Source organism: Periophthalmus magnuspinnatus, chromosome 17 (assembly GCF_009829125.3).
Source record: "Periophthalmus magnuspinnatus isolate fPerMag1 chromosome 17, fPerMag1.2.pri, whole genome shotgun sequence".
In the NCBI taxonomy this organism is placed as follows: domain Eukaryota; kingdom Metazoa; phylum Chordata; class Actinopteri; order Gobiiformes; family Gobiidae; genus Periophthalmus; species Periophthalmus magnuspinnatus.
The window spans coordinates 16317656-16586027 of record NC_047142.1 but is presented as its reverse complement, the minus strand read 5'-3'; the positions used below and the strand labels follow the sequence as shown (position 1 = coordinate 16586027).

At 38.6% G+C, this 268372-nt stretch overlaps 5 protein-coding genes and 6 non-coding genes across 15 annotated transcripts; 7 read left to right on the top strand and 4 right to left on the bottom strand.

The window, feature by feature from the left end:
• The first annotated feature begins 48125 nt into the window (after window positions 1–48125).
• On the top strand, window positions 48126–76296 carry LOC117385562 (transmembrane protein 200C). The gene is made up of 2 exons (XM_055228402.1): window positions 48126–48250; window positions 73264–76296. The coding sequence occupies exon 2, from the start codon at window positions 73297–73299 to the stop codon at window positions 74860–74862; it is 1566 nt and encodes a 521-aa protein (XP_055084377.1). The 5' UTR covers window positions 48126–48250; window positions 73264–73296; the 3' UTR covers window positions 74863–76296.
• A 4088-nt stretch (window positions 76297–80384) lies between these two features.
• epb41l3b (erythrocyte membrane protein band 4.1-like 3b) lies at window positions 80385–159874 on the top strand. Of its 4 annotated transcripts, XM_055228713.1 has the most exons (23): window positions 96399–96602; window positions 109983–110141; window positions 114295–114438; window positions 119941–120045; window positions 120496–120538; window positions 120628–120703; window positions 121367–121585; window positions 124719–124806; window positions 128689–128841; window positions 130926–131023; window positions 131851–132026; window positions 132620–132816; window positions 133611–134174; window positions 137811–137864; window positions 139058–139093; window positions 142280–142465; window positions 143302–143352; window positions 147635–147712; window positions 150075–150158; window positions 150961–151059; window positions 151805–151885; window positions 152195–152310; window positions 158638–159857. In XM_055228713.1, the coding sequence occupies exons 2-22, from the start codon at window positions 109995–109997 to the stop codon at window positions 152303–152305; spliced, it is 2790 nt and encodes a 929-aa protein (XP_055084688.1). In that variant the 5' UTR covers window positions 96399–96602; window positions 109983–109994; the 3' UTR covers window positions 152306–152310; window positions 158638–159857. The 4 variants fall into 4 exon arrangements, with proteins under 4 accessions (XP_055084691.1, XP_055084688.1, XP_055084690.1 ...); XM_055228714.1 differs by lacking the exons at window positions 133611–134174; window positions 137811–137864; window positions 139058–139093; window positions 142280–142465 and having other exon boundaries at window positions 96406–96602; XM_055228716.1 differs by lacking the exons at window positions 96399–96602; window positions 133611–134174; window positions 137811–137864; ... (1 more) ...; window positions 142280–142465; window positions 152195–152310 and adding an exon at window positions 80385–80520 and having other exon boundaries at window positions 110005–110141; window positions 158638–159874.
• Window positions 116225–261471, bottom strand: vapal (VAMP (vesicle-associated membrane protein)-associated protein A, like). 2 transcript variants are annotated; one of them, XR_008649055.1, is made up of 7 exons: window positions 261144–261446; window positions 236889–237041; window positions 234745–234848; window positions 233333–233413; window positions 230757–230933; window positions 224092–224729; window positions 116225–116234 (listed from the first exon to the last, which is right to left on the bottom strand). XR_008649055.1 is itself a non-coding variant. In XM_033982725.2 (6 exons), exons 1-6 carry the CDS (start codon window positions 261199–261201, stop codon window positions 224568–224570), a joined length of 735 nt encoding a protein of 244 aa, XP_033838616.1. In that variant the 5' UTR covers window positions 261202–261471; the 3' UTR covers window positions 221758–224567. The 2 variants fall into 2 exon arrangements, 1 of the variants encoding a protein (XP_033838616.1); XM_033982725.2 differs by lacking the exon at window positions 116225–116234 and having other exon boundaries at window positions 221758–224729; window positions 261144–261471.
• On the top strand, window positions 162322–164785 carry LOC117384886 (zinc finger and BTB domain-containing protein 14-like). The gene is made up of 2 exons (XM_033982047.2): window positions 162322–162455; window positions 163004–164785. The coding sequence occupies exon 2, from the start codon at window positions 163026–163028 to the stop codon at window positions 164190–164192; it is 1167 nt and encodes a 388-aa protein (XP_033837938.1). The 5' UTR covers window positions 162322–162455; window positions 163004–163025; the 3' UTR covers window positions 164193–164785.
• On the top strand, window positions 197213–216510 carry LOC117384754 (protein APCDD1-like). The gene is made up of 5 exons (XM_055228718.1): window positions 197213–197410; window positions 203387–203555; window positions 204023–204596; window positions 213863–214184; window positions 215762–216510. The coding sequence occupies exons 1-5, from the start codon at window positions 197371–197373 to the stop codon at window positions 216226–216228; spliced, it is 1572 nt and encodes a 523-aa protein (XP_055084693.1). The 5' UTR covers window positions 197213–197370; the 3' UTR covers window positions 216229–216510.
• On the bottom strand, window positions 202680–202752 carry trnav-aac (transfer RNA valine (anticodon AAC)). Its single transcript has one exon. It is a non-coding gene; the product is annotated as a tRNA-Val (tRNA).
• Window positions 205298–205370, bottom strand: trnav-aac (transfer RNA valine (anticodon AAC)). The gene has a single exon. It is a non-coding gene; the product is annotated as a tRNA-Val (tRNA).
• On the top strand, window positions 205933–206004 carry trnae-cuc (transfer RNA glutamic acid (anticodon CUC)). Its single transcript has one exon. It is a non-coding gene; the product is annotated as a tRNA-Glu (tRNA).
• Window positions 210622–210693, bottom strand: trnae-cuc (transfer RNA glutamic acid (anticodon CUC)). Its single transcript has one exon. It is a non-coding gene; the product is annotated as a tRNA-Glu (tRNA).
• On the top strand, window positions 212587–212658 carry trnae-cuc (transfer RNA glutamic acid (anticodon CUC)). Its single transcript has one exon. It is a non-coding gene; the product is annotated as a tRNA-Glu (tRNA).
• On the top strand, window positions 215444–215515 carry trnae-cuc (transfer RNA glutamic acid (anticodon CUC)). The gene has a single exon. It is a non-coding gene; the product is annotated as a tRNA-Glu (tRNA).
• Window positions 261472–268372: the final 6901 nt, after the last annotated feature.

Sequence of the window (268372 nt, the reverse complement as noted above, 5' to 3'; positions counted from 1 at the left end):
TATGGGTTTGTCGCCACAGGTGATTCTCACATGCACAATCCGCTCTGCGTAATATGTGGGAAAAGCAAATGAGGCAATGAAACCTTCAAAACTACTTTGGCACATGGAGACTAAGTACCTGGGATTAAAAGATAAGCCTTTAGAGTTTTTTGAAAGAAACTGTGGAGCAGACTAGACATAATCACACTGCGGGTGTCATTGTCTCTCATCACTCCTTGATGGGTCCACCTCATCCCAAAGACACAAGTGCAGGGCTCCCTCTGATGCAGCGATTTGGTGAGTTGAATTTTTTATGCACTTAACTTATTTTTGCCATATTTATCTGCCACGTGTAGAAGGCTTGTCCGTGAAAATAAAACCTACATTATTCCGTTGCATTATTATTATAATTATATACTATGTTATCTTCATTTTAGATGTCAAAAAGTATTTGCGGCTCCCAGTTTTTTATTTTCCGTGGAAACTGGGTCCAAATGGCTCTTTACGTGTTAAAGGTTGCCGACCCCTGTATTGATGGAAATTAGGTGATGGTTGTGTGTTAAAATGTTAAAAATAATAAATAGCATAAATACAATAAGTTAATTATTGAAATACATAAGGTTCAAAATTTAAATAATTTCAGTGTCGACCACACTAAATTTATTTAATTATTTAATTAAAAAAGATCATGTCTTTGTAAAAAGGTATATATGTAATTTGTTGTGAGTTCATGCGTTTTATTGATTTTATTCTTTGAACACAGTGATGTTAATGCACAATTCATTTTGTGCACCAGTAAAACACACATATGTCTTGAATTTGAAAAAAAAAAAAATATATATATATATATATATTTTTCAATAAACAAGGGTTCGGTGAATGTGCATATGAAACCGGTTGGGTTCAGTACCTCCAACGAGGTTAAGAACCACTGGTCTAAAGGAAGCACCTACACTAAAAAAAGGATGAAGAATGCATGTCCTAAATACACCACTAGATGGAGATGTTACCATAAGTATCATCAATATGCTTTTCCATTCTTTCATTTCTGTAGCCTATGTGAGGGCTAGACCAAGTTTAGGCCTGGTTTAGACTAAGTTTAGATCTGAAGGATAAAACATTAAATAATGTACCACGTCTTGTATTTTGAAAGAATAGATCAAAAAATTAGACTAAATCATATGTAAAGAAGCAAGAAGCACAAATGTTTAAATTGTTTCATATTGTCAACCTAAAGCTTTTGTCACTTGCAAAAGTATGCTGCTATAAAAGTACTGTTCTGAAAAGAACAATTACATTTACTCAAGTAAATGTAACTACCCACCTCTGATTAAGTATGGCTGAAATTGTATTCTTTATTAATTCTAGTTATGTAAAGGTATGTAACTTTTCTATCTCCAGAGACAAGAATGGTTTCTTTTTGAACAAGTAATTGAATAAATGCAAGATAGACAGATTTAATTAATACCTGTAGAACATTCCAGGCTATGCAATAACATCTCCATAGTGACAAGTAGATGGCAGACACCCACAAGAAAAGTGACAGAACGCACCTTTAAGGCATGGTTCAGTCTTGGTCCAGGTTAGTCCTGATCTGGACCTTGTTTAATCTTTTAATCTTGTGTTAGATGTGACATGATTCTTGCTTTATTAATATGAACTTTTATTTATACAGGGGAAATCAGATTAGATTCATGCTCTCTTTTTCAGTTGTGCCCTGTCAACACAACGATTACAAAACATTTGCAGTAAAAAAAAATCACATTAGAATAAATATAATAAAACATCTATTTAATTATTTGGCAGTCAATACATAAAAAAAAAAAAAAAAAAAAAACATTTAGTGGGTTGTAAAAGCCTGATCTCGTCAGATCTCAGAAGCTAAGTAGGGCTGGGTCTGGTTTGAACTGCGATGGAAGACTGCTGGGAATATCTGCTGCCACAGTGCTGTTGTTGTTGTGTCCTTGGTCAACTTCACCCACATTGTCTAGAATGAAAGTGGAGGGTGCATGAGTGCTTTGGTGGTGGTGGGGTGCCAGAATTCCATCAGTCTGTCCCAGGGCAGCTATGGCTACAATAGTAGCTTAACACCACTGAGTATGGAGTGAATGAATACTGCACTGCAAAGCACTTTGGTTGTCTTGAAAGGTGCTGTGTAAATCAAATGATTAATTTATTTATGTTAAATTGTCGACAGTTCTGAATTTTACAAAAATGTATAAGAATGAACGTTGTTTGCTTTAATCCTGGTATAGCCTCTGCTCTACAGTGTTTCTACAGTAGTACTATGTCTATAAACAGCAGCGTAGTGCAGTGTGGAGGTCAAAATTCATCTGAATCACTCTCTCTCCCCTTCTGTCTTCACACGCCCACACTCACTCTTCCATTACACACTATAGTTCAAATCCTCATGGGTGGTTGTTTTGTTCTACTTTAGATGAGTGTCATGAGACAAAAAATTCTCAATACCAAGTCTAATACCAGAATGATACTTTAAAAAACGTTTTATTTAGACAACACAATGTGATTTTCAACAATGATAACACTAGTAATCTTATGTATTTAGTATGTGGCCAGCAGATGCCATAGTGATCCATGGGTGTATACTACTCTATGTGGTCTTATACCTCTAATGGCACTGGAGGTCATGCTAAAGCTAATCAGGAAAGGTTCATTCTGTCCTGTGAATGTGACTTTTACAGCATCAATACCTGCTCAAGTGAGTATCAAGTTTACATAATATATCAAAAGAGAGATTGAAAGGAAGGAAAAAAAAAAGTGACTGCATAAATGTAGCAGTTCTCAAGAGTACCAGCAGAAGGTGGTGTGTAAAGAAAGATGTGTGGTGCTATCAGAGGTAGTGTGAGACCTAAACCAGAACTACAACAAGCCTAGAGACGACAAGGAGGACTAAACTAATCCCAACCAGATAAACCAGGTCTGAAGCAGGACTGACGGAGGGGACTGGAAGGGACTGAACCAGGCCTAATGAGGACAAAACCAAGTATGTTTTCCCTTTTATTTAATTGTAACACTGTCAGGACTAATCCAGAACTAATCCAGGATTGAACCAGGACTAAACCCACAGAATACTACTTGGTCTGAAAGGTCCAAACCAGGACTAAACCAAGACTAAACTAGTACTGAACCAGCACTAAACCCAGAGAATATTACCAGGTCTAAACCAGATCTAAACCAGGACTAAAAGTTTTGACATGATGGTTTTGTCACATAGGCCTTGCGCTGGCCCAGAGGCGACTGGAGAGCTTACTTGTATCATTCATATTTCAAGATGTGAGGACTACATATTTTACCAGATGGAAGTCCAGTGAAACAGGCTATTTCTGCACTGTTTGTATGGCAACACTGCAATGCAAAAGGCCAAATGGGAAAATGGACAAGTATTGAATGGGTATCCCTTATGTGGAGGTTTAATATTAGCTTAGAGTTTGTGGTACACAGTTACATTTACTTGAGTAACTTTTTAAAGAAATTGTACTTTTATAGCTATTTTTACTCCTTGATTAATTTCTTTCTCTCAAAATAAACTATTCTATATTCTGATCAGTGAAAAGTCCTCAAAATGTCACCTATAAACAGGAGTGAATGTTTTTTGCAAATAGAAGCTGTTTATTGACTTTGTCCTCGAGTTGCAATGCAGGCAGAATCAGGAAGTACCATGGATTACTAATACCTATACGCCATCAACAGACCCATGCAGATGAGTTTATAATTGAATCAATGCTAGTGCAGTCTCTACAGCTCAATGAGTGAATTCTGGAGGTTCTGAAGTATAACCTGTCCATATACTGAGAATGAGAAAAATGTATGTGTTCTCTATATGCAGGTTAAAGGTCTTCTATAATGCAAAATTGACTCTTGTGAGCTTAAAGATATGTGATAATACTGTTACCTCATCAAAAACAGACTTGGAGTTGTGTTTTGTTTCATTCACACATGTTTGAGTAAGCCTGTATTATTAATCAGTCTATAACTCCAAAGCTCAATCTATGATGTGTGATGTCATCTAGTGCTAGTTTTTAAGATAGGTTTTACCTTTTGTTCATTACTGATAGGCAATTCCAGGGGTGAAATTATCCATATCATTTTAGTGAAGGTATATAGAGTTTAAAAATGCAACGCACTTCCTTTATCACCACATGGCATCTTAAGGTGGAACAGAGTGTTTTATGTTTGTGAGAAGAACTCAGCCTTAATATGCAGGATTTGTGCGTTAAACGTGTGAATGAAACAAAAGACATCTCCAGGTTTTTAATGAGGAAACAAAATTATAACATACATTAGAGAATAGCATACTATGGGCTCTTTAAGGTGTTGGCAATCCAGGTTCAGTTGTGGATGTGAACAGACAGTAGGTCTAAACCAGGATTAAACCAAGATTAGGCCTGGATTTAACTACATAGAGACATGTCACAGTGAAGCAAACCAAGAGAAGTGTGAATGCACGACAAAAAAGGACTAAACCTAGATTAAACCTGGACTAAACCAGGACTAAAGCAGGACCAAACTCGGAGTAAAGCAGGACTATATCTGGACCAAACGAGGACTAGACCTGCTCTGAGCTTGGACTAACAGGTCTGCAAGACTAAGCAGCAGCAGACGTCTTGCACCCAGTGTTACCGTGGCAGCCAGCCTCCTGTGTCACATGACCTGCTCCCCCGAGTCATGTGACCATATGTCTGTTTCCATGGCAGCCGTGTGGAGTGTTTCTGCCAGTCAGAGCCGAAGTGATGCCCCTTTATATGATACGTGCGAAAGGCTTTGTCAAGACTAGGGGCTGAACCAGGACTAAACCAGGTCCCAACCAGGTGTAAACCAAGACTAAACCAGATCTAACCTTGTCTAAACCACAGCTACAACCAGGCTAAACCTGAACTAAACTAGGATTAAACCAGGTCTTAACCACAGCTACAACCAGGCTAAACCAGGACTAAACCAGAACTGAACCAGGTCTAAACCAACTCTAACCAGGTCTAAACAAGATACAAAGTAGTTTTAAAAATATGCTGGTGTAAATTTGAAATCTTAGTTACAAACTACTAAACAAGGACAAAATCTGGACTAAAACCAGAACTTAACCCAGTACTCGGTTTTGGCTTGCTGGTATAGGACATCGACATTTTGAAGACTTTTGCTCATTTGAAGGATATCATATTTAACTTTGAATTGTCAATCACTATGTTAACAATCCTAATTTTTCATGATTCTGAAATGCATGGATAGTCTAGACTACTTTAATCCAGATTTGAACAAGGACTGAAGGTCTTATCCAATAATATACCACTTTTAAAACTAGAATAAACAATATTACACCAGGTCTAAACTGCATGTGATCCAGATCTAAACCAGGACTGGCCCCGGCCTCGTTGGGCTGGGTGGTCTGTGGTTGCCATGGCAGCGTGATGGCATTAGATGGATTGGTCGAGGTGGGGAGTCTGCTCCTTTATCTTCCCTCTCGCTCTCTCTCTCTGCTCTGTATCGAGCTGAGAGCTGGAGTCTGCTGTGGTTTACGGGGTCACATAATATGGAGAGGGCCAGGAGAAGGCACTAACATCTGGGTCAAACTGCCAATAGGTTGCGTTCATGTTCCAAAATTTGATGGTGTCATAGACTCAGATGGAGGGAAAGGACCTTACTCAATGGGAGATTTATATAAATAATTGCCCTTCATCTGAGTCTATGACACCATCAAACTGAACACAACCTATTGACAGTTTGACTCAGATGTTAGTACCTTCTCCTGGCCCTGTTATATTATGTGATCCTGTAAACCACAGCAGGCCTCAGCTCTCAGCTCCAAAACAGAAACCCAGAAACATTCCAGAAACATTGAGTCTTATCATTATTTGTTGGGGTTGATTCACACCGATTGTAATGGCAAAGTGAGCAAGAGGGAGGGGGAAAATGGCAAAAAACGTAACTGAATTAATTTAAATCGCAATATTGATCTAAAATATCTTAATAAAAGAAACAAGTCCGTTGACTTCTTTGTTAGAAAACTGCCAGGCCCAATGGGAGCTGACCTCGCCATAAATGTCATCAGAACAAACAGAGGAACGGATTTTTTTTTCCATTTGTTCTAAAATGACTATACAATGCTGCCGAATCCTACATGTAATTAAGAATGAGCAGCGAAACGTCTTCACTCCTACAATGTTTTGTCCAGTTGACAGACTTTACTTTTGGCTTTTACTATGGTTAAAAGCTCTAAAAAGTAGATTTTTTAAAATAGGCCTGCTTTAAGGAAACATTAACTAATTAAACATTTTAATACACGTTTTAAATCAAATATGTAATTTTCAAAACAATAAAAGATAACATGGTGAACTAAATATGTAATGCATTAAGAAATCAATATTAATACCCTATAGAAGTGTAATGCTAGATTTGTTACATTCTTGGCAAAACTATAACATCTCTATGGGGACAAGCATGCAGCCGACCCTCGACCAAAGACAGTATGATGAGTTCAAAGACATGCAAAAAACCTGACTGGTCTTCCCCATAGCCTTAAACATGCACAACTTCAAAGTGTTGATTTTAATTGGTGACAGAATAATTAAAGTGCTTTGTTCAAACTCATTAATGTTGAGTAGATGTTGTTTGATGTTTTGGCCTTGTTTTCCTGTGACACTGCTACAGTTTGGCTCCTCCTCCTGTCTCCTCTCAAATTTTGATACAAGCTTCATCATTTAAATCCTGCCTGATTTCAACTTTATTTGATCAACTCCAGAATCTTGCTAGTCACATACACAGTGCTCCACACCCAAATTCAGTTATTTAATGCTGGGGTAGTTGGAATTTTAAAACACAATGTAACTTTTCTGCTGGGTTGTGTCCTACCAGCTTGTCTCCATCAAGAGGTTATTCATTTACCTTGAATGTTGATATTAAACTTAACCAGTTCAGTCATAGGTGTTCTTACTTCAAAAAATGCCTCACTACAGATCTAACCAAGCAACACCTGCTTCTCTCTAAGGAGATGGATCAGTCTAATGTCGTACTGTGGAACATTCCTGGCAATACAAATACATTTTCTTGGAGACAAAAAAGTGGTGGATCACCCACCAGAAACATGAAATAGTAACAAGCATGTATTAAACTCAGTTGTATTTCATATATTACTCAATATATAAACATACAGTGGTGGGCCTGATATGACTTCATAATGTCCACATGCTTTTCCTGATTTAACCCCACACTTTAGAGTCGACTTGTGAGCTAATTATCGTGACCTATCCTGAAATACTGGTGTTTGGCAGATTAGCACGCTAGTTGCTACAATGTGTGACATGTTCATCATTTCACAGTTCATTTCATAAATGTGGGTGACATTAGCATTAGCAGCATATGACATTAGCATTAGCCAACAGTCACTCATTGCTCCATGTACAGGACCTCACAGAAGGCCAACTCATGCCCCAAGAAGTTTACACACATTTACTTGGAATAATTTACAAATGCTGTACACACTGTTTCCATCCCCTGGAAGGTCTTAGCAAGGACACCTCTATTCTCTGTTCTATCATTGACTGTTTAAATGCACACCAAAATCTAATTATTATCTGATTTCTGGAGCTTTAAAATGATTTAAATGTCATGCAAACTACAAAATCGGATGTGAGTGATCAGAGGAACCATGATCAGAAAAATTATTGATGATTTTGCTGTTTATACTACAGCAATTTTAATCATTGCAAAACTTCTCATTTAACGTGTATATATTAAGCTCATACCCAGTGTACTGAATAGGGGCAAGTTACTTCAGGTCTGAGCGCCCGGTCTTCTGTAGCAATGCACAGGGGAGATCAGCCAAAGTCAAACACTGATCATTTTGCTCATGTTTATTAACAGGATACTCCACATGACACTGCTATTCCTCCTACTTGTAGACATAGACCTACTGTAATAAACGCTAGGCTCCCTTTTAGATTCGTCAATGTGCCTGGAGCCCAGAGCGCACATGCAGAGTCACATTTGGCTGGTTACGTTTGGAGTTTGGAGTTTGTGACTGATCTGATCTCAAGATGTCCCATACTGCCACTGATTCCCTCCCAGCTTTGTTGTGTTTTCCAAAAGCACACGCCTTCACTCACATGGAGATGCTACCCAGGCATGGTCATACGAAGCCATCAGACCGAGAAGGACCTGTAGCTTTGTCTTGACTCCAGCGATTGTTCAGTTAGCCATGTCCATAGGCTATGTGTGGGACAATGGGACGAATTTAGACTTAACGATTATTGTGGCCAAATAATCGCAATTAACGATATTATCACGATAATTATTAACCTGTTAACGTTCTGACGGCCCGGGCCTACTTTACAACTTTACAGCAATGTACATACACTTCTGCTTCACCCACACAAACAATCTACACATCAAATGAAAGCTACAGTGCTGTTTTTTTTTTTCAAATATGCAAACCATTTTCACCTCCAATCACCCCAGTGCTGACAGGAAAGCCATTTTTACTTTAAAGTCAAAAATGTGGATTTGGACATCACTTACCTTTGAGGACTCTGGTTCTGTCAAACATGAACATATTCACACAAAGTTGCTCTCATTCGTTCCGTACAGGTCCAGAGAATATAATCCAATCAAGAAATTATGTCCACAAAATAAATTAGATCCTTCATGTCCAATCAGCTGTAGGAAAGTATTCCAAACGTGAAATCTGCTCTGTCAGTTTTTTTCATTTCTTTTGTCGACGGCCGTGTCCCAGTTCGCCAAAATGCCCTTAGACGCACCATTGGAAGTGTCGAAGGGCAGTTACGTAACTTCCGGCGCGACAAGGGCTGTTCCATTTCAATGCACCCGACTGAATGCGCCCGACAAGTGCCCTGCCCTTTCCAGCGTTTCCATGGAGATCAGCCGTAACCTGCTATATCCCATCGTGCACCGCGCCTATGCAAAAAAGAGAAGAAAATAGAGTCCGCTGTGCAATACACATTCAAATGTTTGTACTGGTTTACCTCACCTACAAAAGTGCGACATGAAACTGAATAAAGATAAGTACAGGCCGTGTGTGGATTAAAAAGGAGGGGAGTTAGCGAATCGTTAAACTGTAATATCCCACTTTATGTACAACTAATCAGTGTTGTCTGGTTTATAGACTATGAATGTAAAAATGATATTGTTACCTCTGTCTCTGTTATTATGTTTTCACAAGGTATATTTTGTTAAAGTTATGAAGTAGCTACAAATGAGAAAAAAATCACCTCGAACGTTATATTTGCCTATTGATATTCAATCTAAACAGAAAGAAATGGCTGCGACGACGACATCTTGACTTTTCTTCTATTAAATAATAAATAATTAAAAATAACGTATGTAATGTACGTATCGTACGTGCAATGACAGCGGAGAAAGTATGGTCTGTGCTGTAGGCCTGTCCCATTTCGGCAAGATGGCGGCTACACTGAGGAGTACACATTTTCGGGTATTTTGAAGAGTACTTGGAAGAGTATGCATTTGGCGAATTGGGACACGGCCAATTTCAGTCATAATAAACTTCTGATAGCGGCAACTTTCTTCCTCAGTGCTAAACACACACGTTAGCTTCTTCTCTTGACACCAGTGTTGTCCAATAAGGTGAGGGCTGTGGTGGGGGAAAGTTTACACCCCACTCTCCACCAATCAACCAATTACATTACACACATTTAGTGACGTTTTCCCCTTACAGCCAAAGATCTTACAGAAGTGGGACAGTCCTTGTCACGCCTGAAGTGATGCAAGTGCCCGTCGACACTGCGAACGATGCATTTAAGGCACTTTGGCAAATTGGGAAACAGCCGAAGCTGAGTGGATGCAGAAATCTCTGCATAATGGCACATTTTATGCACTGTTGTTTTGCGTTTTAAACATAATGAAATAGACAAAACAAAGGAAATATGCGATCGTGGCAAAGAGTGAAGATAGCGTTTGGACTCAGGAGTAGATGACCTTATTTTTTGATGGATTGGATGCTGTTCTCGATCAGTAAGCGTGGTTTATTCTGCTATCGATATAATTGTAGGTAAAATATATCGTGTATAATCGTTAGCTTTGCTTCTGTGCACATAGTGCGCATTCGGACTATACGCTCTGGTGCATTTGTGTTTAGCTGTATGAATTAGACTTAATTTGTCTATCATTTGAAAGGTGTTTTTTTATTCTGCAGTTTGCATTATTGTGGGTAAAAATATAAGATGTACACACATTAGTGTCTCATCTGTGCGCACGGGTGAGGCGCGCACTGGTACGTTCCTGTGGAGATTATGGATCAGACTTTGTTTATTGTTGATATCTGGCAGAATGTAGTTCAGACAGAGATAAGCACAGAAGCTACAAGTGTCATTGCTATGTCAGAGTGGGCAAACACCAGAACTAACATCTAAACGTTGTATTGAAACTGCAAACATGAGGCAGCGATTGTTAAAAAATGCCACGAACAATTAATTGCGGGCCTTTTTTTATCGTGATTAGCGATATTATCGTATATCGTCCCATCCCTACTGCGTACTAGGTCCTGTTGTGCTCTGGCGCCTTGCCCTCCACAAAATAGGGATCTAAACATATGTAGAATCCAAGCTGCTGCGACCCGCGTATTAGAAACATGTTGCATTTGCACTCAAGCAGAGCAAAAATACACATGCATGTATAACAAACCTGGCTCATTGTGGATCTCCATGTAGGTGAAAGCTTGCGTGCTCTTTGGTGGCACCAGGGAAAAAGCAGTGAGAGAAAATAATAAGTGCTTGGCTTTAGCTGATCTTCCCCTGTGCTTTGCTACAAAAATCATACAAATTGTGCACTCAGACCTGCTTAAAGTGGCTGGTCCCTATCCAGTACAATGGATATAAATTTAATATGTTCACATTAAAAGGATAAGTTGAAGTCATTAAAACATGAAACTTTTCACTTTAAAATGTGAACAGATCATAATTAAGCTTTTACGAGAAAATGTTCTTGTTTTTTCACTTAATACATAATACTTAATACTACGCTTCCATAATAACTCTAGGACTCATTAAGACATAACTTATTTTCCCTAATAATAACTACTAGAAAAACAACATTTTGCATTATATTGTCGAATTAAATATTTAACACGCTCTGCTGAATTATTAAATGTATTATGGAGCGAATGTTGGCAAGAGGCTACAAATACTTTTTCACTCACTTATGCATCACAACACTCTACATGCATTTATGGTATGCATTAAAAGTAAATTTAAATGTAATATTTCACACTGGCAGCAGATGACATACGTAAAGGTCATTTTATACGTTCTCCGCCTCTATTTTCAATGCTGCCACTTTTAGCTGTGGCTGTAAGGTCTGCTTGTGGCTCGTGCGGTTGCAGAGGCAAAAACTCGGGGTTGGAAGGAGTTCGGGGAGACCAAAGAGATTCTGGCAAACTGTCCATTGCCTCAGGAGGGGGAAGCAGTGCTTGTCCAACACTGTTTACAGTGCGGGCTCCTGACCTCGACTGGGGATGTTGTCGGACGATGGAAGGAATACTTTGAGGAGCTCCTCAATCCCACCGTCCCGTCTTCTGAGGAGAAATCAGAGACTGGGGACCCGGAGGCGGACTCGTCCATCACCCTGGCTGGTCACTGAGGTGGTTGGCAAGCTGTTCGGTGGCAAGGCTCCGGGGGTGGATGAGATCTGTCCCTAGTGTCTTAAGTCTCTGGATGTTGTGGGGCTGTCTTGGTTGACACGTCTCTGCAAGATTGTGGCGATCGGGGACCATGCCTGTGGATTGGCAGACCGGGGTGGTGGTCCCTCTGTTTAAGAAGGGAGACCGGAGGGTATGGACCAACTACAGGGAAATCACACTCCTCAGCCTTCCCTGTAAGGTCTATTCCAGTGTACAGGAGAGGAGAATCCGACCGATAGTCAAACTTCGGATTCAGTGCGGTTTTCATCCCCGTTGCGGAACACTGGACCAGCTCTATTCTCTCCATCAGGTCCTCGAGGGTTCATGGTAGTTTGCCCAACCAGTCCACATGTGTTTTGTGGATCTGGAGAAGGCATTCAACATGTCCCTTGTGTTGTCCTTTGGGGGGGTGCTCCTTGAGTATGGGGTCCGGGGCTCTTTGCTAAGGGCTGTCTGGTCTCTGTATGTCCATGACAGTAAGTCAAACCTGTTCCCGGTGCATGTTGGACTCTGCCAGGGCTGCCCTTTGTCACCGGTTCGTTTCATTGTATTTATGGGCAGAATTTCTAGGCGCAGTCAGGGGCCAGAGGGGTTCAGTTTTGGGAACCACAGAATCTCATCTCTGCTGTTTGCAGATGATGTTGTCCTGATGGCTTCATCGGGCCAGGACCTGCAGCAGGCACTGGGGCGGTTTGCAGTAGTGTGAAGCGGCTCCTCCAAATCCGAGTACATGGTTCTCGACCGGAAAAAGGTGGCTTGCCCTCTCTGGGTGGGTGGTGAGTCCTTGCCTCAAGTGGAGGAGTTCAAGTATCTCTGGGTCTTGTTCACGAGTGAGGGAAGGATGGAGTGCAAAATTGACAGGCAGATTGGTACAGCGTCCACAGTGATATGGTCGCTGTATCAGACTGTTGTGGTAAAGAAGGAGCTGAGTTGAAAGGCAAAGCTCTCGATTTACTGGTCAATCTACGTTCCTACCCTAACCTATGGTCATGAGCTTGGGGTAATGGCTGAAAGGACAAGATCACGATCGATGGGCGCTTCCTTAGAGACAGGGGGAGGAGTTCGGTCTCACGGGAGGAGCTTGAAATAGAGGCACTGCTCCTCCACGTCGAGAGGAGCTAGCTGAGGTGGCTCGGGTATCTGTTTTGGATGCCCCCTGGACGCCTCCCTAGAGAGTTGTTCCAGACATGTCTTACAGGGAGGAGGTGCCGGGCAAGACCTACAACACTCTAGAGCAGGGGTGTCCAAACTTTTTTCAGTGAGGGTCACATACTGAAACATATTTGAAGCAGAGGGCCACAAAGCATTTAACACAGGTTTGACAGAGACATTTTACCGTTAATAAGACTTGGAAGATTATTTTTTTGGTCTGCGTCACAATGCAATGTGATGTTATTCAGGTTATAGAGGTAGAATCTCTTCAGTTTGTAGTGAAAAATACTTCCTGATCATTTGGACCAGTATAGGAGGAGGCATGAGGGCCAACAAAAAATGGTCTGAGGACCGCATTTGGCCCCTGGGCCGTAGTTTGGACAGCCCTGCTCTAGAGGGACTATGCCTTTCGGCTGGCCTGCGAACGCCTTGGGGTCCCACTGGAGGAGCTGGAGGATGTGTCTGGGGTGAGGGAAGTGTCCCCTGCTTAGACTGCTGCCCCCGCAGATAAGCGGAAGAAAATGGATGGATGTTACCTATTATTGTTTTGAAAATGCTATATTCACCAAAAACAACGTATTAACATTTTTAATAAGTTTCACATTTGTTTTGATGCTGAGTCCTTCCTCCCTTTGCTTTCCATACTAAGTTACTCCCCCTTCAGAGCGCTATCACATAACAAACAAGATATAGTGTATGGACTTTGTGGAAAATTGTTGGGAAAATTATTATTATTATTACATTATTATTATTGGGAGAATGAGTGATGTAAGACAATTGGGCCTGGGAGAGATCACTAAGTTACTCAAACATGCATAGATGACATCTAAAACCTCTTAAGGCATATTTTTGAAGAGTTAACAATGTTATACCCGGTAGAAAGCTCCAAATAATATCCCCATAATATCCCTCTTTAATCCTCCCATACTGAAACAGTATAATGCAGTAACAGAGCCCAGTCAAACGTATGGCTATATTGGACCGTATATAATGTGCATGGGTAGTTTAGCACCTCCAGCACTCTCAGAAGACAAAGTGATGAGTAGGCACATAAACAGGAGCTGGTCAGGGGCAGTGCTGTTATTGTTTCTCTTTCTCTCCAGGCAGCACAGGGATAATGGAGATTTACAGTATAGCTCTCCCTATGTGTTCTCTGCCTGAGCGCCTAACACTTACAGTGCTCTGGTGCAGGCTAACAGTGGTTACACAATAACAGCTAAAGAGGTTTCAGGATTTACAGTGTCATGATAGACACTTTATGAGGCTGTGGCAGAGTAAAGGCAGGAGATATTGCAGTTGTAAATCACATAATTTGTAATGCCTTTTTAGAAATAGTTTTTTGTCACAGAATAATCATAGTTTCTTTAATTTCACTATGTGGCCATACCTCTTCTGATAAAAGTTCAATAATAACAATAATAATAATAATAATAATAATAATAATAATAATAATAAAAAAATCATGATGAATACACTTATTTTAGATTGGTAATAAATTTTGTCTTTTTCTTTTTGATTTGGTGTTAATTTAGTGGTAATGATCGGACATAAGTTTGGCCCATTAAAGGGGCAGGTATTACACTAAACTGACTTTTTGAGCTATCTACCATGTTATAAAGTTGTCTCATTTTTTTTATAGTCAAACCATTATAAAATAAGTTATGGGCATGTGGAATAGTCAGTGTCACTTGTAGAGAGTTGACTTATGCATTATTCATGTATTTAAACAGTTGAATATTTATAGTACTTATTAGTTTAGCACAGGGGTGCCTAAAGTGTGGCCCGTGAGCCAAACTTGGCCCTCCAGGGGGATCTAATTTAGACCTCCTTGTCAAAGCCTTTAGATCTCAGAAGGTACGCAGGGCTGGGCCTGGTTACTTTGATGGGAGACCGCTGGGAATACCAGGAGCCACAGTGGGGCGCCAGTGGCAAAACTGTTGTTGTGTCCTTCGGCAAGAGACATCACCCACATTACCTAGTACGAATGTGACATGTCCGTGAGATGTTGGTGATAGTCGGAGGGGCCAATGATGCAGATTGGCAGCGTTGCTTCTGTCTGTCAGCCCCAGGGCAACTGTGATTACAATAGTATCTTACCACCACCGAGTGTAGAGTGAATGAATAATGCACGAAATTGTAAAGCGACTTTGAGTGCCTGGAAAAGCACTGTACAAAACTCATGCATTGTTATTGTTATTATAATAATCTATCCCAAAGAGCAGGAGGTAAGGAGTGCTGAAAACACTCCCAGTAGTTTCAAAGGAGAACAAATGAGTCCATTTTGAGTAAGTTTAGTCTTTGGCACTTTAATATATTTTCATTTTGGCTCACTGAGGAAAAATGATTGGGCAGCCCTGGTTTGGCATATCTGTTTGTAGCAGTGCCCTTTCACTGTATAGAAATCCCCCATAGCAGCTTTACATTTTAGTAACTAAAGCCAGGTGTGCAGAGGCAGAGGACAGCAGCAGAGGACAGGCGGCGGTCATGTGATCGATCGAGAGTTTGAGCAGGATACAGACTCCAGTCTGTCCCTCATTTCCTCTCAGCACAAAGACGAGGTGACTGCATATCGCTGGGTTTCAGATGACAGCACAACATTCTATAGGCCAGTAATATTTAATATAGATGGGAGGGCGGGCAGATAAAATTAAGGTTTTTGTTGTAGTACAGTGGGTTCTTGTCAATAATAGAAATGATCAGGTTTGACATATGTGAATTTTTGATATTTCATGGCAAAAACTGGTCAGTAATAGAATACATACTCAATACAGATTCCAATACCACAATGATAAGAAAAAACATATAAGGACTTTTTCACCATTAAATTGTAGTACCTTCATTTATATTACCACGTGGTCTTATATCTGTGTAATCCCTCAGTCATCCAGGTAGGTTCAGTAATGGTCCATGGCAGTACATTAGTCTATGTTTCTTACACTTGTTCTGATCCAGCTCACGATCATTCTAAAGCTATTCAAGAAAAGTTAACTTCTGTCTTGTGACTTTTTTAGTATCGATACCTGCTCAAGTGATTGATTAAACTTTTACATTTGACAACACAATTCTAAAATGTGAGGGAGTTAGTTATAATTGTTGTCTCAGTTGTTTTAGTAAAAGACGTTTCCTGTTTAATATATTTTTGTTTTGTTTTAGTCAATAATACACTATTCTAGTTAGTGTGGTATGATATGCAGAGATTAAAAAGCAACGCTACATTTTAGCAATTTTAAAAGGACCGTGTAATTCTCTGGTGTAGTGTGTGGTCTGCATCCTGCTTGTCTCCATGGAGATGTTTTTGCATTACCTGGAATGTTCCACAGTATAGTTTTAAAAGTATCTATTTTGCATTCAATTCCAAATGTTTGTATTGCTAACAAAAAAGACAATTGGAAATGTGCATCACTGTTAGTGACTTTTGGCTCCTTTGTGGGATCTCAATCTTTTGGATCTGTTCTCTTCAAAGAGCTGCTCAAAAAACTGGCTACTGTTTTTTTATTTATTAAAAAACAGAAGACAATGTAGAATTCATTTTATCTACAAACAAATCACAGAGAGAAATTACCAAGTCTAAGATGTTTTTAAAATGGTTCAAACTGAGAATGGGAGTGAGTTTACCCTTTGAAATAATTAAAATCTAAATAAAAAAGTACTACAATAATAATTGCTATTGTGATGCCATATCTATTACTGTGCTCAGATCTCTTACTCGTGTCTCCTTCTTTCCTCCCATGCTGATTTTTGTGTTGATTCAGCATTAATCGGTATAAAAATGCATACAAATTAGAAAGAAAAAGATTCGGTTCTTTTAAAAAATTTTATCCGGGTCCAACCATTCACTTTAAGGAACCGTTCAAAAGAGCCGAGTCGTTCACAAACTCATTCTTGTCACATCACTAATTACCGTGAGCTGCTTGTCTTCAGGGAGGTAGTTCCAGGCAAAGCAAAAAACATCTCCATAGTGGCAAGCTAATGTCTGTTTCTTCACCAGAAAAGTTACATAATGCACCTTTAATTTGGAGCTTGAATCTGGTCTCAATTCATCCTTACTTATGTCTTAAATTTTTACTAGTTGAACTATCAGAGCATTTTATGGTTGTTTAAGGAGCAAATATCATGCATTACTTGTAGTGCCATTGGACTTGAAACATGGTCTTCATAACCTCTGCTTTGAAATTTCATGATTTAGAACTTAAAATAATGTCTAATTAAAAAAACAAAACAAAAAAACTTCATAGCTCCAGTGCTCGGTTTGGTCCAATCTAGTGCAAGGTGAATTACTATACAATATAAGTAATGAGGATGATTTATGGACTTAAAAACTATATCTATGACATCACAATCCTGGAAAAATTTGAACGGATTGTTTAATGAGGCTGTGAGGCAAAGGACTTTTTACAGAGGATTACTGAAACCAGCGTGAATGAAGTGAAATACGTAACTCCAAATCAGATTTTAATAAGAGAACCATATTCTAACATTATTAAAAGCTCAAAAAGCTCACTTAGCACAACATGTGTTATTTTTATTCTGCACTCTTCTATTTTAATGTAAATTTTATGATGATTATTTGTGATTATTTGTGTTTTGATTCATGTGATATTAATGTCTTTCTTATTTTGTAAAGCACTTTGAATTACTTTGTGTATGAATTGTGCTATACAAATACACTTGCCTTGCCTTTAAGTCTTTAATTAATAAGTTTGTTTTTATCTGGCTTGCTCAAGGACACAAAAACAGTATGAATATGGCATTTGAATGCTCGTTATTAAAAGTGTGTGGTCTGATTGATAAAGCCTTAGTGCAGTTTGGGTGTCCTTCCAGCAGAACGGAGGTTCATTTGGCCGATAGCACAAATGGGCTCGGCATAGGCCTAATTCAGTGGCCTCCAAATGTTGATTAAAAAATTTGCATATGAAAAGATGAGGAGCTCAAAGATGGAGGATAAAAGTGGTCATGTCGGTGTGACCTCTGCAGCTAAAACGTCTCACATAATTTTTCATGTTACTATGAAAGAGTGATTAATTCAGTTAACCCCAAATCTAAATCTATTGTGTTAGCAACTTCTTTACAAAATGGATACAAAAAATAATGACTTGACCTTTATCTATCTCCTTTCAGATATGCAGGTGTCACTAACAGGCCAAGTTATGGGTAAGATCTGTGGAGAGGCGAGTTTGCTCTAGGGTTGTCAAAAGTATATAAAAAAAGATACTAATCAATACTAAAATCATACTATAATCAATACTAAAACTAGTATCAAAACTACATACTCATATGAACAAGTCTCGATGCTATAAAAAGACACATTCACAGGACATCATTAAGGAACTGTATGTAGGATTTAGATTTGAAATTTGTGATTATAATAACATTTAACATTTGTTTAAAATAGTACGAGTACTGGCTACATACAGTTTGTTTAATGTTTGTGGAAAGAAGACAAAAGACATGATTCTTGATTATCAATAAAAAGTTTTTACGGTTTTGTAAAACTTTGAAAAATAAAAGAGGTTGGTGATTCTTGGTATATCTGTGAGTACTGCCACTGCATGATGTAACAGCAATGCAACTATTCTCTTTCAGGTATAATTAACTGCACACAGACCTCAGAATAGGTGAAGCTATAACTTTGGAGTGGAAAAATACTTTTGTAAAACATGTAGTCTAATGCTGAAGTACCCATTCATCACCACGCCTGGTCCTAGAAGGCGAGTTTGGTAAATGTGGTCAGTTTTTCTTCTGATTTCCTTCCTATTTTCAGAATCTATAGTTCATTTGATGACATAAAAGGTGAAAACTGCAAACCAAAATTATCCTGGAGATTTAAGGAGCTGCATCGTTTCAGCGAGATATGTCTATATTTTTAAAAGCATGTCTGGTTTGAATTTTTTTTAAATGTATAGTCTCAAGCAAACAGACAGTGCCACCAGGCCAAGTTACAGGTCAGATCTGTGGAGAGGAGACCCCACTCATGTTTTTCAATTCATTTTTGAGCAATAAAAACACCTATGAAATAAATGTATCTTTTAACACCATAACAAAAAGGTTATGCACTTAGCACTTGATCCTCAAAAGTTACAAAGTGTAAGTTTATTTCTTGAAATACAAACAAATTTAAACAAATACACAGAAACAAGTTGAAAAATCTAGAGCAACAAACTAAATAAATCTAGTGAAAACTACTAAGACAAGATTGCTCTTCTAAACCCCAGGCCTCTTAACTCATGTAGAGTACCTCTGTGCCCTTTTGGAGGCTCATTTCAATCTTGCTAAAAGGCTGCTATCAATAGACCAGTGACAAGTTGATGAATCTGAAGTTATAAGAAGCCAAATAAGATGGACAGGAACTAAGACTTAATTCAACAGGACTTTGTCTGCTCTAATTTTAAAATGTTAAAATAAGAATGAAGTGCAGTAGTAATTCACTTGTCATGTTTTGTCCAAGTTACAGAGGTTCTGTTTTAAAATATTGGAGAATTAGAAATGGCATTTTAGTTTACTATAGAGAGGTACTGGACAGTACACCTGATGTAGGGGGTGATAGAGGTTAGTGTTGACACAGTACTAAAAGTTCAAACTCCATTTTTATACTAAGGAAAAGACTCAATACTCAATACTGATTGTGATACCACACGAGAAGTATGAACTGCCTCCTCCTGCAGCTGTAGCTCTGAATCCATTACTTATGTTCCACAGAGGAGCATCCAGCTGAGCAAAGGGCCCTGTGTCTTTGAAAGAAAGTTTAACATCAGCTTTCATTCTATGAAACATACATATTTAAGAGGACACAGGAGTCAAACGGATTATAAAAAGTTAAATAGTTGTTATTTTAAGTTCATTTTTAATTTACTGTAAAATGCCAAAACTCCCTCCCCTACCCAAAATCAAAGTAATAGCAGAAAGGAGGACCTGATGAGTCGGCCAAACAGAACAAAAGGATGCGGCATCAGGCCAACCTCGTACAGGGCCGTAGAGGCCGGTGCCAACATCACTAACCTAAAACCAAGAAAACATTTCTAAACTAAACTTATCAAACAAAAGGGGAAAACAGCTGATCCTGTTATGACCCAGCTCAGCTAGGGAAAGAGGAAGTAACAAAACAAGATGGAAAATGGTAAAACTAAAGTTATAATTTATTTAAAAGAAATGTTAAAGTAAAAACTAACAAAAAAGAGGCTCTCAACAGAGTAGGTTTCAATGTGTAACTTTAACACAGCTAACAAAACAAAAGTACCAACAGTTACAATTACACAAAACAAACAGGTCTCAGAATTAATCAAAGATCTAGGAGAGTCACAATTTCAAAGTCCAATTTACAAGAATCACAATGAACAAAAGTGGCACGCTGTTCCTGCCAGAACCAAGCAGCCAGGAATGGCAGCTTGGCAGCCACGTCCTTTTAAGGCGTGGCTGCCACAGGTGAAAGCCCAGGATTGGCCAGGCTCTTGATTGTTGCTCCAATTAGACACAGGGCCCTTCAGACAATCAGCAGCCAGCTGGAGGAGCACCTCCTGGAGAAGTCCATGGGGAGATAGCAGGGACAACACATAGGCAGGTAGGAGGAGCCAGAGGCCCAGGGCCATAACAATCCCACCAGGTCAAACACAAAAGGCTAACTGTAGCTAACAGGCATAGTGCAGTCTACACCGAGCAGCAACCTGAACCATGGAGCGAGCAAGATGACAAGTGCACGCCCCACGTATGGAGGCCGAGGAGCGAGCAAGACGATGAGTACACTCCCGTCGTCTTGACAGGTGGGTTGCTAGTTTGCTTCCTGCTCAACCTCATGCTCCAGAACACAAACCCTCAATACCCCTCAATACAGAAATAGGTGATGGATGGATATCTGACGCATAAAATCTGTCAAATTACTGTGACGGGTTCATTCCTACCTTAAGACGTTAAGAATAAAACGAGGCGCTGAATGCAGTTGTTCATAGTTTCAATTTTAAATTTACACTAAGTAACTTTTCAGCTTGTCTCCATGGAGATGTTATTGCTTTGCCAGTTGTTAGTGGATACTGTTATTTCAGCATGACTCAGCATGCCAAAAAAGAACCCAGCATTTTAAATGGACTTTAGTGGGCCAGCTACAGACTAAATAATAGATCAACCCTTTTTGGGGGCAATAATCTCATTTGCTGAACGCAGAAGTTAAAATCTTTACTCTCAGGTACTAATTTTACACAATTTTTTCTATAGCAAAGTGTTGTCACAATGCAACTGATCTGACCTGGGACTTAGCTGGTCTCAAAGAAGATGGATATGTTTAATACTGTGAAACATTCAAGCAATTCTTGAGTTTCAGCTGGGTGTTATTTTGAGGAAGGGTGACTGACATAATACTTTGTTTTTGAATTATTACTTGCCATGGCTAAAGTCCAAACATTTCACCACTCTGCAACCCATGGATCTCAAGAGGTGGGTAGAACAGCCAAAATTTGTACTCAAGCAAGAGTAATGTTACTGCAAAATAATATCACTTATATATTAAGTAGAAGTACAAAGTAGTGCTCCAACAAAGCAAGGGTAAAAACGTATTTTGGAAAAGTACTACTAAAGTAAGAGTAACTGTCAGGATGTAATTTGAAGGTTATGCACAAAATTTGATATTTTCAAAGGATGGACTCGAAAAAATTTGAAAAACTAGGTCATATCTGAAGGAGCTGTGCAAGAAACAAATGTTCAAATAATTTCATGTAGTCAACATAAAACTTTTGTCACTTGTAGACTTACTCACAGTAATAGTAACCATAACCTTTACTCAAGTAAGAGTACTGTTACTTTAATAAAAATATTACTCAAGTTGGAGCAAAACTATGCTGCTAGAAAAGCACTCTGAAATGTACAATTTCTTCAAAAAGATACTCAATAAATGCAACTGAATAAATGTATCTTACTGAGCTCTCCATGGAGACAAGTAATGGACCAAGTACACCTTTAGTATATAGAAGTAACAACTATTTCTCTCCTTTTAGCTCCACTAAAAGAATGAGTTTTTATTCAAATATAACATGCACACAGTTTTGCTTCCTCATGGTCACCCTTCATAAAAACGTGAAGGTCGCTCTGTTGTGTGTCGGTGCATTATTTCCACTTGGATTACCTGCTCAGGTGCACCGGGCCGTGTGACTGACCAGGGCCATCTCCATGGTGATGACCCCCTGCAGGTGCCCTCCTCTGACAGGCCGACAAAGCGCTCCGATTGGCCGATGAGGTGTGTGCTGGATTCTGATTGGCTCTGACAGCTCCTGGCATGGGCTCCTTATACGAGACCCAGCTGTGAGGAGACAAGGCTGTGTTAGTGAGAAGGAGAAAAGGGAGGCATGATAAGAATGATCAGAAAAACAAAACAATAACAGTAACATGGTGATCTAAGTATGTTATACCCATAGAAGTGTAATACCCCCTCTTTAACTAAAAAGCTATGTTATCTTCTTGCAAATGTGCTCCATAAAAACATTTTCACAAAAAAATAAAATGAAAAATGTTTAACTTGAATAAATACAGTGTGTCTACTGTTTACAACGTTTTCATTTTAAAACAAGTCATTTAGATATAGTTTGGAGTGTTCTTTTTGCCATTAGACCATTATTCTGTTTTTATTTGTACTGTTTATCACGCATTGTTAAATTACATCCTCATTTACCTCTGATGGCCACTTTAAAAATTATAAATATTACGATTCACAATTACAATTACAAATTTGTCCTTTGAATCCTAAAGGTGAAATACAATTCTATATTAATGTTCTTATAAATGAAGAAAAGTGAAATTATATTTTCACTATAGCTTCAGAAAGTGGTGACATTATTCAAACCAATGTCGTGACTTTAAAGCTACACTTTATATTTATTTTTATTTATTTTATTTTATTTTTTACAGATTGTAGCTTTATGATATAAGATAAACAAATAATGATAAGTTTCAACATCTGTGGACAGTGGATTTTCTGAATGGATATTTCTTGCAAAAAAAAAAAACATACATGGAGTTGTTTGGGCCCCTTACCTCCAACTGAAATTATGACATCATTATAGATTATAGTTTGACTCTCCTTCTGACGAGTAAACCTGTAAAGAGACCATCTGTTTGAGTGTGTTTACTGTAATCTAAATAAAACAATTAGGCACAATGGAAATAATCAAAGTTGACCATTAAAATGCTATTTGGTTGCAGCTGTATTGCCGTGTACAGTACAGTATAACCATAAGATCACAGCCCAACACCACCAGCTCCTCCCGTCTTATCCTCTTATGTTCCACCTGACCAGCTCTTAGCGCTCTCCCTGCACCCTTCGACTGCCACTGCGTCTCTCTCATTCTCTCCATCTCCTTCTCTCGCCCTCTAGTCCTATCCCTCTATTCCCCTCTCCACCCCCTCCCTCTCTATCTCTCTCCCCACTCTCTCTCTTTCCCCTCCTCTCCCTCTTTCTCTCCCTTCCTCTGTCTTTCTGTCCCTTTCCACCACCCTCTCTCTCCACCTCTCCTTTTACACCCCCGTCCCTCTTCCTCTCTGCCTTGCTCCCTTTCCACTTTCTCCCTCTTGCTCCCTTTCTCTCTTTGTCTCTTTCCACCCATTTCTCTTCCTCTCGTTCTCTCCCGCTCTCTCTCCCTATTTCTCTCCCTTTCCACCTCCTCACTCTCTCTCTCTTTGTCCCTTTCCACCCCCTTCTCCTTTTTTATCCCCTCTCTCTTCCGCTTCCTCTCTCCCATTCTCTTCCTCTCCCTTCCCCCTCTCTCTACCCCTCTCCCTTTCCACCTCCTCCCTCTCTCTCCCCTTCTCGCTTTGTCCCTTTCCACCCCTTCTCTTCTCCTCTCCTTACCCTTTCCTTTTCCACCGCCTCCTCTTCCTCTCTCTCTCTCTTCCTCTCTCCCTCTCTCCCCTTCCACCCCCTTCCTCTCACTCCCCTTCCCTCCCCCCTCTCCTTCCCTCTCTCTCTTTCGCTCATATCCAGCTTCTCTCAAAGGACCCCACCACTTTTGTGTCTTCGCCGCCGCTAGACGCGCTCTATTCTAGTTCTCATATCATCTACACATCTCTCCCATCTCTCCATGTTTTCAAACCCAAAAACCCTCTCTACGAGTCCTGTTATTTGAACCAAAAGATTATTTAAAAAAGCTAGAAAATCGCCTGTGATCATGCCTCGTCATTTGATTCGCCTCTGTTCCAGCGCTGCCAGATAAAAAGCAAGCCTCTTCTAAGGTGTTTCGTGCAGGCATTATGAAACCGTTGCCATGGATACCCAGTCTGCTCGGCGCTTGCACATCGAAGCAGCGGGATCGGAAATGACAGATGCAATATTTTCTGTCTTTTCCTGTGTGAGTGTGTGTGTGTGCGTTATTTATTTTATTTTATTTTTTTTCAGGACAATGGGATGGAGAAATGTCAAAGATCAAGACCCTAAAAATAGTTTAACCAGCTGACGGCTAAAATGGGAGAGAGGAGTAGTCTGTAGTAGTGTGTGGTTGCGAGCAGAAGTGGGTTGTCCTGTTGTGCGGTAAGACCGTTTTGTATAGAGGTTTAGTTTGAGGTTACTTTTAATAGAGGCAGGAGCCGTGTACAATATAAGTACCTCTATAGTACAAATTTTCAGCTGTAGTCCCTAAACAGTTTGATGTAAACACTGATATTTTGAAAGATGACTAAACAGACCATTATAAATTAACTGTAATAAAAAAAATCATACATTGGCCTTGGAACGCCTTGGGGAGCTGGAGGAAGTGTCTGGGGTGTTGGAAGTCTGGGAGTCTCTGCTTAAACTACTGCATCTGTGACCCGGCCCTGAATAAGCGGAAGAAAATGGATGGATACGTTCCTTCCAATTGCATAAAACGGCAATTCACATCCATTAAAGCCCCACTGTGTAACCTTTTAGCCAAAAAATAGCTCAAAATAAAATCATGCCTCCTTACTGTAAGCGGGCTTGCATCTTCACAAACCTGACTGTGATTTGGCCAGGAGGAGGCTTGTTTCCATGGAAATGTTGTTCCTTCAGCTATAATCTTGCAGTGAATGTCATAAAACTTAACGATCTCCATGGAGAATGTTCCAAAGTGTGGTTTTAACTTTCTGTTTCCATGGAATCATGCAGATACTTAATAAAAAAATAAAAGATATATTGGTAACAATTAGGCTTGGGATGATACTGAAATGGCTAAAATAATTGCGATTAACGATTAGATCAGGATAATTAACAAAGTTGTAGACAGTTTAAAAATGTTATGTATGTTTGGATAATTACAATTTTAATATTATGAATAGGTTCCATATTTAAACAGCTGTTATAGTATTGTACTTTATTAAGAGAAGATTTTACAAGAGAACATCATGGAGTAGTATTTTTTTTTTCCTGCACATTCTGGTGATATAATGCGGATTATCTCAGTTTACGAAATGTCTCACGAAAGATTACTGTCTCCCCTTTTTATCACGATAAACTATATTATTGTTTATTGTCCCATCCCTAGTAGCAATAGCATAAAACCGCACTTCAAGTTAATTAAAAAACTGTTTCAGAGAGCTTTGAAAAGAACTTTGAAAACACTCTTCATTATTATGCATTCTCGCTGATCGAGGTCGCCTCTCCACAGACATCGCCGTGAATGTCAACACAAAGAGTACGCCCCTCCAATGGATAGCTGCAAATCACACTAGCGAGCAGTCTTTATGGAGATTGTTAAGAGTAATGCCATACTGCAGAACATTCAAAGCAAAGCAATAACATCCCCAATGGAGACGAGGAGATGGACCCTTCGCCTGATATGTTTCATATTAATTACTTTAAAGAAGTCCTATACAGCTATAATCTATGACACTCATGAATCATTACGTTATAATTTGCTCATTTTAAATTGCAATATTCATCTAAAGCAACTTAATAAAAGAAAGAAATCCGCTAAAATCGCCGTAAAGAATATGCCCCTCTAGCTGCAAATCACACGAGCAAGCAGTGGATATTTTTATTTGTACCAAAATGACTACGCAGCGCTGCCAAATCCCCTGTTTGTCACAATTAAGAAAATAAAATTGGAGAGCGAAGTAAATATAGAGAGCAGTGGCTGTGTACCAGTGGCGGTGAAAGCGGGGATTGATCGGAAAAATGGCGTCTTGAAAATTAGTGACTAAAGATCGCTCAAACCTGCACGAATAACTCCAAATACAACTATAACATGTTAAAAGCTTTAAAAAGTCAAGTTTTACATAATAGGCCCACAGCTGAAATAGTGCCATTACCTGATTTCGATGTGGGGAGGTCGTAGATTATACAGTTTTCTTGTTGGTGCACGGTACATTATGTGGTGTCCTATTTGGTCGTAGTTGTTTCCTCCCTGAAGAGATGACCTATATTATCGAGGATGGGAGATCAAAGACCGCATTTCTTACTGTTTTTTTTTTCACCCTGATCCCATGAAGCCTACATCTTACAAGCCCTAAGAATTATGGATGATTATGCAACTTGTCATGATGTTTGGCAGAGAAAGGCCAGGAATAAACAGCAGTCAAGAGTCTAAAACATCAGCCTCTTTTGTTGTTACCGTTTTCAAAAATCCTGATCCTGCAGTTTGGAGTTGTGGGTTGTTGAAAAATGCACACTCCACTCTGGCTTTCATCTTATTAGAGTAGAGCATGCAGAGAAATTAGCAGAATGGATGAACTAGTTTTTATTTTCTTCTGCAAACTTTAAAGGAGTTGACGTATCTGGGGCTAGCCATGATCTGCAAAGGCTCTTTAGTTGCAACAATACTTAAAGGTGCACTGTGTGACTTTTCTGGTGGAGGGTAGGACACCTGCTTGCCTTCATGGAGATGTTATTGATTTGATTTGCCTAGATTGTTCCGCAGTATTGCTTTAAACTTGTATTTGCTTAATTAAATAATATATATATTTTTTATCATTTTTAATTTTTATAAGTATATTGAATAACATTACAGGCCATATAGTAGCCAAAAATTGTAGAGAGTTAAGTTATTTTAAAATAATAACACTCACGTAGAAGCACAGTAGTGGTCCAAGAAATTACTCAAATAAGAGTAAAAAAGTCCTTGGGAAATCTAAATTCTTTAAAAAGATACTTAAGTAAATGTAACTACCCATCTCTGAATAAAATGCATATTTACTGTGAGTGGGTGCACCTCTCCACAGATCTGACCTGGTTGTCTCCATAGGTAGTATAAGCCAAATACTGTGGAACATTGTAGGCAAAGTAATCACATCTCCATGGAAACAAGCAGATGACGGACCGTCCATTACAAAAGCTACCTGCCTTTAAGCAAAGTTTGGAGAAAGAAAAAAAAACATTCATGTAAAAAATTGCACAATGTGAATGTGTTTCCATGGAGATGTTATTGTTTTGCCAGGAATGTGCCATAGTGCAGCATTAAATATATCCATCTTCATGGTAACAGCCAACCAAGCCAAGTTACAGGTCAGATCTGTGAAGAGGCAAAGCAGTTAAAAGTTAGAACTGAAAAACTGAAAACCGAAAAAACATTATTAGTGAGATAGATACGTTTAATGCTGCATTGTGGAACATTTCATTCACATCTGCATGAAAACAAGCACACCCCTGCTGGAAAAGTTTGATAGTACACCTTTATGAACAAACTTTTCTAACATATTTTTTTTACATAACTGGGTCTGTGTTATATTAGCACCAAACATGAGCCCTATATTTTTGCCCTGTATTCCCATTAGTGTTTCCCCATGAAGATATGTGAGGCTAAAGCAAACCCCGGGCCCATTCATCAGGCTAGAGAAGTAAAACCAGGTCGATGTTTGAGAGCCCACCTGCTGCTCTGTAATCCCACTTGGTTCCAGATTTACCCCTTTGCCTTTTTACCAGCATCTATTTTGGCACCACCAGCCTTCCGTCTTCGCTCCGGTCGATGTCATAGACGTATTGGCTGCCGAACATAGCACCGGGACGATCAGCCATTGCACATAATTCTCCATGACCTGTATCAGTCGCTATTGTCATGCATCCAATTAGCAACACGTTTCAAATGGGGTTTATCTGTAACAGTCATTCATCAGCACAGTCACTATATGTCCCTGTTGCACACCAGTCCTGACAATGGAGGTGCAATGCATGATGGGAAGGTAGGAAACTTTTGATTTATGGAAGGGGTCTCCTCTTCTATGGTTAACATGGTCACAGATAATGAGTTAGTCTATATATTGATACTGGTTAGTTCAATCTAAACCTAAATGAGTTACTAGCAACTAAAAACTATTAAAATAAAAAATCAATACCAAAATTAAAGCCGCAAGCGGCATCGAACGGCCCTCGCGGGCCGTGCTTCGCACTCGGCCGACCCGGCACTCCCTGTGGGTGGCGCTGACGCGCCACTTGCCTCTGTTTTATTGCGGCTTTGGGCTGCATTTTGCACAAAACAAGTGAAAAGACATTGGAAGTGCTGATGCACAAAATCGAAAAATAAGGGTTTTTCCAAGCGTTGCCATGGCAACACCGTGCAAAATACAAACTTGGCCCCCGGACTTTTTTGACACGGGGACAACCTGAAGAATCACTGTGCCAAATTTCACATTCCTCAATGAAGCGAATAAGTCGTTATAAGACTTAAATCCTAATCCTAATGGGAACTTGAAATGTTCCCATTAGGATAACATGGGCTCTTTTGTGCATCGCCATGGCAACCCAGTGAAAAATATGACTTTGGTCTGATTGACTTTTTTGATCAGGATGACATGAAGAGTCATTGTGCCAAATTTCACATTATTCCATGAAACTAATATTTTTCCCATGAATGGGAAAAATTGGGAGGTTTCCCATTAGGATAAAATTGGCAGTTTGGCGCATCGCCATGGCAGCACGGAGCAAAAAAACACATGGGTCTGATTTACTTTATTGATTGGGATGACCCAGTGGAATTTTGTGTCAAATTTGGTAACATTTGGAAAAACTAAATTTTCAGCCGTCCATACAAATTTATTTGTTATTCTGTAGGGGGCGCTGTCGTGCCAAATTTATTTCTTTCACAAACAGTAGAATTAGGCAGGAAAGTTTTACAACTGATTCGAATTTGAGCAAAATCGGACTTTGCATGCACAAACGGGAGAGATGCTATGGTGATGCTCACAGCATAGTGACATAGAACAGCGATTAACTGTTGTTGGATGTCCTGTGCAGTTAGGCTTTGCAAAAATTGTTACCTTTATACCACGGTCAAAGCATAGCAGCTAGCATTGAGAATTCTAATGCTATCTGCTATGCATTGACCGTGGTATAAAGGTAACAATGATGCACTTTTATCACTCATTCAATAGAAAAAATCGCATATCTTGTTTTATTTTTGTTTTCCACAATTAAGTTTTGGTTGAATTTGAATCAGCTCTGGTTACCTGTGTCCAGAAACACAATTTTGTCCATCTGTGATTTCTGATGGTGGGGAAAATCTTGAGTCGTGGCTTAAAATCGCCGGTTGTAGGTCTCAGAATGAACCGTCGTACAACCAAAGACAAGCTGCCACTGATATCAAGCATGTGTCTGATATTTTGGAGTGTTGGCTGCAGACAGAGCCCTCCTCTCACTGCGTCTGCCATCAATCTTTGTCAAATATATGATAAACAGTAAACACAGTCTGCGAAATAACAGCAGAACTCAGCCGTGAACAGAACCATCTTTCCCCGTTTCCCTTTCATTTACTGACCTTTACAAATGCAAAAACACCCCAAGGCGCTCTCATGCTTCACAGCAAGAAGGTTCTGGGTTTGCATGTTTCTCCATGATTCTGGGTGGGTTTCCTTTGGTTTACCCATCAACCCAAAACATACGCATTAGGCAATATCCTCCACCTAAGATAGCCGTGACCAAGCCTAGCAACGAGAGCTGGAAATGGGCCCCCGGGTGCTGCACTGCGGTGCTCACTGCTCCTGAAGAAAAGCCCCAGTGGCATTGAAGGTTTGGTCAAATGCAGAGGACAAATTTCTCGACTGGGACAATAAAGTGTACCTTACCTAACCTGAATGACGTTACCTTATGGAGCCTGATATTTGCTCTAATAAACTTCAGCCTAGTGATGTGACATTTATGAACGCGTCGGCTCTTTTGAACGGTTCCTTAACATGACTGTTTGGACCTGATCTCATTTTTTAAATGAGATCAGGTCTTTTTCTTTCTCATTTTTATACAGATTAACACTAAAACAACACAAGAATCAGTACAGAACTTAGACGGTATATAAACTTTATACTATCCATGGTACAGGAGCAGACCAGGCGACACAAGCGAACGGATCCAATAAAAAAGCCAAAATCATCATAATCTGACATCAAACAATCTTATAAGAAAAAAAAATCATGGAGTGGACCCCCAGCTTTAGTCTTGGTTTCATACATTGTGCTAATTCCGTCGCTTTGACAATGGGCTGCAATTTGTGAAAAGAATGTGATTTATGGAAGCACTCCTCGTTTCTGCTGTTAACATGTTCCATAACAAGCCCCATTACATAAGTACATCCAACAGCAATGTAGATTATTAATAATTATTCTCTTCTGGCCCTGTTTTGGTGCATTGAGTCCACCTGTATGCGTGTTCCTTTTGTGGATGTCTGTTGCACAAATACCAGGTCCCAGAAGAGAGAGGGAATCCTGGACTATCTCCTAAACTACAGCAGGTGAGCGATGACTTTATTTTTAACAAAGTAGTGTAGAAATGCCCTATTTTACTCTGTACCCAGTAAGAATGAGGATGAGGAGGGCGTGCTAAAAGTAGTTCTATCTAGTCTGGTTCAAACTTTCACCACTGCGAACAGGAGTATTGATAAACTAGAAGATTATTAAATATGGCGTGTATAGGTATGCTATAACAGCTTTGATCTGTGGCAAGTCCTGCAGAAGTCTGAGGTTCAGTTCTGTACAGCCTGGATACATGAATAAAATGTTAGGCATCTGAGGCAGTAACCTATGTCACATCAACAATATACAAGACTACTCGTGTCAAGTGGCATTTTGGTAGGTAGTTGATTAAATTAATTGCATAGACCTCCAGCAAACTCTCCATGGCTGTCTGATTGATGAAACATTAGGGCTGTTGACAGGGCAATTAACAATTAACAATTTTATAGCAAAGTGTGAATAGTGAAAAGTCCTCAAAATGTTGCGTGTATAACGGAAAGCTGAAACTCATATAGGAGCCAAAGCAGATAAGATTAAATCCCACAAAGGTTATTTCTGTCCCCTTTTAAACACACTTTCCAATGTCTCTATGCATCCATGTCCTGACATTGGTTGCGTCTTTTGTCATCTTCACTTTCCCTGAAATAGTTGATTGGATTGACAGCTGCAGTGACCAATCATTATCTAGAATCTGATTACCTGTATAGAGCCCCTCTCTCTCTCTCACTCCCTCTCTCTTCTCTAAATAGCTTTATATCGATAGTGGATCCTGTAACTGTTTTCCTTGATTGACCTGAAACTATTTGGGATCAGGCCTATGTTGTACTGTATCCGAATTGATTGGCCATTAACTTATAACAGGGTGGATAGAATGTCCTAGAATAAGTCCACACATTAAAGGCTATAGCCTGCGGTTCTGGCGTTTCACAGATGGAAAAAAAGGTATTAAATTTAATTTCAATGTTCAATGGAGTTCCTGTACGAGGCACACAGTGGCAGAGTGGTTAGTTCTCTGAACCATCTGATTATGTGTTCAATCTCCATGGGGCTTGACCTAATTTCTCTGTATGGGGTCTACATGTCCTCCCACATCATCACAATGAAAACTCTGGCATCTTCACAGTTAGTGCCAAGTAAATTGGCTGGTTGTGACACTAAATACTTGTATATGTAATTATCCAAAAGATATCCAAGATTAGGTCAGAAATATTAAGTGGTTTTAGAACTGTTCTTTCATTAAAAAAAAAAAAAAAAAAAAAAAAAGTAAAAGAAGAAAAAGTCAATCCAACTCCCAAAGACAAAAATAACTGCTTCCCTTTTGGCGTTTTATTTCAAGGGGCTCACATATCATATTGATTTGGTAATAGTATTTTTTCAACTCTATCTGTCTGTACTCTAGAGGCCTTGAACCAGCACAAACAACACCCAGGCAGCAAATTTATATCCACTCTGTAAGTTATTGCTTTGTCTGGAATGTTCTGCGGTATTGTATTTTAATTCCTCAGGGACATGCGTGGTCTGTCCATATAAAAAAAAATATTGCTGCTTACAAAGAAATGTCACAGGGAGCTGAAAAAGACTGCAGATTTCTGTGGAATTCATGAGTAAAGCACTAAACTCTGTTAATCTGAGGTGAGAGAAATATCATTTTTGTTTGTAAATGAGAGGTGACGAATAAGCTCCTTTATTTCAGAAGCCAAACTCAGGTCTACAAGGCTGCAAAGGGTGCGTTGCAATATTAGTTAAAATATATTTGCACCCTCATTTCAGGTGCCTAAATGCCACTTAATGGAAGCATATTATGTTTGCACTCCTTTGAAACTCAAATGCAGTTTGGTCTGTCAGATGCGTGACTGAAAAAAAACAAACCTTATTGCATGTTTAGTTTTAGCTTGAAATGGAGGGCATGGGGACCAGACTGATATCCCTCTGTATAAAAAATACATAGAGACATCATTCTGGATTTGGATCACATAAAACTGAAAAATACTTTTATAGTAAGTAATGTTAAATTGGTATATAAATAACATTGAAGTCCTTGAGGCATCTTCCTTGCTTTGCTAGTGTTGCTCCTCTAGTGTCCTCTAAACAGCTTCTGAATCTGTGTAACTACATTCACATGGAGCTTTTATGTCCCCATCTGCCCAGCCCTGCTACTTCTACTACTGCTGTGTCTGAATGCAATAATGATGAGGAAGTCCGTATCCAACCGAGACAAGCACTACCATCCCACACCCCCAATTATCCAGCAGCAAGTGGCTTAGCAAAACCATAATGAAGGCATAGAGCATGTGATGTGTGCTTCAGATGTATCTCAGGGTGGGGTTGTTTCTGACAGAGAAGATTGGACAAGTAGCGATCGCTGAAAGCAAAAGATCTAAAGCTTTCCCCATAAGAGACAGTAAGACTTCATATAGTAGAACAATTACTTATACAGTACAAATAGTAGAAGTGGGAATAGTAGTTTTCATTCATGAGTGTCACCATGGACTATCAAGATTTCATTTCATCATCCATCAATGAGGGCAAAGAATGTAATAGAAAATACATGTCTGAATATATGTGGTGTTACAGGGTTCCACAAGGGCGTGTTTTAGCTCCATTGATGTTTAAACTATAAAATTGTCAAGGCCCAGGTTTTCTGCCAATTATAGAAAAATATGAATAACTGTCTACAGATTAGATGAGATATGCTGGCAGCTTTGGGTCAGTAGAACTAAAAGGAAAAAAATGTGGACAATTTAAAATAGTCTTTCAAAAACAGAAGGGCTACATAACACAGTATAGAGATATTTGGACAAGAAGCATGCGCTGGAAGCAAAAGATCTAAAGCTTTGCCCATATGAAAGACAGTAAGACACTCCATGCATAGTAGTACAATTACTTCTACATGTACCGTATACAAGTAATAGAAGTGGGAATTGTGGGTTGCATTTATCACTGCCACCATGAACAATCAAGATTTCATTTCAACATCCATCAATGACTATTTTACATAAAGGGTAATGTATGTAATGGAAAATATGTCTAATATATCTAAATATATGTGGTGCTATAGGAGTTCCGCAAGGGCGTGTTTTAGCTCCATTGATGTTTAATCTATAAAAGCTGTCATGTTTTTTTGTGGTTTTCAAGCAGTTATAGAAAGAAATTTGAATAGTTGACTACAGACTAGGAGAGACATGCTAACAGCTTTGGGTCAGTAAGACTAATATTAAAAAATGGTGAGCAATTTAAAATTATTTTATTATAACAACTACTGTACTGTCAAAGATGGTAGAAGATGGATGGTATTTTTACTTATATTGCGTACATTGGAAGTTGGAATATTTGCTTTTATTTTATTTTATTCAAATATATATATAGCTAGTAACTAGGCCATCCAGATACATTGCTAAAACCTCTTAATAGGTTCAAGACATCATTCTTCTGTTTCCCATCAAGCTCAAAATGCATAATTGCTAACCATTTTAATTGCACTGTTCTTCTGACTGCGGAATGTTTTGGATTCTTTTTATATGATGTGGAAAAACAAAGTATTTACTAGAGACTGGTGAGAATATAGCTGCTTTATATTACATATGGTCATCCCAGTAGAACCTGACCTTATCTCATAAAAGCAGTACATTCTGAGGCTGTAATAAGCGCTGCAGGAGCTCCACAGGGGACATGTCCATGACTTTGAATTGACTCCTACTTATGGCGGACTTAAATATCATGAATCATTGTCAGTAGTTCAGTCATAAAACACTGCTGTTATACTTGTAAACTTGTATGATTTGTTCTACTACAATGACATCAAAACCTGTTTACCATATACCTCAATTTAAAGTGGAACTAAACACTACATGAACTTTTTTGGCTACTAAACTACGTGTGTGGTGTTTTAATAGCATTATCTACTGTTCCTAGTCCTTCTTGGTAGTTTTAGTGCGAATTTGCAGCTTTCTGTTCAAAAACATTTAACTGAGTGTGTGCTGCCTTCAGTTTCCATTGCAATTATAAGTCCTACATGACATCACACAGAACTGCCCTGATTACAGCCAGGTAATTACAAACACTTGGCTGTAGAGGTGGAATTTGAAGTGTGGATACCTTTTTAGAACAATCACACTGTTCTTTATACCCCCAGATCCCACCCCTACTCCCTCCTCATTCTCTTCTTTAGTCCTCCAGGTACTGGCAAGTTTAGCAGCTCTATTTGAAATGAGGTTGTAGGAGTAGTTTAGGTGTTTTCATCCCACTTTAAATGTACTGTATGTGTTAAAATAGTTGACACCTCATCATCATATATTTCTTATTAAGGGTCATCATCCATTGTATTGAATCTTGTCCTTGCCTTAATGGATATGTAGAATTTGTATTTATAATTCCATAAACATGACCTACCTGTCTCCCCAGAAATTAGATGTTCAGATCAAATATTGTTATATAAAAAGCAGACAAGCCTCAAATGAGTCTTATTTGAATTACCAATTCTAATGCTGAAATCCAGTTGGAAAGAAAGATAAACCCAAGCACCAATCATCAATCAGTGCTAGTGCAGCCTTGACTTCTTCAAATCACTTAGCTCAGTGCCTTGCTCAGACCCCCACCATTGGAACCACTGGTCTATCTACAGTTTAAGACACTGACAACCCAGGTTCAGCAGTGATTGTAGAACTTTTTGAAACCTGTGAGGGCAGGCAGAAGACCTTATCTTTAAATATAATGTGCAGTTGGCAAACATTAATCTTTCTTTTACGCTGGTAAAACAAGATTAGTTTGATCACACAGCAACATAGGTGGGTAGTTACAGTTACTTAAGTATCTTTTTAAGAAATTGTACTTTTTTACTCCTACTTGAGTAATATTTTTATTGACATAACAGCACTCTTCCTCGAGTAAAAGCCACTGTTCCTCTTCCTGTGAGCAAGTCTACAAGTGACAAAAGCTTTATGTTGACAATTTTAAATTATTTTATTTGTGTTTTTTTGCTCCTCTCCTTCAAATATAAAGTAATTTTTGTGTTTGTCCTTTGGAAATGCCAGATTTTTGGGCCACATTTAATATTTTGTCCTCCAAATTACATTATAATCAGATGTTCCAGCACTTACCCTTTAAGTTACTCTTACTTAAGTAGTAGTTTTCTTACTTGCGTCATTTCTTGGACCACTACTTTATACTTAATACTTGAGTAATATTATTTTGAAGTAATGTTGAGTATGATTTTTGGCTACTCTGCTCACCAACCCAGGTTCAGTTGGGATTGTTGTACTTTTTTTTAAATAAGTAAGAGCGCAGGCAACACACCCTACCTTCAATTCTGTTTTTCTTTATAATCTGTACTGATAAAACTAGATTAGATTAGTTTGATCAAATAACGGTTTCGTGAAAAGTGTACTTGTCTATTCAATTTTAAAACACCGCTTCTGGCCACACTTGCACATTTTAAGTCTAGAACAAAACTATTGAATTGCGCTACATTTAGTATGGATTCCAGTACTGTGTGAAATGCCTGTAGTCTATTTTAGCTTGTACAGCAGCATATATCTGAGCTGTTCTGTAGAGCACATCCTCACGGGACGCCCTGGCTGTGTGGGGGACCATCTATTCTCGATAAGCACCTCCGAACAGGAAAGGGCCAAATCTGATACCGGCCTGGAAGACCAATGTGGAGAATTCACATCATTAATCTAACAGTAAACCAAGGATAATATGGAACGAAAGGACTAATAGCACTAAACCAGGACTAACACAAGAGTGAGGAGTAACTAAATCTGGGTCTAAACCAGGACTAAATCAGGGACAGGACTAGCCGGGGATAATACTAAAATGAAATAAAACTTGCCCTGAACAAGTACTAAATCAAACTTATGTTGATTTTAGAACTAAACCAGGACAAACCCAAGTCTAACTTATTAGACTACAAGTACTCTAATCATATACAACTTAACCAGGACTGAACTAACTAAAGGACCCAAACTAGAACTAGGATTACCCAAGAGCTAAATCAGGACTAAACTGGACTAAAGCATGTTGTATATCAAGACTATCTGAGATTTAAAAAGGACCAAACCAAGTCAAAACTTTCTAAACTGCAACACATTTCAAATCTATTGTTGTCACCTATACTTCATTTTTAAAACCACTGATAGTCTATTGAACCTGATCATGCTAAATAATATTGTGTAGCCTCCTAATTGTTGTGGAAATAATTTAAATACCTTTAGAGTTGTACAGATAAGGTAAATATTATAGATTATATTATATATTATACATATTATATAAGTAAATGTATAATAATTTCGAGTATTTGAGACAAGAACACTCAACATATTGTGGTACTTTGACCTTACCTTGCCAGCCAGAGCCATACTTTTTGACAAAACTTTACAAAGACGAGTGGGTCTGGTTGTCTGGAGTTGTATCCTGTCTCCCAATTTAAGTAGGCACGATTGACAGGCTGATTAACCGATCAGAGAGCTGCATTCTCCACTCGTGTCAAAATTTGGCAGCTTACGCATAAAAAAAGGAGGAAAAAAAAACAACAACACAGAGGACTGAGAAACAGCACAGTTCTGCAGAATCAACAAGCAAAGCACTAAACTGTTATGTAGCTCAGGTATAAGAACTTATATATTTCGTTTTGAATGATATGAGAATTTTCGAGGAGCTATCTTCCGTATTTGAGAAACATCCAATGTGGTTGGACCGTTTCGAATTAGGACAGAGGTTTTTCACAGAATGTAGCAGGGACTGGCTGCTCAGGCAACCATTGACCATTCAAATCTGCCTTGGATATGCAAAAAGAAACTGCTGAATTGTAGGTGTCATTGGTACTGCAATGCAATGGAAAAAGCATAGGATTATTTACCATGGACAAGATGGTACAATGTGTTTTTAACTAAGCGTGACATAGATGATTCAGTGGCATGGGAATAAATGTAATTATTAAATGTGCCGGAGCGGTGGAGACTCAACACAATGAAGGCTCACTACAGCTCCACGCTTTATTCATTTTAGCTGCAGCTTTTGTGTGTAAAATGTCCACCCCATTCATCACTCTGTAGGTGCAGATAATTACCTGGGGAAATCCAGATAATACGAGATTAACTATGTGCAAAGAAGTCATTTGGGGGAGTGCAGGAGTCAGTAGAAGTCGTAGAACTGCTCGTGGGGTGGGGTGTAAAGGTGGGGTGTCCTGGGACAGACCACAATTGCAACTTTATAGATAATCCATTTTGAAAATAGCCAAGTAGAACAAAGTGCTACAAGATTAAAGCACTCTGAATACATTTAAACATGCAAAAATGTCTGTGCTTTCTATCTGGATCTAACAAATGTATTATGTTTATTGCGAACATCTTCAAACTGAATCTTATTTTCAGATTGTTAAGTGTTCGATTTCTTCTAATCCATCTTCATTTGTCACAAACTGGAATCGACTGGGAACTCGTCAATTCTTTGGATGACTGTTCACTACAGCCTCAATCAGTCCTGCTTTTTCTGAACTACAGCCTACGAAAAAACACGATTCAGCAATAACCTGATTACTTCACAATGGGCCCACATGGCATGAAGACGAATGGATTTCTAATGTCACTTAATGCGCTGGTTTTATTAAGCAGAACAGGTGCCGGCCCAGAGCGAATTAGCCACTGTCAACACAAATCAATGAGAGGAGAGCAGCCTGAGACCTGACCTGGTTTCGTCTCAAAGGGAGAGCGGACAGAAGAGTTCCACTGGGAAGAAGCAGCATTTGTGGATCAGACGTTTGGATATTTCTGGCAAAAACAGTGAATCTCCTCTGATTAATATATATAGAGAGAGATTTCTGCCCTCCATCTGAGATTATAACATCATCAAATTCTAAAAAAAATATCACTTGTTAGTAGTTAGTGTTGTCACAATAGATCTGGCTTTTTCAGTTTCAATACCAATATCAATACTTTGGCTTTTGGTATCTGTCTGTGCCTGATATTAACCGATACTAGCCTAGGAACTGAAAAAGGCATTTTATTTCCATTAAAATGCAGTTAACTTAGAACAAAACTGATCCAATTGTGTTATTTATCCTGCATGCAACTGTTGAACAGCTTTGTATGAATAAAGTTCAATCATTATGAAACATTCTTGGCCAACTAACTGAAAACTGTTGGTGTTAATGCTAGCTAGCTTGTGACTGTAATGTTATTTGCGAGGGACTTGTTTAACAGCACAAATCAGCTCACCTATTGTAGTTCCAACTAAACCAGCTCTTTCTGCTCAGATTGTGTCAAAACAAAGATCAGATTAAAGTCTAACACAGTGTATTTCAACCTTTTTTGAGCCAAGGCACATTTTTTTCATTGAAAAAATCACGAGGCACACCATAAGCAGAAAATGTAAAAAAAAATGAAACTCTGCATCCTATATTTACAATATAAAGTAATTCTCATCAGATTATTTTGAACAGGAATCAAATAAACACACAAAAAAAGCATTTTATAATAAAATAAAATATTTCTACTCACTCAGTGCGAAACCTGATATTTTTTAGACCAGTTAGGTGTAATTGGATAATTTCCTACGGCACACCAGACAATATCTCACGGCACACTAGTGTGCCACGGCACAGTGGTTGAAAAACACTGGTCTAACACGCTTCAGACAGAGCAGTGCCTACAGTTAGCATCACATCCCCAGGGAATGTTGATGACATCAGCTGTAAAGTATCAATAACATTTCAAACACAGAAATCAACACAATTAAATACCAATAAGATCATAAGATTAAAAATAAGACATGCATGTAACTTCATTTGTTAAATTGATTTTCTAACTGTTAGAACAGAACGAGTGCAGAGCCCCATTCTCATCATCTTTGGTACAAACTGCTTAAATTGCCATGAGGCACCCTTAAGTCTTTATCTAAATTAAATCTCTATTACACTGCAGGAGCTGGAGTCGTAAAAGTACAAAGATTACACAATTTATCTCAATTAATCGAACTCTATTTTCTTTATGTTGTAAAAGATTTGTTACATTTCATAGTGCAATAAATTTCCATTTGTGTATAATTTGACAGTTCAGGTTAAGCTGCATACTTTTTGGGTGGTATGTTCTACAGAAGAGCATTTAAAGCCCCAGTATGTAACTTTTTGCCAAAAAAAAAATTATGGGTGTGTCTACTTTCATGGAATCATGCAGTCATCATGTTGACTTTCCACCCTAGACATTTACATACTATCACATTAACTCATCTTTTTCCATGGACACAAACAGGTGATGTCCCAGAGTATTCAATTCAGAAGACAGGAATATTTGAGTAAATAGAAAGTGTTTAATGCTACAGTGGAACATTTTAGGCAAAGCAGTTTCATACCCTGTCAATCCACCAGCAAAGTGATTTAGTGCATCTAAAGTAGACTTAAATTACAAATGGAAATGTGCTCTCTGCGTCTCACTCTTTTTTCAGTGCCATAGGGAGCAACCTGTCCAGAGCAGAGTGAGACAGTGTCACGCCAAGGGACCCAACTCCTCATGATCTTTACCAGGAGGGAGGAATACCTTTCTGAGTATTTTAAGGTAAAGAGGAGAGGTAAACATGTTAACTCAGCAAAGAATTGGCCCAAACAAACTGGAAATTGAACCAGAGACCTTCTGGCTATCACTTCATTTGTATATGTATGTATGTAGTGGTATTTTATACTACACCTCATGTGAATCAATCGAATCAATAAAAGGCAGGCCACAGTTGACTGAACCACAAGACCTTTATCAGAACCTTAACACTCTCCGGCTCTATGTGCTATTGATTAAACCCAAGAGCAATGAGAGATCACATCGAGGCCAGTGGAGCACTCACTACCTCCAAAGTCATCGCAATTATAATAATGTTTTTGACTGTTTTTTATAACAGTCTGGTCACCACAGCCTCGGTCATGTCAAAACATGATCTTTATTTGTTTTTGTTAGCGATGCATGTGAAACAAAGGAGCTCATTGGTCACCTATGATTTACAAACAAAATGACATTTCTCTCACCTTAGATTAGCTGAGTTTAATGCTTCACTCATTGATCCTACAGAAATCCATGATGTTTTTCAGTCCATTGTGATTTTTTTTTTTTTTTTTTTTTTTTTGTCCTCGTAAGCAGCCATATTTGTTTTGAGAGGTTCACCAGACTCACATCTTCATAAAAGTATTAAAAAAGTGTGCATGATGAATCCCAGGCAAATAATGCTCAACAACTCATATGATTCAACTCTATCATTTAATTCAATTTATTTTTGTAAATCCCAAAACCACAGCAGCAGTTACCTCTTAAGACTGAACATGACAATAGATTTAACCAGCAAAAAGTTAGACAACCAATAACAAAACAGACATTGGTCAATAACAGACAAGCAGATTAATCAACAGAAAACAAGAAAAATGGATAACTGTCCCAGAACATTCCTTGTCCTTAGACCCTCCTTCACAGCAAGGAAAAACTCAAAAACATGGTGGGAAAAAGAGAAACCTCAAGGAAAGGTTTAGTAAATGCGCTCTATCTGATTTTGAGCCTTAAAAACATGAAAAGTAGTTCATTTTATACGGTTTTCCGGTGGTCCAAAGTTATTTCTCACTTACCTTATGCACTCCAAGCTTCTCCATTATTCATCGCGTGACTAGTGCGGATTTTTGCTAACAAGAACTAGCATGCTAACGTGCACTTCCTGATTGTCAGACAATAAGTTCAGTGCATTTCCGGAATCGGCGCTTGTTTATTAGGGCCAAGATAATGCAACAACAAAATTGCTGTCTCTTTTATAAATTACAATGCTTTAATATGCAAATGTGTGTAATTAAGACATATTGCTGTAGTAGTGAATTCGATAACGCAAGAGGAAACTTTTTAATGAGTTGCATCTTGGTCCATAACCTTCAGAAGTGAAAATCAATGTGTGTGTTTTGGCTGTGGCTTTTTTATGTAAATACTTGATTATATAATGGGATGGGAGCCAAGAAAAAACACAGCAGAGAAGGCTAGTGCTTGTGATAATTAGAAGATAAGTAGAGGAAATGCTTATGGGTGTACACAGATCGGTTATATAAGCCACTTCAGATTTTGACATTTACAAACAAAATTAAATACAGTTTATATAAGAATGCATCAGCCGCACAGTACATTTTCATGTTTTTGGTGCTCGTCTCCATTGAGATGTTATTGCATGGCTGGGACTGTTCTTATTTTGTGGTTTTCAGAGTCTATAATGGTATGATGTCTCACAGATGGGGTGCAAAAGCCACTACTACTACTACTACTACTACTACTACTACTACTACTACTACTACTACTACTACTACTACTACTACTGTGCCATGTCTGTGTAATCCCTCAGTCGTCCAGGTCTGATCCATAGGAAAGACGAAATTTAAATCTGTCAACTGGACAAATCGTTGGATGAGTAGCAAAATGTCTTAACTCCTACAAGCCGCTTTTTCAGTTCTGGTCAGATTGCTTTGTGGACACTGCCTTATATCTATCTGAAGGGAGGCGCTAACTACACTGAAATTGTAAACATCTATTGTCTCCACTTACAGCCGTAATTACCTATTCAACCTGTAATGGCTGCCTATTGTTCTCTTTGTTTCCTGTTTGTTCTCGATCTGAGGATAGAGTTGTAGCTCAGTGAGTGATTATGTCTCACACCCCCATTCCTGTTTAAGGAAGGATTGCCTTTCCTAACAAAAATAGCTTCTTTAACTCCCCTCTCAAACCATTTCTTTTCTCTGGCTAAGATCTGAACCTCACTGTCTTCAAAGGAGTGGTTAGTGGCTTTGAGGTGGAGATGTACAGCAGACTGGGGTCCAGAGGAGTGTTTGTACATTCTCTTATGGAGTGGCTGTTTTGTTTCTCCAATGTAACGCTCACTGCACTCTTCACTACACTGAATGGAGTACTACTTTGCCATGAAATATTCAAATGGTAAATGCACAAATGACTAAACTCACTCTAGTACAACAATTAAAAAAAAACTGCATTTTAATAATAGCTGTCCCCTATATTTATTAAATAGTATTGGCCTATAGAATGTTATGTCATATGAAACCCAGCAACAGTGAATTCATTTAATTATTTTCTTATTTACGCTCCCTGCAAATTTAGGCTCAGTTCTTCTCTCAAACGGAAAACACTCTGTTCCACCTTGTGATGTCATGTGGTAATACAGGAAGTGCTCCACTGTGTTTTTAAACTCCATTCACCTTCACTAGAATCATGTGGATGATTTCAGCACTGGAATTGAAAAGTAAAGATAACAGGTGGCTGTTTACTTTAACACAACCACTTGGTGACATCACAAGGTAGAACAGAGCATTATGAACTTTGGAGATGTAGACAGACTAATAATAAAGGGTTACTCAAATGTGAATGAAACAAAGCACAACTCCAGGTATGTTTATGGGGAGGAAACAACATTTTTTAAGGAGGTAACAGCATTAAAACATGACTTAAAGCTCACAAGAATCAGTTTTGTGTAATATAGTAACTTTAAGTACAGCACTTTACTACTTTTACTTTGTTATATTCCACCACTGCCCCCTGGTAATTGCTTGCGTACCTCTAGGAGTTCTTAAACCCTTGCCTGGGAAACACTGCACATTACTACATACTACAATGATTGCATAAGTACAACACCTGCATCACATTATGTTAAGTATCACATTAAAATGACTCTAAACCTTATCAAATATAGATGCTTTGTTACGGTGTTTTAATTGGTCACATTATGGCTGCCACATAAACACACACATACATCTCGTTGTATATAAGATGCTTAGTACGTTTACTACATTCTCCCCTGGGTTCCTGCATTAGCGGTGCATATGCTGCGTTAGCATGTAGCCGTGCCCAAATCCAGATGTGAGCTCAGACAGAGAGCCGATCCTCGAGAGAGATGCACGTTTTATGACCCAGAAATGTGTTTTGTTTGTTGCATAAATGAATAAATTAGTGGCAGAGTATAAACTGCAGTGAGAAGAGAAGAGTGGAGTCAAGTGGAGATACAATAACAATATTTGGAAAGATGTCTGTGTGATCCCTCAGTCATCCAGGTCTGATCCATAGCGAAGTTAAATCTGTCAAAACGTTGTAGGAGTGAAGACATTTCGCTGCTCGTGTAGGTAGCACCTCCTTTCAGATAGATATAAGGCCGTGTCCACCAGCAATCCGACCAGAACTGAAGAAGCTGCTTAGATGAGCAGTGAAACGTCTTCACTCCAACGACGTTTTGTCCAGTTGACAGATTTAACTTCGGCTTTGACAACATTTGGAAAGAAAAAAACCTTCTATAGACACACGGTAATTAGTGTTGTGTGAAACTCGATTTCGATACTGAGGAGTAGACTCAATACTCAATACCAAATCTGATACCACGATGATAGTAGGTTCCATAGTGGTTCATGCGTATGCTAGTCTGTGTCTTATACTTCTGGTACAGCTAAAGATCATTCTAAAGCTATTCAGGAAAGATTAATTTCTGTTCTTTCTCACCAGAAAATGTACTTTTAAATACATGAAGCGATATTTATTTTAATCCTGAAGACAACAGACAGTTTTCTAGTTCTTTAGAGACATGTTGCTGTTATTTAAAGCAGACCTATTCTGCAAAATGGACCCTTCCCTTCTTCTTTACCCTCTCGAAGTTGTATTTAGAGTGATTAATGCATGTTTGAGTAACCTTTATACTGCTGTATTCAAGACGTCAATACTACGATCAACCCCCGCTTTCACCGCCATTGGTACACACCCACTGCTCTGTACTTACTTTGTTCTCCAATTTTATTTTCTTAATCAATGTTACAATGACGTTTATTGCGACATCAGCTAAAATTGGGCACCTCAGTTTTCTAACGCGATAGTCAGCAGACCTGTTTCTTTTATTAAGTCATTTTAGATCAATATTATGATTTAAAACGTCCAAATATGATACATAGGGGTGATAGATTATAACTATATAGCAGACACAAGCACAATAGGTATTCTTTCAGGCAAATTCTCACATGGCTACCTCCAAGACTCAAACAGTATGTAAACTTGCAGGAGCACTCAATAGCCCTTTATCTATAGACACAAGACAATAATCCGACAGTACAGCTCTAAATGTAATCCGCCCCTGCTCTACAGAGGAGGTCCGTGTCTGGTCTGTTGCACAGCAGATGTTTCCAGGCTGCTGACACTGGCTTAAACTCAGGCTTAAACTGGAATCCACTGAGCAAATGTTCCGCAGTGAGCTTTGTTTAACACATGCACAGACCAGGGTTCATTTAGAGACTTAATCTGATCAAACAAAACTAGATCAACATTTTATCAGAGTGGAGTTTGGCTTCTTAAAGGGATATTCTGGGATTTTAAAAAACTGTGTGGCATCTGTCTTGTTCCTTTTGGCTGTTCTCGCAGTACTGTAAATTTAACAGCAACCATTACATTTTTTTCAGAGATGGGTAGAGTAGCCAAAAACTGTACTCGACTAAGGGTAATGTTACTTCAAAATAATATAACTAAGTAGAAGTACATAGTAGTGGTCCAACAAATTACTCAAGTAAAGAATAACTTAAATTTGAAGGACAAAAAATTAAATATTGCTCAAAATCTAGTAGTTTCACAGGATAGACACAAAAATTTGAAAAAAAAAACAACATCATATCTGAAGGAGCAGTACAAGAAACACAAATATTCAAACCATTTCATATCGTCAACATAAAGCTTTAGTCACTTGAAGACTTACTCACAGTAGGTATAAAAGTATGCTGCTGGAAAAGTACAGTGTCTTTAAAAAGTTACTTAAATAAATGCAAGTAGTACCCACCTCAAATTTCTGTACCATATAACTAAAAAGCTTCAGGCAATATGCTGGGTGTTTTTTTACTTACTAATTATTTGAGCAAGGGTATGAGGGACAGAGGACGTTAAAAAAATCCTGAGACCCATGTTGTTCAATAGCTACATGCCAGGCCAGTTAATACGCAGCAATAATGTGCCCTACCACAACTATGCAGATGACACTCAGATCTATGTCTCACTGCAGGTGAATATGGACCAGTGGATTCACTCTGCCACTGCATCCAACAGATCAGTGTGTGGATGCAAAATAACTTTCTCCAGCTGATTAATTAAGTAACATCAGCAGATTTTTACCATCTAAAAACATTGCAAAAATCAAAGGCATACTTATCCTTGCATTTGTCTCCAGTAGGTTAGACTACTGTAATGGCCTGCTCACTGGCCTCTCCAAACGAGCCTTAACACAGCTGCAGTACATCCAGAACACTGCTGCTCGGGTCCTGACTAGAACCAGGAAGTACGAGCAGGTAAGTCCTGTGCTCAGGTCTCTGCACTGGCTTCCTGTGGCTCAGAGAATAGACTTTAAAGCAGCTCTGCTTGTGCACTTGCAGGGAATCAGCGATTCAGTTTTATAAAGCTAAAACCTGGAACAGTCTTCCTGAAGATGTGAGACAGGCTTCTACATTGACAATGTTTAAATCCAGACTCGAAACAGTTGTTTAGCTGTGCGTATGACTGAAAGGTTTTTATTCTGCACTCTTCTTTTCTGATGTTAATTTTCTGATGATTATTTATGTTTTAATTTATTGTATTGTGATTTTAATGTAATTCTTATTCTGTAAAGCATTTCGAATTTGCTACACAAATAAACTTGCCCATAAGAAGAGGCCATTATGTGAAAACATCAGGTATCTTGATTGGAAGACAAAGATGCACAGTGGAAAGATACTTCATAAATGAGAAACATTTGAACTTTGTGAAGTTATACTACAGTTTTCTTTCTGGTTCAGCCTTTCTTTTTTCCTTTGGCAGAATATCTCAGAATAACTGCAATGGTCCAAGAATCCTAGAACAGTACTTATCAATAATATACAAAGATAGAGGAAGCATTGCTTGGATTCGATTTTAAAGCTTTCATCTGCAAGTTTATTAGATTTTTTTTTTTTTTTTTTCCGCTTGATTACGCAAACATTCATGAATCATGCTAAATACAACTTTGAGACGGTAAATGAGAAAGGGAAACAAGTATAATATGGTTAAAAGCTCTAAAAGTGCATTTAACATAATAGGTCGATCCCTCAGTCGTCCAGGTCTGATCCATGGTAAAATCCAAAAGTAAATTCTGTCAACTGGACAAAAAGTTGTAGGAGTGAAGATTTTGGGCCTAAAATGGATCTAAGAGAGCTAAAAAACAGGATAACAGGGAATCTGAACCTAGAAGGAAGGGGGTAACTATTTCTTACACAGCTGGTGTGTCTGAAAAGCTTCAGAAGATTTTCACACAGCATGAAATTCCGGTCTATTTCAAACCTACAAACACTTGAAGACAGAAACTGATTCACCCAAAGGACAAAACCCCGAGCCATAAACAAAGTAATGTAGTCTACTTCATTCAGTGCAGTGAACGTTACATTGAACAAACAAAACAGCCACTCCATAAGAGGATGTACAAACACCAGTGCAAGAGCTCCTCTGGACCCCAGTCCACAGTGCATCTCCATCTCAAAGCCACTAACCACTCCTTTGAAGACAGTGAGGTACACATCTTAGCCAGAGAAAAGAAATGGTTTGAGAGAGGAGTTAAAGAAGCATTTTTTTGTTAAGAAAGACAATCCTTCCTTGAACAGGAATGGGGGCCTTAGACATAATCTTTCCTATCCATATATAACTTCATCCTTAGATCCAAAACAAACAAAGGAAACAAAGAGAACAATAGAGCTAGCCAGGTTGTCAATAGATTTGAAAAACACCCACTAAGGGGTGTATGAATATGCTAAGTATGACTCAGGCACAGTGCACACTTAATGTAGCGCAATAGACCTAGCCTACATACAGAAATTGTAAACAAAAGCTGTTTCCAGTTTCAGTGTGGTTAGCTCCTCCCTACAGATAGATATAAGGCAGTGTGCACCAGCAGTCTGACCAGAACTGAAGAAAAGGCTTGGGTGAGCAGTAAAGCATCTTCACTCCTACAACTTTTTGTCCAGTTGACAGAATTTACTTTTGGCTTTTATTAATAATGTAACACAAATGCATAACTACTTATATTGGACCATTGAACATTAACACCACTTCTGATGAAACTGATGAAAGCTGCCACAGTGATGCAGAGGCAAGGTGGGTAAAGTGTCTTGCCCAAGGACACACAAACATTATGAACTGGTCTGAGTTCGGTTCAAACCACTGACCTTTGAATTGAGGGATAGGCGCGTTTTTCGTTTTTGGCCCACTGTATTTCATTAAGGCTTGTACTGTATGTCACTTTGTCTCAACAGACTATGGGCCTATACCGCGCGCTGTATGATCAACTGGAAATCTCCTATTGATTCCTCTGTGACAAAACGCCCACTCTATCTTCACAAACATGTATGTACGGCTGCATGTGAACTCCCCGCTGCTGTACCATTTATCATTGTTACCGTCTTATCCCCAGGCCACCGTTTAAGACACAACCTTTCTCTCTCTCTGCCTATTGTTTATTCATCATTGCCCGCTCCGCTCTAGCCCAGGGAGGCGGCTGCTCCTGTTCTTGTGGCTTGTGCACTCGGCATCACCTAACCAGGTCCAGTTTTCTGTAACGCACGGCTCGGTGATAAATGCCCCTCGGAGCCCTCGTTTTTCACGCTGCCCAATTACCAGCAGCGCCGATGGAAGCGCAGTTGGCCCGCCCCTGTCGCTCTATTGTGGATCCGAGTCCGACTGGAGAGCTCTCTTCCAGCGTTGGCACCGAAGTATAGCGCACATCATGCACGGGTAACAGGGGGGAGAGCGAATTTGAACATGATCCAACGTCGAGTCCCATTTTCCGGTAAGAATTGTTATTTAATCTCCTCTCTTCGCCTTTTTATGTAAGAATCTGGCTTTTCTTTTTTTTTTTTTTTTCTAGACCTAGAGCGTGCACGGTTACGTACGGTGAGCCTTGCATATTTTAATCCAGATGGTCGCCAACATTGAAAACCGTATGACATTTTCACCCAGGTTGGGCTTTGGACTGTTTCTAAAATAAGCGACTATTACGCACAGGTTGAGAATTGGTTACAGGTTCGAGAAGAGCAGTGCGCACTAACTATACATCATTCCATTATATTTCACAGCAATTATAATGGATTTTTAGCCACAGCGGTGAGAATCGTGGCTGATTTGGTGCCACGTACTTGAATTTAGTGAAGAAAGGAGTCGTTGTGGCTATTTCGACGCGCACTGTTCAACTTTTTATGGGTTTATTTATACCGTGGTCGCTCCGTCATCTCTCGTGAGTTGGTGATAAGCGCTTTGCTTCGTGGCTGATAATCCACAGATGTGCGACTTGAGCGGGCGCTGCGAGGCATGTGCTTCGTCAAACTGCGCGTATTTGTCATTTATCCGCACAATGAGCCAAAAAAAAAAAAAACGCTCCTGTTTGCCTTTGTGCTGGCGCGACATATGCGTCTCTGTGCATCTGGAGATTTTCAAGGCCAGAGCCATTTTTTTCTCCAGAAATACTTAAGTAGCATATACAGTGTGGAAACCCAAAGAAGTCCTGGTTTAGTTCTGTCTTAGCTCAGACCTGTTTTCTTGCTGTGGACGTGGATGGATCAAGCCCTGGATTAGTCCACCTATAAACCAGAATTAAACCTAGGTGGTCTTGCTTTCGTTTTTGACCTACAAGTTCTGATTTAGATCTGCTTCAGCCCCAGTTAAGTCTTCAATTTGTAACAGTCCGATCTGTTTCACATTTATCCACCGTTCTTTCATGGTTTAGACGTGTTTTTGATGGATTCGGACCTGGTTTAGTCCTGGTAACGCATGTACATGGCCGTGTTGAGAGCACCTTCACTCCAGGCGCGCGCTCACTCACATAGATGCACGCGCTTCACGGGCTTTTCAGCCAACAGAAGGGAAACAGATGCGCCGTAATGTCAACAGTCGATTACTCACGCTACAATGCGCGAAAATATACCGCGCCCCCGCTCATCGGACCGGCGCCCTCTCCATCTGACTCCATCCAGTGTTGGGAAGCAACTAAATAAGCTATGTTCCCAAAATAAAAATATGAGTAACTGTATTCGCTTCAGTTACTACTTAATTTGTTGGATTTCAGAATAGCCCTATGTGACTTCCCTAAAATGGAAGGAATACGTCACTGATTGATCACTCAGTATTCAAACTGCACGCTGTTGAATTGAATTAGTGAACCATTAAGCTGTTTTAGTCTTATGCCACGTTTTAACACAGCAGGGCAACTCAATGTGAAAGTACTCCAAGTATTCAGAATCCTCTCATTGGATCAGATAAGGGAATACATTACAAAAATACACCTTTACGCAGCTATTCAATATTCTGCGAGTATTCTTTTCCAACCCTGACTCCATCTGAATGCGCTCCCGTTCAGCACCGTGGACAGAGACGCTCTCGTGCCTCGGTCCACGCGGGTTCGCCCACCCCGGCAGCTCCTCTGGGCGCCTCTGGGCTCCTCGCGCTCTCTCGGTGATGGGACAGTCAGCTGATGAGACAGAAACAGCAGCGGCCTTGTGTGTTGTGTAATGCGCGCCTTTCGTCAGAAGTGCTCCGGTTATTGGCAGTTGGCTTTTGCACCTCGGTGTCGTGTCAGTGCCAAATGACGCTGATTGCGCTCCGGAAAGTGATGAGGCTCTTCTGACGCTAATGGTGCAATATTATCGCTGAGTAAAAGCGGTGGCGTTTGAAATACAAGTCTGTATGACGTGATTTGGCTTTAGTTTTGAAAATGCCAAGGACAAAAATGCAATAAGCTATAAGGCCTATATAAATGTTTAATGAAATGTTAACAGACAGTGCATCAGCCTGAAATGTTTGTCTGAATAAAGGAATGCTCCCATTTACATCAAAGGTAGGACTGGGATACAAGCAGCTGGTGAATTAGATGGTGGGAGGTGTCTAAATTTAGTGTGGATGCTGTTTTTGAAAAATGTGAGATTTTTGAATGAGAGCAAAAAGTGACGTTTAGTCATTGTCCCATTCATGTCAGTGAGTCCTGCTTCCATTTCTGTGTTTGGCCTTTCATACCAACTTCAAACTCCAGACTGACAACTTTTATGAAATATATGTCTCATAGGACCTCCTTACATGAATATTTACTTGATTTTTGAGTTATCATTTTTCATAGTTTTAAGGCCCCAAAACCTTTGCAAAAACCCAGTGTTTACATCTAGCCAAATGGTGAGTTTTCCTCACAAATCCATCTTTACTTTTGGAAAAAGATGCTTTTTGATTGAAATTCCTTCAAAAATAATTCAAAAAAGAGTTTTGTATCTTCATTTGCGATTTTTGATTTAATGATTTAATGTTCAGAGCCATTTGATTCTGCAGGTAAATAGCAGAAGACCAGCTCATGTTTGGGGCCATGTGTGGACAGTGGAATTAGGCTTTGTCTAATACAGGACCAGGACTAACACAGGGCTTAAATATCATTCTAAATAAAGGGCTTTAGAACTAAAAACACACAATTCAAAAAGAGTCAGAGGCTCCCACAGAGACTTATACCTCCATAAGACAACATGTCCCCTGACAGACAGAGCCCAGGGTTATAAGAGTTAAAAGAGAAAACTAAATGGGGTCAAATTCACTCCAGAGGAACTTCAATGTAACTTTCCTCCATAGAATCCTTATTATACAATCTTTCTTTTAAAATTTTCATTGTTGATAAAAGTCATAGAAATGAAAGAGTTCTGCTGTGACAAACAGGACAACATAAGGTTTAAAGAAGGCTCCTGAAAATGTGTTGTTTAAATCTATTTTGTATTTTTTCTTGAGTTTTCAGACAATCTAAAAACTTTTTGGCAGTGTTTGCTATTGAGTGCATTGTGTCACCATGGTAACTGCTGAGCATTCCATCATAGAGATACATGTAGGACACACCCAGCGTGATGCCACTGTATCAACTGAACTATTTGGGACAAACAATTATTTTAATAAGGGTTCTTTCAGATTAACCTTTTATTAAAGGTTCTTTTATAGAACCCTCTAAAAGGGGCCTCCACAGCGATGTCAGATAGAACCACAAAAGGTTCTATATAGAAGTGACAAAATGTTTATAATGACAATACGAAATGGTTTGAACATTTGTGTTTCTTGCACTGGTGCTTTAGATATGATTTTGTTTTTCTTATTTAGTGTCTATCCTTTGGAAATACCAGATATTGTGCATTAATTTATTTTTTGTACTTCCAATTACTTTAAGTTTACCCAGCAACTAGGAGCTTGTGAATATGTGACATCACTGGTCAATTACCTGTATTTACTCTGTACTACTACTCTACAACTGTGAATTTAAAAAATCAAAAAGGACAAGAAGTAATATGTTGTAGTAAGTGAATGGTTAATCATAGTGTTAGTTAAATGGTATCTCTTAGGGGGTGTAGTCATATGGTGTAGTGGTGGTGTTGTTACTGCAGTTAGAAAAAGGATGTAATACACAATATTAAAGAATATGCTGTTATTAGACATATGAATCTTTGGTTTCATGATATGTTAATAGAAATTACACAAGCAAAAACATGGTGAGAACACAAACACTGTTGCATTAATGTGAAATTTGTGATAATAATCAGATTGAAAAGAAATTTCCACAAACACAAACACATTCACTCTTTAAATGTACATGACAGTGATACATATTGGTAACTATCAATACTTGAACTGATACTTGATTGAGCTTTCCATGGTACTTACTGGTAATTGTACTGGTAATTACTATGATAATTAATAGTGATACCTGACTGTATTTTAAAGCGAAGCATTATGATACTGTCATTAGTAATTACTGGTATTATTCGTAGTACTTTCTACTGGTAATTACTGTAGTAGTCAACAGCGATACAAGGCCATACTGCTAATAATTACAGTGGCTTGTACTACTACTTATACCGGGTGGTAACTAATAAAATTTGTAGTCCATATTTTAAAAGGCATATATTGTGTGTAGTGACATGAACAGTAATTACTGTATCCAAACATTGAAGTTTGTCAAACTTAATGCAAGAATTCCACTCAATATTCCCCTATGAGCTATAAAGCTATAAAATACAGGGCAAAAAGTTGTGAGGGGTTAGGTATGGCAGGACACAGTCACACTGAATTCATTTTTCTCAGGTTTTTTGTGTGTTTCTTCCAACTTCTTCCATCTTCAGTCTCCCACCTTGGCACTAATTGACATAAACCAGTGAAGGTCAAATCTGCAAGAAAGGAAGTTAAATTAAAAAACGTCCAATTTGCCTCAAAGTACACTGAAGAACCAGCATGTGGGCACTGGGCATGTGTGCATGTACTCTGTTGTTGAGTTTAGTTGTTTCAGTGTAAAACTGATGGAACCTGAGGATTAAAGCAAAAGGCTTTTGAGGTAAAATATCAGCAGTTGTTTCAAATAATGGGGGTGTTTCTTCAGTTCACTGTATGAACTGTACTGTATGACACTTTTTCTGGTAATTTTATCCTACAGTATTACTTAAGCACCATGTCAGAACTTGTACACATGTAAACACCTGTAACATGTAACTTTCTTTTGGGATATTCAAGAACCAATATCCAAAAAGAAAGTGACCATATTCATTATAAATTATATATAATATTATGTTTTTCTCCTTGTATCGAACACAGGGCTGCAACTGAGTATTTTAGCAGTCGACTAGTCAAACGACTAGTTATATATATCTTGACACTTTTAAAATACATTATTTACCAAATAAAAGTAGAAACATGATCACTGATGGTGTTTAAATAGACAAAATTACAAATTAAGTGTATTATTGATGAAAATCTGAATTTCCTTTGTCATTTTGATTCAATAATTCCACTGTCTTTAGGGTCAGACATTGACTATTAAAATATGCCTACAGATATTTTTGTGTTGTCAACTACTCATGATTATCGATTAATCGTTGCATTCAAATAGTATGTGACTTGCTCAGAATTAGCTAAAGCTAAATTTTATGAGATATGTACAGGGGGGTAGAGGCCTTACTGTATTTATTGTACAATAAATAAATGAAACTTTGTGCCAGTGCATAGGCATAGTAACTGCAGAGATATCATAACATACCTGAATACAACATAGACATTTGGACAGTTAAAAGTCTGAGCTCCTGCTCAATATACAAATATGTCCACTGTAGATTGTGATGTCATTTGAATACAACCAAATGTGTTAGAGACACTGTGGCTCACCTTTAGGTTTCATCTGATGGATCCAAAGTTTCATCTGATGGCGCAGTAACACCACCACCACTACACCATATCACTACACCCCTCAATAGATACCATTGGAACTAACACCATAATTAACCATTCACTTAATACGACATATTACTAGTACCAAGTACCAATAACTATTAGTGTAAGTATCACATAGTCCCACTATTAGTTATACAGTATGTATTAGTAAGTATGAGTATAAGTATCAGTATAAGTACTTTTAGGTTGTATTATGAGTGCTACCCCAAATACCACAGAAAATATCATAGTAACTACTACTGTAATTACCAGTCAAGTATCTACTAACTACCACAGTAAGTACCTAGTAAGTCCCGGACCCTATTTGTGCTACCGAGACAGTAGTCAAGTAAGTCATAATTATACAATGGTATATGCACAAGTAAAAGATGGTAAATACAATATACAGCTTGACTATATACAGGAGGTGGGGTAAGGAGAAACAGTGCAAAGATGAAAAGTGATTCGATATGACATAGGGTTATTTATTACATAAGAGAAGCAACCACCCTCACAGTAACAACGCATGTATTTTTAAGCAGTAGGGCATCTGTAAATGAATAAGTAATATAGATATGTATAATGCCAAACTGTGGGACATTTTAGGCAAACAATGGAGACAAACAGGTAGAGGACTTCCACCAGAAAAGCTCCACTGTGCACCTTGTTTGAAATATGAGTCAGTTAATAAGTGACATGAAAGACAGGTCGGATATCTAGCAATTGCCAATATACTGCTGTTTTGACCTGGTTTATGTGTATGTAATTATTTGACATTTATCCATTAGAACTATGACTATGACTGACATGAAGTGCAAGGAAAGGGAAAGGCAAGTCAATGAAGCCAGAAGTACATCCATGCTCACTTCCTAGCGCATTACCTATGTCCATTTATATATACAGTCCATGGTTCCTAGTCATGTTTTGGCAACTTTGCAAACTAGCAAAATTTGCAGCTAAAAGGCCTAAACCTATGTGTGCTGCTTTCAGTGGCCTCTGCAATTTCAAGTACTTGGTGACATCATGAAAGACTGTCCTGATTATCACCAGATGTTTCTGATTTCAAACACCTGGCTGTAGGAACAGAGTCTGAAGTGTAATTAGACCAATCACCCTGTTCCTTATACGTCTAGCCTACATCCCACATCCGCCCTTACTCTTTTCTTTAGTCGTCTAGGCACAGACCAGTTTAGCAGCTCTATTTGAAATGCGTACCACTTTAACTTGATTTTTACATGGTACTATTAGCAGATAATGCGCTTGTAGAGAAAATTAACACGCTCCTCCTATTGTCTTTTCTGGGAAATGTTTTGCCTACACTATCAGTCCTATCTGTATTAATTGCTGCCTTTAAAAGCTTGTGTACTAACTTATTCATGAATGCCAGCGCTAAGTCACACACAATTATACGTGATTAGTCAAAAGAAATACTACAGCTACAATCAGCACTTTACCACCGCAGAGAGGTGGAAGAACAATCAGAGGAGCCGTGTTTTTGTTCAGATCATGTGGTGTGGAGTAGAGGAGACGTGATCACAAATGCATCTGTTACAAAGGGCGGCTGTTATGTTATGCTGCTGTCAGATATGCTAAAAATAACACTGTAGGAGTTGATGAAGGGAAGCCAATGAAGTCAGCATTTTGAAGAAGGGGTATCACATTTCTATGAGGTATTAACTGCTAACACATAACATTTAGATTGTTACCTTTTATTGTTTTGCTATGCAAAAATGCTATATATGCTAAAAACAACAAATTGGTGTGTTTCAGATGCTAGAATATGATGATGTCAAACTCCCAGATGGGGGGCAAGTGGCAATTTTCTCTATTGATTACATCGTTGTTATTTTCATTTGGCCCATTTGTCAAAGCCATAGTTTAAACCTGTCAGGAGCAGTGGGCAGCTGTATGGATACTTTTATATGGATACTTCTATATGGATACTTCTATATGGATACTTCTATATGTATACTTCTATATGTATACTTTTATATGGATACTTCTATATGGATACTTCTATATGGATACTTCTATATGTATACTTCTATATGTATACTTCTATATGTATACTTCTATATTGATACTTCTATATGGATACTTTTATATGGATACTTTCATATGGATACTTTCATATGGATACTTCCATATGGATACTTCTATATGGATACTTCCATATGGATACTTCTATATTGATACTTCTATATTGATACTTCGATATGGATACTTTTATATGGATACTTTCATATGGATACTTTCATATGGATACTTCTATATGGATACTTCTATATGGATACTTCTATATGGATACTTCTATATGGGTACTTCTCCAGATCTTGTAATGTTGGTCCTTTGTCAGCGATGATAAGCTATCCATGGGTTTTTCATTTGCTTGAAATGTTTCACAATAGGCATTCAACATTTCTATCTCCATGCAGACAAGAAGTTCATAGCACCAAAATATTTTTTTTTTTTATCAAGAAAATCAACTGTTGATTGAAGTGATAGTATATACATTTTTAATGGTGGAAAGTAAAAAGCGTTATTCCATGGAAATAGAAAGTTAAAACCATACTTCTCCATGAACATAGATGAGTTTCATGTCATATTGTGGAATATTATAGCCAAAGGAATAGAATTTCCATGGAAACAAGCAGGAGGAGACACTCCTTCAGGCCACATAGTCTTATATAGTACTTTTCCAGACGCTCATATCTCTTTACAATTCCATGTATTATTCACTTACTCCACACTCTGTGGTGGTAAGCTTCTATTGTAGCCACAGCTGCCGTGGATCAGACTGACAGAAGGGGGACTGCCAATCTGCACCATCGGCCCCTCTGACCTCCACCAACACTCATGCACACTGCACTTTCGTACTAGTAAGAGTCAGGTTTGTGGAGATACAAGCCCACCCCGAGTGTTTTGTTTTTTTTGTTAGTTTTTCTTCAGTGCTATAAAAACATCCATCATTTAAAATATCTACATTTCTATTTTTTGGCAAAAAATGTGACATAGTGAGGCTTTAAATATATACACGATAGATACAACTTTGATGCTGTACTATGGAACATCTTAGGTATTTCCATGGAGACAAGTAGGTGGGATCATTCGATGATGATCCTGGGAGCTATGTTGTCGGGGGCTTCATGCCCCTGGTAGGGTCACCCATGGCAAACAGGTCCAGGGGGACGGGTCTGACGAAGAGCGTTTCAGAAGCCCCTTATGAAGTGAATTAAATCAAGGCAAGCTACGTCGCCCGGACCGGTGTTACCGGGACCCCACCCTGGAGCCAGGCCTGGGGTGGGTGCTCGACAGCGAGCGCCTGATGGCCGGGCCTTTCCCCACGGGGCCCGGCCGGGCTCATCCCGAAGGAGTGACGTGGAGCCGTCCTCATGTGGACCCACCACCCGTAAGAGGATCCGTAAGGGGCCGGTGCAGGAAGATCTGGGCGGCAGTCGAAGGGCCTCAACGACCGGATCTCTGGACATGGAGACTGGCTCTGGGGACATGGAATGTCACCTCGCTGGGGGGGGAAGGAGCCGGAGCTTGTGCGGGAGGTTGAGCATTACCGACTAGATATAGTCAGCCTCGCCTCCACGCACAGCTTGGGCTCTGGAACCCAACTTCTTGAGAGGGGCTGGACTCTCCATTTCTCTGGTGTTGCCCGCAGGGGGAGGCGGCGAGCTGGTGTGGGCTTGCTCATTGCCCCACAGCTCAGCCGCTTCGTGTTGGGGTTCACTCCGGTGAACGAGAGGGTCGCGTCCCTGCGCCTTCGGGTCGGGGACAGGTCTCTCACTGTTGTGTCGGCCTACGGGCCAAACAGCAGTGCAGAGTACTTGGCCTTCTTGGAGTCCCTGGGAGGGGTACTAGACAGTGCACCAACTGGGGACTCCGTTGTTCTCCTGGGGGACTTCAACGCCCATGTGGGTAACGACAGTGACACCTGGAGGGGCGTGATTGGGAAGAACGGCCTCCCTGATCTGAACCGAGTGGTGTTTTGTTATTGGACTTCTGTGCTAGTCCCAGTTTGTCCATAACGAACACCATGTTCGAGCAAAAGGGTGTCCATCGGTTCACGTGGCACCAGGACACTCTAGGTTGGAGGTTGATGATCGACTTTGTTGTCATGTCATCTGATCTCCGACCGCGTGTCTTGGACACTCGGGTGACGAGAGGGGCTGAGCTGTCATCTGGTGGAGGAGGAAGCCGGACAGACCTGGCAGACCCAAGCGTATTGTAAGGGTCTGTTGGGAACGCCTAGCAGAGCCCTCTGTCAGAGGGGTCTTCAACACCTCTGGGAGAACATGACTCCGAGTGGGCCATATTCTCCACCTCTATTGTCGATGCGGCCGCTCGTAGCTGTGGTCGTAAGGTCTGCAGTGCTTGTCGCGGCGGCAATCCCCGAACCCGGTGGTGGACACCGGAAGTAAGGGATGCCATCAAGCTGAAGAAGGAGTCCTATCGAGCCTTGTTGGCTCGTGGGACTCCTGAGGCAGCCGATGAGTACAGGCGGGCCAAGCATGCTGCGGCTCGTGCGGTTGCAGAGGCAAAAACTCAGGGTTGGGAGGAGTTCGGGGAGGCCATGGAGGAGGACTATTGGACAGCCTCAAAGAAATTCTGGCAAACCGTCAGACACCTCAAGAGGGGGAAGCAGTGCTTCACCAACACTGTTTACAGTGCAGGTGGAGAGCTGCTGACCTCGACTGAGGATGTTGTTGGGCAGTGGAAGGAATAATTTGAGGATCTCCTCAATCCCCCCGTCATGTCTTCCGAGGAGGAAGCAGAGACTGGGGACCCGGAGGCGGACTCGTCCATCACCCTGGCTGAAGTGACCGAGGTGGTTAGCAAGCTCCTTGGTGGCAAGGCTCTGGGGGTGGACGAGATCCGTCCCGAGTACCTCAAGTCTCTGGATGGTGTGGGACTGTCTTGGCTGACATGTCTCTGCAACATCGCGTGGCAGTCGGGGACAGTACCACTGGAATGGCAGACCGGGGTGGTGATCCCTCTGTATAAGAATTACAGGGGAATCACACTCCTCAACCTTCCCGGTAAGGTCTATTCCAGGGTACTGGAGAGGAGAATCCGACCGATAGTCGAATCTCGGATTCAGGAGGAGCAGTGTGGTTTTCGTCCTGGTCGCGGAACACTGGACCAGCTCTATACTCTCCAACGGGTCCTCGAGGGTTCATGGGAGTATGCCCAACCAGTCCACATGTGTTTTGTGGATCTGGAGAAGAACCGTGTCCCTCCTGGTGTCCAGGGGTGATCCAGGAGTATGGGGTCCGGGGCCCTTTGCTAAGGGCTGTCCGGTCCTTGTATGACTGGAGCAGGAGCTGTGTTCGCATTGCCGGCAGTAAGTCAGACCTGTTCCCGTTGCATGTTGGACTCCGCCAGGGCTGCCCTTTGTCACCGGTTCTGTTCATTATATTTATGGACAGTGCGAAGCTCTCAATTTACCGGTCAATCTACGTTCCTACCCTCACCTATGGTCATGAGCTCTGGGCAATGACCGAAAGGACAAGATCGCGGATACAAGCGGCTGAAATGGGCTTCCTCCGCAGAGTGGCTGGGCGCACCCTTAGGGATAGGGTGAGGAGCTCAGTCACACGGGAGGAGCTCGGAGTAGAGCCGCTGCTCCTACACGTTGAGAGGAGCCAGCTGAGGTGGCTTGGGCATCTGCTCAGGATGGAAGGTGTTCTGGGCATGTCCCACCGGGAGGAGGCCCCGGGGAAGACCCAGGACACGCTGGAGGGACTATGTCTCTCGGCTGGCCTGGGAACGCCTTGGGATCCCACCGGAGGAGCTGGAGGACGTGTCTGGGGTGAGGGAAGTTTGGGAGTCCCTGCTTAGTCTTCTGCCCCCGCGACCCGGCTCCGGATAAGCGGAAGAAAATGGATGGATGGACAAGTAGGTGGCAGATCGGAGAGGTCACGGTGCACCTTTAAACTATCATACTCACTTTGGCTTAAGCTGTAGACCTATCCACTCATTGTAAAATGTATCTAATTTAAATGAGTTGACAGTCTCTCTTTACTTCTTGTTGTGTTGTGTTGTTTCTCAGTGTGAGCTAATTTATGTGGACTTGAAATAGCCACATTTTTATCTGCAGCCATTTGTTCACTGTTAAAGACACTTGGATGTAACCCAACAGGAGCAGGGGAATAATAGCTGACACATTCATTTATTTTTTTCACAGATGATACTAATACAATATGCTGCTATCAAACAGGGAGGGGACACGAGACAAAAGGCAGAGCAGCTTCTGTTAGCTCATAGAGGACAGGGTTTGGAATGAGCACATAAAAGGGACAGGTTGTGTTTAACTTGTCCCGCTTAACCTTTGAAGTTTAAAGAGGGGATATTATGCAAAATCGACTTCTTGGAGCTTTCTATCATGTTATAACCATGTTTTCTCATCAAGAACATGCCTAAAGAGGTTTTATGTCATACATGCATGTTTGAGTAATGGCCCAACAATTTTCCATAAATATACAAAAGCATGATGGAATATAATACACTTCAACTTCACAAAGCTGGTGCGAAGGACAGTGAATATATAGTAGAGGGATTCTTAGGTTAAAGCTGCCAAAAGTCCACTTTTGGTATTGGAAAGCGATCAATAAAATAACTAATCTTTTAAAATGTAGATCAAAATAAAGTAAACTGGTCCATAATAGTTCAGAGTTGGAGTTTAAAGGTGCACTATGTACATTTTGTGGTTGGTGATCTGCTATGAAAAATGTTATTGCATTGCCCGGAATGTTCCGCAATATGGCATTAAACTTATGTATCTTGTATTTTCAATTAAAGGTGATATTATTGCTAAGATTTTTGAAAAACATGCCAGGTCACCTCTCCACAGACCTGACCTGTAACTTGGCTTGGTGGTATCACATGCTTGACCCCATGGATGCATGTTTTGGAAAATAATCTAAGAAGTGTTGCCATTGCAATCCGATTTGCGATATATGTTTAAAATGTAGGGTTTTGTTCAGAGCGCACATCGAAATATGAACTGAAACTAATAGAAGAATCCCATGCATTTCAGAACATGTTTAAACTATAGACATGACAAGATTTTTCTATAAAAAGAAATAATTGGAGCATTTCCAACTCAAATTGTGATTCTGATTTCCATTTTAACAGGCAGGTAGATCCTCCACCAGAAAAGCTACACTCTGCACCTTAATTTCTAAATCGTGATGGCCTGGACAAATTGAGGTCAAATAGTTAATATATGGGAAGAAGGATGCTGCTAGAAACACAAAACAGGAGGCCAAGAGGAAGGTGAAAAGGGGTGATTTATGCTTGTCATGACAGAGGACATGAAATCAGTCAGCATGGGATTATTATGTAAAATTATTCAACCTCTGAAGCCACCCACAAGGGAAGAAAAGCACCCAGGGACAGTAAAAGGCTTGAAGGGTACAGGCCAGTGTCTGGAGCGCCCGTAGCCGATTACCTTCTCTCCCAAAATGCCAGCGCACTTAACAGCCGTACAGTGAATTATAGTTTGATGTCTCACTTTCTCTCGGGGCAAAAGGACATAGCTACATAGAAACAAGTGACTTTTTGGGGAACCCAAAAGAAAGCACTACAAAGTCAAGGTCCCTGGGTAAAACTGCAGAAAATGTGAGTACCCCGCTGCCTCGTACTAAAAGTAGAAAGCTGACTGCAGTGCTAAAACAAAAATAATTATGGTTACATTTAAGGCTTTGCAATGGGTGTTTACTCAGAAAATACTAGGGCTGTAGTTGGCTAAATTCTTGGTCGATTGAAGATGTGTGAAAAGGTGGCATGGCAAAAGGTGATGGCAAAAGCTCAAAATCTATGTATCTGACCCAAACTGTACTCACAAGATTACACCTGCAGGGGAGTTCATACAAAAAGTATAGATTTTGTACAGTTTAGTAGTTTCTATTGTATTTTTAAATCAGTGTATCTATATAATGACAGATTAAACTTGTGAATCATGACTTTAAACATAACAAGTTCATATAGTTTCTTTGGTTTAAATTAAATGAAATTAAATTGAACAACAGCAGAAAGTGTTTCTGCTGTTGTTCAATTTAATTTAATTGTTGTTGCTGTTGTTCAATTTAATTTCATTTAATTTAAACCAAAGAAACTATATGAACTTGTTATGTTTTAGCTGGGGTACTGCTGGGTTTCACATGACATTCTATAGGCTAACATTATTTAATACAGATATGGGGCAGCTAAAATTAAAATTGCTAAAATGTTGATTTGTGTTGTAATACATTGACGTCTTGGGTCCAATTAATTATAAAAATGATCAGGTTCTACATTTGTGAATTTATCTTTTCTATATATTTTAGCAAAATACAATGTTATCAATAGGACCAACTGACCCATGCCCCCCATCTGGGAGTATGTCATTATCAGTTTTATGAATGTGAAAACCACCAATAGGTTGTATTGCTTTTTTATGTGGTAATGTGGGACAGTAGGAATGTTGTGATATACAGATTTTATTATTTTGAGATTACCGTTCATGTAGTATGTAACAAGATTTGTCAAATTGAACTTTCTGAATGACATAAATGGTGAGTTAAAGAAAGCTCTTTACATTTAGGTTTACTTTTTCTTGAGTGTATATATTGAATTGTGATATAATATAATATATAATAATGATGATTCATTATGACTCATGATTCATTTTTAACCATTACGGTTATGATTTACCAAATGATCTTGAAAAACAACATTAAACTTGGAGGATGTGGGTGTATTTGGACTGGATTTCTTTGTCTGCATTGCCATATTAAAACCAATTGTTGACTTAAAAAGCTTTTAAAAAAAAGGAGAATATGGATTCTGTTAACGCTCAGTCGTCCCAGTACGATTTACAGTATAAGAAAAATTCTAAACTGTCAGCTGGACAAAAAGTTGTAGGAGTGAAGATGTTTCGCTGCTCATCCAAGCCACTTCTTCTGTTCTGGTGAGATTAGTGGTAGACACTGCCTTATATCTGAAGGGAGGAGCTATCTTCACTGAAACTGTAAACAGCTGTTGTTTACAGTTTCAGCCTAATGGGTGAACTGTGCCTGAGTCATACTTAGTATAATCATTCAGGTCCTTAATGGGTGCTCTCACACCTATTATCATACTGGCTAGCACAATTATTGTCTTTGTTTAGACATAGGTCTAAGGATGGAGTTATAAATAGGAGACAGATGTTCAGAGATGGATTGTACCTTACTATCTTCAAAGGAGTGGTTAGTGGGGGTATTATGCAAATTCAACTTATTAGAGCTTTCTACCACGTTAGAATGTTGATCCCTCAACAAAAACATTCCTGTGTTTTTATATATCATCCATGCTTTTTTGACATATTTAGTGATCTCTCCCAAGCCCTAGACAAACCCTCCTTACAGTTAGCAGCATGATCTTAACCAAGCCCACAAGCCTATATCACACAATTTTCTATACATATATAAAAGCATTTAGCGTTTGTGGAGCTCTAAACTAGTTAACTTTTATTTAATCAAGTTCCATCGAGATTTGGGTACCAGACAACCCATAATGTATATTGTTTTAATTGAATAAAACCAAAAACTCTTTAGGGATGAAAAGCATACCGTATTTTCCGCACTATAAGGCGCACCTAAAAGCCTTTAATTTTCTCAAAAACCCACAGTGCGCCTTATAATCCGGTGCGCCTTATATATGAATCAATATTGGTCAATTATGACACCCGTAGTCAGGAGGCGTCTCCGAAGTAATAGCGGTAATAACCCTTTAAAGACTGAGCACACTATGGGCCAGTATAGCTCACCTAGACCTAGACTTATTCTTTTTTAGCCATAAAAATCATGTTAAACGAAGTATCAGAATTTGCTGCATTTTTTCACACAACTACTTCTATTTTACACGTCCATCCGTATTTTTTCTTTTACGCGTCGAATAAATGACTGGGAAAATCCCCGCAGCCCCGCGCTCTCATTCGTCACCTTCAGGACAACAGAGGCAGATTACCGTAATGACGGTAAAATATTTAGATAGCCCCATGTCTCCGCTTTGAGACGCCGTTTGAATTTACATGAGAGCACGACTGGGCGCGGAGTTACGCTACTGGAAAGTCCGCAACCACGAGTCTAACGGCGACGACAGGATCCGACGCTGTAGGGATAACGGGGAGACAGCGCCGGGCGACATACGCCACAATCTGCCAATGGATTGCGGATGCCTGGGCTGATATATCAGTCTCAACTGTGGTCCGAGTTTCACGGAGGGAGGAATTGTCACTGAACTGTTAGACAACAGCAGCGACACTGATAATGGCGATTTTGACGAGACAGAATCGGGCACTTTGAATGAGCTCGACCAACTGTTCAACTCAGACACTGAAGAGGAAGAATTCGATGGATTCGTGAATGAGGAATGAACTGAAAAAGTGAGGCTTTACGTGTTTCTTTCACGTGTTTACAACTAAACAAGGCTGGGAGATATTGTGAATATGGACATTAACATTTGAACAACGTTGAATTATTGTTATTACGTTGCACTATTTCGAGAGTTACTATATTGTGAATGCATTAACTTGTTTTGTGAGTTTGACTGACTTATCTGACATTCCCTTCAGCGCAGCTCCATCTCGTGGATGCGTAACACAACCCCAGATACTACAGTAGTTTATATTCTATGCGCCTTATAATGCGGTGCGCCCTATATATGAAATTTGTTTTAAAATAGGCCATTCATTGAAGGTGCGCCTTATATTCCGATGCGCCTTATAGTGCGGAAAATACGGTAACTACTTTAGACCATATGTCGCTGCCACTTACAAAAACATCTTGCCTATTTAGTGCTGTAATGATAAAGTATTTACATCAGCATAACACATTTGTTCAAGGTCATTACTCTTGTTAAGTACAGATCAGTGCAAATAAGGCAAGCTTTATCAGAGAGAAAATAAAAAATTTCTAAGACTATTAACTCTGTATTTGTAAATGTTGATAGGATTTTTTTTCCCTCTGCATTTGACCCAGTGCCAGAGGACCCATCTCCAAATCTTAAAGGGGCTATGCCTTATTTGATCTGTTTTAAAAACCTTTTCCTTACTTAACACATTTCTAGCATCCTAATAATTCACCACAATGAGTTTATAAGCACTTTATAATTAGATGCAGACAGAACAGTCTTATTTTGACCCAACAGTTTTTCCAATATATCTGAAGCAAAAGAAAAAATTCTCACCTACATGGACGGAAGTCAGGCACAAACAATTTAAACCATTTCTGTCAAAAGTTCTTGATTTGAGCATTAAACTATACTGGACATCAACAACCTAGTTATCCCCAGTAAAGTGGTCTAGTAGTCCTGTTTAGTCCTGTTCTAATCTGGAGTAAGTGCTGGTCTGGTCCTGTTTTAGTCTCTTCAGTTCACAGTGGTGGATGAAGTACTCAATTTTGTTGTAAAAGTACAGATACAGAGGTAAAAAAAAAAAAATACTCAAGTAAAAGTAAAAGCATTGCATTAACAAATGTACTTAAGTAAAAGTATTTAAGTACCCATTTAAAAATACATTTAGTAGTGAGTAAGTAGTGAAATATTTCAAACAAGTGTTCAATGTAATGATATTGATAAAAAATAAAATAAAATAAAAATTATACATATTTTGGTCAACAGCAACAAAACAAATCAGTTTCTTAATTTTTCTTATGGATTTTGTGTATTTATTTTTGTTTTGCTCAAAGCTGAAGGTTGAAATTGAAAACTTCAGTTAAGACATTTCCACAAACACAGTAAAAATAACCCCTCAAATCATATGAAAAGTACTTTTTACTTTTCAGTCCCGTTAAAAATGTAATGGAGTAGAAAGTACAAATACCTGATCTCAAATGTAGTGAAGCAAAAGTAAAAAGTATCCACTATAAAATGTACTTACTGTAGTACAGATATCTAAAAATTCTACTTAAGTACAGTACTTTGTTATTTGTTCTTTATTACCTTTCACCACTGGTACTGCAGTTATCCTTATTCCTTCTTTAGTTATAATATAGGTCCTTAGCCTTGGCCCAGTCTGCACATTTATTGACATTTTAGAATTACATTAAAATTGGTTATGTTTCTATACTGGAATTTATGAGGAAGAATTGACTGATTTGGTTTTGTAGACTGTGTTTACACTCGGCAGATATTGGTAGTTAAGCTCTGTAACTGTGCAGGAACACGGCTTATAGACATAAATCATCTTTGAGTACTATAGTGCACTTAAGTAACTTTTCTGCTGCTTGTTTCCATGGAGATGTTATTGCTTTGACTGTAATGGCATTGAACTTATCTATCAAGTGACTCCACCAGCCCAAGTTACAGAACAGGTCTGTGGAGAGATGACCATCTTCACATTAAGAATACATGTTTTTTATTTTTATTTTTTCAACAATAAGAACAATAAGAACACCTGGAATTTAGGATTGTCAAAAGCATCAAAAATCAGATACTAATTGATACTAATACTAGTTCGATTAGGCTCATTAGGTCTTCTGTTACGATTATACTTTAGATTCTTATGTACAGACCTCTGTTTATTAAGTCCGAAATATCAGACCAGGGCAAGAGGGAAAACCTCACGGACTGGGACAACGCTAAGATCATAGGCACAGAAAGCATCAAGTACCACCAGAGAATCAGGGAGGCCACTGGGATCCGGAAATGCAGCCACTGAACTGTAAATCAGGACAAGGGGGCATACCAACTTTCTCACACCTGCAATACAGTTCTGAAGAAGTCGAACTGCAGATGGCGCTGTTGTCCTGCTGCTCCAAGTAGGAAGACAGCACCGAAATGTGTTTAAATCAGCTGATCAACTGTTAAGGTATGAAATAAATAGAGGTCTTTACATAAGAATCTAAAATATAATGATTCTAAAACTAGTATTGAAACTATATACTCATTTAAGCAAGTAACGACACTAAAAAAGTCACATTCACAGGACAGAAATGAACCTTTTCTGAACAGCTTTAGATGATCTTCAGCTGTATCAGGACAAGTGTAAGACCACATAGACTAGTATACATCCATGGATTACACAGATAAAAGACCACATGGTTATTTAGTGATAAAAATTACATTCTACTTTCTAAATAAAGAGCTGTTGTGGTATCGGGAACCTGTATTGAGTATTGAGTCTATTCCTTAGTATCGAAACCGTCCCCTGTCTCTGGTATTTTGACAAAGACTGGCTGTATTTAATGATTTATAAGAGCTCTATTTTTCAGCATAGGATTTTGTCAGTGTCTAGAAACAATAGAAGAGAGGCACGATTTATGGTTGGAGTGATCGGCTTTGCTTTGCCATTGTTTTAGAGTATTGTCTTCCCCTCTCCCCCACTGCTACTGTCTGACTGCAGTTTATATTACATCGAACCCCTACACTCTCTAATTTGATAAGAGGCAGCTTTTCCCATTGTGTAGGTGCAAACTCAAAATCAACTTCATACTAAAACTGCAAGATGTTCAGTAGATTTTGCTGTGTTCACACTAGTCTTGTCACAATGCTAAAACTTCAAAAGGATTAGACTTAATACTGATTCTGATACTACAATGCCAATATTCAGACAGCAGAATGTGATTTTCAACATTAAATAATAGTACTTTCATTTATATTATCACTTATCTATCATTTTATATATCTTATGTCCGTGTAATCCTTCAGTAGGTTCAGTAGTGGTCCATGGGCGTATACTAGTCTTATACTTGTTCTGGTACAACTCAAAACTATTCTAAAGCTGCTCAGAAAAGGTTTATTTCTGTCTTGTGAATGTGAATACATAGTATCGAAACCTGGTCAAATGAGTATGTAGTTTCGATATTAGTTTTAGTATTGATTAGTATCTGATTTTTTATACGTTTGATAACCCTAGTCCACACTTATTCAACAATCCAGAACTAAACCAGGACTAGAATCCGACCAAAGAAAGCCTATATCGAGATTCAAACCTCAGGACCAAACCAGGATGCAGCCTGAGTATAATAGTTAATTTCATCAACAGTGATCTGTGACTGTGACATTTTAATAAAACATCAGGGACTGTTAACTTAATTAAAGTGAAACTCACAGCCAGCTTAGAAGATAATTAACTCACAACTAAAAACTGTTCCTCCAGTTGTTATTATTGCAATTACTGTTCACAGAGCATTTTAAGGTTAAAGGTCAAATATTACGTGATTCTTGTGAGCATTAAGCCATGTTAGAATGTCATTACCTCATTACAAACATACCTGCAGTTGTTGTGTTTTGTTTCATTTCAAAATGCTCAAAATGTTCCACCTTGTGATGTCACGGAGTGGTAGTTTTCAAGTTTAAATAGTTACCTTTTACCTTTTTTTTTGGCAGAGATTGGAAATTCCAAGGCTGAAATCATCTAAATGATTCTAGTGAAGGTGCATGGAGTTTAAAGACACAGTGGAGCACTTCCTGTATTACAGCATGACATCACAAGGTGGAACAGAGTGTTTTCTGTCTGAGAGAAGAACTTATCCTAAATATGCAGGGTTTGTGTGTGAAAAAAGCACAGATATGTTTTTGATGAGGGAACAACATTATAACACAGATCAGAAAACAGCATAATTACATTGAAAAAAAAGATTGATACTAAAATACTATCAAAACTCATACTCATTTGAACAAGTATTGATATTGAAACATCCACATGAAGATTTTACCATATAGAAATATTAATGACACTTTCAATTCAATTTCATTCTCTCTTAAATTTTACTCATCCAGGTATAACAATTCTTAAAACAATATTATTAGGTCAACTGATTCTTTTTTCATCTCTATCTATTTATTCATTTATTTAAATTATTTTCAATGACCTTATTGACCTCTATTTCGACCCTTGGAATAGCAGCCATTTTTTTTGTAATATTTCGCGTCCTTCCTTACTACACACACGTTTGCTAGGTGTGATAACTGAATAGGAGAAGGGAGCAGAGAGAGTGGCCCGGTGAACATGCCTGCTGGCGGCCTGTCTGCACATATTACGCTGCCTTAGCCTGATCCTGCCCTGGCTCTGCTCCTAACACTCACACACACATACGCACACACACACACACACACACACACAGATACGCAGCATGACGACTTGTTCTCTGCTGTCAGCCGCCCTACACGTCTCCTCTCTGGGAATTTAAATCCAGGTTTGACACATGCTATACCGAATCAGTAGCAGTCACAAATGTATAAAAAATTAAATAAAATAAAAATAGGTGTGTCCTGGCTCCACTGGTCATTGCAATTTCAGGTAGTTTGTAACATCACACAAGACTGCACTGATTATAACCAGATGTTTATGTGTTTAGTTCCACTTCAAGATGTCTGTCTCTTAAATCACAAAAAGACAGAGAATAGAATTGATATGCTGTATGATTATTAAAATACATTAGTAAGTGCTTGTTTGTTGTTTGCATTGGGTTTGATTTTAATTATGCCTTGACTAATAACAAAAACGATGTCATTTATATAGAGTTTCTCCAAGCACTTTGAGTAGTAGACTATAGCCAATTTGGGGCAGACTGATGAAGACACGGAAGCTATTCTGTGACAAAAGCTGAAGCATAATAACATTTCACTTATTGTATGCATTATTTGTTGTCTAAGGACTATTTACCCCATTATATGATGTTTTAAGTCTGCATTTAAAGCCCCACCACAAAACCTTTTAACTGAAAAACATTTTGCATGTTTTCATTGTACTAAAAACATAAAAGTGACCTTCTGAGAATACTTTCAGTGGAAATACTTTCCATTTCCACTGAATCAGGCAGGTGACACACCTCCAGAAAGTTACACAGTGTTGCTTTTTAAACAGTAGACATTGAAAATTGTGAGACTAATTCACACTGTAGCATTTGTAGCAGTTGCTTGCATGGAACAATATTTTACATTTCAACTAATAATAATAGTATGTTTTGGTCAAACTCACTACTTTTCTCATTAATTTCTTTGTCAAATTTTGCTGCTGGTTGATATTATGGTTTGGGGCATTTGGTGCCAAAAGCTAAAGGATAATTTGTTCTTGTTTGGATGATGTGAAAGATTATTTGTGTTTTTTGTCTAAGAACTATTTGTCACTTTATTATGATGTCACAAGTGTGTGCCTTAATGGTTGGAATTTACAATAATGGCTAAGTTTGATTGATACTCTAGTCTAGTGGGAGACACAATCATTACTTGTCACTTGCTGAGGATGAGAGTTAGCTTTGACTTCTATAGAACATAATTTGTACAATTATGTAGTTTCTCCACGCACTTTACAATAGATCATTAGTCATTCACATTCAGATTGATGGAGCAGTGACAACAATTGTTTACCATCTCTAAACACAGTCATGCTAATGCCAAAAGACCCTGGAGGAACAGTGATGACATTAAAGTAATTAGCAAGCAACATAAGCCATATTTGCACGGAATTAGTTTTACCTATGAAAAAAAAATAGTAAGCTGTAAAATTGAAATTTTTGTTAATGTCAATTTTTCTTTATTGCAGAAATGGTAGACTCATTGTACTGAAAAATGACAAGTACCTTTGAATGGCTAGCGTAGCTTCTGCTTTAAGTTTGTTTTACATTATGTAGTGCGACAGCACCTGTACTGCAGCACCAAACTTCGCTCCTTGCCACACTAATGCGATCGGCAATCAGAATGGCATCCACGCTATCAGATTTCTTGGGAATCAGCCATAACCTCTCTTTTAATCCATTAAAGCTAATGCAGCATCTCAGTCCAAACTTTACAAACTTTGCACCAAAACATCCAAGTTTGTGTCTTTCTGTCCAAAGACACAACAGCTTGTTTAGTTAATAAAATGCTCTACCACTTTGCACACAATGTAACTTTTCTGGTGAAGAGTCCACCACCTGGTTGAATCCATGGAAAAGTAATTGCTTTTCCTGGAATTTTTCATAGTATGGCCTTACCTTAACCTTATCTCCATGGAGACAAACGGGTAACGTCACAAGGGCACATCACACGTCACTCCAGTCGCAGTAAGAGGATTCATGGCTTTCAGGCATAAGTATTCCTTCCTGATTTGAAGGATTTGGCATGGCAATGGTCCTCCGTTGTTATAGCAATAACACAATTCAAATAAAAATATTTGAATGGGGAAAGTTCCTCACAAAATCATTCAAACCAGGAAGAAATCATTTGCCTGAAACCCATGAATATGATATTTTTGAGAAAACATATGCAATTACCGGTAAATTAGATATAATTTGATATAAGTTTAATGCCATATTGTGCAACATTCCAGGCAAAACAATAGCATCCCCATGACAAGCAGGTCGTGAATCCTCCACCAGAAAGTGACATAGTGCAGCTTTAAGAATTGTGTGTCATTTTGCTTTGTTTGGATGGTAATATGTTGTGGAAAACTGGGTTGTCTAATGTCTAATATACCTGAATTATGCACAGAGGCGGTGCAACTACTACCAGCCAAATGAATTCACAGCGTTGGATCCAGGGGGAAAGATTACCGGTAGCAACACAGCTACCCTCTCTCCTTTCCCTCTCCCACTCTGACACTCTCCCTCTCTCTTTTTCAGTCTCTCTTCTTTCTCTTCCCTCTTTTCTTTCTCTTACCTTTCTTCTTTCTCCACCCTCTCTCTATATCATTCCTCTTTTATCACTCTCCTCTTTCTCCTTCTCATCCGCTCTTCTCTCTCCTCGCCCCATCCTCTCTCTTCCTCTCCCGCTCACTCTCTTTCCATTCTCTCCCTCCCTCTTCTCCTCCTCCTCTCCTCTTTCCTCTTTGCCATTGTTCCTTGGAAACAGAATCAGGAGGCTGCATTAAAAATGTATATTTATGGTTTTATGTGTGCCCCAATAGGTTTTATATAGCGCTATAATGGAGCACATAAGGACACTTGTAGGAAGCCGATGATGGCGAGGTTTTTAAAAGGGGTCAAAATCCAGGATAAGACCATGTAATAGCTTTGATTTACACAGCGTTTCAGAGGCGAGTTCAATATAATCCACCAAACAGATGCTAAAAGGAAGAGCAGCAGTCAGATCACACACAGTCACATTGCTTTAATAAAATACATATTCAAATGAGCCTCTTGTTAAGTACTTTGCAAGGTTAACATCAATGATTTCCAGACTGTGGTTTTCAGAGTTTCCAGCTGCATACTTTTACTCCCACTTGAGTAATATTTTTTTTATTGAAGTAACAGTACTCTTACTTAAGTAGAAGTTCAGGTTCCAGTTTACAGATTACAGTTTTGGCTACTCTACCCTTGGATAATCTTTTGTTTTTGCAAGTTTAATCGTGACTTTGTTGACTGTAATGGTTAAGATCATTTCCTGTCTAGGGCAAATGTGTGTCCTTGATGTGTGATTGTAAATGGAATTTCGTGACTCCAAGGATTCTGGGAAGGGTGGGCGGATAGCAAATAGTAAATCAATGGAGATATTAGATTGCGTACTACCACACAGAATAGATGGCAAAACAAACGTGTTAATGCCACAGTGTTACCTTTTTTGTAAGAAGAAACCTAAAGATTTACTTTTTTATTTATTTATTTTTTTTACACCGCAAGCAAACAATAATGACAGATTTTTTTGTCATTCGCATTGTCTAATTAGATTACCATTCCATTTTACCAGTCCCAATTATATGCCTTTTTTAGTTCTTTGGATGGATTCTTAGGATTATGGTATGATTATTGTGAGTGTGATAGATTTAGTATATTTCCACAGAACAGAAGTGCAGAAATTCATTGTATTTGACGCCGTATTGTACCTGGTTTTATGTCTAACCTGTTTCTATTAGATTACTTTTTTTTTTCTAATCAAACTCCAATCTAGAAATCTTGATTTTTTTTATTCTTAATCTTTATTTTTTGTACTAATTACTGAAAAAGCCTAAAGTAGCTTACAACCATGACCCCAAAAAATAAGGGGGAAAAATGCATATACAATACTGTTAGAAGTAAAGCCAAGACAGAGTTTTAATAGCAATATGAAAATACAGCTCCAGTAGTTCAAGTTAATGTTGTCAGAAATAGACTCAATACTAATAAAAAAACACTATTTCTTTTGGCAGTAGAATGTGATTTTTAGGATTGAATCTTTCTTATATCTGTGTAATCCCTCAGTTGTCCAGGTAGGCTCCATACTGGTCCATGGGCGTATACTAGTCTATGTGTCTTATACTTGTTCCGATCCAGCTCAAAAATCCTTCCAAAGCTGTTCAGGAAAGGTTCATTTCTGTCCTGTGACTATGACTTTTTTTTTTACTACTGATACCTGTTGAAATGTGTATCTAGTTTCGATACTCGTTTTAGTATTGATTACTATCTGATTTTTGATACTTTTGCCAACCTTATTCCAAGTATTCTGTCTGTATTATCCAGCTGTAAATACATTGGAGTGTATAGTAATTTACAGTACAGATGGCCTTAAATGTACTTTAAATCCGGATTAAGTTCAATCGCCATCTGAAATGAAATCCCCCTATATACGTTACCGCATTTTCCCGTCTGGAGTAAAGGCTTGGAGCCTCTTAACAATAAGTCTAATGTGATTTTTTTCTTTCTTCTTTCTTTCCTTCTTTTCTTTCAGATTGAGTGAGGATCCTGCCTTCCACCTGCCACCATGATAGCCACTGGTGGTCTGCTGCGTATGAACCGGCGCCAGGACTCCCTACGCGCCAAAAACCGCGCCGAAAACAAGCGTAAACGGAAAGCCAAAAAGAAGAAAAAGAATGACGTTGTTGTAGTGAAAGGGAAACTAAACCTTTGCTCCCCCGCTGGCCTTGTAGCAGCTGTGGGTATACTCGTTTTACTGGTTGGCGTCTCGATGGCTGTTTTGGGATACTGGCCGAGCCAAAACCAACACGAATACCAGGAAAGACGCCGCACGGGGGTGTTCTATCGGAGCGCCGCAAAAAATCACGCTACTTCTGCTAACGTCACAAGCGAAAAAACGCCATCGGATCACGTGTTTAACGCTAGCCATGCTAACAGCGATAACAGTAGCGTCCAAGAGCCCGCGCCGCACTGTGGATTCCTATGCGATTTTCTGGATAGTTACCTGTACTCCGACAATCTTAAAGTGTTTGGACCACTTGTAATGGGAATTGGGATTTTTCTCTTTATTTGTGCCAATGCTGTCCTCCATGAAAACCGAGACAAGAAAACCAAAATCATCAACTTACGGGACATTTATTCAACCGTGATAGACTTGCATAGTATTCGTGCAAAGGAGTACTCCCCGCTAAACGGTTTGGTGAACTATACGCAAGCAAGAAGCGCAGAAGGGCCTTCCGATTCACATCCTCCAAGCGCAAAACTTACCCGAAGTTCTTGGCCATCTACCGGACTTGGTTTTCAGGGCGAACTTGGTAGCGATGATGTTTTTAGGCGCCCCTCGCTTGTTGAAAGACCTCGTAGTTGGTCAAGAGACGTCCAAACTTTTACCGATACTGTTTATAGCATCTACAAAGACTATAGCAATAGCGCGGAGCAAACGCCACAACTCAAACCGTGGGATCCCACTTCTATCGTCACTTCGTCGGTCAATGCTTTCACGTTACCAGTGATCAAACTCAACAACTGCGAAGTGGAGGAGTCCGAGAGGCTTGCAGCAGCAGATAGGGGGCACTCTCAGGAGGAAGTCGTCATTGAAACCGCCATTGAATCACAAAGCAATGAAGAAGACATTGATATGAGCCAAACGGAAGAAACGCAACTGACCGATTTTGACACTTCGTTGGAGAATCCAAACCACAAGGAGGACGAAGAGGATGTTTCAGTAGCTGTAGTAGTAACATCTGATGAACAGCAGGGGGCAGTGAACGAGAGCAGGACCCAATTATTTCCATCTTCGCCTGTAAATGTAACTACGGGATCACGGTTATCTCTGAACTCTCTTTCAGGGGAGAGGGAGCCGAGGCTGGTGCGGAGGTGTAGTTTGTCTGTATCCGCAGGTCGGCAAAGCGAACGGGTGCGGCGGTTTAGCTGTCCCAAACTGGAGCGTTCAAACAGTAAGGGCTATATTAAACTGACAGACCTGGGAGGAGAGTCTTTCGAAGCCCCCGATACAGAGACCTCTTTGACGGGGGTCGAGGGAGACGTGACCGCGGATACCAAGGTGGACCTAGAAGCTCAGGGAGAGGAAGACAAGATGGCCGCCGCTGGGATGTCATCGGCAGAAATCTAGATCAGTGGTTCTCAAAAATATACAAGTTGAAAATATTTAAATCTACAAGTAAAATGAACTTATATCAGGACATTCCCAGGGCTAAACTAAAAATTCAGTGTTAGGATTAGTGGATTAAACTTGCCTTTGTACACTTTATATAAAAGCGTTCAGTATACGAGTTTAAATTATCCAAATAGAAGCCCTTCTTAGACTGTTTGATTGGTGGGGCAGCTGTTGCAACAGATGTAGTGAATAGTAAATGCCAACATTGCTATAAAAGCTAGCATATACTGTTGATTTTAGTTATTTTTGGCTTTGAATTTTTATTAGACCCAGGTTCTAGTGTTCATTTCTCAATTACTTATTCATCACACCTCAAATTATCCTCGAATTGCCAAAGTAAATGCTGTGAAAATAATCAAAACACACATATGTCATACACTATGTGCGTTTTTCTGGTTGAGGGTCTGCCACCTACCTTTCCCCATGGCGATGTTATTTATTGCCTGGAATATTCCACAGTATGGCTTTGAATTACTTTGAATAACTTGCAATTATTCAGCTACAGGTGATTTAGATTGCTTTAAAAAAACAAAACATTGAAAACACACATTATTACAGGCTTGTTTTTCCACAGATCTGACCTGTAGATTTGTTTAATGCCCTACTGTGGTACATTCCTGGCAAAGCTATAAGGTTTCATTGGAGATAAGCAAGTGGTGTAGTATGTACTAACCAGAAATGTTATATAAAGTACTTTAAAATGCATGTTGATATAACTTTTTGACAATACAATAAAGCCAAATTACCCATTACAGGACTTTACCAATTATCACCACTAGAGCCCACGTCCCACAGTTTGAGAACCACTGACCTAGATTTGATTATAAGTTGTCTCTATAGAAGAAATTGTCTGATGTCTTGAGCATGTGCATGTGGCTACTTTGAACTACGGGGCGAAACTGAAAGCACATAAGGACTATGAAATATAGCCATGAACACTCAAAAAGCAAGACTAAAAAATACCCCATCCACTGCTCAATAGTGACTTTTTTCTATTTTTACAATGTAGCAAGAGCAATACTAAAGACTACTAATGAGATTTAGTTAAGATTTATATATAAAAATTAAAAGAAATCCTTGGTTTCAGCCCGGGATTAAAAACTTTTGTATCTTGTAACAGTAGGGCAAAAGTTGTAGCTTGTATTTGCTAAAACTGTCACCATGATGTTGTACTGTAGCATCAATTTGACCACAGGTAAACATGGAGCTAGACTAGACTTGTTTCTCTGCATTGTTGATTATGTGAATATCACGTGGACATACGGGGGAACAGAGCCGAAACTCAGGTAGATGTTTGGAGAGAGACTACAGGCTTATAAGGGACAGACGTCTTTCTTATGTGCACTCCTGTTTGTAACATCCATGACTGAATAAATTTAAATGTAACGTAAATGCAGTGGGCTGTTTGTCGTTTATGAAATCATTGTTTGAAGAGGGGGTTTTACACTTCTGTGGTGTATTAACTGCTAAGACATAACATATTTCAATCACCGTGTTTCCTTTTACTGTTTTGAAAATGCTATATTTGCTGAAAACAACATATTAACATGTTAAATAAGTCTTACTTTCATTTTTGACATACTGAGTCACTCCCCCTGCAGAGCGCTATCACAACACAATCACCATGCATTTTGCTAATGAAATTACCGCACATCACATCAGGTTTGTGAAGTTTTAGTGTATTGGTTTGAATTATTTTATTGTATATTTATGAGACATTGTCGTGCAGGAGCCTGGGTGATATATAATATGCGTGCTGTGCTTTTGATAGGATCGTACAGCTGCCCATAAGGATGGTTTGAATAGGCCCCGGGAGAGATCACTAGATCACTCAAACATACATGAGTGACATCTCCAACCATGTTTCTAATGAGGGAACAACGTTATAACATGGCAGAAAGCTCTAAAAAGTTGATTTTGCGTAGTACTCCCTCTTTAACCACTGCAATGATTTTTATGATAATAATTACTAAGCTGAACTTGTATTGAGTGGTTTTCCAAAACAAAACGCACTTTATTGTCATCATAAGAGAATATAACGCTAATCTGTTTGGTTTCACTGCACTGAATGAGGTGGGTTTTGTTGGTAGTTTTGATTGACATACTCCCTCTTTTCTATTACATAATCAAAGACATTGCAAAACAATATGCAAAGTAGCCAACTGTCCTAAACACAATGATCAGATATGAGAATGGGATACTATTCATTCAAATATATATTGCGTGTTCAGGTTAATACATATTGTTATTAAAAGATTTATTTCACAATCTTATTAATATTTCACCATGGATAGCATATAATGTTACTTACATGGTCACAGTTGCACAATAACAACACAAAAATATATATCATAAAAAGCTTAATTTAACCTATATACGAAGGTCATTCAATAAATAAAGTGAATTTTTCGGTATAAGGACTTTTAATACAGTTAGAAGCTTACTTGTTTTTTTTTTTGTTTGTTTTACTTGTTTTTCACATGGATTGAATTTCTTTTGCAGATTAAAAAATAATAATTTTGAGAGTTTTGGCGATTAACAAAGATGGTCAACCAAGAAGCATGCTCCAGGATTGAACAGCGGTCAGTTATCAAGTTTTTGGTTGGTGAAGGTGCAAACCCGTTGAAATTCATAGGAGAATGTCAGCTGTGTATGGTGCCACATGTTTCAGCCAAAAAAATGTCTACAAGTGGCTAAATTGTTTAAAGAAGGACGGAGCAGTGTTGAGGATGAAGGCAGGCCTGGGAGGCCTACAGAAGTGAGGTCTCCTGAGGTGTTCGAACCATACACAGTTGACATTCTCCTATGAATTTCAACGGGTTTGCACCTTCACCAACCAAAAACTTGATAACTGACCGCTGTTCAATCCTGGACCATGCTTCTTGGTCGGCCATCTTTGTTAATCGCCAAAACTCTCATATTTGTTTTTTTTAATTTGCAAAAGAAATTAAATCCATGTGAAAAACAAGTAAAACAAACAAACAAACAAAAAGTAAGCTTCTAACTGTATTAAAAGTCCTTATACCAAAAAATTCACCTTATTTATTTAATGACCCTGGTAGATATGCAATTGCTCTAAATGGGCTGAAGCTGTCAGTACTTTTGATAAATGACCAAAACGAGTGCCAAATTATATGATCAATATGTCTGATGAATACTGTATACCCTGAGGTACTGTTGTCAGGTAAGAATAACGTTACTTCAAAATAATATTATTCACCTACAAGTACAAAAAGTAATTGTTGGGACGTAACATTTGATTTATAATGTGAAGTTAATGTCATTTGAAGGACAAAACATTAAATAATGCACAAAATGTAGCATTTTCAACACAAAATTTAGACAAACTAAGTCATATCTGAAGGAGTGGTGCAAGAAACAAACATTCAAATCCTTTCATATTGTCAACATAAAGCTTTTGTCACTTGTAGATTTACTCACAATGGAAAGAGTAACCACACTTTTTCAGAGTACTGTTACTTCAATACAAATATTACTCAAGTAGGAGTAAACGTATGCTGCTAGAAAAGTACTCTGGAAAGTACAATTTCTCAAATGTAACTGAGTTTTCATCCACTTATGGCATAAACCTAATTACATTATCAATATGCCTGATGAATATGTCTCTATTGCACTGCAAGTAAATCAGTGCATAATGGGCATAGCTAAGAACTGTACTAAATAGATAGCTTCCTGTTTCTTCCTGTTTACTACTTAGATAATTTCACTGCCATTAAATTCTCTGCCTGGGTTCTTTCTAAGGGTTACTGAAGTGTCTATCTGAGCATATAATCTGAGCAAAGCTAAGCCAACACAGACCTTATTTGGCAGTGGGTTACATAACTCTACTTCTTACATACTGGGATGACAGCCGTGAACAAGTCGTGGTTTCCTGTCCTGCTTTAGCCCATGACCCATTTTTGGATCTTCTTTGAAAAAAGGATCAACCAACAAATTCAACCCACAACAAAGCGATTCTATGTTATGTATTAACTTGGTTTGGACTGTATGTAGATGGTTGGTTCTTTTCCAGTTATATAATGTAAAGAGGGTATAGACAGCTGGGGAAAAGACAAGTATGTGTTTGAAAATGACTGTTGTGAGCTTTTAGCCAGAAAGAACATTGTTACCAGATGAAAAACATACCTGGAGTTGTGTTTTGGTTCACACGCACGTTTGAGTAATTCTTTATTATTAGGCTGTCGGCATTTCCAAAACTCAAAATGCTCTGTTCCACCTTGTGATGTCATGAGGTGGTAGTTTTCAGTTTAAGCTACCTTTTACCTTTTGTTCAGAGACGGGCAATTCCAGGGCTGAATTTATCCGAATGATTCTAGTGAAGGTGTATGGAGTTTAAAAACACAGTGGAGCACTTCCTGTATTACCACATGACATCACAAGGTGGAACAGAGTGTTTTCTGTTTGAAAGAAAATCAGTCTAAATATGCAGGGTGTGTGTGTTAAACATATGTGAATGAAACAAAACACAACTCTGCGTATGTTTTTGATGAAGAAATAAGATTACAACACAGGAAAATAGTGTAATATGGTCCCTTTTAATTTTATTTTGTGAGAAATGTCCAAAAGAAAGAACATGTTGAACCTGCATGGAGCATATATAGCATGTCTCTCTTTGTGTAATAGCCCCACTACATACCATCTACAGTATCTACAGTTTATTATTTTATGTCATATAAATTATTTTCATGAGAAATTTTCAAGTATTTTGAAATTTCTATTACAGGGTTAATATTTATTATACTTAATTCTATGCAACTTAAATTTTACTCATCTAGCTATTAGGATTGTCAAAAGTATCAAAAATCTGATAATAATCAATACAAAAATTTATATTGAAAAATGTTACATTCACGGGACAGAAATGAACCTTTCCTGAATCTTTAGAAATATCTTTAGCTGTATTAGAACAAGTATATCCACATAGACTAGCACACGCCCATGGACCACTATGGAACCTACCTGGACAACTGAGGGATTACACAAATATAAGACCACATGGTAATATAAAAGAAAGTACCACAGTTTAATGTAAGAGAAAAAAAAAGTATAGAGTCTACTCCTTGGTCAAGTTTGAAATTTTAGTAACGTGACAACACTAATAGGCACAATACTCAAAACAACATTTCTAAAATCCAGTTTAGTGTACTCAAAACATTTAAGCAAACAATACAAAAATCTACAAATTAACAAAACACATTATTATTATTGTCTCTGTCCAATTTAACACCACTGTACTGATGATGGATAAACTTAAATCATCTGAACCCTAGCTATACATTTGCAATACGTGCTAACATCTCCACCTAGCGGCCGTAATCCGTATTGCTACAAGACTAACATATAAACATGACCACCAGGGGGCAGCACTGTAAAACCGCCAACAGACTCAAGCGGCTGTGGGAGTGGGCGTGGCCGGTTTGCTCTACTTCGGGGCCGTTTTGGAGGCGTGAGGGGCGGGGTTAACTCACTCCAGTCTCAGTGGAGTTTACTCAGCGTTTACATCCACAGGTGCTCGGTCACTTTGGCACAGTACAAGCCGCAGGAAGACACTCAAACCCGGGCAAGAAGCGTGGGTAATAACGCCTCTGTCAGGTAAGCGAGACTTGGGTCATTTTGGCTGAAAAAGTTTGAAATGTTACGTAAACTCAACCGTTACTGAGCGTGGAGCTTGTAAAGAAGTACAAGTTTGTTTAAATGTCTTCTTTGAGTAACTTTGTGGCTAATATTGACGTGTTTTTTTGCCTTATATTCACCGGGACATGGGACACACACTTGTTGGCTGCGCTGGAAACCTTTAATACACGGTGAGTACCATGTCTTCATTCACAAAAGTATGGGGAAGTGCTGGCCAAAACATAGACGGTTTAGACTGTAGTAAACACGCTAGTCAGGTTTCATTGCTAAAGGTGGAAACATGGGTTCTGAGTATTGCTGTAGTGTCCAGAGTCCTGAGCTGTTTTAGAGAGTTATAGTGACTTATGATAAGTACTGAAGCCTCACTACATGGTTCAAAGTATTATTCCTGTGAAATATGGTAAAAGTACTGTAGTTTTAGAAGGACAATGACTCTACTAAACTTACTTAACTTCTACTATATACCCATGCTGCCAGTGAATACTCATAGTTACTTGACAGCTGCTCTAAGTACTACACTGTGAAACATTTGACTTGGTTGTTATGCTGTCAGTGAGTACTAGTACTATTAATGACACTACTATAACTGTAAATAGCAATGCATACGTCAACTGCTCAAAATGTTATACTGTCAAATACATGTCAAATAATGTCTGTGTTATGGTGCTATTGAATACTAGTACAGTTAATGACAGTACTAGAGCCACACATTAATGCATAGGTCGTGTATAGGCACAACATAATTCTTAGTAGTCAAAGTATCTTGAAAGCTGCCAAAAATATGTAAATAATGAAATACTGGTTCATATATAATTTGTTGGTAGAACAGATGTATTATCATAAATGCTTATCCTTCCTTGTACTACTACTAATACTACTACTGCAACTACAGTAAAGCATGTAACTTATATAGGCCTAGTGATTTGAAAAGCACTTTACACAATTCAATATATGCACGCTATTACTATGTAATATTGCTACTACAAGAAATGGATGGATAACAATGAATTCTAAAATTACAAGTACTGTAATACATTTGTGTTACTAAGCATTACACGTATCCATATACTGTTACAGTCTGTGCTAAGGTTTTACTGCTGTGCCTAAACATGGACTCAGTGTCAGTGAGGTCATCATATTTTGCATTTTAAAACTTTCAACATTCACTCAAAATTTACTCAAGTTATTGTACTAGAATTACACTTTAGAATATTGTATCTAAAAAGTGATTTTTCTTAAATGATAAATTACCATGCTACTAGTGGTAATAGTAGTAGTATCAAGTGTCCACCAATACCTTGCATACTGTAGCAAAAATTACAACTATGCATTGGTTTTCAAACTTTATTCAACATGGCATTTTTACAACTGAAATCTCCATATTGACATAAGTCATAGCAGTAGTATTAGCTGTAGTAATAATAGTATTTGTAGTAATATCAATTCTCCAGCACTCTCTTACATACTGTAGCAGAAATTAGAACAAGGCATTGGTTGTCAATTCAAACTATGTTAAACATGACATTTTTACAACTGAAATCTCCACAGTGACACATAAGTAATGGTCATAGATATCAGTGTTAGCATTAGTAATAGTAGTAGTTTAGCAGTAGTAATAGTAGAATCAAATCTGTACCAGTAGCTTGCATACTGTAGCAAAAATGATAACTATGCGTTAGTTTTCAAACTTTATTTAACATGACATTTTGACTAGTGCAATCTCCATAGTGACAGTTTGAGCTTGGGGCCTTCATATTGTGCAGAGTGATCTGTCAGTGTTAAAGGCATGTCTAAAGTCCACGTGTCAGCACTTTGTCTCTTGCTCCTTCAGCTCCTCTGGTCCAAAATGCTGAAGTGGGCACTTTCTCCTCCTCTCTTAAACACGCTCTTTTCACCTGATCAAAAGTCTAATGTCCACTGGCACTATCTGCAAAATGGGAAGTCACCTCAGCATGTGTTTCCTGTGTCTCTACCAAAATAGAAGCAAATGAATGAATTGAATGGGTCTATATAAAGGGAGACTGTTTGAATGGGCTTCTTCCATTGTGGCTATATATATATATATATATATATATGTCATTTCTAATTGTCAATGCTCAGCATGAGTCATTTTAATGGAGAGGTCTACAGCCAATCCAATCAGTAAAAGCAAGTAAAAGTGTGTATTGTTTATGTTCAGAAAACTAATGGTTAAAGCAATTTTTATTTGTTTCTAAAAAGACAAAAACAACAAAAAACTGAATTGATTGATATGAAGAAAAAGTGATTAATTTTTGTCATATCGGCCAGCCCAATGCATGCATGTTCACTATTTGAAACTCATGGCTTAAGTTAACATGGAGAATATATAAAGGATTGTAATTATACATATATAGACAAACAACCATTCATTCTTTCATAGAGATGTCAGAATATCAAATTTTAGTGTAATTATTCACAAATTTTGATGCCAAACATGTGCAATTCTTCATTCACTTTCACTTACATAGACTCCTCTAGTAGTGACCAGCTTTTGACATCAAACATTTAACTTTCTGATGAATGAAAAAGTAAAGTTAGCCAGCGCAATCTAGGTCTACTTTTTTAGAAATTGAAATGATTTTAAAATATTTTTCTTTAAAAAATTGAAATGATCTTAAATTTAACGATCATTGACCTCCCTACCCTTTCAGCGACATTTTGAAGACTTTTTCCATTTCAAAAGATATATTTTTTCAATAAATTTTAAACTGTTAATCGCTACAGCAACAGGCCTTATTTTTCATCCTTCTGAAAACCATGAATAAATGCTATGCTAGACTAGACTAGACTAGACTGTCAAATGACTGATTTTGAAGATAGTAGCACAAGATGAATGATAGGTAAAAGTTTTAGTGAGTTTTGCAGTAAATCTTTATTGGAGCAGCTATGAGTAGTATTTTTTTTTTTTTTTTTTTTTTTTTTACAGCAGCTTACCTGTTCCTTTATGAGGCCGATGCTGAAGGTGAATGTGCAGGACTGTAGAGATAAAAGTGTTCAAAGTCTGGTGGATTTGGTTAAAGTGGAGTAGGTTCGTGGTTGCTGATGTACAGTGTAGTCAGACAAGGCAGTTTGAATGTGGCATTATATATACAATACATCTATTTCCTGACTGTAGCTGCAAGATTAATCACAATTGAATCAAAATTGCAATTTGATTGGAGGCAAATCACAAAGGCTGCAATGTAAGAAGTCCCTCCACAAACAACAAAATATCCGGTCTTATTTTGCTTAAAAAATGCTAACCCTCTAGTTTAGATCTGAAATGTGATTCTTCTATTGGCTATTGGCATATTTCAGTCTTTTTATCAATTCAGAGTGTTTATCTACTAATCCAAAGGTTGGCAGTTTGAATCCCACTCTTGACATAAACATCATAAGCAGTCAGATCCACTGACCCACAGGTTGGTGGTGCGATTCCTGCTCCCACAGATAAATGCTGCCATTGTGTCCTTGGGCAAAACACTTAACCCGCCTCACCCCCAGCATCTGTGTGCACTTGTGTATGAATGTGTGTGTGAATGGGTGAGTGGTTCCTTGATATAAATCACTCTGAGTGCCTTGAAGTTGAAAAAGCGCTATATATAAATGTGACCGTTTACAGTTTCTTCTGAACACGTTTTAAAATGTGAAATTTAAACAGAATCCTTTTATTAAAACATAAATTGCAAATCTAATCGTAATGCTTTTTGTGATTAGATATTTTCCCACCTTGTTCAGCCCTATTCCATGCAGAAATATCTTGTTTGATGCTGATTTGAGTAGTAAAAATAAAGCATTAGTTACATGACAATAATTGAAAAGTGGCGGCTGACCAATGTGACCACGCTTTATGCCTGCAGTTTGAAATGACCACAAGAAGGTTGTAATTATGGGCCAACAGAGGGGAATTCCCATATCTGGATATAATGTCTGAACTTATATTTTTGTCCTTTGTTGGTTTAGTTTTGAACAACATCCTTAGTGCATATGAAAGCTACTGTCTGCTATAGAGATCTGAAACATAGCCCTTGTCAAATAACAAACATTTTAGTCACACTTGCCAAAGGGAAGTCTCATTTATAGGAACAGCTCATACTATTAAGACTAGGGTTGTCAAAAGTATCAAAAATCAGATACTTATTGATACTAAAACTAGTATTGAGACTAGACACTCACTCAAACAAGTATAGATACTAAAAAAAGTTCACATTCATAGGATAGGAATGAACCTTTCCTGAATAATTTAGAACGATCGTGAGCTGTATCAGAGCAAATATAAGACACATAGACTGATATACACCCATGGACCACTATGGAACATACCTGGACAATTGAAGGATTATACAGATATAAGACCACAAGGTAATAAAAAAGAAAGTAGTTGGATATAATGTTGAAAATTATGTTCTATTGTCTAAAAAAAGAGTGTTTTTTTAATTATCATTGTAGTATCAGAGTTAGTATTGAATATCAAGTCTATTCCTATATATTCTATGTATTGTTTAATTTTCTATCATACTAACTGTAAATAGTTTAATACAATATTTCACTGACTAACTTAAATCTTTCTGGATCTGACCTACATCTATACACAAATGTGATTGCTTCTGTCTGACCAAAGACTGACCTAAAGATGACCTATTCTGTTGTTTGCAACCAGTCATCAAAGAACAAGATCTCATTATAGACTCACTCATAGCAGAGAACTGAACTATTACAATTCTCTCCTCTCCCTTAACGATTCATTATGTTCCAGTATCAGACCACAACAAAAGCATTAAATGACTAGATTAATAGGCCTGTCACGATCACAAATTTTTAAGTGCGATATATTACTGAAAAAAATATAGACAATAAACGCTAATATTGAAACAAACCATAAAGCAGAATTATTCTCTCAAAATGATTCTAAATGTGCAGTATCAAAAAAAAAAAAACATGAACTGAAATGACTAAAAAGCAGAATGCAACAATGAATTAATAATTAGTTTGTATCTGTAATGAGGCATAGAAGTTATTTATTCATCTCAAATCTTATATTGCAAAAAAACAACCAAAAACATCCCACTAGTATAAAGAAAAAGTACCAACAATAAATATTGACCCCAAAACACATTGTTCCATCTAACATATATTGAATGATAAGTCGGTATAGTAATTATCGTGACAGGCCTAAAGATTAAGATTAAGAGGTGGTTTACAGTACATATGTTTTTTGGGGGGGGTTTTTGGGTGTTTTTAAAAAAAATGTTATTTCTGATTATTACTTGGTTCCTCTACAAAAATACAGGAAGTGGTGCTGAGTTTTAAAACAGAATACCACCATCTATGCCATCAACACCAAAGAGTCCATCTAAACGCAGGGGCAGTTTACATATTCATTTAACAAAATAAAGCTTGTTGTTTATTTTTTATTAGTCTAGCAAATGAGACAGCTTTTCACTCTTGTCAACATTATGCTAACAGTTATGGAATTACCCCTATTGTGTCACATCTGCTGCCCAACCAGGAAGTCAAAATATAAACTTCACCAAAATTTTAAAAATAGAAAAAAAAAAAATAGCCAAGCTTTTAAGTAAACTCTTGAATATTGATACTTTGCAGCTGAGGTCAACAACATTCTTGTGAGGAGTGAAGCTAACTTGAGTTTTGAGATTATCTTTTTTTTTTTTGGCAGTGTTTGCATACATTGTGTCACCGTGGTAACTGCTGAACATTCCACCACAGATACACATGCATTACACCCCAAGCATGATGTCACAGCAATATTTCTGTTAAGCATGTTTTAGTGTAATTAGTAGTCTAACCTGTCATATGTACTTCTCATTGTATTGTTGTAATATGTTGCTATTACAGATTTTGTGCCTGTTTGAAACATGGCTGGTCCTGATAAAATACATCACTGACCATTCATCGTCTGGGCCCTGATCAATATGTCTGCCTGCCTGATCAATAGCCCCATACAGAGGGACATTACTTCAGCTGCAGTGGCACAATGGAGGGAGGAAAGAGCTTTGAGAGAGCAGGGGTCAGAGGTCATAAGAATGTCTGGGAATCTGATGCATGACAATTCAATAAGAAAGGCAAAGGTGGGAGCAGTTTGGAGATGGGCCAGGAATGAATATCTCTTTCTCAGACAACCAAGAATATGTTTGTCTATGATAAGATGGGTTTTTCCCCATAAAAATATTTTATTTTGTATGTATTTATCCCACATATTAATGAATAATCTGTAACAGATACAGAGTAAATATACCAGATTATAGCAATGATCCTAATTTCCATCTGTTGTCCTCAGCAGTTAAAACATAATAATATAATATTTTGGTTAGAATAATTGTCTCAATGACAGTCTGGTTTGTAAACTTGACTCTTATTTGGCCTGCAGGGGGGCCTCCTCTTGCTTGTGTCAATGGAAATCTTGTTCCTTTGACTATAATATTCCAAAGTATCACATAAAATGTCTGTATAGTTTTAACTTTCTGTTGGAATCCTCCCAAAAGTTACGTATTGTACCGTTAATACCTGAACATAATACAATACAGTTACAATTTTAGGCTTCATTAATCAAAGCAATGGACCATAGTGCTTCTTTTGTGTAAACCATTTTAGAGTGTGGTTTGTCAGATGAAATTCCACAATATTTGGCCTGGATTCAAACAGGATTAAGCTAGTGGTGCATTACAGAGACGTGCATGTAGCCCTGGGGGGAAACCTTCTCTTTAACCACAGCTGACAACCCAATTGACACAGTTCTACTCCATCTAGTGGTACCTAAAATACTGTCTTTGTCTAATGTCTTTCAGACTGTGCAATGAATCAGATTGTCATTGAAATGAGATCCAACACTGGGTACAGAAAACAGATAACGCAATAATTAGATCTGATCTTTGGTGTGTGTTTATGAGCACAAAATAAATCTGACATCAAAAACACCTGGTGATACGTATCAATTTATCAATGGATTTTTAGAGCTGGTGTTGTATTGGAAGACAAAGTACAATGAATTTTAAAATAAGTTTTTAAAGAGGGAGTATTACACAAAATGTATTTTCATAACATTGTTCCCTCATCAAAAACATGCCTGCAGTACAATCCTGTCCAATGCTCAGCCCACAAGCCTACGTCATCCATGTTCCCACACACCAATTTTCCATAAATATACAAAAGCCTGATACAAAACAATATACTACAACTTCACAAACCTGATGTGCATGTGTGATAGCGCTCTGACGGGGGACTGATTTAGCATGGAGATCAAAGGGAAAGGGGATTCAGCTTGGAGGAAAATGTGTTTTGAGTGAAATATTTATTTTAAGATGTATGAAAAAAATCTGAATGTAAGACAGTTTTTTGTTGTTTTTGCTGCATCACAGAACCATATGTCTCTGAAATACCCAACCAGAATATCCACGAGTCTGAGTCATGGGTTATATTTAGTTTTTAGCAAAATAAAGAAATAAAATTGCTTTGAGAGTCTGAGGGGCAAAGTTTGAAAAGAAATGGTGTGGAGATCTGAGCCATTATCAGAACCACTCAATGATAAGGCAAAGGTGGAGTCGGGCAACGTTTGAACTAGAGCCAAGTGAGATCTCATTTATGACTCACTCTCTTAAAATGGATTTTAGAAGAGAGAGAGAGAGTGAGTGAGGAAGTACATTCACTTAGTCCTGTCACGATGCTAAAATTTCAACTTGATTTCTGACATCAAAGGAACTAAGGAATAGACTCAATACCGATTCCGATACCACAATGATGATCAAAAACACAATATAACAGAATGTAATTGTCATATATATTTCCATGTAGCCTTATATCTGTGTAATCCCTCAGTCGTCCTTGTAGGCTCCATACTGGTCCATGGGGAAAGGTTCATTTCTGTGCAGGGAGTGTGACTTTTTTAGTTTTATTTTAGATTTTAGATGATAACCCTAATTGGAGAGGAAGCTAATGTGATTGTGAATTGTGATGGTGAAATACTGCTGTGATTTGACCGTGATCAAATCCTTTCGAGGGACATTTTTCTTCCATAATTCGATGGCGACTGTGGGGGGTAGATGTTAATGAGGTGTGTGGTATGCTTCAATTTAAATTAACCCACACACGTGAGCACCATAAAGCAGCAGATAACATGCAGTCAGTGAGTGAACAGATAAGGCAGGGTTGGACTCCTGTTATCTCAATTAGGGATGCACCATACTGATACTGGCATCAAACACTGGCGTTGATACTGAAATATTAGCTAGATTGTGTCGATTTACCAGCTGATTTTGGCCTAGAACGTCTCATAATGTTTGAACTTTTATTCAAATCTGTAATAAGTCAACTGTGATTTAAGGAAATAATCGACATGTTCTATCCTTACACTGGTATCGGTTCATATCAGGAATCAGCAGATACTTAATTCCAGATAGTTGATATCAGTATCTCAATAGTGGAGCTGTGAAGCTTTGCCTGATGTAAGAAAAAGCTGTATCTATGGGCCATAAGGCAGTATAATTAAGCACATTTGTAATTGTGATTTTAATTATTACTCTATTTGATTTTAAAAATGTTAATGCTACCAATACATATATACAAAATTTTTATTTTAGATGTGAAATTCTTGCTTTTTTTTTTCAATTTTAGAGTATTTGTGACAATGGAGAATGAAGAATTTACTATTAAATGATATGTATTTGATCTGGAGACACAGCTAATGCGTTGTTGAAAGTCTCCAATGTTGTCCTACCTTGAAAGCCTCTTATCTTTACAATATAGTAGTACATGGTATGGCCTGTTACAATGCATTGCTATTAGATTGGTGCATTGAGTTCATTCTTTGTTTCTCACAGCAAATCTTCCCTTATCGCGAGTACAGGGTAGAGATTGTAGTCATTTATAATCACTTCAGTGTGCATGTTTGCTCTGATTGGTTTATCAGAGTTATCAATCCATATTTGCCAAAGCTTTCTCATTCCTAAACCCTGGGATAATATTCTTAGTGTAATATCTTGGTTGTGAGTGAGTGAAATTTGTGTAATAATTCTTCTTTGTCACCTATGCTATTTTGTGTCATGCTGTTTCACTGATTGGTCTCTGCAGGGAGGGTCTTCTTCACGTGTGGCCCCTCCCACTTCCTCCAGAGAAATCATTTCAAGGGCAAAATCATCTGCTACTGCTTTCCAAAGGTTACTACTGCACTTTTATCAGCCTAAGAGATAAGATGTGCTTCCTACATGAGAAAGAACTATGTTATGCTTGTATATAGAAGGGTCTTAATGTGTGATTATGTGTCCTGTTTTAATCAGGCATTTTAAAGTACTTTGGATAAGCATGGATTTGTTATTTCCTGTAGTACAACTTCAATCAGGCATGAATGGAATTTACTTTTATGAGCTATTAACTGTGCTGTAATGGTACTTCCTCATTAATCGTTGCCACGATTCTAAAATTTCAAACTTGATTTTGATCCTAAGGAATAGACCTGATACTATGATGATAATAAAAACACTCTTTACTTAGCCAATAGAATGTAAATTTTAAACTATTCTTTTATATTACCATGTTGTCTTATATCTGTGCAATCCCTCAGTTGTCCAGGTAGGGTCCATAGTGGTCCGTGGGTGTATACTACTCTATGAGGACTTATATTTGTTCTGATACAGCTCAAGATCATTCCAAAGCTATTCATGAAAGGTTCATTTCTGTCCTGTGTATGTGACTTTTTTAGTATTGATACCTGGTCAAATGAGTATCTAGATTGGATACTAGTTTTAGTATAGATTAGTATCTGTTTTTCAATAACTTGACAACCCTAGTGGCTATATTGTCCATTTTATTGTCAATGGCCTTTAACTACCCTTGTGTTAGTGTTTCATGTCTTAGAAAAAACATTTAGAAAACACAGTATTTCTAAGACCTTTAATTCTGCTGAAGCTGTTTTAGCATTAGCTCGCCATCTTCAGGAGAAGGAAGGGAATTAACCATGAAACATGATAAAAAAGCAGCCATTTGGCAAACATGGCAAATACTTATTGGGTGAAGATGTTGCATTGAAAAGTGAAGTGAAGCTCAAAACAATTATAGCTGAAAATGAGATTACACAAATGTTGGCATGTTACATCTTTGTTTAGATTAGTTTTCATTCACCCCTCCTTCACATATACTCCTGACCATGAACCTCAAGACCTATAGCAGGGTCCCAGGACACTGTATGGTGGATGGTCATTAGCCTGACAGTCCTGACAAGTTTAACCGCTGTGGAATTGAAAGATGGGTCAGTAGCAGGGTAAATAATTCCCTATGGGTAAAAAGTAAAGTACACCTTAGCAAAACTGATCTTTGACCCATGGGTCTATCCCTAAATTTAATCAGCTTTAAAATACTGATTTTATCTGTATCTTTCAACTACGTAATAATATAATTAGGAAGAAGAAATATTCATGGTTTTATTTTCTAAGGGGCATAATGCAAAATCCACTTTTTCTGCCATGTTATAACGTTGTTCCTTCATCAAAAATGCCTTAAGAGGTTTTAGATGACATCCATGCATGTTTGAGTAATTTAGTGATCTCACCTGGGCCCTATTTGAACCCTTCTTACAGTTAGCGCTAAGATTCTGTCCAATGTTGAGCCCACAAGCCTACGGTACCCATTCTCCCACATAACCATTTCTATAAATATAGAAAAGCAGGATACAAAACAATAAACTACAACCTCACAAACCTGATGTGATGTGCAGTAGTTTCATTAGCGAGATGCTTGCTGATTGCAGTGTTATAGCGCTCTGAAGGGAGAGTGACTTAACATGGAGAGCAAACTGAGGGGAGACTCGGAGTGTCAAAAATGAAACTGAAACTTATTAAAGATGTTAATAAGTTGTTTAAGGCAAATATAGCATTTTCAAAACAATAAAAGGTAGCGTGGTGATTGAAATATGTATGTGTTAGCATTTAAGACCCCATAGAAGTTTAAGGCATTAGTTTTACAATATTAAATTTGTGATTTATTTATATAACTAGATTACACTTAAATTCACCCCCTAGCCATTAAAAGCTTAAGTCAAATAGCTCTGTGAAGCTATTCTCAGCTGACCCCAGAGACAGTGCTGCCTGGACTTGTGTTTGTAATTGCCCCACACCACTGAGGATCTGCGTCGTAAGAAACAGGCTTTGATACAATTATGTCATAACAAAGTGCCAGGCTCCTGTTCAGACCAGCGCACAGGAAATTGGATTGTGGGTAATGCGGCCACAAGGTTACTGATTTGAGTAAATATGCACATTCCCGTACACAATGTAATTTCAGAGCCAGGCCGTTTTTCTGACACATCATGTAAAACCAATTGATTTGTTTGTACTCGTCTTTGTAAGGTTATGGTTTATTGCCCCCACTGGGAAGTTTGCCCTCTGCGCTTGACCCCTAAACTTCAAAGGCGATGGGCCAACCTAAGAGGTGCACCTAGGGACCGGATGTTAGTCAGAAGTATGAAGTTGGGTGGTTAGCTTATTTCTTTGTATGTTTAAGTTAGGAAGTTCAAAAAGACAGAATAATACAATGAGCAAAATTAACTGAAACAGGATCACAGTATTAGCTTTGTTCTGTGAGGTGGGTACAGTGGCCAAGAGTAATGATACTTCAAAATAATATAATTCAAGTAGAAGTACAAAGTAGTGGTCCAGAAAATGACTCAAGTAATGATTGTACTATATTACTGCTGAGATGTGGCAATTAGCAGGGGTCATCTGAGTTCAAGGTTAGCCATTTTAAACGGAGCGGACAGGAACTAAGCGTGTGCAGCCAGCAGAAAAAGTGAAGAGTCAAGCAGCCACATGAGATTACACAGTCCACACAAGTCCACAGATCACATGTAAACTGCTGTTAGTCATTGTGCTGAGCTAGAGGCTAATGTGGCTGATGCTATGTAGGCCTGACACAATAGTGGAGCTGTAATTGGGGTCTCAATGTTCATCGTTTCCACCTTGTCTGGAAAGTTCCTTAAAGATCCTATATTACACAAAATTGACTCTTGTGACCTTTAAGCCATTTTAGAACATGTTTGAGTAGCCCTTTATTATTAGTCAGTCTATATTTCCAAATCTCAAAATGCTCTGTTCCACCTTGGGACGTCATGCAGTGGTAGTTTTCAAGTCAATGTTACTCAACCTTATACATTTTGTTCAGAATAAATTGGCTATTCCAGGGCTGAAATTATCCAAATGATTCAAGTGAAAATGTATGGAGTTTAAAAGAACAGTAGAACTCTTCCTGTATCACCCCATTACATCACAAGGTGCAACAAAGTGTTTTCTGTTTGAGAGACAAACACAGTATAAATATGCAGGGTTTGTGTGTTAAACAAAACACAACTACAGGTATGTTTTGGATGAGGAAACAACATAGATGAGAAAATAGCATAATATATCTCCTACCAGAAAAGTTACTTAGTGCACCTTTAACATCTTTACTTCTGTATATATGTATTGCAGCTCATGTACCAGGGCAAAATATCTGTAATATTGATCATTAAAGGCATCATGTGAACACAACCTATTCATCAGAGATGTGTAGTACTCATATACTTTTACTCAGTTACATTTACTTGAGTAACTTTTAAAGAAATTGTACTTTTCAGAGTACTTTTCTAGCAGCATATTTTTATTCCCAAGAGTAATATTTTTTATTGAAATAACATTACATAACATTATTATTAAAAGTTTTGGCTACTCTTCCTTCTGTGAGTAAGTCTACAAGTGACAAAAGCTTTATGTTGATTTGCATTTCTTGCACTGCTCCTTCAGATATGATTTAGTTTTTCTAATTTTTCCTTTGAAAATAATAGATTTTGTGCATTATTTTCCACAATTTTGTCCTTCCAATTACATTAACTTTAATTTATAGATCAAATGTTACATCCCAAAAGTTACTTTCAGTAACTCCTACTTGAGTAATTTCTTGGACCATTACCATAGTATTATTTGAAGTAATATTATTCTTGGCTAAAGTTTTTGACACTCTACCCACCTCTAGTCATAATAATCAGACAATACATACCACCCTTCTCAACTATGTTACACTATACTGCTGTAGTTGTAATGTATTAAATCTAATGGGAGGCTGTAGTACACTTGTGCATGAAAGCAATTATGTGCTATGAGTGGGGTGGTTGAGAGAGGGGGGTCAAGTTCCCACTGGGGGGGCGGGACTCGCGACCACAAATCCCAACGAAAACCAGCAGCACTCTAATTAAAAAGTCTAGGTTTGTGCTGCTCTCTCCACATGTGTTCGTTTATCACCACACTACATGTGTGTATATGGGCTCAATATGGGCACATGCTCGTATGTTTAAAGGAAGATTTTCATATAAGAAGAATGGCATTTTTTTAAAGAGGCTTTTAGAATTGAATTGAAGAAACATATGGAAGTAGTGTATTTAAAATTATTACCACATGAAAACTTATGTAATCATAACAATAGTGATCATTTTCAGACATACAAACGAGTATCACTGTACCAAATAGTGTTGTCACAATACATTTCAAACTCAATTTCGATACTAAGAAATAGACTCGATACTCAATACCGATACCGTGATGATGATGATGATGATGATGATAAACACTGTAGTTTAACAATACAATGTCATTTTCAACATTAAATTGTAGTATTTTCTTTTTATATTACCATGTGGTAACCCAGAAATGCTTACACATTGCATTTAACTGTTGAGTGGCTAGTGAGTCTACTTAGTCTTAGTAGGTGGAATAAAGCAGTCTTCCTTGACGACCTATAGGGCTCGAGTTCAATCTTTAAATAAGTACATTGTTTCTTAGTACTTTTTTCTGTATAAATAGATCTTTTTGCAAGAACTCCTGTGCAGATGTTGTCTTGTGAGTGCAGTTTGGATCAGATACATACAGATACTTCTTAGTTTTGAGAACTTTTGCCATGGGCCTTTTTTAGTCGACTAATCGATGGGCAGGACATGAGGCAGGACACAAGAATTTCCCAATTTAAACAATGGAATGTGTTTTTCATCAGACAAAATAATTGTGATTTCTTGAATGTTACCATGGGGTACTTATACTTGGTCTGATATAGATCAAGACGATTCTACAACTATTCAGTAAAGGCAAATTATATCCAAATAAATGCCACTGATCCCGACAGTGTAATATTGACAATAATAAATCGGCAAATACAGTTTAATCTAGGCAAATATAAACCAGCACTTAAAACCAGTGAGACAGCAATTCTACTTCTTCCTTTTTCTGACACAAACACAACTGGATTGAAGTAGTTTTGTTCTGTCCAACCATGTACAAGTTCAAGCAAAAAAAAAAAAAAAAGTGATTGCATTTAGAGTCACTTATATGGTTATTTGCAAATACGACTGTGCAGTTTTAGTCTAGATCAAGATTCAGTCATTTCTAATAATCATCTTGGGTCTCGATACAAAAATTTCAAACTCAATTTTGATAACAGGGTATAGACTCAATAGTCAATACGATTCCAATACAACAAAAATAGTTAAAAAAAAACTATTTAGACAATAGAATGTCAACATTAAATCATAGTACTTTCTTTACCATGTGGCCTTATATCTGTGTAATCTCTCAGTTGTCCAAGTATGTTCCATAGTGGTCCATGGGCGTACACTAGCCTATATGGTCTTATACTTGTTCTGATATAGTATCTGACTTTTTATACTTTTGATACTCCTAAACCACAGTCCGCTGACAATTTGAACTCTGCTCGAAACCACATGCTTCAACTAAGGAGAAAGAAATAGGACATTCTGTTTTAAGTGGACATTTTTGTTTGATTTATTAAGTATTACATTTTTGTTTAAGACTTTGTCGGATTAAAAGAAAATCAAAAATTGTAATGGACCAGTCATGGCCATTTTTTGGTCATATGGAAAGCCCTATTTGCTACTGAGACATAAGATTTCATTGGTCTTGTGTATCCTAATTTTTATTGTATTGAGTGACCTTCGTAAGATATCAACAAGAAACTTTGGGGGTTTATACCTACTATGTATTTCAACTAAAGATGAACAATGTTACTTTAGCCAATCAAGCTTGCATTTTGTGGGTGGATCAATAATCTACTATCACGAAAAGTAGTCATCCACAGTGAAGATGAAAGAGGACACTACAACAAGTTAGTTCCACTGTAGTTTTCACAGGTGGGTTGTACTCAGTAACATTTACTTGAGTAATGCTTTTAAAGAAATTTTACTTTTTAGAGTATTTTTCTAGCATCATACTATTACTCCTTCTTGTGTAATATTTTTATGGAAGTAACAGTACTCTTACTCGAGTAAACGCTTTGGTTCCTCTTTCCACTGTGAGTAAGTCTACAAGTAACAAAAGCTTTACGTTGACAATATGAAATGATTTGTGTTTCTTGCACCACTCCTTCAGATATGATTTAGTTTTTTTCATTTTTATTTTTTTTTGTCTGTCCTTTGAAAATACCAGATGTTTAACTTTTGCCATTCACATGACGTTAAAAATACAATACCTCCAGTTACTTGAGTACTTTCCCCAATACCTTTTCACTCTTACTTACTACTACTACTTACTACTTTGTACTTCTACTTAGCTAATATTATTTGGAAGTTACTCTACCCCTGTTTAAATTAGTTTCACTGTAGTTATTCACCTACGTTTCTATCCTAAGCATTGCCAGCACATTGTCCATTCATTCAGCAGCTTTCTTTCGCATTTAGCCGTGCGCAAACATTTGATTTGTCTCCAATTTCTAACCTCGTGTCTTGAATTGCACCGCTGTCTGTGCCTGTGGGACGGTCGGATGGAGAGGGGAGGGGACTGGAGTCTGCCTGCTTTCGCCTCTGCTGCTGCTGCTGCTACTGCTTCTGCTAAAATAATAGCCCGGCTGTGCAGATCTCCCACAATTCTCCTCTCCTCGGACGCACGGAGGAGCATAGCGTGATAGGCTTAGGGGTTAGCACGGAGAGGGGAACTACTGCAGCAGACGAGCCGAGCACAGCTGTCAGGAATCCCACCTCCACAACAGCGACGATTCTCCGGGTATTTAACACATTTATTTGCAATGTTATTTCACTATCACTTGCAATTACGCGTCGGTTTGGTCTATGTCGTACCTGTATTACGCGCGCATGTCTTGTTATTCAACTAACCACATCGCCAGCGGCCAATGACTGACAATTAACATTAAAATAGACCACTGCTGTATCCAAGTGTAGCGAAAAGAGCTAAAGGCAACGCCAGAACGAATACGCTGCCTCTCGTATTTTGGGTATAGTCGTGCGTAATTGTACGTTATCGGGGCATTCAGGGGCGCTACTATGTTGTCGTTTAGTCGCTGAATGGACTGCCAAGATGCGATCGCGTTTTTCCAGCTTAGATTTCCATAGAAGCAAACCGGTTTTGGGTAGGCTAAACTAAACTGGCACCCTTTTCACTGTCCCAGGATGATGATTTGTCAAAACGCGCATTAGAGATTCTTTGTAATCCTATACCCGTTGTATTGTATGATAGCGGAAGAAAAGGGATGATTCATTGGCTTTGTTTATGGTGTCGTTTTGTAGCGGGTTAGACTAGCCACATGAACCCGTGGGTTGGACGACATTCTCGGCTGTTTTTGATCTGCACTGCGGTAGGCGTGGTTAGGGCAGACCTGGTGCTAAGACCCTCCTTGTAGCATCCTCCTTTACATCCCTGTCATAAGGTAGCAATGGCTATTATAGGCTATATCTGACTAGACAGTTCATTAAAATGCGCAGTAAGCGGTGATTGCGGTGTTTTTTTTAGCCTTGGACTATGTTTCACAATGCATTTGAATGGAAATGGAGCATTGCATTGCAGCTTACACCTTAAAATAACCTAGCTTGTTATCAAGTGAAGGACATAATCTATTTATAGAAGCTTAATAAATAGTGTACAACTTAAGATTAAGGTCATACTTAGGTCATTTATGATTATTACTTTTTCTTTCATAACATTATGGAGCAAAAACTTTTTGCAGGCCATGATTTTCACTGTTTTGATTGGAGTTCTACCAACCCTATTATATGGTTATCAAAAGTATCGAAAGACACTAATACTAATCAGATACTAAATAATACTAAAACTAGCATTGAAACTAGGTACTCAAGTCTGATACTGAAAAAGTCACAATCAGACAGAAATTAACGTTTCTTGAACAGTTTTAGAATGATCAGTGTGTATATAAGTAGAACTCTACATAGACTTATAGGCCACTATGGAACCTACCTGGACGACTGAGGGATTACACAGATCTAAGGCCACATGGTGATATAAAAGAAAGTACTACTATTTATCTTGAAAATTACATTCTGTTGTCTAAAAGAAGAATGTTTTTTTTATAATATTCATAGTAGTATGTAAGTAAGTATGAAATTTTAGTATTGTGACAACACTACCTGAGTAACAGTTTAGGGCCATCTAAAAACAGTGATTTAAAGAGCGATAACTAGCCTAAACTTGTAAGGTGTATCGATTGGCATTGTCAATACAGCTTACAAGTTGCAGATTGTCTGCATGTTTGGGATTGTTCACTGTTCCTACAAGTGAAATCAATATGTCCCCTAAATTGTAAATTAGAAAAAGTGGATTAGATTTGTTTTTTGGCAAATGAGTGTATTATAATTTGCCATAGTAGTAATGTTAGTGTAACATTAACAAAATTACCAATTGTCATTCATGTTTTGCTTTTTGCTAAATTTCACTTCAAATTGAAAAGCCTTGGTGCTACATTGTCTCCTGTGTAGTGTAAGGCTTTATAACTGTCTGACTATAGAGTAACTTGAGCCATCTTATTGAAAACATAACATAAAGTTATCCTGCTAATCTAATCCATGGTATGGATTCCTATTTTGATTAATCAAATAAACATCATTTGGATCCAGTCAGCCGTGCTAATGGACTTTTGTAATTACATTTGCCAGAAGCAGCTCTGGATAATAAGGCTCATTTAGGGACTGGCTCTTGGCTCATAAATGCATAATCCCCATTGGCAACTCAGCGGCTGTCCAGGCAAATCTGTATACTTGTATTTACTTCAAAAACCCACAACATTTAAGTTTCTGTCTCAAAATGCTAGAACGATGTTTTTTATGACTTTGGTTCAAAATGATATTTCTCTGTATTTTTTTATATAGAGGGATATCAGCCTGGTCACAACACACCCTCTGTCGTGCCTCGAGCCAGAACCAAATGTGATCATGCAATCTGATTAGTTTATTTCAGTGGTGCATGTGAAACGAAGGTGCTCATTTGTTACCAATCATTTACAAACAACATCTAATTTATCTCAGTTTTGTGCTTCATTCGTTGATTCTGTAGAATTTTGTTTTTCTTCTTTTTTTTCTCATAAGCAGCCATATTTGTTTTGATACAAATGGACCATATGTTTTTCATGATTGGCTAACCCAACTGTCAATCACGGCCATCTGAATTTGGGCAGATTCTTAGTAGTATTGGAGAAGTGTGTATTCTGAATCGCAGGCAAATAAGTGCTATTTTGAGATGCTAACTGTATTAAATTGTAGTACTTTCTTTTATATTACCATCTGGTCTTATATTTGTCCATCAATCATCCAAGTAGGTTCCATAGTGGTCCAGCAGTATTGATACTTGGTCAAATCTTGTTTCGATACTAGTTTTAGTATTGATTAGTTTGATTTTCGATACTTTTGACAACCCTAGTTAGAGTTAGTGCCCTGGTATAGAGGTCTCACTTCAAACCTATTGTTTAAATACTTGGTCTTATGGTGCATTTTTCACATTGCTTTTTTTTGCTATCCTTACCCAAAAAAGGCATCCCACCATACTGTGCATTTGCATTGAGTCTGTTGTGTCATCTGGCCAGCCGCAGGTCTTTTGTAACCCTTTAACGTCTTCCAGCTCCAGAGACAGTCATGTTAAGAATGTAAACGTCGACACGATTTATGGCGTCCTCCATCGAAAAAAAACTCACCTTCATGTGACCAGCCAGGCTCCTAACTTCTGCCTGAGTCTGGAGAGCAGTATGGAAAAATGTAGCTACAATAAAGTCAAAGGGACCATTGTATTGATGTTAAATAAGAAGTTATGAAATAGTATAGCAGATGTTTTAAGGCATATATGGGTGCCTTACATAAGGATTGAAAAGTAAAGCTATTAGATTTGCTTGTGTCAACACCAAGGCCAGAGGTATGATATTTTTTGGTCAGGTATTTTGTGCATTTACGGCAATGATTCTTGAGCTGTGAACCATAAAGACTATTTTGGGATTGTTTCATTCACAGTTCATTTGCAGTTAACTTGTATTCAGGGCGTGTTCACTTGCACATTCACCACATTAAAGTGGGTACTACATGAGAAATGTCAATTTGAATGGACACAATTAGCAAAGCACAAAGACTGCAAATACTATTGTTTTCGCTACAAACAACAAAATATCCTGTCTTATTCTGTATTAAAAGCAGCTAAATGTGATTCTTGTATTAGTTTGTCAGTTCATATTTCAGTCTTTTTGTCAATGCTCCTGAATGTGTTTAAAATATGAACTTTGTGAACATTTTAAAGGTCCTATTCACCTTATTGTGGAAGTTGCCGTGGGTATAGCCGTCGTCATTCAGGTTGTATTATTTTGCATGGAGCTGCTGATTTTGACCACAGATAAGTTCTATCGGGACTATAGAGCTGTTTTAAAACCACCCAGAGAACCGATGCATTGTTGACTTGTTGGTCACATGAACATAGAACGTTTTACACAGTCAACCTATTTTAAATCAGATTTTGGCGGCAAAATGTTTCTCCTTTGAAATAATGGCATTCCCGCTCAACCATTCGTGCCACCACAAAGAAAGCAGCAAAAGTGGGCAGGGCCAAATAAGGTCAATATTACACAAAATTGAGCTGAGATGTGAGCTTTTAGTCCGGTTGGAACACTCATCGGAAACATACCCAGAGTTGTGTTTTGTTTCATTCACTCATGTTTGACTAACCCTAAATTATTAGTCTGTGTACTTCTTTAAAGCTCAAAATGCTCTGCTCCACATTGTGATGTCATGAACTGGTAGTTTTCAAGTCAGCTACCTTTTACCTTTTACATTTTGTTTAGAAAAGATTGGCAGTGGAGCACTTCCTGTATTACCACATGACATCACAAGGTGAATGTTTTTTCAATTTAAGAGAAGAACTCCACCTAAATGTGCAGAGTCTGTGTGTTAAACATGTGTGAATGACAAAACACAACTCTATGCATGTTTTTGATGAGGAAACAACATTATAACAAAACTCTAAAAAACTAAAAAACAACATAATATGGGCGCTATAAAAATATCCTCAACTTCACTGGAAAACAATGGGTATCTCAAACAGAAGGTAGTATACTACTCCTCCAGTCTACATCCATACTTAGACTTGTGCCGCTGCCTGGTTTCTGTCACACATTGGTGGCTGCATCTCTTTCACTGAAGTATGTTCCAACTAAGTCCTGATCCAACTCTATGGTAGAAAACAGATCTGGTTTGTTTGAATTATCTGACCTAAACCAGGGCTGTGCAGTGTTAAAGGAAGACATTTTCACCTGCAACATGTGGTCCCCTGGAGTTTCCATAACATGGCGCTAAAATGGATATGTGGATAGGTTTTGTATATGTCTTTTTGGCTGCTGTGTTTGGTATAACATTCTTCCTCCTATAGACCACTGCATGACCTAATGCCAGACTTTCTAGTAAATGTTTCTATTCACCAGCTATTATCTGGTAGTATTTTTGGCAACATTATCTTATCGGTATTTCATTTTGAGCGATCATTTAGTCATTATTTTTTGCATATAATCCATTGCATGGTTTTGTTTTTGGATACCTTGTCATAGATTAGTGCTTGAGGATGGAGTTTTTTCTTAAAGGCGCTGTACTTGTTTTATTTTGTTATTTTTTTGTTCTGTTTTATGTTGGGGGGTTTTTAACTGTGTGCACGCCAAACTTATTTTTCACTTTACTAAATCATTCCTAGCGTCCTAATTAGTAGGCATGGGACAATATTGAAATTTGATGTGATGATTATCATGGCCAAAATAATTGTGATTAACAATTATATCGCAGTAATTATTATTGCTGACAGTTTAAAGATCATTTGGATATAAATAATTACAATTTTAATATTATGAATAGGTTCCATATTTAAACAGCTGTTATAGTATTGTACTTTGTTATAAATTAAAACAACAGTGATCTGGAGGACATCATCCGGGAGTTTTTTTCTGCACGTTCTGGTGACACAGTGGCAATTATCTTTGTTGGCGATTATCAAAATTATATAAAAAGTGCCACGAATGATTATTGTCAACCCATTTTATCACTCTAAATGATATTATTGTTTATCGTCCTATCCCTACTAATTAGTCACCATGATGAGTTTATGAGAGCAATTCACAACTTTCAGAGACTAGATTGTAATTCTGCTCACTGTTATTCGAACAATAACTGGCATTAACTACTAACACATATTTAGATCACCATGTTACCTTTTATTAATTTGAAAATGCTATATTCACTAAAAACAACATATTCACAAGTTTACTAAGTTTCACTTTCATTTTTGATGCTCTAAGTTCAGAGCGCTATCACATTACATGAAACTACTGTACATTACATCAGGTTTGTGAAGTTGTAGTTTACCATAAATATACAAAAGCATGATACAAAACAATAAATTGCTGTGCAGGAACGGGGCCTGTGGGCTGAGCATTGCAAAGGATTATACTGTCAACTGTAAGGAGGGTTCGAATAGGGCCTGGGAGGGATTGCTAGCTGAGTCAAACATGCATGGATGACATTTAAAACATCTTCAGGCATGTTTTTGATGAGGGTATTTTGCATAATACCCCCTCGTTAAGCTAATGTATAATCGTTACCTAACTTAAGGACAAGTTGCACTATTGTGTGTTGTTACTTGGCCAGATTGACTGGTCCATAATAGGCACATAGATGTTTTATAATGCATATGATGTATTTCCAAAGCAAGAGTTATGGTAATTGTTTGCTATTGTGTACAGAAACTGGCCATTATCCTTTTTATACTGCATAACTTGATTAGTAAGTGATTTTCCTTTTGTAGTTTCCAAAACCACTGGTATATAAATGTGGCCTTCTGAAACATTTATCTGCATTAGATAGGTCAGAGGACATTATAGGTAGGACATTACGCACTGGCAGACATTTGTAGCTAAAAAGCCTCTGATCTTTCCTGTTGAGCTGAGACTGTGGAAAATCAATATTAAATAGAACCAGTCACCGGATTGTCCACTTCTTCCTGGCCATAGCTCTGCAGTCAAACATATCACTAATGCGGTTTGTCAGTGCAGCTTTGGAGACCTGTCCCGCCCCAAAGGTGTCCCAGTGCAGTGTCCCGTTTGGGAATAGGCTCCTGTTACAGTGTGTGAGACAGCTGTCAGCCTTGAAGACATGAGGAGAGGCGGGGATTTTAAAGGATTGTCCTGCATGAAGAATGGGAGATAAAAATTAAAGATCTTAAATCTGCCCTGTGTAAGTAGTAGTAACCTCCAACCACAACATGAGAAAGTGAGTGCTTTTATTTTGAGCTGACATGTTTCCCTATTGCTAAATTTGTGAAAATATACCGATGAATTGGCAACCACATAAGACCAATGCAACCCTTATAATGAATTGTCTTTCTCAAGGCCATAGTAGCACTAGTCTGAGGTTGGATTTAAATCACCAGCCTTTGGTTTTGTGGTATATGGGAGGCTGCTTACAAAAACATGAAAAATACAAAAAGATTGTACTAGGTAGGTTCCATAGTGGTCCATGGGAATATACTAGTATATGTGGTCTTATACTTGTTCTGATACAGCTCCAGATCATTCTAAAGCTATTCAGGAAAGGTTCATTTCTGTGCTGTTGATATGACTTGTTCAAATGAGTGACTAGTTTTGTTACATGCTTTAGTGTCGATTAGCATCTGATTGTCAACACTTTTGACAATCCTAGATTGTACTGTATATTGCAGATAAATATATTTTGGATCTAGCATGATATCACTAGCCTATTTTTTATTTACAAAAGGGAAAAGTAAGCTTCTTTACATGTGCAGTTCTTGAGACATACAAAAACACAGAATTCAAAAATGAATTAAACTCATAAAAGCAAGTTAAATATTTGCTTTTTCAGCAGAGAAAATGCATCAAATTCATCCCTCATTTATAATGGAATGCTCCCACTGTCCTTTTCAAATACTAGCATCATCCATCCCCTTAATATAACCTTCACCAAGCCCTATTCAGATCTTATTGTTAGTGCAGGTCCCATATGTAGACTAGAGCATCTAATAGCTTTGAGCGCAGATGGCCTCCTCTCCTCCTCTCTGTGTTAGCTTAAACATTAGCTTGGTCTCCTCAGTGCTGTCATGTGCGTTACCAGAACCGCTGGAGCCTAAAATGGGCCTGCCTCACATGCCCAGGGCAGGAGTGAGGCGTTTAGTGTCACTGGGCGATTATGTAATGTGCTGTACAAACTGATTAGCCATGTTAGCGTTTAGCCTAGCCCAGGATCTTCCACTGCTGCAGTCTGGTGTCAGGTTTAAGATGAGGGCAGAGAGGCTTGTACTGACGTGTGGGTTACAAGTAATTGCACCAGGAAGACAGAGAAAAAAAACCATACCAGGTTTTAGGGCTGCACAATATATCGTAATTCTCATTTGAGTTGGCACAATAATCAAATTTCAAAAAGAACAATTTTTGTTGTTTCGACCTCTACTAACTTAAGTTATTTGCAATATGAAGTGTTATCATGATACAAAAATGTAAAATTAGATTTTTATGCAAAGGAATAGACTTGATAGTATGTAACGATTCCGATATCATGATTGACATTAACATTAACCATACAAAAACTTTATACAATGTCATTTTCAACATTAAATAAAAGTACTTTCATTTATATTACCATGTGGCTTTATACCTGTGTAATACCTCAATCATCTAGGTAGGCTCCATAGTGATCCATATTTTTTTTTGTCAGTACTTGCTCAAATGAGTATCTAGTTTCAATAGTAGTTTTAGTATCGATTAGTATCTGATTTTTGATCAAACAAATGATCAGACAAACCCTACCACAAATGTGCAGAAATCTCGTTTGAAAGTTTATCCTCCATGTTTTTTTTTGTTTTTTTATTTGAAACTCCTCGTTTTGCAGAATAGTAATTTTTCATTATAGGCTATTTCCTCCATGTCCCAGCTCTCCTTATAGTCTTCTTTTGGCTTTATCTTGTGTTGCATTAGCTCATTATCAGATGTGGAAGAAGGACCACTGTGTTTTTCTCTAGTCTCAAACATTCATAGTAAAACATCCTTTCTCTCTCTAAATGAGTGCACTTTTGTGAATAATGCATAAACCCAGTGTCTTGGCCCCTACACAAGGCCCAGTGTGAGGATTGTGAAGGCAGAGAAGAGCAGTCTGTCTGCCCTGAACTGCTCTGACTGAACGAATTCTTCTTGTATTTCTATGGTGCAAACGAGTCCCGGCTCCTCCTCTGTTCCTCTGTTCCTGTTTTTTTATGTGAGGTTGAAATTCAAGCAAAGGTTAAACATGCAGCATTCAGCAGCTGATTCAGGCTCTTACTTAAAGCTCAGAGAGAAGAGGAAGTGTTGAGTGTCTCATTTAATTTCTTATATATGTTCAACTGTTCAATTTCTTTTATACACACACACATGCGCACACACACACACATGTCTCACCCCCCCCCCCCCCACACACACACACACACACATATATATATTGTTTTCAAATCTCCTGGTTGCATTTAAAATGTGAACTTTGAAAAACCCTGCATTAAAATATAAATCGCAAATCTAATTGTAATTGCAATGTACTACTACTAGTGCCTACTCATTATTTTCTCCTGAAAAATAAAAAAACATTTGCAAAACCAGGAATGGAATTTGATCTTGTGACTGATCCTGTTGGACCTCACTACAGTAATCTAGATTAGTAATCAATCTATATGGCCTTTTACAGCCACTGTGGTTGTAACAGCAGTGTTCAAAATGTCCACTCAGCACTGACCCTTGGTGCCTTACATGTGCACAGCAGGACTGCTAATAATACAGGGCATTAAAGTGGACTTATTAAGCCAAAAAGAGCTTTTAACCTTGTTACAGTTGTTTCTCTTCTCATTTACCCTTTGAAGTTGTATTTAGAATGATTCATGCATGTTTGAGTAATCTTTATCCAATCTACCGATACACGTCCACTGCTTTGTACTTACTTCGTTCATCAATGTTATTTTCTTAATTGGTGATACATGTAGGATTTTGCAGCATAATTTTGGTACAAATGAAAAAAAAAATGGTATTCACTATTGTGATCTGCAGCTAAAAGCTGTGTGGATGTTTGTTGTGATGAGGCTTATGGCGACATCAGCTCCCATTGGGCACTGCAGTTTTCTAACGCAGAAGTCAGCCGACTTGTTTCTTTTATTAAGTTGTTTCAGATCAATATTGCTTTGGTGTCCAAATTATAATATAATGATCCATGAGTGTCATAGATTATAACTCACACACAAAAGCACAATATGTCTTCTTTAAAAACATGAAAAACAGAACTAGTTCATGTTAAGCTCTCTGCAGCAGTCCACACTGATTCCTCACTGTAATAACACATTCCCAAGTTTGGGCTTTTGTAATATATCTACTGGAGTAAAACACATTTAACATTATTAGTTAAATTAAAACTGGATTATAAATGCAAAGTGTATTCTCTAAAATTATGTGGTTTGATTATTAATATTGTGGGGAGGCAAAGAGAATTAGCCGAATATTACTATAAATGCAGCTTAATGTTACACCTGTAGTATTTGTATTATACAAATCCAGATTCTCTCCTACGTTTGTTAAGGCTGTTTAAACTCACAAATCTCTATTTAGCTTGAGAGAGGCTACTTTAGAAAGCTTTTGTCGTGTTATATTACAATCCTATTTAAGTATTTGAGCAGTGATTCAAAACCAACTGACTGAAAATTGACACAACCCCTACTTATTTTGACCTATATATCATACCAGGCAAAGTTCCAGGTCAGATCTGTGAATGGGTGACATTGCATGTCACTTAGATTGCACAGTAAGAATGCATGTTTGATCAATTACATGTGTTTTTACTGCTGAAAAAATACCTTGATAAATACAAAATGGATATATTTTAATGCCATATTCATTGTCTTCTCTGCAAATATTCTTGAGCTTCAGCTTGCTTTATAGGCAACATTTTATGGACTTTTTATCATTCAAAAGATAGGATATTTTGCTTTAAATGGTCATGGTCAATGATCAATGGTCATTTTCAATCTTTTTGAAACCCATGGATAGTTTCCCAGGTGTTCCATTGTGTTATTCATGTAAGAGGGTTGACATTTCTGCTATATTTCAGCCCAACTCAATTTAGCAAAACACACTCTTGATTTAACTAATTTAATGTATTTATTTATTATTTTTAGCTTTCTACCATGTTATAATGTTCCTTCATCTCCCAGGCCATAGGGACTTGTCTATGTCACCCATGCTTCCACCTGACAACTCTCTATAAATATTCAAAAGCATGATACAAAACTGCAGAAAACAACTTGACAAACCTGATGTGACGTGCAGTAGTGATCGTGATTGTGTTATGATGGTGCTCTGAAGGAGGAGTGACTTGGCACGTAGAGCAAAGGGACGGGGGACTCAGAGCTTCATGTTAATACCTTGTTTGTGCCGTTTCTCAACTAGAACTTCGAATCTATAGTTAAATTGCATTGCACTAGTCTGGCGTGTTGTCCCACAACAACATGCATGCTGGACATTTTGGGAATCACTGCGGCCTTTACGCTGTTGTCATTTTTAGCTCGGTTGGCCCCTCGGTCGATCCTCCCTCTTGTCCCGGAGTAAACACGGATCCTATAAATAAACCAGGGGAGATGGTGCCGTAGAGCAGAATGACAGGCATCCACTCTACACTCCCATGTCCTCTGCAGACCATGTACCAATGTCAAAACCATTTACATGTACCAAGTGTAGCATGTCTGGCTAATTTAATCATTACTACTACCACCACCAGGGCTGTAGTCAACTAAAGAAATCTTGGACGTTTAAAGACAATTAGTAAACTAAAAGAGGAGAGGTGTGGAACTAGCAAAAGCTTTCAACATTACTAGGATATAGTGTCATGATACTAGAATTTCAAACTTGATTTCAATACCACAATGATAATTTTTAAAAAGTCAATAGAATGTGATCCCTCAGTTGTCCAGGTAGGTTCCATAGTGGTCCATGGCTATTCAGAAAGGTTTCATTTCTTGTAAAAGTGACTTTTTTTTACCTCCTTGAGTATCTAGTTTCTATACTAGTTTTAGTATCAATTAGTATCAGATTTTTTAAATACTTTTTACAACCTTAACTCCTGTACAGACGTAGTCTTGTTAGTGCAGTTAGGGTCAGACACAGATATGCGTAATATTTGAAAGCTTTTGCCACACCCCTTTTTAGTCGACTATGCGATCAGCAGGGCACTACTTTAGTTGAACACAAGCTTATCCTCTTGTATTTCTCAGCTTGAGGCTTTAGAGATCCCATATGGTGGAGCGAGGGGGGCAGTAGCAGTGTTCAGATGCCTTAGATAACTGTCTGTAAATATGCCAGAGGGTAAAGGGAGTGTTTAAATGGACCACTGGGAAATGCCTAGTCTGTCATGGAAGAAGCAGTGGGATTACTGAAATGTGTCTAGAGTTTACTTTGGGGATTTTAATATTCTAGTATGTCTAGCCATATATTTCATAGTTAGTAACAGTAGTAGCAGCAGCATTGCAGTTAGTTTTAATGTTTTGAGCATAGAAAAGTGTTCCTACATTGTACATTTAATCATTTTTTATTGAGATCAAATTAAGTCATTTTTAGTTTTTTGTAGAAGAATAAATAATCTAATAGGATTGTCTAAAGTATTGAAAATCTGATACTAGTCAATACTGAAACTAGTATAGAAACTAGATACTCATTTGAGCAGGTACTGATAAATTTTTTTTTTTTTTTAAATCACATTCAGAAGATAGAAACGAACCTTTCCTGAATACAATAGAATGCTGGTGCCAAATAGTAATATAAAAGAAAGTATTATTTAATGTGGAAAATGACCTTCTATTGTGTAAATAAAGAGGAATCAGTATTGGGTGCTTAATTCTGAAATCGTGTTTGAAATTTTTGTGATAATATATCATATAACATATTCATCCTCATAGTGACTGTACTTTGGCCATTTAAATGATTGACACATTTATATGTACTCCAGCTTGTGCCCAGGCTGGAGTGCTTGACATGTCATTTGTCATGTGGACTCAAAGGGCTGTCCGAAGCACTTTTTGTCATTTAGTCACTGCTGTCACTCAGGGATCACAGACCAATTACACTACACTCTACACTACATATTTCAAATTGGAGCTTGTCACTATCTTTGACACCAGTGTTGTTGTATTCAGTTGATACACAAGTAATCAATAATCTACCCTTTTTTGCAACCTTTATTGACAGGAAAAACAAAACATTGAATTCTTGCTACCCAGACGACTAGGGGATTATTCACATCCTGCTAAATTAGGTGTTTAGGTTCTTCCCCTCAGACAATACTGAGTGCTCAGGTGAAGGACAAAAGTTGTTTTGTTCCTATTGTTATTGGTCTTTTAAATAAACTATAATGTAAATGCCATAGTTAGTTTGTTTTTCTGTTTTTTTAAGGCTGCTGCACTATATTGTTAGCCTGCCCTGTCATGATAATTACTATCGACTCCAATTCATGACAAATGGAACAATTATTTTTTGGAGGTCTATATTTATCAAGGGTACTTTTTCTTTGAACTAGTGGGGAGCGTTTTGTTATTTTTCTGTACTGTAATAAGATTTCAGCTGTAAAGGGTTGAATAAATAACTTCTCATGACTCATTAAGCGTTCCATTTTTTTATGGCAGCTCATGACCATAACATCATGTTAACAGTACTCTACATATAGACTAGTTTTTGTGGGAAATCCTGCTTTAGAGTGATCATGTCAGTGGCATAATGGCATCAATATCATTGTTTATCATCTATATTTTCTTAAGCGCTATATCGTACATCACTGTATATTGTACCTTGCCTATACATCTTGAAATAATCGGTTTTGTCAGTGAAACAAATCATAGTGGAATACTTCAGATACATATGTGACCAGCTTTTTGTTTTGGTTTTTAAACATATTTTGATTTTTGAGTCACGACACTCTGAAAAAGTTGACCATGTAGGTCTATTATAGTCTTCAATATATTTCATTTTGATCATATATTGTTGCTTTATCCTTTCAAAATGTGGTATGAGGCATGTTTTAATATGTATTAATATGTATATGTTGTGTCTTTTAGCTTGACTGAACCATGACCACAGAGAGCGGACCAGAGTCTGCGCCTAAGCAGCAGGAGAAGGAGGAGAAAACCAAAGGAGCATCCCAAACCAGCTCACCCCAAAACCAACCAGAGCTCCCGGCTGCCGTGGGACACAGCACCCCGGCCCACAAAGAACAGGTACATTAAAGAACACATATAATGCATTTTTTCAGGTATTTAGTATTAAAATATAACAAACATAGATGATTATCATACTTTGTTTTTATTTTCATAGTGATAATCATAAACTGTCAATCAGCAGCAATGCGTGGAGCTTAGTGTCCACGTCAGTCATGTTTACTTTGATAATCACTTCTTACGTGTTTAGTAACCTATGAGCTGGTTTGAGCTTGGACTGCACCAGAACTGAAGCAGAACCAAACCAGACTAAGCCAACCTTCTGTTAGGCTCATAGCGAGTAGAAAGGAGCAACAGACTACACAGAACAACCACAGGATTAGAGACATTTGGTTTGAAAAAATCGTTTCAGATTCACAAGGTTAAATAACATTCCAGTCCTAAATTTGAATGTAGACATTAGAAAAATAATGCACTTTGATATTATTTGGATTTCATTTTAACTTGGTCCCAGATACATTGACATATTACATTCAAGTCAAAACAGCAAAGCACAGGGTAAATACTACAGTATATGTTGGCCTAAATAGTAAAATTTAAAAAAATTTAAAAAATCTTTATTATATTGTTTTTTGACCTTTGCACGCTGTAATTGCAATTTAAGCATGGGATTAATTGCAATTACAAATTTTAATCACTGCCCAGCTCTATTAAAAAGGCAGATTAAACTCACGATTCACAAATTTAATCTCATTAATCTCTAATTGTTAAATTTAAATGAAAAAAAAAAAGCCTTTCATGATTTACTTACATTGGCTAATTGTTTCAGGACTGTATATTTACTTTTGGTTTACAAATTGCAAAAATGATCACGATTATAATACAATTGAACTAAAGTCATATTTTCCTAATTTTGTCAGTGAATGGAAATCCCAGGCATTCTAAACTGTAGCCTCACATTCCAGCGCTGTCTGCTTTGGTAACAGGCCTGAATTGAGTTGAGTCACAAGAGAAGAGACAGAAATAGGACAAACAGCAACTTGTGCTGAACAACCGCTTTGAATGTCCCAGATTTAAGTGTGAAGATGACACTAGAGCTGCCTGATATAACGCTATCTAATCTAAATCACAATTATCAAATGGAGAAAAAAAACACATTGTAGCTGAAGTTTTAGACACTCAGTAAAACAGTGACACTTTGTACAATTTGTTTTATTTCATTGTATAATATTTTGCATGTTTTTTATACTGTTGATTTTATTGGAAAGTACTTTGGAGTGTTGTGAAGGAACAGATTGATTGATGGATAAACATGTTCTGAAATGCATGGGATTCTTGTATTCGTATTTGTTTATTTACATATTTCAGTCTCCTCTAAAAATGTTAATGCTCCTGGACTTGTTTAGAATGAGCAGAACAGAATCCTACTTTTCAAACATATTTCGCAAATCTAATCAAGATACTTGCTACTGCTACTTCGCCATATTGTCTGAGGAATCCCAATTTGATTTTACCCCTAGATCTTGCAAGCCTTGATGAGACCACATTACTAATTCATTTCAGAAGCAAATGCATGATTTTTCTGATTAAAATGCATGTTTACTTTCTTATATACAGTCTTTACCGTGATGATGAATTATGGTAAAGCCTTGTGAGCTATCCGATTTATTTTGAATATTATTAAATGATATGGAGATTTATGGGTTTTTAGTTCTGTGCATTTGCAACCTTAGACCATTCCTGGACAAATGAGGGATTGCACTGACGTTTTAAACCATATTATAAATATTGTTTATCTGGACACTTGATATGGGTGTATGGTTGCTTTTATAAGACATCTTTGTGGCATATAATCTTCAATTATATGCCACAATCTGTTACATTACAGTTTTAAGATTAATAAGGAAAAGCACACAATATGCTTAAAAGTGCCGTACCTACTGTTCATGTTCTTAAATATGTAAATACCAGAAATACTTCTTCTGACTCATTCGTGACTTCACTACAGCTTTCAAAGAGCAGAGTTTACTCATCCTGGTAAAGCTAACAATATGCTACAACATGCTAATCATGCACTTCCTTGTTCACAAACAATAAAATGCTTCAAAATTAGATGCATAATAAGACAATTCTTTTAAAATACATGTGGAATGAGGCATATTTACTCAACTACATGGACATCAGGTACAGCTATTTGAATAATGACTTAACGGCTTTACTTGTTTTACTGTTGACCTTGTGTATATATAATGACAACACCTATTACGTGCTTTTTAAACCCTGTAAAACCTTGTCCTATTGTCCCGCTCCTCCCACACTGCTGGTGATGAATAGTTTGAGCTGTTTTCAGATTAGTGTGAAGTGACAGAAACATGGCTGTGAAATATAGCCAGATTTTAACACAGTGGTGTCTGCTTCCTGGGTCCAACATATGTGAATGAATAGGGCCTCATCCTATTCTAGGTTTGAACAAATATTACTACGTAACTTTTGGCAGTTTTGTGGGAAAAATAATTGTCACTGTTGCACTTCTCTGAACAAAAAACCTTGGTTATTCTGTATATATTGGGACCACTTACTGGGTTTACATGCACTTTGCATAAAAAATCTGATCATTATTTGATTTCTGGAGTTATTTTAAAATTTGTTGTACTTTGTTTTCCAAATACAATAGAATTCAATTTACTACAGTTGTAATTGCACCATCTACATTTTATTCATAGGTGTCGCTTATAATTAAAATGTGCTCCCCACCATTCAGTTGTGGTAACAGTCCTTTCAAAGTACAATTATACTGGAGCTGCAAGATTAATCTAAATTGCTTTTTGAATGGCTGTAATTTGAATGGACGCAATTAGAAAATTGCAATTTCCTCCACCCTGTAGTTTAGATCTGTTCTAAAATGTGATCTTTTTTTTGATATGTCAGTTCACATTTCAGTCTCCTTGGCAATTTTTCTGGATACGTTTAAAATGTGAACAGAATTAAAACTTAAAATGCAAAACTAATTAAAATGGAAATGGCTTGTCAGAAAAATTGCAATTGGATATTTTTCTCTAAATCGTTCAGCCCTAAAATACAGTATACTATAACATGCAGACTTGTGGTTTGAATGCGCTAGATTTTTTTTGCTCTATAATGCAAAATTTACTTTTTACCATGCTATAGTTGTATCCCCCATCTCATTTGGCTACCCTCTCGAAGTTGTATTTAGAGTGAGTGATTTAGAGTATTCAAGACATCATTGCTCCGATTAACCACTGTTTTCACCACCACCACTACTACACGCCTACTGCTTTGTACTTACTTCATTATCCAATTCTCTTTTCTTAATCAGTGATACGTGTAGGATTCAGTAGTGTTGTTTAGTCATGTTGGTACAAATGGGGGAAAAAATCCTCTACTTGTAACGTAGGTGCCGACAAATGCGCATCCTTTTGTTGTGATGGTGTTCACTCCTCCCATTGGACAGTGCAGTTTTAAGGAACAGCCACAATGTTAAATAACTCGTATTTGAGGTGGACAGAGGCAGTAACTAACTTAGAGTATATAGTTATATTTACTTAAAACATAATTAATGAATATACACTATATTACACTACAGAACAATTCTCTTGTACATTCATTTGAAGATGATGAGAATAAACATTGTGAACTTCTGGTTGTACGGTTGTCAAAAGTATTGAAAATCAGATACTAGATTACCCATTTTAGCCTTTTGTATTGAAAAATTCTAAATTGCATAACTTTTCTGGTAGAAGGTCCCCTACCTGCTTGTCCTCATGGAGATGTGATTGCTTTTCCTTGTGTGTTCCACAGTATAGCATTAAACACACCTATCTTGCATTTATTTCACTATGAGCGTTACTACTTGACAATACCTTCTAAAACATGCATTCTTTCTCTGATCTCCTCTCTACAGATCTGATCTGTAACTTAGTCTGGTGATTTCATCTGCTTGTCTCATGGAGATGGATAAGATCAACGTTACACTATGGAAAATTCTAAGCATAGCAATGAGAACAATTATGCTCTACACCTTTTTCTACGTCTTTTTAATCATTTGACTATTATAGTTCACCTCATGTCTTTGCAAGTTTCAGCTTTGTGTTATATGCGTAATTTCTAGAACTTTTCCATATCCAATATTTTGTTTTAAATTGTTAAGTGCTATGGCAACGATCCTAATTTCTCTTGATGCGTCCCGTTGCAGGATCACCCAGAGGAGGACTTGGTCTCCCATCAGTCCTCTTCAAGTCGTCTGTCCCGCTCTCCGCTCAGAGGTGTGAAGAAGGTGAAGATCATGCCCTGTAAAGTGACTCTGCTGGACGGGTCAGAGTACACCGTCAATGTGGAGGTGAGAGGGCCTGTGGAGGGGAGTGTATACATCAGACAGTATCTCATTAGTTTGGAGGAGGTATGGTTTTGCAGTTGTGTACATTATTTATTCACTCAGTGGTAGTAAGCTACTATTGCCATAGTTGCCCTTTAAATTGAACAGTGCCCAGTTTCTGATAAAATATACAATTACCCACACCTTTTAAAGCATATTATAGATATGCTGTTGTCACCTGTCTAACTTGGAACGCTTGTTATTTTATTTCAAGTAGTATTTAGTATTTTAGCACATTCGTGTAGTCTACAAACCATAGATCACAAAAATGCATGTCTGCTTTCCATATTAAATCGTCCTTCATCCTGAAATACCATCACGCTGGAATCCTGAACTAATTTGACCCAAAACAAACTTAGCCCCAGAGGCAGTACCAGGACATCCCATCCAGAGCCCCCCTGAGTAGACCCTCCTCTGTGGGGTCTGGATTCAGAATTAAACCCCTGTTTTGGGACTTGGACCATAAACAAGGGTATTTTCTTTGAGAAGATAAGTGTCTTTGACTGTGTGTTTTGGTATGACTTTTATGGGACGTCTGCAGTGGTAATGGAGGGTTTTTTTAGGTTTTTTTTTTAGAACTGTCACGATAAATGGGGGTCAGTCTGAAGCCAGATTGGAGTGGCTGCTCTGCATGTTTCAAACCAATGTGAACAAATGTGATTTTAACCCACTATAGGAACATTTGTTTCTATAGTGGGTACTTAAATAAGTCTTAATTTAAAGGTACTCAGTTACATTTACTAACTTTTTAAAGAAACAGTACTTTTCCAGCAGCATTTTATAGCATTACACAATTTATTGAAGTTATAGTACTCTTACTTGAGTAAATGTTTTGGTTACTCTTCTTACTGTGAGTAAGTCTATAATAAGTGATATGTTGATAACATGAAATTATTTTAACAGCTGTGTTTCTCACACCACTCCTTTAGATTTGATATATGTTGTTTGATTTTCCTGTTTGTTTTTGTGTGTAGGCAGCATGGTGGCTGAGTGGCAACACTCATGCCTCACAGCAAGAAGGTTTGGTTCGATCCCCGGGTCGCCCAGGCCTTTCTGTGTGGAGTTTTGCATGTTTCTCCCCGTGTCTGGATGGGTTTCCTCCGGGTACTCCGGTTTCCCCCATCAACCAAAACATGAACGCCCTTCGAGACAACTGTTGTTGTGATTTTGGGCGTTACAAAATAAAATGAATTGAATATAGTTTTTCCAGTTTTTGTATCTATCCTCCTCATTGAACTGCCACCTTATCGTGGTTGGAGAGGTTGCATACCTGAATGATCCTAAGAGCTATGTTGCCTGGGGCATTATGTCCCTAGTAGAGTCTCCCATAGCAAGACATGGTCAGACTAAGAGCAGTTCATCCCTTATGGATCTAGCAGAAACAAGGATTGTGATGTTGCCCGATATGGCGCAGCTGAGGCTCCATCCTAGATCCAGGTCTGGGATTGGGACTTGTGGGCTCCTGTGGGCTCACCATATGCAGAGGGGTTCACAGGGTTGTAAAGAGGACTGAGCAGTAGTCGAGGACGGTTGTCTCAATCACCCAGTCCACAGACACAGCATCGGACTGTAACAACGGGGGGAAAAGAGCCTGACCTCATGTAGAAGTTTGAGAGGTACTAGCTATAGTCGGGCTCACTTCCACATACACCTTGGGCTCTGCTACCCAATTCCATAAGAAGGGCTGGACCCTCTACTTCTCTGGTGTTCCCCACAAGGAGAGGCAGCAAGTTGGTGTGGGCTTGCTTATTGCCGCACAGCTCAGCCACCACGTATTGGAGTTCAACCCAGTAAATGTGCCTTCAGTCTTTGGGAGAGGTACTGGACAGTGCACCAACAGGGGACAATACTCTGGAAAGAATGGCCTCCCTGATCTGAACCCAAGCGATGTTTTGTTCTGTGCCTCATCACAGTTTGTTCATAACACTATATTCAAGCACAAGGATGTTCATCAGTGCATATGGCACCAGGACACCCTAGGCCAGAGGTCGATCAACTTTTCCGTTGTGTCATGTGACCTTCGACCGCGTGTCTTGGACACTGGGGGGAAGGGATTGGCAAATCTGTCAACCAACCACCTGGTTGAGTTGGATACTCCAGTAGAGAAGAAAGACAGACAGACCTAGCAGATCTAAGCGTATTATGAGGGTCTCATCTCTGCTTCTTGCAGATGATATTGTCCTGCTGGCTACATCAAACCAGAACCTGTGACATGCACTGGAGGGGTTTTCAGCCAAGTGTAAAATGGCCGGCATGAAGATCACCTCCTCTAAGTCTTGAGTCTCTACCTCAAGTGGAGGAGTTCAAGTATTTCAAGGTTTTGTTCATGAGTGAGGGAAGGATGGAGCGTGAGATAGACAGGCAGACTGGTGCAGCATCTGCAGTGATGCGGTTGCTGTATCGGACTGTTGTGGTGAAGAAGGAGCTGAGTCAATCTACATTCCTACCCTCAGCTGTGGTCATGAGCTTTGAGTAATAACGGAAAGGAGAAGATCACGAATACAAGTGGTCGAAATAAGTTTCCTAAATATCTCCTTAATATTTTGTCCTTCAAATTACATTAACTTCAAATTGATGGTTGATGGTTACTCTTTAAGTTACTACAGATTATTTTCTCAAATACTTTTTTTTTATCCTTACTTGAGTGATTTCTTGGACTCCTATTTTGTACTTCTACTTGAGTTATATTATTTTACGCTTACTTGAGTATAATTTTTGGCTATTCTTCCCACCTCTGATTGTTTCATTATATTGTGTTTTATTGCTAAACCTAAAATATCTGAAAAACATGTAATCTTACAGTGTGGATGCATGTTTTTGGTCTGGTGGCGCCACCTGCTTGACTCAGTGTTAATCATAGTTAGGTTTAATGCCACACTTTGGACTATTGAAGGCACTAGTGTCGTCACGATACTGAAGTTTCAAACTTCAGTTTATACTTAGTGTCAAAATTGATACTCGATACTGATTCTGGTACCACAATGATAATAGAATGTGATTTTCAGCATTAAATTAAAGTAATTTATATTACCTTACATCTGCGTAATCGCTCAGTCGTCCATGAATATTTGGTCTTATAAAAGCTCTGATACAGCTCAAGATCATTCTAAAGCTATTTATGAAAGGTTCATTTCTGTCCTGTGAATGTGACCATTTTTTAGCACCGATACCTGCTCAAATGAGTATTGAGTTTCGATACTAGTTTTAGTATCAAATTTTTGATACTTTTGACAGCCCTAAAAGGCAAAGCAATGCCATCCTAATGGAAAAGGCATGTAGTGCACTCTAAAATGTTGATAAAGCAGTGAACATTACATGGTACATGCGTTTTAACTTGGGCATTGAAGATTCAAATGAACAGTCTTAATGGAAGTCCTGTAAGGATTAAACAGCGAGCAGCTGTGCATTATACAGTTTTAACGCACGACACAAAGCACAGGATTTGTATTCCTTGCTTAGGACAAGATGGAAAGAATATTTTTTCACTAATATATATAAAAAACAAAAAACAAATGTTTTATTGGTTCTTAGTTGTGTCTCTCAGGTTTTTCACATCTTGTTAGCCTAGAGTAGGAGTTTTTTTTATCAATTAGAACATTTCTGACAGTCTAAAAGTTACTCTACTTTGCAAAAAAAATATCAAAATTGTGGTACAAATCCAGTCAGAGCCTCACCACATGTTTGCTAAGAGATTTTCTTCTATTCCATTTTTGAAATGCATCCAAAATGTCATGACTAAGTCATTATCCTCAGACAGCTCAGCTCAGTGGAAAACGAATGGCGTCATCAAATCTGCGAAGTCACTTCAAGACCGATAAGCAATGGGTCTTCAGCACAATCCGGAGCATAGATGCACATTCATTCAGACTCAAAACCTGTAACTATGTTAAGAAGCCTCTGTCTTTTTATAAATTCATGAATAAAATTAATGGTTTGCTTGCCTAAATCAATTATGAATATGTTTTGGCAATAATTTAGCTTTTATCAACAGGGTAGGATAATAAGTGGGGCTAGAGAGCTGGGAGAGAGATTCAGCAAATTGAATGTGGCATATAGGGCTGCACCAATACCAGTATCAGTACTGTCACCAATACTTAAAAATGTAATTAACAGGGTATTGGCTCAGAATCTTCTAATACTGATCCGATTCCTCACTCAGATATATTTTATCGTGTTGTCACGATACTCAGTAAGCAGAAAAAATATTTTTTGTTTTAACTATCAGCCATAGCTTAAAAAAAACAACTAATGTGCTTTTAAGGATATTTTATGGAAGGGAAAAAATTACTAAAATAATCGATAGCTGCATCACTACACTGAATACCGATTCCAATGATAATAAAAGGTACTCTTTCATTAAACAATAGAATGTGATTTTCAACATTAAATTGTAGTACTTTCTTTTATATTACCATGTGGTCTTATATCTGAGTAATCCCACAGTGGTCCACTATAAGTATAACTATAAAAACTTTGACATGCATGGTCTTTGTGAGCACAATATGACCAAATGAGCTGATTCAGATAAAATATTGTAATAGGTTAAAGCCTTTATCAAAGCAAATGGATCAAATTTCCTGCCAATTTCCTCCTCTCTGTGTTCCTAATGATCCACAAACAACCTCATCCCCACACACACGGGTAACTATTCATGGGTTTCAGAATGATGAGAAATTAGGACCACTGCCATAGTGATTAACAGATAAAAGCAAAATATTATATCCTTTGAATGGGGAAAAAAGTCCTCAAATTATCATTGTCATTCAAAGTTGTATTACTCGTCTATCCATTCTTTTTTAATAAGAATTGTTTATATTGTATTTTTTGAGCAACAGGGTCCATGTAATTCCTCTTATTGAAGTTTGTTTAAATCTTTAAACTTTATTTCATATTTTTATCTACACTGCTAAAAACCAAATGCAGGGCAACACTAGCTAAGCCTAAACATAGTATCAAATATCACATCTGTCTTCAGGTGGCTGCTAATCTCCTACTGCTAAAGAGATCAGGTCTGGATTAACTTTGTCTACAGCTCCTTTATACTTTAATATCTTGTCTCTCAGTTGTCTAAGGTCTGGGCCTTTTGAAATGTTGTTGATGATGTAATTAAAGAAATATTGTGTAATTTTTATTTTATTTGAAGTTATAGTTTCTGTTTTATTTTCGGGCAGTGTAGTCACTTGGTTCCTCGGAAATGTTATTGTTGTGCCTGGAATGTTCTACACTGAGCTGTGTTTGCCTTACCACAGATCTTACCTCTTGGCCTGGAGGTGCCTCCTGTTCGTTTCCATGAAAATTTTGTTTGATGTCATATTGTGGAATATTCCAGGCACAGTAATAATTGGTGGTAAATCAAGGGACAGAAATGGCTGATGTAAAATGATAAATATTGCATGTAATTTGTAAATATATTGCTCGTATTTTTTTGTAAATAACCTATTTGGGTTTTGTTTTTGTCTTTTCCAGAAACGAGCTAAAGGCCAGGTCCTCTTTGACAAAGTGTGCGACCACCTGAACCTGCTGGAGAAGGATTACTTTGGCATCACATACAGAGATGTAGAGAACCAGAAGGTACATTTACACACACACACCTCCACATAATAACATTTTGAAACACTAAAATATCAGTTTTGCAAATATCTGCAGAGTATTGCAATTGTTATTAGATGTCCCGTTTAGCATTTTCTCCAGAGTACATAATGTAAACAGAAAAATTTACAACATTTAAAAGAAGACTGAAATATGAACTGATAAGCTAAGACCCCTGTGCATTTCAGAACATGTTTGCAGAGGTTTAAACACAAGATTACAAGATTTTTACAGATTTTTTGCTTTATTCTTTTCTATTTTCTACATTCTATTATCTAAATAATTGTAGCCTTTGTGATTTGATAATTACACCAACTCAGATTGTGATATTGATCAGATGGGATATATTGCGCAGTCCTTGTAAAAACTCTTAAAACATGAGGCAATAGCCCATCTTTGTTTTTAAGCCTCTTTGTCGTATTTTCTTTTCAGAATTGGCTAGACCCCTGCAAAGAGCTCAAGAAGCAGATCAGAAGTATGTATTTTATTGTGTTATTTTAGTAGTACTATACTTTGTGTACAGTATTTGTGAGAATGGGCTCATCTTGATTGTTTCTGCTGCAGCTGGACCCTGGAACTTTGCTTTCAATGTGAAGTTTTACCCTCCAGATCCATCCCAGCTCAGTGAGGACATCACCAGGTGAGGAGGAGACTTGTGTTTAATCTGACTAATGATTGTAACATAATATGAAATATGAGTCGGTAATCTAGCTCGAGGGATTTAGAATTTTTGCTTCTCAGTCCAGTACCTTCGGAGTAATGTTGTCACAATACTAAAATTTTGATACTAGTTTAGTATCAGATCAGATTAATTTGTTTAACTGTTAATTTGGGCTGGGTGATATACCGTAAAACCAGCAGGACAATTTTCTCAGAGCAAGATCACAAATTTGATTTTGTCACGATTCATGTAAACTTATTTATATTTCCTTGAAGAGGTAACTAGATTGTGCTTTTTCTGAAAATTCATTCACTGCAATTGATCAACTCTAACTCTGTCTCTCACACAGAGGCTGAGCATTGATGAGATTTGGTGGCATATAACTAATCATCACAGGAATAAGATGACAATTAGATTTTTACCAGTAGATTGCTGAGCCTTAATGTTAATTTTCTGCCATGGTGCTTGTTTGCCAAGTCTTCCTCGGAAAGAGATTTTGTCTCAAGGGACTTCCTGGTATATTTTTGATTAAATTTGTGGTCCTTGGCAGTAATATCTTCTTCAAACACAAATTATAACTTTTCTTTAGAACTTGATCCGCCAGTTCTTATTGCACGTAATAAACTCTGTGTCTCTCCATAGGTACTACCTTTGCCTTCAGCTGCGTGACGATGTGGTCTCCGGTCGCCTTCCCTGCTCCTTTGCCACTCACACAGTCCTTGGCTCATACACAGTCCAGTCTGAACTTGGAGACTACGACCCCGAAGAGCTGGGGACGGACTACATCAGTGAACTGCGCTTTGCACCAAACCAAACCAAAGAACTTGAAGAGAAGGTCATGGAGCTGCACAAGACTTACAAGTTAGTATTTTCTATTGGTAAAGTCTTGAAAGCTTATTCACAAAATCTAATTATCTATTGGCGAGTTGTTAAAGGGTCTATATTACGCTATTTTCTGATTTATGTTATAATGTTTCCTCATCAACGACATACCTGGAATTATGGGTTTTTTTTTCATTCATATGTTTAACAGAAAAAAATTCTGCATATTTAAGAATATTAAGTTACATCTATTGTTTTAGCCTTGTTGAAAGTACTTCACTCCTCGGTGCACTAAGATATCGTAGACTTTCTGTGGAATCACAACTGTTTTTGTTCACTTGAGTTTGCTACAGAATGAAAAAGGCAACAACTTAAGGTTATTCTAGTGTATTGTACAGTAAATCATTTCATTTGAGGTTAAAAATGGCTGTTACTTTACTTTTAACTTTAAAACTACCACTTGATGACATCACAAGATCAAATGGAGCATTTTGAGCTTTGGGGATATAGACAGGCCAATAAGAAGATTGCTTAAACATGTGTGAATGAAACAAAACACAATTCCGGGTAAGTTTTTGAGGAGGAAACTGCATTATAGCATGGCTTAAAGCCCACAGGAGTCAAATTTGCCTAATATGGGACATTTACTTGGTAGTAATGCATGTATATGTATAAATAGTATCTTGTCTGGGAAGATATTTTCTCCTAAAAGCCTCACAGTGACTGTCCTCTGTCTGAGTATTATAATGATTTGTGTGGAATTTGATGCGACCTCACACTGAAGCAGGGCAGAAATAATACCACCAGGATTCAGCCTCTCTGAAGGGCATCCAGGCTAAAAATGGCCCAGTTAAAAGCTCCAATAAACCATGGTGTTGAATTTTACTCTAGCTTTTAGGCAGAGGTGGGTAAAGAAGCGAAAAATTTTACTCAAGTGATATTTCTTTGATGTAACATTACACTTAAGTAGAAGTACAAGGTAGTGGTCCATGAAATTATGCAAGTGAGAGTAAAAATGTTTTTGGGAAAACTATTACTCAAGTAAGAGTAACCTAAATGTTACTAGTTAGTTAGTTAAGACGGTTAAGACATTAATGCTGCACAATGTAACATGGCAGATGGAGGATCTTGCTTTTTTCTTTGGAGATGTTGTTGCTTTGCAGAGAACGTTCCATCATATGGTATTGAACTTATCAATCTAGCATGTATTCAGTTGCAGGTATTTAGTAGCTCAAAAATACTTGCATTCTTATGGTAAGTGGGATTGCCTATCTAAAGAGCTTACCTTCAACTGTCACTTCCTTATTTCTCTGTGGGGCGTTCAAGGGAATACAATGGATCCTCCACCAGAAAAGTTACATACCATATTTTCCGCACTATAAGGCGCATCGGAATATAAGGCGCACCTTCAATGAATGGCCTATTTTAAAACAAATTTCACATATAGGGCGCACCGCATTATAAGGCGCATAGAATATAAACTACTGTAGTAGCTGGGGTTGTGTTACGCATCCACGAGATGGAGCTGCACTGAAGGGAATGTCAACAAAACAGTCAGATAAGTCAGTCAAACTCACAAAACAAGTTAATGCATTCACAATATAGTAACTCTCGAAATAGTGCAACGTAATTACAATAACTCAACGTTGTTCAAACGTTAATGTCCATATTCACAATATCTCCCAGCCTTGTTTAGTTGTAAACACGTGAAAGAAACACGTAAAGCCTCACTTTTTCAGTTTATTCCTCATTCACGAATCCGTCGAGTTCTTCCTCTTCAGTGTCTGAGTTGAACAGTTGGGCGAGCTCATTCAAAGTGCACGATTCCGTCTCGTCAAAATCACCATTATCCGTGTTGATGCTGTTGTCTAACAGTTCAGTGACAATTCCTGCCTTCGTGAAACTCGGACCACAGTTGAGACTGATATATCAGCCCAGGCATCCGCGATCCATTGGCAGATTGTGGCGTATGTCGCCCGGCGCTGTCTCCCCGTCTCCCCATTTTCCCTATAGCGTCGGATCCTATCATCGCAGATATAGCGGGTTGCGGACTTTCCAGCAGCGTAACTCCGCGCCCAGTCGTGCTCTCATGTAAATTCAAACGGCGTCTCAAAGCGGAGACACGGGGCTATCTAAATATTTTACCATCATTACTGTAATCTGCCTCTGTTGTCCTGAAGGTGACGAATGAGAGCGCGGGGCTGCGGGGCTGCGGGGATTTTCCCAGTCATTTATTCGACGCGTAAAAGAAAAAATACGGATGGATGTGTAAAATAGAAGTAGTTGTGTGGAAAAAATGCAGCAAATGCTGATACTTCGTTTAACATGATTTTTATGGCTAAAAAATAATAAAAGTTTAGGTCTAGGTGAGCTATACTGGCCCACAGTGTGCTCAGTCCTTAAAGGGTTATTACCGCTGTTACTTCAGCGACGGCTCCTGACTACGGGTGTCATAATTGACCAATATTGATCCACATATAAGGCGCATCGGATTATAAGGCGCACTGTGGGTTTTTGAGAAAATTAAAGGCTTTTAGGTGCGCCTTATAGTGCGGAAAATACGGTAGTCTAAAGTTAATGTTGTCTTATCTTTTTATTACAAGACTGAATCAATTGTGGACCTAAATAAATGAACGTGTGCTGTGTAAAGATGCAAGTTTAATCACAATTGTTTAAGATATAGGGAGAAAACTAAACACTGTCTGGTCTTCATGGGGGTCTAAGATCTGATTTTATCAAATCTGTACAAACATGTTCTGAAATCCATGGGATCCTTTAGTGTAGCAGTTCATATTTCAATGTTCTCTCAAATGCTTCTCAATGTATTTAAAGAGGGGGCTATTATGCTTTTTTGCTTTTTTTTTCTCTACCACATTATCCATGCATGTTTGAGTAATCTAGCAATCTCCCCCTCTTTATAGTTAGCAGTACGATCTTATCCAAAGCTAAGCTCACAAGCCTACATCACCCTGGCTCCCACATGACAATTTTCCATAAATATAGAAAAGAATGACACAAAACACTACATCTACATCTTCACAAACCTGATGTGATGTGCAGTAGTTTTGTTATTATGTTATTAGGTAATACCAATTAGAAGTATGATCTTTCATTTTAAAAATTTCTAATATTTTTCTAATAAATGGTAATAATTTGTGTTTTATCATTTCAGGGGCATGACACCGGCCGAAGCAGAGATGCACTTTTTGGAAAACGCAAAGAAATTGTCAATGTACGGAGTGGATCTGCATCACGCCAGGGTAAGAAGTTAATAATAGTATTTTTAATAGTTTTTTTTTTTGTTATGTTTATATTCTTTTGTCATGCTTGTCACCTCCACAACACTGCTTCTCCACATCATGGCTGCCAAATCAATGCCTTACAACTGCAATCACTGCCCTGCTAATTTATGGACATTACCTCATCTATGGCTTTGTGGATTTAAGGTGGATTTGTTAAGGTGGAATGTTGCGTGGGCAGGCAGTACAGAGGGCTACAGCAGGACTGTGTGAGCTGCTGCTTCTAATCTTTACAACAGATGGGATGAATAAAGCATGAGCAGCACTTTTGTAATAAAGAGAAATTATGACCGGATGAATATAAAACCTTTGATAGTAAAAATAAAATCAAAAAGGGTTTGGTATGTGAAATGTTTTTAATTGAGGAAGTGATATTGAAGTGATAATAGGTTTAATAATCTTGGCATATGAGTTTGCAGAAGATGCTGAGGTAGTTAATATTGCATTTCTTGCCTATCTGATGCCAAAAATACAGCCAATATTGACACCACATTAAGTTTAGACTAGTATCAAAATGAGATATTCATTTGAGCAAGTATCGATACTAAAAAGTCACATCAACCAGACAGAAATGAACCTTTCCTGAATAGCTTAAGAATGATCTTGAGCTATATCAGGGCAAATATAAGACCACATAGACTAGTATAAATTGAATTTGAAATGTTGGTATCGTGACAACACTAATAACAAACCAAATTCACGATTTCCCAAACAAAGTATTTAAAGGTGCACTTTGTAACTTCTCTAGTAAGGGGTCTGTTGCCTGCTTATCTCTATGGAAATGTTATTGCTTTGCCAGGAATATTTCACAATATGGCATTAAAGTGAACTACATTTATTCAATTGCAGTTTTTATTGCTAAAAATACCTTGAAAAAGTTGCATTTTTGCTTGGCGTGGTGACGCCCCCTGCTTATTTACATGGACATAGAGCATTAGAGAAGCAATCCCATACTGTGGAACGTTCTAGGCAACACAATAACATCTTCACAAAGACAAACAGATGATGTACTCACTGCCAGAAATGTTACGTAGTGCACCTTTTAATACTGCAGTTTTTATAGGAGCTTCAATGTGGAAAATATGCCATGTTTTAAACCACGCAATCTATTAAGTTTAGAGCTAAATAAAGAAAAGCTTGCAGATAGCTTCCCTGCCAGTTGATGCATGTTTAAAGCATGGAGAGAAAATAACACAGCAAATTGCATGCATCAAGTTTAAAGGTCCTATATTACGCAAAATTAACTCTTGAGCTTTAAACCATGTTAGATTGTTGTTACCTCATGAAAAACATAGCTGGAGTTGTGTTTTGTTTCATTCACACATGTTTGAGTAACCCTTTATTTTTAGTCTGTCTACATCAAAGTTCAAAATGCTCTGTCGCACCTTGTGATGTCACGAACCAGTAGTTTTCAATGTTTGATCTCGAAACGTATGCTAAACAACAACATCTAAACATTGGTTGATCTCAATGATAAGGCCAGCACATGTTAATCGAGAGGTCCAGAGCCAAACCTGTAGCAGTAAGATGCATGCACTGAAGAGAAGTTACACTCTCTTGTTTAGGTGAAAGCTCTGAGTCAGTGCCACAGCACATCTCTTTATGTCTCCTCACGTGTCCTTCTGTTTTGACTTAGATCTGCACAGTTTGACTAAAAGTCCAGTCTCTCCTTCTGCCTTTGTGTGCGTGATTGTGTGCCCCCCCCTCTCTGATCCAGCAGCAGCTCCTCACTTTTTCTACTCTCTTTCTCTCCTCTGGTGCTTCTCATTATTATAATCCAAGTTATGGAAAGTGAACAACTATTCTCTTACCATTTTTGGAGTGAAACTTAAGACCCCATTTAGCACCCAGATGTCGCACGAGTTTCTAGGGATAACTGTAATGTGTACATGCTTTTAGGCACAATGGGGACGAAAATCGAATTTAAAATCTTGATCGATCAGTATGGGGGAAAAAATGGTGATGGTTTTTTTTCCCATACCACTCAGCTCTAGTTCACAGCTCCTTTTACCTTTATTCAGTAGAGATTGGCAATATCAGAGCACATGACATCACAAGGTGGAACAGAGTGTTGTTTTTTTTTGAGAGAAGAAGGCAGCCTAAAGAGTTTATGTGTTAAACATGTGAATGAAACAAAACAGAACTCGAGGTATGTTTTTGATGAAGACACAACATTATAACATGGATCAGAAAATGGTGCAATATGGGCCCTCTACCACTATTTTAAAAGGCTTCTTAGAGATTTGACCAACCCCTTGCTGTTCTGATATTTGATTACAACCATATAGAAATCCTTTATTTCTTAAGACTATATTGTCCAAACATAGCCCAAGTACATTCTTTTGTCTCTCTCCTCTTGTTAAATGCTAAGTTGGTAGGGCGTCTGTATCAAATCTTGGCTTCATCTGAGCGTGAGGTAAGAGCTATGTACGCTCTATAAACCTGTGTGTCTTTACTCCTGCATGGTTGCAAGAAACTGTACAAAATTTTGGCAAAATTTCATCTTCCAACATTCATTTTCTATTTTTTTCTAGTGAAGAGCCTCATTTCTCTGCTTCACTGTTGCTTATGCCACTACAGAGGATACATAGAAAGTGCATAGAAATAATATGGCAACCATAGTGCTTGACTTTCTACCTGCCTGCTTTTTGCATTGTTCATATCAGAAAATTTGGGTCCTTTTTATCTGCTGTGCACTAGCTCTTATATATCTTATAAAGATTACGTACTAGGACTACAACTTTGTTAAAGGTAAACTATGTAACTTGGCTGTGGAGGTTCCGACACCTGCTTGGTTACATTGAGAGGTTACAGAGTTGCTGATGTCAGTTCCTGGTCCAGCCAGAAACTTAACAGCTGATTTCTAGCGTTATTTTTGTTCCTTATTCAAGATACAATTACCTTTCAAAACTGTATGTTGAACCACAAATTGTATCAAATCTGTAAATAATGTGGTAAAAATCTGGCACAATATAGGATTACAAGTGTGTATACGTCTCTAACTGCTCATCACCGCTAATGCTATCTTAGCCTAGCTTAGCTTTTTAATTCAACTTCTCTGATACACTTTCTGTCAGTTATAACCATAGATTCATGCTTATAACCTCATTGGCTTTAAATGACTGTAATCTTGTTTTAACAAAAGAAAAATGTAAATGAGGAAATTGTAAACAAGTTCATTGTTTTCAATCAGCTGATCCACCCAGAAGTGACATCACGCTCACACAATTCTATTACTTTGCCTAGAATGTTCCACAGTATGGCATTAAACTTACTCCATGGCAGCCAGTAAGGCCAAGTAAACAGTTAAATCTGTGGAGAAGCCAGTCTGCTCACAGTAAAATTTTATGTTTTTCAAGGTCATTTTGACCAATAAATTTATAAATACAAGATAGATACATTTAATGCCATACTTTGGAGCATTCCAGGCAAAGCAATAAAATCTCCAGGAGGACGAGCAGGTTGCGGATGCTTCACCAAAGAAGTTACATAGTGCATCTTTAGGGCTGAATGATGAATGAAAATTGTATCAAACCTGTTGTTGCAATTAATCCTATAATAAAACCCTGTAGTTCAGACCTCTACAAACATGTTCTGAAATGGGATGCATTAGTTTAGCAGTGTATATATTTTCTTATCTTTTAATACTCCTTAACGTGCTTTAAAATTTGCACAGTAGACTGAATCTTAATTTTAAAATCAGATTAGAACATTTGTCATAAAAGTTGCAATTTGATATTTTTCACAAATTGTTCCGCCCTGATACAAATATTAAGACACTGTAGTATCAAAAATCACATTTATTTAGTTTTTATTCATGTTACGTTTTGTGTTTTTTCCCAGGATTCTGAAGGAGTGGAGATCATGCTGGGGGTGTGTGCCAGTGGACTCCTCATTTACAGAGACAGGCTCAGGATCAACAGGTTTGCGTGGCCCAAAATCCTCAAAATCTCCTACAAGAGGAACAACTTCTACATCAAAATCAGGCCAGGAGAGGTAATGTATGCCTTAGCTACAGGACCATTTTAATGTACAGTTATTTTTAGGATATAGAGGTATATGTAGTTGCAGACACTTTATAGTTTTAGTTTGAAGTTCTTTCCTTCATCTTACTTCATCATACTAATACAAACTAATTGAGTTATAAGCATTTGTTGTGCCACTGAAATGTGTATTTTACTTCTCTGCTGTGGGCCATATTCATTTTTATAATCCTCATAATAGTTATGATGTAGGCCTGTCACGATAATTACTATATGGACTAATTGTTCAGTAAATTAATAAATCTATTTTGGGGCTTACTATTTATCGTTTGTACAATGTCTTTACAATAAGTGGGGAGATTTGTGGTACTTTTGTTGTAAGAAAATACGATTTGAGCTGTAGAAAGTTGAATAAGTCACTTTTGTGGGTAATCATTGGTTTATTCTGCTATTTATCTGTTACAGCTTAGGCCATTTAATTGTCTATTTAAAAACTGGTCTACTGGAATTATCTGTCTTTGTGTCTTAATGTAGTTCAATAGATCTAGCTAATCAACAGAAACTGTATACAAATAGCTCCTCCCTTCAGATAGAAGGCAGTGTCCACGAGCAGTCTGACCAGAACTAAAGCTGAGGCTTGAATGTGCAGTGAAACATTTTCAGTATAAACTTTTGTTAACATTAAAGATGCGCCAATATAGTTTGGCCGATATATCAGGCCAATATTTGGACTTTTTAGTGTATTGGGCTGAAACCCCCAGGCCAATATTTTATTAGATTTTTTTTTTTTTTTTTGTGTGTGGATTTGCTAGTTAGAAAATACATACAAGGCTTTATTTTAACATTTTAATATGAAGAGACAACTGCACTAAATGTGATACACTGCTCCCTTAAAGGTTTGTAGTAAAATAGGGCTGTAGGTCAGTTTGTAGTAAATTTTACTACTAGTTGACAGAGTTGAATTTTTCTTTTACTATGAATCATGCCTTGGACGACTGAGGGATTACAGATTATCGTTTATTGCAATATCTCTCTGGAGCGATATATTTGTTCACCCACTGCTTACTGCTTAAAAGTTTTGAAATTCAGACCTGCAGGTTGAGAGAAATAACTTTTGACCCACATAATTTTAGGAATGTACTCCTGACCAGGGCATCTGGTGTCATGTTCCTGTGAATTTCCATACATACATATATCATTCAGAAGTCCTTGTAAATGCTATGAAATCATAGACGCTGGAGGCAAGATGGGTTACGTTTTCACAGTCAAGTGTCTTGCCTAAGGACAACAACGGTATTCACAAGTGGGAGTGGAGGACTGGCAGCCTGTGGGTCGGGGGCGAAGAAACGATTATTATCTGATTTCTGGAGTCATCAGGTCTTTGAAATGTCCTGTAAACAGTTATATAATGTGAATAATTTGGTTTCTGTCTGATTGTTCACATCTGTGCAGGTTTTGACAAGGGAAATTATGCAAAAAAGGGCAACCTAATGAGTGATTTGAAAATGTTAAAGGTCCTACATTACGCAAAATTGACTCTTGTGAGCTTTAAGCCATGTTATTATGGCTTAAAGCTCACTTATTATTAAAAATACCTGGAGCTGTGTTTTGCTTCATTCACACATGGTTGAATAATCCTTTATTATTAGTCTCCATCTCCAAAGCTCAAAATGCTCCGTTCCACCTTGTGATGTCATGAAGTAGTAGTTTTTAAGTTAACAGCTACCTTTTAGTTCATTAGGGATTCGGTTCCAAGTGATTCTAGTGAAGGTGTGTGAAGTTCAAAGCTCTTCCTTGGAGCTCTTCCTGTATTAAGAGAAGAACTCAGCCTAAATATGCAGGGTGAACAAACAAAACACTGGGAATGTTTTTGACGACATAGATCAGAAAATAGTGCTTTTATTTTGTCTTTTTAAATACAACAGTTACTTTAAAAATCCCTTGATGAACTGCCACATGTCACCAGGTGACATGATCAGATTTCTTTTGTGCATGAAAACTCAAAAAATCTGATCTAATTATTGGCCTCTGATTGCTCTAGTTATCTATATGTGTTTGTTCTCTAAATGCAGTTCCTTTTGTACTTGACTGTTTCAGTTTGAGCAGTTCGAAAGCACCATTGGTTTCAAGCTCCCAAATCATCGCGCGGCTAAACGTCTTTGGAAAGTCTGTGTCGAACATCACACATTCTTCAGGTAAGACAGACATTTATTTCATAATAATTTCAAAGGATAAAAGCTGTATTGTCATAAAGATTAAAGGCATTGTATCTGTGCCTTCACTGTCATAAAAACATGAAAAACAGAACTAGTTCATTTTAAACAGTTTGTAGTGGTCTAAAGTTATTCCTCCGTACCTTATGCATCCAAAGCATCTGTGGCTGCCATGGTCGTGGTTGGCTGCTCTTGCAGCTGGCACACTGAAAAGTTTTTTTTTTTTTTGTTTTTTTTTTTTTTATTATTTGTCTTGGGCAAATAGACATCTTTCCTCTTGCATAGCCTAGGCAGCCACAATCGATGTCAATCAACATGATACAAGAGACAAGGAAAAATAAACAAAAACAGACAGCAAAACACACACAAAAAAAAGAGTATCTCCGATTGCCCAAAAAGGAGTGGGAATACTATACTTTATACTTTTTTATTATTATTATTTTACATTTTTAACTTAATATTTGGGGATTTTGACCAACTAAGAAATGCACCATGTACAGTTCAAATGACAAACAGACAAACCAGACTATTGATTTGAGCAGTTTTATCTCTATCCATGGTAGCTCTGATTGGAGATCGCTATGCTAGCCTGCTAGCTCTGAACTGCTACAGACTTTTTACAACAATGCAATGGGCTTTCCTCACTAAATATAGCAGAAGACATTTCAGAGGAAACAGGGTGTAAATAGTTTGAGAACCACCTGTCTAGCCAAAAAGATGTTTTAATTATTGGGGTCCTATAGCACTGAAACAGTACCACATTAAAAATGTGATTATTTGTTCAAGCATCAGTATTTTTATCCTCATAGACTGGTGTCTCCTGAAGCTCCTCCAAAGAAGTTCCTGAGTTTGGGCTCAAAGTTTCGTTACAGCGGCCGGACTCAGGCTCAGACTCGACGGGCCAGTTCTCAAATTATCAGACCTGCTCCTCTGTTTGAGAGATCCACCAGCAAACGATACAACATGTCCCGCAGCCTGGACGGAGGTGAGCACACGGATATGGGTACTCTGTAACCAGTGTTGGATACAAAATAATTTCTAATATCTTCTAATATTTGTAATATTCTTTAGTGTTACAGTAAAAAATATTTTACTGCACTTTTATGGTTGCCTGGGTTCCAGAATACACACTTCTTCAATACATTATTAAGATGTGAGTCTGGTCACCAGTGAAACTCCCCATTTTCAGATAGACATGAATGGCACACACATGGTTCACCTGTATCAAAACAATTATGGATGCTTAAGCAAAAGGCATCAAACCTAATTTAGAACCTTATAATTCTAAGGGGATGTTTTATTACTACCCAGTTAATTACAAGCCAAGGATTGATCCATAAGTTTCCTGGCACAGACATAGTGCGCAAGAACATTAGCACCATGTATTACAGGATAATGAGAGCAGACTAGCTGTCACATATGTGTATCCATCTATGGCTTGCCTTCCACAGATCTATGAGGATAGATAAGTTTAATGTTATACTGTGGAACATCCCAGCAAAGCAAAACATCTCCATGGAGACAAGAAGCAAGTGCACCTTTAATGTTAAATCACATGTTTCTCTTTGTGTCTTGAAGCTCCCATCTCAGAGAACCACGAGTCTCTGATGAAAGATGGCGGCGCTGGGGTTGTTGTCAAGGGCGACAGCATCATCACCACGGTAACGACAGAGAAGGAAGAGGAGCGGTCCGAGCAGGAAAACCAGGTCCAGACTGAGATCCCAACCACAGAGGCCCAGAGCACAGAGGCAGTCACTGTCAGGCCTGATACCAAGGTAAAGGATATGGGAGTAGTATAGTGTTTGGCTCATTTTAAGATTGTAGTATGACATAATTTTCTTTTTCATAGAATTTGTCAAGAATTAAACAGTAGCATTATTGCAGTATAGATGGTGTGTACTGGTCTTCACCTTATTAAAGTAAAGGGAAATTACCAGTTGGATTGACAAAGTTTCCAAAAATTTTGTGGGGGTTCTTTATCTTATGTCAATGTTTTTTTTTAAAAAGTAAATATGAAATCACATATGGTGGGACTAGCTTACTGCATTAAGAAAATATTTCTACTATCCACCATTGAATACATTGAGAATATGGTATCAGAATATTAACAATGCAACTTATATATTGTATTACTATATTATCTGTAAATGTAATTGGTATAGTATTGGTATAGTCATTAGTTTGGATTTTGGGTTTGGATTAGACATTGACTTTACTTTAAACTGGTCATTTGTAGACCCTTGCAACCTTTTTGCCGTTGTTAGCTCAACTGACATACTTTTATACTGGTCTTTGTAAATCTATTGGTGAGATTTATGTATTGTACAAGCTGCTATTATAATTTCATTCATATTTAAGTTTCAGTGTCTGATTTCACTTCTGGCAGCAGCCGCACAGTTGCTTTGAGCTTAACCCACTGCAGTAGAACTCAAGCTTTCACTTTCTATGCGCTTGACTAATTTTACTTTTCTGTTTTGTCCCTCTTTTGACTCCCCCTATACACTACACTCATAACTGCACCCATATCACTTTTTTCCATTTGTTTATCATTATAATAAACGCACTACAGAGTTCCTCGCATCTGTACAACGAACTCTCTCTCCCCTCCTCTCCAGTTGTATCCAACAAACTTCGCCGTCGCCGTAGAGACACTGCAAGAAAACGCGCTTCGTCTGTCAGCCCGGTTAAAAACGGCGAAAGTTGCAAGCGTAAGCAAGCTAAAGCTGACAGGAAAGCCGCGTTATTGGAGGAGCAAGCGCTTTTGCTATCTGCACGTAAACAGCGGCTCGAAACAAAATCGCGAGGAGGGACCCTTTTCTCTTTCTCCTTGCACCTTCCCGATATGTCCTCCATTTTGGATGAAGACGGATACCTGACTTTCCCGGATTTGTCGGAGATGCGCTTCTTGCCAGAGTGTGCCCAGAATTTCATGGCCATCAAATCGCCATCGCTCATCCCGTGCTTTCTCTTCATCTTTTTCTTCCTCCTTTCCACCTCTTTCTCCATACCATATGCTCTCACTCTCTCCTTCCCGCTGGCGTTGTGTCTTTGCTACCTGGAGCCCAAAGCAGCGTCCCTGACCGCCTCCATAGCACAGGGATACACTGACCAAGACAGTTCAGATGAAGAGGAGGTGTGTGTTCATATGTGCCTCATGTTAAAGCTGCACTATGCAACTTTTTTTGGTAGGCGGTCCATCACCTGCTTGCGTCAATGAAGATGTTATTGTTTAGCCTTCAATATTCCACACTATGGCATTAAACTAATTATCATAGTCATTATTTTGGTTTCTTGTTTATATGATGTAAATTATGACTTATATTAAAAAAGGCGGTATTACACAAAATCTACTTTTTGGAGCTCTACCGTTGTTTCCTCATCAAAAACATGCTTCAAGTTTTACATCATGGTCATCCATGCAGGTTAGAGTAATTTAGTGATATCTCCATGTTCTATTCGACTCCTTGTTACTGTTAGCTGTACAGTCCTATCCAAAACTTAGCCCACGTCACCCATGCTCCATCATAGAAATTTTTCATAACTATACAAAAATATAATACAAAAAATGTGTAATGATTTTTAAAAACCTGTAATGTGATAGCGCTCTGAAGGGAGAAGGATGTCAAAAATGAAAATGAAACTTAAACATGTCAAGTTTTCAGCAAATATAGCATTTTCAAGTGTAATACCCCTTTTTAATTCAGCATAATTTACAAGTGTTTCTATTCAAAAATATCATGAGCCCCTCCACAGATCTGACGTGTAATTTGGCTCTCCTTGAAGATAAGTTTAATGCCGTACTGTGGAACTTTCCAGGCAAACGGTAGAAAAGGTTTCAATGGTAGTCATCTGTGTTTTGAAATAGTTTCAACTTCGTCCAGATGTAGTTTTCAGTCTGATGGTACTGGTCTGGTATGATCCAGGCAAAACGATAACATCTCCATGGACACAAGCACTTGGCAGACCACCCAATAGTAAAGTTCCATAGCACACCTTTAAATAATAATATTAACCCAAACATTGTCCCGTTTGTGTCTGGGGGGGCTTAAGTCTGTCCTGTGAGCCCGTCTACTTTCAGAACCTCATCTCTGGTCACCTCATCAGCAAAGCACATCCTCACTGCACAATGACAATGAATGATGCACTGGCAAGTGTCACCATCACAATCAACATTTCATATGGCATATTTGAATGGCCTTTGTGAAGAAGGGGTTAGCCACAAACATGACAAAGTACTTGCAGCTTGGCCATGTCACAGCCTGGTCGCAGTCCAAAACTACCTACTTCTGTGCATATTTAAATTTCTTACATCGCCCAGCCTTATGTCCTTATGTAATAAAATCAAACATGTAGCAGACTACTTTATCAAACTGTGGGTAGAATCTTTATGTTTGTGGGTTGTGGTAGCTAGCAGTTAGTAATACGGCTTGAAATGCCACCCTCTGCCATACTTGCAGACAGGACCAAAAAGTAGCATAAGTTTGTTCAGATATTAAATCTGTATAAAATTACTAGAATTTTCTTGCTTGGCACACATGCATTGCTTGTTTTTACTGGTCCACTCCAATTTTTTGGCCCCTCCCATAAACACACTGAATAGCTACACAGGCAAATTGATGGTATAATAAGGACTGTGCCAGGCTTGTGAATCACTTTGACACACTTTTTAGAGTCCATAGCTTTGTGCCTAACCCATCTCAATGTTGTCAACTCCCATCACATTATAACTGAATGTCCCAGTTCACAAGTGCATGGAGCAATGAAGCATTTTCTTGTTCATAATTCAGTCCTTCTGTTTTACTCACCGAAGCAGCACAAAATCCAATAAATCATTTAAATCGAACATCAGACGAAGTGGCTGAAGTACCCACAGCTGATTTATAATTTACATCTTTTATAATTTGCAACTCTGATTGCTAATGCAGAAGGGCTGTTCAAGTGCATATGAAAGGTTAGACTACTTATTTCCCTAAAACAGTTAACATCATTATATTTATAGGTCCTATTACAGAAAATTGACTCTTGTGAGCTTTAAGCCAAGTTAGAATGTTGTTACCTCCTCAGAAACGTACCTAGAGTTGTGTCAGAACATGGTGCAATATAGACCCTTCAACTGTTAGCTAGTAACTATACTGTAAACAAGGGCCAAAACTAAATTGAACAGTAATTATGATTTGACTAATTAAATTGTATAACAACACCTTTACTTTATTAAATGATTGTTTAAACTGTTTAAATGTATAAATTGTCCCTGCATTTTGGATGCAATTTTCAGTGTTGATGAAAGTGTTGGGTTTTCCATTTTAGAACTCTGTGCAACTTCCTGTATTTTTTTCAACAAACTGGCTCTTGACTTGTGTAAATTAAGCAAATTAAGATTGCTAGAATTATCGAAAATCATATACTAATCAGTAATAAAACTAGGTACTCAAGTATTGATACTAGAAAAAGTCGCATTCATTAGACAGAAATGACCCTTTCCTGAATGGCCTAATAATGATCTGGAGCTGTATCTGAACAAGTATAAGACCACATAGACTAGTATACGCCCATGGACACCTACAGAACTTACCTGGACGTCTGAGGGATTACATAGGTATAAGACAATATGGTAATATAAAAGAAAGTACCACAATTTGATGTTGAAAATCATATTCTATTCTGTTTTTTATTATCATTGTCGTATTTGAATCGGTATTGAGTATTGAGTCTATTGCTTAAAACCAAAATAGTTTGAAATTTTGGTAACATGACAACACTATTAAAATATGATTGATTTAATTTATTTATTTATTATCATGGGTACTAGTAATAAAGTAAGTAATAAACCTATCATATGCATTTTAAATTCATACCATCACCACATGCATGAAGAGAAGGGGGAGGGCCTGAAAGTCTGGTACCAAATAAAACCTAAATAAAATCCCAAAACAACAATATATGTCCACTCCCATTTACCTAGCCGTAGATTCACTTTGTTGGATTGGTCAAACGTAAAGGTGTTATATTACACAAAATTGACTCTTGGTTTTAAGCCATGTTTTAATACTGTTATCTCATCAAAAACATACATGGAGTTGTGTTTTGTTTCATTCACACATATTTGCGTAGCCCTTTATTACTAGTCTATCTACATTCCCAAAGCTCCAAACGCTCTGTTCCACCTTGCGATGTCATGAAGTGGTAGTTTTCAAGTTAGCATCTACCTTTTATCTTTTCTTCAGTAGAGATTAGCAGTTCTGAAATTGTATGGAGGTGTATGGAGTTTAAAAACACAGTGGAGCAATTCCTGTATTACCACATGACATCACAAGGTGGAGCAAACTGTTCTGTGTTTGAGAGAAGAACTCGGCCTAAATATGCAGGATTTGTGCGTTAAACATGTGTGAATGAAGCAAAGCATTAATGTTATATAATGTCCCCTCATTTTTGATGAGGGAACAATATAACATTATAACATACAGAAAATGGCGTAATATGGGCCCTTTAATCCCTGCTAATCCTGCTCTTATTTCAAAACACGTTTTACTCAATTGTGCAAAGACCTTCCTCTCTGTCTGTCTGCTTTGCTTATTTTTCATTTGCCTCCCCTTTTCTTCTGCTGGTGTTACGTCTATGTGTAGCATTGTCTAACTGTATGTAAAAACTTAATATTTCATTCTCATTCTTTCCATTGGTGGTAAATAATACGTTATTTTGTTGTGAGTAATGTTTTAAACGTTGGGTTTTCTTGTGTCTTTGCTCTCGTGGATTTTTGATTGGTCTGTAGACTGACAGTGAACAGACTGATTTTGCGTTTGATGGAGACATGACCCCAACCGAGGTTTGTACTTAAGAAGAATCGCCATTATAAAGCATGCGGCCTGACTTTAAATGTGTTTCATTTATCAGTGCAAGTTTATATATATGAAGAGAGTGAACGGGGAGGAGGGGCGGGGACTGAAGCTATAAGGAACAGTGTTCAGGCAGCCACACCTTAAACTCCACCCCTACAGCCAGGTGTTTGTAATCAGACACACCTGGTTGTAATCAGTGCAGTCTTTTGTGATGTCACCAACTACTATTGCTAAGACTATTTACTGAAACAGTAGATAGTGTTATTAAAACACCATATACACAGTTTAGGAGCAAACAAGTGAATTTAGTGTTTTAAGTCTAGAACGCACGCACTGCAGACACCATTGCAAATACATGGACTGCATTCATACTTGTCCTGATTTAGCCCTGGTCCAGTCTTGGTGCAGTCCTGGTTTAGTTACAATTTTGTGTGTGCAAGTGTCAACACACCCTTAGTAGTTGAAGCTACAACACTGTATACAATTATCCATAATAGTCAGGGCTTGTTGGTACATGTTTTGTTTATTAGCCGCTGTAACTAGTTATTTTCAAATGTTATCAGAATTACCTCAGCTAAAGTATACTTTGGTTTCATATTGATGGGAATTTAGTACAGTTGGCATAGCAATTAACAAGTCAAAACAAATTCAAAATCTTTTGTATGGTTAGAGAAGTACTCAAAATGGAGAACATGTCCATGTGACTGAAACTCATGTATATGTATGAAATTCAACTGACTGGTGCATGCATTTTTAACATTTACCCCATTACAAAACATTTCATTTCTAGATCATTACATTATTATTCGTTGTTTAGTTTTACCAGATAAAATATTTTATTGTTGCACTGTTGTTCAAGTCCATTGTGTATTCATAGAAGACTTGTTTTTGGTTCAGATTTCCTTCATTGTTCCATCCTTATTTGAAACCATTTTGTACTCAAATTTTTCTTTCTATTATATAATTATATTCAGAATTTGACTCATGCATGCTCCACATTATTCTTGTTTTTCTTCTCTCCCCTTGTCTCCACTCATTTCCCTGTCACCACACTGTTGCACCTGTCACTATTGCTGCACCTGTCACCTCAATGTTGCACCTTTCTAACCCTGTCATCACACTGTAGCACCTGTCACTACTGTTGCACCCGTCTAACCCTGCCTCCTCTTTACTGCTGCAGTCGGAGGTGGATGAGGATTCTGAGATGCGCACACAGGTAGACTCTTAACTTTCACATGTGACAGTGGTTCTCAACTGGACTAAACATGGGACTTAATTTATCCATTATGGCATTGTATTATGTAACTTCATGGAGATGTTACTGTGTGTTTGTCTGAAATGCACCACAGAATCACAGTGTCAAAAATATCATATAAATACATCTTACTGTGAGTCACCGCTCCACAGATCTTTCCTGTAACTTGACCTGGTAGCACGCTCCTTGTCTTTATGGAGAGAGACATTTTTAATGAGATGCTGTGGAATATTCCATCAATTCCAGCAATCAAGACGTTTCGGCTCCCATCCAGAAAGCATTTTTAACTTGATGAAACTGGCTTGAGGCACTAGGATTTATCCTACAATAAATACAGTTTCACTCTAAAACTCCTCCCTTTGGGGCTGGACTTTGTTAACTCATAGGGCCTGAAGCCAGTGCCATCAAATTGAAAATGGCTTTTGGATAAGAGCCGAAATGTCTTGATTGCAAAAACAGTGTCCAGATAACTGCTGAAACCTTCTCTACATTGAACCACTCCTGGACGAATGAGCGATTACACTGTCTGATCAACTTGTCTGCACCAGTGCAACCATAGAATTTCATAATTGTCAAGTTGTACAATATTAAGCCTTTTGGACATACTAAAAAATTTAAATGCATCTTCCCATGACTCAGTTTTGGTCCCAGTCCCCCAGTGTGAGAACCGCTGTTGTCTCTCTGCATCACAGCCCCTCCCTTACAGATGCACTGAGCTAGCGCTAAATATCAGTCATTTATTTCTGCTAAGTCACGCTGGCTCTGCTCCTTCTGCTTTCTCATCACAATATCGGCTCTGCCAAATATCCATTCAATTGGTTAAATACACTTCACTGTTGCTGCTTTCTTATTTATTTTTATTTTTATTTCTGAGGTTTCTAGCTAAACCGGCTTGTTTTAATACTGTACCTATATGTTAATATATAGGTCAGTGTTGTTCAATCTGCTTCTTTTTTGATTTTGTTCCTTCGTAATAATAAACTTGGGTATATGTCTTTATGCTATGAGGAAAAAAATTATAAAACAATCATATTCAACAATGATCCTTGCATTTTGGCCAAACAATAAATTGTTCGTATACATTATAAGGGAAGGAATACAATTAAAACTCTATTCAGAGTGTTGGTGCTGAGATTTTCTGAATATCATTTTTGAGGTTAAGATATTGCTTATTACATTTGATTAAAGTGGACTTATTATGCGAAATGGACTTTTCAGAACATTTAACCATGTTGTAGTTGTTGCCCTTCTCATTTATCCTCTGAAGTTGTATTTAGAGTGATTCACACATCTTAGAGTAATCTTTGTACTCTTGCATTCAAGACGTCATTGCTCCGATCAACCCCAGTTTTCACCATCACCGGTACACATCCACTGCTCTGTACTTACTCGGTTCTCCAATTTTATTTTCTTAATCATCAAATACACGTTGGATTTTGGTAGAAAAAAAAAATCTGCAACTATCCATTAGAGGTGCTGACAGCTGTACAGCTCTTTTGTTGTGATGACGTTTACAGTGATGTCAACTGACTTGTTTTTTTATTTAGTTGTTTTTTGATCAATATTGTGATTTAAAATGTCCAAATTATAACATGATCCACGGGTGCCATAGATTGTTATCGCATACCCAAGCACGATGTCTTCTTTAACAGTATATTTGAATAAATTACCTTACATACATACATTTGGTACGTAAACGGCTCAAATTCAAGTTTAAAAATACATGTTGCATACTGTTGAAGTACACTTTATTCAGAAGTTACACAACTAAAGGTACTACTCTACCCTGCATATGACATTACTTTAAAACTTAAACCTCCTCTCGATGTTGTATCTTTTTACAGTATAGTTTCATAAGACGCGTGAAAGGGGAGAATGTATTTATCCGGCACAGTAATCTGATGCTGATGGAGGTCAGTGAAGATGCTTGAAACGTTTGGTCTTTGGAAACTTTAGCTTGATAATCTAACCAGTCTAACCCTATAGGATTGCCTGACAGTTACATAAGTGTGTTGAGCTAACCATTTTGTTGTGATTTCTTGTGGATTTTGTGCAGTGATTAAAAGAGGAGAAACAAACTAAACCTAACCTAATTTTACAATGAGAATATTTTGAACCATTAACTTAACTTATCATTAAAGTAAAACCGTAAATTTGTGCATAAAGCAAGACATTTTACTATATAGCCAGGTAGATTTTATTACCTGTGTATCTGTATCCGCTCTACTTAATCCAGATTTCATAGTTCATTCATAATAATCATAACTCAAAAATGATGAGGGTTTATTGCTTGCTTTGTTCATCTGATTGGTTGTATATTTGATCCTTTTCAGTATTCTCTTTGTCCTTTGTAAGCTAACATGAAACAAACAAATTGTACCACTGTAGTTAGATGGCTGGCTTGTTTATTTTAACCATTTTGTGCTATTAAAGGTGCTCTATGTAACTTCAATAATAATAATAAAAACAGTAAGCTTAAAATAAATAAGTATATAGTTATAATAAACCAATATTATAGGGATGCACCATTTTGCTATCAAATATCTGCACCGATACTGAAATATCAGCTGGATCGGTTTCATAATATCAGTTAAGACGATATCCTTGTTGGACCTTTAATTGGATGTAAGACCATTTACAGGCTGATTTTGGTATAGAACCTTTCATAATGTGTGAACTTTTATTCATACAAACCTGTTCAGTATTTACTTTAAGGATAGATACAAGTTGCATAACACAGTTGGATCTCATGTGCGATAAGTTACCTGTATTAAGGAACTAAATGTCATTTACCCTGCGGACACTGGTATCAGTTAATATCGAGTATCGGCAGATACTTAAAGTCAAAATATTGATATCGGTATGGGAACTGCAAAGGCTGGATCGGTGCATTCCTTAAAAAATATATATATATATATAATTATATAATGCCATTCCAGGCAAAGCGATAACATGTCCATGGTGGGCTACCCTACAAGAGAAGTTCCATAGTACACCTTTCAAGCAGACCTTTTCATATAAGTATAGCCATTTTGTTGCTTCCTGATGCATTTTGGGCATTCAACTTGCATTTGCGTATCAAAAAGCATGTCTGCTGTTCCCTCCCATATCGGCCCATTTTCAAAGCCTGTACCTGGGTCACTTTAGGACAGCTCCACCCCGGCAGAGATGGTCAAACATCAGACGAATATCAGCGAATTGAAGAGATCCTTCCTGGAGACAGGACCCACCTCTCCAGGTCTGAGCGAGTGGGACAAAAGGCTCACGTCTTCCCCAACGCACTCCCCCAAACTCGACGACGCCCCCATGATTGAACCTCTGGAACTACAGGACGTAAGAAGAGCATGGTTCAAACAAGGCGACTAATGCTTTGTCTATAGTGCAAGAGAGTTTTTAAATGGTGAAATATAGTGTGGTAGTTGATTGAAAACTATTAACTATTTTAATGCATCAGTTAAAAATATTTTGTTTTGCAGTCAAACTGTGTAGTATGCCTTAAATACTTCATCATTGGTCTTGCGGATGATGCCACAGATTTGTAAGAATTTTGGGGGTATATAGTTTCGATAATTTAGATTAGAATTTAGATAAATCTTGATTCTTTGAAACGATTACTTCTATACTGTCTGAATAAACCTGTATAGAAAATAGACCTAATATATTTTATTAGGACTGTGACACTTCTGTCAGTCTATAGATTAGAAAATTGTCCACTCCAGGTTTTGAGTGTCAGAGCCAGTGCACATATCATTCAGGACCGACTTTTCAATTCCAACGTTTGTGTAGTTGAATTTGAGTGATAATTGAAATGATGATTTTAAATTGGTTTAATTGATTCATTGTTACAGTCGTCTTTTTTAATAGGGACCAGCATGGTTTACGTTGTACTTACATTATGTGCTGATGTGGTGCTATCAATTATACAATGACTGTGAGTTATTTAACATGCCTGTTTGTGGCTCAGTTTGAAACATGCATTGGTATTATTGATCTTACTGGGTTAAAGGCGGTTAATGCCACTGGTTTGTAATGTCATCATTTTGTCCAGAGCAATGCTTGGGAGTATCGTATGTGTCCCATCATTATAGACATCTTAGAGATGGGGTATTAGCACTTGTCCAATGTCTGCATGTTTTTCCAGATCTTAAACATATTCTCTTCTTTTTCAGACTAAAGAGCCACCTGCAGAGGAGACAAAGGAGGAACACAAAGCCACCGAGGTAAATCAACTTAGCAGCACTCAGTGCTTATTCTTTACATTTAAGGTCACATTTTATTAAATGGGATAAATATGGTATGCTTGTGCATAACCAGCTCTTCCTGTTGTTACATAGTAGGCTACTTTCAACCCTGCTCTGTAGGGCTCTTCAGACTATAGACTTAGTCATTAGACTTTATTAAATATGCTGTTTTTAATAAGTCATACAATAATTTCTTATTTGCACACTAGTATACTCCAGTAAAAGGCAGTAAAATAGTATTATAATGAATCACAGCTTGTTAGGTCCAAAAATTCAGGGAATAATTCAGTACTTTCAGTGCCTCCTTCTGGCAGTCAGTAAAGACGAAATGGAATGTCATAGTACAAAGCACTGGTGTAGGTTAAAATGCCATTATAGTGAATGAGGCTGGCCAGAGTCCAGTTATGATGTCATCACTTAACTGTACCATAGAAACATTTTGAAGCTTGTGTTTTGTCAAAGTCTCGTGTCCATGTCTCTGTGTCTCTGCTGTCTTCTCCTTCTTTTTATCTTCTGCTTTGCTTTGTGCCTCTTTAACTCTTTCCAATAGTTTTCTGAAAGCCCAGTGTCTTTTAGGCTTCAGGTTTTCTGGTCAAATACACAGTGGACAGTTTGATAACAGACGGCCACACTTCATCTGGTCCTCACGGCCTCAGCCTCTCCGCTACAATGGACGACGATGTATTTATGGACGGGACTTTGAGAGAGGTGGAAGAGAAAACCCCAGATTCACATGATGAGATTTCCGAGAAATCCCTGGCTCGGGTCAGTCCTGGTGCAGTCCGGCAAGAGGTCTCCCAAGCCATTAGTGATAAAAGAGGGATGCTAATTATACTCAAAGAAGCAGAGGATAGAGACAATATAGAAGAGACAAGCGTTTTGAATGAGAAAAATCAATTTGGAAACGCAATTATCGATGAAAATTTGGAAAAAGAATCCAAACAAGATACTTTTGTTGGTAAAAATTACAAACTTAAAATACAAAGCCCTACATTAGAGATTGAAACTGTTATGAATGATATTAGAAGCATTGAATCTCCCAAAAAAGCGATGGCGTTTTGGATTACCGAGGAGGTCAAGACTGAAGGAAAGTCTGATGATCCAGTTCCCGTAGCAACTGAGGAAGCTGTTGCTGTGACTACCAAGGATGCTGATGTTACTGTGACGACAGAGGAGGATGTTGCTATAACAACTGTGGAGGATGTTGTTGTGCGGACAACAGACGAAGAGGTGAAGGAGGATGAGAATGGTTACCAAGAAGAGACGCAACAGCAGAAATCTGATATCTTTACTTTCGAAGTTCAAGATGAGGGAGTGACCAGCGTGGTGAAAATCGCAGCGACAACTTTAGCTGTGGTATTGTAAAAAATAAATAAATAAACAAAAAATTATGAAAATGGCTACTATCATATCGCCACCTCCCATTGCCTCCCTCTTGCAATAGCCCAGCCAAAACAAGTCTAACCACAGCAGCTCTAATGGCAGTGACATGCATGGCTAATTATGCTAGGGATGTAACAATATCCAAATCTCTATGTTATGATGATAGTATAAATGCGTTCATTTATTTATCATTTCCTGTATAATGTTTGACGTAGTATTCTGGAGTGTCTTTAAAGGTGCACTATGTAACTTCTGTGGTAGAAGGTCTGCCACCTGCTTTTCTCTATGGAGTTTTGCGTGAAATCTTCCATCATGCAACAAAAAATTGACTACATTGTGTTTATTCAATTATTTCTACTTGAATAGTACTAGTGCCAAATACTTTTTTACTCTTACTTATTGGACTACGACTTTGTACTTGCACTTGAATAATAATCTTTTTGAAGTAATGCTACTGTTACTCGGACTAAACTTTTTGGCTACTCTACCCTCCTCTGATATTAGTAATACGTTGAAAAAGGGGGTCACAGTTTGATGCCGTACTATGGAACATCAGGAAATTTACATAGTGCACCTTCTATAAAATGTACAAACAAATATTTAATGTCACAATTATTGTCATATATCAAAAATTTAAGAAGCAAGGGATCATGGCCTGTGTAGTTCGCTGCTCTTACCCTGCTGCAAAGGCCACGCAATGGATCTCAGCCCTGTAAGCTAACAGTTAATATTCTTTGCCAATATTGTTACATCCCTACAAATAACAGTCTCTTAACACCAATGTTCAGTAGCAGATGCCAGAAAACCAGTTTGTATTCCAATCAAACTGGCACCTTTTGGTTTTGAGTTGGTTAAAATCATGTTGAAGCTTGCATTTCCTTACCAGCTGGCTCTCTTTGTGTCTGGGAAAGGAAAGAAATAACAATGTTTGTTTTGCTTTGTTGCTGTTTATGCTTTGCTTCAACTTCACTTTCAGTTTTCAGTTTTTAAGCTTTGAACAAGTCACAAAAAATATGGCAATTGCTTTTTCCCTCATTCTCCGAAAATATTTGCTGCCTTTTAACAACTAGGCTCTATTGTATGGCTGTATCTTATTAGGAAATCCCACTGTTTTATTGACAATTCTAGTTGAAAATATCTGAAAGAAGTAAGTTAGTATTTTGATTTCTAATTTACAAAGTTCCTCAATAGTTGCCATCAGACAGTGGAATTCCATACAGTCTAAACACTGAAAGGAGAATAAGTGACATTTGTACTGGCCCACATATCATTGTAATGTTAATTTAAGACAGAGGTGTCCAAAGTACAGCCCAGGGGCCAAATGCTGCCCTCAGCATTTTGTTGGCCCTCAGCCCTCCAGTGGATAGGGAGCTGCGGGTGAATGTCACTACTGACATGTTAAACACTTGTTGAGTTGAAAAAACTTCTGCTTTTCAAAAGGTATGTCTTTGTGTTTTGGTGCTAATGGTAATAATAATAATAATAATAATAATAATAATAATAATAATAATAATAATAATAAATTTTATTTATATAGCGCTTTTCAGGACACTCAAAGTCGCTTCACAGTAGATACAATAATAAAATATCACAAAAATTTACAACATAAAATCAAGCATTAAAATCAAGTATGGTAACTTCTATTAGCATTAACATTAAATCTAACATAACAACTAAATTACATTTGTGGTAAAGAGTACCAAGTATTAGGCCCTAAAATTAGTGTCAGCATTAGCACAGACACACAAAGACCTACGTTTGTAAACACAGAATTTATTTCCCTGCATTTGTAGTGTGTTTGACATGTTATCATGATTTTACTGTGGCTCGGCAAAAACCACAGCCATATATTAATGCAGAAATGACAGACGGTCCTTCTGATTAGAACCAGCAAAGATAGCTGATCTTTGTGCACAGAGACAAAATAAAAGAGCCAGAGTTTTGTCAATTGTAACAAGAGTATTTGACTTGTTCTCCTTTCACTGGTCCTGCTTATCTCCTAACACTCTTTACACACACTATGCTATGTCTGTATGTCTAAGTTGTGTGTTCTAATTGTGCTGTGTGATTTCCTTGTTTCTGTCGCTTCAGTCCACTCTGGGAATAGTTTCTGCTTCTCCAAAGGTGACTTTCCTCTTTTATTTTTGTCTTGGTCTATTTTATGTTCATACAATTATTCACATGTTAAATGTTTTGTGCATTTGTTGTCTAAATGGTTTTACACATATAATATGATAGGGTTGTAAAAGCATCGAAAATCAGATGCTATGAACGATACTCAAACTACTATTGAAACTAGATACTCATTTGAGCAAGTAAAAAAAGTCACATTTACAGGACAGAAATTAACCTTTCCTGAATGATCTTGAACTGTATCAGAAGTATAAGACCACTTAAACTAGTATACGGCCATCAGACAACCGAGGGGTTACACAGATATAAGGCCACATGGTAAAAGAAAGTACTATTTAAAGTATGATTTAATGTTAAAAATCACATTCTATTGTCTAAAGAAAGAATGTTTTATCAACACATCATGGGATCGGAAACGGTATTGAGTCTATTCTTCAGTATTGAAATCAAGTGTGAAATTTTAGTATCATGACATGAGTATAATAACATAAAATAACATAACAATTACTTTTAAACATATATTCCAAAACAAATCACAATAATAGCCAGGAAAATTGCAATTAGTTTTATGTCCACTTCAATATGATATGATACTACAGATAGAATCTAACTTAATTTCTACATGGTGATGGCTTCCATACACTCACAATGAATATAATACTGTGCTGTAAGATGTGGAAGGAAGTTCTATAAATACTGATGTCTTTTTTTATATTTTAATTAAACAATCTTTAATTTTTTCCAGACATCACCGGTTGTAGAAGACAAGACCGCCATCGCGACAGAGTCAAAACCAGATCAAGTTGAGTCCACAAGTCCAACGGTGAATATCAAAGCTTCAAATACAGACCCTTTACACAAAGATATGAATGAAACAGAAATCATTACCAAAGATGACGACACAAGCACATGTCCTTCTTCTACAATAGTAATCCACGTTAGCAATTCACAAGATGACTGTAGTATTCCAAGCATTTCACCATCTACTGAGCAAACTCAGGAATTCTTAGAAAAACAACCAGAGAAAAGCTTGTGGCTTGGTGAGAATGATCTTAAAGAGTCATGTGTTGTGGAAAATGAGAAATCTGTTTTGGATACAAATTTGGAAGAAGAGGTTTTGACCAATGAAAATGACGGATTCCGATTCACTGTTAGTCCAGCTAATATAAATGAGGTTATTGGCTGCAACAACACAGATAGGAAGTTGGACAGACTTACAAAAGCTAGTGATAGTTTTGAAAAAAGGGTGAAATTTTCCGATGTAGTGACATATTTTAATGCAGTGGAGGTCCATGTAGAAGTAGGCGGTTGTGATACAGAAATAAAGGAAGATGATGAAACAGAGGAGCTATCCCAAAATCCAGATGTGTTCCATGGCATTCCCTACGAAAAGGAAAAATATCATAAACTAGAAAAGGACAGCTCTGAGGATGAAAATGAGATGCAAGAAGAATTTGAAGAGGATTTAAAAACACAAAATTTGGAAATCACGAATGAAATAGAAGATAAAATGGACCAAGAAGACAATTTGGAAGAGAACCAGCCAGATGAGGAGAGCCCCCCAAGCCAGCCCCTCCAAGCCCCAAGTGAGGTAACCACTTTGGGGTTGAGCGCCGCCACCTCCCTCCCTGTAACCTCACCACCACTTTCCCTTCCTGATGACACAATCTCCATTAATAATCAAAGGGAAAACTATGGAAAAAGATGCACGGATAACTCCTAATTTCACATTTGTTTCACAATTTTTGGGAAATTAGAAATACAGGGAAGCGATGGAGTTCTTGATCAAAACCTTGTGATTTTAATGGAAAAAGGGTTGGCCTCTTAACGCATGACTGCATGTTTATCAAGAGATCCAGGAATGACTTTGTGGACCAGTGGTAATTGGTCATGTCTATGTAATTTTTAAATTTTGTGTTTGGTGTTCATTTTTTCTACACTCAGTAACACATAAAGAGGGGGTATTAGGCAAAATATTTTTTTTGAGATTTCTACCATGTTATAATGTTTCCTCATGAAAAACATGCCTGAAGAGGTTTCATGTCATCCATGAACTAATCTAGTATTCAGACCCTCCTTACGTTTAGCAGGACGACCTTACCCAAATTTCAGCCCACAAGCCTACATCACCTATGCTCCCGCACAGCAATTTTCCATAAATATATAAAAGCAGGATACTAAACAATACTCTGCAACTTCACAAACCTGATACGATGTGAAGTAGTTTCAGTAGTGAAATGATTGTGATGATGATTGTAATGTGATAGCGCTCTGAAGGGGGAGTTAGCATGGAAAGCAAAGGGAGGGGTGACTCAGAGCGTCTAAAACGAAACACAAAGTTATTAAACGTGTTGATACATTGTTTCCGGTGAACATAGCAATAAATGGTAAATAGGGTGATCTACATATGTGATGTGTAGTAGTTAATACCCCACAGAAGTGTAATACCCCCTCTTTAAAGATGCATTGGGTTATGTGTTTGCAGATACAGATTGTACTGTACCTGATTCTTACTGTCTTAAAAACGTGAAAAACAACTACCGGTAGTCCATTTTAAAGGCTTTGCAGTGTTCCAAAGTTATTCCTCACTTACCTTATGCATTCCAAGCATCCTAATTATTCACTAAGCACTTTAATGATGGTAAAGCTATCATCAACTAGCATGCTAGCTTGCACTTCCTGATTATCAGAAAATAAATGCTTTATAATTAGATACAGACACCACGTAGAAGACTTATATTGACCATATATCTGTACTAAATTTGTAACCAAAACACTGTATTTGACCTTTGCATATTGGTAAAAGTAATTTCAACTTCCCTTCATCTCCATTTAACACTGCAGACATAGAATACATGTATTTCTTCTCAAATACAGTAAATTTTCCCATTGCAGTATTTAAAGACATTGAGTTATAACATTTTAAGAAGTGCACCATCTACTTCCATGGCTGCCTAGAGTGGACAAACTTCATTTTACAATTTTTTATTATTTGTGGGAATTGGGATTTCATGAACTAAATGAGTTTTTCTTGTCGGTTATCTTCAGTGCACCGCTATGTCCCTGCAGGGCTCCCGTATATGCTCAAGCAATACAATGTTGCTTTACAATATTACTGGAGCTGTATTATGCACCTTTTAAATTGGTCACCATATATTAAAGTCTATTCCATTTTTGTCATTTAGACTGTCGAAAATGACGTGAGCACCAAAGAGATGCCCCCCGTGGTCCACACAGAGACAAAAACCATCACCTATGAAGCAGCAGGGGTAAGACTAAGAGTAAATGACTGTACACCAAAAGTGCTCCAAGTGGTGTAAAATGCATGGCATCGATATTGTTATTATCATGACTTTCAGCTTCCTATTTAGAGGTGATATTTTGAGAACCTTTGCCCACACAAAAAATAAAAATTTTTGTTGTTTGGTAATATATTGTTAAATTGCTATGGCAACAGTACCAACCACAGTCTTGAGGTAGACTGACAAAAGCTGAATTAATCCATACATAGAAAGATATTTAAAATGTCAGTGTACTTTTCAGCTGATGTCATCATCTACTTAGAGGCACTGCTATCTAGAGAAACTGTTCTGTCTGAAGATCTGTTACTCAAGTTAGACTTTAATCTGAGCTTTGTTTGAACACAATCTGACCAGAAAGAACTGACTTAAATGGAACTTCAGCAGGAGAACTGGTTAGCACTGTTAAACAAGTCCTTCTCGAGTAACAGTCACAAGGTAGCTAGCATTAGCCAACAGTTTTTCAGTTAGTCACTCTAGGTGTTTGATTTTCAACAAAAAAGGTGAAACAGGACCATAAATGCCAGTATTGATCACAGCCTCCTGAAAATGTCTTGTTTAAATTTTTTTTTTTTTTTTTCTGTTGAACATTCCTCCATAGACATACATGTAGAACCCACCTTCTCCCCCAGCATGATGTCACCACAGTATCAATAGTGTTAATTATGCAATTAAAATGGAGTCAGCTAAAATAGAATAACTCAATGTATCATATCAAAGAATAAAAGACCATGTAGTCATTTCAAGATGGTGTCTGATTGTTTTGTTGTAGGCGGAGACAAATGGTGACGCAGATCCCGGAGTGTTGCTAAGCGCCCAAACCATCACCTCGGAAACCACCAGCACCACGACGACCACTCACATTACAAAGGTTAGGGGTCAAAGTTCATCCCTCGTTAGCCTGATAACACCTCAAACGTGTCAATAACATCTGTCCCGGGACAGATCACTCCCTGATATGACATTTTTTGAAGTTCAATCTATTTTGCACTTACATTTTAGTTCTACACTCTATTGTTCTGTTAAATACTTGATCAAAATCTGTGAAAATCTTTGATCAGTTTGCTGGTGCGTCCTTACTGTAAGTGAGATTGCATCTCCACAAACCTGACCTCCTTCTGCTTCTCTCTAGGGAAATGTTGTTCTATAATCTTCCGCCCTATGGTATAAAACATTTATCACCATAAAGAATGTTCCAAAGTATTGTTTTGACTTTGTATTTCCATGGGATTCCATGGAAATACAGATATTCCCTCCAGTTACGTACTGTCCATTTTAATCTAAGAAGTAAAAAGAAAAAAAAGAAATTGGTAGTGGCTAAGGTTGTCAAAACTATTGAAAATCAGATACTAATTGATACTGAAATTAGTATTGAAACTAGATGCTCATTTGAGCAAGTATCAATACTGCAAAAAAATCACATTAACAACACACAATGTGAACTTCATGAGAGCTCATGTTAACATGAAGAAAGTATTTTTATCTTAACTGTGGTTTGCAATCGGTATCAAGTATTGAGTTTATTCCATTGTATCAAAATCAAGTTTGAAATGTTTGTATTGTAACAACAGTGGCACAAATTTTTGGTTTAAATTTGAATGTTTTTGTCATTTCAGACGGTGAAAGGAGGAATATCAGAGACAAGAATCGAAAAAAGAATCGTGATAACGGGAGATGCAGACATCGACCATGATGAGGTGGCTTATTTTTATCCCTAATTGTCTTTCCTATTTTTTATTTCTTTTGATATTCCCAAAATGTATTTTTTCAAAAATGGTTTATTAACACTTGAGAGCATCGGGCCCTCACAGTTGAAACTGTTATTTATTGCAGCAAGGCCAAAATGTAAATATACACAGTTAACATTGTAATTTTAATGGCAGTACACTTCTGTAATACTAGCTTCCCTGTTTATATATTAATTTTGAATCCAACATACCTCCTGCCCTCTTTCCCCATTGTGTGTCTCCCCCTGGTGGTCCCTGCTGGTACTGCACCCACATTAGGCCCTGGCCCAAGCCATAAAGGAGGCCAAAGAGCAGCACCCAGACATGTCAGTGACCAAAGTAGTGGTTCATAAAGAGACAGAGATCACGCCAGAGGAAGGAGAGGACTGACCCAGGTAAGTGCCTCCAGTCCCAGTTCAGTCCTGGTCTGTACGAGGTCCTCACGCTGGTCCCACGTGCTTTAGACGGAGATTCACATGCACATGGATATCATTATAAACTGGCATATTTTGTATTATATTTTGTTTTTGTATTGCTATTATGAACATTATGATTTGATTTTCTAGCTTTCTGTTGGTTGAGTCACATAGAGGACACAGTGCTATTTTCAGTATATAACTATAAATTTGCCTGGTATATCCAGAGTAATATCAGTCTGGTCCCCACTCCCTTTGTCGTGTCTTGAGGCCAAACCAAACATGATCATGCAATCAGCTTTGTTTCAGTGACGCAAGGGAAACAAAGGAGCTCATTGGTCATCTATCATTTACAAACAAAATGATATTTCTCTCACCTCAGTTTGCAGATTTTTACAGAATCAGTGAGCACCGCAATAAATTCTGTTAATGTTTTTCAACCCTCTGTGATATTTTTTTTTTCCATTTCTTTGTTCCTCGTAAGCAGACTTATTTGTTTTGCTGTGAACTGACCATGCGTGTCCCTGATTGGCCAATCCACCTGTCAATCACACCTATTTGAAAACAGGGAGATTCATTGGTGACCAGACACATCTTCATAAAGTACTGAGGAAGTGTGTATTCTGGATTCGAGGCAATAACTAAACAATTTATTGATAGAATTGGCGGGAAAAGAAACATAAGCAGTTTTCATTTAAGATGCACTATGTAACTGGTTTGGTGGAGGGTCTGCATCCAGTTTGTATCCATGGAGAAGCCTAAAATATTACACTATATGGCATTAAATTTAGCTATTTCCATGTAGACAAGTACCAAGTTACAGGTTAATTCCCTCAACAGTCCTCAAGATGTCAACCAGTGACATCACTTGAACTTTAGGAAATCTATCAAATCACGAATAAATCAAGGAAAAAACAAAGTGAAGTGTTTGTCTTTCTCTGTTAATCTATTCCCCTCCCCCCATGTCTTCTCTCGCTATCTATCTACCCCTCCTCTCTTTTTCTCCCTTTCCCTGGCCCCCTCTTTTCTCGCTTTCCCTACCCCCCTCTCTTTTTCTTCCCCTTTCCTACTAACTCTCACTCTCTCCTCCCTAACCCCCTTTTCTCTCTTCTTATCGCTCTTCCTCCCTTTCTGTCACTCCCTTTATCTATCTATTTGTTTTGTTTTTGTTAGTTTTTGCCAGTTTTTATCAGTGCTGTTTTTTATGATCCTGTATCGATCACACAGATATGCGTTTATAGATGATCCATGTGCATGTGTCCGTCTGAACACTGGTCTGAACTCTGCTCCTGTCTTCGGGCATGCTGCTGCTTTCCCATCAGCCACTGCTCTGTGCGGGCTCCTGCACCACTCTCTACTAACACCGTGTCATCCACTGCTCTGTAACATGGGACAGCAGAGATACTAAACCATGGTTATATCATATTTTATCTTATTTTATACTTGGAGCACATTTAACAAATACTGTGTCTTTAAACTCCATACCCCTTCTTTACAATCAGTTGGATAATTTCAGCAGTAGATTTGTCCATCTCTACTGAACAAAAGATAAAAGGCAGCTGGTAACTGGAGAAATACCACTTCATGACATCACAAGGTGGAACACAGGATTTTGAGCTTTGAAGATGTAGACATATATTAATATAGGATGTGTGAATGAAAGCAAACACAACTCCAGGTATGTTTATGATGAGGTAACAACCTTCTTTAAGTAAGTATTATTTATGAGAAGAAGTAGTCAATTACAAGTATAAGTAGTGCTTCCAAATTTGTACTAAACCATTCAGGTGTTACTTGAAGGATAAATAAGTTACGTAACATAGATGGATCAATTTTGTAGTAAGTTCAATCCCTACACTGGTATCGGTTAATATCATATCAGTATTGGAACTGAAAAAAGCTGGATCAGTGCATCCCTAGATAGAAGTATCAAGTATGCATGAAAAAATACTGCTACTACTGTACTAGTAGTTGCTTTTTATACAATTTTAGTTGCATTTTAGACCATTCTTTTATACACAGCTTGCTTAATTCAATAGTTTAAAGTTAAATTAGTTGTTTTAAACCACAGTACACATATTCTTTGCGCTCTGGCCAATCATAGAAGGCGATGAAGTGCTATTATGTGTATTTGTAGGAGTATAAATTAGTGCATACATCTGTGAGACAGCTGGAGGGATGATTTGAGACTTGTGCTGTACTCAGTAACTCCTATGATTTTAAATGTAGCTAATTGAAACTATATAGCTAGATTTATACTCAATCAAAAGTATATGTTTCGAAATTCATGTTTCAATTATGATCTACTCAATTACCAGCAGCATGTGCATTACTTTCTACCCCTGCTGATAGACAGAAGATGAACTACAAAAAGGCTCAAAATGCAGCTCTACTTATGTTAAAATCTTGTGAAAATAGTCACGTTTTAAGTGCAGATTTGAGTGTTTCTAATGACAAACCAAGTGTTCCTTACTCCCCTGCTCCTTCACAGGTCACTGGGGTTGTGTTCAAACCGGATATTGTGGCCACAGTCTGTAATGACAAAGCTTAAATCCTCTGTAATACTCTTGACTCATGCAACCTCTGCACTCTGCCCCCTGCTGGAGATCAGGAACATAAGCCTCTTTTATGTGACTGTCTTACTTTGAGAACCCATCACTTGTAAAGAATCAAATCAATCATTTTTATATTAGTAGCAGTAATACTATTTTTTTTCATATTACTTACCAAAACTTTATTCAAATAGGTGAAAATGAGGGCTTGACCATATCATATCCACACTGCTGGTGATAAATAGTGATATAATTGGGGGAAGATACCATATTTGAATATTGTAATATACTAAAGCCTAGAGCAACTTAAAGAGGGGGTATTACACTTCTATGGGGTATTAATTGCAAACACATAACATATTTTGATCACCATGTTACCTTTTATAGTTTTATAGTTTTGAAAATGCTACATTCGCTGAAAACAATGTATTAACTTGTTTCAGTTTTGTTTTTGATGCTCTGAGTCCCTCTTAAGAGCACTATCACATTATAATCAGTGTGCATTCAGTTGATGAAACTATTGCACATCGCCTCAGATTTGTGAACTTGTAGTCCATTGTTTTGTATCCTGCTTTTGTATGTTTACAGAATGTGAGAGCATGGGTGACATAGACCTGTGGGCTGAGCAGTGCACAGAATCTTACAGCTAACCATAAGGAGGGTTTGATTAGGGCCCAGGAGAGATCACTAAAATACTCAAACCTGTATGAATGTCATCTAAAACCTCTTCAGACATGTTTTTAATGGGGGAACAATGTTATAACATGGTAGGGGGAAAAAAAGATTTTGCATAATACCCCTCTTTAACTAATAAAATAATTGTACCATATTCTCTATTGTTGCAGAGTTACATAATGCATTTTTGAGTTTGTATCTAATACACCACATTCACCTGTAAGCATCCACCTTCAAAGCTGTGTGTAGAGTACATTGTTTTGATAACACAGAGCGGTCATACAAAGGTCCCAGCCGCCGCATGCATGGGCGGTGTGCTGTGGTAAATACAGGTCGGACCTGCTCCTCTTTTCACAGTTCACTCAGAGGCCTTAAACCAGATGTAACCTGATATAACTACATACACATACATAGTACTCCAAACTTTCAAGAGGCGTTTCTACTATGCACTAGTGTCACGATACAGACATTTCTCCATGCTCAATACAAATTCTGGTACCACGATGATAATATTATTTAATGTTGAAAATCACATTTTATTGAGTCTGTTCCTTGGTATTGAAATTGGGTTTGATATTTTAGTATTGTGGCAACACAAGCTGCAATCATTAAAGTAATGATGTACTCTAAGATCACATTGAGACCTGTTAAACCAGTATACCCCAGTACACAGCACTATGAAAAACATACTTTTAAAAAAAATATTTACAAAGGTTTGTAACTTCCAAACAGTCTTTTCTTAAACATTTTTAAAAACATGACTACAAATGCTAGTTCCTTGAGGCAGTGTTTTGATCCCTCTCTGCAGCAGCCATCTTTGTTTAAACTTGTCTTCTGTCAGTTTAGAGTGGAGCTCTGAGAATCGGCTCATTCCATCACAACTACAGCATGTCTTTACCTCCCCTGAATAATGTCTCTGAAACTCTCCAACGTCCACTCTTCTATCGTTGTTCTATCTCTCTTTTTATCTATGACACACCTCTTTGCTTCTCCCATTCTCTTCTCCTTTCTCTCTCTCTTTCACTCTCACGCTCACTCTCTCACTCTCACTGAAGCTAATTTAGCGATTAGCTTCTTGCTGCAGCGATCCCAAATCGGAGTGTTTGGGATGAGGACCTGGTGCATGTCTGTTCATGTGGGAATGCTTGGCTGTGCCTCTGTTCCACTGACTAATGCTCTCCTATTTCTGAAGCCCATTTCTTCCACTCTTGATGCATAAAGAATGATCCAATGTTGTTCAATAGATTCCATGTTGTGTTGTTTTTAACTGTTTTAATACCAGTCTTTTTTATATACTTGTATATTCCATGTGCATCTGGTGTGGGTGGCTAAAATAAATGATGGGGGATCTGTTGTTAGGCTTTGACATAACTGGATTCCTGTAAACCTGCCATTCACATTTGAAAAAAATTATATAGTGTGGCCAATTCAGTGCAAGTTGTGTTGTGTAACAGAATTTGACCCATATTGTAACTGAATACTATTGATACTAATGCTTTTGATGCAATTATATGGATCACAAAGTACAACATGTTACACCAAATAGATTTTTTGTCAAATAATAAATTACTTTAGAGCACAGTTTTTTTTCTGGACAGAGGACTATGCAGCAACAGTTACCCAAATATTGTTTGGGTTTTGCTGAATTATAGTTGTCTCTTTATGCAAATAACATTGTTTTTTTTTTAAAGGGGGAGACACTACAGTTAACACTTTTTTTTTGCTTTTTGTCAGTTTGGTCTCTCAACATACAAGCTTTTCATGTGGAAACAACAAAATGAAACCTGCACCATAGGTTTATTTCATTCAATCAACCTGTAGTCATAGGCTCATGGGACGTTGTAATTTAAAAGGTTGTTTTCTCAAAATGTTTTTTCTCCCATAGGAACAGAAGGATCACCCCTAACGTAACACCTACATACTCCAAACTAATTTTGAGAGATCCTACAGAGGCATTTGTTGATATCTCATTCCAAGCCCTTATTAAAGTTCTAACTCCAAAAATGAGATCTAGTTTACTCAAATACTAAATAATATATCTAAAATCCCCTATGTATGTATTTTTTGTATTTAGTATGTCAACAAAACGAAGACATTTTTAGCCTGTCTTTATCCATTTTTCAGATTCAAATGTCCCAAATACGGTCAATTTTGGTAATGTTTTCACATAAAATGCCATATCATGATCAAAGACTTGGAATGCATTTTTGTTACATAACTAGCAAACTACAAAGAAGTTTCAAACTGATGTCTCTAAATTTAAGATTTTTTCCTATTCACCTGCAGTCTCACCTTTTAATTAACTAATATATATCCAGCTGTATTTACTCATTTATAGGTCAACTAGACAAGAAAATTGCATCAAAATCTGTCGAAATGTCGGGTTTAAAGGCATCCAGCTTAATGCTTCTATGTCATTGTCCATCCTTAAGAGTTCATGTTAGTTTTTTCCATTTTAAATCTTTTTCTTTTTAGACTAGACAATGTACAGAGATGCTCCTTACCTTGACATTTAAAGGGCCTATATTACAGCATTTTCTTATCTATGCCTATGCTATAATGTTGTTTTCTTATCAAAAACATACCCAGACTTGTGTTTTGTTTTATTGAGACATGATTAACACACAAATCCTGCCTTTCTCTCAAACATAAAACACCCTGTTCTACCTTGTGATGTCACATGGTAATACAGGAAGTGCTCATCTGTGTTTTTAAACTCCATACACCTTCACTAGGATCATTTGGATAATTTCAGCCCTGTAGTTGCCCATGTGTAGTAAACAGAAGCTAAAAGGTAGCTGTTAATTTGAAAACTACCACTTCACAGCATGAGAACAATTTGATCTTTGGAGATATAGACAGCCAAATAATACAGGATTACTCAAACATGTCTGAATGAAACCAAACACAACTCTTTTTGAGGAGGTAACAACATTCTAACATGGCTAAAACCTCACGGGAGCTTTAAGATACCTTTTACACATTATCTGGCTGAAAGAAATCTATTAAAACCATCAAACACATAAGATATAAGCTCTATAATTTCTTAAAGCTAAACCTGTTTTTTCTGCTTTTTTAGGAGTGACCACAGCGCTGTCTTCTGTCCAACTTAAAAACCTCCAAATAATCAAACCTAACTGTGCATCGTACGCCGGGACTAAACCACGACTGGCTTTGTAAGAACCGCAGCCCGTGCTAGTCGCCACCATCCACCTGCAAAACCAACCAACAAACCGTATCGCCTTTAGCATGAGAAGGGCAAACCGCTGCGAAGAAACCCTCCAAACTGTACGATTTTAACAAAAAAGTGGTTTTCGCTTGATCCCAGTGTCCAACAAGCGAACCATCTTTTTTTTGCTTTCACTGCCTTAATATGATGTTGATGCAATTTTATGATTACTGAGAATAATATTAATTGTAGCTGCATTTTTATTTAAGAACAAGCCATCACTCCAGTTTAAAGTTGCACTGTGTAACTTTTCTGGTGGAGGGGGGTGTCTCTAACCTGCGTGTTGCCATGGGAATGTGATCGCTTTCGACCGGAATGTTCCACGGTAAGGCATTAAACTTGCTCTCCATGGGGCCACCTTGCTCACGGTAACAACGCCTATTTTCAATGTATTTCTGCAATAAAAACCCTCATAACTGCAGGAAAGATCGGTGCAATGCCATAGTGCGGAATATTCCAGGCAAAGCAATAACATCCCCATGGAGACAAGTATAGTGCAGACCCTTCGCCAGAAAAGTTCCATAGTGTACATTTATATTTGCTATAGGCTGTGTGTATATGTTACTATAAGCATAGACTATTTAACCTCCGCTGTAGAAAAGTGCCAACCTTATATTGCCAGCGAGCATTGCCGCACTCCTTTTTCTCCATAGGGGGCGCTACTACATACACCAAAATCACTATACAGTACGGTCCTGCAGTGTACATATCAGAGCTTATCTAGCAAACAGCAAATTAGTCTTTACCTATTGATTTTGAATTGTGGTATTTTATGTATTTTCTGATCATTTTAACATATTTTATTGATTCCTACGCAACAGTTTTCATTTTGTTTTTTTGAAATTCCCACTAATGCCAAGGAATCAAGCTGGATTTTAATGTGCCTGTGCAAGAATATGTTTGAGGTTAAAAAAAGCAGTAGACTCGTCCAGTCTGCAGCTCGGACCTCCGAACATATCCGCTTTCAAACTGTGTTCAAATGCATATCTATCATCTACACCACCGTGCCCCACACACCACAACAGGCAGTGCATTGTTTTAATTTGCTGTCCTTCTCAAATAAAATCATGACCACAATACTAAAACTACCACGTTGTACGAATCATTGAATCTTTTAGTGTTTCACATGTCTCCACCCAACACTGATGCCTTAAAATGGTGCATTGTGTTGAATAGAGTAATAGAGACTAATAACTGGCATTTTTACATTTTGATTTTTGATTATTTCTTTAGTAGTTTTTTTTTTTATGTATCCATGGATGTCAGAATGCTGAAAAAATGGCCTGTTGCTATAGTGCTTAACAATTTAAAACAATAACACAGAATAGAGTTCATAAATAGCCTAATTGTGATTGCAAAGTCATTTCAATTACTGTCATTTTTACATCCTTTAGTAGTTAACTCTTAGTATTTATATTTTGTTTGTAGCCTAGCCATTGATCTGAGAATTATAAAACAAAAAATAGACCATTGCCATAGTGATTAACACTTGTCTGAACAGGAATAAGTGAATTTAGGGTTGTTTTGAGGACACTAACCCCACTTTAAATGAGTAGGACAACTTTAACAACAATACAAGGTTTTACTCAGAAGGCACTATATTGCACTTGATAGTTGTGTCATTATTTGTATGGTCTTTGGGCTACTATAGTTTATAACAACACATTTCTAATCTAATTTAATTTTGATTCCCCTATAAATTATCCTACAACTTAAAAAAAAAAAAATAGCATTGAACTAAAGGCAAGACAAGGTAAGTTTTTGTATAGCGCACTTCATACACAAGGTAATTCAAAGTGCTTCACAGAATAAAAAAAAGTCATTCAAATCACAATACAACAAATCAAAACATAAATCACAAATAATCATTATAAAATTAACATTAAAAGGAGAAAAGTGCAGAATAAAAACCTTTCAGACATATACACAACTTAACAGAACCATTTTGAGCCTGGATTTAAACATTGTCAAAGTAGAGGCCTGTCTCACATCTTCATGAAAATTGTTCCAGGCTTTTACTGCATAAAACTGAAACATTGAACATAACATAAGTAGATCATAGTTATAACCAAAACTTGTACTCAAATAAGAGTACTGTTACCATTACTCAAGTAGAAGTAAAAGTATGCTGCTAGAAAAGTACTCTAAAAAGTACAATTTCATAAAAAGTTCTTCTGAGTCCTACCCACCTCTGCTTATCCTCAGAGCAGTCCCTGGGCCCTGGTAAAGTCAGAGTAATTACGGAGGTAAATGGGCCGTGGATGGGCTCCTCGTGGTGTCTCGTGCTAAATGATGCGCGGTGTAAACACGGTGTTTAAAGGGGCCCTGCAGCGACTTCAGTGGGACTTTTACGGCTTTCGGTAATTACGCTTCACCGCTGGAAACTGGAAGAGAGTCTGGAGCGGGAAGAGGGCTCACTCTGTCAAGGAACTGCGCATCTACAGCTGGGAAAAACGACCAAAAAAAATCACGTTGCATTGGTAGAAATGGACAAGCATGATTTTCTTTGTGGATTAGGAATGTAAAACCCTTTTATTACACATTGCTACAAGATTATTATTGCTTTTTTTGCATATCCTTAAAGGCACATTATGGTTACACAGACATACATTAGGTCTATACAGTATATCCACAGAGAGGGGCAGAAAGAACAAAGAACAAAGAACAACATTACTTCAACATATTATTTCCTCAAGTAGAAGTACAAAGCAGTAGTCCAAGAAATTACTCAACTAAGAGTAACAGTCTGGACATAACATCTGATTTATAAAGCACAAAATCTGGTGTTTTCAAAGTAAAGACAAAAACTTAGACAAACTAAATCATATGTGAAGGAGCAGTGCAAGAAACACAAATGTTCAAATTATTTCATGTTGTTAACATTAAGCTTTTGTCATTTGTAAATTTACTCACAGTGGGAAGACTAGCCACAACTTTTATTTATCAGGTAAGACTACTGTTACTACAATAATAATAATGTGTATTTTGACAGTTAAAGGTATACTTTAGGTATAGGTATACTAACTTTTATGACATTCCACCTACTTATTTCCATAATCCATACAACTGATGTTATTGCTTTGCCCAGAAAGTTTCACAGTATAGAATTAAACTCATCTGTCTCCACATAGACAAGATTGACTGCACCGGGCCAGATCACGGGTCAGATCTGTGGAGAAATTATCCCACTTGATTTGAAAGTGCATTTTAGAGCAAGTAAAGCATATGTATTTAAATAAATTAGATGTGTTTAATGCCATACTGTGTGACATTCAAAGCAAGCCAATTACATCTCTAGGGAGGAAGAAAAGCAGGAAGGAGAACCTCACCAGAAAAGTTACATAGTGCACTTTAAACTTGCTCAATAGCCTATTTAGTGAATATAAATTAGTCTAAATAATGTTTAATAGATTGATAGGGTTCAACTTTGTACTAAAAGTAATAACAAAGTATAAAAAGTCCTAAATGAAGCATTATTTGAGTTTAGAGCGCGCCTCTTCGTGACTAGAGCTGATCTCTGTCAGTGCACTCCGGGGCGCTAGGGGGCAGCACGACTATGGCGCATTTCCTGTGGATCTTTTTGGTCACAACACGGAGAGGAGGAGACAGCCCTGGACCGTCGTCGATCGCCTTTGCGTGACAACACTCGGATTGCGCTCAGGCTTCGGGTAAATACGTTTGTGTTAAATGTTTGTGTAATGAGAGGACGGGGCGGAGGCGCACGGGCCGCTTTGGATGTTTTTACGCGCTCTGGGCCGCGCTGCTGGTGCGCTCTTTGCACTGATCCCTAACACCGTAACATGCCAATGGAGGCTGCGAGCAAGATGGCTGGGCGCAGTCAAATGTAAAATATTCTTGCTAAGGTTTAATCTGTGCGCCTGAAAGGTCACAGTCAGGGGCCACAGTCGGTTAAATGCATGTGTTAAGTTGTAAAAAAAGTGCGATTATAAATGTGTTGCAATGTGGTAATAACAGTTTTTCGACTTCGCGCGCTGTCGGGCCTAGTGTTTTTCTGAGGGATTTGTGATCAAAGCGGCTCGATCGGCTCTTGGCTCACACACAGTGTTTAAAGTGTAAAGTTTGAAGCTTTGCGTTTTATTCTGACTCTGGATCGCGCGCCTTTTCCGTTGGTGCGAGTCTTATATGGCTTTATATTTGTAGACATAGGCTGTGTGTTTATATTGAACCGCGTCTCACGGCTGGTCTCTCTCCATAGGTCGACCCTTCTGACCGGCACCATGTCCGACTTACTGAGATACATCGACTACGATCACAAAGCCACGTTCCTGAAGATGCTAAACCAGCAGCGCATGGAGGGGGAGCACTGTGACGTCGTGGTCGTGGTGGAAAACATCGAGTTCAGGGCGCACCGCTGCGTCTTGGCCGCGTGCAGTAACTACTTCAAAAAGCTGTTTAAAAAACAGAGTGACGAAGACAACTCCATCGTGGAGCTGGACTTTATCCGCTCGGACATTTTCGAGGAGGTGCTGAACTACATGTACACGGCACGACTGGCTGTGAGGAAGAAGGACATCAACATGATGATGTCCTCAGGACAGATCCTGGGCATTAACTTCCTGGATAATCTGTGCACACAGAAGAGAGAGCTGACCAACATGAAGACCCGGGAGAACCAAGCCCCCGGAGACCATGGCATGAGGGCTCAGGATGCCATCCTGAAAGAGCTGGCCATGGAGGAGGTGAGGAAGAACAGCTTCTACGACCAGGGCATGGACAGTATGGCTGCTACCGCCTCCCATGTCACCCAGCCCCACACGTACAACACCAACATCCCAAAAGACCCCCATACCCATGGCTGGGGCGCAGCCACCACCACAGATATGAAGCTGGAGTATTTACTGTACGGCCACCGCGACCATGGTGCTCTGCAGCCACCTGGACCCAAACCCATAGACCATAACGCCAAAAAGGAGCGTCTGCTGACCGCCAACCGGCCCTATGCCTGCGAGCACTGCCCAAAAGCCTTCACCACTGCGGCACATCTCAAAGAGCATCTCAAGATCCATTCGGGCTTCAAACCGCACCGCTGCGTGGTCTGTGGGAAAGCCTTTATCCGAGGGCCCGACCTAAAGAGGCATGAGCGTGTTCATAGTAATGAGCGTCCGTTTGCCTGTCAGCTCTGTGAAAAAGCATTCAAACACAAGTCTCACCTGAAAGACCACGAGAGGCAGCACCGAGGAGAGCGCCCCTTCAACTGTGGCTCCTGTGACAAAGCCTTTATAAAGGCCTCGGACCTAAAGCGCCACTGGAACACCATGCACAGTGCCAACCCGCGAAGACAGATGGCGCTGTCCCCATCTGCCACGCACGGACAGGACCCCACTGATCAGAGAGACTGGAAACTGGAGACGGGGCCGCATTCACACAACTCAGGGGACTGCTGAGGCCCGGGTCAGTACTCAGTACTACTGTAGTACTACTGCAGTACTAATTCAGTACTACTGCAGTAGCACTGCAGTACAGCCTGAGATACACAGGCTGTGAGCGGACACAGAGCATGTTTGGACTGTGGGCTGTACCTTTATTCTAAGTCATCTCTCACCTGTGAAACATGTACATGTTTAGTTCACCTTTCAGAGAATCACACAGGTCTGTGTCATTATTACTTTACTTTTATGGCCTATGTAACATGAATTGTTTGTTTAACTTCCTGGATTTTATGAGATGAGAGATGAGATGTTCTGCATAACATTTGTTGCATTGAGTATATTCATGTGGATGTTTTAATGGATGTTTAGTTGTACTGATTGCTATTACACTGTAAGTGTCTCGTTCAGCTTTGGACACAAACCAAAGTCTTGGAGTGTGGATGGTGTCGGCCGTACAGTTACTGTTATACAGTAATGCGGCTCCTCTAACAGGTATGTACCATGTAAATACTGTAGCTTAGGTTGTTGCACAATAGAGAACACACTATGGATTTATGCACATATAACATGTCCTATTCCCACTTTGACAATAAACACCATTTGCTGTGTTTTATTGTTTTGAAAACGCTTGGTTCTTCCTGTGTATTTGTTCTGTAATGGTAGAAAGAATGTTGCACAGTTCAGTACATTTATATATTTATCACACTGATAAATCAGATTTTGGTTATAACCACATAGTGTAATCATGGGAATGTATTTTGGTGTAGAAAAAGCATTATGAAAAACTCTAGCCATGTATTTTTCTTCTCACTACCTTACAAAAAACAATAATTTTGTCATTTGAATGATACCACACTAAATTAATACCTTTTTTATAGAAAATTTGAGAGGAGAATGTATTAAAGAGCTCACATCAGGTATGTGATTGGCTGGAATGTAAAAAAACACTTCAGACATCACAAAGTATAACTTAATCTTTAAAGTGTATTAATAATCAGTTACTTCATGTACGTTTCACTGCTTATACATGGTGCCATCTGGCAGCATGAAACCACAGATAAAATGTCCACAAACTGTATCCAGATCTCATCTTTGCAAGAATGTACTTTCAATACAAGCTCATATGACCCAGAAAACATGTCTTAACATGATTAAAAACATGAGCCCTGGCCACAAATGCAGTTCTAAAGATGAGGATGTCCGTGGTTTTCAGAATGATGAGAAATTAACCATTGCCATAGCGATTCAAATGTTGTAACTTTTAACTTTACCTTCTTAATACACAAAAGCAGTAGCCAAAAATTGTACTCAAGTAAGAGTAATGTTTCTTCAAAATTGTATTACTCAAGTAGAAATACAAAGAGTAACAAAGTATTTGGGAAAAGTACTACTCGAGTAAGAGTAACATCTGATTTAGAATTTCAAGTTAGTCATTTGAAAACAAAAATAATGCACAAAAACTGGTATTTTCAAAGTGTAGACACAAAAATGAGACACAAAATCATAACTGAAAAAGCGGTGCAAGAAACACAAATGTTCAAATCATTTCATATTGTCAACATGAAGCTTTTGTCACTTGTAGATTTACTCACTGTAACTAAAACTTTTCAGAGTAACAGTCTGCTTACTTGAGTAAAAGTACAGTTTCAAGTAGTTGAGTAACTGAGAACTCCCCACCCCTGGATATAATGCCCTACCTGTATTAAATTTGTAGATTATTTTTAGGTAATACTGAATGATTCTGGAGACCTTGTTATCGCACGGTTCAGGATTTGTCCTGCTTTGAGCCCAGTTTGATCTGGGTAATCCACATTGGAAAAAGAAATACATAAACACCTTTTTCAGAGGTAGGATTCAGTAAAATTTACTTGAGGAACTTTTTAAAGAAATCGTACTTTTCAGAGTACTTTTCTAGTTGCATACTTTTACTCCTACTTGAGTAAAAAAATGTATTGAAGTAATAATACTCCTCCTTGCGTACTATTTTTGGCTACTTTACCCATCTCTGATCTTTTTTTCATTTGTTGTAGGCCATTGCTACTCTGGTCAAATCAAGTTATATTGTCAAGTTATTTCTACAGATTATACGTCTGTAAGGTAAGACATAATTCACAAGGACAGACTCAATCGTGCAACATATTATATAAAAGTACACAATATAGCTTTTCTGGTGGAGGATCCGCTACCTGCATTTAACTTATATTTCCATGGAGACGATGCCACCAAGTCAAGTTAGAGATCAAATTTATGGAGAGGTAGCCCCGCTCACAATAAGAATGCATGTTTTTCAAGGTCTTTTGTGCATTATAAAACATTCATTCAACATTTAACTGAATTAGATGTCCGTTTTAACAGACATATGATTGTCAATTCCCCACCAGAAAAGTGACACTCTGCACCTTTAAACAAGCCTCTTTGGTCGTTTTTGTGCTAAAGTTTTTGCCTCACTTTAACTTAATTCTACCTGTCAACACTAGAGGGCGCCCTCCTCTTGGCCACTGACCTGTTGCAGAGCTCGGTCTAGTTCATCGCTGTCCAAAGCTTGGTAATACTGCAAACTGTGACACAAACGGTGCGTTTTGGGGTTTTTTTTTACAATAATGTAGTCTGCACTCTTATTGGTATAACAAATAAAGCACTATCACAACTTAACCTGTGCTGCCAGAGCCTTAACCTGCAGATAGAGGAGACATACAAGTTTTTTCTCATTCTCAGTGTATAGATAGACCATGCTTCACATAACCTGCAGAATTCAGTCACTGAGCTGCAGAGGCTGATTAATGATTGGCTGCAGGTGCTGGGGAGAGTCCTTTTAGGTTTAAACCAACTGGATTTCACCGTTAAATCTGCAACACAAATTATAACATAAACAACTCAAAACATTATGTCCAGTGGTTTTGCATTTAAGAATGAGACACATACACAAGTGAAAAATGATGCATTGTCTATGATTCCTATTGATTTACACAGAGTTCAGTGCACGTTGGTATAAAAATAAACCTTTCTCACTGTCAAAATGCACTGGTTTGATTTCTGACATGTTTTGCACTGACAAGCATTTTGATTGTGATTAGAGTTAAAAGGATTTTGTTCAAAGTCCACAGATCTAAACTACAGGGTTAGCCGTTTTTATGCAGAATAAGACAGGATGTTTTGCTGTTTGTGGAGGGGAAAATTGCAGGCTTGGCTAATTGTGTCCATTCAAATAGCGGTTTTGATTTGACAACTGTTAATCCTGCAGTCGTATTTTGCAGTATGTTACTCTGATCTATGAGTAAGTGAGTAAGTCTAAGTTTGATCGTGTGTTTTTGTGGAAAGTTGACGTCAGCGCTGCACAAAAGTCACAGTGGTCTGTTTTGTAAATTTAGCTGCAGTGGATGGAGTGAGCAGACAGAGAAGAGGAAATGTGCATTATAGAGGAAAGCTGTTTATGATGTAATAGTCGTCTACAGTTTAATGTTATGGGAAATATGTGGCTCAGTGGTAGAGATGTAGCGCATATATAGGGAAATGTTTGAAATCAAGTTCAGACACTGTTCTCTCTGTGTATGGATACTTTGCAGCTGATGTCATCAACATTCCCTGGAGGTGTGATGCTAACTGTGGGCACTGCTCTGTCTGAAGCTCTGTTACTCAAGTTGGGCTTTAATCTGAGCTTTGTTTTTAAGATGATCTGTTGTACTTGTGTTTGCAATACAGTTATAATCTATGACACTCGAGGATCATTATGTTCTAATTTGGACATTTTAAATCCTTATATTAATCTAAAATGACCATTGACTTCCGCGTAAAAAAATGGTGGTGCCCAATGGAAGCTGATGTTGCCATAAACGTTATCATAACAAAGAACCGCGCAGCTGTCGGCACCTCCCATGGATAGCTATTTTTTTTCATTTGTACTAAAATGATTACACGACACCACCAAATAACATTGGAGAAGAGAGTAAGCACAGAGCAGTGAGCGTGTACCGAAAGCAGCAAAAACGGGGGTTGACCAGAGCAATGATGTTTTGAAAATAAGCGATTAAAGACTGCTCAAACATACTAATACCAATCACTCCAAATACAACTTCAGGTGAATAAATGGTGAAGGGAAAACACCTATAATATAGTTAAAAGCTCTAAAAAGTCAATTTTGTAGAATATGTCCAACACAATCTGACCAAAGAACTGATTTAACTGGAACTACAACAGGTGAGATGATTTGTGCTGATAAACAAGTCTCTCACACATAAAATTACAGTCAGAAATGAGCGAGCGTTTGCCAACAATTTTTCAGTTTGTCACTCACACCTTCCTGGTGAAAGTCAAACACCTAAACACAACCACGAATTGATAACTCATATTGATCACAGGCTCCTGAAGATTTTTTTTTTTAACAGTATTTGCTAATGTGTGCATTGTGCCACCGTGGTAACTGCTGAACATTCTACTATAAACATACATGCATAACACCCCCAGCATAATGTCACTGCAAAGAATTAATTTAACCAGTGTCTAGCAATTATATAGTCTGAAATACTAAAAAATACTAAATAGTAAATGATGTCTTTCCAAGCCAGGATCTAAAACGTGGGAAAATGTGCAAATTCTATTTGTTTAGATTAACTTTTATGTGCCTGCTGATTTACCAATTCCATAGAGTTATTAGGCTATTAGGTGAACAATAGTTGAGCAGCTGCTGTGCCTTGCTGACTGACAGCACCTGTGACTGGAGGCTTTTCTCATCTGTTATAATGTTGTTTCCTCCTCAAAAACAAACCTGGAGTTGTGTTTTGTTTCATTCACACATGTTTAACACACACCCCTGCATATTTAGACTGAAAAGACTCTGTTCCACCTTGTGACGTCATGTTGTAATACAGGAAGAGCTCCTTACTGTGTGATCATTTCAGCCCTGGAATTGCCGATCTCTACTGAACAGCTGTGAATTTAAAAAAACTACTACTACAAGACTTCAGAAGGTGGAACAGTATGTTTTTAGTGCAGATAGAGATGTAGACAGATGGAAAAGGTTACTCAAACATGTGTGTTTAAAACAAAACACAACTCCAGGTATGTTTTTGATGAGGCATTATAACATGACTTAAAGCTCACAAGAGTCAATGTTGTGTACCAGTAATATGGTACATAATATAACTTTAGTAAATGGAACAATCTAATTTAATGTTGGTTTCTTATCTGATATTTTTAAAGCGTTTTTTAGAGGGATTTAATTGGTTTTAATGTAGACAGGTTTGTCACAGAGTTTATGGAGTGTGTGAGAGAGGGAGAAAGGAAAACAGGTGAAAGAGAGAGAGGAGGGTGGTGTGTGATGTGTGAGTGTGTGTGTTCAGTGCAGCTCTGAGCGCTACTGCATCTATAATGAACAGAGAGACAGCAGCAGGACTCATGCATATGCTACAGACTGATACAGGCAAGTGGAAGAGAAGAGGAGGAGAGAGGGATAAAGAGAGGGCAGAGGAGAGAGAGAGTTGGGGGGAGGAGACAAAGAGAGGGAGGGGAGAGAGGGGTGAGAGGGAGAGATTTAGGGAGAGGAGGGAAGAGAGGGTGGATGGGGGAGAGAGCAAGAGACAGTTGGGAGATGAGAAGGGGAAGAGAGAAAGAAAGGGAGGAGGTGAGAGGGCGAAAGGAGAGGAGGGGAGTTGAGGGGGAAGAGAGACAGGGTTAGGGGGAGGAGAGGACGACAGGAAGGGCTGAGAGGGAGACATTTAGGGAAAGGAGAGAAGAGGGGGGGTAGAGCAAGAGAGAGTTGAGAGAGGGAGAGAGAGAGGAGAAAAGGGGATAGAGTTGGGGGAGAGAAAGAAAGGGAGGATGTGAGAGGGGGAGAGAGCGAGAGAGGAGAAAAGGTGAGAGAGTTAGGGGGAGGAGAGAAAGGGAGGAGGTGAGAGGGGGAGGAAGAGAGTTGGATGATGAGAGAGAAATGGAAGAAGAGAATGAGAGAGTTTGGGGAGGAGAGAAAAGAGAAAAAGGGGGTAAAGGAAAATAATGAGAGAGAAGGAGAGGAGGGGGTGTGGAAAGAAAGAAAAAGATAGTGGACAGAGAGAAAGAGGCGGAAAGTGAGGAGTGCAGAAAGAGTGGAAGAGGAAAAAGAGAGGGGGCGACAGAGGATAAGAGGACTGAAAGTGATAATGGAGTTGTGAGAAGGAAAATATAGGGGGAGACTGTAGGAAAGAGAGGGAGAGAGGGGAGGAGATAACGAAAGTCAAGGGTAGGAGGGAGAGAGAAAGGGATGTGGGAGGGATAGGGAGAAAAAGAAAGGACAGAGCAGGGATAGGAGGGAGCGATAGAAAGGTTGGACTGGAGGAGGAGAGGGGAAGAGGTGGGTGAATGGTGGAGAGAGAGAAAGAGAGGAAGAAGAGAAAAAGGAGGGGAGGAGAGTGATAGAAAGAGAGAGCGCAGCAGTATGTCCTTATGTGTGTGTAAGTCTGTGAGTGGAGTTACCTGTGTGTGGTGTGTGTCCTGCAGCGCCCTCTGCAGGGGAACGATCAAACTGGAGCCAACATTTCCAAAAAATATCAAATAATAATAACAAAAGGTTTTTAATTAAATACTCTACTGAAAAAAAAAAAAAAACATGCATCCTTTCTGTTAGCGGGTTTGCGTCTCCACAAACCTGCCTCTTACTTCACCTGGAGGAGGTTCTCTTCCTGCTTGTTTCCATGGTAATGTTTTGGTTATAATATTCCACAGTATGGCATAAAACATCTTCCTTCTGTCAGGAGCAGTGGAATTCATTTTTGTAAATCTTGAGTTAGTCTTGGTCAGGACTACCTCAGCTGGAGGATTTGACTTGTTGTTATAGTTTGGGGGAACCCAGAGTGCCCAAATCAAACCCACTCAGACACAGAGAGAACGTGCAGAAATACCCAATTTAGCAGAATATGTTCTCCTGTATTTAGAATTTCAGGAATATGTATTGTACTTTTTTGTTGGTTTGCTATTTCAGCTATTTTCATCATACATTTGTCTACCCATAGATTCCCCATGTGTTTCTCTGTTCCCTATGTCTGCAGTCCTGTCTCTGTGTACTTCAGTATCACATAGTACACTCCACAGCCGGTTTCCATTACTTTAGCCTGGGCCAGTCCAAACCACAAACCCCCAAAGTCTCCTCCCCCTGGCCCCTCCCATCTCTGCCACAAGCTTCCCAGAAAAGAACAGCGTCTCATTAAAAACGCTTCAATTACCTTCATCTTACAGTACTCTGACCAGAGGGGGTAGAGGAGACAGAAACTGTACTTTTTTACCTCGAAAAAGTTGTTTACCAACAGCTTATTAACTTCCTCGAAATGAACAACTCCTTTCATGTCTTCCAATCAGGTTTTAGACCCCACCACAGCACTGAGACTGCTCTTATCAAGGTGACAAATGACATCCGCTTGAACACTGATGCAGGCAAAGTCTCAGTCTTGATCCTGTTAGATCTGAGTGCTGCTTTTGACACTGTGGATCATGGGATCCTCTTACAGAGACTGGAGGACAGGTGGGCATCTCTGGTACTACACTAAACTGGTTCAAGTCCTATTTAGAAAACAGGGAGTACTTTGTTGAAATTGGAAAATGTATATCAGATAAAATGTCCCTGACCTGTGGGGTGCCCCAGGGGTCAATCCTGGGACCCCTGCTGTTCAATCTCTACATGCTGCTGTTAGGCCAGTTAATACACAGCAATAATGTGTCTTACCACAACTATGCAGATAACACTCAGATCTATGTCTCACTGCAGCAGGTGAATATGGACCAGTGGATTCACTCTGCCACTGCATCCAACAGATCAGTGTGTGGATGCAAAACAACTTTCTTCTGCTAAACTCAGACAAGACTGAAGTCATCATCTTTGGCCCACAGAAACATAGAGAAAGTGTCAGCAGTCACCTCCAGTCTCTCTCTCTAAAACCTTCAAATCAGGCTAGAAATCTAGGGGTAACAATGGACTCAGACTTGAACTTTAACAGCCACATCAAATCAATAACATCTGCAGCTTTTAACCATCTAAAACATTGCAAAAATCAAAGGTAAACTGTCAAAGCCAGACTTAGAGAGACTTATCCATGCATTTGTCTCCAGTAGGTTAGACTACTGTAACGTTCTGCTCACTGGCCTCTCCAAATGAGCCTTATCACAGCTGCAGTACATCCAGAACACTGCTGCTCGGGTCCTGACTAGAACCAGGAAGTACGAGCACATAAGTCCTGTGCTCAGGTCTCTGCACTGGCTTCCTGTAGCTCAAAGAATAGACTATAAAGCAGCTCTGCTTGTGTATAAGTCTCTCCATGGCCTAGGTCCAAAGTATATCTCCGACATGTTAGTGCCATATGAACCATCTCGCAATTTGAGGACTTCAGGGACCGGCCTCCTGCTGGTGCCCAGAGTCAGGACTAAACATGGGGAATCAGCGTTTCAGTTTTATGCAGCTAAAACTTGGAACAGTCTTCCTGAAGATGTGAGACAGGCCTGTACTTTGACAATGTTTAAATCCAGGCTCAAAATGGTTCTGTTTAGCTGTGCATATGACTGAAAGGTTTTTATTCTGCACTCTTCTCCTTTAATGGTAATTTTATGATGATTATTTGTGATTATTTATGTTTTGATTTGTGTGATTTTAATGTCTTTCTTATTCTGTAAAGCAATTTGAATTACCTTGTGTACGAATTGTGCTATACAAATAAACTTGCCTTGCCTTGCCTTACTTAAGTAAGAGTAGCTTTACTTCAGAATAATGTTACTCAAGTAGAAGTACAAAGTAGTGGTCCAAGAAATCGAGTAAGAGTAAAAAGTATTTGGGAAAAGTACTGCTCAAGTAAGAGGGACTTAAAGAGTAACATCTGATGTTGAATTTAATGTGATCTGAAGGACAAAACTTTCTGGTATTTTCAAAAGACAGATACAAAAATGAGACAAACTAAATTATATCTGAAAGAGCGATGCAAGAAACACAAACGTTCAAATCATTTCATGTTGTCGACGTAAAGCTTTTGTCACTTGTAGATTTACTCACAGTGGGAAGAGGAACCAAAACTTTTACTCAAGTAAGAGTACTGTTACTTCAGTAAAAAATATTACTCAAACAGGAGTAAAAGTATACTGCTAGGGGGAGACTGTAAGAAAGAGTTTCTTCAAAACGTTACTCGGGTACATGCAACTGAGTACTACCCACTCTGACTCTGACAAACTGTACACAAACAATATTAAAAGGACAAAGTATAATGTTTTCAAATGGCTTTAATAAGTTACATTTAGAAGTTTAGAGTCAAGTCTTTTCCATTTTGCCATCTGTGTTTCCTCCGGTCGGTTGTCCAGTGTCGTCTGCAGTTGTTTAATGAGCAGTTTTATGTTTCTGAAGAAAGACGAGGCTGGAATTCTTTGGCGTCATTGTGTAAGAATTCCACATTCATTTTTCGGGCTGTTGTGGTTGAAGTAATTACAAAGGAAATATTGAGTTATATGGATGTATAAAAGTGCCCATGTAACTTTTTTGGTTGAAGGTTGCCATCTGCTTTGCCTGGAATGTTCCTCATTATGGCATCATCTCCGCGGGGATGGAAGCAGGAGCTGCCATGAGGTACAGGTCAAGATACAGGTTAAATCTGTGGAGAGGTGAGAATGCATGTTTTCAAGATATGTTTGATCCAGTCAGACAAATGGTGATTAAATAACTGAAGCACCTGTCTCTCCCTCTCTCTCTCTCTCTCTCTCTCTCTGTTTCTCTGTCTCTCTCTCTTCGTCTCTGCCCCTCGCTCTCTCTTACTATTTCCCTCTCCCTCTCTCGGTCTCCGTGTCTCTCTCTCTCTTTGTCTTTCTTTGTACTCTCTTTCTCTTTCGCTCTCTCTCTCTCACTGTCTCTCCATTTCTCTCTCTCCCTCTCTGTTTTTCTGTTTTTCTCTTTGCATTTATCTCCTTTGCTCTTCCTCTCTTCTCTCCTCTCTCTTTCTCTCCCTCTCTTTGTCTTTCTCTCTCACCTCTCTGTCTCTCTCTCTCTCTCTTTTCCTCTGTCTCTTTCTCTCTGTGTCTTGCTGTCTTTGTCTCTGTCTCTCTCTCTCTGTTTCTCTCTCTGTCTCTCTCTCTTTTCCTCTGTCTCTTTCTCTCTGTCTTGCTCTCTTTGTCTCTCTTTGTCTCTCTTTGTCTCTCTCTCTTTCTCCCTCTCTCTCCCTCTCTCTCTATCTCCCCTCTCTCTCCCTCTCCCTCTATCTCTTTCTCTCTCTCCTTTCAGCCCACATAAGAGCAGGTTTATGACCTCAAACACACACTCCTCTTTGTATCTTTATTCGGGACGTCCTGTAGAATGAGGCGAGTCTTTACTCCACAGATATCTGGGGTTATCACATCCATCTCTGTGAGGGTCCCACACAGGGGCTGAGGACACACTGTAAAAAGAGAATATCTACACATGACACAAATGACTTGAACTGAACACATGCTACTTGTGTTAGGATTTTACATGTTTGTTTATTTACTTTTTACTCTTTATATTTTCTTATTTCTAGCAATATCATTTGTAATGTGGCTCATACCAGATTGATCTGAGAGGGACGGCTCTCCCTAAAAGTGATGGGGAAATGATGGAATGACGAATATTAGAATCTGATTGGTTGAAGTGTCACAACAGAGGAACAAGAAGGAACAATTTAACTTTTGTTACATTCAGTTGAGAAAAGCACAAATATCATGAGAATCTATCGTGCTGCACAAAGTTATACATTTTGTGCCAACTGAGTGGGATATTTTGATGTATTAAGTTAAATGAACGGCAGTGAAATGGATGCATTTCCTGCCTTTCTTTTTTGATTAAGAAGTCAAACTGAAAACAAGCTTTTTTAGTTACTATTTAATTGCTTTAATTTTATTATAAATTTACCTAAAGCTAGAATTACATTTTTTAAATCTATATGAATCTGGACAAAACTGCTCAAAATACCAGATATTTTCTGAATTGCAGTGTGTTTACCTCATGTGTCTTTGTACAGTGCAGTAGCCGGGCCGCTCCAGATGTGCACAGATATGGATCACATCAGTCCACGGTGAGGCTCACATGTGTCACACATCTCTGATCTGCACTCACTCAACACCAGCACATTTCTCTTATATATGTGGCCTCTAGTAATTATCTGCTCTTTTTTCACTTATTTTTCTAACAGCTTTGACTTCTTCCTTTCAGTTTGTATAATATCAATATTATCATTTTATTTTACTACATTTATAGTAATAATGATGTATTTATATTTTTAAAGGTGCAGTATTTAACTTTTGAGGATCAGTTGCCAGCATTTTTCCATGGAGATATTATTGCTTTACCTGGAATGTTCCATAGTATGACATTACATTTATCTATCTCCATGGAGACAAGAAGGCTAGCTACAGGTCAGATCCATGGAGAGGTGACCGTACATTATGTATGCATGTTTTTTTTTTCATTTAAAAAAATAAATAAATAAAAAGACAGATACATTTTAATGCAATACTGTGGATCAGGTGAGATCAATCACATCTTCACAGAGTCCAACAGATGGTGGACTTTTCTCCAAAAAAGTTATATACAAAGTTATATAGTGCGCCTTTAAGACATATTGTGCTTGTGTCTGTTATATAGTTATAATCTATGACAACCGTGAATCATTAGGTTATAATTTGGACTTATTAAATCACAACATTAATCTAAAACAACATGATAAAAAAAAACAATCCCCTGACTTCCGCGTTAGAAAACTGTGGTGCCCAATGGAAGGTGACGTCGTCGTAAACGTCGAAAGAGCCATGCTGCTATCGGCACTGCTGATGGATTTGTATCAAAATGCTGCTGAATCCTACACGTATCACTCATTAAGAAAATAAAATTGGAGAGCAAAGTAAGTACAGAGCAGCGGGAGTATCCTGGTGGTGGTGGTGAAAATGGAAGTTGATCGGCAATATAGTGTCTTGAAAATAAGTGGTTAAAGACTGTGCAAACATGCATGAAGCTCTCCAAATACAACTTCAAAAGGGTAAATGAGAAGGAGAAACAACTATAACATGGTAAAAAGTTTGTAAAGTTGATTTTGCATAACAGATCTGCTTTTTTTTGGCAGCACTATAGTCCAAATTAAAAATAGTCCTATTAAAAATCTAAAGTTTATATTTGATTTTGTCAGTAGGTGTTACTCTCGTTGTAGGGACAGTCTGGCTGAGTGGTTACATCAGCGCTGGTCTTATCTCTCCTCCGCTTCGTGCTCTTGATATGTCAACAGTGAAGGCCTTGTTCTATAAAACGTGTGTAGTGTGTCCAATAGAGATGGGACTAAACACAAGATGCAACATTGAAATAGTAGGATTAATCTTAAAAGAACCAATATAGAACCAACACAACAACAAACGTAAAAAGTAATGCATGTACTTTTTACGTTTGTTGTGTGTGTTTGGTGAGGCAACTCCAGGTACGTTTAAAGGTTCCAGCACTATAACATTAAAGCTCACAAGAGTCCATTTTACTTAATGTAGGACCTTTAAATGAATGAAATTCCTGCTTTACCGGATGTGCCACCACAACGAAACACAAGTGCAATTTAGTAGTATTTAAGATAAAGTGGGCGGGGTGTAATAAGGTCAATACACTACTGACCCGGCCCACTACAGCTGATGGGTTTAATCCTGCTTTAACCCTTGGAACAATTTACATCAAAGTCCAAGCTTAGGTCCCACCGTTTGTTAGCGACACATGCTAACTCCAAAGTCCCAAAACTCTACAACAATTATACGGATAAAAAGTGGGAATTTCTCCAACTTATCCCTGACAGCTAATATTACAAACGCAGGCTTAGTGATCAGAGAAGATGGAGTTGTGGTATTTTTATTTGAGAGCAGGGCAGCGAGGGTCACATGGAGACACAGGGTCATTGGTTATGGTTCAGTGCTGGTTTAATCCCTGTGGGCCTAAACAGTTGTTGTACAGACATAAAGCAAATCAGAGTGTGAAAAACAGGTGCAGCAAAAGCCAGTAGAACAGTAGGAATGTTGAACTTTGAAGGGGCGTACTTGCAGATGTGGGCAGTACTCAGTTACATTTACTTGAGTAACTTCTTAAAGAAATTTTGCTTTTCAGAGTACTTTTCTAGCAACATACTTTTACTCCTACTACAGTAATATTTTTAATGAAGTAACAGTAGTCCTACTTAAATAAAAGTTGTGGTTACTCGTCCCACTGTGAGTAAATCTACAAGTGACAAAAGCTTTAGGTTGACAACATGAAATGATTTGAACATTTGTGTTTTTTGCGCCTTCAGATTTACAGATACAATTCACTTCAAATTATAAATTATATGTTGCTCTTACTTGATTTCTCTGACCACTACTTTGTACTTCTACTTGAGTAATATTATTTTGAAGCAACATTACTCTGCAATTTAGAACCTAGTTGAGCCCAAGTTTAAGCCTAGGATTTGGTTTAGATCTGGTCTTAGTCAGAGAGACAATCCAATTTTCTATGGTGGAAATCTACTTGGTAAACAAAAATGTAATTCAGCTCATTTAATTTGAAAACAAAATAGAAAGTCAATATAAGTGTGTATTCTTGATTAATTGATTGATTGGTTAGCGCTTACATGGTTTTAGAAAGAACAAGGCCTGTATATCCACAAATAAAGATGTACTGTGTAACTTTTCTATATGCTTGTATCCGTGGAGATGCTACTGCTTTAAATGCATCTATCTCCATGGAAACAAGCAGGTCACACCACCAGGCGAAGTTAAAGAGCAGATCTTTGAAGAGGTAAGCCCAAGTTTTTCTAGGTATTTTTAGCAATAAAAGTGACTGTAATTTTATAAATGCAAAATATATTACATTTAATGCCATGCTGTGAAACATTCTCTATGAAGACAAAGCAGGTACGCACCGGAAAAGTGATCAGTTAACACACAGTACAGCGAGACACAACGCTCAATCCACAGAGCCTGACACAGTGGACTGAGCTTACAGCGATTAACACCAGACACACACAGGAGTAATGGCTGTATTTCAATTAATGCAAGATACTTTTAATGCCATACAGTGAAACATTCCAGGCAAAGCGATGGATACAAAGCAAGTAGGCACCATTAAAGTTACATAGTGTACCTTTAAAAACAAAAAAGAAGAACAAAGTCATTAGCATAACTTTAACAAACAACTTTTATCCCCCTGTCTTTGAACATAAACGGGATCTGGTTCTTGACGTTAATTTTAGGATAACACTCACTTAGCACATGCCTGTGTCCATAAAGTACACACAGAGTACACACAGAGTACACACATACTATACAGAGAGTACACACTGCACTGACAGCCGACACTGGGCCTCCACTAATGGAGATTAAAGAGCTCCAGACGTGAATCATTAACCGCTTTGATAAAGATTTTCAAAGACACAAAGAAGGCAAAGAGAACATACGTTTAAGCAGGTTTAGAGTCAAATATAGATTTATTTCTTTTGAACATGTGACCGATTCTTTTCCATTGCACTGTCTGTTTTGTGTTTTGTATATTTATGTTACTGCATACATTTGGTACGAATCATTCACAGACAAATTATTTTTTTTAAAAGGCCTCAGTAGTTTACTTTAAAAAAGAAAACACCATCAAAATAGTATCTGATTATCAAATCCATTTTATCTGTCAAAGCATCTCTCCTTTCATGTTAGAATGGACTGGTCCAAGAGTACACACGGAATGAGAGGGGCCCTACTGCGGCTGCAGTAGTTTCAAAATGTTTCTAAAATGTACAGGTATCAAACTTGAATTATTCCTATTGGACTTTTTCTTGCTCTGTGGAGAGGCGTGAGGATGCCTGTGTGGGCAGGTAGGCAAAAGCATCACTCTACTTTTCTAACTTTATTTTCACTTAAGACACAAATACCCATCTCAAAGTCTGTTCATAGAATCAATGTTCTGGTCCACTTTCAGACAAACATGAGTGAACAAGCTGTGAATGCACTGAATGTGTATTAATTACCTGCATGATTGTTTGTATTTGCAAAATAGAGGAAAAAATTTGAATTTTGATTTGAACATGAGTCAGTAAAGTGCCTGATGTACATTTTCAAATGATTATGCTGCTCATTCGACCAAATCAGCCCTGGTTATCTAAACTGTTAAAATAAGTTCCTGAGTTTCCAGTCTAACCCAATTAAAATAACCAGAATGATGTGTGCATATCAAAAACAGGGGAAAACAGACAATAAATATGTGAAAAGTACAAAAGCATCTCCATTATACCGAGGGCCCCAAACTTAAACTTGCCCAGGGCCCCCAGCTTGCTAATTTCACCACTGTTCATGTCTGAAAATTTAAAAAAAAAAGAATATGCATCATTTCCGTGCTAATTAATTGATTACATACAATACACAATGGCGTAAGCACACAGTCGACATGAAGTTTACTCTTAATGGGAACAGTGGAGTGTTTTATGATATTTAAAACTTTTTTAATCATCTGCTTTGCTTTTTTCCCCAGTAACACTGCACTGACTGAGTTTAACATTACTTTTGCAATGCTAGCTTGGGCAGAATTTGGACCAGCTACCCTTTGGTTCATGGGCGAATGCTTGACCCACAACTGCAGTGGTTTGTTTTAAAAGTTTCTGAAGTTAATTGGAGATAATTGAGTAATTGTAACTGGTCGCTGGCCCTCTGTAGCTCGTCAGTGGCACCTCTTCCCTGTGATAAACTCAAACATGTGCTGAGGTGCTGCTGATTGGATCCTTCAGCCTCAGACACTACAGATAAATATTTGAAGAGTTTGAATCCATCACACTTTGACAGAAAAGGGAGGAAACCGCTCATATTTGCTCCAACGATGAGGTCAAGGGAAAATCCAGCAGCAAATCCATTCATCTTTGAGCTAATATAGTCAATGATTAGTGCACATCTCAGGTTTGTTCTGCTCTTATCTTGAAAAGAAAACACAGAGGAGGCTCTCGCACTTTACCGGCAAGTACTTTTACTCACAACACATATGCATAAACCTTTGATTGTAGCTTTTACCTTCCAGTTTCAAAACGTATATCAAAGAAAATGTCCATGTCTTATTGTGTGGCGGCACATCTTAAAGAATGAACTAATAGTGATGATGTATTTCATTTATATAGTGCCTACAGTACTCGACTCAGTAATGTTTTAGAGTATATTATTCATTCACTCCGCTCATGGTGGTGTTAAACTGCTATTGTAGCCACAGCTGCCCTGGGACAGACTGACGGAAGCAAGCACTACCACCACCACTTACACAAACAACCTTTATACTCAGCAATGTGGATGAAAGATTCAATAGAGCAGTAGTAGTAGTAGTACAGTAGTAATAGTAGTAGTAGTAGTAACAGTAGTAGTAAGGTCTTAGTCATGTTGGGTCAGATTTTAAACCAGATGCCCTCCATTAACAGCCCCTTCACATCTGTGCTCTTTTGAAGTTCAAGTTGTTTTTGTGACATTTTCTCCACTGCTTTGTAACCTGATCCATGAGAGGGTCAGGGGCACCAAGAGAGGAGAGGAGGGGAAGAGAGAGAAGAGAGAGAGATGGAAAGAAAGAGGAATAAGAGAGGGGAGAGATGGGAGGAGAGAGGGGTGCATGGGGAGAGGGGCATGTTTTTGGGTGGTCTGATACAAAATGATGCGAGATGTTTGCTTTTCCCAGCTGAGGACTCTAATCTCACAGAAACCAGTACTTAAGCATTAGCAATTGTTTTTACAAATGAAAATATATGGGGAATTCCAGCACTTTAATTATCAGACTGCACCTGGCAATTTTAATGTAACAGAGAGACACCTGGCCAAGAAATGAAAACCTCTCAAATATCCAGCTCAAGAATAACAAGTTTGTAATTTATAATGTCTACATGGGGTTGATAACTGAGTATTCAGCCAAACTGGATGTGGAGGGTTTTTTTTTTTGTGGAGGACTCATCAGGGTGCTCCCATCAGCTGCAGTCCTTCTCCAGACCTCCCTCTCTGTCCTTCATGTCTGTTTCTTCTTTACAACACGTCATTAGTGCAGAGATGTATCAGATCATTTTGGGGGATAGATCTTTTCTCACAGCTACAGGTTTAAAACACATGGACAAGACACTGATGGATGTGATTTGTTGACTCTTCTGATGTGTTAAAATGCCTTGTTCAAAGTCTACCTGAACTACAACTGCTCAGTTCACTGTTATATGAACTGTTTCTTTTAGGGAATTTTAAAATTTGAATTATTTCAGATGATGGTCACTTGGATAACTCTATGGTTGAAACACATGCAATTATTATTATTATTATTATTATTATTATTATTATTATTATTATTATTATTATTATTATTATTATTATTATTATTATTATTATTATTATTATTATTATTATTATTATTGTTGTTGTTGTTGTTGTTGTTGTTGTTGTTGTTGTTGTTGTTGTTATTATTATTAATTTATTTATGTTTTATTTTTTTGATTGGCCTAGTTATTTACAGTGGTGGATGAAGTACCCAATTTTGGTACTTTTTGGTACTTAAGCAAAAGTACCGATACAGACATACAGACAAAAATTACTTTATTTTTTGTGTTTAAATCTGTTAAAGTGTTAAATGTAGTGATATTGATAAAAAAAAAACTGATACACATTTTGGTCAACAGTAGTAATATGAATCAATTTCTTAATTTTTCTTGTGAGACTTGTGCATTTATTTTTATTTGCTCAAAGCTTAAAGTTGAAAACTTTAGTCAGGATTTTACCACAAACATGGTCAAAATAACCCCTCAAATCATATGAAAAGTACTTTTTCCATTCCATTAAAACATATAGTGTAGAGACATCTGCTCTGAAATGTAGTAAAGTAAAAGTAAAAAGTATCCACTATAAAATGTACTTAAGTAAAGATACCTAAAAATTCTACTTAGGTACAGTACTTTACTACTTGTACTTTGTTACCTTCCACAACTGATTATTTAATGATAAACCTTATATTTGTGTTTTGCAGTATAACAACTAATTATCCCATATTTCTTACCTGTCCAACACCTCAATTTTATTTATTATGATCAAGCCAATCTGTTGTACCTCCTGGTCTTTAGAGTTTGGTTTTGAACCTCAAATTAGTTAACGTTACTGGTCAGACATGCCAAAAAGTCCATAGAGATGCATAAGAGAAAAACACTATTATTAATTAAAATGCATATGCCAGGTTTTTATGATTTTTCTATTACAGGGTTTGGTGGGATAGTAACTCAACAGTACCTAGACCGTCAATCTTCATCATCATCTATGCATCAGGAAGACATTTTTCTGACAGTGTAAACATTTATTCACTTCAATAAAGGTGTTGTCATTTTTATTAGTTTAATCATAACTAATCATAATAATCATAACTCTGCAAATGTTGGTCTAAATCCCCCCCTGTAAAACTGTAAAAACTAGGCAAGATATGTAGTAAAATCTTAAATATAATGATTGTAGCTATGTTTTAGTGAAATGAGTAGTCTAAGCCATATGCACTTTAGTAATCAAAGGAGCAAATGAGCTGCTACTGCTATGAATACTTTTAACATGCCATAGTGTCAGAATACTTTCCAATGAACACTGAGTTTAGTATTTAGCCACTTGAGGATGATTTATAGACTTAAAAACTACACAGGGCTTTGATCTATGACGTTACAATCTTGGGAAATGTCACTGTGTTTGGGATCAGCTCAGAGGCAAAGGACTTTTTAAAGAGGATTACTGAAACCAGCGCAAATGACGTGAAATACAACTGCAGATATGTTTTTTAATGAGGGGAGCTATATACTAGAATGGTTTTAAGCTCAAAAAAGTAAATTTAGCATAATCTGTTTAAAATCCCCATTGCTTTAACATTAGGCCTAATGAAATTTCCATGAGGTGACGACACAATCCTGAGCTCTATTCATGGGTTTTAGCTTGTGTTATATGCAACAATCCCATTCAAAAGATATAATATTTTGCTTTAAATTGAGTATCTAGTTTTGATACTAGTTTTGGTATTGATCAGTGTATGATGTTCAATACTTTTGACAACCCCATACACCAAACTGCATTTCAAACTCAGACTTCAGAGTTCAAAAGCTTGTACCCAGTAACTTCTGTACCACAGATGCTGCCGAGTGGGCACATTGTGGACAACTGAAATCCGTGAAGAAGAGCTCACTTCCTTTCTGTGATGTGTTGTCGTGGTGACAGTGACCGAAGGCTTTGATCTTTAAGAGGAAACAGAGAGGATCATAGGATTGGCAGAGATCCCCACATCAAACAAACCACAAGAGTCTCTGTCGGCGACATCTGTCCCACCATGGAAAAACATCTTAAAGTTTTATAGATTTTATAGTTTTTTATAAGATTAATTTTAGACAGGAACAAGCATGGAAATAAATAAAACTGTACCTCGCACCATACTTCTATTCCTACTTGTGTATTGTATTTTACAGTACAACAGTTCCCAATTTGAGTAAAAGTTCTTGTTACTCTTCCCAATGTGAGCAAAGGTGAGTAGAGTAGACAAAAATTGGACTTGAGTAAGAGTAATGTTACTTCAGACTAATATTGCTCAAGTAGATGTACAAAGTTGTGGTCCATGACATTACTCAAGTAAGTAAAAAAGTATACTTCAGATATGAATTAGTTTGTCTAATTTTTATGTATATACTTTGAAAAACAGATTTTCAGGATACCAGATTTTTAAATGTTGTCCTTCAAATTACATTAACTTGAAATTATAAGTCAGATGTCATGACCAGCCCAGTTACTCTTACTGGACTAGTAGTTTCCCAGAATACATCTGTACTCTTACTTATGTACATTTTTAGACTACTACTTCTACTTGAGTAATTTGAACTAACAGTACTTTAACTTCAATACAGTTTTTGGCTAGTCTACAAGTAATATTATTTTGAAGCTATGGGACTCTTATTTGAGTACAACATTTGACTCGTCACATCTGGTTGCATGTTCACATAGACAAAGACAATGGACAAGATACAAAACCACTTACCATTTTGGTTGTGGGCAATACTTAGATCACTGCACCACTATTATCCCAAATATTCCCAAAGAAGAGAAGATATTACACTTCCATGGAAAAGCTATATTTGCCAAAAACAACTTACTAATATCTGATAAATCTCAGTCACTTCCCCTTCAGAGTGCTATCACATTCAGCATGCATTTTGCTAATGAAACTACTGCACATTGTCAGGTTTGTGAAGTTGTAGTGTATTGTTTGGATCATGCTTTTATACATTTATGGTTAGCATACAGCTAACTATAAGGAGGGTTTGAATAGGGCTAGGGAGAGATCACTAGATTACGCAAACATGCATGACATAAAACCTCTTCAGGCAAATTCTTGATGAGGGAACAACATTATAACATGGCAGAAAACTTCAAACAGTAGATAGATTTTGATCAGCCCCTCTTTAAAAATCCCCATAAAAAGCCCCCACCTCCATCTTGTTACCATCACTCACAAACCAAACTTTTATAATGATCTATTTCTGCATAAACGAAATCAATTCATGTTTATGCGCCACCAGATCTAACTGACCACCAGTCATAACTGTATAGCATTTCACTGTATTCACCACGGCGCCAACGTTACCTATAACCCCCTTTTGTGGCCTTTCAACAGTTTACATGTAGCACAAACACTTCTTCATGTAATGTTATTGGGACACACACAAAAAAAAAAAAAAAACATTCAAAAGAGTAGCCTGGTCTGCCAAAATTGTACTTCCGAAACTTTAATGTCCTCACTGACCTACTACAAAGTACAAATCAGAGGGAAATTCTCATGTGTGTTTTTATGTTTTGGTGGTTGCCTCCAAATATGGAATACTTGGGACTACGGTGTCACGTGAGGGCCATAAATCAAAGCTATGATGAGGTTGGTGAAATGGTACAGTGCAGTTTGCAGAGGCAGAGGAAATGCATTGACTTTAGTTGTTTTTTGTGGTCGAAATGGTCAGACGGACTTTAAATGGATGGGAGAGAGCTGTGTCAGCCGTTTTACAGGCCACTCAATGTAGTTCAAGCATCAATTGCCCAGAAAATGTATTTAAAGGTACAGTATGTAACTTGGCGTGATGTGCAGCTATCATTGTGCACCGCAGTTTTATAATGTGGAATTGTTTCAAGCCAAAAAACTGGGCGGTACATGGAGGACTAAAGAAAAGATTGAGGGGAGAGGAGAAAGGAGGATGTTGTCTGGACATATGAGGAACAGTGTGATTGGTCTAACGGGTATCCACACTTCAAACTCCGCCCCTGCAGCCAGGTGTCTGTAATCAGAAGTACGTGGCTGTAATTAGCTTGCAGTGATGTCACATAGTACTTGAATTTGCAGGAAAGCATTTTGAACGTTTGAAATACTGAATTGGAACAGAAGAAGTTTGTCTTTTATGAACTGCCCAAGTATTTTTGGTTAATGATTAGAGTTGATTTTGGCTGGTGTTGTGTCTAATTTGGGGGATTCCCTGTTGGTGTATTCAGAGAAATGATGGAGAGAACTGTTGGAAAGAGAGAAAAGAAGAGCGTGGGGTGGAAGCAGCTCATTTATTTCAATCACAATAAACTTAATATATTGTGGTACAATCATTTAGTAGTCTAAGGTTACCCTCTCTCTGCCTCTCTCTCTTTTCCATGTTTTTCCATGCTCTGCCCCATCTTGCCTCTCATTCTTCCTTTCTTCCCACCCCTCCTTTCCTCCTTTTTTCTCCTCTACTCTTTCTTTCTTGCTTTCTCTCCCATCCTTTCCTCCTTCCCCTCTGGCTCCCAACTTTCTCCCTGTTTCCTTTCTTTCTCTGTCCCCTTCTCCCATCCCACTTCTCCCATCCACTCTCCCACTTTCTCTCTTATTTCTTCTCTTTCCAGCTATTTTCCTTGTTCTCCCCATCTCCTCTCTCCCTCCATCCAGGTGCCAGGTGTTCGTACTGTAGAAACACCTGGCTGTAACTAGAGAAGTCTTGCGTGATGTCACATAGTACTTGCAGTTTGTTGATAACATTTTGCACAGTTAAAATACTAAAATGGAACAGAAGAAGTTTGTCTTCAATGAACTGTCTGAATATTAGCTAGCTCACAGCCTTCTCTCTCTCATTCTCTCTCCGTGTCTCCCTCAGTCTCCTTCCTCCTTCTGACCATCTCTCTGTCCCTCTCCCGCTCTCCCGCCTACTCCGCTCTCTCTTCTTCCCTCTCCCTTGTTCCTCCTACTCTCTTCCCCTCTCTTGTCAGCCCCTAATCTTCAATACTGTCCCTCTCTCTTCCCTTCTCTCACGTGCTCTCCTCTCCTCTCTCTCTCCCTCCCTCCCCCTCTCTGTCCTCTTTCCCTTCTTTCCCTTCTATCTCTCTCTCACATCTGGTTCCTCTTGTGGTCTGAGGCTGTGACAGCTCTGACACAGGACCACATGAAAGTGCAGACTGAGCAGACAGAACAGAGCAGAATAGGTTTTAGATCCACTCACACCACACACACCAGAGCAGAGCCGACTGTCCCACGCTCCATCTCTGCTGCTTATAAAAACTTTAGTGCAAAAAAAAACCTTTACAAACACTGAAAACATCTCCTTGTCCATTGTTTTTTTTCTAAACAGCTTCACAAACATAAACTTAAAGAAGACATATTGTGCTGCGGAGCATTATGTTATAGTTTGGACATTTTAAATCGCAATATTCATCTAAAACGACGTAAAGAAATAAGAAAAATAAGTCATCTGAGTTTGGACTTACGGTGAGGCACAAGGTAAGATGGTGGCACAACGCTGAACTAAAAACCCTGTATTCTCATAACACAACTCACAAACATACTTAAGCATTCAAAGTGTCTATCTCCAAACCAAAAGACTGATGGCGTCAAAAAAAGACCAAAGTACAAGCAAGAAGCAAGAGACCGTCCTTGACATGATAAAAGATTCAGTCAAGAAAGCAATATCTGCCGTTCAGAAGATCGTGTCGGATAACGGCCTCATTTTGCAGACACTGACGGAGGATGTCAAATACCAAAAAGTTTGACTTGGTGTTTGGCGAGATAGATGCCATTTAAGTTAAGCTGAAGGTAAACAACAGCGAGATGGCACACTGCCTGAAAGAACTGTCAAAGTTGCGAGAGGAGCTGATTGAACAAGAAGACAGGAGCTGGCAAAACTATGTACATCTCATTAATCTACTAACTGGGGAAGATGGTGATGATTGGATCTACTCGAAGAAGAGCACTAAGGGCCGGCGGATTGTGATCATTTCCACCTCCTACACTATATGGTCCGACAAGCCATACTGGGACTGCCTTATCAGTACAACTCTCCACTGTGTTTTATTCTACTACGGCACGGCAATGATTCAGAAGATGTGAGATTACAATGAGGTTCTGGCAAAATTTTGGACTCAAACACGGGATGACAGATCACGGAAATGTCACAGAAATGTACAAACATGTTCACCTGTGGCATCAGAGCAGTGCAGAGACATCGACACACATCATGTCTCATCCAGGATCTCTGTACGATACACCATCACTGGACCTGACAGTCTCCGCTCTTGGACATGGGACAGCCTTCAGGACGTGCAACGGACACGTGAAAGTCAAGTTTGATGAATAGCTGCTGTGGAACACTCTGGTTGTGGGAGACTTGTGGGAGTCAGGGCCAAAGTGTTGCAGGTAAAGGGTTGATATTTTATTACTGACACTGTGAAAAAGTTTGGACCTGTCTCTCCAACATTCTATAATATACACACTCAGCACTCGGTAAACAACTTCATTTGCATTACCCCCACCTCAGCCTTTGCACATGTTAGCAAAAAACGCCCCATTTTACTTGTTGCTGTTTAGCACATGAGCAAACGCTAAATGAGGTCCTTACTGTTTAAAAAAAAAAAAGAGGTATTATAATAACAATTGAACCTGTGCTGCCAGTGCCTTAACCTGCAGATAGAGGACATATACAAGTTTTTCTCATTCGCAGTACTCTGGTAGCATATACTGCAGTAGGAGCGGCACTGATTAATGATTAGCTGCAGATGCTGGGGATTAAGTGGTGAGGATTCATCGGAGAGAGCCTCAATTATTCACTGAGATTTACACAACTTTCAGAGACCAGAGGGGAGTTTAAAACTGTACTGTGACCGTAAAACTAACGACAACTAGCATGCTAACCATACACTTCCTGATTTTCAGACAATAACATGCTTTCCATTTAGATGCAAACAGTACACAGCTGACATATTTTGAGCTCAAAAGCTGCTTCTACAATATATATTTACTGGTGCAAGATGTGCTTTGCTTAAATACATGAGAAAGAATTGAGTAAGAAAACATATTTTAGAGGATTTAAAGAGGAAATATTATGCTAAACTGACTGTGGAGTGATCTTCCATGTTGTTGTTCTCTCATCAAAAACATGCCTGAAGATGTTTTATATATCATCCATACATGGTACTGAAGTGACAAGGGCCCCAACGGCAAATTCTGCTTAGGGCCCCCTGAAGGCTAAGGCCGGCCCTGTTAATACCCCATAGAAATGTAATAACCCCTCTCAAGGTTAATATCTTCAAGTCTTAGTAAAAACAACAACATCATTTCTGAGTATAAACAGAGCTTTGGGAACATGTGATTGTAATGATGAAAATGACCAAAGCAGACGCCCTCAGCTCTTCATCTTTCTGCCATAATCACTTTAATATTAAACGCACAGCTGCACAAATTAATGTCCGATTTCCTCAGGAGACACGCCAACTGGTACACATCAGTTACATCTGCACACAGTATATTATAAACAGTTATTTCATCACTGTTGTGGATTAAAGGTGCACTATGTAACATTTCTGATAGAAAGTCTAGCATCCGTTCTGCTGCACTGGAGACATTAATGCTTTGTATGGATTGTTCTTTAGCATTAAATGTATCTATCACCATGGACACACGCAGGTGGTCCCATTAGGGCAAGTGTAAACCTGTCCATGTGTTTCAGCTGCTCTCTGTAGTGGTCTTTGTAAAACACTTGTAAAACATGTGGAGCTGAGTACGACCAAAGCAGAGAGTGACTTACATCAGACATCCTCCACAAGAAAGTTACATAGTACAGCTTAAAGGGCCCATGTTACGCATTTTATGTTGTAATGTTTCCTCATCAAAAATATACCTGGAGTTTACAAATCCCACATATTCAGGCTGAGTTCTTGTCTCAGACAGAAAACACTCTGTCCCACCTTGTGATGTCATGTGGTGATACAGGAAGTGCTCCACTGTGTTTTAAACTCCATACACCTACAGTAGAATCATTTGGATAATTTCAGCCTTGGGACTGCCAACATCTACTGAACAATAGGTAAAAGGAGCTGTTAACTTGACAATTACCACTACATGTCATCACAAGGGAAAAAGGAGCATTTTGAGCTTTGGGGATGTAGACAGACTAATAATAATGGGTTGCTCAAACATGTGTGAATGAAACAAAACCAGGGTATTTTTTTGATGAGGTAACAACATTATAACATGACTTAAAGCTCACATGAGTCAGTTTAGCATAATTTAGGACCTTTAAATGTAAGAATTATTTTTTCTACCTCCTCTGTGCAGCAAAACTCCCATCAGAAAAGTTACACACATTATGGCATATTATGTGAACTGACTTTTCTTTTAGATTTTAGCCATTTTATAATTGTTTCCTCATCAAAATATACCTAGAAATTTTTTTTGTTTCATTCCTGCATATACAGTTTGTAGTCTGCCTTCAAACAGAGCAATGCATGCTTACAGCTAGCATCACACCCCCTGCCAATGTTCATGACATCAGCTGCAAAGTATCAACGTACAATTTCAATGGAGTAAGAGGATTTCCTCTGGCTGTTGGTGTGATTCCCTGTCAGTTACAGTTGTGGTCTCAGCTCCATAGAGACAGACAGACAGTATATTTACTATGTGTTTTGGTAATGGCACATCTGTAACTTGTGCCAAATCTGTCCCGCCCTCACGACCCACAATGCAATGTTCTCATATGTTAGTCATTTACAACCACAAGTCTTTATAGCATCACAGACAGAAGAGATGGATAGGCCCATAGACACAAGTGTAGGCCTACTCATGCATATTGAAAAGTATGTACAAAGTATAATGATCAAACTTAAAAAAATAATAATAATTAATAAATACAATTATAAGGACAATTTATTTATTTATTTATTTATTTATTTATTTATTATAATTTTTTGAGTAATGTAAGAATATAACCTGCTGCTTGTCCCCATGGAGATGTTATTTTTTTGCCTGGAATGTTACAAAGTGTAGCATTAAAGAGGTCTATTTTGCAATTCTTCAGTTGAAACCTTGAAACCATGAATCTGAAATGACCTTGTCTCCAAATTCACTTAATGCCATAGTGTGGAAAATTCTCTAGGAAGAGGCAACAACATCTGTATGGAGATAAGCAAGTGACCAACCCTCCACCAGAAAAGGTAAAATAAAATGCTACTCAAGTCAGTCGTTAAATGTATTATCGTAACATAGTTGATTGAACCTGTCGTGCTCAAGAACCCAACATCTAAAAGTAGGGACTGAAATGCTAAGCTTTCAGTCACACAGCGCATTTCACGGAAGAGGAAAAGGGTGATACTTTAAAAAGACAGAAGTAAATATAGTGGAAGAGAAAAACATTGTCATTGTCGTACACAAAATGCATGTTGTCGTTTACCAAAGATTACTCTAAATGTAAATATATCTCACCCATCCCTGCGTCTCAACTTGTTAATAGAAAGTACGATTAATGAAGTGACGTTTTTACCCAGAGAGGAGCTGGAAGCAGCAGGTTGAGGAGTATTGTGGTGCGTTTAAGTGACAAGGAAATTGCAGGAGGATCGAATTTCAAAGAGAAACATTTGATCTGTTTCCATCTCTTTCAGTGTGAGTGGATTTGTGAACCTGCCCTGGCCTGAGGACAGGAAGAAAGCTGAAATGGATTTTTCAAACACACCACATTCATCAAGGGCACATTTAAAAGTTTGATCCAACTTTACCCTCAAGTTCTGTCATTTCTGTGGTGATTTATAAATTGATTTTGTAGGTTTTATGCCAGATGCACTACCAGAAAGAACCAATCATTTATAAAAGTAGAAGCCATAACTTTGACTGTCAAACACCACATTTAATGAAGGGCACATTTGAAGATTTTATCCAACTTTAACCTCAATTTCTGTTATTCATGCAAAGTTACATATTAATTTAGCAGGTTTTATGCTGGATGCTTTAGATGATCATTTAAAAACAACTAAATATTATGTATTAATTCAACTAAATGGGAACAAACCAATAATGTATGATAAGCTACATTAGAAACTGCATCACTAGAGAAAGATGATTTGCCTGAGATCCAGAATGCACACTTCTCCAATACTTTATGAAGGTGTGAGTCTGGCCACAGTTGATTGACAGGTGGATTATCCAATCAGGGACATGCCTGCTCTGTCCGTATCAAAACAATATGGCCACTTACGAGGAAAAAAATAAACAAATATCACAAGGGACCAAAAAACACTGCTGAATTTTGCAGAATCAATGAACAAAGCACTAAACTGAGGTGAGAGAAATGTTATTATGTTTATACTGATGCTTTGCAGTGACATCACGTTAGTGGTACTGCATGTATGTCTATGAAATGTCCTGTAGTTTGCAGTTTCCATGGTGACACAATGAACACTTTAGCAAACATGAGTTTTTAGGATGAAAACTTAGGAAAAAAATACAAAATGTATTTAAACAGCACATTTTCAGGAGTCTGTGAGTGTTCAGGGTCATGTGTATGTGTTTAATGTTCAAAAACAGTGAGAAAAACTGAAAAACTGTTGGCTAATGCTAGCTAGTTTTGACTGTAATTTAATGTCTGAGAGACTTGTTTAACAGCACAAAATCAATTCACTGATGCAGTTGCAAATAAGCCAGCTCTTTCTGTTTAGATTGTGTTAAATTAAAGCACAGATTAGAGTCTAACAGAGCTTTGGACAGGTCTGTGCATACAGTTGGCAATAGACTCCCAGGGAATGTTCATGACATCAGCTGCAAAGTATCAATACTTTCATTTTGCATGCGTCACTGAAATATACAAATCTGATTGCACGATCATGTTTGGTTCTGGCTTGGGACATAGGGCGTGTAGACCAGACTGATATCCTCTGTAGGCCTGTAAGAAAATACAATACAATTACACAGTGATATCATTCTGGATATGCCTGGCTATTTGTTGAATGGAAGATTTTACCATTGACTGTAAACAAGACAATTAGGCAACAAGAATGAACAAGAATGACTTTAAAAAGACAATGCAGCGTCCTGAATGTGCCACATGCCACAGTGTTTACCAAAGACACATGAAGAGAGACACTTCCCGCTCACTGTCTGCTTTGGTTTAACTCCATATGCTCGAGACAGACCCGTACAGGGAGCAGCACAGACATGTGTGGATTAGGACATATACAGCAGATGTTACTGGAATAATGCCATATAATGGAAAATTTTTAGCGATAATAAATAATAATAATTTTTAGTGTTAATAAAATAAAAAATAAAAAACTGTCTACCATGTTATAACATTCCCTTATCAGAGACATGTTTGTAGAAGTTTTATATATCATTCATGCATGTTTGAGTAATCTTTTCCGGGTCCAGTGCAGTTAGCTGTAGATTCTGTCCAATGTTCAGCCCACAAGCCTACGACACCCCTGCTCCCACATGAAAATTCTCCATAAATATACAAATACAGAATATAAACTGTTACTTGACAAATCTGATGCAGTGTGCAGTAGTTTCATAAGCTAAATGCATGCTGATTGTACTGTGATAGTGCTGTGAAGGGGGAGTGAGTTAGCATGGAGAGCAAAGGATTGGGAGACTCTGAGTGTTAAAAACTAAAGTGAAACTATATGTGTGAGCAACTGATACACCATAGTGTAAGAGCCAATCTTTAAAGGTGTAACTTTTCCAGTAAAGAGTTTGTCACCTTTGCCTCCTCCATCAAGACAAGCACCACACCAGGCCAAATTACTGGTCAAATCCGTGGAAAGGCAAGCCCACTCACAGCACAGTAAGAGCCTTGTTTTTCAAGGCTTTTTAAGATAACAAGAAAAACTTGTAATTGCACTAATACAATACTGGGGAACTTTCTCAGGCAAAACCTCCACCACCAAGCAGCCCGCAAGAATAGTTATAAAATTACAAAATGATTTATAATAAAATATGTGCTAATTCATTTGAAAAATATGACCATTCTTTTTTCTTATAATGTGCTATTATTATTACTATCGTGAAAGCTTTCCAACTTATAGACACCATGCATTCAGAGCCAGATATATTCTTTTGATTTCAAACATGCTGCTTACATTAAACACAACTGGGTTTGTTTTGTGACCTCCCATTGTCATGTTTTAGACAGTGTGGCACCAAGGGATCAGATCCACTCTGTCTGCTTTTAGTTATATTTATGTGTCCCCTGGGTTCAAACAAAGAAACAATCAACATTTACTTCATACAAGTCACTCACGGCAAACTCACAAAGGGATGATAAAACAGACAGGACAGCATCATAGCAGAGGGATATAAAGCTGCCATTTTGTGATTCCAACCTCAACTCAATCATACTTTTCTATTTTACTTTTTTACTTTATTTCATTTGACTTTTTGTCACTGTGCAAAATGTGTGCAAAATCGTAACACTGGATCTCAACATTGACCGTCCACCCTCTGGTTCCAGAAGTAAATTTCTCATTCATTTTTCCCATGGACTTTCCGAAGTAAAAGCCAAAGTTAAATCTGTCAATTGGACAAAAAGTTGTCGGAGTGAAGACGTTTTGCAGCTCATCCAAGCCGCTTAAATGATAGATTTAACTTTAGCTTTTACTATCAGACCTGGATGACACAGACATAGACTTTTCAAAAAATATATATATATTTAAAGTTTGAAAGCTCAGGATTAATCAGCTATATGTTAATGAGTAACCACAAGTCTTATAATTTAATTTAAAATCCGTTTTTGATACTTATTAAAGAATAACACCCGAATCTTGCATTTTAAATGTGCTTTTTAGACTTCAAACTACTGTATTATGGATATTATTTAGCACATACTGTAGCTGGTTAGTGCTAGAGGCTGCGTCTAGAGACATAATGTACAGTGTGATTGTTAGATATCCACACTTTAAGCTCTGCCCCTGCAGTCGGGTGTTTGCAATCAGAAACACCAGGCTTTAATCAGGACAGTTTTGCGTGATGTCACCAACTACTGGAAATTTGCGTAGGTCACTGAAGGCAACACAAACTTAGATTTAGATGTTTTTGAACAGAAATCTGCAAATAAACCTAGTTTGTACTAAAGTTGTCTCAAAATGACTAGGAACTGTAGATAATGCAAAAACACTGTATACAAAGGTTTAGTTTCACTTTAACAGTGTTTGTCAACCATTGAATGTTCATTTCTGACATATGAAATTTCCGTCACTTTAAAAATTTGCCCTTAATCTACTCTAAAGATGGCGCCACAGCAGCAGTAGAGGACTCCTCTATCTTTTTGACTCAAGGCACCACACCCTCCCTCTGCACAGGGAGAGGAATGAGGCGACCCGAGCTTTTAAACAAGCTCTTAATGACAAACAGAGCCCAAATGTCCCAGTATTTATGAACGCTGACATGTTTAGGGACCTGATTAAGTTTGATGCACGAAATACAGAGCTCTAATCTACAACAGAGGACACACAGAGACAGTTACGGGAAAGTCCAAACAGAATGTAAGTTAGATTCTAGGTCATATTGACACCAGGAGGCAGAGCTTGATGAAATGTTATTTTATCCCATTCTTGGTCCTTTTTGTGTATTTATAGACTTTATTGTTTTCTACATTAGACTCATCCTTCAACCAGTGTCTTTAGGCAGTTGGCAGTGGGTTCGTATCTGTATAGCCATGTACACAAATAAGCCTGTAATTCAAACACTAACACTGTAATTGCTTTCTCTATAATATGTTTTCTTTCACTCATCTGGCACCTCACCCCTCCTTCCTATACCGCTTCCATCGTTGTAATTAAATCCTCCGCAGTATCAGCTAGACCATTGGCCCCCTCAGTCTATCCATCTTGTCCTCTTCACCGCCACCAATGTTTACACCAACATTTCTACTTTCTTTTCAATTTGAAAGTCAAGAGTTTGCTTAGATAAAACCCCACCCACCAAGACACAGGGAAAACATGTAACTCTGCACAGAAAAGAAGCATTAGAAATCACTAAATCTTGATTAAAATTGGATTAACTGCACAGTCCTATACATCCTTGGTTGTTATTATTATTTCATTTCCTCATATTATCTTAGGATCGGTTGACAAGTAATGCTGTTTGAAGTATCCAAATAATACAGCCACTTACAAGCGACTTTCAGCATGACCAAACTATCACCAAACATAATCTTCTTCAGTGCCTTCCTTGTCTCACTGCCTCCATTGATGGCTCCAGTTCTTCTTCCTGGTCAAATTCTTTCACATTCAAACACAGAGGACCAAAGCTTTGATTACCCATCACACCGCGGGGCTGCCAGTGGAGCATACATGGCTCTCTCTTCATACAAAACCCTTATTAACACTGCTCCAATGGGGTCCCAATCCGGAAACGGATCGGTCTCTATGGACACTGGAGCAACGGGGTGAAAAGAGTGTTAAAGTTAGACACATGGATTATAGGAGGGCAGGGGAGGGGTAACAATAGGCATGAATTAACGGGATTCCTGAGAAGTAGTGGTTTGGTGAGGGGACTGCACACTGAAGGATTTGGTATTGAAAATAGTGAGATTTTATTAAGGAGTAATGTAAGCAGGGTTTTAAAGTGCACTATGTGACGTTTCTGTTGGACCTGCTTGTCTCCATGAAAATGTTTTTGTTTTATTTTTTTTTCTGGAATATTACACAGTATACAGGCCTTGCAGTATTTTTAAATCTCCAAGGGAACAAAAATTAGGTCAATAGGCCAGGCCAGGTTACAGGTCAGATCTGTGAAGAGGTGACCCTGATCCATATTTTACCTTTAGTATCTTTTAAAACCTCAGCTTGTAACTTTCTAGCCAAAATAATACACTCAAATTTGTGTTGTTTTTTTTTCATTCTGGGTGTTGTTTTATTGAACTAAAAAACTGAAAATCATGTTTCGTCACTGTGAGACGGCTTGCATCTCCATAAACTCGATTCTTCTTTGGCCTGGAGAAGGGCCTTCTTCTGCTTGGCTCCATGGAAATGATATTCCTTTGGCTATAATATTCCACCATATGACATAAACCCACCTGTCTCTCCATGGAGAATGTTCCAACGTGTGACTGTAACTTTCTATTTCCATGGAAGTCTTGCAGGTAACGTGCCACCTGCAGAAAATTACAGTGTTGCTTTAAGGAATCAAATACTTTTGTGAAACATTGGGACTATTTCTTTCTTCATTACTAATACAAAAAAGGATCATGAAATCATTACTCTTACAAAAGAAAAGTTGATTTGTATCAGATTTAGCTCCTGCTGGTTTCCATGTGCAGTTCCTGGGTAGGTTCATTACAATTACATTATAAGACTAACATTAGTTAACATTAGTTTCCTATGGTCCACACAAAAATCGTTACGTGTTTTATTTATTTATTTATTTTTTATTATTATTATTATTATTTTATTTTTTTTTTATTTTTTTTTTACAGTGAATGCAAACTAAATAGACTAATTTTGACTCACTCGATTATCTAAAATGTGCTTTTTCAAATTCCTGGTAAAATTATTAAGACCTAGACTACAAACAATTTCAGACTGTGTGAAGCTGATTCCACTGTCTGATGATGAAGAGAAAAAACCGAGGCTTTTTTTTTTTTTTTTTAATGCTCTTTACAACATTTCCCTCTTCACCCCTGTAGTCTGATATTTGGGGCAGTAGCGCAGACTCCACCCCCGGCTCAGAGAGGCAAAGGCGGGCTCAGAGCATCCAGGGCGCACCGTCTCCACACTCGCTCTTCAGTCCTCCAGCGCACGGGACCGTCTGTCCAACCAAACCCCACCACAGCGCACTCAGAAAACATATACCTCCTTTTATTTTGGACGCAACTGGGATTACGCACCACTGTTAACCACATTATGGATTTATCTGGCCAGTTTTACGCACGGGAGGATGATGAACGTCCAAACTTGATTCTGTGAGCAGTGAACGGTGCTTTCAGCTCAAATGGGGGCCACATGTGCGCTGCTTTACCTCACTGTCCTGGGTAAGTACCGGTAGATGCATTTGAAGGTAAATTATAGCTTATTACTAACTTTACCTGTTGTAATGAAGAGGGTATAGCTTATCCGGGAGACTTTGGTTGGTACCTCCTTTTAAAAATGCTTTTGTTTAGGCTTATTTAAAATACATGCGCTGTGCTTTTATGCTGCCAATCATTGCCTATAGTTATCTGAAAAGAACAGTTCAATTTTAAGGCATTTTCCCTGCTCAAACAGTAACAAAACAGCAATAACACCCACATGTCTTTATCCCTTAACACATTTCTATTGTTTAGCTTGCTTAGATCATGTGGATTTAACGATACATTGTGCAACATTTCAAGGAGCTATCACCTGGACATTGTATGACATTAAACTTGTCTTTCTCCATGGAGTGACTGACTTCACAGGCCAAATTACAGGTCATATCTATGGAAAGGCGAGGATCTGTAATTATAGGCCTATTTAAAAACTGAACACAGATAAGTTAAATGGCACGGTGTGGATCATTCCCCCCAGAAAAGTGAAATAGTTCAACTTTCAAATTGTACTTGTAGACAACTATGAGGAACACTGAGATTTGTAAAGCGTGTTAAGGCTGGGGAGTAGACTCGATACTCGATACTGATTCTGTTACCGTGATGATAGTAAAAAACACTTGTTCTTCAGACAATAGAATGCAATTTTCTACATTATTTTCAACCTTAAATAGTAGTACTTTCTTTTATATTACAATGTGACCTTATATCTGTGTAATCCCTCAGTCGTCCAGGTAGTTCCCATAGTGGTCCATGGTTGTATACTAGTCTACGTGGTCTTATACTTGTTCTGATGCAGCTCAAGATCATTTTAAAGCCATTCAGGAAAGATTCATTTCTGTCCTATAAATATGATGATAGGATATGAGTTTTTGTATCAATACTTGCTCATATGAGTATCTACTTCCAGTACTAGTTATAGTATCAGTTAGTCTCTGATTTTCTATCCTTTTGAAAACTCTGTTCCCCCCCAGACTTTAAATTTAGACAACGCTGAGGAGTACTGAGGTTTATGAAGTGTGTTTAGGCTCAGATGTAATGAGCCCTCTTCCCTTCAGGCTCTGGATGAAAGACCAGAGTTAAGAGGCACTTGTAACAGTAAAACAGGCTGAAACCTTGAAAATGTGACAAGCTTTCTGTAACTCTAACATCCTGAGAGACTAAGCACCTGGCCCTGGCTCCAAATATAAACTCAGATAATATCAGTTTGTACAGACAGACAAATTCTCAAGGTAATGCGCCAGTAAATCACTAGAAAAACATCCTTAGCGATTATTATTTCATTTGGTTAGTGTTGCCACAATACTAAAATTTTAAACTTGATTTTGATGCTAAAGAAAAGGCTGTATACTTGATACCAATTTTGATACAACAGTGATGAAAAAAAAAACATAAATGGATTTTTTTCAGTATTGATACTTGTTCACATGAGTATCTAGTTTTAATACCGGTTTTAGTATCGATTAGTGTCTGATTTTTGATACTTTGGACCACCCTAGTGCCAGTGAAGTGTCTTATTGTGGGATTTCTGTGTGTTTTTGGGCTGCAACTTAATCAGTCATGTCAATATCTAAATATAATGTTTGGAATTCAACCACAAAGGCTGCAATCATCTCTTAAGTGCATGTGTTTCTGTGAGCTGAAGTTTAAAAACATAAATAGGATTACAAGTCTTTGAATTGTTCCAAATATCGATCAGGGTCAATTTGGAAATATGATAAATAACAATCATAAGGTCATTCTCTTCATTCAGATGTTTATTTTTTACTACTAGTCATAGTTTTAGTCACAGTGATTACTTTTAATTTTACGTTTTATTTAGTTCTAGATAGAAAAAACTTTGACAAAATGTGTTTTTCAAGGAATGAAGTGTCTTGCTCATAGTGCTGTCACTTTGCTAAATTTCAAGCTCGATTTTGATACTAAGAAATAAACTTGATACTCAATACGGATTCATGATAGTAATAAAAAACATTCTATATTTAGATCCATAGTGGTCCATGTGTGTATACTAGCCTATGCGGTCTAATGTGGTTCTGATCACTCTTCATCTACTCAGGAAAGCTTAATTTCTGTCCTGTGAATGTGACTATTTTAGTATCAATACCTGCTCAGATCAGTATTTAGTTTCAATTCTAGTTTTTGTATCGATTAGTGTATGATTTTTGATACGTCTGACAAGCCTACTTGCTCAGGGCCTCAATTTGCCAATATCAGGAATTGAACCAACAATTTAAACCATAGTAATTAGTCAGAAGAACCACTGAGTGAGTCACACAACTTTGTAATATGAAAATAAAAACTTACTCATAATACTAACTAACTTATATTCCATGTTTCCAGTTTATCCCGGTCCATTAGTGTCACCAGTGGGTAAGGTCAAGTGGGAATGTTCAGCCTCTGTGGTGGTTTTGATTTGGGAAGTTTCCGGAGTCTCTGTTACTATTACTATTATTGCTATGGGTCTAATCATGGAAAAGCTATTGGAAAAAAGACCTGGTACTTCAGCATGTCAGCACAGATCTGAAGTAGGGTTGTCAAAAGTATCGAAAATCACATACTAATCGATATTAAAACTAGTGTCTACTGGAAAAGCCTGAATAGTTTTGGAATGATCTTGAGCTGTATCAGAACAGATGTAAAACCACATAAACAAATATACACCCATGGAACATACCTGATTACACAATACCACATGGTAATATACAAGAAATTACTATGATTTAATTATATTCTACAGTCTAAATAAAGGGTGTTTTTTATTATCATCGTGGTATCAGAATTGGGATGTGTATGTATACTGATTATACCGTCTGTTCCTTAATATCAAAATTGAGTTTGAAATTTTTGTATCAAGGCAACACTAACCTGAAGTGAGCAGAACTATCATAGAATTACATTTTGAAAAATAATTTTACACTTTTTGGAGTAGTATTCTCATTTTGCACCTCAGAACAAGTGTATATCCTTTTTAACTATTTGGATTTTAATTTAATTTGGAAATCTGGGTTAATAATTGTTGGTTGAAGTTTATTTATTCAGAAAAAAAATCATCTTAATTATTAATGGTCATTTTGAGAGCAGAAAAAGTAGAAAACATGAGATAGTTTTGGATCTTATTACAGTTGTGTGTAGACATTGTGAAAGAGTATATTAATTCATGAATTTGTTTTCTAAAGGTGCACTATATGTAACTTTTGGGGTTCAAGGTAGCCTCCCACAGAGCTGTGGGGACTAGCAGAGATGTGTTAAAGGGACTCATATTTGGAATAGTCTTCCCCTGATAATTAGAGAATGTTCATCTCTGTCCACATTCAAACTGCACCTTAAACTGTGGCTGAAGGAAAACCAGGTCTGTGAGCACTTTTAGCTGCTTTTATTGTATTTTTGTAATGTCTATGTTGTATTTGTTGTCTGTGTACCTGCCTAGGGACAACAGATGGAAATCAAATTACAAGCAAAGTACTAACATCTTCATAGAGATAAGCAGGTGGTGGACCAGAAAAGTTGCTTAGTGCATCTTTAAAGAGGGGGTATAATACTTCTGTGGTTTATCAGCTGCTAACACATAACATATCTAGATCACCACATTACATTTTATTGTTTTGAAAATTCAGCATTTGCCAAAAACAACGTATTAACATTTTCATTAAGTTTCAGTTTCATCTTTGACACTTTGACTGAGTCCCCTCTCCCTTTGCTCTTCATGCTAAGTCACTCCCCTTTCAGAGTACTGTCACATTACAATTAGTGTGTATTCTGCTAATGTATTGTTTTGTATCGTGCTTTTGTACATTTTTGGAAAACTGACATACTGGAGCGTGAGTGACGCATAGACTTGTGGGCTGAGCTTTGTACAGGCTCTGCTAACCGTAAGGAGGGGTCAAACAGGACCCGAGAGATCGCAGAATTACTCAAACATGCATTGATGACATATAAAACCTCTTCAGACATGTTTTTGATGAAGGAAAAACATTAAAACATGGTAGAAAGCTTTAAAAAGACAATTGTGCATGATACCCCCTCTTACTGTTTTACTGCAGGGTGTGAATGGCTAAATATTTGGATGATTCTTTAAAAAAATATATTCACTAAATGACCTGTTGCCTCTCCCCTCCCCCTTTGTAGCCATCAATGAGGACTTCCAGCATGTTATTTATAGTTTTTTACAATCCTAAATATGTTTAAATACCCTGTTATATCTCCATTATTCACACTTGCGCAGTAACCCAAGTTTCACCTGTCATTAAAGTCACATTGAGGGTTCTCAGTAGAGACTCTGTGGTTTGGCTTGTGTACATTCTCCTCCCTCTTCACAGCAGGGCATCCCCTAATCCACTACTTTTATTTCTGCTTCTCAAACTCAGAAAACAGAATGTTGAACTGCTTCTACTGGCACAATACGGCTGCAAGATTACTCACAATTGAATCGCAATTTGAATGAACTCACTTAGCAGATTGTAAAGACTGCAAATATAATAATAACTTCCTCCACAAATAACAAACTATCCTCTTTATACCTAATAAGAACCTCTAACCCCGTAGTTTAGACCTGTACAAACATGTTATGAAATGTAATTCTTGTATTAGTTTGTCAGTTCATTTTCATTCTTTGTCAGTTCTTCTGGACAAGTTTGGATTGTGAACTTCGAACAGAATCCTTTGTCAACATAAAATAAGAAGAATGTAAAGGCAATAATATTTGATTGTTTTAGCCCAATAATAGTGTACGTGTAACTAATAACAAATGGTATAGAGCTGTGTTTTCTCAAACTGTGGTTCCGCCAATGGTACGTGGGCGGCGCTGGGTGGTAAGCGAAGATTTGTTTTATTTAGTGACAAACTTAATGTTTTTGTCCTATTTGGTTAACCATCATTTTTTTTCTTATCTGTGCTTTAGAGTAATTTTAGACAAATTTGAGCCCTATTTCGTCTGAGAAAGTCCTGGTTTAGATCTGACAAAATATCATCTTTAAGTGGTACGTAGTGTGAAAACCACTGAAAGTTTGCTTATAATGTACCATTTGAGGAATAAATCTATGTGTCTCAAACTTAGTGAAATGAATGGGTCGAATCAATGTTTATTTATTGAAAATTTAGAAGACCTACCTAAGTGATTGTAAGTCACTTTTAAACCAAGCTGGCACTGTTCATGTCGAGGCTGTATCGTAATGCAACCAAAGTTTGAAGTTAATGATCATCTGTTAATTTATAGACCTTTAAACTTTAAAACAGCTGTTCCCGCCCGGTTTCGAACCGAGGACCTTTCGCGTGTTAGGCGAATGTGATAACCACTACACTACGGGAACTGGCTGCCCTGACACCCCTCACCGCCCCTCCTCCTTTCCACTGGTAAAGAAGGAGGTGATAACGTATAAACATAGGTCTAAGAATGCTGACTCAGTGAAATAAGCTATTCACCAAGCAGCAAGTAAACCTGAGAAAATCAGCCCTGCAATATCAGTGCTGCCCTCTATATATTTGTCTTGTTTGTCCCTCTGATTAGGGCTGCAAGATTAATCACGATCAAATCAAAATAACGATTTGAATAGATGCCATTAGCAAAGACTGGAATTTTTTTAATAAGTTAAGAAATAGTATAATATCCTGTCTTATTATGTGTAAAAACTTCTAACCCTGTAGATCTGTACAAACCTGTTCTGCTTCTTTTATTAGTTTGTCAGATCATATTTAAATATTTTCAGTAAATTCCTCTGAAGTTTAAAATGTTCATTTTGAACAGAATCCTATTATTAAAACATAAATGACAAATCAAATTGCAATGCTTGTCAAAAAAAAATCACAATTTGACATTTTTCCCAAATCGTTCAGCCCTAGTTCCAGTTTTTAGTTATTGAACGATGAGTAAACATAGTGATTATGGTGACAGACCTAGTGTGCATTCTGTGATGTCTCCCTGACCCTGGTCCTGTCTGTCCTCAGCTCTGTGGGGCGTCCCCTCGCTACAGGTCTCAGACGGAGGGGCCTCTTTGAAGCAAGCTGCGTCTCTGCGGCTCTCTCAGTGTCAGCACATGTTAAAACACCTGCACCACGGAGCCAGGGTCACCGTCCAGATGCCCCCCAACGTGGAGGGCCACTGGGTGTCCACCAGGTCTGTCTCATTTATTACTTTGTATAGACATATCAGATGATTACAAATGCACACAGTTAAGATGTGGGCATTTGGTTTACATAATTTGGTGTATATATCAAGTATTAGTAGTTAGTAGTACTCAGTTACATTGAATTACCTTAAAAATGATTCTAGTGAAGGTGTATGAAGTTAAAAAAACACAGTGGAGCACATCCTTTAATACCACATAACATCACAAAGTAGAATCGAGCGTTTTCTGTTTGAGAGAAGAACTCAGCCTAAATATGTTGGATCTTTGTGTTAAACATGTGTGAATAAAACTAAACACGACTTCAGGTATGAGGAGCCTTATAATATAAATCAGAAAATATGTTATACTTTATTTTATATTTTAATTTGCCCTTTAATAAAGTATTTGTTCATTATTAAATAAGTCTTTGTACATGTTTTTTTACCACTAACTTTTTAACAAAATGTTTTTCCAGTTGTGAAGTTCGCCCTGGCCCAGAATTCCTGACGCGCTCTTATCGCTTCTTCTCTAACCACACATTTCAGGCTCATCAGTTTTACTACGAGGACAACCACTGCACCAAACCTACATACGCTTTAGTCATCAGGGGAAGGGTCCGACTACGGCAAGCCTCTTGGATCATTCGGGGAGGCACCGAGGCGGAATACCACCTCCATAGGATCAATATTATCTTCCACTCCGACTCTACAGCCAAAAATATGAGCCATAAACTGTCCCGTGGGTGCAAGGGGGCTTTGAAGGGTACATTGGAAGTTGGGGTTTTGTATGATATAAGGAATGAAGATGGGACGCTAGACTGCACCAAGGAGCTCAACTTTGCCTTGCACGAATTACAGCTTCTCAGAGTGGAAAAGAAATACATGCAAAACCCAAACCAGGATCTGAGCCAGGATCTGAACCAGGACCTGGATCTAACCCAGGATCTAAATGTGGTGGAGGAGCTGTTTTTGGGAGACATCCACACGGAGATGGCACAGAGGATGTACTACAAGCCGTCGAGCTACCAGACAGCACTGCAGAACGCTAAGGTTAGTTATTTAGGTTAGTTAGTATTTTACTATGCTGGTAAAATGCCATAATTTTACTGACATATTTGATGAGTACTTCAAAGGTTCATTTAGGTTAGAAAGAAGTTAAATGTAGGGTTGTCAAATCAAAAATCAAATACTAATTGATACTAAAACTAGTATTGAAGCTAGATTTTTACTTGAGCTATTATTGATACCATAAAACTCATTTTCACTAGACAGAAGTGAACCTCTCTTAATAGCTTAACTTTTTTTTAGCGTTATTATCTTTATCTTGTGCTGTATCAGAAAAAGTACAAGACCACATTGACTAGTATACGCCCATGGACCACTATGGAACATTGTACTGAGAAATTACATAGATACAATGATGCATGGTCATCTAAAAGAAAGTACTATGATTTGATGTTGAAAATCCCATTAAATTGTGTAAGTATAGAGTGTTTTTAATTTTCATTGTGGTATCAAAAGTGAGTATCAAGTCTATTCCTTAGTATCAGAATGGAGTTTGAAATGTTATTATTGTGACAACACTAATCTAACACTGGTCATTTGACTGTGGCTCTGTGACTTGGATATGATTGATAATTAGATATGATTGATCTACTACAGAAATGCAGCCAGATGACAATACAGAAATTATCATCTGGCTGCTTTCTTTGAGCTTTAGACTTAAAAAAAAAAAAAAAAAAAGAAAAAGCTGTTCCCGCCCGGTTTCGAACCGAGGACCTTTCGCGTGTTAGGCGAATGTGATAACCACTACACTACGGGAACTGGCTGCCCCCATGTTCATTTTTTACCAGTAGAGGGCAGATGTGACCCTAGTTGACATGATTTGAGTTTAAATCTGCTAACTGGACAACTCGTTGTAGGAGTGAAGACGTTCCACTGCTCATCCAAGCCGGTTCTACAGTTCTGGTCAGATCACTGGTGGAGTCTGCCTTATCTAAAGGGAGGGACTAACTACAGTGAAACTGTAAACAGCTACTAAATCCTAAACCCTATGTCTTCACTCCTGTCCAGCGATTTGTCCTGTCGACAGATTTAAATTTCATCTTTGCTGTGGATCAGACCTAAACAACTGAGGGATTACACAGACAAACTTTGTTAAATCCATTTGAGAGAAAACCATCTTTCCCATTCACTTAAGTGTAAAGCACTTCTCTCTTTAAATGAATAAATCAAATTAGCCTATTTAAGCCCATGATATTTGTTTTGGTCCGTTTGGGAGCTTTGACTTCTACCCAAACCAGTGTAACCCTGTGATCGGACTGGTGGTTAGACCGGACTTAGATCAGACTGTCTAGTCCTGCTTTAACCAAACACAGGGCAGAGCTCCCTGGTGGTCTAGTGGTTAGGATTCGGCGCTCTCACCGCCGCGGCCCGGGTTCGATTCCCGGTCAGGGAATTAGACTTTTGAAAAATCCCAGGACAATGCAACTTGCAAAAATATTTCAAATAATCTCTTGTACAGGACCACTGCAGTAGACATAGGCGATACAACTATAGTACATATAAATTACAGACTGAAGAAGCAGATAGTTATAACTGTAGGTATTGTAAAAGAGAAACTGCAACCTTGTTTGTTTGTTTGCCCTATTGACTACTGGGGTTGTCAAAAGTATCAAAAATCAAATACTAACTGATACTAAAACTAGTATCCATCCATCCATCCATTTTCTTCCGCTTATCCGGGGCCGGGTCGCGGGGGCAGCAGTCTAAGCAGGGACTCCCAGACTTCCCTCACCCCGGACACGTCCTCCAGCTCCTCCGGTGGGACCCCAAGGCGTTCCCAGGCCAGCCGAGAGACATAGTCCCTCCAGCGTGTCCTGGGTCTTCCCCGGGGCCTCCTCCCGGTGGGACATGCCCAGAACACCTCCCTAGGGAGGCGTCCAGGAGGCATCCTGAGCAGATGCCCGAGCCACCTCAGCTGGTTCCTCTCAACGTGTAGGAGCAGCGGCTCTACTCCGAGCTCCTCCCGTGTGACTGAGCTCCTCACCCTATCCCTAAGGGTGCGCCCGGCCACTCTGCGGAGGAAGCCCATTTCAGCCGCTTGTATCCGCGATCTTGTCCTTTCGGTCATTACCCAAAGCTCATGACCATAGGTGAGGGTAGGAACGTAGATTGACCGGTAAATCGAGAGCTTCGCCTTCCGGCTCAGCTCCTTCTTTACCACAACGGACCGATACAGCGACCGCATCACTGCAGACGCTGCACCGATCCGCCTGTCAATCTCACGCTCCATCCTTCCCTCACTCGTGAACAAGACCCCGAGATACTTGAACTCCTCCACTTGGGGCAGAGACTCACCACCCACCCGGAGAGAGCAAACCACCTTTTTCCGGTCGACAACCATGGCCTCGGATTTGGAGGAGCTGATTCTCATCCCAGCCGCTTCACACTCGGCTGCAAACCGCCCCAGTGCCTGCTGCAGGTCCTGGCTCGAAGAAGCCATCAGGACAACATCATCTGCAAACAGCAGAGATGAAATCCTGTGGTTCCCAAACCAGGCCCCCTCCGGCCCCTGGCTGTGCCTAGAAATTCTGTCCATAAATATAATGAACAGAACCGGTGACAAAGGGCAGCCCTGGCGGAGTCCAACATGCACTGGGAACAGGTCTGACTTACTGCCGGCAATGCGAACACAGCTCCTGCTCCGGTCATACAGGGACCGGACAGCCCTTAGCAAAGAGCCCCGGACCCCATACTCCCAGAGCACCCCCCAAAGGACACCACGAGGGACACGGTCGAATGCCTTCTCCAGATCCACAAAACACATGTGGACTGGTTGGGCATACTCCCATGAGCCCTCGAGGACCCGATGGAGAGTATAGAGCTGGTCCAGTGTTCCACGACCAGGACGAAAACCACACTGCTCCTCCTGAATCCGAGGTTCGACTATCGGTCGGATTCTCCTCTCCAGCACCCTGGAATAGACCTTACCGGGAAGGCTGAGGAGTGTGATTCCCCTGTAATTGGAACACACCCTCCGGTCCCCCTTCTTATACAGAGGGACCACCACCCCGGTCTGCCATTCCACAGGTACTGTCCCCGACCGCCACGCGATGTTGCAGAGACGTGTCAGCCAAGACAGCCCCACAACATCCAGAGACCCGAGGCACTCAGGACGGATCCCATCCACCCCCGGAGCCCCGCCACCGAGGAGCCCGCCAACCACCCCAGCGACCCCAGCCAGGGCGATGGACGAGTCCGCCCCCGGGCCCCCAGCCTCCGCCTCCCCCTCGGAAGACGCGACAGTGGGACCGAGGAGATCCCCAAAGTATTCCTTCCACCGCCCGACAACATCCCCAGTCGAGGTCAGCAGCTCTCCACCCGCACTGTAAACAGTGTTGGTGAAGCACTGCTTTCCCCTCCTGAGGCGTCGGACGGTTTGCCAGAATCTCTTTGAGGCCGTCCGATAGTCCTCCTCCATGGCCTCCCCGAACTCCTCCCAACCCCGAGTTTTTGCCTCTGTGACTGCCCGAGCCGCGGCACGCTTGGCCTGCCGGTACTCATCAGCTGCCTCAGGAGTCCCACGAGCCAACAAGGCTCGATAGGACTCCTTCTTCAGCTTGACGGCATCCCTTACTTCCGGTGTCCACCACCGGGTTCGGGGATTGCCGCCGCGACAAGCACCACAGACCTTACGACCACAGCTACGAGCAGCCGCATCAACAATAGAGGTGGAGAACATGGCCCACTCGGAGTTCATGTCTCCAACCTCCCCCGGGATCAGGGAGAAGCTCTCCCGGAGGTGGGAGTTGAAGACCCCCCTGACAGAGGGCTCCGCCAGACGTTCCCAGCAGACCCTCACAATACGCTTGGGCCTGCCAGGTCTGTCCGGCTTCCTCCTCCGCCAGCGGATCCAACTCACCACCAGGTGGTGATCAGTTGACAGCTCAGCCCCTCTCTTCACCCGAGTGTCCAAGACACGCGGTCGGAGGTCAGATGACACGACAACAAAGTCGATCATCGACCTCCGACCTAGAGTGTCCTGGTGCCATGTGCACCGATGGACACCCTTGTGCTCGAACATGGTGTTTGTTATGGACAAGCTGTGACTAGCACTAAAACTAGTATCAAAACTAGATAATAATTTGAAAAGCATTGATAGTCAAATTCACCAGACAGAAATATATCGTGTTTCAAAATTTGTTATAGTGACAGGTCTAGTATAGTTCCTGAACAGCTTGAAATGATCTTGAGCTGTATCAGAACAAGTATAAGACCACAGAGACTAGTATTTAGAGAGTAGTTTTTATTATCGTGGAATCAGCATTGAGTCTATTCCTTAGAATCAAGTATCTTTGTAATCAATTTGAATTTGAAACTTTAGTATCATGATGACATTATTTCCTACCCGTACATTTGATTGTATTTGTCAGACAGATAGAGGTCAAACGTTTCCTGTAGTTTTTCACCAGGTTTGCACACACTGCAGGAGGGATTTTGGCCCACTCCTCCACACAGATCTTCTCTAGATCAGTCAGGTTTCTGGGCTGTCGCTGAAAATCACGGAATTTGAGCTCCCTCCAAAGATTTTCTATTGGGTTTAGGTCTGGAGACTGGCTAGGCCACTCCAGAACCTTGATACGCTCCTTATTATGGAGCCACTCCTTGGTTATCCTGGCTGTGTGCTTCGGCTCATTGCCATGTTGGAAGACCCAGCCACGACCCATCTTCAATGCTCCAACTGAGGGAAGGAGGTTGTTCCCCAAAATCTTGCAATGGCCCCCCGGTCATCCTCTCCTTAATACAGTGCAGTTGTCCTGTCCCATGTGCAGAAAAACACCCCCCAAAGCATGATGTTTCCACCCCTATGCTTCACAGTAGGGATGGTGTTCATTGGATTGTACTCATCATTCCCACCGTATCCCACTGGAGGAGCTGGAGGGATGGGGTGAGGGAAGTCTGGGAGTCCCTGCTTAGACTGCTCCCCCCGCGACCCAGCCCCGGATAAGCAGAAGAAAATGGATGGATGGATGCTCCAACAGTGGATCTTTTTTCACCAAGCTACTTGGCAATTGCCCCGTAGCCCTTTCCAGCCTTGTGGAGGTCTACAATTTTGCCTCTTTTGACAGTTCTTTGGTCTTGGCCATGTTAGTAGTTGGAGTCTTACTGATTGTACAGGGTGGACAGGTGTCTTTATGCAGCTAACGACCTCAAACAGGAGCTTCTAATTTAGGATAATAAGTGGAGTGGAGGTGGACTTTTTAAAGGTGGACTAACAGGTCTTTGAGGGTCAGAATTCTAGCTGATAGACAGGTGTTCAAATACGTATTTGCAGCAGTAACATACAAATAAATTATTTAAAAAATCATACAATGTGATTTCCAGATTTTTTTTAGATTATGTCTCTCACAGTGCAGTGCAAAATCACAGGGTGTTCAAATACTTATTTGCCTCACTGTAAGTGTGTTTTTCCGTCCGAATGCTGTTTTATCCATTTGGCTCTGAGCAGTAGTTCCGCTCTGTTATGTATGAATATGGTTTGCTGTTGCATCATCACCGCTATGTGATGTGAAAGACTGCTGTGTCTTTTCCTGTTCTACTGCCTGAATCATTTTATATATTTAAAATGAGACTACATTTCACCACTACTTTCTGGAAACATGGCTTTAAAACCAACTACATGATTTTCTTGAACTCAGAATATTGAGTATTTTTGACTATCTTAGATTTATTATGTTAAGTTTAGGTTCTTCAACTTGTTTCATTGCATTTCTGAGCGGTGTCAATATCTCTTTTTAAAAAATTTTTAGAAAAAAATATTAATGTCAATGTTTCACTTAAATTAAGTCAAATTACTCCAAATATATAGTATATAAGTACTTGAACCAACCAGAAACACCATTAAAAAGCTGGAGTAGTTGGCCTGGTCTCTTGTCATGCTACATTAGATCCATGTAAGGATATTAAAAATACTGTGATAGATATCTGTTTTGTTTGGGGTTTTTTACAGTCCATTGGTCACATTTGAAGGGCTTTTTAACAAATTAACTGCATTTAGTCTTTGAAAAGTATCTTCCCTGACCGGGAATCGAACCCGGGCCGCGGCGGTGAGAGCGCCGAATCCTAACCACTAGACCACCAGGGAGCGCTGTGATGATGCTGATCAAAGCAGGAGTAGTCGGCACATCATCAGGCTACATTCAGTCCAAAGGTTTAAATCTATCTCGGTTCTTCCACAATCTCACAAACCCTTTGGAACATTGCTAGTATTCACATAAATTAAAAAAACAACAGATAGACCAGTGAGTTGGAGATTTTTTAAAATTTGTAGTCAAATGACTGCACAACGCTGCTGAAACCTGCGCATATCACCAACTAAGAAAATAAAATTGGAGAATGAATCAAGCACAGAGCTGTGGATGATTGGGGACTAATTGGCAATATGGTCTCTTGAAAATAAGCGATTAAAGATTGCTCAAACATGCACGAATTACAACAGTAAATGGTGAAGGGAAACAACTATAACACAGTTAAAAAGCTCTGAAAAGTTGATTTTGCTTAATAGGTCCACTTTAACACTTTAAAGCAGTTTTCAATGTTAAATATGCAGAAGAGAAATTCAATCCTGTCAACTGGACAAAAGTCTTAGAGTAAAGATGTTTCGCTGCTCATCCAAGCCTCTTCTTCAGTTCTGGTCAGATTGATGGTGCACACTGCCTTATATCTATCTGTAGGGAGGAGCTACACTGAAACTAATCCACCTATTTGTATACAGTTTCTGTTTGTTGGCTAAGTCTATTGAACTGTGCCTGAGACATAATTTGCATAATTGTTCAGGCCCCTAATGGGTGCTCTCACACCTATTAGCCCACTGGCTGTCACTATTGTTTTCCTTGTTTTGATTTAGGTCTGAGGATGGAGTTATAAATAGGAGATACATGATGTCTAAGCCCCCCACTCCTTTTCTAAGATGCAAAAAATCCCTCTTTAACTCCCCTCTCATCAGACACACCAGCTGTGTAGAGAATAGTTACACATTTTCTTCTAGGTTCAGATTCTCTTTTTTTTTTTTTTTTTTTTGCTCTCTTAGATCCATTTTGGATATCCACAAGCAGAGAGGGCTTTCTTTCACTTTTCCCTCTGAACCACTTGAGCTCTGTGTTTTAATGTTCAAATTACTCCGAGTTTGTGCTGCAGTGGATGGTATGAATTGAAAAGCATGTACTGGTCGGTGTGTGTGTGGGCTTCCTGAAGACTTCTACCTGGAGCATTCTCCTTGTGTCTGACGGGGTTCCTCTGAGACATGTTATAGTAAAAGTGATTTATATAATTCAATATATCTCATTTCCTCAGAGCTTAAGATCCAGAGGCTGTAAAATGAACCTAATCCAACCATTTACCAGCACTTAAATGAGTGGGTGCATTAAAACAGCTTGATCCACACAGTCCCTTTTTATGTTCAAAGCAGGCGGGGAAGTTGATTGTACAGTGGCAATAGGCCACTGCCCCGTTACCAGAGGGTCCCATCTTCTACTTTTATGGTATATTTGTTTCCCTCCTGAGACCCTCTGCTGTGGTTCAGATATGGTCGTGTTTTGTCCGTCTGCCCCTGTAACCAGAAACTCACATGCCACAGACCTTAGACACCCCCAGTGGCTGTGTTGGATACCTCAGCTGTACTCATAGTTTTCCATGGTTGTCTAGTGGTTAGAATGCAGCGCTCTCACACTGCGGCCCGGCCTGACAAACGGTCGTCCTCTAGTCAGATTCTCCTATCCACCTGATGCATCCTTAGCAACCAGGTCGCCTGTGGGATAGCCAGACTGAAGAAGGTCCAAAGGGTCTTTCAGATGTCACCAACACTGTCTACTCCAACTTTATTCCCTGTTGGCCATTAAATACCCAATGATCATTTTTTATTTTCTGTCCTAACTGAACCATTTGTCACTGTAACCAGAGACCAACACTGAACAAGCTAAAAATACATTCACCAAAGTTTCTCTGCTGTGTCTACTACAGCTGAGAAGCACCGTCACACTCCCTGGTGGTCTAGTGGTTAGGATTCGGCGCTCTCACCGCCGCGGCCCGGGTTCGATTCCCGGTCAGGGAAGTTACCTTTTGATGAAGCCCTTTACTTAAAGCTCACTCAGGGCATTTCTTTTCCTGCATAACTGCTGGAATTGCCCTTCCTCACAAATATGTTGAACCATCTTGCTGATTTGTTATGTGACAAAGAAGCTTCTGAAAGAAGAAAGGAAACACAAAACTCATTAACTCATTTCAGGGAGTGCTGTGAGGGTGAGAAGAACTTCGTTAGATAATTACATTTGGGGGTAAACTTTTCATTCTTTATATGACTAGTGACACTGTGAAGATAATACCTACAGCTCCTAGTAAGCAAAAAAGTCCTGTGTAGCATAAAGCCATCATCACATCTTTATGAACGGACAGTTTGTTAATAAAGGCACTGTCTTGTATGTGAAGCTTGATGTGTGCCCTTAACATTCAAGTACATGTGGAGGAGCAGTGGATTCTAGGTACAGTCACAGTGAATAGGTCCTGGTGCAGGTGTGAAGAAAGTGTTCCAGATACAGGAAGAAGTGCAGGTTCATAAAACTGTCTCTTAACAGGACGCCCCATCTGTACAAGCACACAGGCTGAGCTCATGTCTACTGTACAATGTGTGTGGGACAAAGCTGTATCCTGGAGTTTGTTAGTGATTTATAAACTGATTGGTGATATCTGAATCTTTGTAAAGTCTATGAAGAATATGAGGCACATGTGCACAGGTGCTTTTGAGCCCCAATGCATCACACCAGAATGGAAGAATGGACAGTAATAGCCATGAGAAGAACAGTTCAGTGTCTTTGCAAACTTCTATCTTCAAATTAATAACTCTTTAATAATTCATGCTTGCAAATTGATAAACTTTAATGCTTTAATTCAAATCAAAGACATAAATTAATTGAATAAATGCAAGTTAGCATAAGGACGTGGATGGATAAGGAGGTAGGCGAAAACATTTTCTGAGCACTCGAGCCTCAAATGCATAACTCAGAACTGTATGAATCAATAGAAATACAAATTAGGGTTAACTTTTTTCAATACTCATTTTTCAAAAGTATTGAAAAATAAGATACTAATCGATATTAAAACTAGCAACAAAACTAGATACGCAAATGAATATTTCCTTAATAGCTGTAAAATGATCTTGAGCTGTAGCAGAGCAAATATAAGACCACATGAACCTACCTGGAGGAATGAGGGGTTACACAGATTAAAATACTTATTAATATGAATTCTTATCTTTCCAGCACCATGACCCTGGCTGTATTGTTTGCCGTATCATTTCACGTTCGGACGAGTTACACCCTCCCGTCCTCCCGCCCCGTGCTGACCTCACTGTGGGGCTTTGGGGTCAGTGGGTGAGCCAGCGCTGCGAAGTACGCCCTGAGGTGCTGTTTTTAACCAGGCACTTCAGCTTTCACCAGCACAACCGCACCTGGGAGGGGCGCTATTACCACTACTCGGACCCGGTCTGCAGGCACCCCACCTTCATCATCTACGCTAGGGGGCGCTACAGCAGAGGTCTGCACTCCACCAGGGTAATGGGAGGGACTGAGTTTGTATTTAAAGGTAAGTAAAATTTGACCCAAGATTTAAGTCTACTTTTTTGAATGAATAATCACTAATAACTACAGAACTGTGGGCAGAGATAGTGGGTAGGAGAAAACTGAAGCTCAGCGGTAAATCAGTACCAGATAAAAATAGAGGATGTATCAGGAAGGGCATCTCATGTAAAACCTGCCACAACCTCAGATTCTGTGGAGACCCTTGAAAGAAACAAGTGATGTAGTTGTATCAAATCAGAATCATTTACAGATTCACAAAAGAAACATAAGACAGTGAATAATAAATAATAGCATAAAAAGATATAAACTATGATAAAATAAGCTGTACTTTCAATATAAAATACAATCTACTACTCCAGTGAATCTGTGTCACAAGTTGCTTTTTACTGAGAACAATCCGATGACTATTTAAAACCTTAATACGGTGATAAATGAATCAAACACTCCATATGGTTAGTTTCCTGACAAGGAATCAAACCCGAGCCGCAGTGGTGAGGGCGCCGAATCCTAACCACTAGACCACCAGGGAATGCTGCAGAGAACAATCTGTTTTTGAGTGTTGGGGTCAGTCTCCAAAATACTATCCATTTTATCTATGAACACGTAATAATAGATACCGTTTAATAACACAAAGATACACAGAAAAAAGTGTATATGTACAGTTCTCAAGTCTTGTTTTAAGAGGTCATAAGCTTTCATTTGATATAACTCATTTAATATTATAATTTGTACAAAACTGTGCACTTTTGATACAGAGCCCTTGAAAGGTTCTTTATGTAACTGGAGCTGCCTGGAATATTCCACAATATGGCTTTAAACTTATCTTTCAGAACACCTTGAAAAACATGAATTTCTATTGTAGGGTCACCTCTCCTTGAAGTCAGCAGTGCCCAGTGTATAGAGGAATGGCACCAGAACCATACCTTGCGGTGCTCCTGTGCTACTCACTGCACTGGACACACATTTTCCCAGACAAACGGTCGTCCTCCAGTCAAATTCACCTATCCACCTGATGCATCCTTAGCAACCACGCCACCTGTGGGATGGCCAGACTGAAGAAGGTCCAAAGAGTCTTTTAGATGTTACCAACACTGTCTACTCCAACTTTATTTCCTGTTGGACATTAAATACCCAATGATCATTGTCCATTTTCTGTCCTAACTGAACCATCTGCTACTGTAACCAGAGACCAAAACCCAACAAGCTAAAAATACACTACAGTTTCTCTGCTGTGTCTACTACAGCTGAGAAGCACTACAAGACTCCCTGGTGGTCTAGTGGTTAGGATTCGGCGCTCTCACCGCCGCGGCCCGGGTTCGATTCCCGGTCAGGGAACTTATCTTTTGACCTGGCCCCGAATAAAGCAGAAGAAAATGGATGGATGTTTGAATGTAAATAAATTGTTTTGTGGTCAAACGTGTGAATGAAACAAAACATAACTCCAAGTATGTTTTTGATGAGGAGACAACATTCAAAGATGTCTTAAAGCTCACAAGAGTCAATTTTGTGTACTATAGCAAACTTTTGTGTACTATAGCAAACTAGTAATACATTAATTTCCTTAACTTCCTTTTCTCTCAGTGAACCACATGCGTGTGACCCCCATGGACGTGTCCACCACTTCCCTGTTGAACGTCTTTAGCGGGGACGAGTGCGGTGCGGAGAGGTCCTGGCACGTGGGCATCGAGCAAGATGTCACGGGCACCAACGGCTGCCTGGCTCTGGGAATCCGCCTACCACACACTGAATACGAGCTTTTCCGAATGGACCAAGACACCAATGGAAACTACCTCCTCTTCAACGGACAAAGACCCAGCGATGGATCGAGTCCAGACCGACCTGAAAAGAGAGCGACGTCGTACCAGTCTCCTCTGGTGCAGTGCTCGGGCAGCACTGCGTTTCATGGGTTTTATAACAGGGAAGCAGGAGAGGGCATAGAGAGAACACATAGACTTTTTAATGATAGTTCAGGGCAGCATTGGGAAAAAAGGAAATGTATAGTGTTGTTTTTTGTTTTGTTTGTGGTGGCGTTGTTGTACAATAGTTAATATAATACCAAAGAAGGACCAAATTAGGCATGGGACAGTAACCAGGATATAGAGTTGTTAAGTGTGATGTCACTTCTGTTGATATGGTCCCCTTGTCGAGATTTGCATTCACACACTACTGCGCATGCTCAGAGCACTGAAGCAAAGGAAACTCTCTTGGTTAAGTTTCGTTACTTCTACACAAATTACCATATTACGTTGTACCACAACATTATTCATTTTTCTGTCTCAACATTGTCATGTTGTAATTTCACCACAAATTATTCATAGCCGATTTTTATATCTTGATCTGTACATTTTCTAGTCGAAATATGCTAATTTTTTGTTATCTTAATGCAAACCTATTAATTTAGCAAAATAATGCTGTTATGACATTATAACAAATCAACAGCAGCACTGCCTTATGGCTGTCTGTTCTAGATGGTTTTAAGAGTTATAACGTAAACTAAAAAAGGTTTAATAATGATGAGTCATAAGCTAAAATGTTCTTTAGTTGTCCATTTGTGAAACTTTAACATGAAATAGGGGTAAGCCTAAACTCAAGCAAAACTCGATGGGGGAGCATATCTCCACAGCGGATCCACAAAAACAACAAATAATGCATTAAAATGGGATTGCAATTATTAATATGTGCATTTGGATAAACGGTATAAAGGGCATTTGTGTTCATTTGGTTGACTAGAGCAATATGTTTTTGTTGACAAAAGCTAAACAAGTCTATTAGGTAAAACAGAATACCTTGGAAAACATATATTCTTACTGTGAGCAGAATCGCCTTTTCACAGATCTGACCAGTAACTTGACCTATTGGGGTTCACTTGTTTTTCTTCATGATGACAGACAAACTTAATGCCATCGAGGAGCATTGAGGTCAAAGCAATAACATTTCCATGGAGTCAAGCAAGTGGGATGCCCTGAAACATGAAAAAATACACAGTACAGTTAGTACAGACTTAACTAAATGACTAAATGTTGGGATAACTACTCGGTAACTAACAAAGTCTTTAATTTCAAAATAAATATGAATTTTGCCTTGCTTTCAAACCTTGTCGTGGCCCATTGATACTTTGCAGCTGATGTCATCAACATTACCTGGAGATATGATGTTTACTGAAGGCATTAGGGCTACTCTGTCTGAAGCTCTGATGAACTTTAATCTGAGCTTTAACCCTTATCCACCATAGAAATACATGTAGAACTGCAAAGTATTAATAGACTGCTTGATCAAACTTATCAAAAACTAAGACCGGACTGCGTATGTATTTAACCATGAGTGTTATTTTATCAAGATCATCATAATGTCCCATGTCTGAACTGGATAAAACAACAAACTAAACATGGAACATTGAAGAGACTGAAAAATGAGGCCAGAGACTCTGCTGCACCTCAAGAACTGCACTTTACTGTACATTTAAACTGTATTTTCTACACATTATAAAGCGATCAGAGGTGGGTACTTGGATAAGAGTACTGTTACTTTAAAATATGATGTTTAAGTGCATATGACAGATTTTCATATTTTTGTAATTATGACTTGGTTTGGTGGGGTATTACCTGTGGGAAATATATCAGTATCGATAATAGTTTTACATCAGTTAAGTGGCAGTTTGTGGAAAAATTTTGTAATGAAAAGTAGAAGAATACAGGAAGTAGCAATGAAAATTCTAAGACAATTTATGAGCAAGGAAGGCATTTTTCTGTCAGTTTAAAGAGGGGGTAAATCAACTTTTTACCATGTTATAAGGTTGTTTCCTCATCAAAAACATTCCTGAAGAGTTTTATATGTCATCCATGCATGTTTGAGTAATCTAGTGATCTCTCCATGGCCCTATTTGAAGCCTTCTTACGCTTCGCTGTATGATCTTATCCAAAGCTCAGCACATAGGCCTCATGGTCCTGCACGGCCATTTTTGATAAAGATACAGAAGCAGACTACAACTTCACAAACCTGATGCGACGTGTAGTAGTTTCATTAACGGACTGCATGTGGATATGTGGATTGTGTCGTGATAGCGCTATGAAGGGGGAGTGACTTAGCATGGAGTGTAAAGGGAGGGGAGACCCAGAGTGGGAACATGTTATATATTTATCATTTTTAAAACAATTATACCCACCAAAGTGAAATACCCCCTCTTTAGACATTATTTAGCAAAACAGAGTTGTTGTCATGTAGTGGTATTTGTCTGATAACTATTGTAACCTGTCATATGCACTTTAAAGGCACTGTACGCGATTTTTACTTAAAGGCGAGGAAAACAGACCTAGTTAATTTGCAGTGGTCCAAAGTTATTCCTCACTTACCTTATGCATCCTGAACACCCTAATTATTCACCACAATGAGTTTATAAGCACTTTTCACAACTTTCAGAGACCAGTGTTTTGTCATAATAGTAAAAGCAGCTAACAACAACCTGCATGCTAACACACTTCCTGACTATTGGACAATAAAACTCTTTCTAATTAGATGCAGACAGCACGTGGCAGACGTATTTTGACCTTCAGCGTTGCGTATAATATATATCTGTACAGAAGCAAGATATATTTTGTTCAAATACATTGAAGGGTACAGAGTCTTTAAATATATTGTGATAAAACTACAAGATACTTAAGTAAATGTAAATAATCACTACCCACCTCTGTACCGTACTTTGTTTTTGGATGTTTTTTCTAAACACGGAGCTCCTTTATCACATAGAGATTGATGAATTTATGTCAGTGTGTTTACAAAAAAAGGGAAGTGATATCATACATTACTGTAGCCAAAGTTTAAACATGTTCTACTGATTTACTCTCATTATCAAATAAAACTGGCCTTATGTAATCCTCTATGGAGTATATTTTTATGTCATTAAATTACATCATTAAGTTGTGCAGCCAGGGTTGGACACAAGACAGACAAATGCATTTCGTATTTCTTTAATTTTTTTTTTTTTTTTTTTTTTTTTAGAATTGTATAAGCTTATATTTTTGGCTATTAATACTAGTAGTACTCACTGTGGGCATCATCAGCTTTCTAGTTTGGCTGCACAATATGAAAAGGCGTATACAATTCAAGAGGAATCCAAAACAAAGGCAAGGTAGATAACATGGCTAATCTGACTTTCTTATACTGTATTGACCTAATGAGCTGTGTTTTGTTTCATTCACACATTTAACACACAAATCCTGCATATTTAGGCTGTGTTCTTCTCTCAAAAAACAAAAAAAACCTTCCACCTTGTGATATCATTAAGTGGTAATACAGGGAGCGCTTCACTGTGTTTTTAAACTCCATACACCTTCATCACACAATCATTTGAATAATTTCAGCCCTGGATTTGCCCAACTTTGAAGCTACAGCTGTTTTCGCCTCATTGAAACGTCTTTGCTTCTTGGTGTACCAGAAGATATTGTGGACTTTCTCTGGCAATCTCAACTGAACAAAAATATTTTAATATTAAAGGGCAACAACTTAAGGTTATTCTAGTGTATTACAGTATATAGCAGTTCAATTTAGGATACAAATAACTGTTAATTTTAAAACTACCACTTAATATCACACGGTGGAACAGAGCATCTTGAGCTTTGGAGCAGTGGACAGACTTATAAAGCAGGGTTAGTCAAACATGTGAGAATAAAATATAACACAACTCCAGATATGTTTTTGAGGAGGCAACAAGATTCTAACATGACTTAAAGCTCACATGAGTCAGTTTTGTGTAATATAGAACCTTTAAGTGGGTAGATGACCTTGACTATTTGCATTATGTATATTGTGTTATATTGTGCAGCCCTATTTCATAGTTCTGAGCCTTTGAGTTTGGCAATTCAAATGCATTTATTTATTATAGCCATTGTTTTAAAACCTACAAATCAATTAGTTAAATAAATATTTTTAGTCAACGAGAAATCATATTTTTATTATATATATGACATTTAAATGCATCGCTTCATAGATACAGAGATTTTATTAGACATGGAGTTTTTATGGTCTGCTTTGAGGGTCCATCCGTCATCCATCCATCCATCCATTCATCTATCTAGCCATCCATCCATCCATCCATCCATCCATCCATCTATCTATCTATCTATCTATCTATCTATCTATCTATCTATCTATCTATCTATCTATCTATCTATCTATCTATCTATCTATCTATCTATCTATCCATCCATCCATCCATCCATACATCCATACATCCATCTATCTATCTCTTAATTTTTCTTTTTCCATTTTGTTTCTATTAGTCAATGAAAAATATCTGTTGAAACTTGTCTAGCTTTAGTCATTTCTGATTATTTTAGTTCGTCAGCAAAAATATGGCATGAAATTATTGACAAAATACTTTGGTTGACACAATTTACACCACCAAAGTTATTTTTAAATTTTCATTAAAGACCTTTTACTCTTTCTTTGTCCCAAAATGACACTTTAGTTTTGGTTTTAGTGTTTGGGGCACACATCATTTTCTTTTCAACACAGTGAAAATGACAGAGCACACTTGAGTTCCCGTACACTTATATGAGGATTAGAAAGACTGTGGCGCCGAATGCCCCAAATACAGACTCCACTGTTGGGACAATGAGACGTGTTTTCTGCATCAAACTGAAACGCTACGCCGGGGAAATTTTGGTCTCCATGTCAGTACCAATGTCATGCCACAAGGGATAATTTCTTTAACTACTATGAAGAAAACCAACACGGAAAAATACCACACTAAAGTTGCCTTGTTATAACTGTGGTAGAGTCATTTGGAGGCAGTGATAAGTTTTAGGTTTAATTCCCGTCTGGACCATATTGTACTATGTATTCATGGGTTTCTGCGTTCTGTTTAGAGGCGCCATTTTGAGTACTTTCCACCATTCAAAAGACATATTTTGTTAAAGGTCATACAGAGATGGGTAAAAATTGTGACTACTCTACCCACCTAATCACGACAACAGTGGTATTTTTCTTTATTCTGATTGGCATTCTTCAATCGTTCCAGTTTCCTTCAAGTGTTCCGGTTTTCCTCATGAACTATTAGGCAAGTCTTCCAGTTCGGTACTCCAGATTATGAACCCAGCTCAAGTGGAATCTGTCTCAGCGCTGCTCCTTTAGAGGACATAAAAATAGTCCCCCAATTACCATTTTGGAAAAGCAGACTATGAAAAATCTGTGAATCACTGGGTTTCAAAGTTCAAACATTTTTACTCGATATTGATGGAAATTGGTGGATTTGGTCATTAAATAATCACTTAATTGTAGTAAATAATTAATATAGTACAAATCCAAGGCATTATCATTTATTAATTTTAAGCAGAATTACATAATTATATATTTTTTGTCCAAGATGACTATCCAATCCCTGAGCTAAACAAACATCTTGCTTTGGGTTCCTATGGCTAAAAGCAGTGTGTCCTCAAATTATAAATTAATAATTTATTAGTGGTTGCAATTTCTTCTGTTTTTTTTTTCCTGAGTAATGATAAAAGTAAAAGACGTTGCCATAATAGTATCCTTAAATATAGTATTATTTAATCAGATATTTTGAAATAAGACACAGAAAAGAGGCTGGTATCAAAACCACATTTTTCATTTTTATTTCTTCAATGCTTAATACCATGGGACAGGATTGTAACAATGGAGACCATAGTTCAGTCAATAATCGCCTCATAAGGAATATAGGATTTGTATAATAATATTAATAATAATATAATAATAATATATATAAAGTCTGCATTGGTGTGGTCAGGAAGGAGTAGACAGAAATGTACAAGAGAGGCACCTATAATCCCCAGCTGGACCTGAACATTCAAGACGTGTAGAAAGCACAAATCAAACAAAATGGAGGATAATGGCCATGTACAACAACGCCCGGCTGCTTTTGGTTAAATAAACGGCTCTTTTAGATTCAAGTCTCGCTCAAGTTAAAGAAATATTTAAGATTTATGTTTTGGACTGCACAATGAATACTTATGGAAAGAAAAAGAATATCACTCTTTCTCTGATCATAAAGGCAGGTTTTTTTCCCCCGACTTAAGGGTGTACTATGTAACTTTCCAGGTGGAGCATCTGCCAGCTTGTCTCCATGGAGATGTTGCCACTTTTGCTTGGAATGTTCCACAGTATAGTATCAATACTTTGCAGCTGAGGTCATAAACCTTCCCTGGGGGGGGAAGCTAACTAGAGGCACTGCTCTGTCTGAAGGACTCAAGTTAGACTTTAATCTGACTTTGTTTTAACACCATGGCAAAAAAGAGCTGACTTGGCTGGGACTGCAACAGGTGAGCAGATTTGTGCTGTTAAACAAGTCCCTCTTAAATAACATTACAGTCCCAAGCTAGCTAGCATTAGCCAGCACTTTTTCAGTTTGTTACTTTCACCTTTTTTTTGAAAATCAAACATCTAAACAGGACTATGAACCCTCGTATTGATCATAGGCGGCTGGAAATGGTTTAAATCCATTTTGTAACTTATCAGGCTGTTTGCGCTAATGTCTGGATTGTGTCACCACGGTAACCGCTGAACATTCTGCCACAGACATACATGTAGAAGCTCCCAGCGTGATATCACTACAAAGTATAAGTTAATCTTATCCATATTATATTTAATTACAAGTTTCATTGCTAAAAATACATTGAAAGCATGCATTTTTACAGTGAGCAGGGTTGCCTCTCCACAGAACTGACCGGCTTGTCTCCAAGGAGATAAATGTCTAATGTCATGTGGAATATTTCAGGCAAAAAAATACTATCCCCATTGAGACAAGAACATGGCGGACCCAGCAAAAAAGTTACACACAGTGCACTTTTAATGCCTTACAATGAAAATAAATAACTTACTAATTATTAACCACAAGTTGATATCAGACTGGCACAGTGACACGAGTTACCTAAACAGGTCCTGGGTTCAACTACCGGAAATTTCTGTATGGAGTTAGCTGGGTACTCCTGTCCATGAACCTTGCTCAAGATCTGGAAATGGGGCCAAAGAATTACGGCTGCAGTCGACAATCATTTTACCTCGATAATAAGGTTCTATATGAGATAAGGGGGAAGTTGGTGAGTGAAGTAGCTGAAGATTTGGTATTTATATGTAAAAAGGGAGACTAAACTCATGATTCACAAGTTTAATCGCTTTATACATACATTGTTTCCTAGTACTTTTTCTGCACAAACCGTTTTTGTACAAACTCGCATGCAGGTCTAGGCTTGTGAGCGCAGTTTAGGTCAGATAAATAGAGATGCATAATAGCTTTTACTGTTTAGTCGACTAATCAAACAGCAGGTTTTGTCTTTAGTCGACTAGAATTTCTTTAGTGTACTACAGCGGCATTGACAGTTGGGTCAAATGCAGAGAGCAAATTTCTCAACTGGGACAATAAACTGTACCTTTACCTTAAATTACAGTCTTCAAGTCATCACCGATTTACACAAGCCTACATAAAGGTTTATAATGTGTTTTCTAGTGCAGAGTCCGCCATCTTCTTTTATTATTGCTTTGCCTGGAAAGCTCCACAGTAAGGCTCTGAACTTAACCATCCCCATGGAGATGAACAAGCGATGTCATCAGACCATGTTACAGCTGATATCTGAGGAGAGGAGACCCTACTCAGAGTAAGATGCATGTTTCAAGAAAACATCTATATCTGAACACATTGGAGAGTAAGTTCAATGCCATACTGCGGTTGATTCCAGTCAATGCAACGACATCTCCATGGAGACAAGCAGAAAAATTACATTAGTGATTCTTTAATCTGTTGTCAGGAGTATCCATCAATATCACTCTGTCTGTTGCATAATCATTAAATATTAATTTATTTGAGCGAGAATAGTTAAATTCCGAATAGGTACACAATCTCACAGTTTAGTGAACCAGAACTAGCCCAAGTTGTTGCGCACTGAGCCAATTTCCCCCTTCAAAACCGCTTATTTCCAACTGAAATTTTCCTTGCGTGTCTAAAAGGATTTTAAAATAACATATACAAGACACCTGACATTCCATATCCTATTAAAAACCGAGGAAAATTATTAGTTATTAAAATGATCTTTTCTGAATGCCGCGCGCCCATGGGTGTCGCTTCCGTACTGACATAGCTTTTAACATTGTCCATTTCCATATGTCATCAGCAAAATCATCCATCCAAAAAAACAAAATATTTCGTTGACTTTCTCAGACTCTTTGCTTTTTGTGATTTTAACTGTGAGAGCAGAGTAAAAAAGACAACTTCAAATGATGTCGCTGAATTGGTCACGCCAGACCAAATGATATGGTAAAAGTCAACCCAGGACTTGTTAGTTGTCGCGTAGAGCCCGTTTTTTTCAGATTTCTCGAAGTTTGGGGAGACATGTTGTTTGTTGTTGTTGTTGATGTTATTTTACAAGACGAACTTCCCCAGGAAAAAGCCGATGAAGATGGCTGCGATGACGACGCAGAGTGAGGGCAGGGAGGTGACACTGGCTTCTCTGGCCAGGAGCCCGGTGGAGTTGGAACTCATGTGGTCTGTGCGCGGCAGCTTCCTCATCCTCAGGTTATCCTCCTGCAGACAACACACAACATTTACTTCATTATTACAGAAAAATACACCACCAGTTAAACGTTTGGAAACACTAATTCCTTATCTTTTTTTTCCTTTATGTTTAAGACCGCTGCAGTACATCCAGAATACTGCTGGTCCGCACTCCTCACTTTTAATGTTAATTTTATGATGATTATTTATGTTTTGATTTGTTGTATTGTGATTTTAATGTCTTTCTTATTCTGTGTACAAATTGTGCTATACAAATAAACTTGCCTTTCCACATTTTACATGCATACAAAGACACCAAATACATGATGTGAGACATATGAATTATGTAGTACTTAAATAACTGAAGTCAATATTTTTTAAATCTTATATTCAAATCCTCAAAGTGTCCACCCTTTGCTTTGTTAGCTTCTTGATGAAGTCTCTTGAAATGGTTTCACTTCAGATGTGCTGAATCAGGCTCAAAAAATACCAAGAGTGCAAAGCAGTGATGAACGCAAAGGAATTTTAAAAAATGTTTTTAATTTTTGAGTGTAGTTTTTGTTTGATGCGTCGCATGTGTCCATTCATAGTTTTGACGCCTTCCCTGAGAATCTAAAATGTAAACAGTCATGGAAATAAAGAAGAAACATGAATTAAAAAATAGTAATGTAACAGTATTGTTTTATTATAAGAATACTCTAAAGCAAATCTACATCATAAAAGATTTGAAGTGATGTCATCAAAAAGTCAGACTTTAATGTGAGTTTTATTGTAACACAATCTGACCATAAAGAACTGCCTTAGATTGAACTGCAACAGGTGAATGAAAGTTACGTATGTAAGTACGGTTCTATGAATCCTGGATGACCGCCAGAGGCAGTGCTTCAAGCACTGGATGATCACTCTTGCGCATGCGCAGGTCGAGATTTAATAACAACAAATTCACCTATGACCTTCTGGTGACCCACGTGAGGCTATATAGTCACGTGACTCCGGAAGCACAGTCCCTTAACCTTCTCGCGAGGGCACGAGGATTCCGAGGGACAGAGACCTCTGGCGGTCATCTGGGATTCATAGAACCGTAGTTACATACGTAACTTTCGTTCTATTTCATCCCTTCTGACCGCCAGAGGCGGTGCTTCAAGCACTGGATGACTTAACAACATGGTCATGAGGAATCCATAGACCACGACAAGTAACCTACCTCCTCATAATGAAGCATGATGCTTGCGTAACACTCCATCCAGGGGATGGGGGACCTCGACATTCACCTGGTAAAATCTGGCAAACGTGCAGGGTGAGGTCCAAGAGGCCGCAGCACAGATCACATTTACGGGAATCCCATACATAGCAGCCCAGGAGGTAGAAAAGCCCCTGGTTGAATGGCATCTCACGCCATCAGGCATCATCATGTTTAACGGTCTCTACAACCCACCGAGAGAGACGTTGTGTAGAGAGAGCCCTACCCTTACGTGGGCCAGCATAACACACAAACAGACTTTCCGACCGTCTTATACCTGCCATAACCTGTATATAAGCCTCCAATGAGCGAATAGGGCATAAAGGTTCTGTGGTGAATTCCATGCCAAACCTCGACAACTGGAGCGGTTGGGCATTATCAGCAGAAGATAACACCTTAGGGAGGAAAGAGACATTAGGCCAGAGACTTACACCTGAGCCATCAGCATGCCATCTACAGCAGGACTCATTGACAGACAGGGCCTGCAGTTCACCCACACGCTTACCCAAAGCCATGGCGAGGAGAAATGCCGTCTTAAACGACAGCCACATAATGTCTGCCTGGGCAATAGGCTCGAATGGATGGTTGTGTAGGTGGGTGAAGCCGTCTAGCACCTTTCAAGAAACGGGAAACGTTCTTGTCACTGCCCACAGTGCCACCATTCACACCACTGTGTCAGCAAGATATTGCAGCCACATATACCTTTAATGTCGAAGGCGACAGACCACGATCCAAAAGTTCCTGCAAAAACGCCAAGATAGCAGAGACTGAACAGCGCACCGCATCTTGTCCATGTCCCTTGCACCATTCCTCAAACAGTTTCCACCTGTTTGTATACAGCCGCCGTGTCGATGGTGCACAGATCGTATGTCCTATTCCTCCAGCATACTCTGAGAATCAGACACCAGGCCTTGCAGAGGCCACACCCAGAGCTGAAGGCGGTTGGGATGAGGATGCAGTATTTGTCCCCCCAGCTGGGACAAGAGGTCCGTCCTGGTGGGGAGGCGCATTGGAGAGCTGCAACAGAGTCTGTGCAGAAGTGAGAATCAGATCCTCGCTGGCCAGAATGGGGCAACCAGCAGAAGCTTGTGTCCCTCCTGCAGAACCCTCAGGAGTGTTTGATAAATCAGGGGAAAAGGAGGAAAAGCATAGAGGAGAACGTGAGGCCAGTCGTGAGCCAATGCGTCCTGACCCAGCGGGCTGGTGTTGTCCCTCAGAGAGAACCAGAGAGGGCAATGGGTCACTTCCTGTGAAGCGAACAGATCCACTTCGGCCCTGCCGAAGACCCTCCAGATGGTGCAGACCACCTCTGGGTGAAGCTTCCATTCCCCCGGCAAGACAGTCTGGCAAGAGAGGAAATCTGCCACCTGATTCAGCGTCCCCGGGAGATAGGCTGCCCGCAGGCTGGCAAAATGGACGGACATCCACATGAGAAGCTGCTGTGTTCTCTGTGTGAGATTCACTGATCTGGTCCCTCCCATGTGATTTATATGGTAAACCACCGACCTGTTGTCTGAACATACAAGCACATGCCTGCCTTGCAAGTTCGGCAGAAAACGGTGCAGTGCCAAGTCCACAGCCATTAACTCCAGCACATTTATGTGTTCTTCGATCAGACTCGAGGTCCATGTCCCTTGTATCACAAGACCTTGCCATGTTGCACCCCAACCCGTGGAGGATGCATCCGTATACACAACCTCTCTCCGTGACGGTAGAGGTCCCAACGGGATGCCCTGTAGGATCCAACGTCTGTCTCTCCACTGAGACAGGGAGTGCAGACACTGGGGAGACACACGCAACCTCTTGCGTCTGTGTGCGACCCGAGTTGGATCCAGATGCAGGCTGTTCAGCCACATCTGCATCAGCCGTAATGAAAGTAGCCCCAGCGGAACTACACTGGAGGTTGCTACCAACCTGCCCAGAAGCTGGAGATATTGCAGGAACGGCAGGGCCTCTCCCTCTTGGAATGCACCCAGCATCCCCATGATGTTGTCGACCCTTGTGGGAGAAGGGCACGCAACCATGGTGACAGTGCTTAAAGCCATCCCCAAAAAGACAGTGTCCTGGGTCTGGACCAGATTGCTCATATTCACACAAAGACCCAAGCGGCTCATATGCTCGAGTACAAGCCTTGTGTCGCGAATGGCCTGGTCGCGGCTGGGTGCACAAATTAACCAGTCGTCGAGGTAAGGTAGAATCTTCAAACCCTGCGCCTGCAGTGGAGACAAGGCTGCTGCCACCACTCGAGTGAACACCCTGGGTGACAGGGACAGCCCAAACGGGAGGACCCTGAACTGAAAATGTCTCCCCTGAAAAGCAAAGCGAAGGAACCTCCAATGATTGCGTGCAATCGGTACATGACAATAAGCATCCTTCAGATCGATTGTCGTGAACCATTCGCCTGGGGAAAGTGCCTGAAGCACCTCTGAGGTGCGTAGCATGTGAAAAGGCATGACTTTTAAAAACACATTGAGACCTCGCAGGTCTAAAACTGGACGGAGGTTGCCAGTTTTCTTCGGGACAAGAAAGTATCTTGAATAAAAAACCCCGGCTCCCACCGAGGGTCTACGTGTACAATTACAAGGTTGCTATTTCTAGATTTCTATATTGAGTGCCACGGATTTTGCCGGGTCCGAAATGGCAGTCATTCGGACCTGGCCGAAAACAGGAGGCCGGCGTCGGAACTGTGGTAACGTGGTCAACACCCACATGTCTAGGGTGTTGGCAGCCCAGTACTGGAGCTGTTCCGGGGTGAAACAACCGACTGCCGGCCTGGGAGCTTCACCTACGCCGGGACGTGTCGACCAAGCCGTGCGTAGCTGCATCAACGTTAGAAGCCTCTAGTGAAGTCGCTAAACCTAACAGTAAATGGGACAGGGAATTGCCAATACGACCCATGCGCGCCCCAGAGTCATAAGCTTTGCACAGCAATTCGTCAGTAACCCGGCACTGAGGTCACGGGCATTGGGTCTCAGAGCCTCGTCTGGAGCCACAATAACGGAGGCCACAGCTGGTTCAATCGCTGGCATATGTCCCAATCCAAACTTGGGCGCCTCCTGCATGGCAGCAAGGACCCTTCCATCAGACGTCGGTTTAGAAAACGCTTTTGTATCTGACCAGCAGGCATGTAGTTCCTTAATATACTCTGTAGAGGGAGGAACCAAAAAGGAAGACGCAGAGCTCTGTCGTCTAAAAAACGCACTAGGAACCATAGGCTGCGCCGCCGGTGCCTCCAATTGTAACCGTGCAAAAGCCACGCGTAAAGAGGAGGCAGCTGAGTCATCATCACCTCCCTGAGAGCAGGTGGAGTTGTGTGAGCTCAACTCTGGTATGTCAGAACACGCATCCAAACCGTCCCCAGTATGCGGGTCAGTGGCGTGGAATTGCGTATCTGACGCCACCACAGACAAGGCATCGTCTTCGCAAACAGAAAACACATCCCGCTGGGCAGCTCGCTGGTCACTATCCCGAGTCTGCATGGACTCAATGAGAGCTTTCATTCTAGTGAGCTCTGAAGTAAGGCTATCCACATTCGAGGATAATCCCGCAGAGCAATCTCCTTTGCTGCGCTTACGCGGAGTAGGGGAAGCATCGACAGCAGAGCAATTTCTCCTCACCTTCCCGCTCGCCGGCAACTGGGTGTCCTGTATATCAAAGGGCCCATCTCCTCCAAACGCGGCCAGGCAGTCAGCACGCAGGGATCTGGGCATAATGCTCCAACTCATGCAAGCATTCTCCATCAAGCCTTCCTTAAGGTGGTCCACACCCAAACATAAGGGGCATAAATCATGTCCATCCTCAGGTTGAAATGGGGTCATGCAAGCTCTACAGCACATGGACTCCATCACAACAGACGCTGGATCAGGTCGAGCTGAAAACGCCACTGGTGGTAGACTCAAAAACTCAACGCGAACAGTAACACTGCTGATAAGAATGACCTAAAGAACCGAGCACGGTTCCAAAATAACAGATATTTTAGCCGAATGCGGCAATAGTCAACGCAAAAGTCGAGCTGAACCGAACACGGCAGCAAATACAAACCAGCTCCACCGACCCGGTGTCGCTTCCAACAAAAAATGCAGAAACTACTTACCATACGGTCCTTGAAATGTGCACCTCACCGGCGTCAGGGAACCACCCGGTCCAGGTGAGGCACTCCGCCACGCGCAGCTTACGCAGCCCCTGAGGGGCGAGTTGCACTCGCTACCCCGACTGTGATACACTGCACTCAATTCACAAGTCACGGGACTCTGAGCAGTAAGCTGTCACCAAAGGGAGAAAACAATTGTGGTACCAAGCAGTATTCGCGAGTAGCCACAACACAGTCGACCTAAGCGCGAGAAGAAAAAAGGGACTGTGCTTCTGGAGTCACGTGACTATATAGCCTCACGTGGATCACCGGAAGGTCATAGGTGAATTTGTTGTTATTAAATCTCGACTTGCGCATGCGCAAGAGTGATCATCCAGTGCTTGAAGCACCGCCTCTGGCGGTCAGAAGGGATGAAATAGAACTGATTTGTACAGTTAGTCTCTCTCAAATAACATTACAGTCATAAGCTAGCTAGCATTAGCCAAAATTTTTCAGTTAGTCACACTCTTTTGTGGAAAATCAAACCTAAATGGGACCATGAACTCTTGTATTAATAAGACTCCTGATAATGAATTGTTTAAATTCATTTTATATTTTTCTTGATTTTACAGACCATATTATGGTCCGTAAAATCATATCCACAAATTGATGCCAGTAAAAACAAATCAAATCACACAAAATCATATTCAGTTATAAATTACTCTGAATATTTTTCAAATTCACAAACCTTTAGTTGCCGGAGCTCCTCGCTGAGCTTGCTGTTCTCTTGCTGTAGTCTCTTGTACTTCTCCTGGACCTTCTTGACCTCTGCGTCGTCCCCAGAGCCGGACAGTGATGCAGCTATGGGTTCTGCCTTCACTGAGTTCACCACCGGGGCTGTTGCTTTGATCGTCTCTATGTCGTTCTATGGGACACGAATAAGAGAATAAACAGAAGCCTAAAGGTAGAAAGGAAGGTTTAAAGTGGAACTAAGCACCACTTCTACTGAGCTACTTAATGGTGAATATGGTGTTTTAATAGGATTATCTACAATTTCTTGGCATTTTTAGAACAAACTAGATAAATCTGCAGCTTTCGGATTTGTACTGCCTTTAGTGGCCTCTGCCATTTCAAGTAGTTGGTGACATCACAAAAGCCTGTCCTGATTAAAGTTAAAGTAAAGTGAAAGTCTGATTACAAACACCTGGCTGCAGGGGCAGAGTTTTGAAGTGTGACCTGTTAGACCAATCACACTGTTTGTTACACTCGCAGACCCACCCCTCCTCCCCCTCACTCTCCCTTTTAGCCCTTCGGGTAATGCCCGGTTTAGCAGTTCTATATGAAATGTGTGGGCAGAGTTTAGGTGTTTACTCCCACTTTAAAAAAAACTATGCACTGAGAAGACTAAGTGTAAATAGATATTAACAGTTAAAAGTGAAAAAAAAAGCTTTGACACAAGATCCTTCCATTTTCCTCAGCTGGTTTTTAATAATAGACTCATCTACCTTTCTCTTGGTTTTCCCGTGACTCAATAAAAGACAGTATGTGTAATTGTGCGTGAGCAGACAATGGACTGCTGGACTTCATTTGGCACTTAAAAGCTGCACCTATAGATAATTAAGGTATTATTTGTAACATCTAAAAGGTCCTATATTACACAAAATCGATTCTTATATGAGCTTTAAGCCATGTTATAATGTTTCCTCTACAAAAATATACCCGGATTTGTGTTTTGTCTCATTCACATGTTTGTTAACCTTTATTATTAGTCACACTTGAGCACCTCCTGTATTACCACATGACATCACGAGGTAACAACATTATACCATGGCTTAAAGCTCACAAGAGTCTTATCACATAGATCAGAAAATAAGGTAATATGGTCCCTTTAATGTCATGTATTCATATTGGTCAAACATATTACATCATCAGTTTGCCGGCTCAGATTTGTTATTCATTTATAAAAAACATTTCCACATTGCGGTTTGGTCTCTCGATGTCGGCTCCCACATCATACTGGATTCTTGGACAGAGGCATTTCCTCTTTGGGCTTTTTGAAGTTTAGTTAACCATGTTTTCATTGGCACAAACTGCAGACTTGAGGAAATACTTTGAATTGTAACTCAATGCAATGTCATTCAAATACACAATTAGTACAAACTCCAATAACTATCCACTTTGTAAATGTGTATGTATTTTTTAAAGGGCCCATATTACACAATTTTATTTGTCTCTTATAAAGTTGTTTCCTCATCAAAAACATACCTGGAGTTTTGTTTTGTTTAAAAAAAACACAAAAATCCTGCAATCCTGTTTATTTAATTAAAATATGTTTTTTGGTAGATTCATATTGAGAGGTCAGTGTTTTGCAGCATAATGGCAGGGTACAAGGCTTGAAGCAAATGGGTATCGATTAGCTTCTTCTGCAGAATCAGTTTAAACACATGTTTCAACCAACTCTGAGCAAAAAGCACAACAGCGCAATAGTAAATGAATGTATATAAAGGGTGAAAGGTCGATCAAAGAAAAGTTCCATATTGGGGCTTTGCATCCTCTCCTGCTCCTCTAACCTTACAAATTAATGGCTACCTATAAAAGGCTAGAGGTTTATATTCTTGATTAATTTTGATAGCTGATATAAATTGATATAGTTCTGTGCAAGCGGTTCATATTTTTCCCATAAATAGTCCAGCTCCACAAATCCTAAAGCTAAAAACAAGGAAGCTAATGTGAAAGCAGCCAATTTGCATAGTGGCTGCAATTTGAGCAATGACAATGTATCAGAATAAGTCTGGTTATTGATGTATGGAAGGGTTGTTATGCACGTTGTCACACTAAGATTAATTACATTTCAAAATCGGTTTCGATACCAACGAGTAGGCTGAGTAGGAAAATCACAATTAAATCGTAATACATTCTTATTATGTGGCCTTATATCTGTGTAATCCTTCAGTTGTCTAGTTAGGTTCCATAGTCCATCCTAAAGCTATTCAGGAAAGGTTCATTTCTGTCCTATGAATGTGACTGTTTTAGTATGGGTACTTAGATTTTTATTCTGCACTCTTCTCTTTTAATGTTAATTTTATGATGATTATTTGTGGTTATTTATGTTTTGATTTGTGTGATTTTAATGTCTTTCTTTTTCTGTAAAGCACTTTGAATTACCTTGTGTACGAATTGTGCTATACAAATAAACTTGCCTTGCCTTGCCTTGCCTTACCTACTCAAATTAGTATGTAGTTTCAATAGTGTTTCAAAGTGTTAGTATTGATTAGTATCAGATTTTCAATACTTTTGACAACCCTAGTATCAACAGTGCCTTACCACTTTATCGTTTTCAGAAGGCATCTCAAACACACATCTGAGTTTGGAGTCCATGAGGTCGTCGGGTTTGGCTTCTTTCCACTGAACAAGACACAAGACAGTTATTCACACAGCTGGAGCCTCGCATACACACATGCACATACAGAAAAGAATTTCATAGTAGAGTTATATTCCAGGTTTGAGTTTCTTGATTTAGTTTCTTATCAGTTTCTTATCTTGGATTTTGCTGCAGCCAAAGGTGGTAGTACTCTGCTATGTTTTACTTGTGAAAGTTTTTAAAGAAATTGTACTTTTCAGAATACTTTTCTAGTAAGATACTTTTACTCCTAGTAATTACTGAATCCTAGTTTTTATTGAAGTAATGGTTTTCTTACTTGTGTAAAAGTTTTGGTTGCTCTTCTCCCTGTAAGTCTACAAGTGACAAAAGCTTCTTATTGACAATATGAAATGATTTAAACATTTGTGTTTCTTGCAGCACTCGTCCATTTTTTTTTTTTTTTTTTTTTTAGTTTTTTTGGTCTATACCAGATTTTGTGCATTATTTCTTGTTTGTAAATTATATTAATAAATCAGTTAATTATAACTCAGATTCCACACCCAGACTACTTGCATTAAAGTAACATTATTCTGAAGTAAAGTTACTCTTACCTCTGGGTGGGTAAAGTAAAAAATTACAGAATTAGTCCGGGGTACTACTAGTACTTATTATTTTCTTGGGCAATTCTAGTTTTCATTATTAATAACAAACATATTTCTGCACATTTAAACTCTAGTCAAACATAACTGAACCTGGCTTTATTTTAAAAGTCAGTACCTCAATGTCCAGCTCAGACTAAGATTTATAAATGAGTAGTCTTCTGCTGCCCTCTGGTGCCCAAAATGAACATGAACATATTTGTAAATTCTGGTAAATTTGCTGGGGTAATTGGTCACAACAAAAGGATTTCAGATACACACACGTTTTGAACAGAGCAAATTCGCTTTCTGTAATGTTTTGTAGAATGTGGTTTATAAATCTAATATGCCAAAAACAGCAACCAGGTTTTCTACAAGCAAAAAATTAATCTGATATGGATGCATAAAATGATAAATGCAAAAATGATAAATGACACATGGCCAAATCAATTGTAGGGCTGTGTACTATTCCAATTTGTCAGATATTAACACTTAGACAGCTAAATTTTAGTACATATTCCTGTATAAATCAGGACAAAATAAAATAAAAAAACTAATGTCCATAAATTGTGCTAAGGTCCCAATGCGTCTTATTTAACTGATGTTTTAAGTCTTGATACTTGATACAAGTGAGTATCTAGTTTTGATACTAGTTTTCATATCAATTAGTATCTGGACAGTGCATATAGTTCTTTTTTACTTTACTTCAGGCTTCCTCCAGGGGTCTGGATACTCACCAAAAAATCCATGTCAGTTATGGCCGCCGGTGCAAAAATGGTCTGAACCATAAATTTGTGTTTGTTTTTCTCGTTGGGGTCATAGTCAAAGGGCTGCAGCATGACTGTGGACACAGAACAAGTTCAGGTGAGGCAAGTATTGTTTAAGGTGCACTGTGTAACATTTCTGAGATTTCAGAAGGAGGTGTTATTGCTTTGCCTGGAATGTTCCACAGTATGGCATTAAATGTATCCATCTAGAAAGTATTTAATTATGAGTGTTTTTATTTTTATTTTCCGTGTAATCCCTCAGTTGTCAAGGTATAGCCCATACTAAAAGAAAAATTCAAATCTGTCAACTGGACAAAAGATTGTTAGAGTGAAAACGTTTCGCTGCTCATTTTTCTGTATTTGAACGGAGTGCCCATGAAAAGGAGAGTCTGAGTGCTCTCATTGGGCTCTCCCTGTATAAATAAAGATAACTAATACAATTCCTCAAAAGGACCAGGAGTCATGAGCAGAGACCAGGCTTTTTTCATGGCCGATGAAGATGCCAATTGTTTCGACTCCAGAGAAACTGAGGGCTGATAGGCTCTGCCGATATTTTACCATACAGCCCCTCCATAAACCTATAAGAGCTGTGCAGTCACATTTTGTACAGTTATATCTTTGTACTTAAGTGCTCAAATAGAGTTTTACTTTTATCATTTCAATATTTCTGTAATGTTTCTGTGTATCGCTTACTAGAGTAGGTTGTATGGCAGTGGTGCGTTTTTGCATATGCAGTGGAAAGTGATCCTGGGCTCAGTGGACATATATGCACAGGACACATGTGGCAGCGGAGGGGCCAGACGAGCTGTAGACAGGATCAGCTCATAGTCAGGTTTCACTCATCCTCTGCCAATACGCAACCAGTCACCCAAATCATATTAGACTTCATTTTCAAAGAATCACTTATGTTATTGGCTGCACAATGTGGAAAAACATGAGATATTCAATAACCATGTTTTTTTTTTTTTTTTACAGTGATAGAGCTCTCATTTTGGGTTTAAAAAAAAACAAAACAGACTAAATGTCTTAATTTTTGCCATTCCTATATTCAAATGATTCAAAATATGCATTAATTGCTGACCTCGCCCAAAGCTGGAATGTCATTTAGCATGTGGAGTGAACAGGCCTATGGGCATATACACGTCACATGTTTAATGCAGTAACAAACGGTGGTTGTATATTACAGCTTCAGTCAGTATTTAGCAGTGCTGCTCTAATATGTTTCCTGTCTTATATGATTTCCTTGTTTGGATCAACTTCACATGTATCTATACAAAGTCAACAAAAGAGATAGCTTAAGTACACTTTAATAATAAAGGAAAAATCACTAATAATTTCTTGCAATTTCATTATGCTTGTGTTAAAATGTGCAGCCCTAGACCAGAAAGTTGAAATTCCATAATGGCAAACTAGACTTCACAGCATAACAGTTGCCAAAGTTTTATAATTAATGTGTCAGAGGAAATAGGATTTTTAAGGCCGAACTCAGATTCACAAAAAGTTGTTGCACTGTTGTAGCACTGCGAGACGTGGCTAAAGCTAGAGTAAACACGAACACACAAAACTACTTCCAGTTTATCGTCAGCTTTTCCTGCATTTATTTCACTTCTCCATGTGCCTCCACACAACGTTTTTGCATCTCTTTATGTTATGCAGAGAGTTTGGCTGATGCATTATGCACTGGAAATAGATTTTATTTATTTATTTTTTTATCTTGACACTAGTGCTGTACATCAATAAACCTCAAACAGCCGATGCTAGCTAACATGTCGGATCAACATACAAGCTGCCATTACTGGAAATAGGGCGGTTTAGATTACCGGTAAGTCATTTGGGGAGAAATCATTATTTTCTGTTTATATTTGCTTTTTGTCATCTTCTTTTCATCTGTGTTATTCCTTATCCAATCCTCTCGTTGCACTGTGTACCTCTCCCTTAAAACTAAACCTTACCAAGCAGAAGAATGCAAGATCATTTTGAAAGCTAGTACTCCCTAAACGGCTGGTGTGGTTCACTTTAGACAGAGAAACACTTTTGGACTGTACAGATCTGCCCCAAAGTGAACCAATGCAACAAGCCTGTAGAACACAAAAGACCGTACAGAGGAATAGTACCTGAGATGTTGACGCTACCCCCCGCCTCGATGACTCCACTGTTGGGCCGTACACAGTATCTGCGTGGAGCTGTGGTCTTCACTTTAAAACACACTTTTCTGTCCGACGGGTTACTCAGCTTCAATGTGGTGGTCACTACATCTGTGAACGGACCTGCGAGCACACAAGCACAACAACCATCAGCAATCAACATAACAAGTACTTGTGGTCATCAGCTGGTTTATCACCTAATTCAAAACTTTAAAAACAATCAACACAAAAAAAGATCTTAAGTTAAACTAGTAATAACTGACCAGGCAACTACTTCAGGTTGCAGGCAGCGCAACATTTCACATACTTGTCATTTCAGTTTTTATCTTGAATTTATGTATAAACTAAATTATAAACTGTGGCACATTATAACAAGAAACCAGTCACACACACTCTTGTGTACACAGGAGCTTGAGGTGCTGGGTTAAGTGTCTTGTCCAAGGCAAGACACTTGCCTCAGCAGTATGCACTGGTAAGAGTGGGGATCAGACCACCAAATTTCAGGCAAGTGGGCAATACCAGTGAGCTACAGCTGTATGTATGTTACATGTCAACAAACTGATGACTGGAGTGTTAAAATTGCACTATGAAACTTTTCTGGTGGGAGGCCTCGCCATCCGCCTGTCATATTAATGCAGTGCCTGGAATGTTCCACTGTATGACTTTAAGCTTATTTATCTCCATGGCAAAATCTCTAGGCCAAGTTACAAGTCAGATCTGTGGAGAGCGTACTCTGCTCACAGTAAGAACGCATGTTTCCAAGCCATTTTCTTAGCAATATAACATCTGTAATTGAATAAATGCAAGATAGACACATTTAATGCCATACCTTGGAATATTCCAAGGAAAGCAAACATCTCCATGGATACAATCAGGTTACAGAGCCTTCACTAGAAAAGTTGCATAGTGCACCTTTAATGAAGTTGATCTATAGCCGTTTGTGACACCAACAAACAGCATACTCCATCTTAGAACGTGTATAATTGTGTATTAGACATAACAGGGCTACCGAGAATATTTTTGGTCTTCTGACAGCTTTATTAAATTTCATTCTCTGGAGATTTTCCATCTTCAGAATTTTTCCAGTACAGCCACTTGTGTTTACCAAATTATTATTAAATTATGTACAAATTCTCAGAAGATATTTTCAGATTTTTCCATTTTTAGGAATTACACTATCAGAAAATCATCCAAGAGTGTGGGCCCTCTAACAATAAGGTTGGCAGTTCAATCTATTCTACTGACAAATACACCAAGTCCAGCTTCTTTCAGTTGAAGCTCCTTGCTTAAATAAAGCTATACCTTCCATCGGCAGATTTTGAAAAAAGGCAATCCACGCATTTGTAATGTCGCATCTGGATTATTCTTTGTATGTAGGGCTGGACCAGGGCTCATCTGTTGTGACGAGAACATTTCAGGCCTGTGCTGGCTCTCCATTTCATACCTGTGCAATTCAAAATGTTTAATTGTGTTTAAATATCTGCACTCTATGAGTCCACTTTATTTGAGAGCCACTGCAGCCCTTGCTAGCCGTGCACCGTTTCACCAAGACCACAAGTGCTAAAGGAGATCATGATTCACCTGTGTTTTCTGATGTTGATAAAAAAAACCCCGCAAACTATAATACAGTGGTTCCTTGCTATATCGCGGCTCACCTTTCGCGGTCTTGCAAGTTGTTTTTTTTTGTTGCAATTTTGCATGCTTTTTTACAGCATATGAATGCGTATTGTGTTCTGCGTCCTGATTGGCTAAGGGACTGTAGACTTTAAGTCTCCTCTGTGCCGTGTCTCCTGTAAAGTACAAAATGCGTTCAGCCAAATTTACATAAATGTTTGATAATTAGCAGTGTGACTCTGAAGTGCTGTATGTTTGCAAGTTTTCTCCCTGACAAAATATATATAATAATTATAAAAAATAAAGCTGACTACTTCATGGATTTCACCTATAGCAGGTTATTTTTAGAACGTAACCCCAGCGATAAACGAGGGACCACTGTATACACTTTACTGAGCAGTATTATTTATTGGGTAGGCAAGGGCAATGAGTTACACAACAGCACAACTATGGAGCACAACACAAAGTGCTTTACAGAACAAGATATTGCAATGTAATTAAACATTTAATTTGAACATTCCATTTTACTCCTCCAGCAGACTGTTCACATAGCAGCTGTTCTTAACATAAATTGGTATTTTTCACTTCAGAAAAGGTATCATTTGAAAAGACAAATGACACATGGATGTTATGCTTATTTTTGTAAGCAAAAGCTCAATGTTATGAGCCATGCTATAATAAATATATAAAATATAAGTATCCCAATAAATAAATAGTGTTGAAATAATTTTGTATCATAAGATTTGCATATTGTTACGTCGATAATGTGGAGTGCGGTCACCAAAGGCAAATTGAATAGCTGGCTTGCACCTCGTTTGGTGGAGGAGCAGAACTATGCAGTGTTTGGTGCCAACGTTCAAAAAGGCCTTTAAAACGATTAGCAGAAAAAGAGGTTGAGCTGTAAGTTAGTTAGCAGATGTGATTAGGAGGTCTAATCGAATAGGGACTTTCTTGGCCCGGGCCCAGCTCTTGACAGTGTCGCGGTCAACAGTATTCAACCTAGAGATGATGGAGCACAAGGTTAGCATTGGTTTTATTTATTTTTCAAAAATAGAAAAGAATATTGTATTATCTTTAGAAGCACGTAGGAATGTCACATGGTCAAAATTTTGTTTCGCAAAAATGCTTAACTTATTTACAACTAAAAAAAAAAGTCTTATAAAAATTACATTTTAAAGCCAATATCTAGTTAGATTAGCTGACCCGGCCCGGTTGTATTCTCAAACTTCACCACTAAATGCCATCTATGTTACTTCTATCTGATAGTATGCCAGCTTTGTTCTGACAGAAGACTAGAGAGCACAGGTGAGGCTGAACAAAGGCCAGGTGAGGGGAGGGGGAAAAGGGTTCACATCTGCCATCTACTGGTGAAAAAAAAAAACTATAAACTTAAACAGTAGCATTAATAAAGCATGAAAAAACAATGCACAAATAGTTTACTAAGCCAGAATCACTCGTAATAAACTGTCACTCTTCCATTAAGATGTTAGGGGTCAGTGCATGAATTAAAGATTAGTAAGGAGCTAGGGTTGGGAGTCGAGGTTTAGTTAAGGTTTAATTAAGTAGTTACTAAACCTGAATCATTCTTGATAAACTATTTGTTCATTATTACATAAGCCTTTCTTCCTTTAATAAGGCTAACTAGGTGTAGTCATTATAAAGTGTTAACGTCATTCATAATTTGCAGTGACATCACACGAATATCTATGGTGGACTGTTTAGCAATTACCATGGTGGCACAATGCGCACATTAGTAAACACTGTCAAAAAAGTTAAAATAGTCTGAAATCTCAAGAAAAAATACAACATTGATCTAAACAACACATTTTCAGGAGCCTGTGATTAAGCGTTCATGGTCCTGTGTAGGTGTTTGATTTTCAACAAAAAGGTGAGAGAAAACTTTTGGCTAATACTAGCTACCTTGTGACTGTGCTGTTAAAAAAGTCCCTCTCAAATAACATTGCAAAAATCACCTGTTGTAGTTCCAGCTAAGTCTGTTATTGTGTTAAAACAAAGTCAGATTAAAGTCCAACTTGAGTAACATAGATTTAGACAGATCAATGCTTCCAGTTAGCATTACACCCCTGGGGACTGTTGATGACATCAACTGCAAAGTATCAATTACAAAGTGCTGGTCTTTTCAATTTTAATTTTTCAATTTTACTCAAGTTATTCTAATAAATAGTAACAACTCAATGCTACCCTTCCTATGTTTGTATTTTCAGTCAAACTTTACATTGACTAAACTAATTAGGCAGTTTTTCTTTATCCTAAATGACATCTCGACAAGTCAGTACGACAACATTACCTTCTTGCGGACATAATCACATTCATTTGTCAGCTAATTTCATAGAAGTCATCCCATGTCCAACTCAAGGCTCAGTCTCCTGTGGTTTTGTACAAAAACACAGCTCCTCCATCTTGTGACTGTCATGTTTTTGAATTAAGATCCTAAACTTTCGTCAACAACATGGAGCTTTGAAGAGGCAGGGCAATGCCAGAGTCAGAACACCAAAGCAGATGAGGACAATTAGGCTGGAAGAGAAGCACTCGTCCCATGATGGGGATGGAGAAGTGGGTCTAGAGTCAGGGAGTGGTTGCAAACATTTGAGGTGAAATTTGCATGTTTCTATGATTCAAAATTATTGCCAAATATGATTACACTGGGGGTGTCAAAAGTATCAAGATACTAACTGATACTAAAAAAGTCATTCACAAGACAAAAATAAAGCTTTCCTGTTTTAGAATGATCTTGAACTGTATCAGAGCAAGTATAAGACCACATAGATTAGTATACGCCCATGGAGCACTATGGAACCTACTTGGATGACTGAGGGATTACACATGGATTATAAGGCCATGTGGTAAGAAGGTACTATGATTTAATGTTGAATCACATTTTATTGTCTAAATAAAAAGTGGTTTTAATTATCATTGTGTTATCGGAATTGGAATTGAGTATCTGGTGTTAGTACTGCTGTCACAATACTAAAATTACAAATTATAAGTATGTAACCTTTCAAGGGGGGAAATCTGCCACTTGCTTGTCTCTATGGAGATACTATTGCTTTGCCTGGACTCTTTCACACAGTATGGAATTAAACTCATCAATCTTGCATAGTTCTATTTCTAAAAAAAACTTGCTGTTGAGGTCAAATCAATTCCACTGTGTACTGTCTGCATCCAATTATAAAGCATTTTCTTGTATGTAATGGCCTGCTCACTGTCCTCTCCAAACGAGCGTTAAGACAGCTGCAGTACATCCGGACCATTGCTGCTTGGGTCCTGACTAGAACCAGTACGAGCACATAAGTCCTGTGCTCAGGTCTCTGCACTGGCTCCTGTGGCACAGAGAATAGACTTTAAAGCAGCTCTGCCTGTGTACAAGTCTCTCCATGGCCTAGCACCAAAGTATATCTCCGACATGTTAGTGCCATATGAACCATCTTGCACTCTAAGGACTTCAGGGACCGGCCTCCTGCTGGTGCCCAACGTCAGGGCTAAAAATGCGGATCAGCAATTCAGTTTTATGAAACTAAAACCTGGAACAATCTTTCTGAATATGTGAGACAGGCCTCTACTTTGACAACATTTGCTCAAAATGGTTCTGTTTAGCTGTGTATATGACTGAAAGGTTTTTTATAAAAGATTTTTTATTGTGAACTTCTCTTTTAAATGTTAATTTTATGGGGATTATTTATGTTTTGATTTGTTGTATTGTGATTTGAATGCCTTTTTTATTTTGTAAAGAACATTGAATTACTTTGTGTACGAACTGTGCGGTACAAATAAACTTGCCTTGTTGATAATCAGGAAGCAGGCACTTAGCATGCTAGTTGTTGTAAGCTTTACCATGACGGAAAAAATACGTACTGGTCTCAGAGTTGTGAAAGCTGTGCTTATGAACTCATTGCAGTGAATAATTAGAATGCTTGGAATGTATAGGGTAAGTGAGGAATAACTGTTTTAACTGACAGTAAAAATCAGGTACAGTAAAAATCAGGCAAGGCGAGTTTATTTGTATAGCACAATTCATACACAAAGTAATTGAAAGTGCTTTACAGAATAAAGTCGACATTAAAGTTGACATTAAAATCACCATACAAAAAAAACAAAACATAACCGCAAATAATCTTCATAGAATTAACATTAAAAGCTAAGAGTGCAGAATAAAAACCTTTATAAAACCCTTCAGTCATATGCACAGCTAAACAGAAGTGTTTTGAGCCTGGATTTAAACATTGTAGAGGCCTGTCTCACAACATTTCAGTTTTGTGCAGATAAAACCTGGAACAGTCTTCCTGAAGCTGATTCCTCATGTTTAGTCCTGACTCTGGGCACCAGCAGCAGGCCGGCCCCTGAAGTCCTTAGAGTGCGAGATGGTTCATATGGCACTACTAGGCTAGGCAGTCACAGTTAAAGAATTTAAGGTAACTTTACCTTCCTCAGCACCACGGTGTGCACTGTATGCGCTACAGCACATAGTCCCAATGAGAATCAGTGACAGACACGAGCATGTGAATGCGCCAGAAAAATTATATATTCAAATTCAATTCTGTTAGGGTCTGCTCAGAGTAGCCCAATCAAACCGTGCCAAAGGACAGTTAGCCCCTAAAGCACGGTATGTTTGTCCAATGTGAGTCCAAATGACCCGCACAGCAGGTTTTGGACTTAAACCCAGTTGGAGGAGGTGGGTCAAAGCATGGCATGGTCACTGATATACGCACACACGCATGATTTATGTTTGCAAGTTTTATCTTGAGGATAGAAGAAAAAGTGAATGAACTCTGCTCCAAACTCACAGTGAAACTGAACTCACCGGCAATAAGGACTGTGGCAGAGACAGAAGGTTTGACGCCTCGTTGTCCTCGCTCCTGTTGTTTAATCCATACAATCATGGATCACAGTAGGACTCATATCTGCCTTAAAATTTAAGAGATATTTCATGGCCAAGGTGTTATTTTCTCCGCTAAAGCAATAGCAGTGCTGCACGACATATAAACAAACAGCACCGCATGATGACGTCACAGGGCCGTGGATCGGTCCAGTTGTGCAGGTGTGAGTGAGGCCATAGAAGCATTCATGCATACCACGGTTCAAAATACCTCATGTGAACATACCCTTAGAGAAGAGTTACAAGTATATACCATTATCTTATGTTATAACGCTGTCCTGTAGTAAACTCATGTGGGACAGTGTGTTTGTGGACACTTGTCATCTCCGTGGACTGCAGGTTATCGAGTGCTGAGCCAAACTTCAGGTGGTTTTAGCGGTGCCCAGTGTGTGGATTTGCATTCAAGTCTGTTGCTCCTCTAGTAAGTAACTTGTAAAGCCCATACACCCACGGTAAACCTCAGTCTGCTCCAGACTAGCGACACGGTCTTTCTTAAAAAGGGACAAAGGCACCTTTTCCTCACTCACTGTCCTCAGATATATATTCCCAGTGTCTCTGCAGCTTAGAATCGTGTAAACATTAATTGGTTCACAGTTGAATAGGAAAATTACACCAGCAATATGCATGCAAGCTCATTAAAACACAGTTACAGGGGTCACTTGAGCCCTTGTGCAGTGTGATTGATCACATGGTATTGCAATAATGCGGTTACCGAGACAGCCCTAGGTACAGTACCTTTAAAAGAGCTGAAATAATTTAACTTCACATTTCAGGTTTTTCCATAGACTAGCACCTCTTACAGGTGCTCAGTCTCTAGTGTTACACAATCAAACCGTTCCTTTGGCTGTATGTTTTCTGAACTATATGTTCTCATTTCAAACTAGTAACTCACATCACAGTAAAGTAGTGTTGTCACGATACTAACATTTCAAACTCCATTTCAATACTAAGGGGAATAGAGTCGATACTCAATACAGATTCTGATACCATGATGAAAATAAACAAAACCAAAAAAAAAAATTCTTTAGACAATAGAAAGTCATTTTATTGATATTGACAAGTATTTCGGATGTTCAATACTTAGTACAAAGTTAAATTTGCTAAAATTAATTTCAGTATCATCGTTGGGTTTCAGAGGTTTAAAATAGTGATGCATGATAATGCAATTTTCCACAGATACCAATAACCAATAATTTGAAGATGTGTGTCATCGAATTTTGAAAATGAGTGTTTTTAATTATCGTGGTATCAGAGTTGGGATTGTATCAAGTCTATTCCTTAGTATCAAAATAGAGTTTGAAATTGTAGTATCATGATGACACTAATCCATAAAAACTGTACTACCACTTTATTTTGTAGCTTATGTGCAACTACTGAGAATGTCACTGAACAATTCTCCCATTTTCCCTTCAGAGAAATACCAACCCAGGTTTACTGCTCCTACTGCACCCAGCACTCACAGATAAGGATCCTTAGGCAGCGAAGCATTAGCACACAGGGCTAGCTCCACCCGCTAAAGCCAACACTGGAGATATTAGCATGAATGAGCCGTTGTGAAGCAGGTGACAGATGAGACATTGCTCCTAACTGGAAAAACCAAAGCAATATACACGCACACAGAAATACTACAGTACTGACAACAATAGGTCAAATAAATATTTAACAGTTAGGACCATAAATACGTGTTAAATGTTTCATTATTATTGTTTTTTTGCAATATTTAACTGTAGCAATAGATCGTGTTTCAAAAATGTGTTATAGTGACAGGTTTAGTACAGTTCCTGAGTAGCTTTAGAATAATTTTGAGCTGTATCAGAACAAGTATAAGACCACATAGACTAGTATACCCTCATGAACCACTATGGAACCTATCTGGACAACTGAGGTATTACCATAGACTGTAAATATAAATGGACATAGCTAACCTGCTAGTCGCTGCGTTCCAAATAGGAAGTGAGAATGGGCGCACTTTGGCTCCATCGACTGGCTCCAATTAAAAGTTAAAAAATTGTAACCATCTCTACAACTGCACAATGAGCCTCATAATTTTTGGTCTTAATATCTTCATATCAACATGCTCTACATTATTTTTACATTACATTATTTTTTTCCGCTATTGTAAATTGTTCCGTAAAAAGATATAAATATTAATAAGAGACAAATCGGGTGCCTTCTTTACTTGAGGTAAAAGTTTATAGATTGTCAAGCTCCCGCTCCTTGCTAAACCAGTGGTGCGGGCGGGAATGGGCATTACCTTCAACAGCCTCGCTCTGGATTGGCCCTTTGGTTGCTATGATACTCGCAGCCGGAATTCCAAATATGGAACTTGGCTCCAAAAACACTTTTATAAGTATCAAGCCTATTTGAAATTTTAGCATCGCGACAATCTACTTTCAACATAAAGTTACACTTCCTGATCTAACAACTAAATACAATTTCCATATAGCAAATGTTTATGCCATCTCACATTCCGGCTAAACCTCTCAAGTTACAGCATTATGTGTACCATAGTTTATTTAAAGTAAATATGTAGATCCTAACTTTTAGAGAGAGGACTTTAAAAGTTTCAATGCAGTAAGGTTGAATATACTAGAATGAACTCGGTAAAGGGAAAGATTGGATTATCAGTATACTGAGTGATGCATTAGACCCAATCTGAAGATTCAATTTAGAAATTACGATCTTTATCACTGAGGGGAAACTTTGAATTCAAGAGCAACATGCCCTATATGTTCAGGTCAGGTGAAAAGTTACAAGTGTAGCATGGACAACCACCAGTGAATTCAAGAAAAATGAAAAAATATTGTGTTTAAAGGTCCTATATTACACAAAATGGATTCTTGTGAGCTTTTAGTTATGTTGGAATGTTAGCTCATCAAAAACATACCTGGAGTTGTGTTGTTTCATTCACACGTTTCATTCCTGGTTTACTGATTTATTGTTTACATCTCCAACGCTCAAAATGCTCTGTTTAACCTTGTGATAGTGGTAGTTTTCAAGTTAACAGCTACCTTTAATCTTTAGTTGAGTAGAGATGGCAATTCCCAGGCTGAAATCATCAAATAATTATAGTGAAGCTGTACGTTTAAAAACACAGTGGATTACACACTGTATTACCATATGACAGAGGAATAGAGCGTTTTCAGTTTGAGAGAAAAACTCAGCCTAAATATGCAGGGTTTCTGTGTTAAACATGTCCAAATGAAAAAAAAAACAACTCCGGGTATGTTTTTGATGAGAGAACAACATTGTAACACAGATCAGAAAATAATGTAATATAGGAACTTTAAACTATCAAAGCTCGGAAAACAAAATATGCAAAAAAAATATATATATTAATAATGAACATGAACATTTTATTGCATATTAGGGTTGTCGAAAATCACATACCGATTGATCCTAAAGCTACTAATAGTAGATAGATAGTAGATGGATAGTATTGATACTAAAAAAAAACAAAAACAAACAAGAGTCACATCCATAGGACAGAAATAAATCTTTCCTGAATAGCTTCAGAATGATCATGCGTATAAAACCTATGGAACCTACCTGGATAAACATAGATATGAGGCCACTTGGTAATATAAAAGTACTACGATTTAATCTTGAAAATCACATTCTATTCCATTTTTTTAAATTATCATGGTGGTATCAGACTTCTGTCTGCAATAGAGTTTACAATTTTAGTATCATGACAACAGTATTCCATATCTTGTTAAAAGGACATTAAACTTTGTATATTTTTATTGTAAAAAAATAAATTACTTTGTTTTACTTCACTTTTCAAATTTGACCTTTAGCCTTTATGATTTAAAAGTTAAATTATTTTTAGGAATTTTGAAAATTCACAGAGCATTCATTTTTAAACCATAAACCAGAGCAGAGCAAAGCAGTTGTTCTCATCCTCCACCCACGCCCTGCATCCACAGGCCTACTCTGAGAAAGATGCTACCTTCACTCCTCTACTTCTCTTCCTCTCTCCATCCTATCACTTTCTTCTTGTCTCTTTCCCCCTCCTTTCCTCTCCATTTACCCATCTCTCCCTACATCCCCCTTCTCACTGTCCCACTCCATTCCTCACACATTTTCTCTCTGCCTCTCTTTCTCTCTCCCTCTTGTATGTATTCCTATTTCTCCCTCCCCTGTATTTTAAGCTCTCCCTCTCCTTCCCTCTCCATCACTTCATCCCTCTTCTCTCTCCCCCTTCTACCTTCTTTCCTTCCTCTAGCTATTGTCCCTTTTTCCTCTCTCCATCACATCTCCCCCTCCTCCACCCTCTCCAACACTTTTCCACACTTTAGCTCTCATCCCTTCATCCTCGCTCTCTCCCCTCCTTCCGTCTCTCATCACATAATTCATTTTTATTTTCTCTCCCTCAATTTTTGTCATTCCCTCCATCTTTTATCCCTCTTTCCTCCTTTTCTCTCTCACCAGTCTCTTCTCTAAAAAGTCTCCCAATTTTTCCCTCTGTCTTCCTCTCTCTCACTCTTCTTCCCTCTCTCAATCACCAACTTCATTTCTCTCTGTCTCACTGTCTATGGGTTTTAGAATGATAAAAATATTTAGACCATTGCCATAGTGATTAACAATGCATTATGTGGCCATAGCGACTTGTCACAGCCTGATCTCCTCAGATCTCAGAGGCTACACAGGGCCGGGCCTGGTTAGTACTTTGATGGGAGACAGCTGGTAATACCAGGTGCCACAGTGGGGCGCCAGCGGCAAAATTTTTCATTGCATTTTTAGTTAAGAAACGTCACCCATATTCCCTAGTATGAAAGTGGTGGGTGTGTGAGTGTGTTGCTGGTGGTCGGAGTGGCTGAGAGCGTAGATTGGCAGCCTCCTTTCCGTCAGTCTTTTCCAGGGCAGCTGGGGCTAGAATGGTAGTTTACCACCACCGACTGTGGAGTGAATGAAGAGTCCACTGTAAAGCGCTGTGGGTGTCATGAAAGGAGCTACCGGTATATAAATCCAGTAATTGATTACTTGATTAGTAAATATATCTCTTGAATGAGAAAAAGTACTGAAATGTTACATATAACAGGAAGCTGAAAGTCATGAATATATGCTTTCCTCTCCCTCTTATTTGCACACTTTCTCTCTTTTCTGTTTCTCTCCTCCTCTCTCCACTCACTTGACCCTGTTCTCTCCATCTGTCAATTTCCCTATTTCCCTTCCCCTCTCTCAGTCTCATCCCTTCCTCCTTTATCCATTTTCTCTCCCTTTCTATCCCCATCTCTCCATCCCTCTTCTTTCTCTTCCTCCCTCTCCCTCCTTCATCTCTTTTCTCTCCCTCCTCCCCCTCTCCTCCCCTCTCCTAGTGTCCCCCAGGCCTGTCCTGCTCTATAAATACACGTACCATAGCAGAGGCAGGGCAGCCCTTTGGTCTCTCAAGAGAATCCCAGACGAGCAGCTAAAACAGGCACCTCTCCGTTGGACCAGGACCGATTTAGTCTCTGCTGTGTGACCGGAACAAGCTGTGGTTGCCTCCTTTGCCCCGCACAGTTTAGAGCTAAGTAGGGTTGTGCCCAAATATACAAATATCATGATATTTGAAGTGGGACTAAACACCTAAACTCCTCCCACAACATTCCAAATAGATTTGCTGAACTAGGCAGTACCTGGGAGGACTAAAGATGAGAGTGAGAAGGAAGGAGGGGTGTGGTCAAACTCCACCCCTGTAGCCTGGTGTTTGTAATGAGCTTTAATTTGGGCAGCTCTGTATGATGTCACATAGCACTTGAAACTGCAGTGGCCACTGGAGGCAGCACACTAAAATTGCCAAAAAGGACTAAGGACAGTAGACAATGCTATGAAACATCAAACAAACAAGATTTAGTACCAAATAAATTGTTGCTTTAGTGTGTAGTTCCACTGTTTTCATCTTTTAAGATGGTATGGTACAATGGCTTTTAAATGGTTTGCATAGGTCCAAAGTTATTCCTCACTTACCATTTTAATTATTAACCGCAATCACTTTAAAACACTTTTCACAAGAGAGCGGAGTTTTGCCATTACGGTAAAGCTAACAAACTAGCGCACTAACGCACACTTCCTGATCATTGGACAATAAAATACTTTTTAATTAGATGCAGACAGCACGCAGCAGACTTTTGACCTCAAGAGGTGCTTGTACAATATACTTGTAATGGAGCAAGACAAATTTGCTCAAATAAATGGAAAAAAATCAAACCAATCATACTTATAATATGTTGATATAGTATTGATTAGGACTGCAAGATATTTTGTTTTAAATGGCATATAACAATCTTTCATAAAGCCTTTGCCTTGTTCATGCTCAGGCAATTTATACTGAAAGACAATTTTCTATGTGTATAATAAGTATGTATGATAATATCAGTCATCAATAATTATCATCTGATAATGGCAATTATGATGTCACATAAGCCTCGGGTCAGAAGCAGAGAGCAGAGGAGTGTGTTTACATATGAGGAAAGATATTTCAGCAAAACTGATTTGTACCAGCACCTTGACTCAGAAGAGGGGATACAGGCTTCTAACATTTAATTTAACAAGTCATCAAAAAGTTTTCACCATGGTGCTGACTTGAAAAACAGAATGTAGCCGAGACTGCAATAGTCTGTGCATTAGCGCTGCAGCTCGACATAGATGCCATCAGGCTGATGGGCTTGGACTATGTGAACTAAAATACAACTAGATCCTCACAATAAACAAAAGGATGCATTTTGGAGAGAGAGGAGTTTGCCCATTTGAGCCACTGCTGTGACCATGTGCTACGTGTGCAGATGACAACACACGTAGTCACGCAGACATGTTTCACTAAACAGCCCAATGCAGACGGGCTGTGTACAGGACTGTCGGTGTCTGCCTCTCCATTAACTTGAGTTAAAGATAAGTTAACTTATTCTCCTTCCTAGAGCCACAAAAACTTAGAAATGCCCTCTTAACACAACCACAACACAGTGTATACTGTCGCGCTGAATAAAGTAAAATGACACATTTACCAAACGCACGCTTATGAGAATGTGTCAAACACATGCTCGACAAATGACAGGACTTCAATTATAGCAGAGGATTCATCACTGTAAAACAATGTACTATGTTGTAGTAGATGGCTGTGTGCTATTGTCTGGCAGATGTCTTTTTAGTGATCTTTAACTCCACACGCACACGGTATTTCCATTGCTGTAGTCTGCTTTAAACCCAGCTAGAGTGAGTAGTTAAAAAAAATGCTATATATCCATATACTTTACTTGTATGGCCACATTTGCTCGTACAAAACCGTGTGTCAGCTCTAAACCAATGAAATGTTAAGTAAACCTTTATGCCCGTCTAATACTGCTTCTGACTAGGGATGGGACGATATACGATAATATCGTTAATCGCGATAAATAAGGTCCGCAATTAATCGTTCGTGGCATTTTTTAATAATCGCGATCATCGCGCACGATTATAATCGCCTTTATGGCACCACACTGCCTCATGTTTCCAGTTCCAATACAACGTTTAGATGTTAGTTTGTGGTGTTTGCCCACTCTGACATAGCAATGACACTTGTAGCTTCTGTGCTTATCTCTGTCTGAACTATATTCTGTCAGATATCAACAATAAACAAAGTCTGATCCGTAACTCTCCACAGGAACGTACCAGTGCGCGCCTCACCCGTGCGCACAGATGAGACGCTAATGTGTGTACATCTTATATTTTTACCTACAATAATGCAAACTGCAGAATAAAACAACACCTTTTAAACAATAAACAAATTAAGTCTAATTCATACAGCTGAACACAAGTGTGCCAGAGCGCATGGTCCGAATGCGCACTATGTGCACAGAAGCAAAGCTAACGATTAGACACGGTATATTTCACCTACAATTAAGTCAATAGCAGAATAAACCACGCTTACCGATCGAGAACAGCATCCAATCCATCAAAAAATAAGGTCCTTTACTCCTGAGTCCACTGTGGGATCTTTAATCTTTGCCATGAACCGCTCCGGGTCCGAGATGCCTCTAGTTTAACTTGTACAAACATCCACAGTGTCCTCGATCACGTCCTCCCTTTGTTTTGTCCGTTTCGTCATGTTTAAAACGCACAACAACAGTGCGTAAAATGCGCCATTATGCACACATTTCTGCATCCACTCGTTTCCCAATTCACCAAAGTGCCTTAATTAAAAAAAATTAAGTGTTCGTCGACGGGCACTTGCGTCACTTCCGGCACAACAAGGACCGGTCCATTTTGACAACATGGCATTGAGGAGTACATATTTTCTTCCGGGTACGTCTGTTTACGGAAAACCATGCCATGTGATACATCATCCTGTCCCGCTGCTCATTGGCTGTAAGGGCAAAACGTCACTAAATGTGCGTGATGTAATTGGTTGATTCTACAAGGGGAAGAGTGAGGCGTAAACTTTCAGGAACAAAGTTGGCGCTGTCAGACGTTTATTATGCCTGAAATCGACAAAAGAAAGGCGAAGAAGTGACGGAGCAGATTTCATATTTGGAGTACTTTCCTGCAGCAGATTGGACATGGAGGATCTTATTTTGTGGACATAATTTCTTGACTGGATTATATTCTCTGGACCTTTACGGAACAAATGAGACCAACTTTGTGTGAATATGTTGATGTTTGACAGAACCAGAGCGCTCAATGGTAAGTGAAGTCCAGATTCACACTTTGTGACTTTTCTGTAAAAACGTCTTTCCTGTCAGCACTGTGGTGATTGCAGGTGAAAATGGTTTGCATATCCAGAAAGATGAGGGCCGCAGCTTTCATTTGATGTGTAGATTGTTTGTGTGGGTGACGCAGAAGTGTATGTACATTGCTGTAAAGTAGGCCCGGGCCGTCGGAACGTTAACAGGTTAATAATTATTGCGATAATATCGTTAATCGCGATTATTTTGGCCACGATAATCGTGAGTCTAAAATTTAATATCGTCCCATCCCTACTTCTGACTGGTCTTTTTCCCTGTCAATCTGTATTTCAGCTAATCACCTTCAAGCCCAAGCCCATAAACCATCTCGCACTCTGAGGACTTCAGGGACTGGCCTCCTGCTAGTGCCCAGTCAGGGCTAAACATGGGGATCAGCATTTCAGTTTTATGCACCTAAAACCTGGAACAGTGAGACAAAACATGTGAGACAAGCCTCTACTTTGACAATGTTTAAATCCAGGCTCAAAACAGTTCTGTTTACCTGTGCATATGACCTAATGGTTTTTATTCTGCACTCTTCTCTTTTAATGTTAATTTTATGATGATTATTTATGTTTTGATTTCCTGTATTCGGATTTTAATGTTGTTGTTATTCTGTAAAGTACTTTGAATTACTTTGTGTACGAATTGTACTATACAAATAAACTTGCCTTGCAGCTCCTCTCTGCTCCAAGACCGTCATGACAACAGGAGGGACAATGCCAGGGAAAGTACAATAGTTCAAATTAGAGGAAGGTACCGTGAAGCCAAAAGTCCAAGGAGCAAATGAAAATAATAGAAAACTTTCTAAGTCTAGACCCCGGTGCGGACTTTCAGGTGAATCATTTAGCCCTATAAATTAAACACATTTCAAATTTCAAAAACGTAGTCCATTTAAACTGTATTATCGGTTTAAATTTATCAGTTGTCAGTGGCACACATCTTCAAATCAGAAAAATGTGATTGACAAATGAGAGGAACAAAATGTGATTTATTTTCTGTCATATTACTCAGGCCTAAGAGGAAGACTCTAGAACGGGGTTAGCAAACCGCGGCTCCGGACGCCTCACAGACGACAGCTTACAGTCCTGCGTAAAGATGAAAGTGACTTCGTACAGCCCGACAGACGCAGACGTTGTGCACAGAGGTTCAGGAGCAGAAATCCCATTAACCATAAATATTTATGCTGTTATGTTGCAAATATTTATTTTTCATTGTTTAGTGGCATAGCGTTTTTTTTGTTGTTGTTTTTTAATTTAGGTCAAGGCTCCGTTACATGCTCCGAAAGCCCAAAGGCAACGGCTCACGACATTTTGTGTTTGCTACATGGATAATTTAAGTTCAGCTTTTTAATTCATTTGAAGGAGACATTCGACTCAGCATGGTTTCTTTCTTTTTTTTAAAGAGTTCAAAATGTATTCATTACATAAATAAAATGTTTCCCCATGGAAATGGGGACCAAATGGCTCTTTGGGTGTTAAAGGTTGCCGACCACTAGTCACACTGAATGAAACTACTACAGTTGAAAATTACATTACACTGCCTAAAAAAAATCTGTGGTATTGGTATGAAAACTTTTCCTTAGAATTCAGGTTAAAATGTACCAGTTAGTAACAACATTATATGCCTGAGGTTGTCAGGTTCTTGCCAAGTGAACTTATTGAACTACTGAATGTCACATAGGATGTTTCCATAATACTATTGCTGAGAAATGTATTGGCCTGTATTTTGGTTTAAGTCTCAACCCAAATAACAAGGTGTACAACTGAAGAAAGGATAAGAATGGGGCTATATAAATAAACAACTGAACAAAAATTACACAAAAAAGTTGAAGCTGAAATCAGGAACAGAGATTTGCTCCCTTCAATTACAGATAATCCAGTGAATTTGCATCTGTTTTACATCAATTTAAATTTCATTCAGGGCCAAAGACAAAGTCAGTAGTAGTACCGTAACTACTAACTTTCGGACTACAGAGCGCACCTCAATATAAGCCGCACCAGCTAAATTTGAAAAGAAAATCAATTTTGTCCATATATAAGCCGCACCTGAATATAAGCCGCAGGTTTTCATATTGTAACATGAGATATTTACACAGAAAGACGGTGCACCGACACGCTTTTTTTAAAACTGTGCCTGAAAATTGGCACCAACACGACATCAACACGGGATGAACACATCTGCAGGTTTAGAAAATAAAGCTGCACCAACACCGAAAATCTGCTTTTATTTCCTCTGAAAACTTTTGTCATCTTTTTACATTGACCAAGTTGGATTCATTGTTGCCGAGCTCACGTGCAGTGGCTCTATTTCAGGGGTCGGCAACCCGCGGCTCCGGAGCAGCATGCGCCTCTTTCAGCCTTATACTGTGGCTCTGCGTGGCTTGGGAACTGACACTGACACAGCTCACTGTCCTGCGTAAAGAGCCCTGATTTTCAGACGCTGTGAGCACAGGGGTCAGGAGCAACTTTCGCCCGTCCCTAATGACACACTAATAAGCTCGTCCGTAGATGTATCATGAAAATCCTGCTGGAAATCGCCACAGAAATCTATTTGTTGTAGTAGCAAGTTTATTATCTGCTCTTGTCTCTCCGCGATGACGTTTCACGTATAACACATCAGACATGTCGCCCAAAAGTAGAGCCACAAGCGAGTGAAAATGAGCCAAAACAAAAGTCTTTGGAGAGCTTTTAACAAAGGGGAAAAGGACAACTGAGGAGCCAGAAGAGGAGACTACGATCTCCAAGAAAAAGAAAGATAAATTTAACAGACAATGCCTACTTAAAATCTGGGTTTGTCGCTGCAGGTGACTCTCACGCACAGTCCGCTCTGCGTAATATGCGGGAAAAGCAAATGAGGCAATGAAACCTTCAAAACTGCTTTGGCACATGGAGAATAAGCACCTGGGATTAAACGATACGCCTTTAGAGTTTTTTGTTTTTTTTTAAAGAAACTGCAGAGCAGAGTAGACATAATCACATAATCAGCGCAGAGCTCACACTGATGCAGCGGTTTGGTGAGTTGTATTTTTTTATGCACTTAAGTTATTTTTGCCATATTTATCTGCCACGTGTAGAAGGCTTGTCCATGAAAATAAAACCCACATTATTCCGTTACATTATTATTATTATTATTATTATACACAGTGTTATCTTCATTTTAGATGTCAAAAAGTATTTGCGGCTCCCAGTGTTTTATTTTACGTGGAAAGTGGGTCCAAATGGCTCGTTGCGTGTTAAAGGCCGAACCCTGCTCTATTTCCTTCTTTATCTTAAAAACTGCATCATATCCATTTCATGATGCGCAAAATGATCGTTCAAAATCAAAACTAGTGAATTCTTCAGAGCAGAATCTTTCCCCACATCTGTCTCACTTTACGTTTACAGCTAGAGAGCGCCCCCCAGGGGCCGTTACCCAGTAAAAATTCCATAAATAAGCCGCACTGCTGTATAGGCCGCAGGGTTCAAAGCGTGGAAAAAAAGTAGCGGCTTATAGTCCGAAATTTACGGTAGTAGTAGTAGTAGTATCATACTTATAGGCTAAGGCTACTGTATTGTAACTATTGGGTACTTCTTCCAAAATATTTGCTTGGCTGCAACAACTGATCAGATTTATCAGACCTAATCACTTACTGACAAAATTAACATATATAACTGATCATTCTTATCAGCAGACAAAAAAACACAGCAAAGAGGTTACATCCCTGAGACAGCAATGTCACAACAATAGTAATTATAAAAGAACAAGACTGAACAATATGGGAAAAACTTCTAATTGTGAGTATTCTGACAAGAATTGCGATTGTGATTTGGAATTTATGTTTTTAAAATAAGATTATGTTCAAAGTTCACATTTTAAACTTTAAAAATTTGCAAACTACCACAATAATTTCACATTTCAGAACAGATCCGAACTACAAGACTAGCAGTTTTTATGCAGAATATAGAGGGAATGGATACTTAAATTGCAGTCTTTGATATTTATCAATTGCGTCAGTTCAAATTGTGATTTCAATTAAACTGCGGTAATTTTTTTTTTTTAGATAAGCAGATAAATTAAGTGAACTTTATTCTCCACAAACTATTAATAAAAATTATTCAAATACAGCTTTTGCCACCATAGTCTCAGTATAAACTTGTGAGAAACTATATAACAAATGAACCGTTCAAATACTAACATAATAATTAGTTGTGAACCTCTGGCCCTATTATTTGCTATATGTTCATCTTGCTACTGTTATGAATATTGTTGTGGTTAAAGAGGGGTATTTTACTTCTATGGGGTATTAACTGACAAGTTAATAATAATAATAATGGCTTACACTTGTAATGTGCTTTACAGGTTTGTCAAAGCCTCTCAAAGCGCTACACTATAGTCATTATTCATTCATTTCCACACTTGGTGATGGTAAGGTGATGGCCCCTCCGACCACCACCTATCATTCGCACACACTTTCATACTAGGCAATGTGGGTGAAGTGTTTTGCCTCAGAACACAACGACAGAACTTGGTCTGAGCAGGACTCGATCCTCAGACCTTCGGGTTGGGGGACAAACACTCTAACCACTGAGCAACTGTCGCCCCTATGTGTTAACATAACAAAACATGTTATGTTAACACATAATATGTTTTGTTCACCATGATACCTTTTATTGTTTTGAAAATGCTATATTCGCCAAAAATGGCATATTAGCATATTTTATAAGTTTCACTTTCGTTTTTGTGTTGATAGCACTCTGACTCAGAGCATCAATCAATGTGCATCCCATTAATGAAGCTACTGCACATCACATCAAGTAGCCAAGTTGTTGTGTTGTTTTGTATCGTGCTGTGTGTCTTAGTATATTTAAGGAGAACTGTCATGTGAAAGTATGGCTGGATAGGCTTGGGCTGAGCACACTTTAAACAGAATCTTACAGCTAACTGTAGCGTGGGTGCGAATGGGACCAGGGATAAATCTCTGAAACATCCATGGGTGACATCTAAAACCTCTTCAGGCATGTTATTGATGAGGGATTGTTACAATATGGTAGAAAGCAAAAAAAAATATTTAGATTTTAGATTAGATTATACATAATACTCCCTCTTTAAACATGGGATTTTCCAGATATTAGGAGGTACAATTTTGATCTTGTGAGCTGAAATGTGGACCGTGTGACCAATGGGTAATCAGAATGGGGGTGGAGAGTTTGTGAATCAGGTGAAATTAGGATGTCCATGATAACATTATGATGCACCATGTCCTTGCTATCAGGCCAGAGTTTGGAGGTTCAACTGAAGGACAAGCATGAACTGGTTTTGATTTTTAGATGAGATCATTTTTTCAAAATAGGGTTGTTAAAAGTATCAAATACCAAAACTAGTATCAAAACTAGATACTCATTTGAGCAGGTATCCATACTAAAAAAGTCATATTCACAAAACAGAAATGAACCTTTCCTGAATAGCTTTAGAATGATCTTGAGTTGCATCAAACCAAACCACATGGCAATATAAAGGAACCATTATTTAAAGTTGAAAGTCACATTCTATTGTCGAAAGAGTTTTTTACATTATCATCGTCTTATCACAATCATATTTAGTATCGAGACCAAGTATTGAAATCGAGTGTGAAATTTTAATATGGTAAAAACATAGGGATGAATGACGAATTGACCAATGATGGAATTCATTGTGTTGCTAGTATGTTTTTGCACATCTGTGACTGATTTTTTAAACTCCTGAAGACCACCGTTTACTACCATTTCGATTCTTAGCTTTGACAATTTGCCGAACATATCTACCCACTCTTCATCCGCATTTCATGCTTGCCTGAAAAAAAATAATAATAAAAAATACAACTAAACAAGAAATTCAAGATTTTTAGCAGCACTTTACTAAGCACGGAAGAGAAGTTAATACAACATTTTAGACTCTGGGTTAGAAATTTGGCCAGTCAGTGAACTTTTAAATCATCTTGAACTCCTAAAAGATGAGAGCGATAAAAGGGACAGAAATACCACAGTCATAAGAGGCAGAAATAATTCATTTTAACCATGTAATGTTGTGTTCAGATGTGTCCAATTCACTTTCACGTCTCTGTTCGCTGATACCCAACTTAATCCATACAACTGGACTCTTACAGCAAAGATGAGCCAATTCAGATCAACAATATATAGAAAATATTGGCTAATGCAATGATCATAAATTATTATAGTTAATCATATGACAGGAAGTTGCAGTTTTATGAAAGTATCTAAATGTAAAAAGGTCAGATTTTATTCATGAAGTTCCTTATTCAGTCCTACTTTATATGTCCTTGCTATAGTCTCTGTAAAGTATTTGTTTTGATGTTTGACTAGTAATAGATTAAGGATTATATAAGAAAATAAATAAATAATCAGAATCAATTTGGGGTGGACAATATAACAATTTAGCAAATGTATGGGTGCTGTACTATTGGTAAGTATATGTGTGACTAATCCTAGTTTAGCCCTCATTTAGTCCTTGAAAAGTCAGACTGTTGGTTTCATACAGTTCAAATCAGGGCTGCACAATAAGAAAAAATGCAATCTTCAATCTTTAGTTACTGCCTGGGATATAGAATACACACTTCAATACTTTACAAACATGTGAGTCTGGTCACCAGTGAAGTTTGCAAATGGGCGTGATTGACAGATGGATTAGAAAATCAGGAAGACACGTGGTCTGTCCGTATAGGAAAAAGTAAAGGAAAAAATATCACGGGGGACTGAAAAATGTTGCAGATTTTTGCTGAATTAATGAGTGAAGCACTAAATTCTGTTAATCTGAGGCGATAGAAATGTGATTTTATTTGTAAATCATGGGTGACCAATGAGCTCCTTTGTTTCACATGCACCACTGAAAAAAGCGAACGTGATTGCAGTGTTTTCCATAGATTTGGTTATGGTGATAGATTATGGTAGCACAATTTTTTTTTTTAATTTGAATTATTTAATCTCATTCAATTTGTGGATAATAAATGTCACTTACTGCCTATATTTAATCTTTGACCATTCATTTTTGACCAGTGTAGTCTCTTTTATAGGTTTGTTATAATAAAATGGACAACAAAGTCTAATTTTGTTTCGTACCAATATAGACCAGGTTGTTTTTAGACTATGGATGGCCCACAGTCTCCTGTGCTAATGGGAAACGTTGGATTGCACAATCACGTTTAGCCGGGCTAGAGACGCAGCGGAAGGCATGGGGACAAGACTGATATCAATCTGTATAAAAAACACAGAGACATCATTCTGGATTAAAAATATACTACTAGTTGGTTGGTTAAACCATAGTCTAGAGTCCATGATTCTGTACCTGGCTTAGTCTTTGGTAAAGTCAATGAATAAATCCCTGGTTGGATCCTTGTTTGGTTTCTTGGTAAAACCTGGTTTAGTTCTTGTGAAGTCCTCCGATGAGCCCCTTTTACAATATCAAACTGGGTTCTTTCTCATTAGAATTAGTAATGTAATTTCCTATAATTCATTAGTCGATAAAATGAGTAGCTATTTGATTCACCTAAATGTCAACTGCTCAATATGGCTCTAGGCTCAGAGCTGGTACAAGGGAAAGCAAGTCAACAACATAGCTAGCTAGCCTCTCTAAAAATGCAGACAATTCTAACAGACCTATTCTTGAGTGATGCATAGCTGAAAGTTTTGACTGCTATAGTCGATCACTCAACAGTACACAAACTACCTTTACCTTCTCAATGCAATAAGGAATATTCACAAGTTATACAAGTATCAGTAGGCTCATACATCCCCTATGGATAGTATAATAAACCTTACAGTACTTTTATTAGTTATAAAAGATGAAACCACCACATGCTATATCAGATAGTCAATAATTCTTTACTAGTGTTGTCACAAAACTAAGGAATGGACTCGATACCTAACACAGATTCCGAAACTATGATAATGAAAAACAAGTCGTTATTTAGACAATGGAATGTGATTTTCAACATTAAATCATGGCAATGTCTTGTCTATTACCATCTGGTCTTATATCTGTGTAATCCCACAACTGTCCAGGTAAGTTCCACAGCGGTCAACAGGCATATACTAGTCTAGATGGTTTTATACTTGTTTTGACACAGCTCAAGATCATTCTAAAGCTCAGGAAATGTTCATTTTTGTCCAGTGAATGTGACTTTTTTGGATCAAGGCCTGCTTAAATGAGTATCTAGTTTCCCAAACTAGTTTTAATAACGATTAGTATATGATTTTCAATACTTCTGACAACACTACACATTTAGATGTGCAAAATGTATAAACATAATATTGCCAACCACACACTTGCAAGGAAAAACAGCAATGTTACGTAATAAAGGGTACTCATAGTTAAATATGTATTGATACATCAGAATATCCAAGCCACCGTGCCAAAATCGTACAGCACTGGATACAACTTTCTACTAGCTCTGATGATTGCTCCCGTCAACAGATCAAGAAATGACACTAAATAATGCATATATTGTCCTGGTTAGCATTCATATTTATAGCCAAGTTTGTCCGTACAGCTATTTGTCATCTGGAGAGTTAGAATGCCTGCTTGTGCGTGGGTTAAACGCTTTGTCGAAGCTGTAAAAGTTCATTACTTTCCACGTCAAATCCTAGGTTAAATTTCAAGGCATTACCCTACACAGCTTGGCAATGCTAGCACCAACAAGTAGCTAGCCTTGAATTGTCACTTGTGAAGAGTGTGTCTGCGATAACAGTTTGTATATTCGGCGTATTTTGCTTAGTAGAAATCATAGCGGCGTCCTTGCAATTGGCTTGTTTTGCTCCGTGTTGTCAACTCGCTGTCGCCGCGTCTGCGTGCATCCCGCGGCGTTTACGCAAATCACTCGAGCTCGGGGATTCATCCGCGGCCTGTTACGTCCCCTACGTTGCTAAGGCTAACTTAAAATGGCGGTGGGCGCTATCAGGCTAACAGGCTAGCAAGAAATTCACTAGAAGGAGTGTAAAAAAATCAAAATCGTGGTATTTCTTAAAACATCACCTGGAGTCAAAAACTAAGGCATACACGTACCTTTAAATCTGAGGTCGGAGGGTGGGTCGAGAATGAGAACCTGGTCCAATTTAGACATTTTGGCGGTGGGGGATGCACTTGGTTTCGGCGTAGGAGCTGACTGACAGGCAAGTCGGAGCGTTGGAAGAGAGAAGCCAGCGCTGAGTCAAACGCCGTGGACTGAGAGCCGAGAGGGGCTGAGACTGGACTGCTGCCTGCCTGCCGGAGCTCCGAGGACGAGCCCGATGATGATAGGAGCTACTACTGGAGACTGGAGCGCGCCTTGCTACTGCTGTACTGCCCTGTTGCGCGCCCTCGTGGTGGATGCCAGTGCTGATGTGATTATGGTAAGGTTGAGGTGAATTGGTTGCAGACTCTTTCTCACCGGGTGCTTTTAAACATGGTCAGTGAAAATCAGATAACTGGAATAATCTGATAATCCACTAATTAGATCTGGTTATTCCAGTATTTACATGCATAAGAGAAATCTGATCATAAAACACCTCATGTGTCAGTTCAGCAATGATTTTCAGAGGAACTGTTGTATTTGGAAGACAAAGTACAATGTAAGACTGTAGTCGATTAAAAACATTTTTAATCGACTAACGATGTGCCCTGCCGATTGATTACCCGATTAAAAAGTATTAAAACTATTACATATCTTTATGAATCTGACCCAAACTGCACGTACAAGTCTAAAACTACACAAGAGTTCACACAAAAACAACATTTTTTGAGAAAAAGTACTGAGAAACAATGCATTCATATAAAGACAGATTAGACTTGTGAATCATGAGTTTAATCTGCCTTTTTACATATACATGAAAAATATCAGCTCTTCAGCTGACTCACTCACTCACTTCTCCTTTCTGCTGTTGTCCCATATAAAGCCTTATAATTCAAAATAAAATGATTAGTAGACTAATACAAATTTTGATCAACAAAGACTAAACAACTAAAAGCCTACAGCTTTAGGCTAGCAAAATTCACTTTAAATTTAATTTTTTTTTCCTTTTGTATTTCATTTTTGTCTTTGCCGCATTCATTTTCCTTGTCCAAACCTTCACAGGTGTAAACAATCAGAATTAAATCACATTTCTTCTATCAGATGTATCAGTTTACATCATGACATTTCAGAAATTAGATAATGATCAGATATTTGGTATGCATGTAAATATAGCCAGTGACTAAATTATGAACCCACCATTACGTCAATCGTCACACTGTTTTTCATGCCAAATTTGTGGGAAAAAAAAGATCTTATATGGGTTAAACAGAGAGACTTGTATATGAGATTTAAGATGAGACTAAAGTGCAACACATGTACTCCTTTTAGCCCTTCAAATAAATTACTGTATTACTTCCTTAAAGGTCCCATATTACACAAAATTGGCTCTTGTGAGTTTTAAGCTATGTTAGAATGTTGTTACTTCATCAAAAACGTACCTGGAGTTGTGTTTTGTTTCATTCACACATGAGTTACCCTTTATTATTACCGGTAGTTTGTCTACAACTCCAAAACTCAAAATGCGCTGTTCCACCTTGTGATGTCATGTAGTGGTAACTTTCAAGGTTTATCTTTATTTAATAACAATGTTTTTGATAAGGAAACATTATAACATAGATCAGAAAAAGGATGTGTGGGAGGGAAAGATAATGGCCTACTATTGGGCTATTTGGTGCACAATACAATAGCCAAATCCAATGCAATGCACAATAAAGACCTTTTTTGGAAATTTGGTTGCTTAACAATTTTGATTTTCTCCTCAGTCACAACTTTTGTAACCACAACCTTCCTGAGGCAGACTGACATAACCTCAGCTGCCACTTGACTTTATTTTGGCACTTTCCTATTCGAGGTGGTCAGTAACTGTTGAAATGTACTTTTGACCATGCTTTTCTAGCATACTTTTACTCCTACTTACAGGTGATTTTAATGTACATGTGGATAATGTGTTTGACAGAAATGCTAAAGAGCTCAGTTCTGTCCTTGAAACCTTTGGTCTGACTCAGCATGTCAGCGAGCCCACCCACATCAGAGGGTACACTCTGGGCCTGCTCATTACAGAAAGGAGTAAATATTTCAAATGTCAATGTGGTGGATGTTGCTTTTTTGACCTGTCTGCTATTCCCAAACCAGCGGCTGGTCCTGCAGTTGACACATAAATGATAAAAGAGGTGCACTGTTCATGGAAATGATACACTTTGAAAATGCCTCATGTTCTAATGTTGATGATTTCTTGAACTATGTGACTTTGATTGTTTTGAATGTTCTGGACACCATTGCCCTGATGAAGGTTAAATGGTTAAAGATAATCAGAAAGCTCGTTCAGGGCACTGAAAAGGGAGTGCCGGAGGGCCGAGCGGGAATGGCACAAGTCAGAGTTCCAGTTTCATTATGAGATTTACATTTAAATGTAATGAGTGTGCAGTATTCTTTAATGACAAGGCACATAACAACCCAGCACCCACCTAGACATTTGGAGCTGACTCACTTTGTACCTGTAACTGACAAAACTGTCCAAGAGATCGTCACTAGTCTGAGTTTATCTACATGCTGCCTTGATGTGTCACCCACTAAAATTATTAAAGTCTGTGCTCAATAGTTTGCTGTCACCACTCACTTGCATAGTTAACATGTCACTTCAATCTGGAACATTTCCAAGAGAAAAAAAGAAGAGCAGTCTTGATGACACAATATTGACCAATCTCAAATCTGCTGTATATATATATATATATATATATATATATATATATATATATATATATATATATATATATATATATATATATATATATATATATATATATATATATATATATATATATATATATATATATATATATACACCAAACTTAAAGCAACACCATGCAACTTTCTGGCATGTCAACAGTATTATTCCATGGAAATATAAAGATAAAGTTAAAACCATACTCTGGCCAAAGGAACAACATTTCCATGGAGATAAGCAGAAGTAGACTCTCCTCCAGGCCAAATAAGTCAGATTTGTGGAGATGCAAGCTTGCTCAGAGTAGGACACATTTTTCTTTGTTTCTCAAAAAACATTCTTTTATTTTAGTCTTTTTTGTTGAAAAGTTACACAGTGGGGCTTTAAGTGAAGATTCATTTCCAATGTTTATTTTATTGAGAGTTGCTCTCAGTGATAACCTTCAAAAAAGAATTGGATTGTACAATACAATGTAATATGAGAATGGTGGCTATAGGCAGTCTAAGCTGTACTCACTTGCAGAAGCAGGAAGTATCTATGGTGATGGAGGTCTGATGGAAACCTTTATGGCTCTTGTTGATGGTTTCCCCGTAAGTTGATTATATCTTGCATAAATAAATGAAATTAAACAGTAGGAATGAAATAGCAGGTTTATTTTGTGTTACCCAAACATGCAGCCTGGACACAACATGTGGTCCCAATCAGCCTAATTCTGAAGTGAATTACGGACAAACTGTGGAAAAATATCAACCCAAAAACTATTAGGACCCAAATGGAAAAAAAATAAAATAAAATGATGACAAGAATAACCCCTTTCATGACATATTCACTCATAGCCACAAAGCCAACTACTATCCAAAAAATAGACAAAAAGCATGTTTGTTTTGTGTTGTGTTTATTGCAGTGAAAAACTTGCAATCTTACTCTGAACCTGACATGGGGGAGGACCTTCTCCTGCTTATTTCTATGGAAATATTTTTTGTAAAACGTCTCCATGGAGAATGTTCTGAAGTATGGGTTCAACTTTATATTTTCATGGAATAAACTTGCATGGATAGGCAACCTCCAGAAAACTTACATACTGTATCTTGCTCGCTGTCAAACACTTGGTGGCCTGCCCTTTCCCCATGGGGCCCAGCCGTGGCTTGGCCCGAAGGAGCAACGTGGGACCATCTTCCCGTGGACCCACCACTTGCGTGAGGATCCGTCAGGGGCCGGTACAAAGAGATCTGGATGGCAGTTGAAGGCAGGGGTCTCGACAACCGGATCTCCGGACATGAAGGCTGGCTCTGGAGACATGGAATGTCACCTTGCTGTGGGGGAAGGAGCCGGAGCTTGTGCACGAGGTTGAGCGTTACCAACTAGATATAGTCTGCCTCACCTCCACGCACAGCTTGGGCTGTGGAACCTAACTCGTTGAGTGGGGCAGAGCTGTCAACTGATCACCTCTTGGTTGTGAGTTGGATCCATTGGCAGAGGAGGAAACCGGACAGACTTGGCATTTCCAAGCGTACTGTGAGGGTCTGCTGGGAACGTCTGGTGGAGCCCTCAGTCAGTGGGGTCTTCCACTCGGACCTCCAGGTGAGACTGGGGTCATGGATTCCAAGTGGGCCATGTTTTCTGCCTCTATTGTCGATGTGGCTGCCCATAACTGTGGTCACAAGGTCTGCGGTGCTTGTAATGGCGGCAACCCCTGAACACGGTGATGGACACCAGGCTGAAGGCTGAAGAAGGAGTCCTATCAAGCCTTGATGGCTTATCGGACTCCTGAGGCAGCTCACGAGTACCAGATGGCCAAGCATGCCGCAACTCGTGTGGGCGCAGAGGCAAAAACCCGGGGTTGGGAGTTCAGGGAGGTCATGGAATAGGACTATCGGATGGCCTCAAAGAGATTCTGGCAAACTGCCCAGCGCCTCAGGAGGGGGAGGCAGTGATTCACCAACACTGTTTACAGTGCGGGCGTAGAGCTGCTAACTTCGACTGGGGATGCTGTGGGATGGTAGATGGAATACTTTGAGGAGTAAGCAGAGACTGGGGACTTGAACGTGGACTCATCCATCACCCTGGCTGAAGTCACTGAGGTGGTTGGCAAGCTCCTCGGTGGCAAGGCTCCGGGGGTGGATGAGATTCGTCCCAAGTATCTTAAGTCTCTGGATGTTGTGGGGCTGTCTTGGCTGACAAGTCTCTGCAACATCGTGTGGCGGTGAGGGACAGTACCACTGAACTGGCAGACCAGGGTGGGAGTCCCTCTGTTTAAGAAGGGGACCAGAGTGTTCCAGTTACAGGGGAATCCCACTCCTCAGCCTTCCCCATAAGGTCTATTCCAGGGTATTGAGAGGAGAGGAAAATCTGACTGATAGTCGAACCTCAGATTCAGGAGGAGCAGTGTGGTTTTTGTCTTGGTCGTGAAACACTGGACAAGCTCTATACTTTCCATCGCGTGGTCAAGGGTTCATGGGGGTTTGCCCAACCAGTCTACAAGTGCTTTGTGGATTTGGAGAAGGCATTCGACTGTGGCCCTCATGGTGCCCTTTGGGGGGGTGCTCCAGGAGTATGGGGTGCGGGACCCTTTGCTATGGGCTGTCCCGTCCCTGTATGACCTGTTCATTTTATTTATGGACAGAATTTCTAGGCGCAGCCAGGGGCTGCAGCAGGCACTGAGGGGGTTTGCAGCCGAGTGTGAAGCGGCTGGGATGAGAATCGGTTCCTCCAAATCCGAGGCCATGGTTCACGACCGAAAAAAGGTGGCTTGCCCTCTCTGGGTGGGAGGAGAGTCCTTGCCTCAAGTTGAGGAGTTCAAGTATCTCTTCTTGTTCATGAGTGAGGGAAGGATGGAGCGTGAGATTGACAAACGGATCAGTGCAGATTCTGCAGTGATGCCGTTGCTGTATTAGGCTGTTGTGATAAAACCCAGGACACGCAGGAGGAATGCCTTGGGGTTCCACAGGAGGAGCTGGAGTACGTGTCAGAGGTGAGGGAAGTCTGGGAGTCCATGCTTAGACTGCTGCCCCTGTGAACCAGCCTCGGACAAGCGGAAGAAAATGGATGGATGGAGTTACAGTATAATAAAGAATGCAGATAGGGCCTCAACAAATATAGCCAACGCTAGACTTCAGTGTCTGCTTTAGATCAAATTGAAAAGACGATGGAGATAAATCTATTATTCATAACAAGAAATAATGCACTGTGAGTCAATGCAATCCCCTGAAAAAGTGAAGAATGCATGGGCCTTACCAGAGGTGGATAGAGTAGCCAAAAATTATACTCATGTAAGAGCAATGCCAACATTAAATAATGCACAAAGAAAGAGTTATTTTCAGAGCTTATACACAAAAATGAGACAAACCAAATTATATCTGTAGGAGTTGTGCAAGAAACAAAGTGTACAAATCTTTTCTATTGTCAACATGAAGCTTTTGTCACTTCTAGACTTACTCACAGTGGGAAGAAAAATACTCTGAAAAGTACAATTTCTTTAAAAAGCTGTTTATGTAAATGTGAGTGAAGTATTTCCCACCTCCAGCTCTTAGTATGGTGGAACTCACTCACTTCAGACCACTTTACCTCATAAACCCCTGCAGTCCTGCATTTAAAGACATAAGAGTAATTGATTTAGTGACCCTGGCTTTAAGGACACAATTAAGGGCAGTTAAAATATTTAAAGCGTCAAACATTATTAAGAAAATTCCAAAACACAACAAGCTATCTTTAGATGAGAGGGTCTGAGTAAAAGCATGCTACCACAACCAAATAATTGCGTTAAGACCAAATTCAATGAGTTACATTAAGACCAAATTCAATGAGTTACGATGGATTGCTGGGATTCACATGCCAAAAGGTTAATCCACAGCCTGTGCTCTTGCCTTTTTGTCTTTCATTGTTTAACTTACCAAAATGTTAAGGATTTCAAACAGATAAAGGTATTTTAAATCTCACTTCTATTTCAAACCACAGTATGTAACTTTATAGCCAAAACAATAGAAATACAAGTTTTTGTTTAATTTGTTCTTTATTGCACTGAAAAACTTGAAAAAGCCTGCAGTCTTATTCTGACCACAGTTGCATCTTTACAAGCTCCACTCGTCCTCTTCCTGCTTGTTTCCATGTTAACGTTGTTACTTTGGCTATAAAATTCCACAGTATGGCATAAAACAAATCAATATCCATGGAGAATGTTCTAAAGTATGGTATTAACTTTCTATTTCCATGGAATCATAAAGGTGATGTGCCATCTAGAGCGTTACATACTGCACCTTAAAAAATGTGTCTGTCATCATGTGGTCATTTTACATATTTGAATAGCAAATTTATGACAACAGATCCACATTTCTGTAGTAATGACTGATTCAAATTTTTACTTTGGCAAACACAACTGAATCTAACCATATTTTTTCATAGATATTTTAATATCCTTAAACATGCACATTCAGTTAACCTTAATACTACTAAATATGGTGCAGCGTGTACATTTAGTCATGGTATTAGCTAGCTAGCAACCCATTTTAATACAGTCTTTTATAA

Excerpts from the sequence above, each read along its gene's own strand:
- LOC117385562 (XM_055228402.1), top strand. The coding sequence starts at position 73,297 with ATGATAGCCACTGGTGGTCTGCTGCGTATGAACCGGCGCCAGGACTCC.
- epb41l3b (XM_055228713.1), top strand. The coding sequence starts at position 109,995 with ATGACCACAGAGAGCGGACCAGAGTCTGCGCCTAAGCAGCAGGAGAAG. Across the intron at positions 110,142-114,294 it reads CCCCGGCCCACAAAGAACAG|GATCACCCAGAGGAGGACTT; the intron begins GTACATTAAAGA and ends GTCCCGTTGCAG. Across the intron at positions 132,817-133,610 it reads CTGTCAGGCCTGATACCAAG|AGTTCCTCGCATCTGTACAA; the intron begins GTAAAGGATATG and ends AACGCACTACAG.
- LOC117384886 (XM_033982047.2), top strand. The coding sequence starts at position 163,026 with ATGTCCGACTTACTGAGATACATCGACTACGATCACAAAGCCACGTTC.
- LOC117384754 (XM_055228718.1), top strand. The coding sequence starts at position 197,371 with ATGGGGGCCACATGTGCGCTGCTTTACCTCACTGTCCTGG. Across the intron at positions 197,411-203,386 it reads GCTTTACCTCACTGTCCTGG|CTCTGTGGGGCGTCCCCTCG; the intron begins GTAAGTACCGGT and ends GTCTGTCCTCAG. Across the intron at positions 203,556-204,022 it reads GGCCACTGGGTGTCCACCAG|TTGTGAAGTTCGCCCTGGCC; the intron begins GTCTGTCTCATT and ends ATGTTTTTCCAG.
- vapal (XM_033982725.2), bottom strand. The coding sequence starts at position 261,201 with ATGTCTAAATTGGACCAGGTTCTCATTCTCGACCCACCCTCCGACCTC. Across the intron at positions 233,414-234,744 it reads TAACTGACATGGATTTTTTG|TGGAAAGAAGCCAAACCCGA; the intron begins GTGAGTATCCAG and ends TGTCTTGTTCAG. Across the intron at positions 230,934-233,332 it reads CTTCTGAAAACGATAAAGTG|AACGACATAGAGACGATCAA; the intron begins GTAAGGCACTGT and ends CGTGTCCCATAG.